The sequence below is a fragment of the Cynocephalus volans genome, chromosome 12 (genome assembly GCF_027409185.1).
Source record: "Cynocephalus volans isolate mCynVol1 chromosome 12, mCynVol1.pri, whole genome shotgun sequence".
Taxonomy (NCBI): Eukaryota; Metazoa; Chordata; class Mammalia; order Dermoptera; family Cynocephalidae; genus Cynocephalus; species Cynocephalus volans.
This window is the reverse complement of record NC_084471.1, coordinates 504,611-770,983: the sequence shown is the minus strand read 5'-3', so window position 1 is coordinate 770,983 and position 266,373 is coordinate 504,611. Positions and strand designations below refer to the sequence as shown.

The following is a 266,373-nucleotide window of genomic DNA, read 5'->3' as shown; positions in this document are numbered from 1 at the left end:
CCTAAAAGATAAATCTGGGGCCGGCCCATGGCTCACTCGGGAGAGTGTGGTGCTGATAACACCAAGGCCACGGGTTCGGATCCCTATATAGGGATGGCCAGTTAGCTCACTTGGGAGAGCGTGGTGCTGACAACACCAAGTCAAGGGTTAAGATCCCCTTACCGGTCATCTTTTTTAAAATAAATAAATAAATAAATCTGGCTGCGGCCAGCCACACAGGGGCCAGGTGGTGGTGGGGTGAGGGGCTGGTTTAGGGCACAATTTGTCCTTGCTAGTAACAAGCAAGCAGGATGTGGCCTCGGTTCCGTAACATTTTATGGGGCTTGGAACGGGGGCAGAGGAGGTGTGTAGAGGATTCATAAAGCAAATGCACTTCACGGGGCCTGGTGTTCCAAAGCCTTGCAGTTTCAAATATTGACCTTGCACAGGACAGGAAATTTTTCCCCAGGCTATTGAGTCTTTGTTGTAAGATAAAGACTTGTAACACTGCAAGGTTACTGGTTCAATGACAGACAGGTTACTGATTGACATGTAAAGATACTGGGAAGCTGCTGGAGGGAGAAGGAATGTTTGCTAAATCAAGCCTTTGTTAGTGGATCACTTAATTGTCTAAGGGAGTCTCATCTGACTTGTTTTTACTGAATGTTACCAGCTTCTATTGTAAAACTTGTTAAACGGTACTTAGCAAAACCCCACCTATGTCTCTTCCTGTAACTTCCTGGTCTAGAGAATAAATGCGGGAAGAGAACCCCAAATCGTGGTTAATTTTCCAAATGGAAGAAATGCCTCACACTTGAGGAAGTTCAGGGATATTAACCCCTTTCTGGGGTTTCTCACTACTCAGAAGAGGTGGGCTTTGAGTAATCTTTGGCGGCTCCTTCACCCAGGGGGAAAGGGGTGACAAATCCGTGGGAGGCAAAGCAACAGAGGTGTGCAGGGGTCCAGTCTGGAAGCCAGGCCTCCAGGTTCCCAGCCCCCTGCCCCAGGGACCCCCAGCTCAGCACACCTGGACTGTCCCCCCATCCCCTTGCTTTGACTTAGCAGCACCTTGTTCAAATTTCCTGACCAGCCAGGTCTCTGGTAAGGGAGGAGCCCAGTGTTGAGCCATAGCAACAGTGTCATTTCGGGGGATCCTGGGGCAGGGGATGCTAGTTGTCTGCCTTGTACCCTTCCTTGGGGCAGACAACAATCCTTTTTCATGGGGCTTGAATGGAGCTGCCCTCATCCATCCGAGACCCTGCAGCCATAAAGACGTACCCCAGCAAGGGAGACACAGGCTGGGGCTGCCTGAGGATGAGTCGATGCATGTCAGGAAACAGCTCAGACAAATGGAACCAGAGACCTGAGCATTTGGGTCCAGCCCTATCTGAAGCTGGGCCACCCCACTTCCTTGTTATGGAGCACCAAGCCCCCTCTGCTTGGGTTGGTGTTCCTGGAGCACAGAGGAAGCTCCCTGTGGGCAAGCCCAGTCTGTCCTGTTTGCCACTGTGTCCCTAGTGCCCAGGACAGTGCCTGGCATGGAGGAGGCACTCAGTAGAAACATGTTGAATGAAAGGGGCCAATGCGCTGGTGCCGCCTGTGCCTGAGGGTAGCATGCCACAGTTACACCTGCGCACAAGCACTTCTAATGGCTTCTGCCCTGTGTCCTGGGAATTGGGAGCAACGCCCCTCTTCCCAGTGCCATATTCCTGGGCAACCCACTCCCCCACCATCAGCAAACGTGTCCCTCACTCTCAGGTACATGGACCCTGAGTCATCCTGGAGCAGCGCATGGGGCTGAGAAGCAGCTTGCCTCATGGCCCCGCGGCTGTCTTAGAAAGCAGGAAACAGGTCCTGAGAGCACAAGGTAAAGACAGGGGACTCACGCCCTGCGGCCCCCCTGCCTCCATGGTTCCTAGCAGCCCAGCCCAAGAGAAAGGGGAGGTGGGAGGCCGCTGAGGCCACCAGATGGCACCAGATCCGGTCCAATTCCTGCTTCTCGCTAGACTGCATCCTCCTTCCCCTCCAGCAGCATGAGCAGGGACAGATCGATAGCCCCAGGAGGAACCCAGCCAACCAGCAGTGAAAAAGACAGCTGTATTTGATTTACAATTAATAAGATTTACAAAAAGGGGTGGGGTGGTCTTGGTGGAGCTGCTCCCAGCCCCTTAGGCCTGGGCAGGGCCTCCAAGGCAGCCTGTCTGACAGGCCGTGATCAGGATCCCGTCTGCTGGATCCCCTCTGGCTGCCTGGGCCCTGACGTCTGACGTCTAGCATGACCTTTGAGGTGGGACCCTGTGGCCCCTGAGTCCACTTGTAGCGCCAACGCCCCTGGGGAGGCCCAGTGAGGTCAGGAAGCCTTCGTACCGTTTTTCTCTACTTCCATCCCACAGGGACAGACAGACACAGTCCAGGAGCTTGCCCCGGGGGCCACAGGCACTCAGACCCCGCCCAGAGGCCAAACCCAGGGTATCTGAGGCAGCTGCTGGTACGGGGCGGGGTTGGGGGGCTGAGGTTCAGCTGCCCCGCGGCCCAGCGTGGCATCGTCATAAGGCACGTTTGCGAGTCACTCGAGACTTGACACAGAGAACACCCGATGCTGGTTCCACAGGAGGGAGCTGGTGCTGGGGTGGGGGCCCGGGCAGTATTGCTCAGGAGAAAGACGCTATCGTCTACAATGCTGGGGTGGGAGTCCCCCACCGCTCACCCACCCCTGATGCCTGGGGCTCGTCCTCTGCTGGGAAGAGAGAAGGTCTCAGCCACGGCCACTTCAGCGTCATCCCAAGGGGCCGCACGCTGCCCCACATGGACATTACGCACCTGTGCCCCGAGGCAGGGCTGGAGGTTGGAGGTCAAAGGTCGGTGACCTTGTTCTCAAGTGCAGCCGCGATCTGCTGCAGGCGGAAGGCCAGCTGCATCTTCTGGGCAGCGGGGTCCTCCTCCAATGCGTTGATGATCTGAAGGTGCGACCCGTCAGACCAGACCCACTAGGGGCTGCCTGAGTGCCCCCTCCCTGGGAAGACCTGGGCCCTACCTCATCGTAGTACTTCTGTGTGTACTGGTAAAGCTGGTGCAGTGCCACGAGGGTGTTCAGGGAATCCGTGTGTGACTAGGGGGGATGACAGTGAGACCCAGGATGAGGAAGGTGCTGTGGGACCCCCCAGGGCAGGCAGGGACAGTGTGGGACCCCCAGGACAGTGTAGTGGCAGGCTGCAATGTGATGGTCCGCAGTGGCGTCCCAGCCCAGCAGGCACAGGGGACCACACCCTCACACTGTGTAGCCCCAGACACACCGATGACCACGGACAGCAGCAGAGATGTGCACATAGAATCACCTCTGTCCCTCCCAGTGAGATGCTTGTCCAGACATAGCCGGTACAGCAGACACTACAGGCAGGGCTGGTACAGAGCCGCTCACACCTCCACACTCCCCCCGACTCAGTCACATGCATGGACCACCTCCTCATGTGACTCAGAGCCATACCCGTGTGCCAGCCCATCTGACAAATGTGCCCTCTCCTGGCCCCACCCCTTCTTTTTCTCTCCTTGTGGGCACAATTTCACCCCTGTCTTGCAGTTCAGTGTGTGGCTTGGCACAGGGGCAGTGGGAGAGGGGTAGGAGCCTTGGCTCAGCCCGGAGAGGGTCAGTAGCATGTCCCCCTTACCCGGGAAATCTCAGCCAGGTGTGTGTTCATGTCCTGGTCGCTGACCTGCACCATCTGCCGGATCCCCTTGTAGTAACTGCGGGAGTGGGATGGTCACATGGGGGGTTGTATGGGGTAGGGGAAGGGGTGAGCTAGGCAGAGGGAACCAGAGGCCCACCATGGCCCTCCTCCCAATCCCAGGCCCGAACAGCCCTCAGGGACACCGCTGGGGGCTGGGGTATGGCGGCACTCACTCCTCCACCATCTTCTTGTAGGTGGAGATCTCCTTGGCGTACAGCAGTTTGTTGCTGGGTGAGTCCTGTGGAGGATGCAGCCCAGTGACGCCCAGGCCAAGGGGACCAGCCACCCCTGCCCAAATTCCCAACGTTCACATCAAGACAACTGTATTTTTTAACTTGATAACTTGTACTAAAATAAAACTCAGTTTTTCTGCCTATGTAAGGTGGGGGGAAGTGACATGGGAGGAGAAGGGGGACAGGGTCCCTGGGATCTCCTTCTAGGCTCTGCCCTGAGCCCTCTTCCCCACCTGGTGGGCGGGCAGAACAGCCCCTCAGCCTCAGTCGTCCTGTCCTAGGTGGGGGTCTAACAGCAGCCTGAGGACAGCCGGCAGGGCCTGCCTGGGGAGCGTGGGTCACTCCCCTTGCCTCCCCTCCCACCCTATTCCGTTCCAACCCCTGGAGATCAGCCTTTGTCCGCAGCTCTTGGCACATCCCAAACTCACCCCCCAGGCTCCTACTGGCCAACCATCTGCCCCCAAGGACACCATGCAGTCTAGGCCCCTCTGTGCCCCGTGGGTGACTGCCCTAGCTCTCTGCGGCAGACCTGCCCACAGCCGCTGTGGCCCGCCGCCCCGACTCACGCGGCTCAGTTTGTGCTCCGTGCGTGTGCAGGCGTCCATGAAGGTCTGCGCGATGACCGACAGGGAGGCATCCACCACCTCGTGGACGTGCACATCAAAGATGAAATGGGGGTTCTTGAGAATGTTCACCCAGAACCGGAGCGGTAAACTGAGGCAGAGCAACAGGGGTTGAGGATGCTGCTGAGAACAGGGGGCAGGGCCGGTGGCAGTGAGAAGCCCTCACCTGTTCGTCTTCCAGATGTGGATGGTGTCCTCGTCCCTGATGTCGTGCTTCTCTGCCTGCTCGTCCAGGAAGTCAAAGAAGTACTTGACGGCCGGTGGCACCGCGTGCCCAGGCGCCAGCACGCTCTGGAAGAAGTTGTCCACAAACTGCTGCAATGTGCCCTGCAGGGGAGTGGAACTCAGTGTGACCCTGGGGCCTGGTGCCCCGATGCACCACCGCAGCCCACGCGGCCCACCTTGACCGAGAGCAGCCGCGTCAGGTAGATCTCGGTGATGGCCTTGGTCCGCTCCTTCTCCTTCATGCTGCCCCGCTTGGACTTTCCCTCGTCCACCTCATCTGCCGGCCGCACCAGGTGCCATACACGGTTTTCTTCCTCCAGGAGGGCATGGCCTGTGGGGAGTGGGGTGCTGACGGACCCCTGCCCAGGCCCGAAGTCCACGGACAGGGCGAGGACTGAAACTCGGGTGTCTGGGGGTCTGGGTTCCCCGCTGGGATTGGCACTTCCCCTAGGTAGCAACAGAGGGCAGATGGCAGTGCGTGTGCCCGGAAGCGGATGCGGTCCAGACTGACGTCCAGGAGCTGGAAGGGAACGGGGATCAAGGGCAGGGACTCACGCTCCCCAGGCAGGTCCTGCTGGCTGTCCTCAGGCTGCTGGGAGACCCCCACCTTGGACAGGATGAGGGTGGCTCCATCCCGGACCTAAGGAATAGGGTCATGAGGGCAGGCCATGCCCCCCACCGTGCTGGGGCTTGGAGCCCCGCCCCACTCGCCTGCACACTCACGTTGTAGTGCATCAGCGTGTTGATGCGCTTCCACCGGCCTTCCCGCTGAGAGGTCAGGTCCAGGTCAGACAGAATCTGGGCTGTGGACCCAGGACGCCACTCTGTGGGAGGACATAGCCCAGCTCCAGGAACTTCCCGGGCCACAAGCTGCCCTGTACCGGGGTCCCTCTCACTGCCCATCCCCAACCCTGGATGTGGAAGCCATCGGGGCAGGGTCCCTCCACAGGGCAAAAAGTGGGGCACGTGGGCACCCATGTCCAGGTGGGCTCTGACCACACTCACCAAGGACCACACTGTCAGGCTTGGGCCAGCAGGAGCAGGACTGCGTGCGGTACACCTGGTCGATGATCTTCTCCTTCACCTGGGAGATGGTGTCGCAGTTGAGGACCTTGACCGGGATGGCGTCGACCCCTTCATCCTGGACAATCACGCTCACAGTCTGCCAGGGGGACATGGAATGAAGAGCCAGCAGGGGAGGGGCCCTCACTTCTACCCACCCCAAAAGGGGGGCCAATCTCTGCCCCACCAGCCTCGCCCCCCACAGCTGCCCTCAGGTGTAAGTGCCAGGCTGGCCTGGGTCTGAGCCCTTGAGACACCCAGAATGAGCCGGCTTTACCCTCCCCCCCTGGGCTCAGCAGGACAGAGGGGGGATGGCTCACAGGACAGCTCACTCACCCGTTATCACACAACGTCACGGGACCACATGTGCACAGACCATGCACACAATCTCACACCATGTACATGAATAAGGCACACACCCTCTCAAGGTCTGTACCAGGGCATACGCCTCTCACATGTGCACATAAACTCACCACCCAACACGATCGGTATGCTGGGCCCTCTGCAAGCCCAGCAGCAGACTGGGGTGTCCAGGAAACCTCTAGCTCAGAGTCAGGACCTTACAGGGGTCCCCAGCCCCTCCCTGAGCACAGTGTGTGTGTCAGCCACCAGGCGCGGGCCCAGCACAGAGAAAACACCCTACTCTGAATTGATAAAGGAGGTGACTGGCCCCGCGTGGGTCCCATCCACAGACGAGTAGGGTGCAAGCTCCTTAGCTCAGCCTGCGAGGTGCCCCTGCAGCCCCGGGCCCTTGAGGAGCTCACCAGGGGCGCGTATTCAACGTCATCCCCCAGCAGTCCTGTGTCGTTGAGAGTGTACTTGGCCTTCTTCTGCACGGCGTCCACTGGCCCTTTTTCTACCTGATGTTTGATGGCCTTGAAGAGTTTGTACAAGGGCTCACCAGCACTGTCCTGCAGCAATACAGGGTGGTGAGTGGGTGGGAGGGTTGGGAGCGAGTCTGGGGCCATGGGTGGCGTCAGGGGACTTTGTGCCTGTGAGGCCCCCTAGACCTGAGGCGTAGTGGGATTGACCATGCCCAGGGGCAAAAAGCAAACCTGTCTAAGTGGGGCTGGGCCCAGCTTAAGGTGCTATGAAGGCAGCTAGCCATTTGGAGGGAATAGTACCACTTGGCCCCACCCCCCACCTCCGGCTAGGCTGGAGTGGAACCAACCTTGAGGTACTGGTACAGGCAGATAGACATCCAATTGGACAGCATCCTCTCCACCACGGTCTCAGACCTGGGAATGCAGACAGGCCTTGTACCAAGGGACCCCTAGTGCCCCTGAGGCCCAGCTAGCTCTTCAAACACCTGACCACGTTCACGCCCGCCTAGTCTCCTCTCCCCAGCCCTGGGTCCCGTCAGGATGCACATGTGTAGCCTGCCATCACTGGCGCCCACTGGGCATGAGGCAGCATCAGCCCCCGTCTTCCAGCGAGAGCTAATGCGGAGGGCGGCGAGGGGTGGAATCTGGGTTGGTTTCTGCCTCCAGGGACGCCAGCCCACCCCTCGGCTGTCCCCTTCTCTCTACCCAACTGCGCAGGCTGGCCCCTGCCGGCTCCGCCCTGTCCGCCCCCCACGCACCTGCGCAGCATCAGCTTGGGGTTCTTGGCCACCACGTACTGCTCCATGAGCTCCAGGAAGAGAGTGCGCATGATGTCTGTGTAGTACTCAAGCTTGCCGTGCAGCGCCACAGTCAGCAGCGACGCAAAGTAGACCTTGGCGCGAGCCGAGAACTCTCGCTGGTTCTCCAGCGTGTGGATGAACTGTGGGGACGGGAGGTCAGAGCTCAGCCCGCCCCGCCCACGCCGCTGTCAGGCCCTGCCTCGCCCTCCCAGCCCCCTCCCACACCGTTGTCAGGCCCCGCCCACCTGCTGTCAGGCCCCGCCCCCGCTCACATTGATGAGGAACGACTTGCTGTTGAGCAGGTTGGAGAACTGGTACAGGGCCTGCTCCATGACGGGCCGTCGTGACTCGGGGATGTCCAGCTTGCCTGTGATCATCACGTCCTTGTCGCCGTCCTTGGAGGGCAGGAAGAAGACGCGGTCGGTGTAGGTCTTGTAGTCCAGCACCGGGATGCCCGCCTCGTGCACGTCGTTGGTCTGGTCTTCCATTTCGATCATCAGGTCTGGGGGGAGGCCGGCCGGGGTGAGGCGGCTCCACGGCCGGGCGCCCCAGGCAGCCCTGCCCCTGCCGCGCCCGCGGGGCGGCGCCCACCTGTGAACTCCTTCTTGCAGCGGTCGCGCACGCTCTCCTCCAGGCCCTCCAGCTGGGACTTGATCTTCTCGTACTCGCGCTCGGCCTGCTGGCTCTTCCTCCTGGGGGAGCCCGCGGTGAGGAGGGGGGCTCTGAGGTCGGCTGGGGGGCGTGGCCGGGGACGTGGGGCGGGCGAGGGCGTGGCCGGGGAGTGAGTGGCACGTGGGACGGGCGGGGAGGGGGCGTGGCCAGCCGACGGGCGCGGGGCTCACCAGTAGCAGTAGACGGACACTGCAATGACGGCCACCATGGGCACGATGACCAGCGGCAGGATGAGGCTGAGAGGCACGTCGCTCACACGCGTGTCGTACTCCACGCGGCCCAGCACCCACTCGCGGGAGCCGAACTTGACCTGCGTGGGGGAGCGGCTCAGCCGGCGGCAGGGACCCCCCTCCTCCGCCCCACTGCCGCGCCCCGCACGCACAATGAACTCAGGCAGGTTGTGAGCCGTGTCCCGCTTCTGCCGCCGCTTGGGCGGCGGCTGCACTTCCGGGGGCTCGCAGTACAGGTCGGTCTCCGTCAGTGTCTTCATGACGCAGCGCTCGGCGCCCACAAAGGCCTCTGCCTCGTGCAGCGTCATCGCCTTGTTCAGGTTGGTGCCCTGAGCAGGGGTGGAGCGAGGTCAGGGGGACCAGAAGGGAGCTGGGGACGCACGGGCCAGCACAGCCCAGACCCCGTGGCAGAGCCTCAGCTGTCCTCACCCGCGCGTGGATGAGCTTGTTGACCTGCTTCTTGACGCCACCTGTGAAGTTCTCGAAGGTGGGGTCAGGCACATACTCGAAGGCACCAGCTTCGGTCCTGAGCAGGGCAGAGTGCCCATCCATCTGTATCAGCGCCGTGAGGTTGTAGGCCTCTGGCTCCTCGGGCACCGCCGGGGACAAGAAGACAACCTTGGTGTCATTGTAGAACACGTAGTCGGTACCCTCAACCTGCGGGATGAGTCCAGCCATGAGGCCCTTAGTGTGGACCCCACCCTTCTCAGGCATGTCCCCACTGGCCGGAACTGGAGCTGAGCCCCCAGCCTACACCAGGACTGACCCTCATGGGCTGCAGGGGTTCTGACTCTTGCCGCCGCCGCCAGGACTGCAGAGGCTCGGCGATGACCACCATGGCAAACTTCTGGATCAGGCTGAAGCCCTGACCGGTGATGTTGATGCTCCGGCCGCCGCTGGGGGAGGACGGGGAAAGTCGTGGGGGGGTAGCACCTTGAATGGGCTTGGCTAGGCAAGGGACACGTGCAGCCAGCTCCAGGCTGGACACCCTCCAGGATCTGCTCCTACCAGCCCCCACCCATCTGTGGCTCTGGCCATGCTGGGATTTTGGGTGCATGTGCAGGTCTGGGTGAATACACGGTGATGGTGGGGTGTGGGCTGGGCTCAGAGCGCATGCCCGTGTCACAAGCAGGACAAGGCAGGAAGACGGGCCTGGTGAGCACCTTGCCCCACAGCCTGCCCGTCTGGGTTTCTAGGAGGAAGCCTATCTGGGCTGTCCAGCCCCGCCACATTCCTTTCAGCCCAGTCAGCAGAGGGCGCTGTGATGTGGGGAGTGCCTGGCGTGACTGTGGGGAACTGTGGGTGGCACGGGCCGGTGAGGGGAGGGGCCACACCTGACGAAGCTTCGCAGTGGCTCAAAGGCCCGCAGCACTGGGTTCTCACGGTAGGTGAAGGCAACGCCAGGGCTGGACACACGGGAGCCCCCGTAGAAGATATCTAGGGACACCTCACCCAGAGCCGCCTGGGGGCCCGTGATGCACTGGAGCTGGGCCCCAAACTTTGTCCTGGTGGTGGGAGGGTGTCAGTCAGCATCAGCCCCATTATGGGACCAGCCCAGCCCCAGGCCAGTGGGTCAGGTTGGTTCCACTGCCCCTTCCAGGGCAGACAGGGTCACAGTGAGAGTACCCCCACCCTGTCCCCAGGGCCAAGGCCAACCAGACCCAGCCACATGTGGGTGACACCCACACTTTACAAGGGACGCTGTTGAGGGTCACCCGCACGTCTTCCTGGGAGCCCGTGTCCAGGTGGGTGCCATTGATGGTCAGTGTGGTGCCGCCTGCCTGTGGTCCCTGCTTAGGCTCTACACTGAGGGGCTGGGGCTGCTGTAGGAGGACAGGCGCACCAAGGTTAGGGCAGAAGCCATGGGGGCCATGTGGGGCCCACAGTGGACAATAACTGTCTCCAGAAGGTGGCAGGGCAGAACCCACCTCCCTGGAGTTCAGCAGCCCCCCGACCACCCAGGGGTCAGCGGTAGAGGCCAGACCCACCCGAGGGCCAGGTGCTTACTTGGTAGGTGAACTGGACACTGGGGGGCGAATGACCAAGCTTCTCGTTGACATCCACCTCGACACCCCCAGTGAAGGGTGCCTCTGCGGCCTCGATCTTACACACAATCCTGGAGGGCAACAGGCAGGTCACCCAGATCCTCCCAGGCCCTAACCCCTGACTCTTGCACACCCACGTACTCCCGGACTGTGTCTTTCCATCCCCTTCAGCCTCTCCATCTGCCCAGTCACCAGGCCCTGGAACCCCAAGCTGAGGGCCGTGCACTTACTGGGTGGACACAGAGTACTGTTCCGGCTCAAAGGCACAGTTCTGGCCAGCCACAGTGATCCTCTTGACATCATCTGCTCTGACGCCCAAATTTGACCCAAAGATGGTGATGTGGATGCCTCCGCCCAGGGGGCCCGTCTCAGGCTGGATCTGAAATCAGCAGAGCCCAGTGACCCGGCAGCTTGGACAGGCTGGGGTTGCGGGTGAGCATGGGCCAGGCTGTGGCGGGGCTCACCTTGGTGATGACAGGCGGTGGGCATTCGGAGGTGGTGTTGCTGCACAGCGCCTCGTACACACACCTGTTCTGCCCTTGGCACCACACGCACCTGTAGGTGGGGTCAGCGGCCAGGCACAGGCTGCAGTCGCTGCGGCCAAAGGAGCAGTTGTAGAGGGTCACTGAGGAGGAGAACGCAGAGGTCAATGGCTGCCCCCGCCGCCTACCCGCACCCAGTTCCCAGTCCCCTCGGCCTGCCCACCTTGGAGCTTGCTGTCAATATTCTTGCCATAGGACTTGACATACAGGAGCAGGGGCAGCGTCTCATTGGCATCATAGGACAGCTGGGGGACACACAGGGACATGCTGTACTCCCTGCCCCCACACAGACAGGAGTGGGGTGGGGGAATCCTGAGGTGACCACATGCACCCACAACGGCCACATGGTCCCCTCACAGCTGAGGGCAGCAGGACAGGTCTCCAGGTAGCTGGAAGCTGGAGCCTTGGAGTGACACACTGCACCACGCTGAGACACAAGGACCATTCGCAGACGATGACGCGGACTCTCGGTACTCTGGTCCCAGGGAGACAGAGGGCAGGGAGGCACTCTGGGGCCACCCAGCTTCTTCAGTAGGGCAAGGAGTGGCCAGTTCCTGGCTGGGCTAGGCTCTGGCCCCAGGGGCCTCCTTTCTGCCCGTCCCCTCACGCTCCTGGAGGCAACGTCCCTCCCAGGGGCCCTCGGGTGCAGCAGCCTGCCCTGCCCACCCTCGAGCCATACCTTTGGTGTCCGAAAGAAGAAGGTCCCGGGCTCCCGGACGTTCACCGTCACGTTGAACTTGAGCAGGTCACTGCCCACGTGCAGGGAGGAGCCCTGTGGACAGTCCAGTCAGGATACTTGGCACTGGCTAGCCTTCCCCCGAGGCCCTCCAGGGCTCGGCATCCTGGCCCCTTCCTGAGCCCCTCATAGCCACCACCTGTCAATGCTCTCGGTGCTGGTGCCCTTCCCCTGCCCCACATACCCCCCCAGGGCCCTCTTAGGCACGCCTGACCCAACTGACCACTTGGTCACTCCTAAGCCCCAAATACACACGTGTCTGCAGAAGCCACTGCACATCCCTGCGTGGGTGTCCCAGGGGCACCTTCTCCACACAGTCCACAACTGAGGGCATCACCTGGCCCTCCTGGTGTCCCCACCCCTCCTCAGGGAGTGGCACTTGGCTTCCCAGCCCCTCAACCCCTCTGGCCTGGGCCCTCACCCAACTCCCTGACAACCTAAATTCGCCTGTCTCCTCTCTGCCTCTGTGCCCGGACCCTGTCTGAAGGCCCCCACGTCCTCCCAGACCTCCCTCTGGCCTCCCTCCCCATCTCTGTCCCCCAATAAATCCTCAGCACTCTCCCTCCTGTGCTGGACCCTGAGTGGGGGACCAGGTACTCCAAGCTCAGGGAGGAGGACCCTGAACAGGCCCCACTGACACCCCACCAGCCACCTAGCCCTGTCCCCAGGCCAGTGCCATAAGCCCCTCCCCCACCTTCACTGTGTCCAGGTTCTCGCCCTGGAAGGTCACATCTGTCTCATGGTTCATTGGGATAACCAGTGGGCTGGGGTTCAGGAACTGGGGGCAGCTGTCCTCCTGGGAGAGAAAAAAGCTGCTCAGGTGCTGCCTGGCCGTGATCAAGTAGTCAGGCCCCAAACGGCCCCCATGGCCCCTCACCATGTGGGCACGGATGATGCCCTCCTCAGGATTGGGCGAGGCCTCCCGACACTCGTGGTAGCGCGGGTCCCACTGGCAGGTCCAGCGGTTGCTCGTGCAGGAGATACACCTGGGAGAGAGGGTCGTGAGGGACGGTGGGTCCAAGGCAGGGGTGGGGGGTGCAGGAGGTGGCACAAGACTCACGGCAGGTTCTCCACCAGGCTCATGGCCTTCCGGCAGTCGTAGAAGGGGTACTGGTGGGAGGTGAGGAAGACGCTGTTGTGTTCAAAGAGGAGCTGGATGGTCACAGCCACGTGGTCTGCGGATGGCAGATGGGGACTGTGTCGGGTAGCAGCCACAGAATGGAGGGCAAGGCTGGCGCTGCAGGTCCAGGGGCAGGGCAGGGGACAGAAAGGGCCAGGAGATGGGCCTCCCCCATGCCAACTCCTCGCCCCTCAGAATCTGAGAGCAAGGCCATCCTGGGTGGGGTCTTAGGGCCTAACGCGGAGACCTGGGTCTGGAAGGCGGCTGTGTTCGCCACTATACCACCAACGCCGCCCCTAAATTTTTTTTTGTTTTTTTTTTTGGTGGCTGGCCAGTAAGGGGATCTGAACCCTTGACCTTGGTGTCACAAGGCTGTGCTCTAATCAACTGAGCCTACCGGGTAGCCGCTGTGATCTGGGTCTGCAGGTGGGGCCCTGGCAAAGGCTGCCTTCACCAACACTCTTGGGCTCGGCTGGGCCTGCTACCTGCTATCAGATCCTGCCTCAGGTGTCAGCCCCCAGGGCTGGGCTCACCTTTCTCCCCAGGGCTCTGGTTGCTTTTGCACCCTCTCTGTGATCCTGCAGGCACTAAGGGTGGTGGCTCCTTGGAGTCTGGGCTGGAGGACCCACCAGGTCTCTGCCCACGTCACTGTGTGGCCCCACTGTCCCCAGCACTCAGGGGTCAGGGAACCTGCCCTCGCCCACACTTGGGGCCTGCCCCTGGCTTCTGGGTTGGCCTCACCTCTCAGGCTGGACAGGGCAGGGAGGGATGAGGGGTGTCTGCACAAACAATGGTGCCTGGGGCCTGGCCCCCAGGTGCTGCTCGGTAAAGAGACCAAGGAACAAGACTGAGGGACTCAGAGGAGACACACTATCAGCCTGGGGACGGGTGCTGACCTCGGGCGGCTCAGGGTGCCTGGGACCGGCTGCTCACGGGACTCTGCCCTGCTTTCTCCACAGGCAGGTGCTATTTGCACCCACACCTTCTGGAATGCCCCATGCCCAATGCTTTGGGATGAGCCCCCCAGAGTGGCCGAGGAGCCCACCCTCTTTCTGGCCTGCACCCCAGGGATGGCTCCCCTGCGGGCTGGTGCACGAGGGAGTGTGTGTGTGTGCGGCTCTGTGTGCAGGGAGAGGGGCAGTGCCCGCCCAGGGCTGTAGGCTGGGGCTCACCCTGGCCCAGCGGCGTGCCGGGGATGCTGCTCGGGGAGTCGCAGACGACGGCGTCCCCCTTCATGCGGGCCTTGTGCGCCGGAGATTCGCCAAAGAGGCACAGCAGCTTGTCCCCCTCACTCAGGGCGGGGAGGGGGCTGACGGTCAGCTGCACCTGAGGGAGGGCCACAGGGCTCTCACCTCCTGCCCAGCCCACAGCACAGTGTCATGCCAGCCACTGCCCAGCCTCCCCCTGTGCGTGTACAGGCTGAAGCCCAGGGAAGCCTCTAGAACCCAACTCCGTTTCATCCAAAATGAGCCCCTATGGGGTGACCCTAGCAAATGGGCCTGGGTCTGCCTTAAACACACAGGAGCGCCACCCCTGCCCAGTTCACAGGGGTCAAGGGGCCCTCACAAAGGGTGAGCTCCCAGGTCGCTCAGGCTGGCAGCAGACTCAGGCTGGGTGGGGAACGTGGCAGTGACCCCCTGACCGTCCCAAAGGCTCCCGGCCAACAGCCACACTGGGGGAGCCCCCAGCTGGCCCTGCCACTGCCCACTGCCCACTCCTGCCACTCACCTCCCCCTGGGCCCTGCGGCTCATGTTCTGTGGCTGGGCATCCGTGATGGCCACGCAGGATTTGTTCCGGCTCCACAACCAGTTGCTGGTGTTCTCGGCCCATGGGCACTCAGACCACCTGGTGCATCTGCGGGGGTCGGGGCAGCCTTAGCCCCAGGGAGGGGTCTTGTTCTCCCCAGAACAGGGCTATATCCCCCCAAACCCAGGCCATGCCCCGCCGGGATCCCCCCGCAGATGCTCACCGTCCCTCGACGACGCACCAGCCACAGTACGGGTCCTGGGAGTCACGGCACTGTGCACAGGTTGTGTAGCTCAGACACTCCTGCACCGGGAACCGGAACACCTGGGGGCGCCACGAGTAGGACCACGGTCAGCAGCCACTTGGACCTCCCTCAGACCCCAGACTCTCCTGGGACCACCAGCTCCACCCCACCTTCATCTCCGGGTCTTGAAAACCTCAGACACCACCTCAGGATTTAGTTCTAGGCAGTGGCTGCAGACCAGGCTCCACGTGGCCATGGCCTGTGGGCCAGATGGGGCAGGGTGCAAGGGAACCCTGGGGGTCCTGGTTGTGGCACCTCTCCTTGGCCAGCCCAGGCCCTCTACCCTGTGCTTTGACATCCTAGGTGCTCCTAGGGCAGGGCTGAGGGGCTCCTGCACCAACCCCCCACAAGCTTGGGGGCCGGGCCCATGTTCCCCACTGACCAAGCTCACAGAGGCACACAGGGCCCTTGCCTTCCCGTCCACCCTCAGGGGACACCCACTCAGACACTGACCCAGGTCCCTTCCATCAGGATGGGGTGGAGGCAGGACCAGAGAGAGACGCAGTCGAGACACAGGACAGACAGAGACAGAGTTGCAGAGACAGAGACGGCGCTACGGAGACACGGGATGGAGACACTGCCCGGGAGCCACCCCACTGCCCCTTGTCCAGCCCAAGAGAAGACTCAGTCCCAGGCCTAAGGTACACAGCCCCCATCCTCCTCGGCGCCCCTCTGGGCCTGTCACGATGGCCTGGGTGCCCTTGGCCGGGGATGCCTGTGCCTGGCTTACCTTGTCCTGGGTCATGGCATACAGGCTGGCCAGGTCTCCAGACAGCGCCAGGTCCCGTTTGATCCTCTTGTTGATCTCCACAGGGACAGAGCCATACTCTGCAGAGGTGCCGTCCGGGCCCAGGTACACCTACGGGCACGAGGGAAGGCACATGAGGGCAGGGGCCTCGCGCACATGCAGCCCTGCCGGGACCTCCCTGCCCCAGCCCAGGCCTCACCTTGAGGATGCGGCCGTCGGAGGTGCCCAGGAAAGCAACAATGTGGCCATTCTCGGCAGTCACCGTCACAGCTGTGAAATTCAGGCCTCCACGCTGCAGCACAGCCGTGGCTGTGAGCCCGTCACGGCTGCCCAGAGGGTAGGGCAGGTGCTCCGAGCCACACAGGAAGTTCTCACTGGCACCCTGGAGGACACGGTGTCAATGGTGGGCAGAACTCCACACCCTGGAGGCCCCTTCCCACCAGGATCCAAGTTGGGGCTGGGCCCCATCTTCCAGCACACGGCCCCCATACACGTCCCCAGGAATAAGGACGGTCAGCGGGAACCCTGCCCACCATGGTCACTGATGGGCATGCCCGACACCCAGCACAGGCCTGGCACTGGAGGGAACCACACACTGGGAGTGGCAGCACTCACGTGTGCAAGTGCTGACCTGAACCCCAGCCTCGCTGCACACGTGCGCCCTCCCAAGTGGGTGGAGACACGCAAGGCCCCGTACAGACGCACGTGGTCCACGCCTGTGTGAGAACACGGCAGAGGCACGTACCGGCGCTTGGCCGCCACACTGGATCTCGCCGTGGAAGGGCTTGTAGAAGACGTCGTGGCCTGGCTCCCGGGTGCCCGTGTAGCACGTGTTGCGGGTGTCTTCCATCTTGGCATGGACCTCATCCAGTGGGAACAGGCAGAGGCCCGCCCCAGGCCCCCCGCCGCTCCGGCCGTCCCTGCTGAAGACGGCATAGAGCACCCTGCCAGCACCTGGCGTGGCCACGGAGGCTGCCAGGCAGGTGCCAAAGGTGGGGGCCTGGGCGTCACTGGGGTCCCGGCACTGCAGGTCCATCTCCAGGTAGGAGTAGTAGTAGGGGTCGTGCTTGCACATGCGCGCCAGCAGCGTGCGGTTCCGGGCCGGGTGCTTGTCCTGCTGGTTGAAGACAAAGAAGACATAGAGGCCATCCTCAAAGGCAGCCACGAACTGCTGCGTGTTGGTGGACAGGTAGCCAGCCCTGTAGGTGGCGTGGTCTGTGTAGGCCTCGAAGGCCTCCTTGCCCTCGGCCCGGTCCAGCAGGCGGGTGCTCACGATGATGCCGTTGTCGTGTGGCCCGTTGCCTTTGCCCACGAACAGCACACGCTCGCCGCCAGGGCTCGTGGCGCTCACCAGCCCCACCGTGGCCACGCTCTCGTCATTGCTGGCCACGAAGGATTTCTCGCCACTGCTGTCCTCATAGAAGAGGCGCATGGAGATGTTGCTGAGGGCACGCAGGGCGCAGATGCCCTTGAAGAGGCTGCCGCACTCGACCAGGCGCTTCCTCGGGGGGTCGAGCAGCAGCAGCTGGTTGACGTTGTTGGTCAGCACGGCCTCATGGCACTGGCTCGGCTCGATGGGCGGCGTGCACTTCTTGTTGTCCAGGGCCGGGCCCGTGGCCACCTGCTGCTCCAGCTGCAGGTCGGCGCTCAGCTGATAGAGCACATTCACCGCCCCCACGTACACCACACCCGAGGCCTCATCCACAACCAGGTGGTTCAGCTCCGTCTCACTGTGGAAGAAGTCCAGCTTGTGGGGACGCAGGCCCACGCCCATGCTCGCCAGGCCCAGGAGGGCCAGGGCCCAGAGATGCAGCGCCATCGCCCCGGTACCCTGTGGGAAGAAGAAGGGTCAGGGGAGCCCCAGCCCACCAACCCTGCCCTGAATGACTAGAACACAGGCCGCAGAGGGCCATGGCCACCCGACAAGCTGGGGAACCCAGCACCCAGCCCCTGCCCTGTCCCCACACACACGTGCTCCCCTCTGGAGGTCTTAAACAATTTCCCAGCCCTTCTCAAGAAGTACACCCTGGAGTCTGACCTGTGACCACTGCCCGCTAGAGGATCTCCCTGGGAGGATGACGCCCTGGCCTACCACTGCAAGTTCTCAAAGTACCTGCAGCAGCATAGCAACACCTCCAGGAAGTCCCCCAGGTACTCACACATGTGGACCCCCACCACTGCCTTGTGACCCCAAAAAGATCCAGGTGGTCGAGGGGAACTGGCCCCAGCACACAGGGCCCGGCTGACAGGGAGACCCTGGGTGTGTGATCAGGAGGATCACACAGCTGTCCTACACCTGACCCTCAGGTGCAGCCTGAAGTGAAATACAGGGAAAGCAGACCTGCGCCTGTGGGCAAGCCAGGCCCAGTGTGTGTGGATCAGCAAATGCATGCGCCACTTGTATCTGTCCCCAGAGCCACTCTGACCACAGCCTGGTACAGGGATCTGAACCTGTGGCCTTAGTGTTACAAGGCTGTGCTCTTTAAGCAACTGAGCTAACCGGTCAGCCCTCCCTAGAACTCCCTGACTCCCCTCCAGGCCCCTTTCCCCTGGGTGGACCAGCAGAGGGGTCAGCAATAGTCCACCCATCCCCACCCCTGTCTGCCTGTGCCCCCCTCAGGGCAGAGCCTCAGATGTGGAAATGGGAGGCAGGACCCTGGGAGGGGGTTCTGGGGAGCCATGAGCAGCTCCAAATCCACCACATCTCCATGTTTGCGGTGGGGCTGGTACGGCCTTGCCTGTGTGTGTGTGTGTCTAACTGAGCACGTACGTGTACAACCTGGGGGTCGGGGCCTGTGTCTGCAGGGATGAGGGTGGGTCAGTGGGGTGAGCTGCTACAGCCAAGGCTGGGCTAAAGGTCTCCCAATTAGAGGAAGACCCAAGGTCCCACAGTGGACCTGAAGCACACACAATTCACCCTCCCCCGCTCCCTCCCCAATTCAGGGGCACCAGCATCTCAGGGAAACTTGGGAGCAAGTGGCAGGCAGGGTCATTCTGCCTCCAGGCCTCCCTGACCTTGGGGTGGCCCTGTACCCCTCTCACTCTGGAGACCTTGCTCTCTCCTGGTCAGTTCCCTCACCAGCCTCCCCTGAAGGCTGCACTCTGCTGCTGCTCACAAATGTCCCCCGCTCCTGGACCCACTGTGATCTTCCCTGAGTGCACTTGTGCCTGACATGACAGGGGCTCCCAGATGTCTAGGGCAGCCTTGCCCATGGCACCTGCCCACATAGGGACAGATCCCGATGACAGAGGATAAGGAGGGACCAAGGCCACAGCCTCCCAAACTCCTTGGGCCTCCAGAGGGGCTGCTACCCCCTTCAAGACCCCCTTGAACATCACCTCCCTGCATATGCTCTCCTTCCCTGGAAAAGCAACTATTTTTCTCATTACCCATTTAAAACTTTCAAGTGTAGAAAAAATAAGCCACAAGCAAACATGAGAAACAAGTAACTCTTCCACATTACCACATCCCAGTGGTGGTTACTCTGGCGTGTGCCTGGTGACAGCAAGCACCTCCTTGAGATGTGCCACGGGCCAGACTCTGACCTGGTGCTTCCCACGGACTTTGTCCTTTGAGCCCACAACAGGCCCATTTCTCGGATGAAGAAACTGAGGCTCAGAGACGGGAAGTAACTTGCCCAAGGCCACACAGCTGGTGTGGGTGGGGCTGGGATCTGACCTAAGGTGGGAGCAACACAGCCTCTGACCACTGCATGTCTTCACCTCTCTGATACTCCCCGACTGCCCCCATCTCCTCCAGGAGAGCTGAAAGGTGTCTGATCTACAGCCAAGGGAGATGTTTCTTTGGGACCTTGGCTTTGGGTAAATCTGTTAACTGGAAAGGGGTGGCCTTCTCTCTTGGACCCTGCAACTCTTTCGAGCCTGTTCATCCTTCTTTGTCCGGGCCCCTTGGAAGTCCCCGACCAGGTTATGGCTGTTTTCCACTTCCATCCTGCTTCCCTGTGTTCTCCCTCTCCACGAGCTTCCTCAGACCGCAAGCAATGAACCGACAAAGCTCCCTCCACCCCAGGACCACCACTGGAGAGGCAACCAGCTTGGCTGGACTCCCTGCATGGGCCGTGGATGGTGGTCTTGCCAGTCCCTGGGGACCCCACATGCCCACGAGCCCAGCAGCCACTGGAGAGGTGACCACCCACAGGCTAGCTGGAGCAGCCAGAACGGACAGCAGGGACAGGAGGCTGGGCAGTGCCAGGGGAGAGGAGACAGTGGTCTAGGGAAACCCCTGGCCTCACCACAATGGGAGTGATCAGGCTGGGGAGAAGATGGGGGGTTTAGTCAGAGACAGGAAGATTTAACAAGCCCCTCAGTACCCGGGGCAGGGCTTTCCTCCAACTCAGGGTCCTCCCCTCTGGCTCAGTGGCCTGTCTGTCCAGGGTAGAGGAAAGGAGGACGCAGCTGGAGGCCCTGACCGTGCTCGGGCACCCCCTGGTCCAGTCACTCCAGCTGGGCCCTCCCCCAGGAAGAGGCCTGCCTCCTCCGCCTGGCTCATCCCAGGTCCCACGGCCTGGCCTCCCCGCCCCCAAGTCCACCCAGCAGCAGCGCGGGCAGGGGCGGGCGACATCCCTGCCCCTTGGCCCAGCGCTCAGGGCTGCCCTCCCTGCCTGGCCCCGCTCACCCGAGTCCCAGCCCCACTCGCTGGCTTGGCTGCACCTCCTTCCAATTCCAGCTCCAGCCCCGGCCACAGCGAGCCCCGGGAATGAATGGAATGTTCCGGGCCGGGGAGGGAGCCAGGGAGGGCGGGGAGGAGGGAGGGGGAGGCCGGGGAGGAGCGGGGGCGGGGCGGGTGGAATGGACGGCGGCTGCCTCCTCTGTGCCACCCCCCTCCGCATGTGTCCAGGACTTGAACCCAGAGCCAACACACTGGGGAGCCTTTTGGTGCCTCCCCTCAGAAAAAGCTCTGGCCCTCTTCTAGCCTGCGCTCCCAGGCTTCCTGCTGTGCTTGGGCCTCTTCTCGGTCCCTGGCAGGGGGACCCCACCACTCACCCCTTGTGTCCTTGAACCATACCCACAAGGGCTGTGGGGTCACAGTGCATAGAGAATGCCCCCATCCCCGTCTGATTAACACCAACTTGACTGTGCCCCCTGTGGCAGGAGCCGAGCATTGTCTCCCACGCAGGAGTCCTCAGGGCTGGCACAACCTAGGTGCTCCATAAATATACCATGTGTGTGTTTAAGGAAAGCCTGACTAGATCTTGCTGCTGACAATAAAACTGGCCCAGATACCATGCAGCTGCCAGGCCCACCACCTGGAGAACAGGCCAGAGCCTCCCCAGCACTCCTCAGGGTGGGGGCAGAGGGAGGCTCGAATCCCAGTGCTCCCAGGCCTTCCAGGGTGGCAGTAGGATCTCACTCCACAGGTGGCAACTCCCCTCTACTTCCTGGACAAACAAGGCTTCAGGTGACCTGCCGTGCCAGGCCCAGGAGCAAAGGGCGACCCACCTGACGGGCAGCAAAGCTCAAGCCAGCCACGCAGGAGGCACCAGGCACAGCCGAGATGAGCTTCCTGCTGCCGGTGTTCCTGGAACAGGCAGGCAGCAGCGGGAGCTTCCTGTTTTGAAGCTGGCCTGGGACCCCCTCTTACGAGGCTGGTGGGGATTTCCGCAGGGGCACCAGACAGCCTTCTTCCTGGCTGAAGTTCGGAGATACACTTCCAAGAAACCACACAAACTTCAGCCTGCTACTGGCCTGGAAAGTGTCTGGACAGGCGGCCCCCTCCCTCCCCAGCCCAAATTCTCCTCCCTAAAGTTCCAGAACCCAGTGCCCCAGTGCCCCAAAGCTGCCCCAGACTCATTGCAGAGCCCACCCCACCTGAGCAAAGCCTAGCCTCAGAGAGCCGGGGGGTCTTGCAGCAGCCCCTGTGGGCAGGTTTTGGGCAGACACGTGCACACTGCCCCCTGCCCTGAGCTCTAATTCCTCCATGAGACCATCTGTCCAGCCGTGCGGGCCAGGCCATGGGAAGGGTTGCAGAGGGACATTTGTGGTCACAACCTGGCTGGACAGAGCCTCAAGGACACCTCTGGTTCAGGTCATCTCCAGCCTCACTGTCTGCACAGCCTCAGCCACCCACTGCTGTCTCCAGGTGGGGTGCAGCCCCCACTCACCGAGGCCCCCGTGGCTTCGTCTCTGCTTCAGGCCAGCATCGAGATTCTCTAGGAGGCAAAGGAGAGACAGCAGTCACACCAGGAGCCTGGCCCGCCTCCAGTGCCTCCTCTGCTCTGTGTTGGCGAGGGGCAGGGAGGAACAGCCCACTGGGCCCCATCTGGCCTCTGCCTCCTCCAGCCCACTCCCAGCAGAGCCCCTAACACCTCCAGGTCTACACTGCAAGTCTGTTTGGTACTGTCTGCCTTTTAAACCTAGGTACAAGTGTTACTTAGTTAAAATAAAAATTGCTTTCTGAAAAATATGCATACCCTTGACTCCGCAATTCTACTTACTAGCTGTGTGACCTTGGGCAAGTTACTTAAGTTCTCTGTGCTTCATTCCCCATCTGTGAAACGGAGATGGTAATAGTGAGCTCCCAAGGGGTTTGTAAGGACTAAATGAATCCATTCATGAAAAGCCTCCGGAGTGTTACACTGTAGCGCGCGGCAAGCTTGCTACTGTACCCTTTCACTCTGGATAAACATCCACATTCGCCCACAAGGAGGCACAGACCCAGGGTACTTCTCAGCATGGTGTGTCTTAGTGACAATCTGGCGACCACCCAGCGCCCCACCAGAGGACACTGTGGAAAGCTACGTGGCAGGTGCAGCTGGGTGGTCTGTGCTGGCCCTGCTGGAGACAGCCATGGTACAGACTCCAACCTGTCTGTCCCCATGGGTGTGTATAACGGCACACACAAAGGTCAAGGAAACCCCCAATCCAAATTACAAGTAGAGGTGAATCTCGGGGGCAGGGAGGAGGGAGCTGGAACAGCAAAGTAACTTTACTTGCCACTTTTCGAAAAAAAGTTTAAGAATATATTTACACATTGCTCGTCTAAATCAAAAGATGCACACCTGATGATAGTTATTGCCTCATCCCCTCTGGCTCCACTCTGCTTTCCAGGCTCTCAGTGACCCCCCTCCCCAACCAACTTTCAGCCACTGAACCTTGCTCCGGCCCAAGGGCCACTACAGGTCCACGTCCACTCCCAGCCTGGCTGCCCTCCGTGTCAGCCGGGCACCAGCGAAGTGCCTCCAGCACCTACCCCACCAGGCCCAGGCCCATCCTCCCCCTCCCCACCTCACCAGGAGCCTCTTGCCCACAGTGTCCCCACCTGCCCACACCCCTGGACTGGACAGCAGGACTCGGGGCTGGACCTACGGGAGACCAGCAGGGGTGAGGCGGGGAGGGAGGGCGGCACCGACCTCAAGCTCACAGACAGCACTTCCATAAGGTGGGAAATCAGCTCAGGGCTGGGCAGGGAAGAGTGAATCGGCCGAGGGGCTCAGGGCTCTGGGTGCAAGGGCTTTGGAAGGGAGAGGAGTGTCCTTTTGCCCCGAACACTCAACACAGCCTTTGTGAAAGAGTGAAAGGTTTTTCCCTGGGCAAACGCAGCAGCCAAACCACAGGGCAGCTTCCTCCTGGGCCTCACCAGGAGGAAGCAGCCTCGTGAGAAAGCCGGGACCCACCTGGCCTTGAGGCTGCACTCGGGTGGCACGGTGCGTGTAGCCCTGTTGCCTCGCAGGAACGCTACACAGGCCTCAGGGTGCCCCTGCACCCGCTCCTTCAGCCTCCTCCAGCCCCCAATCTTCTCCCCATGGCATATCCCCAAACCCCTAGCTCCCAGCCCTCCACTGGCCCAGGCCCCTGGCCGTGGGGGGAGTTGAGCAAGGGTGGGGGTAGGGGTCATCGTGTGGTCCTGCTGCAGGCTGTCCTGAGGCAGACAGGGCCTGGCTCCCTAACTGTCCCCTTCCCTGGCCCTCAGGGTGGAGGAAGGCTGTGAGTTTTTCCTCCCAACACAAGGCTTCTCCAAGCCAGTGCTTCCTAGAGAGTAAACCCTGGACCCCTCCTAGCTCACGGCTGACTCCTGCGACAGCGCAGTCCCCGTTGCTCCTTCCCCCACCCCGTCCATCCTGCCCCCAGCACCCCCACAGGCTCCATCTCCTGCTGTCAGGAGGGTCCCTCTCAACTGCCCTAGAGGAAGGCCACTCTCCTGAGTGCCACAGGCCCTTGAGGTCGCAGCTGATCCCCCAGCACCCAACTCTGGAACCAGACTATTGGGTCCAAACCCCAGCTCTGTCACTTTCTAGCTGGGTTACATGGACTGTTTACAAAGCTACTCCGTGCCTCAGTTTCCCCATGTGTAGTCTGTGAGTAATAATAGCACCCACCTCTAGGGCTGCCTTGAGGTTTGAGTGACTGGGTGTGTGTGGAAATCCTTACAGCTGTGCCTGCTCAGAGAAGGCACTCGAGGATGCTAGCACCACGATGTCAGCACATCTGCTCTCGATGACCCCATGGAAAACTCCCACCCATCCTTCAGAACCCTGAGATGCCCGCCCTGACCCAGCCCCTGTGGGACTATCATGTACCCTCTGTGGTCTGTGATCTTCACTGATAGGCCGTCTGCGAGCAAAGCCTAAAGGCTGGATGTGCTGGTTTGTTTTTGGCAGCTGGATGATACGGGGAATCCGAACCCGCGATCTTGGTGTTATCAGCACCGCGCTCTCCCAAGTGAGCTCACTGGCCAGTCCTGAACGCTGGCTCTGGCAGGGTGGGCACCCGTGGGTCTGAGCCCCTTGAACCAGGAAGGAGTGATGCGCAGCAAAAGGAACCTAAAAGTGCACCTGCCCCTCCAGCCAGTTCCCGGCTTGAACGTGCCAGAGGTGTCTCCTCCCCTGACCAGAATGCTGATGGGGGACAGAGGATGGCCCGGGGACTCTGGGCCTCTCCTCGACACCCTAGACCTAGTGGGGTACACTGTGAGCCCTTGCTGGCAGAGTACCCTATGGCTTCCCTCCTCAGGTTCCCTCTTTTTCTGACCAGTAGCTGCTGGGCCGCTTGCACAGGCTAGGTCTTCCCACCACGGCTCACGGCAGGAAAAGGAGAGGTGTCTAGAGGACCACAGAGTTCCGACTCCAGATTAGGCCCCAGAGCCAGGGGCTGTCAGCTTCCCCCTCCCCAGCTCCTGCTGGCAGCCTTGGCTCTGAGTAACCCCTGTCTGTCCCCCAGGTCTCGGCCCCACTGGGAGAGGCTCTGGGGTGTGGGGCAGAGCTGGGGTTCTTTGCCTGTCAGTATTTTCAAGCAAACACAGATTGAGCAATTTCTTAATGCTAAAATCAAATCGATGCAAAGCAGCCAGGCCCAGGGGAAGGAGGGGCCCAGGGGGAGCAGGGGCCCAGCTTGGGGGCTGCTCTAAGCCAGGCCAGCGGTTGTAGGCTCAGGGAGGGTAACCAGACAGGACTGGGACTGGAGGGAGCAGAGGAGGCGCCCAGGCAGGGACAGAGACCTAGATGGGGACCCAGGCAAGGACAGACATGAGAAAGGGGCAATTTGGGCCAAGGCTCAGGCCCAGGCCAGGCCCCATAATTCCCTCCACCTCTGCAGCAGGGGTAGGGGTCGTCCTAGCACTGTGTGGGCCTGGCTTGGGGAGGGGGCAAAGGACTGGGTGGCACACTAGGGGTCTCCTAATGCGGGGGGGAGGGAACCTCTGACGGACAAGGTGGGGGCCGAGCCACCCCAAGGACAGGTCAAGGGGCATCTGGGAGGCCGGCCTCGCCCCGGGCGGCAGGGCGCCACAGGGAAGCCGGGAGCCTCCCCTCCCCCGCCGGGCAGCTGGCAGCCAGGGGGCGGGGCCTCTACTCTCGCGACGCATATGCAAATCTGCAATTAGCCGGGAGCGTTAAACAAATCAGAAGAAACACAACAAGCCGCCGCGCCCGCAAATCCCAGCCTCCGCCGCTTCCAAAACGAGCGCGAGGGAGGCGCGCGGCCGGGGTCGGGGTCGGCCGCCCCCTGCAAGGGCGCTCCCGGGGTGGGGACCTCCAGGCGGACGGGACGTCGCCCTGGGGGGAGGGGCGGCCGGGGGAGCCCGCAGGAGACCCCGGCGAGGGCGAGGCCCCCGCGCGCCCAGCCCGACCACCTGGGTGGCCCGGGTCGCAGTTCAGCCCCAGGAGGCGGGGAGGGGCACCCACTGGAAGGGTCCCCGAGCCTCTCCCCCGACCTGCCCCAAGAGCGGGAGCGGCTCTGGCTGTGGCCCAGACAGACTCAGGTGGCGAGGCCCCCTCCCCCGGCGCCGCCGCCAGACTCCCTGGAGAGCGCGGGACGGTTACCTGGGAGCGACAATGGAGCGGGCCGCCCGGGCCGGCGAGGACGCGCGGCGACAGCTCCTCCGGGAAGCTCGGGGCGCCCCCGCCGCCCTCCGCAGGCAGGGCTGCACCGCGCCCGGGCGCGCACTTGCACTCGCGCCGTCGAGATGACCCTCACCAGGCCGGGGGACCCCAGGACGCGCCGGGCGGCGGGAGCCCGACCCCGGGTAACAATGACGGCGACGGCGGCGGTCACGTGGGACAGGGAGACGTTTTCCTGGAGCGCTCACCTGGTGTCGGGCACGGCGGAGCGCACGACAGGCCACTACCGACCTAAGTCCTCCGGGAAGGGGCGCAGTGGGCGGCTCCGCCCCTGTCTCAGAGTCGGTCCCGGGGCTCGTCTCCCCCCAGCCCAGCTGCCAGCCGATCATGTGTGACCCTGCCGCCAGCAGCCACCTGCATGACCCCGGACCTGGGGTCGGGGCTGTGCGGTCAGACTCACCCGGGCTGGCGAAGGCCGAGCTCTCCCCGACAACCTGACCTAGGAGCAGGGGCGGGGCGGGGGGGCGGGGCCGGGCTCCAGCGACAGACTGACGTCTAGCCTGAGCCGGGCGTCAGCGCCCAGAGTTCACCGCAGGACTCAGGGCCAAGGACCCCTCCAAGTTAGAGGGTGTCGCTACCCCTTCCCAGCGTGAAAAGTTACCCCTGGTTGGTGGCACTGATGAGGTCACCAGCCCAGGATCCTGGGTGTGCCCTGAGAAGCCCCAGAGCTTTCCTGGCCTCCTGCCTTAGGAGGCTCCAGGGACAGCTCCTCAGGGCCCCTGTCACCTTCCCCCCACCCCCCACTTGTCCACCTTGTGATGCTTTTCTCCCTTGGGTGCATCCAGGGCCATCTCAGCCCCTGTGTCTGAGGCCTGAGGTTACCCGGTGCCCAGAGTCTCTGCATCTAGCCCTGGCCCTCGGGGGCCTCACGAGCTCACCTGGCAAAGGGCAAGGGTGTCTGCTCCAGCCCCTCCCTCTGTGCCCGCTGCAGCACCTGTACACTCTGTGTGGGTGCCTGAGACTGGGGTCCCCATGCTGCTAGCAACCATGCTGCCCTCCCAGCTCCCCCTCTCCCCAAACAGCCGCACAGGGCTCCCCAGCCTCCCCTCGGGCCTCTGGGCACATCCAGAGCACAGAGCTGCTGGTTCTGATGCTCACTGCCTGGCCACGGGTGCCCACCCCTGCCTGCTGCTCCACCTCCGAGCTGAGCCTACTCATCTCACCTCCTCCGGGCTTGTTCCCCACAGCTGGCTGGACACTGCTGGCCAGGGCAGCCTCGGGCTCATGGGAGCTGCAGCTGGCCCAGGACCAGCTCCTGCCCAGAGTCCCCTTCCCAGGCTGCCATGCACAGGAGGTGGGGGTGGGCATGGGGGTCGGATGGGTGAGGGCCCGAGCTAGTGAGGAGCGAGCAAGGCCTGTAATCTCCCCGTCAGCCTGTCAGCGCCTGGCGGTCACCCCAGCCCCACCTCCCCATCACATCAGAACCCCACAATTAGCTTGGGGCACCGTGCCAAACTCGTGTGCCAGCCACTACTCACACGTGACCACACATGCGCAGGCACACACATCAGTGATGCTGATGGGAGAGCCCAGCCAACAGGGGTCTCACCCCTATACCCAGAGTGTGTCCCCAGGACAAAGAGCATGAGGGAGACACCCCAGACCCAGGCACTTGGGCTGATGGGCTGCAGGTAGGTGGGATCTCAGCAAGTCCCAGCACTGGGTCAGCTCAGGGGGGCCAAGAGGCCCATCAGAGCTAGGCATGCCTGGCCACTGGCATGTGTGGCAAAGGTGGAGCAGAGCCTTCTTGGGAAGGGGCTGCCTTGGTGAGTCTCCTGTCCAGGCTGAACCAGGGGTCTGGCGAGGCAGACAGTGCTGCTAGGGGAGCTGGGCAGGGTCTGGAGTCCAGACCAAGGGTGATGTAGTAGGCAGGGCCCCATGGAGACAAATACTCAGGGCTTCAGGAGGACAAAGGGACTGGGATTCCCCAATGAGGAAATGCCCAGCTCAGAGTGGGGGCAGGGTGGTGGGTGAGAGGTGAGGCCTGGGTGTGTGCGGCCTTAGGGAGCAGCAAGGTGCACAGCCCCTGCAATGCATCCAGCAAGGAGACCCCAGCTCCTTCCTCCACTCAAGTTCTCACTCACTAGGCTCTCCAGGTCTAGATGCTGAACCCGGGTTGGGGGTTCAGGCCTGCCTGGGTCTCCCCACCTTCCCACCCCATCCTGACATCCTTTTCAGAGTCCTGGGAGCAGTCCCTTTTCTGGTCCCTCAGAGCCTGATGCCAAGATGGGGGGGGGCAGCCCCTCAGCTCCCCTGGCCCACCTGCGGGAGCATCTCGGGCTGAGAGGGAGTGGGTGGTCATGCTGGAGCCCCTCTCTTCCCCCTGCCCTGGGGCAGCCGCCGTCTTTTCCACAGAGGGCACAGGCCTCAGCTCAACAGTGTCTCGGGGCTTCACTCTCTTCCAAAGCAGGCCCCAGCTCTGAAAACACCCATGCAGGGGTGAGGTAGAGGGTGGAGGCTGGGAGCCAGAGCCCCCCACTACCTTGTGTGTCCTCGAACTCTCCTCTCCACAGCTAGACCCCTGCAAGGCTCGGGTTATCCCCAATCCCCACCATCCCACCAAGCTGTGGTGCCCTCCCCCCCGGACTCTGAACCACACATGCCACAGGCCTTCTTGCTACCCCAAAGACGGATCCACGCCCCTGTGTCACGGCTGTCCTCAGACCCCCAGCACTTGACTAGGTTGAACTTGAGGTCCCAGGCAGGCAGAGAGCAATCATGGGACACTCTCCTACCAGGGTTCCCCATGCTGCCCAAGGCATGTCCTGCTGCGGCCTCCGTGGACCCCTGGAGGCTGCCTCAGCCTTCAGCAGCCAGCTTATGGCCGGGTGGGGCAGGGAGTTCCCTCCTCTGAGAAACCCCCAAAGCCAACTGGAAAGCAGCCGCTGGTGCCCCCCAGCTATGCCCTGAACCTGGTGTACGCCCATCGCCAATCAACAGGCGGCCTGGTCTGGCCCCACGCAGGTGACATGCTGGCTCAGGGGAGCCAGACTACAGTAGAAGGCCACCTAGGAAGAGAGCCCCAGACCTGCACAGGGCCAACCCCTCGAACCATCCCAGCCTCAAGGGCAGACACCCCTGCCTGGCCCCTCGGGGGCTGTGTTGACACAGGTGACTTCCCGAAAGGCCAGTGTCAAACCTTTTTCCTTTCTTGCTCTTGCTAAGGAGAGAGCCCAACTGGGGCAGCGTCGGGTGTGGAGATTTTAGTGGCCATTGTGTCTCTCTGCCCAGGGCCTGTCCTTGCACCTGGACAAGATATGTCCCGGGCTAGGCTGCCAGTCTGATGGCAGAGCTGGAGTCAGAACACACGCTGCTGGGCCGGCCCGTGGCTCACTCGGTAGAGTGCGGTGCTGATAACTCCAAGGCCATGGGTTCGGATCCTATGTAGGGATGGCCGGTTTGCTCACTGGCTGAGCGTGGTGCTGACAACACCAAGCCAAGGGTTGAGATCCCATTACCGGTCATCTTTAAAAAAAAAAAAAAAAAGAACACACGCTGCACCCACAGGGCCTCCCCTCCTTCCCCAAGGCCCCTGGGGAATCAGCCGGCACCAGAATGGGGAACTGCTGGTTTCAGAAGCCGTGAGACCTTAGGAGGCTGAAGAGAGGGTGTGGGCACTGAGCTGGCCCTGCTCCCGGGCGCCCTTGATCCTAGTCTAGGGCGAGACCCTCCCTTGCCTCGTGCACTGGGACGCCAGGCAGCACAAGTGTGAACTCGGCCCCCAGGGAAAACCACCAGCCTTGGTGGGAGGCAGTGGAGGGCCAGGCTCTGCGTGTGGCCGGGTGGGGCTGAGCCTCTGCGGTGGGACCAGAGAGGATGGCAAAGGATGGGAAGGCGAACCCTCAGCTCCAGGTCAGGACAAGCCCTGGGCTCCTCCCAGCGACATAGACCTTGCCATGGGGTGGGGCAGACCTGCAGGTGCCCGTGAGCAGCCTACTCCATCATCCCCAGGCACCAGGGCTCCATCTAGGGCCTTGGTCCAGTGAATCCCACAGAGAAATGAAGACCCACTAGGGTTGGGGTCGCTGTGGGGGCAGGAGGGTGGGGTCCGGCCAATCTCTTTAGATGTCCTGCCTGACAGAAGGTGGCAATGCCAGGAGGGCCGCTGTGCTGGGGCCTGGCTTAGGGTCACATGGGTGGCCAGGAGGAGCCCAGGATACAGCAGGGTCTTTGCCTGGTCAGCAGCAGGGGGCATGAGTGCTCACACCCCCAGGCGAGGGCAGAAGGCGGTGTCAGGGGATGTGAAACCCAGGAGAGGAAGAAAGTGGAGAACCACATGTGGCCTGGAGAAAAGGGGGAAGCTGGGGCTCCCCAGGCCCAGTGGCTCCTCAGTGCTTCTCCACCAGTTAATTACAGCCCTGACCCGCCCTTCCCAGCCTGCAATCAGTCAGAAGCCCCACCCCAAACGCAAATAGCCATTACCCTAGGGGGACTCGGCCCAGCCCTCCACCCCTATCTAATCTCCCGCCCCGGGGAGCCTGCATCTGCCTCGCATTAGAAAGGTGGAGGTGGTGGGGGAGGCATGCCGCAGCCCTCGCTGGCCGGGCCTGGGTTCGAGTTCTAATCAGCTCCTGTCCTTCTGCCCGACCAGTGTCCAAGGCAGGCTCTGGGCACAGGAGATTCTCAACAGAGAAGAAAAGCTGCCTCCCTGCATCCACGATGCCAAATGGGGAGGCTGGGCTGCAGTAAGGGACTGAGGCGTAACATAAGTAAGGACCCCTGCTCACAGCATCCCAGCGCGGCCCTGCCTAGCTCAGAGGAGGGACGGCATAGGAGGGCACTGGAAGCCACAGCCTCTCGCCACCCCCACCCCTGCCCACGCCCAGCGTGCCAGGGGAATCATCGGCTCCGGCCCCCAGGATGTGGGTAAGAGGCCGGAGACAGGACATGGTAATGTTCCCAGAATGGCCGACATCCTGGAGGGCGGGGGGCACATGTGCCATATGGACCCCTCCCCTGGCTGCCAGTCCACCCCTGCGCCTTCCAATCCAATCCTTTCTGCTCCACTTGCCTGGGCCAGGGCCAACCCCCTGGGCTTCCTGCACTTGGCCCCAGCTGCTGGTCCTGCCTCCCCAATGTGGTCCCTGTGTAGGCTGCTGGGCACACGGCCCCGGGCACACACAGGCACAGTCCCAGGGAGTCCACCTGGCAGCATCCCTGATGGCTCCTCACAGAGACTTGTCTCTGGCTTCAGTCTCTCCATCTGTGGGATGGGCTGACAGGCGCCGCATCCAGGTTGGGGGTGGAGCGAGTGCATGGTCAATGCTGGGCCACTGGAGGGGCTTGGAGGGGCTGTCCATCAATCAGCTACTGCTCAGTGAGTCAGTCAGGGGCAGGACGGTGGCCTCAGGGAGACCCCAGTGCCCCACCCTAATCAGCCTAACCCACACCCCTGCCTGCTCCACTCCCATCACCCCTTGCAAGATTGGGGTATGAGTAACTTTCTGAAGGCGTGTCTCTGAACCTGAGTCGGGAGGGTGGCCTCAGAGGCCCTGGAGGCCATGGTGTGAGGCTCCTGGGGGTGAAGGTCCCCTGGGTGTGAGGTCCCCTGGCTGAGCCCAGAGCTCCTCCTGCCTCATGGTCTTCCCCAGAGGGGTCTGGGCCTACTCTGGGCTTGGCAGGGCCTGCTGGACTGACTTTGGGGCGTTCTCCAACCCGAGGTGACGCATCCCCTACCACCCCACCCCTGACCGGTCTGAGCAGCTGCGAGAGGCGGTGCATCTGCCCAGACTTGCCTTCTCCTTCCTCCTGGGGCTCTCAACCATGGCCCCGAAAGTGGATCCCTCTCCCACGACTGCAGCCTCCCCCCTCGGGTGGCTGGACACGGCTGGATAATCCAAAATAATTCCTTCTTGGCAGGCGGCCGGCGGGGGAGGGGGGACTTGCATTCCAAACCCTTGTTTTTCTCAGTCACTTCCCTCTCCTCCTGGGGCAAGGAACCCCTGGCCAGATCTGAGGCCTCCCCCGGCCCCTCAGAAGGTCCCCTCAACCCCTGTAGGAGCCCACCTGCTGGTCCCTCAGTCTTCCCTAGGAATTTCTATGCAACACTCTGAAAGCTGACAGACCGTGAAAAATACCCTGTGTGTTGACCCTACCCTCCCAGGGACCCGCACCTTGGGCAGAGGGCGGGTGCCTCCCACCCGCTGTCCGACTCTCAGATGGCTCCCTTCCATGCCAGGATAACATCTGGGCGTGGGGTCAGGCTGGGAGCCCCCACCTCTGGGCAGCCAGTTTTCCACCCTCTGCAGAGGGGGCAGCTCCTGAGGAGGCTCAGTTTAAAGCCCGCAGCACAGGGGCTGAAGTTAGACATTAAGGGGAAGCTCCCCAGGTATGGCGAGGGTCCAGAGAGCCCTCCTGTCCCCAGAACATTCCACCGGCTTTGGGGCCCAGCCTTGCCCCACTCCAGACTCTGTCACAGGCCACGGTGGGCACAGATGGACCCCTTCATTCCTTTTCCAAGGAGCTGGAAAGAGGATTCAAGTGATGTAGTGGGAAGCTCCAGCGCTCCTGAGCTCAGAGACCCCCAGGTAGGGGAGGCAGGACCCCCCAAATCTGTCCAGCAGCCTGAGCACAGAGGGGAAGGAAGGGCCCATCCAGGAGGGCTTCCCGCAGGAGGAGGCAGGTGAGGGGCGAGTCCCAAGGGCTGAGCAACCCCGCCGAGTCCTAAGCCTTCCTGGGTCCCAGGGTGTCCACCCAAACACCAACGAGCCGCCCCAGGAACCGCGGAGGAGGCCCCGCTGAGAAGCCGGCCCCGGGGCTGGGTGCTGGGTGCTGGTCCCGCTCGCCCCGGGTCCCCGAGGCCTCGCCGCACAGGGTCGTCTGCGCGGGACACATCGCGGCGGCCGAAGAGGCGGGGGACGGCGGCGAGGGCAGGGCCGGAGCCGGAGCCGTGCGACGCGGCTGTCCCCGCGCCCTCGCCCCGCCGGGCCCTCCCGCCACCGGGCCCAGGCCCCGCCGCCCTTCGCGGAGCCGCAGCGGCCGCGGGCCCCCGCGCCCAGCGCGACGCCCCCGCGGGCCCCGTCCCCGCGCTCGGTACCTGCACGTCCGCCGAGGCTCGATGGCGCCCGGGCCGCGCTCGGCGCTGCGCTGCGGCCCGCGCGGCTGCCATGGAGACGGGCCTTTGTGTGGCCGAGGAGGGGACGGAGCGCGCGGGAGCCGCCGCCCCGCCCCCGCGGGGAGAGAAGGGAGGGCGGGGACCGGGACCGGAGCGGCGGGGCGGGGCGGGGCGGGGACCGGAGCGGCGGGGGCGGGGCGGGGCGGGGACCGGGACCGGAGCGGCGGGGGCGGGGCGGGGCGGGGACCGGGACCGGAGCGGCGGGGGCGGGGCGGGGACCGGAGCGGCGGGGCGGGGCGGGGACCGGGACCGGAGCGGCGGGGGCGGGGCGGGGCGGGGCGGGGACCGGAGCGGCGGGGGCGGGGCGGGGCGGGGACCGGGACCGGAGCGGCGGGGGCGGGACGGGGGACGCGGTGGGGACGCGGTGGGGACGCGGGAGCCGGGCGGGGTTCGGCCCCGGTTGGGCCCCGCAGTCGCCCCAGGCGGCGCCCTGTCCGCCCCGCCGCTGTCCCGGGACGACGGGCGCCCACGGAGTGCCCCTCGGCCTGGGCACCACCCCAGGGGCGCCCCGGGTGGGAGGGAGCGCGCCCGAGGGTCCCCAGGAGTCCCGGGTCCTCTCTGAGATGGGCGGGGCCCCGCACCCCACCCCTGCCGTCTGCGGGAGACCCGGACCCTTCCCCAGGAGCGGCGGCCCCACAACGTCCCAGGGAAAGAGGGCACCTGGGGAGGCCCCGCAACTCGTCCTTGGCACCCCGCTGCCCTCTTTCGTCCTCCCCTGGCCCCCCAAATCTTGGCCCTGTTGGACTCCCTTTGCCCCATGGGACCTGTGGGGTGACCATAGCTGTGGGAAAGCGCACGCTGGGGAGAAATCTGCAGCAGCCTCGGGGACGGGGTCCTCGGTGTCTGCAGGGGGTGCGATGGGACCGCTCCCTGAGGGGTCCCAGCCCCCAGCACAGAAAATCCCAACATTACGAGGGTCGGCAGGGCTGCCAACTTATTGAAAGAGTCAGTTAGAAATCATTGTGTCACAAATGGACATTTTTAATGCCCAAAATGTGGGAAGGCCACCATCCCAGACTAAGCCTTTAAATAGAAGGCAGGAAGCTCGGGGTGAAGAGCTGTCCTTCCTGTCCCCAGCCCCGCCCCCGCCCCCACCGGCCGCTCGCAGCCCTCTCCAGCCCCTGGGGTTTGTGGTCTGGGCCTCTCAAGAGGTCCCGGTGACCACAGCAGCCACCCCACCCTTTCATGATTCCTCCTTTCCCTCCTCCCGCTCTCCGTCCTCCCACCATCTCTTCACTTGTCTTGACAAGTTCAAGGATTGTCAATTAACACACAATCACAATTGACAATTGTGATTGTCCTGTCTTCTAAAACCTCCCCCCCCCATTTGTTTATTTCTTTCTTTATTTTTAGCTCCCACAAATAAGTGAGAACATGCATATTTCTTTCTGTGCCTGGCTTATTTCACTTAATAAAATTTTCTCGGGCAGAGCCCGTGGCGCACTCGGTAGAGTGCTGCGCTGGGAGCACGGCGACGCTCCCGCCGCAGGTTCGGATCCTATATAGGAATGACCAGTGCACTACTGGCTGAGTGCCGGTCACGAAAGTATGAAAAAAAAAAAAAACACACACACACACACACACACACACACACACACACACACACACAAAAATTTTCTCCAAGTCCATCCTTGTTGCTGCAAATGGCAGTATTTCATTCCTTTTTATAGCAGAGTAGTATTCCATTGTGTAGATATCAGCCCACCCTCTCAGACCAACTAGTTTCTGCACACCTAGGCCCTCCTGCCCATGGGGTCCCCTGGTGGGGGTGGGTGGCCTCTTTGGAGCCATCTGGCCCTTCCTCCCTCTCTGTCCACTGCCTGCCTCTGTCTGCTGTTGCAGGAAGAGGTAGGGCCATAACCCAACCCGTCAGAGCTCAGGCAGCTCAGAGCTGACCTGATCCCAGGAGGGCACGAGGGAGCATCTGGAGGACAGAATGGAGCTGGCAGGACTCTATAACCCCCACCCTCCTGTCTGTGCTCTACGGAGGCCTCCTTGACACAGGTCGGGGACAGGCCCTTAGGGAGAGGGACCAGGACCCACCACTGCTACCTGCTTTAGCCCTGGCTTCTGCCCTGGGCAGCACTGCCCACTTTGCCAGGTGTCCCTTCCTCCCCCAAACACACCCCCAGTGCTCTTGAGGACGAGCCGCGGTGAGGGACAGCTGTGTGGCCTCAACCACAGCCCTTCAGGGAGGATGCAGGTCTAGGGGAACCTGGCGGGCGTTCCTGGACTGAGAGTGGCCCAGGTCCCTGTAGGTCCCATAGCCCTGCATGCTGCACAGCAGCCCTCCGAAAACCTGGTGAGGTGACCACATTGGATGGGGAAGCACATGCTGGGGCAACATCTGGGGCATACTCCTTGAGGGTGGGGTCACAACTGTGAGAAGGGGCCCGGGCCATCTTCCTGAGCAGCCACCACCTTGATGTGGTGGTCCTCAGGGTTTCTGAGGCGGGCAGAATCTCCGCTGCCCCCCTCAGCCCCATCTTGCGGCAGTCAGCACTCCAGCTGTCACACAGGAAGGTGCTGGCATCTCTACAGACTCCTTTAGAGACCGCACCCGTTGCAGGAGGCTGCCTGGAACTGCACGCAGGGCTAGGGCTGTACCTTTCTCACTCTGGGGTCTCCAGCTTGCCCTTTCCTCCTCTGTCTGCCTCTGTTCTGCTCTATTTAACTGCAGTCATGTCCTCGGAGCCTGCACCAGACTGTCTGGGCTCAACTGCCCAAGACATCCTCCCCCATGCCTCCATTCCCCTGTCTGGAAAATGGGGACAGTGACAGGCTGTCCTAGGCTGTAGTCAGGGCTGGACAAGTCAACACGTGCTAAATTCTGACAATAGTGCCTGGCACACATGACCACCCATCAACACTCTGGAGTCGTGACCCAGCCACACCCAGCGTGGAAGGTCAGTAAGTGAGCTCCATTCTCCCCGCCTCTCTAGAGGATGTGATGATCTGGGGTTACCAATGAGAACGCATGACACGTTACAGTCACACTGGATGAGGGATGCAGTCCCCCAGCCCTCTGCCCATTCATCTGCCAGGGCCCTGGCGCAGGGAGGTGGCCAGAGCGCTACCCAGGCCTTGCAGAGCCCAGTCTGTGAACAGGACTTGGCAGTAGCTGCTCTGTCAAACATCTACGCAGCCTGGTCTTTCAGATGAGGAGTCTGAAGGTCTGAGTGGTCAGTCACCCACAGGCACACAGTGGGCGATGCTGGGCTGGGGCATGGCTGCAGTTCTGGCCACACCCTAATGTCCACCCTCCCAGAGGCCCTGACAATGCTGTCAACTGTGCTGAGCAGTGACTACACCGTACCCCGCTGGCCTAGTGCTTGGAGGCATTGCAGGAGGGAGTGCATGACCTGGAGATGGCACCTCTGAAGGACCCTCGCCAAGGAGCTCACATGCACCCTGAGGCCAGAGGAGACAGGAGGTCTCCAGCTGGAGGAGGGTCAGGAGGCAGGGTCAGGCTAGAGTCCAAAGCCCCTCAGGCTGCATGTGGGGGGTGGATGGACACAAGGGGGACAGTTGGAGTGCCTGTCGGCTGCCCATCTCGGGTGGGATGATGCAGCTGCTCCAGGAGTGGGAAATGAGATGATGCTGTGGACCCTCCATGGGCCGGGCTGAGCCTGCTCTCCCAGCAAGGGTGCTTGTCCCCACGGCACCCCTCACACCCTCCCAACAAAGCATAGCCCTGGCTCGGGAGGCCGGGGGAGACCAGGGGCAGTGAGCAGAGCTCCCCACACTGCAAAGCGGCCTCTGCCCTTCTCAGGTTAATGACTGTGTGCAAGTTACCCCTCCCACCCCCAGAGCAGACGGGTGGGTGGGCCGAGTGAGAAGAGGGCTGGCCCTGCCAGCTGCCTCCCTCGGTCCTGACTGTGCAGCCTATGGAGGCCACAGGACACATCAAATACAACGCCTGGGGCTCATGGCGCTCAGGCAGATGGGCGCCAGGACGGAGCGGGTGGTGGGTACGTCCAAATCAGCGAGGGCTCACAGCCCAGCCCCGCCCCACAGCCTGCGCCCATGGAAAGCAGGTGGGGCACAGGAGGAGGCTGAGCTCTGCCAGCACGCAGCCCCCCGACAGTCAGGGACCAGGCTGTGGTTCCAAATATTGCGTTTACTTGCGGGGACAACGGTGGTGCAGCGGAGGGGTCTGTCGTCTGGGTTGGGGGCCAAAGCTGGGAGCCTGTGCTTGGCTGAGGGCCACCCCCACGGGGAGAAGGAGGCTTGGCCAGACTCCTGGACCATGCACCTTGGCTGCATCCTAGGGAGGGCACAGGACGGCCTGCAGGTCCTTGGGCAGGGAGCCGATGACCGTCTCGATGTAGAGCTGTGCCCGCTGCAGCGTCACCTCCTTCACAGGGAGCCGGTGGCCCTGCGCCCGCACCTGCAGGGTAAGCAGTGGTCAGGGACAGGCGCACCTCCCTGCCGGGCTGGTGGTGGCTGGGGCAGGGCCAGGAGGCAGCTCACCAGCTTCTCCCGAAGTTTCAGGACCAGGTCTACCACCTCCACCTCAGACTTGTCCTTCATCCAGGTCTCGATGTTCTGCTGGGGACAAGATCAGTCCTCGTCCCTGAGGCCCTCATCCCTGCCCTGGGCCACCCCCAGCTGGCCCTCTCTCACCGCCTCAGAGATAGCCTCGAGGTGCAGTGCCTCCAGCTTCTGGGCCATCTCTTTGTGCCGCTGCCGGTACCAGCCGTCAAAATGGGGGGACTTGAAAAACCGCCTGTGGGTGTCGAGAGGCGGCAGCTGTGGGGCAGACCCCGTGTGCCAAGGAGTGGGCAGCAGCACCTGCGCCCACCATCTACCCACCTGTAGAGGCCCAGCCAGTCTCCCTTGAGAATGCAGGTGAGCTGGGGCCCCGCGTGCTCCAGGCTACGCAGGAAGTCATCCTGGCGGAAGGGGCGGATCTGGGGGGGGGTCTGAGACAGGGGCCGGGTGAGCACCTCAGCTGGCTGGGACCCTCCTCCCAGTACACTATCCAGACACACTCCTCGCCATGTCTGAAGACCCTTGGGGCCCTCCCAGCCTGGGACAGATCCCAGGATGGCCCTTCCCAGGGAAGAGGCCCCAAGTCCCTCTAGGGTTCCTGTCAGACCCCCTCCCTCTGGCCCCCATTTCTGTGCCCTGTGAGGGATGTCTGGTGGGGGCAGGGATGGCCTCGAGCCTGGTGGGTCCTGCACACCCATGGCCCCCCCACCTCTACTACTAGTGGACACCTGTCCCCCAACCTTCCCTCCTCTGGGATGTGGACACAAATCCACCTTCCCCCAACGCCCACCTTCCAGGGTGTGATGCTCTTCTGCAGGGGCATGAGGCTGGCCATGTAGTGCTCCTGGGGGCGGAAGGGGAGTGAGCCTGGGCTGTGGCCCCCAGGCACCATCCCCTTCTGCCCTGGGCCTCACCAGGGGGATGATGAAGCTCTGCGTAAGCTCCAGGAGGTGCCGCCTCAGCAGGGCACTCTGCACCTCTGATGGCCGCTTCTTCTGCACACCCTGCAGGGGAGATGTGGCGCTGAGCCCCAGGGCAGCCCGGCCCCTCCCGGCCCCTCATGCCACTCCATACGCCCGTGCGCCTGGCCCCCCAGCAGCCAGTACCTTGAGCAGCCGCTTCAGCAGCGCCTTGTCCCGGTGCAGGTGGGCTGTGTACGCAGTGTAGAGGCCTGGCAGGAGGGCAGAGCTGCGGCCCTGTCCTTCGGGATCCTCCTTCCCACACTACCACAGACCACCAACGGGCAAGGGTGGTGTCTGATCTGCCTGCAGCCCCTTTCCCTTGGACACACATCGCCCGCCTTGACCCTAAACATGAGAGGCTTCCTGAAGAGGAAAATGTCCCCACCCCTGTGAAGACTCTGAGCTCTGCTGCCTGAGTCCTGGAAGACGGGGAGGGGTCAGCAGGGGGGACCTGTCAAGTGCAAGACAGCCCCTCTGCAGGGAAGGGGCTCCAGCCTGGGGGGAGCACAGACCTGGCTTGGTGTCGAGGGTCTTCAGCCTTGAGGGCTTCTTTAGCTTGACCTGCTTAGGAAGGTCCCCTAGGAGACATGCCCAGTGGCCAGGCCTCAGTGCCAAGCTCTGGCTGCACCCATGGGCTCAGAGGAGGTCCCAGGGCCCAGACCACCGCCCAAGGTTCTGCACTGGAAGAGGCTTCTGAGCCCCCCACCTGCACCTCCCCAGACCTCTCACCTGACATCTTGGGCTCCCCGACCCGGAGGACATGGGGCCAATGCTGGAGTGTTTTGATAAAGAAAGGGTTTGTGACCCCCAGGACCACATTTGGTCTGGAGAAAGAGAGAGAGAGAAGAGGCAGAGGCCCAGGTGGGGCGGCCATGGGGGGCATGGGAGGCACACCAGGCCAGGCGGGCACGGGCAGAGGGCTTGTCACTTACGGGGCCTGTGTACGTGTTGTGAACTCCTTGAACTCGCTGTCATGGATGGTGAAGTAGGGGCGGAAGTCACAGCAGAACTGGAGGGGCTGCAGGCAGCTGCATGGGTGGGGGCAGCAGACAACAGGTGAGGCGGGGGCAGCCCGGGCACAGCCAGGACCGTCCAGTGCCACCAGCCTGGGACTGGGATGAGACAGATACCTGGTCAGGGCCAGCACCAGCTCTGAGGACACGTCGGGTGAGGGTGCCCAGACCACCAGGGGCTCCCCGAGGAGCATGAGCTCCCACAGCATCTGCACGTGAGTCAGCACGGGCCGGAAGCACCTGGTGCCAGGCAGGGCAGTAGGGGGTCAGGCAGGAGGCCAATGCTCCCTGTCCCGCCCACACCCCCAGGTTGGCCCTGGAGCCTCTCCAGTGCACAGGCCAGGCCCGGCCTCCACTGAACATGGGGCATCACCCCAGTGGGAAGATGGTGAGGAGGACATCTGAAGATGAGTGTATGTCTTGGGCCACCAGGGCCACCCATGCTCTGGACAGTCCACCTAAGTTGGGCCTGACCCTGGGAGTGCGGGCCTTGATCTGGTCCCAGCCTGTGAGGAGCTGACAGTCCTGCAGTGGCCCCAAAGCTGGGGCATGCATCCGCCCAGACCCCTGCTGCCCATCACGCTGTGTCCCCTATGCGTCGAGCCTGAAGCCCTGGCTCCTGCTGGGCCCAGATTCCCTTGTAGACATGCCTAGAGAGGCAGAGGGGCCTCAGGCAGGGATGTCTCCTGACAGCCTCTCCTTGCCATCTGCTTTCTGGAACTTCCTGCTGGCTGTGCCCACCTCCTCTGGGTGCAGACATGTGGCACCCATTTTCTCTTCTGCATAGTTCTCCTTGCAGAACTGTCCCCAGGATCACTCACGGTGAGCAGCCCCTCTCCCGCAGCAGTGCATAGCACCCTGCAGGGCTCACCTGAACAGGTCCAGCTCATGGACGCTGGCAAGGACCACGGGGGCTGGCAGCAGGCTCTGAGGGAAGGAGGATGGGTCAAGGCCAAGGAGAGCCTCGCAGCCCCTGTCCCGCCCTCTTCCCCCACTTAGCCCCGGGGAGGGTGGGGAGCACCGAGCCCTGCACTGAGACATGGCCCAAGGCTTTGCCTCAGTTTGACCACCCCAGGGTGGGCCAGGGAGGCAGGTGTGTTCCACCTGGCCCAGGAGCGAGACGTGCTCAGGTGAAGCCCCCCTCGGCCCTCACCTCTTGGCTGCTCTGCTTCGGAGGACTGGGTGCAGGCTTGTCCACCCTGGATGGGATGCGTGCCTGGGGAGGAAGGGAGCAGCTGCCAGGGGCTGGGTGTCTCCAGGTACCCATGGCGCCCGCTCCTCAGCCGGCCAGCCCTCACCTGGATGACAACTCCCATGACAGGTAGGTTCAGGATCTGCCCCGGCAGGGGGGCCGGCCACTGGTCAATCTCATTGCAAACTGCGGACATAGGTGGCCAGTGTCAGGAGCCCTCCCTGAGGGGAAACTGCGTGCTGAAGCCCGCCAGGGCTGCACTGGGATGACAGTGTGCCGGCCCTGCCTGATGGCCACTCACCTGCTTCCAGGCAGGGTGTCAACTTGTCAAAGTACTCGGGGGCGATCAGGCTTAGCAGCGCCTGGAACAGCCGGACAAAGGGCAGGCGGGACACCAGCACCAAAGACTGGGGACCACACGGCTGGTCAGAGGGCACCTGGCTTCAGATGTCACCCTGGCCACACAGGAGGCTGTAGGGACCCCTGAAGCTAGCTTACCCAGAGGTGGCTCAAGGCAGCACATCCCACCAACACCACAGGACAGCTGCCCCAGGAGTGGCCCAACTAGGACCCCAGGGCCTTCAGAGGGAAATATACAGTGGCCAAGATTTCTGAAATGATCTCCCCAGGGGATCTCCCCTGTGTTTGCTTTCAGTGTTTGACTGAAGTTGTCCTAACCCTGGAAGTGTGATGAGAACCTCCAGCCAGCAGTGAGGAACAGGGGCGTCCTGGACCCAGGCACAAGGGCCTCGGGTGCTGTGCTGGGCATAGTGTCACCCCATAACTGGCCCTGCTGCCCAGGTGGGGCTGCAGGAGAGATGGGCAATCCTGGAGGCTCCGGACCCCCAGCCCACCCCACAACCTCTCCTGCTGCTGCCAGCCCCTGCCTCTCAGTGGTGCCACCACGTGGCCAGGTGGCTTACCTTCTGGAAGTAGCCCCTCTTCATGGAGCTGTCCTTCACCTGCCTGAAGTACACATAGCCAAAGTAGTGTGCTGGCTCCCTCTGGAAGGAGCATGGGGTTAGCAGGCCATGCCCGGCCCCAACCATCCTGCTAGATGCAGGACCCAGGCTGGCAAGAAGCAGGGGCAGGGGGTGCAGAGGTGGGGAAGCCTGGGGAACGAGGAGGCTCCAGAGCTGCTGTCCAGCACTCTGAGGCCTGCCCTCTGGCCACCAAGATGGAGGCCTCCCCAGGACGGACCTGGGTCCCTGGCTCAGAGGTGGGCAACACCACAGAAGGGAACACCCCTGCTGACACAGCAAGGGGTCAGCAGACATGGAGGGGGATTGGGGGCCAGGAGCCCTAGAGGCCATCCAGGCCCCTGCTTATCAAGCCACACCCTGTTCAACCATATGATGCCCAGCCGCGGATGCGTGGTGCAAAGGAAAAGCTCCAGGGACCCTGGTGAGTCCCAAGAAGAGCTGGCCCTCCACTAGCTGAGCAGGTGCCTGGGCCTGTGGGACCAGCGGGGCTCACAGAAGTTGGTGACCCCACCAGATGGGCCTGGCCAGCACCTCTCCTACCACACAGGACCCAGGTGCTTTGAAGGGGCTGCCCACACCAGCCTGACCCCAGCAGGGCCCCTGCAGAGCAGGGGAGGAGTGGACCAGAGAGGCAGCCCATCACTCACCTGCAGTGCTACGGGAGCTCTGCTGTTGTAGTGCCCGTCGTCGGCATGCCAGGGGCTCCTCTGCCTTCCACACTGACGCATGCGGAAGCTGAACTGAGTGTCCCCAAGGCAGCCTGAGAAGGGGCAGCCCCTGCGTATGTCAGAGCTGGGAGCCAGCCCTGCCAGCATTGGAGCTGGGGACTAGGGGCAAGGGCCTCTTCAGGGCTGGCCTCTGCTGGCATAAATGCCCCAGAAAGCCCAGCCTCAGGGGTCTGTTTCCCACTGGGCTTCCACCCTGCTCCCTGCATGCCCCCAACCTAAGGGTCTTAGAATAAACTCAGCACAAAGAAGCACCTTTGACTTCTTTGTGGGAGGTGACTCAGACTGCCTAGGACAGAAAACCAGGCACTGGAGGAGGGCTGCCCAGAAACCAGTGCTCCAGGGCTGGGAACAGGAGGGTGGACCCAGCTCCTAGTGTCTGCTGTAGTGGGTTGAAGGAGACCAGACCCAGCTAGTCCCCCTGCCCAGAGACACCTCTTTTCACGTGAATCTGGGGAACCTGGCCACCCTGCCGCAGCATGGGGCTCTGGGTGTCTCCATGGAGTGGGGAGCAGGGCTGGTATTACCCATCCCTGCGGCACCCTGGTGACCCTGAATGGCGTGATGCCTCTGGCCTGGGCCACAGGTCTTCCAGGTGGCCCCATCTCCCCATCTAGCCTATCACCTCCCCAGCCCCAGGAAGAGTTGGGGTCACCTACCTGAGTGGGAGTCAGGAAAGGACAGGTAGCAGATGCTGCTTTTCTGAAATACACAAAACTCAGTGAGGGCCGACTCACTCCTGGGCAGTGTCCACTCCCAAGAGGGTGGGACCCACCTCCTTGTCTGTGAGCTGGAAGCTGCTCGGGTACACCAGCTGCAGAGGAAGACAGAGCACTTGGTGACACTGCATCTTCCTGAGGAGGGGACACCACTTGCCAACATCAGCAGGTGTGACGCGGCAGGTGCGGAGTCTGTTGGGCCCCTGGCCCCCCTCCAACTTCCCTCCCCATGCGCCATCTCCTCCAGCTCAGTCCCTCCTGGCTCCTCCTCTCCGTGACCTCCAGGCACCAGGCCCCAGTGCACTGCCCCACCAGCCCAAGGCCAGCATAACTGGGTGGACTTCCTGACTCTTCTCTCACAACTCTTGTCCTCATGGCTACCCAGCCAAGTCTTGCTGCCTCCTGCCCAGACCGGCTGTGCCTCCCTGCCTCCACCAGCCCTGACGGTCTGCTGCCTGAGCATCAGAAGGGATCTCAGGGGTTTCAGGGCCACCCGCAGCCTCCTCTCTTGCCTGGCTGGCCCTCCACCTCCTTTACAACCCCCCCCCCAACAGAAGGTCTCAGGCCATGCTGCTCCCCCAGCCTCCTCACCCCCTCCTGTCTCTGCTCAGACATCACCTGACCACACTGTGGCAGCTCCCCGCCAGACCCTCCCAGCTCCACCAGGGCCTGTGCCCCACCTATAGTGCCTGCTGAATGACCATCTGGATAAGCCCTGCGCCCTGGGGAGTGAACGATCAGTGAAAGCACAGACACTAAGCAACAGGCTCCAAACAGTCCAGAAGACAGGCTGAGCCCAGAGGAGGCAGTGGGTGGGGGAAGGTTGCGGCTCTCCGCACCAGCCTGTGGCCAGGATGGCTGTCCCTGGAGGACATGAAGCCAGGGAGCACCCATTCCCAGTGGGCCGCTGAGATGCCACAGGGCTGGCCACCCAGGAAGCGGCTGTGCCCGGCGCCTGCTGGGGCCTTTGAGCAAGTCTCCCTCCTCATTGAACTTCTACGCTGAGGACTGAGTTCAGGCTGAAGCCCTGCTCTGTTGGAATGGCATTTTATTGTCCTTGTTCGGTCTGGCTTGCTGCTGTGGTCCTATGTGTCGCTCCACCTGTGTACTAAAGCTCTGGAAGACAGGAGCCCTGTCCCCGCCATTTCTGCCTCCCAAATACAGTATTTGTGGAACATGTGAAAACATGTCTGTGAGGTACGCTGGGATAGGTAGGTGATGCTGGAAGCCGTGACATCAGAGGGGAGTGTGGTCAAGAGGAGGGAGGGAGCAAGGAGGGGGTGGGAAGCCGAGAGGGATTTGCCGGTGGGGCTGGACCCACAGGGGTGCCTCAGGATGGCTCCGGGAGGGGCAGGGCCACAAGACCACTCAGGCCGAGCCTCTTGTGTGTCTGCATCAAGAGGAAGGCTGAAGAAAGGTGGGTGCCTGGCAGCTGGAGCAGGGTCACGACAGGCCCCCTGCACCTGGCTAATGGTCACAGCAGCCTTGCAGCATCTGAATAGGTCACCTTGGCCTCCGAGCTCCACGTCCATGCCCAGAGCCCCACTGGAACTTCTGACCATGGAAACCCATGGGCTGGTGCATCCTCTTCAGGAAAGTGGCCCCAGGATCCAGGTGCAGCCTAGAGGCTGACTGCTGAGCCAGAGGTCAGGCCAACCAGGGTGGTCCTGTTGCAGTGAGGGGACACATGGAGCAGATCCGCAGAGCAAGCAGTGCCCACAGGCCAGGCCATGCCTGCTCAGGGCTCTGCGAGGGTCTTGTCTTCTTCACTTGCACCAGCCGGCATGGCTCACTGCTCCTGGTAACCCTGTCATCAGCGTGACCTTTCTTTGGAGAAGGAACCTCTAGACAGTGGTCTGGCTACCCTGTGGGTCCATGAGGTCAAAGCTGCTCTCACATTGCAGTGCCTCCTACACCCTCATCTTCTCACTGTGCACAGCGCACCGCACAGAGGCTCTGTCCTGGAAGACTGACTGCGAAAGCTGATACCAGAACCAGGCTGTCTTCTGTTCGGCCAGGCACTGAAAAGGTTTGTAAAAGCATCATATGATGCCATTTTTTTAAAATTGTTTTTGTTTTGGAAACGAGTTGTCTGTTTTTTTGGCAGGTGGCCGGTAAGGGGATCTGAACCCTTGACCTTGGTGTTACAAGACCAAGCTCTAACCAACTGAGCTAACTGGCCAGCCCAGAAAATATGTATATTACTTCTGTTAATACATAGGATGTTTACTGTTTTTTTAAAAATAAAATTAATATTTTCTAATTTTCTCAATTATAATTTCTAACATAGTAAACATTGATAGATATAATGCATGCAAACAAAAGGCTCTTTGAGATCCTCAATAATTTTTAAGAATGTAAATGGGTCCTGAGACTGCACAGTGTGGGAGCTACTGTCTGAGCGGGTGTGGAAGGGACTCTTTGGGCACTCTGGTCGCAGGTCACTCCAGAGGCCTCCTGGATGAGCTGGGATATTGAGAGGTGAATTTTCAAAATCTGAGATGGCAAAGCCTAGCCTTCCTCAGCTGACCTGCACATACTGGTTGCCCCCACAGCTCTGTCTGCTGCCCTCTCAAGCTGGACTCCCTGCCTCACACAGAGGGTCCATTGTAGCCATCTGCATGGAACCCCTATGCTCCGTGTGAGTGCTGGGGTGTTCCTAAACCACTTTCTGTCTGTGTCTCTAGCACAATGTGAACTCCTGCAGGACAACAGCCTTGTCTTCTGGTTTACTTCCATATCTCCAGTGCTGGGCACTGGCTCTGCTGGGCCTGGCTGGTGATAGCTGCTCAATACTTGATTTACTGAATGAACGGACAACTCTTTGCCTTTGGTTATGTTGGCTTTGGGGGTGGGGGTGGGCAGAGGTACCTGAAACAAGCCCCCTTCCCTGTCTAGCTGCCTCCTTCTCATCCCCCAAGATTTACTTAGCTGTTCCTTTCTGAGCTGCGTCCCTCCCAACTAAAATCTCCTGGAAGGCAGGCAGCCCTGCATCTTCCTTCCACATCCCAGCACCAAGCACGGGCCTGGGGCTTCACGGCACTCAGCCAGGCTGAGCTGAGAATAAATGAGTGCAGGTCGACTGAAACACTCCCAATCTTCCCCATGACTTCCAGGGGAGGGAGGAAAAGCAAGAAGCAAATCTGATGAGGATCAAGCAGCCAAGCCACCAATAGACTCACTGCTAGGTTTCTGCACAGACTGAATGATCTGGAGGGGCCAAGGTCACTGGCCCTGTGTCCCAACACTCCACTGGCTGCACTCCAACACTGTCCCTCCCCTAGAGCTGTGCAGCCTCAGCAAAGGCTCAGCAGTCCACACAGTCTTTAACAATACTTGCCGAGAATTAATTTTCTGAATGGTTGGTTAACTTTTAGAAAATTATATGTGAAAATGCCTTAAGGAAATAGAAAAACCTATTCTCCTGTGACTTTATGGGGAGCAATTTGGGCAACAGTATTGAGATAAGAAGGTGGGTTAATCACCTCACTTCTCTGTATTCAGGTGGTGAGTCAAGTGGTGTCATTTGCAATAACGCACCTGGTGGGGACAGTGTGTGGTGGCATGAAGTCTCCACGGAGAGTGCTGGGCATGGTGCCAGGAGCCAGAGGCCTCGCCAAGAATTATATTTTCCTGTTTAGAGGACTTTAGACTCCTCATGGCCTTGCAGAGTTCCACGGGCCTTAGAAAGCATCTCCCAACCGCAGGGACATGCTGAACCAGCTTTTCTAAGGATGACTATTCAGCCTTATCTTGGCCAACTGCAGTAATGGGGTGTTTGCTACGTCTCAGACTCTCAGGTTCCTTCTGATGGTGGGTGAAGCCTTCCTCCCAGCCACCTCCACCTGCAGGAGGGCCGCCTCTGTACTGGTCAGCTCCCTGGTCTATGTCATGGCCCTCGGGACACAGAGAAGATCATCTTGACTGGACCTGCAGCATTTTCATCTACCCCTGGAGAAGAAAAGCTACCTTTGTGGGTGGGTGAGGGAAGACTACATGGAAGGCCCCAGGCCTGGCCTAGAGGTGGAACAGACGCCCAAGGGCAAGAACAGCACAAGCCGCGGGCGGAGGGGCAGGGGCCGATAAGGTCTGGATCTGATCCTAAGTGACCGAGGAGGTGCTGCAGGATTTTAAGCCGGAGAGGCACAAAGGGGGGGCAGCTGGTAGGAGGTGACATCGGTGACGGCAGCAGAGATAACAGATCTTGGACTCTTGCTGCAGGGAGAGCTTTGCCCAGGGATAGAGTGCGGCGTGGAGGGAAGGGACGAGTCGAGGGCGACGCCTGGGACGCTGCGGGAGCAACTGAGGGGCGACAGGTTCTCACTGGAAAAACCAAGCGTACCCCCCAGGCTGTGCAGAGTGCAGAGCCCATCTCCGACCTGCCCTCCCTCCCTGCTCTGGGGGCGCTCCCGGGGCCCTGACAGCGGCCGCGGAGGCGGAGGGAGGAGGACGCCGGCGGGACGGGGGCCCGCCTGCGGCCCCGGCGCCGTGGCCCGCCCGCCTGCTCACCTCCAGCGCCTGGCCCAGCTCCAGGTCGAAGGTGACCACGCACACGCACTCCAGCCAGGCGGAGAAGCGCGCCCAGGGCGCCGCGCCGCCCGCGGACAGGGACCCGGCCGCCCCCCGGCCGCCCCGAGCGCGGCGAGCCCCCGCGCCGCACGGCGCGTCCATGGCGGCGGCTCGGCGGCCGCGCGTTGCCGGGGGAACGCGGGCGGCGCCGCGCCGGGCACGACGCGATGCGCGCCCGCGGCAGTCGAGCGGCCGCCGCGGCCGCGTGCGCCCTCTGGCGCCGGAGGACGGCCTGCCGCGGAGCGCACCAACGAGAAGGGCTCGCGCGGGCCAGAGCGACCGGAGCCCGCGGGAGGGACTTCCGGACGTACGTCCCAGCCTCGTTCGCGTTCCCTGGCGGTTCCCGCCGCCTGCTGGCCCGAGCTGGTTCCCGTGCCCGTCCTGGGCTGTGCCCAGGCCCGACTGCCAGCCCCGCCCCGCCCCCCTCGACAGCGCCCGGCGCCCCCTGTGGGCTGGCCCCGGCATGGCGCCCTGGTCTGCAGGGTCCCAGGCCCAGCATCACACAGCCCAGCCCCGAACGGCGAGCTTGGGCCTGAGGGACAACGACTGATCGGCGTGCCGTACGCTTTAGGGTTTTGAGTGACAGCCCCGTTCCCAGGTCAGCCGGGCCGAGGCCAGGCTGCAAGGACAGCTCCCGCTCGTCGGTGGCCCTCTCACTCTGCACCCGTCACCAGCTGTACCCTCGGGGACACGTGGCCTCAAAGTCGCTGGAGGTGGGAAGGACTGAGTAATGAGGCCCGCTGGCCTTTTTTAAGATTTGCTTTTGGTCCACCGGCTTTTGATTGCCCTGGCCTAGGAGTGATATGATTGCATCGCTCTATTACAGTCCATCAGCCACAACTAGGCACATGGTTCCAAGCCAGGGAAACGTGGGGCATGTGGCTATTTGGTGAGCTACAAAATTGTTATCCTTTATAATTGCATATTTCATCGAATTTAAGATGCTGTAGTGCCTTGAATTATGTCCCCCCAAACTCCCTGAAGCTTGAATTGTGTCCCCAAGTTTTACATATTAGAAACTTAGCCCCCACTGTGACTGTTAAGAGGGTGGAAAATCCTATTATGGTAATTGAAAGGTGGGGCCTTGAGGAGGTGATTAAGTTGTAGGACCATGCAGTAGTGAATGGATTAAAAATGGTGGTCAGGGGTGTGGTTCTGAGGGCTTTATTTTATTTATTTATTAAAAAGATGACTGGTCAGGGGATTCTAACCCTTGACTTGGTGGTGTCAGCACCACGCTCTCCCAAGTGAGCCACAGGCCGTCCCTATATAGGGTCCGAACCCGTGGCCTTGGTGTTATCAGCACCGCACTCTCCTGAGTGAGCCACAGGCCGGCCCAACTTTTAAGAAGAGGAGAGTCTCTGTCTCTCTCTGCTCTCTCGGCTTCCAGCATCTGGCAATGTGAGACCCCCTGGGTCACTGTTGCCATCACCAGATGGACTTTGGACTTCCCAGCCTCAGAAATTGTAAGCAATAAATTTCATTTTCTTTATAAATCACCCCGTCCCATGTATTTTGTTATAAGCAACACAAACGGATGAATACAGATGCCTTTATTTTACGAATAATTAAGAAGACTGCTACCAATTTCACAGTGATGAGCTATTGAATGTTTTCAAACTTTCTATTATGAAAATGTTCAAACACAGGAAAGATGAATGAACTGTAGGATGACCACTTACATACTACATGGCATCTACATCTATAGCTAATATTCTGCTATATTTGTTATATCCCATGTCTATTCATCTGTCTAACTTTTAGATAAATTTAAGAGACAGTTGTAGTCATCCATACCCCTAAGCACTTCGGTATGTGTGTTTATCTTTTTTTTTAGCAGCTGGCTATGGCACAGGGATGGAACCTTGGACCTTAGTGCTACCTGCACCACGCTCTAACCAGCTGAGCCAACCAGCTAACCCTGTGTGTTTATCATTAACTAGTACTTCTTTTCGGTTTGTTTTTCTTTTAGGTAAAATTATGGTGAAATGCATGAATCTTAAATGGACCATTCAACAAGTTTTGACAAGTGAACACACATGTGTAACCCAACACACTAACAAGATATGTGATGTTACTGTGACCCCAGAAAGTTCCCTCATTTTCCAGTTAGTCCCTGTACCCTGACTCCATTATTCTGATTGTTTGAACTGTAGATTACCCTGTATAGAACTTCATGAAAATGGAATTACAGGGCCGGCCCCGTGGCACACTCGGGAGACTGCAGCACTTGGGAGCGCAGCAGTGCTCCCGCCGCGGGTTCGGATCCTATATAGGAATGGCCGGTTGCGATCCCCTTACCAGTCACACAAAAGACAAAAAAAAAAAAAAAAAAAAAAATGGAATTACACAGTGTGTAGTCATTTGTGTCTGGCTTCTTTTTCACTCACTGTGTTTTCGAGATTTATTCATTTCGTGTGTGTTTCATTAGTTCATTCCTTTCTACTGCTGCATACGCTTCTGCTTTGTGAATATACCACAGTTTGTTTATTCATTCTCTTGTTGGTGGACATCTGGGCTCCTTCCAGGTTTTGGTTATGATAACTAAAACTGCTATGAAGATCCCCTTACAAGTCTCTTTTTTGAGGTACGTTTTTGTTTCTCTTGGGAATACCTAGGAAATGAATTGCTGAGGCGTAGCCTAGGTATACCTTTAGCTTTTTCCAATGCAGCCTTACATTTTTTTATTCCCACCAACAATGTATGAGAGTTCTGTTTGCTCCATGTCCTTGTCAACATTTGATGTTACCAAGCTTCTTAATTTTAGCCAGTCCAGTGGGTGAGTAGAGGTATCCTATTATGATTTTAATTTTAATTTCCCTGATAACTAATGGTATATTATTTTTGTGTGTGCTTATTGCATTCCATCAGTTGTAAGATGTATTCTCATTTCAGATGTTAAATTGTGAAACAAAATGTACATCTTAAAATCAATGAAATATAGTAACCCCTGAAAGTTTCTTTGTGCCTATTTGCAGTCAATCCCTGATCACCCCCAGCCCAGGCATTCTGCTGATCTGCATTCTGTCTCTATAGTTTTGCCTTTTCTCAAAACTTCATGTAAATGGAATGTATTATGTGGTAGGATGAATAATTACCCCCAAAGATGTTATGTCCTAATCTCTGGAACCTGTGAACATGTTACTTTACGTGGGATAAAAAGGATTTTACATATGTGAATAAATTAAGGATCTTGAGGTAGGGCTATCATCCTGCATTATCCAAGAGGGCCCAATGGAGGGGTCCTTTTAAGAGGGAGGCAGGAGGATTAGAGTCAGAGAAGACAATGTGCTGATGGAATCAGAGAGAGAGAAATTGGAAGATGCTATGCTGCTGGCTTTGAAAATGGAAGAAGGGACCATAAGTCAAGGAATATAGGAAAAGCCAGAAAAGGCAAGGAAACAGATCCTCCCTTGGAGCTTCTGGAAGGAAGCTGACACTTTGATTTTAGTTCCATAAAACCCTTTTCAGATTTTTGACCTCCAGAATTGTAAAATAATAAATTCGTGTTGTTTAAGGCCACTGTCTAGTTTCTTGCACTTAGCCTTATGTTTTTGAGGTCATCCATGTTTCTGCTTGTAGTAGTAGTTTGTTCCTTTTCATTAATAGTATTTCAATTGATGGACATTTGGATTGTTTCCACTTTTTACCTGTTATGAATAATGCTGCTAAGTACATTTCTGTACAGCTCTTTGTGTGGACACATGTTTTAATTTCTCTTGGGTAAATACTTAGGAGTGAAAGTGTTAGGCTGTGTGGTAGTCGGTTTATGTTTAACTTTTTCAGAAATTGTCAAACTGTTTTCCAAAGTGGCTGCACCATTTTACATTCCCACGAGCAATGTATGAAGGTTCCCGTTCTCCATGTACTCCCGACACTTGGTATTGTCAGTGTTTCTAATTATAGCCATTCAAGGAGGTATGTAGTGGTATCTTATTGGGGGTTAGTTTAGTATTTCTTTAATGATTAGTGTATTAGTCCATCTCTGTTCCTTATAACAAAATACACAGAACTGGGTAATTGATAAAGAAAACAAAATTTATTGCTTACAGTTTCTGAGACTAGGAAGACTGAAGTCCAGGGAACACATCTGGTGAGGGTCTTGGTGGTGGTGACAGTGATGGCAAGGTATCACGTTGTGAAATGGCAGAGCAGAGAGAGAGAAAGACAGACTCCCCTCTTCTTTTAAAGCCCTCAGAACCACACCCCGACCACTATTTTTATTTGTCTGAGAAATATACTATTTGCCCTTCATTTTGGAAGGATAGCCTTGCAGGGTAGAGTATTCTTGGCTGGCAATCTCTGTCTTTTAGTATTTTGAATATTTCATCCCGTTCCTTTCTGGCTTTTAGGGTTTGTGATGAAAAGTCTGATGTTAACCTGATTGGGGCTCCCTTATAGGTGATTTGGCGCTTCTCTCTAGCAGCTTTTAAGATTCTTTCTTTGTCTCTGAGTTTTGCCAATTTGACTATAACGTGTCTTGGAGAAGACCTTTTTGGGTTGAATACGTTTGGAGATCATTGAGCTTCCTGGATCTGAAGATCTGTGATTCTTCCTATACCTGGGAAGTTTTCTGCCACTATTCTATTGAATATGTTTTCAATGGACTCTCCATTTTCCTCCCCTTCTGGAATACCCATGACTCGGATATTTGAGCACTTAAGGTTGTCTGATGTCTCTCTCAGATTTTCTTCAATGCCTTTGATTCTTTTTTCTTTTTTTAAATCTGCTTGTGTTATTTCAAACAGCCCATCTTCAAGTTCAGAGGTTCTCTCTTCAACTTCGACAAGCCTGCTGGTTAAACTCTCTGTTGTGTTTTTTATTTTGCTGAATAACTTCTTCAGTTCGGCAAGTTCTGCTACATTTTTTTTCAGAGCATTGATTTCCTTGTACATTTCCTCTTTCAGGTCCTGTATACTTTTTCCTCATTTCATCATGATGTCTAGCTGAGTTTTCTTGTATCTCATTCAGTTTCCTTAGAGTTATCACTCGAAAGTCCTTGTCAGTCATTTCAAGGGCTTCTTCTTCTATAGGATCTAGAGCTTGAGATTTATTATCTTTTGGTGGTGTACTTTCTTGATTTTTCGTATTTCTGGTATCTTTTCTTTGATGTTTATTCATTGTGGCAGGGGGTTTCACAGTCCACCGGTTTGACACTATTGACTGACTAAGATGTTGCTGTGGTTGCCAATTTGGTATGGCTACCTCAGTGACTGCTCAGTTGGCCACTAGTGCCTTGCGTGTGTGGTTGCCTCAGGTCTTGGGCCTCTCCGGGGAGCCACCTCTCTGGTCAGCTTGGACTCTGCCGGGCTGCTGGATCACAGGGCGGTACCGCAGGGTGTGTGGTGTCTGCTGAGCTTCCACCTCCTGTGCTGCACTTCTCCCTGTTCCGTGTGCTCTGGGCTGGGCTGCTGGGATGCGCCGAGGCACCGCAGAGCGTGTGGTCTCTGCAGAGCTTCCACTTCCGTTGCTGGATGTCTCCCATGCAGGGAGTAAATGTTTTTAATGCATTCAACGGCCCCTGCCACAGAAGCGGCACCCAACTCCTCGCCCACTTCCGCCTCCTGACTAAAATTGATTGTATTTCTATACATAATAGTTCTGGAGGCTGGAAAGTACAAGGTCAATGGGCTGCATCTGGTGAGAGCCTTCTTGCTGGTTGGGACTCTCTGCAGAGTCCCAAGGTCATCATGTGCTGAGGGGCTGAGCATTCTGACCACTATTTTTAACACATTCACTACTGGAGGGTCCTATAATCCAATCACCTCTTCAAGGCCCCACCTTTCAATGACCATAGTAGGATTTTCCATCCTGTTAACAGTCACAGCAGGGGCCGAGTTTCTAATATGTAAAATTTGGGGGGCACAATTCAAACTTCAGTGAGTTTTGAGGGGACATAATTCAATCCACTGCAATCAGTGATGTTGAACATCTTTTCATGTGCTCATAAGTCATTTGTATTATCTTTTTGATGAAATGTTTATTTAAATCTTTTGCCTATTTTTAAACTGGGTTGTTAGTCTTCCTATCACTGAGCTGTAAGAGTTTTAAATATATATGTATTCTAGAATCAAGTCCTTTATCAGGTGTATGGTTTAGGCACATTTTCCAGTCTGTGGATTGTCTTTTTTTCTTAGTAGCATCTTTCGAAGAGCAAAAATGTTTAATTTTGATGAAGTCTGATTTTTCAATTTTTTTTTCATGGATTATGCTTTTGGTGTCATATCTAAAAAACATTTTCCTAACCCAAATAATTTTTATTTTTCTTATGTTTCTTCTACAACTTTTTTAGGTCTTACATTTAGGTCTATGATCCATTTTGAATTAATGTTTGTGTATGGTGTGATGTAAGGGTTTTAAGTTCTTTTTTTTTTTTTTTTTTTTGCATGCACATAGATAATAAATTTTTCCAATATCGTGTGTTGAAAAGGTATTGTTTCCCCACTGAATTGACTTAGCTTAAGAAAACATCGATCATAATTGTGAGGGTTTTTTGAGTCTCAATTCTGTTCACTTGATCTATATGCCTTACCTCACAGCAATTCTATATTGTCTTGATTATTCTAGTTTTATAGTAAGTTTTGAAAACAAGTAGTGTAAGTCGTCCTAATTTGTTCTTCTTCAAAGTAGTTTTCACTATCTCAATCCTTTGCATTTCTATATAAACTTTAGTATTAGCTGGTCAATTTCTACCACCACCACCATCAACAGAAAACATCTGCTGAGGTTTTGCCAGGTATTGCATTGAATCTGCAGATCAATTTGGGGGAAATTGCCATCTTAACAATACTTAGGGGGCAAAAAGTGTGAGCTGGAGTCACACAGGACACAATTTCCTAGTAAGGAGCTGCAGCAACACATGAAACATTGACAACTAGGGGAGCTCATTAGGGACTGTCACACATGGTTTTTATTGGGAGCTTCTGTTTCTTTCCTAAGGCTGCTATAACAAATGAACACAAACTGGGAGCCCTAAAACCACAGAGATTCTTTCTCTCACAGTTTAGGAAACCAGAAGTCCAAGCTGCCAGCAGAGTTGGTTCCTTCTGGAGGCTCTGAAGGACAACCTGTTCCATGGCTCTCTCCTGACTTCTGGTGGCTGCTGGCAATTCTTGGTATTGCTTGGCTGGCATCACTCCAGTCTCTGCCTCTGTCTTCATGTCACCGTCTCCCCCATGTCTTCTTGCCTTCTCTTATAAGGACAATTATTGAATTTAGGGCCCACCCTAATCTGGGATGACTTCATCTTAAGATCTTTAAGTTAATTATATCTGCAAAGACCCTTTTTCAAAGTAGGTCACATTCACAGGTTCTGGGTGGATATATCTTTTGGGGTCCACTATTAAACTCACTACAGAGACAGGCCACATAGGTAGTTTCTGCCTGATGCCTACAAAACTTCAGACTCCCAGAAGTAAAGTAGATGTTCAGCATAAATAATATTGTTTGTACAAACCATTTAGGCATAATGAGCCACTCTGGTCTGATCAGTTCTGGGAATGCTGGGAGCCCTCCTAAAATCCAGGTTCCCAGATCCAGGTTCCCAAGGGCTGACCACGTAAGCAGGGGTTCTTCAGGATAAGCAGTTAGCACTGCTGTATTAATTCTTTTCTGTACATGCTGCTTTTGTTATATTTATTCCTAAGTATTTTATTCACTTTGATGCAATTGTGAATGGAATTTTTTTTTCTTAATTCCACTTTCCAGTTGTTGCTAGTATATAAAAATATAACTATTGTTTGTATATTGATATTGTATCCTGTGGCCTTGTTAAACTGGCTTATAAATTCTGAATTTTTTATGTAGATTCCTTAGGATTTTCTAAATAGATAATCACGTATCTGTGAATAAAGACAATTTTGCTTCTTTCTTTCTAATCTGTATGCGTTAATTTTTTCTTGCCCTATTGCACTGGCTAGAATCCTTAGTACAATGTAGAATTGAAGTGGTGAAAGCAGACATCCTTTCCTCATTTTCAATTTCAGTGGAAAAGCATTAAATATTTCATCATTAAGTACCATATAGATTTTCATAGATACCTTTTATAAGTTTGAGGAATTTCCCATCTATTCCCAGTTTGTTGGGAGTATTTATCCTGAATAGGTATTAGATTTTGCCAAATGCCTTTTTTGTGGCTGTTGTGACGCTCCTGTGGTTTTTGTCCTCTATTCTATTAATGTAGTACATTCCATAATTGAGTTTTGGATGCTAAACCAACCTTGCATTCCTGAAATAAACCCTATTAGTCTTGGTAGATAATCCTTTTTGTATGTTGCTGAATTTGGTTCTGGTGCTCTTCATTCACTCACATGGATTTAAGTGAACATCAGGTGTCACTTCCTTTCAGCTTGAAGGACTTGCTTTAGTACTTCTTATAGGGAAGATCTGCTGGCAACAAATTTTCTATTTTGCATATCTGGGAATGTCTTTATCTCACCTTTTTTTTTTGGTGGCTGGCCAGTACAAGAAACCATCCACCTTTACTTCCAAAGGATAGTTTTTGCTGGGTTTAGAATTATTTCATTGAGGGCCGGCCTGTGGCTCACTTGGGAGAGTGTGGTGCTGACAACACCAAGTCAAGGGTTAAGATCCCCTTACCCGTCGTCTTTTTTTTTTTAAAGAATTTGTTCATTGACAGGTTTTGTTTTTCCTTCAGCACGTTGAATATGTCATTTTACTGCCTTTATGGCCTCTGTTGTCTTTTATGAAAAATCAACTATTAACTGTATTTTTGTTCCCCTTTATGTGATGAGATATATATTTTTTTCTTGCTGCTTTCATGATTTTCTATCTTTGACATGTGGTAATTTGATTATGGTGTATACAGGTGTGGCTCTCCCTGTGTTCATCCTACTTGGGGTTTCTGGTCCAGTGGTCTTCCAGGGCCTGGGCCTGTGTCTTGTGGCACTGTGGGGATTTTGAGGGAAGGACAGGAAAAGCCCATAGTTACTCCTGCTCTGGTGGTCCTTCAGAGGCAGCACTAATTTTACATCACAGTTTTTCGTTTTTTTCTGATTTATTGATGAATAATTTTGCATTTCGTGTTATTAGTGGTAGAATTTATTTTCTTTAATCCTTCAGTGTCAGAAATACTTAGCTTTGTTCTAGCTGTTGTGTGTACACTATAAGGTGATTTAGGAGCGATATCTGTTAAACAGCCATACATATCAACTATGTCTTGAGACCCAGTTACAGAAACAACGACTGAAGTAGTTTTGCATATTTTCTCTTTACTTGTTATGTTATGTATTTGCATATACTAACCATTTTCTTCTCCTTTCCATTTAAAAAAATATACAAGTTGTTAGAGGTTAACTTCATTATTTAGGGTTAACATAAGAGACTATTCAATGGGATAGTGACAGAATTAGAGGAGTAATGAATATAGCCAGGGATAGATAAAATGATTATTGGGAGTGTGCATATACCCTCATTCTCAGGAAAGGGTGAGGATTTTCTTCACTTGCAATAAGGATAGATGTATCTTGTTGGGTGTGAAAGTATAGCATTGTTTTGTTGTATGGAAGTTCAAACATGTATGAAAGGGTGCATACAGAAGCTGATTATGCAGAGGATTGGACTGTGCCAATTTTCCACTTAATGCCTGCTTGGACTGTATGTTCCCCCAAAACTTAATCCCCACTGTGGCTGTTGAAGGTGGGAAATCCTATTATGGTAGTTGAAAGGTGGGACCTTGAATTGGGGATTAGATTGTGAGGACCGTGCCACAGTGAATGGATTAATCCATCTGATGGTATAATGGTGGTCGTGGGCATGGTTCTGAGGGCTTTAAAATGAGAGCCCATGCGGAGCTCTGTCTCTGCTCCTGCCTTTCTTGCAGTGTGATACTCTGCATTTGCTAAAATCACCACCAAAGAAGACCTTCCCCAGATGTGTTCCCTGGGCTTTGGACTTCCCAGCCTCTGAAACTGCAAGCAATAAATATTGTTTCTTTAGAAATTACCCAGTTCCAGGTATTTTGTTATAAGCAACAGAAACATATTAACACATTGCATCAGCTCTGAACCCACTTTTCATTGTCTGCTCGGTGATGGTGGAGCTGGGGTCCTGTATGCATTTGTGACTTGCCATTGGCATGATGTCAAGCTTTGCCAGTAGACGTTGCTAGAGAGTCACTGCAGGAGGAGGAGACTTCTTGGGTCAGTTGTGCATTCTTTCTCCTCTTGCACCTGCTGCCAGGTTGCCAGGGGCACGTGTGGAGGACATGGATCCTCACCAAGTTTTGGTGCCACCCCTGTGGATAGCTTCCCACTGAGTTTCAGTTGCACTCCCATAGGTGGATTCCCAGTGAGTCTCACTGCCACCTCAGATATAGGTTTTCTAGCCTTGGCCCGCCCACCTGTACCTTAGAGGGGTGTATTCCAGCCTACTAGCCTCTCCTCGGTGACCACAGATCAGCTCTGTCCCAGGACAACCCAGGGAGTGTCTCTGTCATCAGCTGTGCTGCAGTCACACCTCTCTAACAAGGAATGAACTTCCACCTTAGGGAGGAAAATCCCTGCCAAGTTTTGTCATTTCTTGAATACAGAGTTATCTTTATTCCTTTATAATTAATCCCATGTTATTGATAATTTATTTTATATAAAAGTTTCCCTGTTGAAATCATTGTGTGGTTTCTGTCCCCTGATTGGACTGAGACTACTGATGCAATTGCAAAGGAGGAAAGGTAAAGCAGGGAAGGGGGCTATGAAGTGTGTGTATGTGTGTTGGGGGAGGCTTGAGATTTCAAACAGGGCGGCCAGGGAAGCCCTCACTAGGAAAGGGACAACAGAGTAAAGATCTACCAGACAAGTCAGCAAACAAAGCAGAAACTAGGGGAAGAGCAGGCAAGGACACAGGGACAGCATGAGCATATATCCTGGGGCAGGAGGTTATCATGACTGGAGTCAGATGAACCAGGGGCAGAGTAGGGAAGATGAGATTAGGTAGGGCCTTGTGTGCCACAGCAAGAACTGTGGTGCTCACCCTGTGAGACAGAAGCCCCTGGGGGAGAGATGTGATCTGACCTACGTTATCTGAATCCCCCTGGGTGCTATGCTGATTCAGCAAGCTGACCTACAGCAAGTACTCCAAGCTAGAAACAGGGAGTCTGTCCGGCGGCTGCTGTTGTGAGTCAGGTGAGAGAATCTGGTCTTGCGCCAGGATAAAGGCAGTAGAGAGTGGGCCACCAGTTGAAGTGGGGGAGCAGATTTGCTTATGAATCCCATGTGGGAGTGAGAGGAGGAGAGGGGCTCCTGCTGACCCCAAGGACTCTGATCTGAGCACAGGAGAAGAATTAAGATCAGGCAGAGGGTTGCTCACTGTCATGGCAGTGAAAAGACTGCTAGAGTGTCTGCTGCACCTGGTTCTCCCCTTCTGCAGGTCAACTCAGCACACCTCCAGCTCCTGCAGGGAGCTGCCTTGAGTGAGGACAATCATGACAGGGGGACAGAGCCCATTGATGCAGGGCATCTCTCTTCTCTGTTGTAAGGCTGATGCTTTTTTATCCTCACTTCCTGGAAGTTCATTCAACAAACTGTCCAGAAACTGCCCTTTAGGATACTGGGGGAAACCTGTTCAGGGGGATATGTCTCACCAGAGACGTTCTTCTATAAAACCGAGGGGGGGCTGGGGAAAGCTGCTGGCCGCTGGGTGCTGCTGACCACGGCAGGACACAGGCATGGGGAAGCCCCGGGCCTACCAACCACCCGAGAGACAAAGGCAGCAAAACCTTCTCCTCCTGCAACATCTCTCTGGCACCCTCTACTGACAAGGTTTAACAGTGCCCCCTGGTAAAGGAAAAATGTTTGAGGGTCCGGATCCGATTCCGCAGAGACCGCTGATGAATTTGGAGTTGAGAGGCAATTAGTGAATAACTGGTGCAAGTGTTTAGATGTTACTTAAAAGTTCCATTTCTTTTTTCAACATTTTCCCATGGTTCACACTGACTCCTGAAATAATAATTCTCATTTTAGAGATTAGTTTGATTAAACAATTCCAACAAATGTTAAATAGGCACATATTTAATGTACAAAACACTGCAAAAATCTATGGTGAAAGAAAGTGAGCCGAGATGCTGGATACTGTTCAAGCTTTATTAAAGGAAAAGAATCTGCCAGGCTGTGCTCAAAGTGGGGAACAGCCTGGTGCTGCCCTGAAAATGGGGGACAGCAGCAGGTGTGGGGTGGTAGAGCTTATATAGTGGCCAAGGCTGGCTGATACCATCCAGGAGGGGCATTATGCTAATGTGGAAACTCTGCAAGCAGGGCGGAGAACTGCACGCCTGTAGAAGCAAAAGTGTTTCTGTTTAAGTCACGAGGCTTCTTGTAAAGGGAAGTGGGGAGCCGCTTGGTGCTGGAGTGGAAGACAAGGCCGGCGGCTATTTTGTGCTCATTGTGTGCACAATGGCACCAGTCATGTCCAAAATCCATCATTCCTGCCTTTTAAGTATAAGAAGGAGGGAAAGGGGGCAAAGGTCTCATTTTTCTGAAGCTACGTCCTGCTGGAGATGGGCGAAGATATGAAAAAGTAAAAGATTTATGTTGGCGGGTAAAGCAATTAAGTGGCGGGGTACTGGTTTCGTGTGGGGAGGCTGTATTCCTCCGGGGAAGGGTTGCTGGTTCTGAGGGGCTGATATCCCCCTTGCAGGAACAATTCAGCGACCTTTTGGTTGATGAAAGCCTGCATATGTTCCTGCAAGAAATTAGAGAAACACCAAAAGAGACAGGGGCCAAAGAGTAAGCTGAGTCCCAGCACAGTTAGGGGTCCTAGTAGGGGCATAGCGAGGGTTCCAAGCATTCAGTGAAATGGTTTCAGTTGTTTTGGATCACCCCAGACTCATCTATGTAATAACAGCATTCCTCTCCTGAGAAGAGGCAGGTGCCTCCCTTCTCAGCTGTAAGGAAGCCAAGGGCCCGACGGTTCTGTAAAACGACTGTTGACTGTCACGAGTGAGGTGACCTGTCACTGGAGGGAGGAGGTGCTGTCTATACTTAGTTCTTCTGAGAGTTTTTGATAGAATTGAGAGGCAGTAGCAGGGCCCGCTGTGCCAGTCCCAGTTGCAGGAAGGATCCCTGCCCCAATTAAAAGGTACAATTAGTGCCCTACGGGAGCAGGGGGCACTTCCTGAGAGGGGGGCTGAAGTTAGTCCCAGTCCCGTCTCCATCTCTCCATCTCTCTGGAGGGTGATGTCGGAGATGAGCCAAAAGAATATGCAAGAAATCACGTTAGGGGGGCAGGCAATGGGATAACTGTAGCTTTACAAAGGAAATACATTCCGGTTTTAGGGCATGGATGAGGAGGGGGTAAGTGAGTGGTAGCGTGTGGTGTTAGTGAGGCAGAGTGTGGGCAGGCCCCGCACAATGCTGACAGTCCCCATTGAGGTGACATTAGAGGAAAGTGAAGAGACATTTGTGGAAACATTGCAGGCTGCATCGACAGGGAGGGGCGGTGACCACAAAAAGTTTCTCCCGAAGTGGGAGACAGATGAGTCGCTTGGGGACCAGTCTGATTCACTGAGGACTGCATCGTCCCTGTGGACCTGGAACCTCCATGTTCCAGGTAAGGGGGAGCACTGAGATAGGAGGAAAAACACGAGAAGGATGCAAAGGGCGAGGGAGCCAAAAGAATTTAAAGGGCACATTGTCACAATGAACTTGCTAAGAAGCATCCTACTGATAGGAGGTAAAGGAGGCCAGGAGAAAACTTCCTATAATGTTACACTGCTCTGGGGAGCACTGGCTAATCCTGTAGTAAGTACTAGAACAGATAGTATAATAAAGGTTAGGGACACGGGGTGGCATGTACTTGTCATGTCCCACGATGGCAAACCTGCGATAGCAGGTCGGGACCAGTCTTGGAGCAGCTCCTGTGTGAAGGACGTGGAGCGGGCCTGCAGGAGTGAGAGGATAATCGCTGGGGAAAGACCATCCTTCTCATGGGATTGGGGGAAGAGCAGGGGTCCTGAAGATGTTCAGTTTTGTGGGTCCTAAAATGGACAAAGTGTAAGGAGATGTTGGGTTGGGGGTTGAGCAGAGGGACCCCTCTGGCTTGGTGTTAACACATTCTTTGGGTAAAGTCTCGGGTGCTAGTTTTACCAAGGATAAGTGATACCAAGGGGCCTTTCTTAGTACTTTACTGCCGTGGGGTTGGTGAGAAGTTCTGTATAAGGCCCTTCCCAGCATGGTGAGAGGGGCTTTGGGATTCAGGTTTTAATATACACTTGCTGTCCCAGGCTCAGTTTACAGTCTGAGGGGTGGGGTGGGGAAAGGATGAGGTAATAGAAGGTTGGCCTGTTCCCTAAGAAGATCCCTAATGAGCGAAAGGGTAGGGAGACACTGGCCTAAAGGCGATGAGCTGGAAGGGAGAGGTGTGAGGGTGAAGGGTCTACAGTCCATAGATTCAACGGGTCTGAGGCCTGTGGGCTTGCGGGGGGCAGCCCGTAGGTGAGTGAGTGACTGGTGGGGAAGCCAAAATGAGGGATGATTTCTGAGGTGGGAGCATGCATTACTGCTGCAGCATCCTCTGAAGTGCAGGGAAAAGCCTCAAACCAACCTGAAAAAGTACCTAGTAAGGTTAGAAGATAGCATGTCCTTTTGTGGAGAGAGTAATATAAGAGCTGAGGAAGGCGCAGTAGAGGTTCATAGCCTATATGAACCAAATTATGGAAATCTAAAAGGATTTGCTCAGCTTGTATAGTAGGGAGGACATAGTGACTGAAGAGTATGCCAGTTGTCCTTTCTCTGTGCCCCCAACTGTTGGAGGTGTTGTATTTCTTGGAGTGTGTATTGGGATAAGGATGTAGGGACCATGAGAAGGACCTGAGTGGGAGAGGAAGAGTAGGGGTCCTGGTGACTGAGCAGCCTGTTTTGCAGTTAGATCCACCAGTTTGTTTCCTTGGGCTATGGGGTCATTGGAGGTTTGGTGTCCTCTGCAGTGTATAACCCCACCCTCCTCTGGGAGTTGTGCAGCCTCAATAGCTTGTGTTAGATTTACTATTGCATAACCCATCCAGGGGACAGGCATGCAGGTTGCACTCCCATCTATGAACCGTGTAATGGGATGCAGGGAGATGTGTGGAAAGGGATTGAGAAAGAGGTCTAAAGCCTCCATGCAATTGTGTTCTAAGGGTCATGAGTGTTTTTGGCTGAGAGTGGCTGGATTTAAGGGAAGGGCAAGGTTTGAAGGAAAACTGGGAATTTTCAATGAAAGTGAGGTGGATAAGTTGTAGGCAGGAAGGGGAGAGAATTGACTTGGCCTTATGGCTGAGAAGGTCTTGACTGTTTGCCAAGTTAGTTTAGAGCTTTCTTGTGTTAAAAGGGCAGCTGCCGCCAAGGCCTATAAACAGGGGCCCATTCTTGAGCTGTGGTGTCTAATTGTTTTGAGAGGTATGCAACCAGGGCCGGCCCGTGGCTCACTCGGGAGAGTGCGGTGTTGAGAGGTTTGCAACCAGGGAGAAAATATCTTTTGCCTTTTGTCCCAAAACGCCCACTGCCAATCCTTGGGTTTTGGTGACATATAGGATAAAAGGATGAGATAGGTTTGAAAGAGATAGAGCTGGGGCTGTGAGGAGAGTGGCTTTTAATCGCTGGAAGGGAGAATGAATTAGCTTTGTGGGATCTAAAGGAATGTCAGGATCCCCTTTGGCTGCCCCATAAAGTGGCTTTGCTAGCTGCCAAAGTTAGGAATCCATAGGCAAAGATACCCTGCAAGCCCCAAGAAAGAAAGGATTTCACCCTTTGTGGTAGGAGTAGGGAGTTCAGAAATTAACTCTGGTGTTGGGGGTGAGGTGGACTCCCAAGTAGGTGACTGAAGGGGAAGAAATTTGGGCCTTGCTGGGGGACACTGGATATCCCCTGGAGCCCAGGAAATTAAGGAGAGCAACAGTGTGGAACTGTGAATCCTCATAGGAGGGGCTACAAAGGAGGAGGTCATCCACATATTATATTAAAGTGCTAGAGGTCGGGGGAAGTTCAGGTAAGTCTCGAGCTAAGGCTTGGCTGGAAAAGTGGGGTCTATCCCAAAGCCCCTGAGGTAGTACTGTCCAGGTGAGTTGTAGGGAACGGCGTGTGTCAGGATCAGTCCTGTACTAAATGGTATGAGCCGTTAGGCTTTCTAACCAGAAGGGTGGGTGTATTGAAAGGTGAGTGGGTAGGCCATAAGAGATGAGAAGAAAGGAGTTTGTGTTCCACAGGTTTTAAGCCTATTAGGTGTTTGTTAGTGATGGGGTACTGTGGGACATTAGGGAACAAAGAGGGGTTCCACAACTTAACAAGGATAGGGGAATGGTGCACAGCAATGCAGGGAGAAGCACCGTCCCATACTAGGGATTAACCTTGTCCGAGGGGGAGGGGAAGGTGGAAGCCTCAGGGTCCAGGTCTGGGGCAGCCTGTAACAGGAGTATTGTAGCTGGAGTTAAAGTGTTTAGGGTAACAGTAGCTTTGAATTTGGAAAGAATGTCCCATCCCAGTAAGAGGGCTGGGCATTGAGGCATTATTAAGAATTTGTGTGTGAATTGGGTGTGATGTAGGGTGCAGGAAAGGGGTTGAGCAATCTGTGCGAGGTATTCTGATCCTGTGACCCCTACTATTGTGATAGAGGATGGGATTGTTGGTCCTACATATTCAGGAAGGGTAGAGTAAATGTCCCCCTTATTGATAACAAAAGAGATCAGCTTATCTGCTATGAGGAGAGTTACTCTGGGCTCACATGTGGTGATCTTTGTGGGGACCTTGGGCCCTGGGCATCGTTAGTCCTCCTCCTGGGAAAAGCCAAGCAGCTCCAGTAGGGATGGCCACAGAGTTAAAGCTTGTGGGTTAGAGACTGGGCCACTCCCTCTCTGGTGAGTGGCACAGTCAACTCCCCAGTGACCTGGCCATTTGCAGTGAGGACAGGTTACAACAGGCCCAGGCCAAGTGGCCTGGTTGACTGCATTTGAAGCAGTTCTCAGGTGGCTAGCCTCTTAAGGCAGCTGGCTTTGGAGTATGTGAGCCATGGATGGCATTAGCCAGGAGCTGGTATTTGGCCTGATCTCTTTTATAGTTTTTTTAATATCAGGGGCTGATTGGGTAATGAAATGAGAGTAGAAGAGGGCCATGACTGCAGGGGAGTTTGGGTCTATACATGTGTATTCATGTAAAGCCTCAGAGAGGTGGGTTAGAAACTCGGGATTTTCATTGGATCTCAGTGTGATTTCTCTAAGCTTGTCATAATTGACTGACTTGTGAGTAGCCTTTTGGAGGCCAAGAAGTACGTGTGTGGTCATGTTATCCCAGAGATCCCGATCCCCATGGCCAGCCTGGTAGTTCCAATTTGGGTCCGTGCAAGGAAAAGCAATGGCTCCCACAGGCTGCCTATTATTTTGAGCATGTACCTGAGCCACCATCCAGACCTGCTCCCTGTACACGGACTTGGACAATTCTGTCCCAGGTACTTCACGGAAGAATAATAAAAAGCTGGAGCTGAGGCAGGGTTGTTACCTGACGAAGGGAGAGAAGGGGAGGGGTTAAGTGGCTGAGGACGAGCGTCTGGAGGCCAGGTAGAGGGAAGAGAGGGAAATGTGGAGAGGCTGGTGAAGGATGGAGCGTATGGAGGTAGTCAAGGTGGCCCATACAGGTAGCAGAGTAGTCTGACAGATCAGCAGATTGATCTGAGACTGGAAGGGGAAGTCGAGCATGAGCTAGGAGAATTTGAGACATGAGACAGTTTTGACAGAGAGAAGACCACGTTCAGAGATAGGAGAAGGCCTGAACATAAAGGAATCTCTCTGTCTTGCCATTTCAGTGAGTATCTAAATTGAGAGTGCCATCTTGTGGCCACTGGGATCTATTGTAACAAGGCATTTGAGTTTTAATGTCTCCTTGGAGGCCGAGAGATTGGCCAGGAGAGCTCAGAGGCATAGAGTGCTGAGTACAGTAGCAAATGGGATGTTTAAGGGCCAGCCCGTGGCTCACTTGGGAGAGCGTGGTGCTGACAACACTAAGTCAAGGGTTAAGAACCCCTTACCGGTCATCTTTAAAAAAAAAATGAGACATTTAGGTTTAATGTCTCCCTGGAGGCCAAGGAATTGGCCAGGAGACAGCCCAAGGGCATAGAGTGTGGAGGTTTGGATCGTGAGGATCCCATGTAGAGGGTGAGAAAGGGCAGTCAGCCTGGTAGGAGAAGAGTGCCAGCAAGGAGCATCCTCCTTGGTGTGCATCTTCTTTTCGAGAAAAAAGCCATGACCAGCTAATGATGCGTCCTTCAATAGTTGGGGGGCATGAGAAAAGTTCCCTCAATAGAGACCAGAGTCATAGAGAGTAGTCAGGGGAACTTGTAGAGGCGGGACAGACCCACTGACTCACCCTGAATTGAGGCTGGTGTTGGATGTGTTGGTCTGAAACAGCAAAAGTAGAGAGTCATGGAGGCACCTGGTTTCGGCAGGTCCGGGAAGGGTGGCGGGGAGCCAATCAACCCAAGAGAGAGGGGAATCATCCGACGATCTGGCCAAGACCCTTCCTGGGTTTCGTCACCATAATGAAAGAAAGTGAGCTGAGACGCCAAGTACCGTTCAAGCTTTATTAAAGGAAAAGAATCTGCCAGGCTGCGCTCAAAGTGGGGAACAGCCTGGGGCTGCCCTGAAAATGGGGGACAGCAGCAGGTGTGGGGGTGGTAGAGCTTATGTAGTGGCCAAGGGCTGGCTGATACCATCGAGGAGGGGCATTACGCTAATGTGGATTGGGGTGGAGAACTGTGTCCTTGCAGAAGCAAAGGGCTTTCTGTCTAAGTCAGGAGGCTTCTCGTAATGGGAAGAAGGGGTGGGAGGGCTTGGTGCTGTAGCGGAAGATGAGGCTGGTGGCTATTTTGTGCTCATTCTGTGCACAGTGGTACCAGTCACGTCCAAAATTCATCATATGGGGCATCTGGAAAAAGCAACGCCTGGTGGCTGCCTGCTCAGGCATTCCCAGTCCAGTTAGAAAACAGCACATGCAGGGGCCTCTGCAGGCCACATGGGCTGACCACTGCTCACTCTTACACTGGCTGTGTCCACGCCACATACTCAAGAAGTTAAGGACACACGCAGGTGCCCCAGTGGGAGAGGCCTTCCGCAGAGGGGAAGGCCCCACGGAGAAAACGGGTCTTCCTGGGCCACATTAGGAGACCTCTTACCTAGGTGTGTGGCCCTCAAATTGTTTCAGGCCACTGTTGGGGTTTTGTTGTTTTGTGGCATTAGAAAATGTATTATCCCATAAAAAGAGTTAACTATGCTTGTATACACATTTAGCCAATTCCTCAGAGGGAGAAGTAAAAGGAAAGACGCAGCACCTTCGCACCAGGCTCCCAGGCCCCGGACACTCTAGCGTCTTCGCGCTCCCGCCAGGGCTGTATGGGCCGCCTCCGGAGAGCTCGCGCCGGCCCCGCCCCCGCCCCGCCCCCCCGCCCCCGCCCCGCCCCCCGGCAGCACGCGCCCGCGCGCCCGCGCCGAGACCACGCCCCCGCGCCGCCGCCGCCGCCGCCATTTTGGAGCGATCCCAGCGCCGCCCGCGGCCCGAGTCGGAACGAGCCCGGTCGGCCGCTCTCGTGTCCGCAGGCGCCGCGCCCGGGCCGGGCCCATGTGCGGGCCGCCCGACCGAGGTAGCCAGGCCTTCGCCTCCGCCAGCACCCTGGCCTCCAACCGGGCTTCCAACCGGGCCTCTGAGGAGCCGCCGCGACGCCCGGCCCGCGGGACAGGTGAGCGCGCCCGCCCGGGCCCTCTCGCCCTCAGTGCGCCTCCTGCCGGTGTCCCCTCCTGCCAGTGTCCCCTCCTGTCATTCCCCCTCGTGTCAGTGTCCCCTCCTGTCACTCCCCCTCCTGTCACTCCCCCTCCTGTCAGTGTCCCCTCCTGTCAGTGTCTCCTCCTCTCATTCCCCTCATGTCAGTGTCCCCTCCTGTCACTCCCCCTCCTGTCAGTCCCCTCCTGTCAGTGTCCCCTCCTGTCAGTGTCTCCTCTCATTCCCCTCATGTCAGTGTCCCCTCCTGTCATTCACCCTCTTGTCGGTCCCCTCCTGTCAGTGTCCCCTCCTCTCATTCCCCTCATGTCAGTGTCCCCTCCTGTCAGTGCCCCCTCTTGTTATTCCCCCTTCTGTCATCGTTGCCTCCTGTCATTTCCTCCCTCCTGTCATTCCTGCTTCCTCTCAGTGGCCCCCGCCTTTCAGTGCCCCCTCCTGTCCATCAGTGTCCCCCTGTCAGTCAGTGACCCCTCCCACCAGTGCCCTCCTTGTTAGTTCCACCTGTCTGTGACCCCCTTTCAGGGGTCCTCCCACCTGTCAGTGCTCCCCTTGTCAGTGTGCTCCCCCATAAGTGTGTCCCCCCTCGCTGCCTGTCAAGGCCCCTCTCCTTTTCAGTGTTAGTGCCCCCATGTCAGGCCTGTCAAGGCACTGCCCCCCCCACTCAGTCCTCTCTTGAAGCCAGTGCCTTCTTCCTGTCAGTGTCCTCCGTCACCTCTCGTTTGTTAGGGACCCTTCCTGTGACTGCCCTGCTGCCCTGCTGTGGTAACAGTGTCCTCCCGGTGCTCCTCTCCCGCCTGTCAGTGTGAGGCACTTCTCTCTCAGTGCCCAGGGTCACCACTCCTGCTGTCCAGTCACTGACCACTCTTTCTGTTACTGGGCCGCTCTTTCCATCACCACTTCAGTTTCCTGTCACACCCCATTACAGCTCCAGACATCACCAGTCACCGACCGCCATTCTGTCGTCCTCCTGGCCTCTCTCCTTACCTCACACTGCCCCATTCCTTCCTCCATCCCCATTCTCTTTTCTTTCACACCTGTCGCCTTCCCCCATGCACCTTACTTGGCACCCTTTATGGTTTCCCCCACCTGCTGCTATGTGTCCTTGCAGCCTACCTACCTGCATTGTCTACCCACTTGTTACTGACTGCTCCCAGTTTGTTACTGATCCCCTGCCCTGCACACCTCCAGCTTCCCCCAGTCTGTCACTTTCACTTAGTCCCTGCCTGTCACTGTAATGCCCCTTTCCCCCATTTTGTCACTGTACCCACCCATCTTGTCCCAGTGCCCTTCCCCAGCCCCTTATTCTTTCACACACACCCCCATCACCTCCCGCAAAGCCTCTCCCTGCCATGCCCTTGGGCTCTCAGTGCCCTTTTCATGGTTGACACTCTCAGCTGTTCACCTCTTCAAGTTCCTTCCTTTCTGGCTTCTCTTTCCTTTTTTTTTTTTTTTTTTTTTCCCCGTGACCGGCGCTCAGCCAGGGAGTGCACCGGTCATCCGTATATAGGATCCGAACCCGCGGCGGCGGGAGCGTCGCCGCGCTGCTAGCGCAGCGCGCTACCGAGTGCGCCACGGGCTCAGCCCCTTCTCTTTCCTTTTGACTTCTTTAAGTCTCATGTCAGCTAGGCTCTGGAAAATGAGAAGAAGCTAGCTATGGGAAGAGTAGGGAGACAGAGCTTTCCAGGCTGAGAGAACAACACGTGCAAAGGCCTTGAGGTGGGAAAGTGCTGGGTCTCCTCCAGAAGCTTAAGACTTATGTGGATAGGGTAAGGGAGAGAGAGACAGGAGCCTGGGTAGGAGAGCTGGTCTTCTAATCATGGTTTTCTTGCAGGTGTTGGTGAGGAGTTGGGCCTTGAGTCTGAGAAGTGGGGAAAACCTGGGCTGGAGATTGAATCGGGGAGTGCCATGATCATATGGACATTGGCACGTGGATAGGAGCAGGGTGTAGTTGTTGCAGTGCTTTATACCTCCGTGGTTGATTTAGGGAAATGTTTTAGAGGTAGAACTGTTGGGAGGGACTAGCTGATAGATCAGAAGAGGGTTGTGAGGGATGAGAGGATTCAGGGTGATTTCTAGGATTCTTGATGGAACAGGTGGGTGGGCAGTAGCACTGTTTACTGAAATGGGGATGCTGAGTTGGGGTTGTGGCAGGGGTGGGGGATTATTATAGACTGAAGGTGGAAAGCATGTCTTTCTCTTGGCTGAAAGTGATGGGAGAAGCCTGAGAAGTCCAAGGGTTCTTAGGGAGAATGTGTCTTGAGGAAGAATCTGGAGCCCAGAGGAGAGGGTCAGCCTGCAGATAAAGAACTATCAGTATGGAGATTATATTTAAGCCTTAGGAATGGCTATTCTTTTAAAAACATATACACATAGCAGAATGCATTAAGCATTTATTTTGTGCTATTGTATTAAATACTTTATGTGAATTATTTAAATCTCACAGTAATCCTAGGATATAGGAACTATTACTTCCTTGTTTCACAAATGAAGAAACTGAGATATACAACAAAATAAGTGACAGAGCCAGGATTTGTACCCCGGGCAGTTTGACTCTAAAGCCTTTCTTTTCCTTTGGTTAGTGGAAAGGCTACTTTTTAAAATATTTTATTGTGTTAAATTTTTGAATAATAATAATGATAGCTGATTATGTACCAGTCACTTTGTGTGTGTTTGTGTGTGTGTGTGTGTGTGTGTGTGTGTGTGTGCACGCATGCACGCGCGCCCATGTGCACGTTTTCCAAGAAAGCTTTATTTAGAAAAATGGGCCCAGGGACTGGCAGGTTAGCTCAGTTGGTTAGAGTTGTAACACCAAGGGCATGGATTCGGATACCCCATACCAGCCAGCTGCAAAAAGAACAAAAAAGAAAAGAAAAACAAGCCCAGGCATTTTTTAAAGTGCATAACCTGTACCATCTCATTTAATCTTTAAAACAACTTACCAATGTAGTTACTCTCAATATACCTGTTAATAATATTCACATGAGAACACTGAAGCACAAATTATGTAGCATATCCAAGGTCACAGTAAATACATTGAGAGCCAAGACTCAGCTCGTGTGGTTAGACTCTAGAGCTTTGCTTTTCACCTTGCCTCCTGTGGATAGCTCATGCACATGGTAATCTGAATTCAGATTAAAATGTAAAAGGTACTAAAGTGTGTATTGTGAAATCACGATCGCTCTGACCATGTCCCTCAGCTACCCCCTTTCTCTTCCAAAGCAACTCATTAGTTCTGTTTTCTTTTGTTTCCTTCTAAAGATAGTTTAATAACAGATGATCGTGTGTGTGTGTGTGTGTGTGTGTGTGTGTGTGTGTGTGTGTGTGTGTGTGTGTGAGAGAGAGAGAGAGAGAGAGAGAGAGAGAGGTATTTATATATTTTACAGAAATGATTAGCATACGTCACACATTCTTCAGTATCTTGCTTGCTTTTAAGTAACAGTTATATCATGTTGTGTCCATATACAGGGAGGGAGCAGCCCTCTTCTTTTTAACACAGAATGTATAATCTTTAATTTTTATTTTGTTTAAAATATTTCATTTAAAAATTATTGAAGAGTATTTTACACCCAGTAAAATGTACATGTCCATTATTTATATCAAGATATAGAATATTTCCATCACCCCTGAAATTATAAAGTATATGGTCCTTTGTGTCTGTCATTTGCTCAAATGTAATGTTTTTGAGATTTATTGGCTTTGATGTATCTGTAGTTTGTTGCCTTTTATCTGAGTAGTATTCTCTTACATGAAAATAGCATAATTTGTTCATCATCCTTTTTCCTGTTGATGGACATTGGGTTGCTTTCACTTTTGGGCTATTATGACTAAAGTCACTATGACGATTCTTGTACAAGTCTTTTGTGTGAACATATGTTACTTCTGTTGGGTGAATATCTAGGTAGGGAATTGCTGGGTCATAGTATAGATGTATGTTTCACTTTTTTAGAAAGTGCCAAATAATTTTCCAAACTGGTACCATTTTAAATTCCTACCAGTAGTTTATAAGAGTTCCACTTTCTCCACATCTATGTCAGTACTTGGTATTGTCAGTCTTTAATTTTAGCCATTGAGGTTGTAGTGGTGTTTTAGTCCGTTTTGTGTTGCTGTAATAGAATACCTGAGACTGGGTAATTTAAGAAGAACAGAGGTTTATTTGGCTTATGATTCTGGGACAGCTACATCTGGTGTGGGCCTCAGGCTGCTTCTACTCATGGCGGGAAGTGGCAGGCAGCAGCGGGTACAAGCAGATCACATGGTGAGAGGAAGCAAGAGAGAGGGACAGAGGTGGTGCCAGGGTCCTATAAACAACCAGCTCTCACGGGAACTAATAGAGCGAGAACTCACTCATTACTCTCCCCTCCCCCAGGAAGAGCATTAATCCATTCATGAGGGATCCGCCCCAATGGCTCAATCAGCTCCCAATACTGCCACAGTGGGAATCAAATTTCTGCATGAGTTTCAGGGAAACAACACATGCAAACTCCATCAAGTGGTATCTTATTATGGCTTTAATTTGCATTTCTCTGATCAATGAGGATGGTAAGCAACTTTTCATGTGCTTGTTGGCCATTTCCATATCTTTCATGAAGTGTCTATTCAAGTATTTTGTCCACTGTTCATTGGGTTGCTTTTCTTTTTTTTATTCATTTTTAGGATTTAAAAAATATCTTGCTGTTATAAGTCCTTTGTCGTGTGTGTGTTTATATATAGTGAGGGGTGGGAGAAGGAGGGGAGTGTGAATATTTTTTCCCATTTACGTTTTTTAAATTTCTTTCTTTTCCTTTTCTTTTTTTTTTTTTTTTGGTGGCTGGCCTATAAGGGTATCCAAACCCTTGACCTTGGCATTATAACTCCATGCTCTAACCAACTGAATTAACGAGCCAGCCCTTCCAATTTATTTCTTAATGGTGTCTCTTGGTGAGCAAAATATTTTAATTTAGGTAAAGTAAACATTTATCAGAATTTTTCTTTTATGGTTATTTTGTGTCCCCAGAAAATTTTGCCTGCTCTAGGGTTGTGAAGACATTGTGCTGTTTTTTTTTTTTTTCGAAGCTTCGTAGTGGTAGCTTTTGTATTTAGGCCTATGATCTATCTTTTTCTTTTTTGAAATACAGCTTTATTGACATACAATTGACGTACAATAAACTATTTATGTTTAAAGTGTAAAATTAGATAAGTTCTGAATACGTAAACACTTGTGAAATTGTGACCTCTGTTAAGATAGTGAATATATCCCTCATCCCTCCAAATTTCCTCATGCCCCTTTGGAATCCTTCCCTCCCACCCTTTCTTTTCTGTCTATCCCTTAGCAACTACTGATCTCTTTTTTGTATGATCCATCTTGAATTAATTTTTGTGTGTAGTGTGTGGTGGAGCCAAGATACATTTTTCCCACTATGTGGATATACAATTACTCTAGCATCATTTGTTGAAAAGTCTTTTTTCTCCATTGAATTACACTGGTGGCTTTGTTATAAATCAATTGAACATATGTGTGCAGGCTTATGTCTGGGCTTTCTGTTATGTTCCATTGGTCTATTTTTCTATCCTGTACCAACACTACACTGTCTTAATTACTGTAACTTAATGGTAAGTCTTGAAATCAGGTGGCATAAGACCTCTATTTTTATTCCTCTACAAAATTGTCTTGTTAGTTTTGGAATGAACTCTCCAATTTGTACAGAAATTTTTGCTGTGAGTTTGGTTAGGGTTACATTGAATCTATAGATCAATTTTAGAACTGAATTATTAACATTAAGTCTTCTGATCTGTGTATATGGTATATCCCCATTTCGATCTTCATGTTTTTCCTCAGCAGCGTTTTTTAAGTTTTTAATGTACAAGTATATTTTCTCATTTGTTTTATTTGTAGGTATTGGTCTTTTGATGCTATCATAAGTATTTGATACTGTTTTTCAATTATTTATTGTTCGTGTACAAAATTGGTTTATGTATACTGATCAATTCATATATTCCTGCCTAATTCACTTATTAGTTCTCATAGTGTGTATATTCCTTTGGATTTTCTACCCACCTAATCATATCATCTGCAAATAAAGATATTTTCCTTTTCGTTTCCAGTTGTTATGCCTTTTATTTCACTTTTTTGCTTTATGACATTAGCTAGAACGCCTAATACAGTGTTGAACAGAAGTGGTGATAGTGGGCCTCTTTTCCTATTTGGTGAAGTGTTTTTTATCATGAAAAGGTGTTAGATTTGTGAAATGCTTTTTTTGATCTACTGATGTGATCATTTGGCTTATTTTATTGAGACATGGTGTGTTATATTAACTGATTTTCAGATGTTAAAGTAGCCTTGCATTCTTGGGATAAATCCCCCTTGGTGTGGTGTATAATATTCCTTACATATGGCTGGGTTTGGTTTGCTAGTGTTTTGTTGAGGATTTTTGCATCTGTATTCATAAGAGATATTTGTATTTGACTTTCTTTCCTTATGATGTCTTTGGTTATGTTATCAGGGTAATAGTGGCCCCATAGAATGAGTTGGGAAATTCTTCATTCCTTTTTGCAAATCAAATTCCTTTCTTTCTTTTTTTCCCCCAACGATCTCAATTGGCTTTATTGCAATTCTAGAATCGGGCAACACGTTATTCCATAAAACAAGATAAGTGTTCCTACAGATCAAATTCCTGTCTGGGATCATTTTCCTGAAGCCTGAAGCATTTCCTTCAGTATTTCTCACAGTGTGCCTATGCTGGAGACAAATTCCCTCAGTTTTTGTTGGTCTGAAAATGTCTTTATTTACCCGTCTGCTTCGAAGGATATAGAATTCTAGGTTGACAGGTTTTTTTCTTTCACTCCTGTAAAGAAGCTGTTCTGTTGTTTTCTAGCTTCTGTTGTTTCTGATGAGAAGTTAACTATTATTATTATTGTTTGCCTGAAATAGTATCTTTTTTCCTGCTGTGTTTATGATATTTTATTTTTATTAAAATTTTTTTTTTCAGTTTGAGTGTAATGTTCCAGGTGTGGTATTCTTTGTATTATTTAGCCGTCTTGGGGAGTTTGTGGGTTGATGTGTTTGATCAACTTTGGAAACATTTTGGCCATTGCCACTTTAAATATTTCTGCATATTTTCTTTTTTCCTTTCATTTTGGGGATTCCAATTATATTTTATTTATTTATTTATTTATTTATTTTTGCAACTGGCTGGTATTGGGATAAATTCTTGACCTTGGTCCAATTATATCTATTTTAGATTGTTTGATATTGTTCTATAGGTTTTAGATATGTTGGCATTTTTAAAACTATTTTTGGGGGCTGGCCCGTGGCTCACTCGGGAGAGCGTGGTGCTGATAACACCAAGGCTGTGGGTTCGGATCCCTATATAGGGATGGCTGGTTGGCTCACTTGGGAGAGCGTGGTGCCGACAACACCAAGTCAAGGGTTAAGATCCCCTTACCGGTTATCTTTATTGAAAAAAAAAAAAAAAAAAAAGTCACAGTTATCTTAAGAAAGGAAAACCAGCTTCCTAGAGAGAGATAGTAGGATTGCTAGGCTATATTTAGTGTTCACTTGAGGTCTGTGGTCACTAATTTAAAATGAATAAAACTCAGGTTTCCTCATGGAAGCCTTATCTGACCAACACTCTCCACCCGCCCCCTGCCCCCCAACCAGTGACAACAATTACTAACATTTATTGGGAACTTACTGTTTGCCAAGCATGTGTTGGCCACTTTATACAGATTATCTTGTTAAATATTCACGCTATTCTTTGAGGTATAACTACCATCGTTTATATTTTACAGTTGAGGAAATGGAGATACAGAGAATTTAGGAAACTTAATTTAGGTCAGTAAGTGGTAGAGCTGAGCTTTAGACCAGGCAGCTGTACTCTGGATTTGAGGTTTCAGCCGTCACAGCACGCTATAGATGATGTCAAATAAATAATAGCTGCGACAGCTAATACACCAGGCACTCGTGGGTGCCAAGCCTGGTTCCAGGCACTGTGCTTTGTCCCAGTCAGTCCTCATACCCACCCGAGGAGGTTGGTGTTTTTATTCCTGTTTACAGGGAGCATCTGAGGTGTAGAGAACCTAGCAGTTAGCTACATACTCAGGGCTCACAGTTAGGACACCTGGTGGGTGTGAGCTGGGGACTCGGCCTGTGCTTTAGCCCACAGTGTCACTACACACCAGTCTGTGTCACGGTCAGCACCATGTAGTCTTTCAGTATCTCTCTTCTCTGCCAGTGGTCAGGCTCCTTGGGGGCAGGGCTAGATTTGTCTCATTCTCTGCTATGCTTATTCCTGGGTGAGCTGATTCCCATTGTTATTTGTCTGGGCTGCTGTTAACATTCAAACCTTTAGGGGTCCCCCTTCAAAAATTGACTCCACCTGTCAGCCCTCTGCTTTATTCTTTTTTTATTGAGGTATACTTCACATACCATAAAATTCACCCTTTTAAAATGTGCAATTCAGTGGCTTTTAGCACAGTCACAAGGTTGTGCAACAACCATCCCCACTATCTAGTTCCAGAACATTTCACCACCCCAAGAAGAAAGCCATTGACTGCTCCATTTTGAAGACTTGACTTCTCTCTCCTCAGGGCCCCATCATCTCCCAAGCCCATGAGACCCTGCTCTGTCCCTTTTCAGCTCTTTGCCATGTGGCCCTTCCTGGACTAGCTCAGTCCTGGGTGGTGCCTTCCTGTTGTCCCCTCCATCCTGATCATTCCTTTTGCATCTCCTTTGATGACTCCCTTTTTTCTTTGACTGCACCAGAATCTGCTTATTGCGTGGAGATTGAGAACATGGGACTTTGCCGTTGGCCAAACCTGGGTCCAAGTTCTAGAAATGACACTTCTTAATCTTGTGACCTTGGGCTAGCCGTGTAATTATTGAGCTCTGTTAACTGAGGTTGGTGGTAAGCCCACTGCTGCATTGAACCGTGCTGAGCTGTGAGTGCCTGCTCGTGCAGAGCCTGTATGCAGTAAGGCCTCTGTGAAAGCCACATGCTCCTGTTACTGTTCTCCCTTGTGGTGGCATCATCCTGAAGTCACAGTTCCGTGGCTCTTAGTCTTTTCATGCATCTTGTTTGGGCTTCAGCTCGTTCATCACCCTGGTTTCTTCCCTGGTGCTTTTGTGTGCTATCTTCTGCCTATTTGGCAATGCTTTTCTTTTAGCTTGTCTCTAGCTATTTTTTCCTTCAAGAGTTTCAGCCCAGAGTATGTCCTGCTCCTGCCTGCCCTTGACCAAGGGACTTCCCATTCTGGTTCTGGTTTTCCCAGGAGTACAGTATTCAGAACAAGTACAGTGCAGGCACTCTCTCTCTTGTGGTGGGACAGGTGCAAACTGTGGTGGCCTTGCTGTGGTGTGTCTTTGGTTCTTCATAGTTGATTCCTTTTTTCTCTGGGCCCCTAGGAGGTATCTGGTGTTGGCTACCATCCTAGACCAGTGGTGGCAGTTGTGACAGCTGTCATGGAGTCACATTTTTACCTGCATCACATGTGCAGCAGGCACTTGCCCAGGGTGCAGAGCTGGTCAATGATAGACACTGGACTTTATGCCTGGGCCTTTGTGGCTGGTCAGGGCTGCCCTCCTTGAGGGCTTCTCTGGTTGCTTGCTGAGGGTGAGGGGATTTGTTTGGCTTCAGGAGGGAAGAGGGCCAGAGCCCTTAGCACTGGTGATGAGGGCGTGTCCTCAAATGCTGGCCAGCTCTGACCTTACCCAAGAGAGCTGCCATGGGTACTAGTAGTGAGCAGAGGGTGGCTTTTCACTTTTCACATGTCTTCATTGTATCTAATAGCCAGGAGAATACTCTTATGAAACCCAGGAGATGTTGAGAGCCTGGCTTGGGCCTCACAGAGCCCTTGCTCAAGGTGCCTGCTGGGGCTGTGTGTTGAAGTTACCTTTCTGAGGCTTTGGTAGGAGAGCAGCTGGGCTGCCACCACTGGGAGGAGAATCGCTACCTTGAGAGCTGGAAGACCCAGGAATATGCAGCCATGTAAGCAGCCGATCTTGGATGATAACGCTTGCGCTAACTGCCATTGTTGAGTCCTCCGTGTGCCAGTTGCAGGGTGGATGCTGTACATGCAGGTCTCATCTCATCCTCGCAGTTCCTGGACTAGGGAACGGGAGGGCCATGAAGGCAGGCAGGGTTCTGTGGACTGCACTGTGTTCACCCAAAATTCTTTTTTTTTTTTTTTCCAGATTCCAAAGTTCTGTATTTTTCAAAATAAAGATCACACATTGTTTAGAGACAATCTACACAAGAGTTACAAAAAATAGTTGCCCAGGCATAAGCATACACAGGTTTGTTAATTATACACATATGGTTACAAGTGTGCTTGCAGAAAAGTTCATTGGAAATATACACAAGGCTCTGGAAATGTAGTGTTACAATTCTATATTCAAACAAGGAAAATTGACAGTATGTTACATTCACTTACAAGTAGACAAAATGCAAAATACAGTTCATCTTCTGTACAAAAAGGGCAATTCACACTTTATAAGGTGAGGGGGGCTCTGATTGTAAGGAAAGCTAGGGCAGGGCTGAACTTTTGCACGTCCTTTTGACTGTCACAAAATAAGCAAAACATTACTTTTTAGGATTAAAAAAACACTAGTGTGAACTGAATCTTGTTGAATAACATTTAGAAAGGATCTCGCTATACTGTCTGACTAGATGACAAATAAAGCCAATCTCTTTGTTTTCGTTTTTCACCCAAAATTCTTATGATGAAATCCTAACCCCCAATGTGATGATACTTGGAAGCAGGTGTTTGCGAGGTGATTGGGTTAGATGGGTCATGAGGGTGGGGCCCTCAAGATGGGATCAGCCCTTAGGTAAAGACACAGCAGAGAGCTTGCTCTCTCTCTCTCCCTGCTGTGAGGACACAGCCAGAAAGCAGCCATCTACAAGTCACAAAGAGAGGCCTCATCAGCAACCAAATTGGCCAGCACCTTGATCTTGGACTTTCAGTTTCCAGAACTGTGAGAAATAAATGTCTGCTGTTTAAACAAGCCAGTTTATAGTGTTTTGTTGTGGCAGCCTGAGCTGACTAAAACACGTCAGTGGAGGGTGCACAGGCCAGCTGGCTCTCTGGCAGAGCAGTCATTGCAGACTAGCCCGCCAGCCACCGTTCGTCTGAGGATGCATTTTGCTTATCCTGCACAGCCTTGGCCCACGTAGTGTTAAAAAATTAAATTAGTTGTGAATACTTGGAGATTTGGGGATTTAAAAAAATCTGGATTTCTGGCATTTCTTGTGGAAACTGGCAGATGTGTCCCTGTGCCCTTCATTCTTGCATGGCTGTTATTGGCTGGAGGGGGCCCATCTGCTCACATAGGTGGGCATGTGCTCTTTTGTGCTGCAGCCTTCACTCAGCCTGCTGCCTTCCACATCCAGCTTCCTTCCCTCATGTAATGCCCTGCCTGTTCTGCAGGGCCTCGAATTGCAATCTCTGCTTTAGGATGTGGTAGGAAAATCAGCAGTCAGGTGACTGGTCACTTCTCCATTGCCACGTAAGATAGGTCGTTACTCCAGAGCAATGTTTTAGGATGTTCACTTCTGAGTAGAGCTAGCGTCCTTTTTTTTTTCTTCCCCCTTCCCATCTTTCTGTCATCTGGAGCTGGCCTAGGCTGTACTCTATACTCTCTTAGTCTTTGGCCCCAACACTCACGTAAGGCTTGTTCACCAGGAAGATTTTTCACTTTTTCACTGTGTTCCTCGGCCCCTCTTCTTGGGGACGTGTACCAGAGTCAGGAGCCAGCAACCTGCAGGGAGAAGCAGTGACTCAGCTGCCAGCCTGCTAACCCTTCTCCTGGTCCTGCTCTGTGCATGGGCCTGGAGTCCCGCTGGGGCTGGCCAGGGGGAGGAATCTGACCTCGCAGCACTTACCACTGGCATTTGTTTTGGGGATCCAATCTTTGCTGTTTCCTCATCGATTTAGTTCCACTTATTTATTTATTTATTAATTATTTATTTAGCTAGAGAATTGTTTTCCTCTAGAATTTCAAATATGTTTCCATATATTTGTATATATTATTCTCTTATAGAGATTTTTTAATAAATGAACTTTTAATTAACAAAGTAATAAGTATATAAGCTTCTAATTAAAAAAATCTATCCTTATATACAACCTCCCTCATCCGTTAGTCCTATTCCATGGAAGCAACTATTTTCAAACTCTTATAGCTACTTAATTCTGGTAGTTACTTTCATAAGTTAATAATAATAAAATATAATAACAACTAACATGTATTAAGGGCTTTCCATGTATTAGGTGCCATTCTAAGCCCTTTACATTGATTTCTTCTTTTAATTGTCACTGTGAATATGTGAAGTAGGTGTTATCTTCCTTTTACAGACACGGAAACTGAGGAACAGAGAGAGGCTAATTGATTTGCCAAGATTTCATCTTTTTTCTTTCTTTTTACTTTTTTTATATTTATTTTTTATTTTAATTTATCAATATACAATGTAGTTGATTTTCTTTTTTTTCTTTTTTTTTTTTTTGACCAGTAAGGGGATTGCAATCCTCGGCAGGGTGTGGCCTGTACCACGCTCAGCCAGTGAGCACATCGGCCATCGTCTTATAGGACCCGGACCCGTGGCCTCGGCGCTACCAGCGCCACACTCTCCTGAGTGAGCCACGGGGCTGGCCCAATATAGTTGATTTTCATGTGCCTTTACCAATTCTTTTTTTTCCCCCTACCCTCTCCACTCCCATCAACATCATATCTGTTCACTTATCTTAACAAGTTCAAGGAATTATTGTGATCGTTGTGTCTTTTTTTCTATTTTTACTTTTTAAATTGTGATAAAATATACGGAACATAAAATTTACCACTGAAATCATTTTTAAGTGTATAAGCTCAGTGGCATTAAATACATTCACATTGTTGTGCAGCCATCACCACCATCATCTCCAGAACTTTTTCATCTTCACAAATGGAAACTCTGTACCTGTTAAGCAGTAAATCTCCATTCCCTCCTCCCCCAAGCTCCTGGCAACCACCGTTCTACTTTCTGTCTCTGAATCTGACTGCTCTAGGAACCTCGTATGAGTAGAATCATACAGTATTTGTCCTTTTGTGACTTGTTTATTTCATTCAGCGTCATGTCTTCAGGTTCATCCATGTTGTAGCAGGCACTGAAATTTCCTTCTTTTGAAATGTTGACTGTTAGTCCATGGTATATATAGAGCACATTTTATATGTCCGTTCATCTGTCAATGAATACTTGGCTTGTTTCCACTTTTTGGCTATTGTCTCCTCCTTTCTTTTATTTTTAATTAAAAAAATTTTTTTTAATTTTAATTATTTATTTATTTTTAAAATTTTTTGTTGAATCATAATTGATTATACATATTTTTGGGGTTCAGCATTGACATATGTTTATCAAATCGATATTACTAGCATATATATTTTTACAAATTGTACTTATTCTTTATGTCCCTTGTCCAATCTGTCCCCACTCCCTCTCCTTCTCCTCCACCTCTGATAACCCTAGATTTCTTTCTTTCTGAAAGAATAATGGTTACTCTGTTGATTTTTTTTTTTTTTTTAAGATGACCGGTAAGGGGATCTTAACCCTTGGCTTGGTGTTGTCAGCACCACGCTCAACCAGTGAGCTAACTGGCCATCCCTATATAGGATCCAAACCTGTGGCCTTGGTGTTATCAGCACCGCACTCTCCTGAGTGAGCCACGGACCGACCGTTGTTGATTTGTTGTTTAGATGATCTGTCCAATGCTGAGAGGTGTGTTCAGGTGCCCAAATATTATTGGAGAGCAGATGCTTCTTCTGTCACTGTGGAATGGGCTTTGTGGAGAGAGTCATCCTCTTCTTTTCTTTGGTCTCTGCTGGTGACTCTCCTTGTGTCAATTCACTCCAGTGGCTGGTGGACCATCTGCATGGTGGTTGTGGCATCTAACTGCTTTTGCGGCAGCCTTGGTTATTGTGGTGGTTGTGGTGGACCACCCACATGGATGTGATGTTTTTGGCATGCTCCTTGCCCAGCTGCTGGTGGCAGTGGCAGTGTGCCTGGTTGTGGGACAGGATCCAGTCCTCAGACCTATGCTTCAGGACCCCAGGTGGGCCCCGTGGCAGCAGTGGTGTGCCTTGTTGTGGGCAGAAGGTCTGGTCCCTGGCTCCATACCTCAGGACCCTGGGTGGTTCCCCTAATTTTTACTTTTGACACTGGCCAGTACCGGGATCAAATACCGGACCTTGGTGTTGGTAGCACCATGCTCTAAACTGAGCTAACCAGCCAGCCCTCCCTTTCTTGATATAGTCAAAGGAAGACCCTCTTAGGGGCCCTATTCTCTATTGTAAGACTCAAGAAAGACTTGGCAAGAGCTGAGGTGATCCTGAATAGGTTTCAAAGTGGGGTTCTTTCTGACCAAGCTTGGAGATTCTTTTAGTTGCCTGTCTCCTTGGGGTAGCTGGAGCACCCATCTATGGAATGAAGGCCCGACTGTGCATCTTGACTGTGGGTCTTGGCTTCTTCTAGGAAAGTTTTTAGGCCCAGGAATTAATTAAGGTTGGATATACATGGCTCTCTGTCTGCCTCATCCTGAAGGAGAAGAGGATGTTGCTCTTTTTTTCTTTCTTTTTTTTATAAAGATGACTGGTAAGGTGATCTTAACCCTTGACTTGGTGTTGTCAGCACCACGCTCTCCCAAGTGAGCCATGGGTCAGCCCCTAGAGGATGTCGTTCTTTGAGGTACATATTCTGAGGCTCAGCTCAGTTAATCTTTGGACTTGAGGCTGTGATTTCCTGTTGGGTGACCACTTAGTGCCTCACTTGTTAGACAACCTGACAAACCTGTCTGTCCTTGTGAAGTAACATATCTTCTATTTCTGTGCTCTCTGATATTACCACTGCCTCACTCTCTTTCCTGGACATAGTTTGTCAAAGTCCTCCTAGGGCTGATTTAAATAGTGCCACCCAGTTAGGGTGATTTGACCCAGAAAACCTTCTGATGTCCCTGTTTCCAGGGACTGGTTAGACATGCTCCATTCTGAGCTGGAGGAATCTGGCCTCCCACATCCAGGACAAGCCACACCTTTGGGGACTTGTCTGTGTAGCAAAGGCAATGCTTGTTTTCTTAGATTTGGTGATATCTTTTTAAAGATTCCCCCAAGACTCTTCAAATGTGGCTTACTGGGGTAGAATTTTCTGACTTAAGTAATTACACACACATACACTCTCCCCCTACACATAGAGAAAGTTATGTGATGAGCCCCCACACACCCATTACTCAACTTCAGCAATCACCAACATGTGGCCAATCTTGTTTTGCCTATCCTCCTTTTTTTTCCTCTGGTAAAATAGAATTAAACGGTAACACAAAATTTCCGTGAACTTTTGGAAGTACCCTCATATTGAAAAGCAAATTCCAGAAATCATGAAATCATGCCATTTCACCTTCTCAGGTCCATGCTCAGATTTCTCTGATTACCTAAAACATGTCTTATGTAGTTGGTTTGTTTGAATCAATGTCCAAACAATTCCAAGTATCATATTTTGTTGTATGTTTCTTTTTTTAAAAAAAATAATTTATTTTATTTATTGAATCAAAATCGATTATACATATTTTTGGGGTTGAACATTGAGATATGTTGATTAAATCAGTATTACTAGCATATATATTGTTACAAATCATAATTATTCTTTATGCCCTTTGTCCAACCTCTCCCCTTCCCCCATTCGCCCCCCTCATCCCTCTAATTGCCTAGATTTCTTCTCTCCCTCTGAAAGAATAATGGTTAGTCCGTTAACTTGTTACCTAGATGATCTGTCCAATGCTGAGAGATGTGATCAGGTCCCCCAATATTATCATAGAGCAGATGCTTCTTCTGTCACTCTGAAATGGGTTTTGTGGAAAGAGACATCTTCTTCTTTTCTTTGTCTCTGCTGGTGACTCTTCTTATGTGAATGCACTCCGGTGGTTGGCGGACCATCTGCGTGGTGGCTGTGCCGTCTAGCCACTTTTGCAGCAGCCATGGTTATTGTGGTGACTGTGGTGGGCCACCCACGTGGGGGCGCTGTTTTTGGCATGCTCCTTGGCACTGGCGGTATGCCTGGTTGTGGGGTGTGTTTGGTCCCCTTCTCCTTGCCTTGGGTCCCCTGGCAGGCCCCAAGGTGCTTGCATGTTGTGCCTGGTTGTGGGAGAGAGGTCCAGTCCCCTTATCCATGCCCCAGGTCCCTGGGTGGGCTCCGAGGTTCTGGCATGTTGTGCCTGGCTGTGGGAGGGTGGTCTGGTCCCCTTCTCCATTCCCTGGGTCCCTGGGCAGGGCCCAAGGTGCTGGTGTGGTGTGCCTGTTTGTGGGAGAGAGGTCCAGTCCCCTTTTCCATGCCTCAAGTCCCCGGGTGGGCCCTGAAGCGCTGGCTCAGTGTGCCTGTTTGTGGGAGAGAGGTCCAGTCCCCTTTTCCATGCCTCAGGTCCCTGGGCGGGCCCTGAAGCACTGGTGTGGTGTGCCTGGTTGTGGGAGAGAGGACCATTCCCCTTCTCCTTACCCCGGTTCCCTGGGTGGGCTCCGAGTTGTTGGCATGTTGTGCCTGGTTGTGGGAGAAAGGTCCAGTCCCCAACTCCATACCCTGGGTCCCTGGGTGGGCCCCAACGTGCTGGCTCAGTGTGTCTGGTTGTGGGAGGGTGGTCTGGTCCCCTTCTCCATGCCCTGGGTCCCTGGGCGGGGCCCAAGGTGCTGGCGTGGTGTGCCTGGTTGTGGGAGGGGTGTCTAGTCCTCTTCTCCATGCATCAGGTCCCGAGGCTGGCCCCGACGCACTGGTGCAGTTTGCCTGGAAGTGGGATTGGGGTCCAGTCCCCAGTTCCAAGCCTCCCGTTCCCAGGCAGGCCCCAAGGTGCTGGTGGTGTGCCTGGCTTGGAACTAATTTTTTGTCCTTTGTTTCTAACACGGGGGAACTTCCTGTGGGAGCCAGTACTTGAGCTGTGTGGTTGTTTAAATTGCTACTTTGCTGCTGTTTCCCTAGGGAAGGCTTTTTGTGCAGCTCAGGGTTTAATGTTTGACCTCATAGGTACTTCTGGCTCTCCAGAGACCCAGTGGATCTGTGTTCTGTAGAATCTCTGATCTGGGCCTGAGTTTTTTCGTCAAACTGCACCTCATGCAATTCTGCATTCCCGACCATTCTCCTCTGAGTGGTCCTGTGCTGCGCTGGTCCCTTGTGATGACTCACCGGGCTCTGAATGGCTCCCTTTTGTCAGTTGTTGTGGCGCCTGCTCCTGGGTGGGTCCATGTGAACCCTATTAGTGGTCTTGCTGTACTGGGAGCCACCAAGGCCCTCTTCTCCCCTGCCTCCTCCAAGTAACTCCATCCGAAGGGCACAGCTGCAGCTTCTGCCGGCTCCTGCTCCATGTGCTCATCAGCTCGAGCCTTAAAGCAGCCACGGCCCGAAACGCTCAAAGCAGCTTTTTCTTTCATCGTAGTTTCTCCGACCTTCATGAACTCCATAGGTCTCTCCTCCCCTTCCCCTGAGCTCCAGCGGCCCTGGCTTGGCTGATGTTACATTCTTATAGTTGTAAATTGGTTGATTTGTGGGAGAGAGTGATGCTGGGGACCGTCTATTCCGCCATCCTGATTGGATCTCTTGTACGTTTCTTAAATCTCTTATTTTTTTTTTTTTTTTTTTTTTAAAAGATGACCGGTAAGGGGATCTTAACCCTTGACTTGGTGTTGTCAGCACCACGCTCACCCAGTGAGCAAACCGGCCATCCCTATATGGGATCCGAACCCGCGGCCTCGGCGCTCCCAGCGCCACACTCTCCCGAGTGAGCCACGGGCTCAGCCCAAATCTCTTATTCTTATAACAGCTCCCTCCTCCCCCATTTTTCCATGTCACTGAATTGTGGGTGAGATTGGGTTATTTGTTCTATTATCTCTCCCACACTCTGGATTTGGCTGATTGCTTCGTTTTGTATCATTTAACTTGTTCCTCCATGTATTAGTCCTTTTCTTTTGCTTATAACAAAACACCTGGAACTGGATAATTTATAAGAAAACAAAATTTATTGCTTAGAGTTTTGGAGGCTGGGATGTCCACAGTCCAGAAACATATCTGGTGAGGTGACTCTTTGGTGGTGGCTTTACAGCAATGCAGGGGTCTCACATGGCAGAAAATGGTGGAGCAGAGAAAGAGGATAGTTCCTCCTGCACTCTCCTTTTAACCTTGAGAACCTTGCCCATGACCACCATTATTAATCCATTCATTAGGGTATGATCCTCAGAATCTAATCACCTTTTCAAGGCCCCACCTTTTGATTACCATAAGAGGATTTCCCACCCTCAATTGTTACAGTGGGAATTAAGCTTCTAATTATGGACTTTGGGGGACACAATTCAATCAATCCACAGCACTCCTCCCATATTTTCTGTAGAGACAGGTTACAGCTGACAGAATGATTAGGTTTAGGTACCCTCATTTTTTTGGTAGGAAAACTGAACACATGGTAATCTGATGGATTTTAATGTTATATCCACAGGGATCTAGATTTTAACATTCTCTCTTCATTTGGCCTTTTGTTCGTCTCTCAAGAAGTAGGTATGAAAATAAACTTTGGCTTAGGGTGGCCATCCTTATTTCATTAAGCTCTGGTGATGTCTGATAGCACTTTCTTCCGTCAGATTTTGGTTCAGTTCTCTGACGAGGTAAACTGATTTATCTTACTAGTGAGTAATGTCTGCCTGAGTGTTAAAACATCTTTTCATTCTACCTACCCTATGAAATAGTTAATTTTCCTTACTGGGCTTCTTCCAATAGCTGTTGGAGAATGGGAGAATTACTTCTTTTTTTTTTTTTTTTTTTTAATTAAATTAAATTAAATTTTACTTCTCAAAATACATTGTACTTGACTTTCATGCCCCTTTACCCATTCCTCTCCCTCCTCCCCTCCAAATTGTATCACTGTTGAAGGAATTTTTGTGGTTATTCTGTCTTCTTCCCTGCACCCTTTATTTGTTTGTGTGTTTATTTATTAATTTTTAGCTCCCACAAATAAGTGAGAACATGTGGTATTTCACTTTCTGTGCCTGACTTGTTTCACTTAGTATAATTTTCTCTAAGTCCATCCATGTTGTTGCGAATGGAAGTATTTTGTTCTTTTTTATAGCAGAGTAGTATTCCATTGTGTAGATGTACCACAGTTTCCTTATCCACTCATCAGATGATGGACATTTTGGCTGGTTCCAGCCCTTGGCTATTGCATATAGAGCTGCAATAAACATTGGAGTACAGGTATCCCTTTGGCATGATGATTTCCATTCTTCTGGGTATATTCCCAGCAGTGGGATCACTGGGTCATATGGTAGATCTATCTGCAATTGTTTGAGGAACCTCCATATCATTTTCCATAAAGGTTGCACCATTTTGCAGCCCCACCAACAGTGGATAAGAGTTCCTTTTTCTCTGCAACCTCTCCAGCACTTATCGTTCTCAGTCTTTTGGATGTTAGCCATCCAAACTGGAGTGAGGTGGTATCTCAGTGTGGTTTTGATTTGCATTTCCCGGATGCTGAGTGATATTGAGCACTTTGTCATGTGTCTGTTGGTCATTCGTATATCTTCCTTTGAGAAATGCCTGTTCAGCTCCTTTGTCCATTTTTTTTTTTGTCTTTTTCGTGGCCAGCACTCAGCCAGTGAGTGCACTGGCCAGTCCTATATAGGATCCGAACCTGCGGCGGGAGTGTCGCTGCGCTCCCAGCACCACACTCTCCCGAGTGCGCCACTGGCTCGGCCCCTTTGTCCATTTTTTAATTGGGTTATTTGTTTTTTTCTTGTAAAGTTGTTTGAGTTCCTTGTATATTCTGGATATTAATCCTTTGTCAAATATATATTTAGCAAATATTTTCTCCCACTCTGTCAATTGTTTCTTTTGCTGTGCAGAAGCTTTTTAGTTTGATATAGTCCCATTTGTTTATTTTTCCTTTAGTTGTCTGTGCTTTTTGGGTCCTATTCATGAATTCTGTACCCACTCCTATTTCCTGGACTGTTTCCCCTATGTTTTCTTTAAGGAGTATTATTGTTTCAGGGTGTATCTTTAATTCTTTAATCCATTTTGAGTTGATTTTGGTATATGGTGAAAGATACGGATCTAGTTTCATTCTCCTACATATGATATCCAGTTTTCCCAGCACCATTTGTTGAAAAGGCAGTCTCTTCCCTAGTATGTAGACTTGCTACCTTTGTCAAGATCAGATGGCTGTAGGCATATGGGTTAATTTCTGGGTTCTCTATTCTGTTCCATTGATCCATGTGTCTGTTTTTCTGCTAGTACCGTGCTGTTTTGGTTATTATAGCATTGTAATATAGTTTAAAGTCAGGTAGTGTTATGCCTCCAGATTTATTTTTTTTGCTCAGAATTGCTTTGACTATGTGTGGCATTTTGTTGTTCCATATAAATGTCTGGGTAGCTTTTTCCATCTCAGAGAAAAATGTCATTGGAATTTTGATGGGGATTGCATTGAATTTGTGGATTGCTTTGGGTAATATGGATATTTTCACAATGTTAATTCTTCCAATCCCAGAGCATGGAATATTTTTCCATCTTCTTGTGTCCTCTTTAATTTCTCTCAACAGTGATTTGTAGTTCTCTTTGGAGAGATTTTTCACATCCTTGGTCAGCTTTATTCCTAAATGTTTTATTTTTTTTTTGGTGGCTATTATAAATGGGCTAACTTTCTTGATTTCTTTTTCTGCATGTTCACTGGTTGAGTATAGAAATGCTACTGATTTTTGTGTGTTGATTTTGTACCCTGTAACTTTGCTGAAATCATTTATCAACTCTGGGAGTTTTTTTTATAGGAGCTTTAGGCTGTGCAATATATAGGATCATATCACCTGCAAAAAGGGACAGCTTGACTTCATCCTTTCCAATCTGGATGCCCTTTATTTCCTTCTCTTCTCTCATTGCTCTGGCTAGTACTTCCAACACTATGTTGAATAGGAGTGGTGAGAGTGGGCATCCTTGTCTAGTTCCTGTTTTTAAGGGAAAAGCTTTCAGTTTTTCCCCATTCAGGATGATTTTGGAAGTGCGCTTATCATATTTGGCTTTAATTATGTTGAGATACTTTCTGTCTATGCCAAACTTGTAGAGTGTCTTTATCATGAAATGATGTTGAATTTTGTCAAATTCTTTTTCAGCGTCAATAGAGATGATCATGTGGTTTTTGTCTTTGCTTTTATTAACGTGGTGTATCACATTTATTCATTTGCGTATGTTGAACCAACCTTGCATCCCTGGGATGAATCCCACTTGATCGTGGTGTGTAATTTTCTGTATGTGTTGCTGTATTCTGTTAGCTAGTATTTTATTGAGGATTTTTGCATCTATATTCATCAAGGATATTGGCCTGTAGTTTTCTATTTTTGATGCATCTTTGTCTGGTTTTGGTATCAGGGTGATATTTGCCTCATAGAATGAGTTTGGGAGAATGTTCTCTGTTTCAATCTTTTGGAACAGTTTGTAGGGAATTGGTATCAGTTCCTCTTTAAAGATTTGGTAGAACTCTGCAGTGAACCTGTCTGGTCCTGGACTTTTCTTTGTTGGGAGCCTTTTGATAACAGCTTCAGTCTCTTCTATTGTTATTGATCTGTTCAGATTTTCTATATCTTCTTGGCCCAGTTTTGGTAATTTGTACGCATCCAGAAATTTATCCATTTCCTACAGATTTTCAAATTTGTTGGCATATGGATGTTTATAGTAGTCTCTAATGATTCCTTATATTTCTGAGGTGTCAGTTGTAATATCACCTTTTTCGTTTCTAATTTTTGTTATTTGGGTCTTCTCTCTTCTTAGTTAATATTACTAAAGGTTTGTCGATTTTATTAATCTTTTCAAAGAACCAACTTTTTGTTTCATTGATCTTTTACATTGTTTTTTGTGTTTCTATTTCATTTAGTTTTGCTCTGATCTTAATTATTTCTTTCCATCTGCTAACTTTGGGTTTGGATTGTTCTTGTTTTTCTAGATTTTTAAGGTGAAGTGTTAGGTTATTTATTTGCCATCTTTCCATTCTTCTGAAGTAAGCATTTAATGCAATAAATTTGTCCCTTAAAACTGCTTTTGCAGTATCCCACAAGTTTTGGTATGATGTGTCATTATTTTCATTAGTTTCAAGAAATTTTTTGATTTCCTGTTTAATTTCTTCTTGGACCCTCATGTCGTTAAGTAGAATGTTGTTTAATTTCCATAAGTCTGTATAGTTTTCAGAGTTTCATTTATTATTGATTTCTAATTTTAATCCATTGTGATCAGAAAAAATACATGGAATAATTCCAATTTTTTTGAACTTGTTAAGACTTGCTTTGTGACCTAACATGTGGTCTATCCTGGTAAATGTTCCATGTGCTGATGAGAAGAATGAATATTCTGAGGTTGTTGGGTGGAATGTTCTGTAGATAGCTGCCAAATCCAATTGTTCTAAAGTTTTGTTTAGATCTTGCATTTCTTTGTTGATTTTTTGCCTAGATGATCTGTCCAGTGATGAGAGTGGGGTGTTCAGGTCCCTACTATTATGGTGTTAGTGTCTATTTCTTTTTTTAGATCTAATAGTGTTTGCTTTGTAAATCTGGCTGCTCTGACATTAGGTGTGTTTATATTTATGATTGTTATGTCTTCTTGATGGATAAATCCTTTTATCATTATATATTGGCCATCTTTATCTCTTTTAATGGTTTTTTTCTTTAAAGTCTATTTTATCTGATATAAGAATAGCTACTCCAGCTCATTTTTCATTTTTCTTTGCATGATATATCTTTTTCCATCTTTTCACTCTTAGTCTATGTGTGTCTTTACAGCTTAAGTGAATCTCTTGGAGATAGCATATTGTTGGGTCCATCTTTTTAATCCAGTCAATCAGTCTCTGTCTTTTGAGTGGGGAATTTAGTCCCTTTACATTCAGAGTTATTATTGAAAGGTGTTGATTTATTCCTAGCATTATACTGATTTTTGTTTAGATGTCTTAAGTATCTTTTGTTCCTTTCTTTCAAATTTTCTGTTTGTCTTCTGTATTTGTTGGTTTCTTGGGATGATAGATAAACTATTTTTTCTCTTTTTTGTTAGTATTTTTGTTTTGCTTGTAGGTATTATTCTTTCTTGTGTATTCGTGGTAGTGATGATTGTTTTTGTGGTATCAAACCCAGTACTTCCTTGAGAATTTCTTGTAGGGCTGGTCATGTGGTAGTGAACTCCCACAGTTTTTGTTAGTCTGAGAAATATACTATTTGTCCTTCATTTTGTAGGATAGCCTTGCTGGGTAAAGTATCCTTGGCTGGCAATTTTTGTCCTTTAGTGTTTTGAATATATCATCCCATTCTTTTCTGGCTTTTAGAGTTTCTGATGAAAAGTCTGATGTTATTCTGATTGGGGCTCCCTTGTAAGTGACTTGCTGCTTCTCTCTTGCAGCTTTTAAGATTCTCTCTTTGTCTTTGATTCTTGTCAGTTTGATTATCACATGTCTTGGAGAGGACCTTTTTGGGTTGAATGTGTTTGGTGACCTTTGGGCTTCCTGAATCTGGGGATCTGTGATTTTCCCTATACCTGGGAAGTTTTCTGCTATTATCTCATTGAGTATGTTTTCAATGCCATTTCCTTTGTCCTCCCCTTCTGGAACAGCCTGTCTTAGAGGTCAGAAATTCTCCTGCTTCAAGTTTGCTGGTTCAACTCTCTGTTGTATTTTTTAGTTCATTGAATGAATCCTTCAGCTCCACAAGCTCAGCTACATTTTTTTTCAAGGCATTGATTTCTTTGTACATTTCTTCTTTCAGATCCTGTATGTTTTTTCTCATTTCATTGTTTTGTTGCACTGAGTTTTCTTGTATCTCATTTAGTTTCCTTAGAATAGTTACTCTAAATTTCTTGTCTGTCATTTCAAAGACTTCCTGTTCTATAGGATCTAGCACTTGTAAGTTAGTAATTTCCTTTGGTGGCGATGTACTTTCTTGATTTTTCATATTTCTGGTTTCTTTCCTTTGGTGTTTAGTCATTGTGGCCGAGGGTATCACAGTTCACTCGTTTCACCCTGATGTGTGGCCTGGATCCGGAAGGGTCTGCTGCTGCTGGACAGCAGGAACTAGCCTGGACCGGAAGTCCCGCCCCAACTGCCTTCACCCACTGGTTGGGTGGCTGGGAGTCCAGAGCCTCTCAAGTCGCTCAAGGAGACAGACGGCCTGCGCCGGAAGTCCCGCCCTGCCTGCGTTCTCCAGCTTGTCTGGCCTGGGCGGAAATTCCCTCCCCGTCAGCCGTCACCAGCTCGTCTGGCTCGGGACTTCAGAGCCCTGCCTGTCAGATCGCTTACCGAGACAGACGGCCTGCGCTGGAAGTCCTGCCCTGGCCCCGCCTGCCTTCTCTGGCCAGCAGGCTCGGGGCATGTGAGCCCAGAAGCTCTAAAGCCTCCCTGCGAAATGGGGGCAACCTGAACTGGGGTCACGCGGCGGGCGGCTCCTGTCGGTTCCAGGACGGACTTCGGGTCCTCTGTCGCTGCTCCTCAAAGCTGCTAATTGGTGGCTCTGTGGGAGAGAGCGACACCGGGAACCGACTGCTCTGCCGTCTTGACCCACAATCGGGAGTCACTTCCCTTTGGCGTGTTACCCTACAGACAGATGATGAAACAGAATAGGAACGTTTAAGGAGACATTCGGGTACTAGTGGTGCTCAGCGGGAGCGCCTGGGAGAATGTTTCTGGAAACATGATGTATGTCTGTCCTGGAGAACAGGTATCATAGGTCATGGCCCTTTTCTGTTTATCACAGACCTTAGGATGGGCATTTTATATCATTCTTTCTTATTTTAACTCTTATGTGGTTTTCTTGAAATCTCTTCATTCATGTTTGGATGGAAAATTTAGGGAGCTTAGAAGAAAGGACCTTTCAAATTCTATTGGCTTTTCCCCCTTTGTTTTGTTTTTGGTGTATCCCAGACCCTATAAGTGTTCTGATATACCTAATAAGAAATTTATATAAACTTATATGAGTAACACTATAAAACACTCTTGAAAGACCCCAAATCAGATTTTAACAAATGAATAGACCTACCATGTTCTTAGGTTAAAAAGACAATTTTATAAAGTGTTAATTCTCCTAAAGTTAACTTACAAATGTAACATGATCATAAGAAAAATACCATCAGTTTTTTTTGTTGTTTGTTTGTTTGTTTTTCCTGGAGTTTATCACAGTGTTCATTTGGAAGAATAATTAAGAATAAATTTCCCCTTGGAAGTCCTGGTGGGGAGAGGGCAGTGGCTAGTTCTACCAGATACTGAAGTATACATAGAGGCTTCATCATCAAAATATTGCGATATTAGCACTTGTCTAGACATATTGATAGAACAGATTAGAAAAGCCAGAACAATACCTAAGTACATATGAAAATTTAGCATATGATAAAGATAGAATTTCGCAATAGTTACCTTTTTAGTAAATGGTGTTTGGACAGCTAGAGAGCTCTGGGGTAAGAGATCACACTACATGTCAGGATACATTCCAAATAAATCAGAGATCACGTGTAAAAAAGTTAAGTTATACGAGTACTAAACAAAAACAAGGGTACATTTTTTATAACCTGAGAGTGGGGAAACCTTTTCTAACTATGACTCAGAATCCAGAAGGAGCAAAAGAAGATTAATAAAATTGATTACATCAACAACAACAACACTGCATTGCAAAAATTACTATAAGTGAAGTGAAAAGACAAATGAAAAACTGAAAAAAATATGTTGAACTTATGTCATAGTAAAGGGCTTTTATCTGTAATATATAAAAACTTCTAAAAACTGAGAAGAAAAAGGCAAAATAACCTGATAGAAAAAATGGGCAGAAGATAGGGAATAGTTTATGAAGAAATAGAAATGGCCCTATATAATTGAAAAGATGCTTAAATTTCTTATAGTGAAAGGAATACTAATTAAAACTATTGAAACTGACTATCTTCTTGCCAGTAGGCGTACAAAATGGTGCAGCTCCTATGGAGAAGAACTTGCCTGTATTTTGCAAATTTACATATGCTTTTGTCATTGATTCAGCAATCTCATACCTAGGAATCTGCCTTAAAAATATGCTTGCAAAAGTAGGAAGCAACTTATGCAAAAGGCTATTCATTGCAGGATTATTTTTAATAGCAAAAAAACTATAAACAACCCATATGTTATCGTTATGGAAGTGGTTGAATAAACTATAGTAAATCCACACAGTTGAGTACTATATAGATACAATAAGGGAAGTGTATCTTTGGTGATACAGGTCACCAAAACGTGGTTTACCACCTTTGGGGAACATGAGAGGTACTTCTGGGTGCTGGTAATATTCTGTTTCTTGCACTGGATGGTAGTCGCATGAATGGGTTTATTTTATGGGAATTCAGTGAGATGTTCACTTATGTTTTGTATACTTTTCTATAGTATATTTAAAGTTGGGAAAAATGTTTACTTAAAGAAAGGAATAAGGAGGATCTCTGAAAAAAACAAGATACAGAATAGTGTTTGTAGTATGTTATCTTTTGTGCAACAAGGTTTGAAAAGAATATGAAAAAAGTGTATTTCTTTTTATCTTTAAAAAGACACAATGAAGCAATAAACCATAAAATTAATAAATAATAGTTGCCTATATTGAAAGGAAGAGGACAGGATCAAGTGACAAGGGTTAAGGGTGAGTTTTCTGTGAGGTACTTTTTTATGACATTCTTTCACAAAATTTGGAAATTTTTTGGCTGTAATTTCTTCATGTATTTTTATGCCCAATTCTCTCATATCCTTCTGGGTTTTCAGTTATATAGGAATGGCAAACCACTTAATATTGTGCAGATCACTGAGGCTCTGTTTATGTTCATGTTTTTTCTGCTTCAGGTTGAGTAGTTTCTGTTGATCTGTCTTTTAAGTTCACTAACACTTTAACTTTTAACTTTTACAGTTTCCAACTTCTGATTAAGTCCATCTAGTATGTGTGAGAGTTCTTCAAAAAGTTCATAGAAAGATTTGTATTATCTTTTAATTCTACTCTCCATGAACTTTTTGAAGTACTTCAGATATTTATACTTTTCAGTTGTAGACTAGCCATTTTTTCCTTCTGTACTTTGTTTCTCTGCTGAGATGTCTATGTTTTCACTCATTATAACCATCTTTTCCTTTAAGTCCTTTAACATATTTATTATATATAGCTGCTTTAAAATCCATTTTTAGTAATTCCATCATTTGAGACATCTTGGGGTCTGTTTCTTTGGGGAGCTGCTTTTTAATTTAAAAAAATTATCATCACATTTTTTGCTTCTTTATATGTCTAGTAATTTTTTAATGTGTGGTGGTATCTTTATTATGGTCTTGAGTTTGTTCTGGCAGATAGTTAAATTATTGAAAGATCTTTTTGGTCTTTTAGGCTTGGTTTTATTCTTTGCTAGGGTGGGTCGATTTTGGTTTTGAGCTTAGTTGTAGGGTGTGGCCTTTACTCTAGGTTGTGATTTTTACTCTTAAGGCATGGCCTTTCTGGGTCTCAGCTGGATTCCTGAGGGTGCTCAGTTAGGTTTTTCCATTCTAGAACTCCCACTTCTCCCAGAACTGCAGGATATCTAGTATTTTTGTTCTGTTTTCAGTCCCACAACTATCCTTTGAGTGGGTCTGTGGAGCTGAGGCACCTGTTATGTAGTTTTGACTTTGGAACCATGTAAATATTTTTACATAAGTAAAAAATAATTAAATTAAAAATGAAAAAAGGCAATCCCCCGCCCCCACATTGAATATAAACACAAACAGATGAACCTAATCATATCAAGTAGGTACCATAATCACACCAGGGAAAGAATTATTTCAAGTGACTTTAAACTTTATTTTCACTGTATATCCCTGGTGGTATGTATTTTAAGGTCAGAAGAAGAGAAATTAATCTTAAAATATATTCCGTAGTCTTTTATTTTTTCTGGCAAGATTAACCAGGTGTATTAGTGGTAGTTGTTATTTTGAAACAATTGCTTTTATATTGTTAAGTTAAAGCAAACTGATAATTACATTACTTTTGTTAGAAAACAAGATTTGAAACAGAAACCTGAACTATTTAGGGGCCTACCTTTCAGGACTTGAATACTTTCTTCTGACTAGTCTGAGATTTCAAGGGTTTAGATTCTAGCCGTGTTGGTAGCTATGTGACCTTGAACAAGTTATTTAATTTTTCTGGGCCTCAGTTTTCTCATCTCTAAAGGAGTTCTAGTAACAGTGCTTACTTTTACAAGGTTGTTTTGAGGATTCTGTCAGTTAATATGTATAAAGTGCTTACAATGACACTGGCATCCACTCAGTATTCCATAAGTGTTTATTTTAGCTCTTGTGTTTATTACCCAGAACACAGCACAAGAACTAAAGGCAAGGAAATGTGAAAGAAGGTGTAGAATGAAAAGATCTGATATACATGCTGGTGTTCCATAAAGCTGGGGTGTGGGGGTGGGTGGGGGAAGAATGGGGGAAATGTAATACTCAAAGAAATAATAGTTGAAAATTACAAAATTTTATAAAGTTGATGAGATCCAAGAACCAAACAAATTCTGAGGAGGTTAAATAAAATAAATCTACAACCTAAATACAAGAAAACCAACCAGCCAACCAACCAACTACATCTTGACCAAGTGGATTTCTTTAAGGAGTGTAAGGATGGCTTAGCATTAGCAAACCTGTTAATTTTATTCACTACATTAACAGGCTAAAGGAGGTGGAAAAAAACCCATTATATAAATAGATGAAGAAAAGGCATTTGGTAAATTTTATAAAATTCTTAGAAAACGAGTAAGTAGTACAGTTTCCTTAATATGATGATATGTGCTTAGTGGTGAAATCTCAAGTGCGTATCCTTTAAAGTCAAAAACAAGAGTAGGTGCCTACTCTTACTATCTCTATTCAGTTTTACAGTGGAGGTCCTAGTAGCCTAGTTAGAAGAAAAAAGAAGCAAGAATTGTACAAAATTCTAATTTTTTCAGATTTCTACATAGAACATTCAGGAGACTTTATACTAGTGAGAATTTGGCAAAGTTGATGAATTATACAAATGCGATTTTAAAAAGGTCCAAAATTGTAAGGAATTTAGGAAAGTGTTTAACAAAAATAATGTGCAAGACCTTTATGGAGAAAGTTACAAAAGATATAAAGTAAAACTTGAATAAATGGCAAAATACATTGTGTTAAATGGCTGGGAAAATTTAGTATTTTAACAATATTAGTTTCTCCACATTTGATCTCTAAATTCACTGGAATTTCAATCATAATCCTAATAGGTTCTTTCATGGAATTTGTGGGGTGATCCTAAAATTCACTTGTAAGAGTAAAGGGTGAAGAAAAACCAAGAGAATGTGAAAAAGAATAGGGAAGGAGGGTTGCTATAAGAGATTTTCAAAACTTATTGTAAGGCTAGTTGAATAGATAACCTAGAAAAAGACCTTGTATAAATGGGAACTTGGTGTATGATAGAAGTGTCAGTGTACATCAACAAGGAAAGAAAGTGCTATTTAGTAGATAGGCTGGGAAATTGACCATCCTTGTGGGGGGGAAATCAGATTTTTACCTCATCCCATTTACTAAAATTTCAAATGAATTTAAGATGTAAATATGAAAATAAAAATTTAAACATCTTAGAAATACAGAATATCTTTATCACCTGAAAATAGGGGGAAAGATATTATAAAAGTAAGACAAAGTATAACGGAAAAAGAAATGATAATTTTAATACATTAAAATTAAAAACTTCTGTATATCAAAAAATGCTATAGATGGAATTACAAGATAAGCCACAAATTGGGTGAAGATAATTACTGTGCACATAATTGTGAGAAATGCCCTCACATGTCCAATACCAAAGGATGGGCATGGAGACATGAGGTACAGTCAAGTGAGACTTTGATTACGGCCTTGCAAGGTTCTGGTGTCTGAAGGGCAGGCACACATGAAATGGTTGCATCGAGCTATTTATTCCCTAGTGTGCAAGTCCCTCCCCTCTGTTCCTCATCGGCTGAGAGTACTACAGGGTGCATAATCTTCCCAGATGACACCTAAGATTTATTACACCCTTACAAGGAATTTCTTTGAGGGCTTAGAACAAGCCCATGAAAAAGGCCCGCTAAAGCCCTGTGAAAGGAGAAACACCAGGGAATGAAGAAAACAATGGGGGCTAGTAACTCATTACCATCTCAAGAGAGCTCTGTCTGTTCAGAGACCCTCCGGGAGTGGGCTGGGCCTGAATCAGTTAAAACACCCTCAGAGAAGTCATTTCTGAAAATGAATCACTTGATTATTTTCTTAAAATAACTAGGCCACATAAAGAGCTCTTAAGCAGTAAGAGTATGCCTAGTAGAAAAATGGGCAAAGGTATGAACAGATAATTAACAAAAGAAGAAACCTGAATGGCAGTTAACCTATGGAAAGAGATTTAGCCTCACTAACTATAATGGAAATGCAAATTACAATGAGAATTCCACTTCAGACTCATCAAAATAACAAAAAATAGAAAAGTGTAACAATGCGGAGGGTAGGTAATTTGGGGGAACAGGAATACTTTACAAGTGAGTGGGAGTGTAAATTGATTTAGTAAAGCACTTTGGAGAATAATTGAGTGTGTCTACTAAAGTTGAAAGTATCTATCACGTGATTCAGCAATTCTACGTCCAGGCAAATAAAAGCTGAGAAACACTGTGCAAAAGGAGACGTATTCAGAATGTCCAGGCAACCTTGTTTGTGATAGTGATAAATCAGAAACAACCTAAAAGTACCTCAATAGGGAAATGGATAAAAAATACCATTTTATGTGAAGAAATAGTGTCTACTGCATTTAGAATGAAAGAATTAAGCTATCTGTATCACTGTAGCTAATTTTCAAAAATTATAAGGTTGAGCCTTAAAAAATTGGGAAGCTCATTTCTGTATCATAAATGTATTTGACTATATTTTTAAAACAATGTAGTAAAAATGAAATTATGGGTACTGCAAATTAGTGATGATCTCTGAGGAGGAAGGGGATTGAATGAGTTGCTGAGTTCTTCAAGGTGTGAGAAACATTTTATTTTTTTAAGTAGGAGGCATATATGAAGAAATGTTAGTATTTATTAAATCTCAATACATGGATGTTTGTTATATTCTTCTCTGGACGTTTTTATATATTTTTAAAATTTTGTAATTAAAAATAAAAATATTTTAAACTAGATTATTATAACATGGTAAGTCTCTAGAAGAGGTATAAGCAGAACCTTGTGAGAGCACTGAGGAAGAAGGACTCAGGCAGATGGACAAAGATTGTTACGGTTGAATTTCGGCAAATAGTGAGAAGAGGGGCATTCCAGGCAGAGGGACCTTTATGTGCAAAGATGTTAGCTGTGAGAGACATTGGACATGTTTAGGTAGGAGTGAGTTTTGGTGTGGTTAGAGAATCGGGTGGGGTTGGGGAAAGAGTGGTAAAATTATGTGGTGCAGTGGTCCCACTCAATGTGTCCTTATGTGGAGGCTTACGGGGGAAGACTTTGCCTTTTATCCCTTTTCCTTTTTTTCTGCCTTCTTCTGGATTAAGAGTATTTTAATGATTATATTTGGGTCTTTGTATATCTTCCATGTCTCTTCTTAGTATGTCTAATCTTTCCTCTAGGCTTTTGAACATACAGAATACATTTATAACAGCTGTTTAAATCTCCTTGTCTACTAATTCGTCTGTGTTATCTCTGGGTTGCTTTTGGTTTTTCTCATTATAGTTTGTATTTTCCAGTTCCTTTGCATGGTAATTTTTAATTGGATGCACAGATATTGTGAATTTTATCTTGTTGGATGCTGAGTATTTTTGTATTCCTATAAATAGTCTTGACCTTTGTTCTGTGATGAAGTTCAATTACTTGGGAACAGTTTGATTTGGGTGGGTCTTGCTTTTAAGCTTTGTTAGGTGTAACCAAAATAATGTTTAGTCTAGGGTTAATTTTTCCTCACCACCAAGGCAAAAGTCTTCTGAGCACTATACTCTGTCCAATGCCCTATGAATTATGAGGTTTTCCACTCGGCCTGGCAGGAAGAGGAACAGTCCTTGGCCCTGTGTGAGCTTTGAGGATTGTTCCCTCCAGTCTTTCTGAGTGATGCTTTCCCTGGCTTGGAAATCTTCCTCACATGCTCTGATCAGTACTCAGCTGGAGACTGGAGGGGTAGGTAGCCTCTGCCGACGTTCAGCATTCTCTGTGCAGCCCTGCCTTCTCCGATACCATCTATGAACTCTAGCTAAATTGGCCACCCTGTACACTCAGCTCTGCTTTTTCAGCTCAGGAGACTGTGGACTCCACCTGGTTCTTCCCTGGGCCATGGCATGGAATGACTTCAGGCAGAAAGCTGGGCAATTAAAGGATTCCTCTTATGAGTCTTCTTCCAAGGATCACTGTTCTTCATTGCCTGATGTCCAACGTCTTGAAAACCATTGCTTTACATATTTTATCCTTATTTTTTCTTTCTTTCTTTCTTTTTTTTTTTTTTTTTTGTAGTTGTTGCAGGTGGGAAGGTAAATCTGGTCCCTGGTTAATCTGGTAAATCTGGCAAATCTTGGCCAGAAGCAAAATTCTCTACAACAGGTTTTTGAATGAAGGCATTGGTGGTCTAGAAACACCCATGGGGATCTAGGAGAATGCCAACCCCTTTCTGGTTGGGATGCCTGGGTGGGAGAGCAGAGGTGGCTTTTTCCTGAGTGGACATCAAAGCAATTGGCTTGTTTAGGGAAGGAGGTGGGAATAGGGCTTGGGAGAAAGTTTCCCTAGAAAAATCCAGGGCTATAGAATGAGAACCTGAGGGCATGATGAAAAGAAAGGGACCATAGGCCCCCCGTTAGTGATGACAGAGTCTGGGCTGGATAACAGAGGCAACAGAAGGCTTGTGCCCTGCAGTGGGAGGATGTAGGAGAGGGGGACGTTGCCAAGGGTGCTGTGGGCAGTGGAGGGGTGTGGATGCTCCGGGTGTGTGCCCGGAGAGGGGAGGGTGTTGCTCCTTCCCAGGGCTGCACGTCTCTCCTGAGCCAGGCTGTTAGGGCACGTACTTCCTCCAGTTCACACTAAGTAGAATTTGTTAAGAATATATACGTTATAAAAAGGCGTAAGGTCAATATTATGGAAACATTTTCTTGTTTTAAATCTGTGTTTATACTTTATACTTTATAGTGCTGGAAATCCAATTGTGATTACTTAGCTTAATATTTTAATTATGAAGTATTAGGTATAAAAAGAATGACCTATTTTAGAAGATGATAACACTGACTTATTCCAAGGTTACTGGCACAACTTTGAGTATCTATTTTTGTTTAATTTTTATGTGAAATTTAAAAATACACAGAGGTAGAGAAAACATTATAATGAACACCCATGTACTCATGACCCAGTTTCAACAGCGATCAATACTTCATCAACCTTCTTATTTAAATACGTCCTTCTCACTTTTACATTTCTTTGGTTCCTGTTTTCTGGTGGAGTATTTTAAAAGCAAATCCCAGAAATAACGTCATTTTACTCACAAATACTTTACTTTTCTCTAACAGATAAGGGAAGTTTTATTTTTTAAAATATTACTACCATATCATTATTACAACTAAGGGAATTCACAGTATTTCCTTAATATCATCTACTATCATTTATCTAATCAGCTATCAAATTTCCCCAATAACTTCAAAAATGTCATTTTCCAGTTGGTTTGTTCTAATGGGGCCCAAACAAGCTGTGCATGTTATGCCCGATGACTGTGTCTCCTGAGTCTCTTATACTCATTCATTCGTCTTCACTGCTAAAGGATAATTTTCAAAAAGCAAAATCCTGACTCATGCGGATACAAACTGAACAGTCCCAGACTCCACTGTACATGTTTTTGTCCTAGTCTTTGGAGTTAGTCATTTGTCCGAGGAATGTTGGTTGCTTTATTTGAAAATGGTATCCAGAGACCACAATTTTGAGTCCTTTTCCTCTAGAAGCTGTGATGGGTCACCATTGAGTTGTCTGGTCGTCTTGTGATCAAGGGGTATGTGTTTCTTGATGGTGATAGCCTAGTTATGAGACTGGAAACTTCACAGAAATCCTTCTTGTGTCCTTGGGCTCTTTAGAGTGACGTTCTAACCACTGAGCCAATTAACCAGATGCGGAATGGGTTTATATCATTGTTATCAATCTTCCTAGAACAAGCAAAGACAAGGGAGTTTTTAGTTCCTTAATCATGAAATTTTATGATTTTTCCCCCCTGCCGCTGGCTGGTTCAGGGTCCAAACCCTTAAGCTTTGTGTTATCAGCACTGTGCTCTAACCAAGTGAGCTAACTGGCCAGCCCTGTTTTCTGATAATGTGAATATTAAGTAAATATACCGATTTTTGTTTTCCTCTTCTTTTTGCCTGCCATTTTGGTAAATTAACTTTACAAAGGAAGAACTTAAAATAAGTTTTTTCCTCTTACTTTTCAGGTAAAGAGATTATAAATCTTCAACTGAATGAAAAATTTTTTCTTAAAGTTGCACATTCTCCAATAAAAAACACCAAATGTTTTTCTATTTTGCCTGAACACAAGATTTAAATAAGAAGTTTCCACAGAAGGTAAGATCATTTTCCTTTTTAAGTTGAATCTACCTTATTGTATAATTTACCCAAATATACTGTATAGGTGGAAGTTCAAAGATGGGTGATAGCAAAAAATTTAGTTTTGAAGGTGTGCCTATGGTCTGTTGTCTTTTGGTTGTCTTTTGATCTTCCTGTGTCTGGTTTTGAGATGTTCTGTGTATCTGCGGACAAGTTACTTGGTCTCTCCAAGCTGAAGTGTAATCCGTATAAAATGTGGGCACTCATGCATGTATACAGAGGTATATGTTCTATCTCATTTATAGGGAACGCGTGAGATAGGGCATGAACACTGTCATGGCTGCTGTTCAGGGCACACACTTCATGAAGAAGATGAAAAAGGGAGGGAAGGACTTCTTCCAGCAGTGTTAGATGCTCTTGAAAGTCTCTCCTATTACAATACAATTAGGTGTTGGGTAAATTATAATAAATATAGTCTCTTGTGGGCACTTCAGTATATTAAAAATTAAGATTACTCTCCAAAGGGCACAATAGAAAAAGAAAAGAAAAAAGAAGAGTGAGCGTTTTATCTCTCTTTTGCCCCTTGCTGAAGAAAACATAAATCTTCTTCAGAGGAAAGCATGCTCAATGTAGTTCCTCAAGATTTCTATAGATTAAATTTAAGCAAATTTGAGTTTACAGTCAGAACATACACACACACACAAACCATTATGAGGAAGAGTCAGCATAATTAAATGTCCCAAGGCCTGCAGATATTGAATAATCAGATGCAGTATATAGTAATTATATATGAAATATTTGAAGGAGTACAAGATAAAATAAAAATTAGAAACAAAAAGCAAAGTATTAAAATGATCCAAGTAAACTAGATCATAGCCACTCCTGTGTCCTTCTGTCCTGATGAAGGAGCCTACTAAGGCCAGGCCTACTAAGGCCAGGCCAAAAGGAAGAGAGAAAGGATGCTCTGGGCTGAAAAATAAAAGAGACTGGTAGAAATGGGTCACCTGTGGAAAGAATATGTTCCTAAGGTTTTCAAAATGTATATCAGTTGATGCAAGAAAAAAATGGTATAGCTGAAGGGCAGTTTATCAAAATTTAATCCAGCAGCCTAAAATTTCAAAACAGAAGATAGAAGAAAGTGATTTACAGATACTAAAGAATAGAAAAGAAAGTAGAGGACAGAAAGTAAGGTGAAGGTTAAAAAACAAAACAAACAAGTCCTGGATTTAGAAGTTCTGAGATGAAGGTTTGGAAAATATAGTTTTTGTTTTTTTTGCTTTAAGGGAAGCGTTTCATCAGTTACTTAAAGCAGTCCAGAATTTCAGTCAATGCTAAAGCAATCCTTTGTAGAAGATTGGAAATATCTGTGTTATACATTTGAGTGAACCAATTATATTTTTATACACTGTCTCTGGAGTGCCACAGGAAGGTGCTGAAGATGTCACTTCGATGATTTAGCTTTGCTATATAAATTTAATAGATTAGGTGTATATATACAAAAAAAATAAATAAATCCAAGTAAAGTCTTTAGAAATGAAAGAAAATACTGAAATTAAAAACTCAGTTTGTGGATAAAGCAGATTAAACGTGGATGAAGATGGAATTAGTTAGAACATATATGTGAAGAAATTATCCAGAGTGCAGTACTGAGAGATGGAGATGGAAAATGAGATTAAGAGAAAGTGGAGGTTAGAATAAAAAGGTATGGTAAATGTGTAGTTAGAGTTTCAGAATGAAAAAATAGGGAAAATGGAAGAGGGGCATTATTCAAAGTATTAATAGCTTTGAACTTTTTATTTTTATTTTAATTATTTATTTATTTATTATTTTTTTTTTAGATTTTATTTTGTCGATATACATTGTGGCTGTTTATTGTTCCCCATCACCAAAACCTCCCTCCTTCCCCCCTCCCCCCCAACAATGTCCTTTCTGTTTGCTTGTCGTATCAACTTCAAGTAATTGTGGTTGTTATATCTTCTTCTTCCCCCCCCCCCGTTTTTTGTGTGTGTGTGCGTGTGAATTTATATATTAATTTTTAGCTCCCACCAATTAGTGAGAACATGTGGTATTTCTCTTTCTGTGCCTGACTTGTTTCACTTAATATAATTCTCTCAAGGTCCCCCATGTTGTTGCAAATGGCAGTATTTCATTCGTTTTTATAGCTGAGTAGTACTCCATTGTGTAGATGTACCACATTTTCCATATCCACTCATCTGATGATGGACATTTGGGCTGGTTCCAACTCTTGGCTATTCTAAAGAGTGCTGCGATGAACATTGGGGAGCAGGTATACCTTCGACTTGATGATTTCCATTCCTCTGGGTATATTCCCAGCAGTGGGATAACTGGGTCGTATGGTAGATCTATCTGCAATTGTTTGAGGAACCTCCATACCATTTTCCATAGAGGCTGCACCATTTTGCAGTCCCACCAACAATGTACGAGAGTTCCTTTTTCTCCGCAACCTCGCCAGCATTTATCGTTCAGAGTCTTTTGGATTTTAGCCATCCTAACTGAGGTGAGATGGTATCTCAGTGTAGTTTTGATTTGCATTTCCCGGATGCTGAGTGATGTTGAGCATTTTTTCATATGTCTGTTGGCCATTTGTATATCTTCCTTAGAGAAATGCCTACTTAGCTCTTTTTTCCATTTTTTAATTGGGTTGCTTGTTTTTTTCTTGTAAAGTTGTTTGAGTTCTTTGTATATTCTGGATATTAATCCTTTGTCGGATGTATATTTTGCAAATATTTTCTCCCACACTGTTGGTTGTCTTTTAACTCTGTTAATTGTTTCTTTTGCTGTGCAGAAGCTTTTTAGTTTGATATAATCCCATTTGTTTATTTTTCCTTTGGTTGCCCGTGCTTTTGGGGTCGTATTCATGAAGTCTGTGTCCAGTCCTATTTCCTGAAGTGTTTCTCCTATGTTTTGTTTAAGAAGTTTTATTGTTTCAGGGTGTATATTTAAATCCTTAATCCATTTTGAGTTGATTTTAGTACATGGTGAGAAGTATGGATCTAGTTTCATTCTCCTGCATATGGATATCCAGTTATCCCAGCCCCATTTGCTAAAGAGGCAGTCCCTTCCCCAGTGAATAGCCTTGGTGCCTTTGTCAAAGATCAGATGGCAGTAAGTGTGTGGGTTGATTTCTGGATTCTCTATTCTATTCCATTGATCAGTGTGTCTGTTTTTATGCCAGTACTATACTGTTTTGGTTATTATAGCTTTGTAGTATAGCTTAAAGTCAGGTAGTGTTATGCCTCCAGCTTTTTTTTTTTTTGCTCAGCTTTGTTTTGGCTATGTGTGGTCTTTTATTATTCCATATAAATGTCTGGATAGTTCTTTCCATTTCTGAGAAAAATGTCATTGGAATTTTGATGGGGATTGCATTGAATTTGTATATCACTTTGGGTAGTATGGACATTTTCACTATGTTGATTCTTCCAATCCAAGAGCATGGGATATCTTTCCATCTTCTTGTATCCTCTCTAATTTCTCTCAGCAGTGGTTTGTAGTTCTCATTATAGAGATTTTTCACCTCCTTGGTTAACTCAATTCCTAAGTATTTTATTTTTTGGTGGCTATTGTAAATGGGCAGGCTTTCTTGATTTCTCTTTCTGCATGTTCACTATTGGAGAAAAGAAATGCTACTGATTTTTGTGTGTTGATTTTGTATCCTGCTACTGTGCTGAAATCATTTATCACCTCCAAGAGTTTTTTTGTAGAGGCTTTAGGCTGTTCGATATATAGGATCATGTCATCTGCAAACAGGGACAGTTTGACTTCATCTTTTCCAATCTGGATGCCCTTTATTTCCTTCTCTTCTCTGATTGCTCTGGCTAGTACTTCCAACACTATGTTGAATAGGAGTGGTGAGAGTGGGCATCCTTGTCTAGTTCCTATTCTTAAAGGAAAAGCTTTCAGCTTTTCCCCATTCAGGATGATATTGGCAGTGGGTTTATCATATATGGCTTTAATTATGTTGAGATACTTTCCCTCTATACCTAACTTATAGAGGGTCTTTGTCATGAATGAGTGCTGAACTTTATCAAATGCTTTTTCAGCATCTATAGAGATGATCATATGGTCCTTGTGTTTGACTTTATTAATATGATGTATCACATTTATTGATTTGCGTATGTTGAACCAACCTTGCATCCCTGGGATGAATCCCACTTGATCGTGGTGAATAATTTTTCGTATGTGTTGCTGTATTCTGTTTGCTAGTATTTTATTGAGGATTTTTGCATCTATATTCATCAAGGATATCGGCCTGTAGTTTTCTTTTTTGGTTATATCTTTACCTGATTTTGGTATCAGGATGATGTTTGCTTCATAGAATGAGTTTGGGAGATTTGTGTCTGTTTCAATCTTTTGGAATAGTTTGTAAAGAATCGGTGTCAATTCCTCTTTGAATGTTTGGTAAAATTCTGCTGTGAATCCATCTGGTCCTGGGCTTTTCTTTGTTGGGAGCCTTCTGATAACAGCTTCAATCTCCTTTATTGTTATTGGTCTGTTCAAATTTTCTACTTCTTCATGGTTCAGTTTTGGGAGCTTGTGTGTGTCCAGAAATTTATCCATTTCCTTCAGATTTTCAAATTTGTTGGCGTATAGTTGTTTATAGTAGTCTCGAATGATTCCTTGTATTTCAGATGAATCAGTTGTAATATCACCTTTTTCATTTCTAATTTTTGTTATTTGAATCTTCTCTCTTCTTTTTTTTTGTTAGCCATGCTAATGGTTTGCAATTTTATTTATCTTTTCAAAAAACCAACTTTTTGATTCATTGATCTTTTGAATTGTCTTTTTTGGTTTCAATTTCATTCAGTTCTGCTCTGATCTTAATGATTTCTTTCTGTCTGCTAACTTTAGGTTTGGATTGTTCTTGTTTTTCTAGTTCTTTAAGGTGAAGTGTTAGGTTGTTCACTTGCCATCTTTCCATTCTTCTGAGGTGAGCATTTAATGCAATAAATTTCCCCCTTAATACTGCTTTTGCAGTATCCCACAGGTTTTGGTATGATGTATCATTATTTTCATTAGTTTCGATAAATTTTTTTTTTTTTTTTTTCAAAGATTTTTATGCTTCTTTTTTTTTTTTTTTTTTTTTTTTTTCGTGACCGGCGCTCAGCCAGGGAGTGCACCGGTCATTCTTATATAGGATCCGAACCCGCGGCAGCGGGAGCGTCGCCGCGCTGCTAGCGCAGCACGCTACCGAGTGCGCCACGGGCTCAGCCCTCGATAAATTTTTTGATTTCCTGCTTGATTTCGTCTTGGACCCATATGTCATTAAGTAGAATGCTGTTTAATTTCCATGTGTTTGTATAGTTTCCAGAGTTTCGTTTGTTATTAATTTCTAGTTTTAATCCATTGTGATCTGAGAAGATACATGGGATAATTCCAATCTTTTTGAATTTATTGAGACTTGATTTGTGACCTAATATGTGATCTATCCTGGAGAATGATCCATGTGCTGATGAGAAGAATGAATATTCTGAGGTTATTGGATGGAATGTTCTGTAGATATCTGCCAATTCCAATTGGTCTAGAGTATTGTTTAGATCTTGTGTTTCTCTACTGATTCTTTGCCTAGATGATCTGTCTAATATTGACAGTGGGGTGTTCAGGTCCCCTGCTATTATGGTATTAGTGTCTATTTCCTTCTTTAGGTCTAATAGAGTTTGTTTTATAAATCTGGCTGCTCCAACATTGGGTGCATACATATTTATGATTGTTATGTCTTCTTGATGGATCAGTCCTTTTATCATTATGTAGTGTCCCTCATTGTGTCTTTTTATGGTTTTTAGTTTAAAGTCTACTTTGTCAGATATAAGAATAGCTACTCCAGCTCGTTTTTCTTTTCTGTTTGCATGGTAAATCTTTTTCCATCCTTTCACTCTTAGTCTGTGTGAATCTTTATGGGTGAGGTGGGTCTCTTGTAGGCAGCATATAGTTGGGTCCTCCTTTTTGATCCAGTCAGCCAGTCTGTGTCTTTTGATTGGGGAATTTAAGCCTTTTACATTAAGAGTTGTTATTGAAAGGTGTTGATTTATTCCTAGCATTTTATTGGTTGTTTGGTTGACTTAGGTGTCTTTTGTTCCTTGCTTTCTGATTTACTGTTTGGTTTCTTTGTTTGTTGGTTCCTTAGGTTGTAGATAGTGTTTTTGTTACCTTGTTTTCTCTTCATGAATGCCATTTTTATTATACTAGTGGGTTTTGATTTTTCTTGGGTTTTTATGGCAGTGGTAGTTATTTTTCAGGAACCAAACCCAGTACTCCCTTGAGGATTTCTTGTAAGGGTGGTCGTGTGGTAGTGAACTCCTGCAGTTTTTGTTTGTCTGAGAAATATACTATTTGCCCTTCATTTCGGAAGGATAGCCTTGCAGGGTAGAGTATTCTTGGCTGTAGCTTTGAACTTTTTAGAAACTAATAAAAAACATATTTAAGAAGCACAATATGTTGCAAGCAGTATAAACAAAAAACCCATCCATACCCACACATTGAAATTCTATAACATCAAAGACAAAGAGGATATTAAGCTAGAGGTAAAAGATTACCTAAAAAAGAGTATTAGCGAGGTTGACAACAGATGTCTCGTCAGCATGAATGGAAGCCAATAGAGAGTAGAATAATTCCTCAAAGTGATGAGAGACTATAAATTTCAATATAGAATTGAATTGAAATTCTATATCAGGTAAATTTTGGAAGAAAAATGGCAAGATGTTATGTTTTTGATAATGTTAGGCTAAGTTATTTAGACTACTTTCTACTCATGCACCTCCCACCCCATGGAAAACAACTAAAATTGTTGGATTAAAAAAAAAGAATTAAAGAACCATCAATGTAGCAAGGAACTTCTAGAACAAAATCAAACGGAAAGTAGGAAATGTGAAAGGTAATTTAAGCCCCATAAGATGGAATCTGTCTTTGCCCTGATGGTATTTGCTGATCTGGAGAAAGTAGGGCTTTGATTTTAGAGGACTTATAGGGTGAGAAGAAGAGTAGTTAAGATCTACTGGCCCTCTCAAGGTGGAAAGCCTAAAGGGGATTGAACCCTGGAACTTGGTGTTATCAGCATGACACTGTAACCAACTGAGCTAACCAGCTAGTCCTCTACAGATTTTTTTTAAGGACAGTGATTAGTAGTGCACAGACAAAAATGACTAAGTATGTAAGGAAACAAGCAAGGCACCATGAGTTAAAACCAGTAGAAACAGACCCTCAAAATCTTCAGATATTGGAATTATCAGAAACAGACTATAAAACAAGTGTGCTGTTTATTTTTAAGGAAATAAAATAAATATTTAATGAAATAAAAATATATGTTGGAAACTGTAAAAGATGATCTAGAATATTTGAAAAAGAACCAAGTAGAACTTCTAGAAATAAAGAGTACAATATTAAGAATTCAGCATATGGGTTTAGTAACAAATTATATACAGTGAAGCAATAATATAAATGAGCCAGAAAACGAGTCAGAAGGAATTACCCAGAATGGAGCACAGAGAAAATGATGGAAAATATAGAATAGAGGTTAAGCAGCATGAAGCATAGAGGGAGAATGTCTAACATACATTTAATTGGTGTTCTATTAGGAGAAAAGAGAGAATGGGACAAACTTATTACTAGAGAAGATAAAGGCTAAAGGTTTTCTAGAATTGACGAAAAAAATAAGTCTACAGATTCAAAAAGACAGATGAATTATAAGCAGGATAAATAAAAAGAAAATTTATAGCTAGTCAAAAGAGTAAAACTTCAAAGCACCAAAGGCAAAGAGTGATCTTAAACCAGAGGAATAAGACAGATTAATATCATCTGAGCAATAGACAGATTGACGGCTGGATTCTTTTTTTTTTTTTAAAAAGATGACCGGTAAGGGGATCTTAACCCTTGACTTGGTGTTGTCAGCACCATGCTCAGCCATTGAACTAACCGGCCATCCCTGTATAGGGATCTGAACTCGTGGCCTTGGTGTTGTCAGCACCACACTCTCCCGAGTGAGCCATGGGGCCAGTCCTGTTGGCTGGATTCTTAAGTGCAGCAATGGAAGCCAGAAGCCAGTGGGATAATATCTTTATTGTTATGAAAGTAAACAATTGCTAACTTCTAGCTTTATATCAGGCAAAATTGTTTTTCAAGAATGAGGATGAAGGTCCGGCCCGTGGCTCACTTGGGAGAGCGTGGTGCTAACACCACCAAGTCAAGAGTTAAGATCCCCTTACCGGTCATCTTTAAAAAAAAAAAAAAAATGAGGATGAAATAACGACGTTTTTAGGAAAACAAAAACAGAGTTTGTCACTAGCAGTCTGCTATGGCTGAATGTTTGTGTTCCTCTAAAATTCATGAGGGTGGAGCCCTCATGAGTGGGATTAGTGCCCTTATAAATGGGTGAAGGAGTCTGTTAGTCCTTTTTGCCCTTTTGCTCTTCCACCACGTGAGGACACAGAGATGTTGTCTGTGAAGAACAGGCCCTCACCAGACACCAAATCCGCTGGTGCCTTGATCATAGACTTCCCAGCCTCCAGAACTGTGAGCAGTAAATTTCTGTTGTTTATAAATTACCCAGTCTAAGGTATTTTGTTACAGCAGCAGGAATGGACTAAGACACAATACTTTTCTAAACATAATTCTAAAGAATGGGTTTTCAGCAGAAAACAGTGATCCCAAGTGGAAGAAATGAGATTCAAGAAAGAATGAAAAACCAATATGTGAGCAAATATAAATGAGCACTAGCTGTTTAGCAATATGCTAATGTCTATGGGGGTAAAATTAAGAAAGAATTATGTAGTTATGAAAACAATGAAGTGTAAGTCAGGAAGGAGGGTGAATGGAAGCAAAACATTCCAGTCTCTTTAACAGCTGGGGTTGGGATTACTACAGACTTTAATAAGTGTGCAATTTACAGATTCTAGGGAACTATTATAAGAATAGAAGTATTATACAGCTTCCAAAGTAGTGAAGAGAAAATAGTGGGATTTCCTTTATTCTTGTAAAGAAAGGTTGCAGAAGCTTTTTAAAGCAACCATTAACTTAATGATGCTGTGTTGAAAACTTTCCCTGTGAAAGTGGGAGGACTGGGTGCTTGCTTTTATCACTTCCACTGAGGATTATGATGGAGGTTTTAGCCAACCCAATAAATCAAAAAAGGGGAAAAAGATAAAAGAATCTGAGTGGAAGAAACAAACTGTTATTATTCATTGATGATATAATTACATATGTTGAGAATTCAAAATAATCTATACATTACTTATTCAAATCAGTAATCCTTTAGCGGATTTCTGGATACAAAATCAATTTACAAAAATAAATTACCATATACCATCAACAAACACATTGAAGTTAAAAAGTAATACATATAGTAGAATTATAAATAAAAAGTACCTAGGAGTAAATCTAATACAAGATATGCAAACCCTCTATGGTGAGCACTGTACAATTCTGAGAGAGGTTAAAGAAGATTTGAATAAATGGACAGATATATCCTGGTTTGGGATCGGAAAACTCAATTTTGTAAATATTCCAGTTCTCCCTAAACTGATCTAGAAATTCAGTGTAATCCAAATAAACCCAAGAGGTTGTGGGAGTGGGTTGGGGGAATTGGCAAGCTTATTTAAAATTGTAGGAAAATGAAAGAATCTGTGAATACTCAGAACACCGTTGAAGAATTCCAACTCATTCCATGTGTCAAAGATCTTCTCAGGATGTTTTGGAAGCCTGAAATGCTGGTGTTTTTGGTGTTGGGAGGGTGCCCACCAGCCCTGGTTTGCCCAGGTGGCCTGGTTTTTGCCTGTGGTTCTGGTCTCATTATTAATAGCATGCTCTTTCATCACTGCTGTTTGGGGAAAGGATTGACCGTGTTTTGTAGTTTAGATTTTTTTGTTGTTGTTGTTCTGGTTTTTAAGTTGCCCACATTTCCCCAAATATACAACTCCAGACCAACAACAAACACATACCATCAACAAACACATTGAACCAACAAACAGCATCTAACCATGGTGGAGAAAGACTGCTTCTCTTTTGGTAAGTGGTGGTGAGGAAGGAGCTCCAGGCAGCATCAAGCCCAGGACCCCAGGCATGTCTGTTTCCTGTCTTCCTTCTCACTGGGTTCCTTGGGCCCCTCGTCATGAAGGAGAGTAAATAAGACACAGCCTTCTAAGCCTCCTGCTTCCTTGCCATGCTTAAGACAAGCAGCTACCCGGGGCTGTTGTTCTGCCACTGGAACATGAGAGTGTGAGTATTAAAACTAATCTAAAACGGAGAGGGAGGGGGCACCATGGAGCTTACAGTGCCTGTCAGTGACAGCAATGAATGAATTTTCATTCATTCCGTAAATTCAAGTTCTGTTTGTTTGGCACTTGTTATGTGCCAGGCACATTATGTAACGCCTATAACCTTTTGGAGAAAATATTATCATTTGATAGATGAAAAAGCCAAAGCCTGGGAAGGTGAGAAGGTTGCTCAAATTATATTATGGTGCAGGCTGAGCTGCTGCAACCAAGAGATGACATGGGACAATGGCTTGAGCAGGGCGGAGCACGTCTCTCTCTCGCTTGATGGTCCAGTCTGGTGGGCGGCTTTCCTCAACCTGTGGCTTCCACTCACATATCTAGGAGGGCTGCTCTGGTTCTTAATCTCCGAGCAGGCAGAAGAGCCAGGAGAACCACAGGAGCTCACACCCAGTAACACCTTGAGGTTCCAGTGCCATTTCCACTCCCATCCCACTGACCAGAGTTTAGTCACGTGACTACAGCTGGCTGCAAGGAAGGCTGGAAAAGTTAGGCTTAAGGAGGGTGGCCATGCACCAGCTAACTCTATTGCTGTTGAAGAAAGGCGGAATGGAAATTGGGACAAGTGGAATTTCTGCCACACCTGCCTGGAGTCACACCTGCCTGGAATCACATAGGTGTGGATCCAGGTACTACGTTCCTGTCTGCCTGGCTTCCTGCCATGCTCTTTCACTGTACCCCACTACCGGCTTGGGAAGAGGCAGCCTTTAAGAATTAAAGTTAATTTATTCATTGATTGAGTAAACCTATAGAGGATGCCAGCTGCATGCCCGGCCTGGAGTTATGATCCAGGGAAATGAAGCACTGGGAGACACCGGCCCCGTCCTAAAGGAGCTCACAGTCTATTCTGGGGACAGGCACATACACTGATGATCCAGGTGGGTCCCTCAGAGCATTGCAGCCTGTGGGAGCCGGGCCATTCTCTGGAGAGGCTAGATCCACAGTCTGCATGAGGATTGTGTGTGTACGTTTTCAGCGATCTAAGATGGTTCAGGCTTTCTTTGAGTGCATTAGCATAGACTTGTGTAATTCTTCTTTTTTTTAAATTAATTATTTTTTAAAAAATTTATCAATATACAATGTAGTTGATTTTTGTGTCCCTTTACCAGTTCCTCCTTTTCCTCCTTCCCTCTCCCCCTCCCCACCATCAACATCATATCTCTTCACTTGTTAAGACATTAACAAGTTCAAGTGTTGTGATTGTTGTGTCTTCTTCCCCCACCACCCGTTTATTTGTTTGTGTATTTATTTATTTATTTTTATTAGCTCCCACAAATCAGTGAGAACATGCAGTATGCCTCTTTCTGTGTCTGGCTTATTTCATTTAATATAATTTTCTCTAAGTCCATTCATCTTGCTGTAAATGGCAGTATTTCATTATTTTGTATAGCAGAGTAGTATTCCATTGTGTAGATATACCACATTTTCCTTATCCACTCATCTGAGGATGAGAATTATTCTTTTATAATTATTTTGATCTACCTTTCTGTTTGTGGTTATTTCCTCTTTTCACTTCTGATTTTGGATTTTTATTCACCTGTTCTCCCCATGGGCTCACACTGGCATATATTTTCTGGTCAAATGGAGTTCAAGTATTCAGCCTGTCCAGTGGTATGTTGGTAAATGTTTAACCACTGGCTATCTCAGGGAGGAAAAACATCTCCTGGTTTGTAGCATTTTCTGATTTCCATGATGTGAGTACTCCTACCACGTCCAACTTATGCCACTAGTGGGATGTCCTGAAGGTGAGATTGGGAAGAGAGGCACACGGTCAGCTCACTGCTCTGGCCACCACAGAGCTTGTCTTCTGTGGGCATGATGACCTCATCTCTGTTTCCTTCTCTTCTTTACACTTAGGGTCTTTGAGAATAAAATGTGCTGGGAACTGTTCTAGACCCTTAATGTGGAGTAACTCAGTTAGTCCTCACAACTCTACGAGATGGGGATAATTGTCCCCATTTTACAAGTGAGGAAACTGAGGCACGAGAGGTTATGTAACTGGCATCAGGTCACACAACAGCACCAGGACTTTGATTATAAATCTTTAAAAGAAAAAAAGAGAACTGATTTGTTGCCAGACAGGTAATAGTGTGCATTTCAGATTCTAACTTTCTCTTAGCAACAATCTCTACCACAGAATGTTCTTTTTTGAAGGGCTCTTTCATGGAACTGTATGATGATATGGGTAACATTTCTGTTTGAAATCTACCTTCTGTCTGTTGGTTATGCCAACCTGGAAAGGATAGGAAGCAGAACCTGAAGGTCCTTTTATTTGGCTGTTGAATAAGAGTCTAGAAGATGTTGGTAATACCATGCTTGACATTCCGGGTGGACTGTTGAGGATAGTGTCAGGATACAAGCAATCCTTCTGCTGTGTTGATACTCCAGGTGTAACCAGAGACATCTGAAATAAACAAGCCAGTTCACGAGCAGTTATTTGTTCTAAAGATGCTGTCAGTGATGACCTTAGGGTCATCTAAGGAAGGAAAACTAAGGCCTTCCCTGTAGGTAAGGGCCAACCAAGAAGACGCTAGCATTACTGTAGAGGGTGGAGCATAGTTGCTGGGATATGAGAAATGTTTGGGATATGAGATATGAAAAGTATGTATGCAATATTATCTGAGTACATGTTCTGGAATCAGTTTACACCAGTTTCTTTGACAATGAATTTAGCTACAATTAAACCAGTGCCATCGTAGTGAACTCTTAAAGGGTGCCACTGACGTGCTCATTTTGTGAGTACTTCTTAAAATGCATGGAGAGCTGACAGAAGCATAGAAGGTTTTTTGTTATACAGAGATTTTGATTTAATGCCACAGCAAAACATACTGATATGAGCTAGTGGGGCAAATGGCCAATCTAAATGAACGATTTTAAGAGTAACCTGGTTTTAATTCAAGTGTCAATGGTAATGTAAATAGTTGTTCTCAAATGCTGGTCTGTACTATTGGTGAGATGAGCAAAATAAGCGTAATGAGGTGTTTTTTTCTTAAAACAACATTTTTTTCAAAGTAAAACATTACTCTCAGTCCTGAGATTATGGCCTACCTTTTCTTGAATATTAAAAAAGTCATTGTTTTCTGAAATAAGGTAATTGTAGATTATCACTTATCCTTTCCTTTCTTTCCATTCCTTCTTTGTGTCTCCTTTTCTTTCTCCTTTCTCCCCCTCTCTGCTCCTTGCTAGACAAAGTTAAAAAGTTGGCAACCCTCTGTTAGTTTTCTAAATTAAAAGAAAAAAAAGTTTACTAGTCTGAAAAATCCCAAGTCTTAGAACCACTGAGCACAGCTAACTTTTACACATGGGTGCCTAGGACTTGTTTAGGGTGTAGGCAGTCAGCGGTATTTAGCTGGTACGCTGATCCTAAGACTGTTGTAGGTTCTCAGAGCCCTCGCATATCCTGTTCTTGTTTACAGGGTGGAGATCCTTACTAAATTTTCTGTTCTATAATTGAGGGGTAAATAAGTAGGTGTTAACTTAGCTTATTGTTTTAAATTTCAAAAGTTATGAATAAGTGAGTAATTTGAGGGTACTTCAAAAAGTTCATGGAAAAATATAATTAAAAGATAATATGAATCTTTTCATGAACCTTTTTGATTTTTTCACATTTTCGAGTGTTTGCATATACATAATCTTGGGGATGGGACCTAAGTCTGAACACATAATTTATTTTTATGTTTCATATACACCTTATACACATAGATGGAAGGTAGTTTTATACATATTTTTTATAATTCTGTGTATGAAACAAAGTTTGTGTACCTTGAACCATCAGAAAGCAAAGGTGTCGCTCTCTCAGACACTCCTGTTGACAGCTGTTGTGCTTGTTTGGCATCATCACTGTTCCTGACCCTGAATTTACATGCTCCTGATATTCAATCATTTTCTCACACTTATTTACACATAAGTACTTAACAGTAAAAAGTATGACATACCATTAATGCAGTGAAAAATAATGTGTTCACGGTACCTAAGCAGCACAGCAGTGTCACCAGAACATGTGTGTCAGCTGTTTCCCAGCAGCACCCACAAACAGCAGCAGGCTTTCGGTCTCTGCCTGTGAGGGTGTGTTTTGATTAAAAGGTTACTGTACACCGTATTTTACTTTTTTTAGATGAGAAGAAACATCAGAAGTAGTTGAGAGACCAGGAAGTGGGTCCTCTAGGGATGAGGAGGCATTTTGTTGGGTGATTTTAAAAATTTTTCCTCCAGAGTCATCTGCCTCATTAACAACGGAAGTCTCTCTTTGATTTTATAAACTCTTGTGGCTTCTTGTTCTGTCATGAATGCACACTGCTCTGGTCCTTCAGTGAGCCTATCACACATTTTTTTTTTTTTTTTTTTTGTCTTTTTCGTGACCGGTGCTCCACCAGTGAGTGCACCGGCCATTCCTATATAGGATCCGAACCCGCAGCAGGAGCGTCGCTGCGCTCCCAGCACTGCACTCTCCCGAGTGCGCCACGGGCTCGGCCCGTATCACACATTTTGATACTGTCGTCTAGAGGCACATTTTCTGCGGTGTTAACACTGTCATCTTCGTCATCACTGTTATCATGATCACCTTGACATAGAAAAATGTTGGCTGTCCAACAGGGCCCTCACATTGACGTTAAAGACTTCTTCAATATCCACTTCCTCCAGCCCACTGTCAAACTCTGACAGCGCATCTTTTGCATGTGTTAAGGAGGTCAGACATCGCTTTTTTCTCACTTGACATGCTGAATCCTCAAACCACCATCTTGTTCATCATCACCACTGAACATAGTTGCAGGCCAGAGGTTGTGATGGGTGTGCCAGGCGTGCACAACTGTCTATAGTCACTGTGTTCCAGGCGTTGGCAAGAGCATAAACAGCATCCTTTGTACTAAACTCCTTTTGAAAACCTTTCATGTCCACACCTCTGTTCACTGCTGCTAGCATGCTGTTCAAGAAAGTGTTTTTATATTTACTCTTTATTGATCTAAGGATACCCTGGTCACATGGCTGAATTAATGAAGTCACATTTGGGGAAAAGTACATGGCAAAAACATTATTTCAGATGAGAATTTCAGCTGGAAAATGAGCAGAACAGTTGTCAATGAATAACAAAATCTTACAGTTGTCATCCAGTCCAGCTTTCCTGCAGTGCATATGAGTTGATGGTACAAAATATTAGTGAAACCAACCAGAAAAGATGTCCCCTTTGATCCATACTTTCTTGTTAGCATGATGATGGATTGGCAAGAAATTCACTCCTTGAAAACAGCAAGGGCGCAGGATTTTGGCTATCACAGAAAGTTTACACTTACTCATGCCTGCTGTGTTAGCACATCCCAGTACAAGTATCCTGTCCTTGCCATCCTTAATTCCTATAAGGGCTGTCTCATCAGCTGTAGCCAGTGACTTTCTGAGGCAGTGGCACCAAAACAGTGACGTTTCATCAGCATTATGGACTTGTTCTGGTGTCAGATTTTCATCAGCATTGACCTTGGCAAACTTGTCAAAGAATTTCTCTGCTGCTTCTTATCAACAGATGGTTTTTCACCACAAATCATTAAAATTTTAATGTCATGTCTGTTCTTTAATTTCTGTAATCAGCCTGTTGAGTATTCCCAGTTCCCTTCAATTTTCAGCCCATGGTGACAGATCTTTGCTTGTTTCATGACCAGCATGCCATGCAGTGCATGTGTTTGCTGCAGGGCTGATGGATGCACTCTTTCAATACGCAGTTCAGATCTTCATTTTAGCTTGATGCAGCGTTTTTCTGTTTTTCACTAACTTCTGTTTGTCACTTTCATCACAGAAGTCCAGCATCTTATACTTCTGTTTCCTCAGGGTGCATATGATGATCATTCCAACACTGTACTCTTCTGTGAGACATTTCACACTTACGCTGATATCTAGTTTCTCCAACAGCTTGACTTTCTGGGTTATAGATAAACATAAATGCTTCCTTTTTTTTTTTTTTCTTTTTAAATCACTGTTACCCACAGGGGTATCTGCTTTTTTGTCATTTTCAGCAATATCTTCACACCATAGAGCAGAAGATAAGCAAAAACACACAGTGAGTCATGCACATAGGTCTTGGCCCTGTTGTGGGGTATCATGGGGACCTGCTGTTGGCTCATCCAGCCTGTGCGTGTGCCATTTTATTACCCTTTGTGGGCCTGCTTGCGTCGGGGAATCTGGGCATGTGTGGAAAAGATATATCCCAGCTGAAGGGGGCCAGGAGGTTCTTCTTTCCCTTGGGGATGCTGAATAAACTGTGTGTTGTGCACCTGCATTGTGACTGTGACCCATCACAAGTTCAGGTATGGAGTTTTCCACTTGTGGTGTCAGGTTGGCACTCAGAGAGTTTTGGATTTTGGAGCATTTTGGACATAAAATGTATGACCTAGTCCTCTCATGAAGAAGTGGTTGTCTATGGGCTGGTGTGGGCCCAGGGCCTGTGTTTGAGCTGCTGGTATTGTGCAGAGCAGCATCAACCGCCCCTTTATTCGGTGGGCGGGGCAGTGCGGTGGACACTCAGTGTGTCTGTAGGCAGCACTGCCAGCGCAATGCCGCCTGTACTGCACATGGAAAAACAGACCACTTAAGTGAAGGGAACTTTACAGATATTGGCACAGACTTATGGCAACTGTTAATAGTATTGGGCAGATATTTCAGAATAAGTCTGGGCAGTGAAATGGATTGATATCCAGGATTTAATTCTAAATGGTCCAGTGGGAAGCAGTCTGGGCGAGACAAGATGGGCCATGAATTGATCACTGCTGAGGCTGAGTGGGGGGCACACAAGGATTCATTGTGCTGTTCTTTCTACTGTTAGATATGTGTGAAATTTCCCAAAATATAAAAGAAAACATAAAAGATGAAAGAAAAGCAAACAAAACTCCTAGCCATCTAGGAACAGTGCTAAGGTGGAAATTTGGACTTGGACCTCTGGTTCCTTGTTTCCCTGGGGATATGCTAAGCAGCTGCTGACTGTTACCTGCTGAACAGAGCCACAGCTGCAGTCAGAGGAAAGCATGCTGGGTGAGCTGTACTCCCTGAAATTACCCTGGTAGGTACATAGAAGTATGACAGATTTAGTGTGTTTAAGTCCAGCATCGTTATCCTAGTTCCCTGCCTCTCCCGTTTGGAACTGTGGTGCAGGGCGGAGGTGGCTGTGCTCACAGGCTCAGGAGGCAGCCTTCTCCTGATCGGGCCCTTGAACCTCCATTCCCCACTCTGTGGGCAATTATTGTGATATGCTTTGTGTATGTCCTTTTGTGTGTCTGTGTTCCTATAAGCACATATTGTTGTTTGGCATGTATGTGTTTTAAATTGTATAGATGTATTGTGTTTTTTGTTTGTTTGTTTGTTTTGTTTTTTAATCCTATATAAAGATGACCGGTAAGGGGATCTCAACCCTTGGTTTGGTGTTGTCAACACCACGCTCAGCTAGTGAGCTAACTGGCCATCCCTATATAGGATCCGAACCCATGGCCTTGGTGTTAGCACCGCACTCTCCCGAGTGAGCCACGGGCCGGGCCTAGATGTATTGTGTTATGGACTTGATTCTGTTTCTTACATTGTTTCAGTTGGCCCAGTGTTTTTAAGATTTATCCACATTACCGTGTGCCCACCTAGTTCACCACCTCTAACTGTGCTTGGTATTTCCACACATTTGCTGCATGCTCTCTGCCTCCTCATCTTCATATGTGATCCTCCAGCAGGCAGGAGTGCCATTGCTGGGCTAGGGATAAATTCCCTAAGCACTGTCTTGGTTGCTTCAGAACTGGCACCCCATCTTCCCAGGGTCAGGAGTGCGTAAGCTAACTCCTCCCACCCCATCCTGCCAACACTTCTAACAATCTGGTCAGTCCAACAGGTGTAACCTGAGAACATTTAACTGTTTTTTCAAAGAATCAGTGTTTAGTTCAGGTAATCTCACTTTTAAAATTTCCTGTCTTATTGATTCAGGTTATTATATTTATTCTTGCTTTTTCTTTTGGTTTGCTTTGGTGTTATTTTCTAACTTCTTAAGTGAATTGTTTAGTTTGTTTAATTTTTAAATTTTTTTTTTTTAAAGATGACCGGTAAGAGGATCTTAACCCTTGACTTGGTGTTGTCAGCACCACGCTCTCCCGAGTGAGCTACGGGCTGGCCCTAGTTTGTTTAATTTTAACTTCTGTTATTTCCTGGTAAATATATTAAAATTATACATTCTTTTCTAAAGTACTGCTTATAGCTGTGTCTCACAAATTTTGTCATGTGATATTTTTGTTATTATTAAATTGTATATATTCCTACTTTTTAACTAAAGGGGTTTTTATGGATTTGTTATTTAGTTTCAGGTACAGAGGATTTTTAAAAACAATTTTATTGAGATAAAATTCACACTGTAAAATTCACTCATTTAAAGTGTACAATTCAATGGGTTTTAGTGTGTTCACACAATTGTGCATCTATCACCACAATCAATTTTAGAACATTTTGATCACCCCCAAAAGAAGCCCCTTATCTTTTATCAGTTATTTCCTGTTTCCCCATCCTCCCACCCACCCTGCCCTAGGCTACCATTAATCTATGTTTTGTCTTATAGATTTGCCTGTTCTAGTCATTTCACATAAATGGCATCATACAATATGTGGTCATTTGTGTCTGACTTCTTTCTCTTAATGTAATGTTTTCCAGGTTCATCCAGCTTATTGTATTTATAAGAACTTCATTCCTTTTTATTTATTTATGTTTTATTTTTATTTATTTATCTATTTTAAAAGATGACCGGTAAGGAGATCTTAACCCTTGACTTGGTGTTGTCAGCACCACGCTCTCCCAAGTGAGCTATGGGCCGGCCCTATATAGGGATCCAAACCATGGCCTTGGTGTTATCAGCACCACAATCTCCCCAGTGAGCCACGGGCCGGCCCCTTCATTCCTTTTTATTACTGAATAATATTTCATTGTGTGGTTATGCCATATTTTATTTATCAGCGTATTTCTTGACGGACATCTGGGTTGTTTCAACATTTTGCCTATTATGAATAATGCTGCTGTGAACATTTGTGTACAAGTTTCTGTGTGGACGTATGTCTTCATTTCTCTTGCGTGTGTACCCAGGAGTGAGGTTGTGAGGTTTGTGTTTAATTGTTCAAGGAAATGCCAGACTGTTTTCTACAACAGCTGCACCATTTCACATTCCCACCAGTAGTGTAAGAAGTTTCCAATTTCTCCACATCCTCACCAACACTTATTACCTGTTGATGGAGTTTGGATGTGTTGTCCTCCCAGAACTCACGTGGAAATCTGATCTCCAATGTGGCAGTGCTGGAAACTGATTGAGTCATGGGGGTGGATCCCTCATGAATGGATTAATGCTCTCCCTGGGGAGGGGGGAGTAGTGAGTGAGTTCTCGCTCTATTAGTTTCCACAAGAGCTAGTTGCTTAAAAAGACCCTGGCACCTTCTCTCTCTCTCTCTCTTCCTCTTGCCATGTGATCTGCTTGTACCTGCCGGCTGCTGCCACTTTCCACCATGAGTAGAAGCAGCCTGAGGCCCGTGCCAAATGCAGCTGTCCCAGAATCGTGAGCCAAATAAACCTCTCTTCTTTATAAATTACCCAGTCTCAGGTAATTCTGTTATAGCAACACAAAACGGACTAATACACCTGTCTTTTTGATGACGGCCATCCCAGCAGGTGTGAAGTGGTGTCTCATCGCGTTTCCCCAATGGCTGATGATGGTCAGCATCTTTTCATGTGCTTATTGGCCATTTAGATGTTTTCTCCAGAGAAACATTTGTATGTTGCTCGTTTTTTATTTTTTTGGTGGCTGGCCAGCACAGGGTGTCATCAGCATCACACTCTAACCTGCTGAGCCAATGGACTAGCCCCCTTTGCTCATTTTTAAAATTTGTCTTTTTATTATTGAATTGTAAGCGTTCTTATATATATTCTAGGCACAAGTCCCTTAGGTAGATGATTTACAAAAACTTTCTCTCATTTTATGGGTTGTCTCTATATTTTCTTGAAGGTGTCATTTGAAGCATAAGTTTTATTTTTGATGAAGTCCAATTTCTTTGTTTTTTATTTTATTGTTTTTAGTGTCTTATCTAAGAAACCATTGCCAAACCCAAGGTCGTGAAGATTTGCCTCTATGTTTTCTTCTAAGAATTTTGTTGTTTTAGTCCTTAAATTTAGGTCTTCGATCCATTTTGAGTAAATTTTATATATGATGTTAGGTAGGGGACCAACTATTTCTTTTGCTTGTGGATAGTTTCCCCAGCACCATTTGTTGAAAAGACTGTACTTTTCCTGAAAATCAATTGAACAAATATGTGTGGTTTTATTTCTTGACTCTCAGTTCCGTTCTGTAGGTCTATATGTCTATCCTTGAGCCCTGTAGTGGATTGAGTTATGTCCCCCTAAAACTCACTGAAACTTGACTTGTGTCCCCAAGTTTTATAGATTAGAAACTTGGCCCCCACTGTGACTGTTAAGAGGGTGGGAAATCCTATTATGGTAACTGAAAGGTGGAGGCTTGAAGAGGTGATTAGATTGTAGGACCGTGCAGTAGTGAATGGACTAAAAATGGTGGTCAGGGGTGTGGTTCTGAGGGATTTCAAAGAAGAAGAGGCTATGTCTCTCTGCTCTGCTCTCTCTGCTTCCACGATCTTGCAATGTGAGACCCCTGGGTCACTATCACCACCACCAGATGAACTTTGGACTTCCCAGCCTCAGAAACTGTAAGCAATAAATTTCATTTTCTTTATAAATCACCCAGTTTAAGGTACTTTGTTATAAGCAGTGGAAATGGACTAATACAGAAAATTGGTACCAGTGAGTTGGGGTGTTGCTTATAACAGATACTTGAAAATGTGGAAATGGCTTTGGAACTGGGTGTTAGGCAAAGGTTGGAGGAGTTTGGAGTACTCAGAAGAAGACAAAAGGCGAGGGAAAGTTTGGAATGTCTTAGAGACTGGTTACGTGGTGGCGAGCAGAATGCTGATAGAAATATGGACTGCAAAGGCTATTCTAAGGATGTCTCAGATAGAAATAAGGAGTTTTTCAGAAACTGGGGCAAAAATCACCCTTGCTGTGAACTGGCAAAGAACTTGGCTGCGTTGTGTCCATGCCCTAGGACTTTGTGGAAGTTGGAACTTAGGAGCTGTGAACCAGAGTACTTGGTGGAAGAAATTTCTAAGCAGCAAAGCATTACAGAAGCTGCATGGCTACTTGTAACATCCTATTCTGAGTTATGGCGGCAAAAGCATGACATAAAGCCAGAACTTAAAAGGGAAGCAGAACGTAAAGATTTGGAAAATTTGCAGCCTGGCTATGTGGTAGAGAAGCAGAGAGCATTTTCAGAAGGAAAATTCATTAGTACTAAGAAGATTAACACAAAAGAATGGGATTATCAAGAGAAGGCTAAAATGCCCTGAAGGCATTGCAGAAGCCTCTGGAACCAGTCCTTCCATTTCAGGCCCAAAGGCCTAGGGAGACAGAATGGTCTTGGGGAACAGGCTTGAGGAGCCCTCCACGGTGCTTCAGGCACCAGCACCCCAGCTGCTTTGGCTACTCCAGCTGTGGGTAAATTGGTCCCATGTGTGACTGGATATGCAGCTTTGGAAAATACAAGCTGGAAACCTTGGCAGCATCCATGTGATGTTAGGTCTGCAGGCTCACAGAATGCTAGAGCTATGGAGGCTTGGGAGCCTCCACCCAGATTTCTGAGGATATATGGAAAAGTCTGGGGGCCCAGGAAGAGATCTGTGTCAGGGGCAGAGTCACCACAGACAACCTTCACTAGAGCAATGCTGAGCAGAAACGTGGGGTCGGAGTTGCAGCAGAGAAACCCCAACAGCACCATGCCTAGTGGAGCTGTGAGAGTGGGCCAGCCATGGAGACCCCTGATTTGTGGAGCTACCAGAATGGAACACCAGCATGGGAGAGCTGAAGTGTGGCCTGAGACCAGGAAAGTCATAGGAGTGGAGCTGTCCAAGGTCTTGGGGACTCAACCCCAACACCAACGTGCAGAGGACATTGAACATGGAGTCAAGGTACATGATTTGCCAGCTTCGAGATTTGATGCCTGTCCTGTTGGGTTTCAGGCTTGTTTGGGACCTGTTGCCCCTTTCTTTTGGCCTATTTTTCCCTTTGGAATGGGAATATGTACCCTATGTTTGTTCCAACATTGTATCTTGGAAGTAGATAATTTGTTTTGATTTCACAGATGGGACTTTAAACTTTGGACTTTTGAGTTGAAACAAGTTAGGACTTTGGGGATGAAATGAGTGTATTTGTATGTGAAAAGGACATGAGTTTTGCGGGGGCCAGGGGTGTAATGTAGTGGATTGAGTTATGTCCCCCCAAAACTCCCTGCAGCTTGAATTGTGTCCCCTAAGTTTTACATATTAGAAACTTAGCCCCCGCTGTGACTGTTAAGAGGCTTGGAAATCCTATTATGGTAACTGAATGGTAGAGCCTTGAAGAGGTGATTGGATTGTAGGACTGTGCAGTAGTGAGTGGATTAAAAATGGTGGTCAGGGGCGTGGTTCTGAGGGCTTTAAAAGAAGAGGAAAGTCTGTCTCTCTCTTTTCTCTCTCTGCTTCCACCATCTTGCAATGTGAGACCCCTGGGTCATTGTTGCCACCCCGAGATGGACTTTGGACTTCCCAGCCTCAGAAACTGTAAGCAGTAAATGTCATTTTTCTTTATAAATCACCCAGTTTCAGGTACTCTGTTATAAGCAATGGAAACGGACTAATACAGGCTGGTACCACACTGCCCTGATCACTAGATTTGTAGTGAATTTTGAAATCGGAAGTGTGAGTCTCCAGCTTTGTTCTTCTTTTTCAAGATTGTTTTCTGTGTTCTGGGTCCCTTGCATTTCCTTTGAATTTTAGGAACTTATCAATTCACACTTAGGATTTTTAAAAACTTTCTTTTAGACACTAATTTCTGAGCTTTTTTTTATTGTGTTTGGAGAACACAGTCTGTAAGCTAATGGTCTTTTAGAGTGTATTGATGTTTCTTTTATATGTGGTTAATATTTGTAAATATTACATGGTGTGTTTAAAAAGAATTTGTATTTTCTGTTCTTTAGGTTTATTTTATATCTCTTTAATAGTTTGAGCTTAGTAATATTTACATTTTTGACATTGCAACTGTAAGAAATAATACAGAGAGATCCCTTGTACACTTTGCCCAGATTTCTCTAGTGGTAACATTTTTCAAAATTGTAGTGGAATAGCACAGCCAGGAATGGACATTGATCGAGACCTTGTTCAGACTCCCCTTTTATGCATGTGTGCGTGCATGTATGTGCGTGCACGTGTCTGGTGTTCCACGGTTTGTCCCCTGTACTTACTGTCACAGTCAAGATACTGAAGCTTCAAAGCCGTGAGGACCCCTGGTGTTGCCCTTTTGTAACCACACTGACCTCCCTCCTGCCACCCATCCATCCTTGTCCCTGATTGCTGGAACCAGTCATCTCTCCTCCATTTGTAAGATGTTATATACATGGAATCATACAATGTGTAACCTTTTGGGATTGGCTTTTTTTGCTCAGTGAAAGTTCCCTAGAGGCTCATCCATGTTGTTACAGGCATCAGTGGTTCCTTATTATTGCTGAGTAATATTCCATGGCATGAACTTAAGTTTTTATTTCTCTAGGATCAATGTCAAGGACCAAGGCAGTTTTTATCTATGGATTTCTGTCGGTTGCTGTTCTCTAGCAGCTGAAGAATTCTGTAAGGTGCGTATGTGTTCATGATGGTTAGCTCTACCCCATCGTCCCTTCCACCTGTATATAGCATCCTTCTTTGCCTGTCAGTATTTTTTGCCTTAAATTTTAGTTTGTCAGATATTAAGATTGTATCTGAACTTTCTTTTGGTTCATGTTTGCCTGGTGTATGTTTTACAGTCTTTGTATTTCTACCTATCTTAGTTTTTTAAGGTGTATCTTTCGTAGTAAACATTGTTGGATATTACTTTTTAATTCAATCTGAGAAACGGTTTTCATTGATTAGTTTATCCCATATGTAGTTATTGAGATTATTATATTAGTACTAATTTCTGCCATTGTATTTCATGTTTTTCATTTACTGATACTTTGCTTTTGTTTATTTTTCCTTTCCTGTTTCCATTGGATAGATTATGGTGGGGTTTTTTGTTTTTTGTGCTTTTTGTTTTTTACTGCTGGTTTTCAAGTTACACATTCTGTTTTTGTTTTTATGGTGATCTCTCTAAACTCAAGAATCTTTGTCATGGGTATTTCTCCTGACTTTTTAAGCTTAACGATATCTGCTTTACTCCAGCAAGGTGGCTACCAGTTCACCTTATTGTCATATCAACAGGTAGAGAAATGTCTGCTAGGTATAATCCTGGCAAGAGGAATGCACGTCCAGAGGATACTGCTTATTTGGTTGACAGTGGGGAGTGATAAAATGCCTAATGACATGCCACAGAATTTTTACCTCAGCTCTATTTTATAAAAAATTTTAAGTAATGATTTAAAGATAAATTAGGATTTCTTATCACATAAGCAGATAACTCAAAGCTTGTTAATAGCTATAATATTGAATGTAGAACAGAGATTTGGAGCAGGAGTGGTACGGTGAGTGGTGTGCGTACACCATGAAGGAGGCTTGTGGGAAACATTTCAGGTCCGTAAACTCAGTTGGGAAACAGTGGCCAAAGTGAGAATACTGGGCAAGGCGGTTTTTTGTTTTGTTATTGTTATTGAAATCATACAGATTTGAAATTGCAGATTATTTATATTAAGCATCAACAATTTATGAATTCTTTATTTTATTTTATTTTATTTTAATTTTTATTTTTTTTCCTTAATTTTATTTTGTCGATATACAATGTGGTTGATTATTGTGGCCCATTACCGAAACCCCCCTCCCTCCTCCCTCTCCCCTCTCCCTCCCAACAATGTCCTTTCTGTTTGCTTGTCATATCAGCTTCAAGGAATTGTAGTCGTTATGTCTTCTTCCCCCCCCACCCAGTTTTTTTTTGTGTGTGTGAATTTATTAATTTATTTTTAGCTCCCACCAATTAGTGAGAACATGTGGTATTTCTCTTTCTGTGCCTGACTTGTTTCACTTAATATAATTCTCTCAAGGTCCATCCATGTTGTTGCAAATGGCAGTATTTCATTCGTTTTTATAGCTGAGTAGTATTCCATTGTGTAGATGTACAACATTTTCCGTATCCACTCATCTGATGGTGGACATTTGGGCTGGTTCCAACTCTTGGCTATTGTAAAGAGTGCTGTGATGAACATTGGGGAACAGGTATACCTTCGACTTGATGATTTCCATTCCTTTGGGTATATTCCCAGCAGTGGGATAGCTGGGTTATATGGCAGATCTATCTGCAATTGTTTGAGGAACCTCCATACCATTTTCCATAGAGGCTGCACCATTTTGCAGTCCCACCAACAATGTACGAGAGTTCCTTTTTCTCCAAAACCTCGCCAGCATTTATCACTCACAGTCTTTTGGATTTTAGCCATCCTAACTGGGGTGAGATGGTATCTCAGTGTAGTTTTGATTTGCATTTCCCGGATGCTGAGTGATGTTGAGCATTTTTTCATATGTCTGTTGGCCATTTGTATATCTTCCTTAGAGAAATGCCTACTTAGCTCTTTTGCCCATTTTTTAATTGGGTTGCTTGTTTTTTTCTTGTAAAGTTGTTTGAGTTCTTTGTATATTCTGGATATTAATCCTTTGTCGGATGTATATTTTACAAATATTTTCTCCCACTCTGTTGGTTGTCTTTTAACTCTGTTAATTGTTTCTTTTGCTGTGCAGAAGCTCTTTAGTTTGATATAATCCCATTTGTTTATTTTTCCTTTGGTTGCCCGTGCTTTTGGGGTCGTATTCATGAAGTCTGTGTCCAGTCCTATTTCCTGAAGTGTTTCTCCTATGTTTTGTTTAAGAAGTTTTATTGTTTCAGGGTGCATATTTAATTCTTTAATCCATTTTGCGTCGAGTTTAGTGTATGGTGAAAGGTATGGGTCTAGTTTCATTCTCCTGCATATTGATATCCAGTTCTCCCAGCACCATTTGCTAAAGAGGCAGTCCCTTCCCCAGTGTATAGGCTTAGTGCCTTTGTCAAAGATCAGATGGCTGTAGGTGTGTGGGTTGATTTCTGGATTCTCTGTTCTATTCCATTGATCAGTGTGTCTGTTTTTATGCCAGTACCATATTGTTTTGGTTATTATAGCTTTGTAGTATAGTTTAAAGTCAGGTAGTGTTATGCCTCCAGCTTTTTTTTTTTTGCTCAGCGTTGCTTTGGCTATGCGTGGTCTTTTGTTATTCCATATAAATGTCTGGATAGTTCTTTCCATTTCTGAGAAAAATGTCATTGGAATTTTGATGGGGATTGCATTGAATTTGTATATCACTTTGGGTAGTATAGACATTTTCACTATGTTGATTCTTCCAATCCAAGAGCATGGGATATCTTTCCATCTTCTTGTATCCTCTCTAATTTCTCTCAGCAGTGGTTTGTAGTTCTCATTATAGAGATATTTCACCTCCTTGGTTAACTCAATTCCTAAGTATTTTATTTTTTTGTTGGCTATTGTAAATGGGCAGGCTTTCTTGATTTCTCTTTCTGCATGTTCACTATTGGAGAAAAGAAATGCTACTGATTTTTGTGTGTTGATTTTGTATCCTGCTACTGTGCTGAAATCATTTATCACCTCCAAGAGTTTTTTTGTAGAGGCTTTAGGCTGTTCGATATATAGGATCATGTCATCTGCAAACAGGGACAGTTTGACTTCATCTTTTCCAATCTGGATGCCCTTTATTTCCTTCTCTTCTCTGATTGCTCTGGCTAGTACTTCCAACACTATGTTGAATAGGAGTGGTGAGAGTGGGCATCCTTGTCTAGTTCCTGTTCTTAAAGGAAAAGCTTTCAGCTTTTCCCCATTCAGGATGATATTGGCAGTGGGTTTATCATATATGGCTTTAATTATGTTGAGATAATTTCCGTCTATACCTAACTTATAGAGGGTCTTTGTTATGAATGAGTGTTGAATTTTATCAAATGCTTTTTCAGCATCTATAGAGATGATCATATGGTCCTTGTGTTTGATTTTATTAATATGATGTATCACATTTATTGATTTGAATATGTTGAACCAACCTTGCATCCCTGGGATGAATCCCACTTGATCATGGTGAATAATTTTACGTGTGTGTTGCTGTATTCTGTTTGCTAGTATTTTATTGAGGATTTTTGCATCTATATTCATCAAGGATATTGGCCTGTAGTTTTCTTTTTTGGTTATATCTTTACCTGATTTTGGTATCAGGATGATGTTTGCTTCATAGAATGAGTTTGGGAGATTTGTGTCTGTTTCAATCTTTTGGAATAGTTTGTAAAGAATCGGTGTCAATTCCTCTTTGAATGTTTGGTAAAATTCTGCTGTGAATCCATCTGGTCCTGGGCGTTTCTTTGTTGGGAGCCTTCTGATAACAGCTTCAATCTCCTTTATTGTTATTGGTCTGTTCAGATTTTCTACGTCTTCATGGCTCAGTTTTGGGAGCTTGTGTTGGTCCAGAAATTTATCCATTTCCGCCAGATTTTCAAATTTGTTGGTGTATAGTTGTTTATAGTAGTCTTGAATGATTCCTTGTATTTTAGATGAATCAGTTGTAATATCGCCTTTTTCATTTCTAATTTTTGTTATTTGAATCTTCTCTCTTCTTTTTTTTGTTAGCCATGCTAATGGTTTGTCAATTTTATTTATCTTTTCAAAAAACCAACTTTTTGATTCATTGATCTTTTCTATTGTTTTTTGGGTTTCAATTTCATTCAGTTCTGCTCTGATCTTAATGATTTCTTTCCGTCTGCTAACTTTAGGTTTGGATTGTTCTTGTTTTTCTAGATCTTTAAGGTGAAGTGTTAGGTTGTTCACTTGCCATCTTTCCATTCTTCTGAGGTGAGCGTTTAATGCAATAAATTTCCCCCTTAATACTGCTTTTGCAGTATCCCACCGGTTTTGGTATGATGTATCATTATTTTCATTAGTTTCAGTAAATTTTTGGATTTCCTGCTTGATTTCTTCTTGGACCCATATGTCATTAAGTAGAATGCTGTTTAATTTCCATTTGTTCGTGCAGTTTCCAGAATTTCGTTTGTTATTGATTTCTAGTTTTAATCTATATGGTCTGAGAAAATGCATGGGATAATTCCAATTTTTTTGAATTTGTTGAGACTTGATTTGTGACCTAATATGTGTTCTATCCTGGAGGATGATCCATGTGCTGATGAGAAGAATGAATATTCTGAGGTTATTGGATGGAATGTTCTGTAGATATCTGCCATGTCCAATTGGTCTAGAGTATTGTTTAGATCTTGTATTTCTCTGCTGATTCTTTGCCTAGATGATCTGTCCAATATTGACAGTGGGGTGTTCAGGTCCCCTGCTGTTATGGTATTAGTGTCTATTTCCTTCTTTAGGTCTAATAGAGTTTGTTTTATAAATCTGGCTGCTCCAACATTGGGTGCATACATATTTATGATTGTTATGTTTTCTTTATGGATCAGTCCTTTTATCATTATGTAGTGTCCCTCATTGTGTCTTTTTATGGTTTTTAGTTTAAAGTCTACTTTGTCAGATATAAGAATAGCTACTCCAGCTCATTTTTCTTTTCTGTTTGCATGGTAAATCTTTTTCCATCCTTTCACTCTTAGTCTATGTGAGTCTTTATGGGTGAGGTGGGTCTCTTGTAGGCAGCATATAGTTGGGTCCTCCTTTTTAATCCAGTCAGCCAGTCTGTGTCTTTTGATTGGGGAATTTAAGCCTTTTACATTAAGAGTTGTTATTAAAAGTGTTGATTTATTCCTAGCATTTTATTGATTGTTGTTTGGTTGTCTTAGGTGTCTTTTATTCCTTGCTTTCTGATTTACTGTTTGTTTTCTGTGTTTGTTGGTTCCTCAGGTTGTAGATAGCCTTTTTGTTTGTTTGTTTTCTCTTCATGAATGCCATTTTTATTATACTAGTGGGTTTTGATTTTTCTTGGGTTTTTATGGCAGTGGTAGTTATTTTTCAGGAACCAAACCCAGTACTCCCTTGAGAATTTCTTGTACGGGTGGTCGTGTGGTTGTGAACTCCTGCAGATTTTGTTTGGCTGAGAAATATACTATTTGCCCTTCATTTTGGAAGGATAGCCTTGTTGGGTAGAGTATTCTTGGCTGACAATCTCTGTCTTTTAGTATTTTGAATATATCATCCCATTCCTTTCTGGCTTTTAGGGTTTGTGATGAAAAGTCTCATTTTAGCCTGATTGGGGCTCCCTTATAGGTGATTCGGCGCTTTTCTCTAGCAGCTTTTAAGATTCTCTCTTTGTCTTTGAGTTTTGCCAATTTGACTATAACTTGTCTTGGAGAAGACCTTTTTGGGTTGAATACGTTTGGAGATCGTTGAGCTTCTTGGATCTGAAGATCTGTGATTTTTCCTATACCTGGGAAATTTTCTGTCACGGTTTTGTTGAATATGTTTTCAATGCAATCTCCTTTTTCCTCCCCTTCTGGAATACCCATGACTCGGATATTTGAGCGCTTAAGGTTGTCTGATATCTCTCTCAGATTTTCTTCAATGCCTTTGATTCTTTTTTCTTTTCTTTTCTTTTCTTTTTTTGTCTGCTTGTGTTATTTCAAACAGCCCATCTTCAAGTTCAGAGGTTCTCTCTTCAACTTCCACAAGCCTGCTGGTTAAACTCTCTGTTGTGTTTTTTATTTTGCTGAATAACTTCTTCAGTTCGGCAAGTTCTGCTACATTTTTTTCCAGGGCATTGATTTCCTTGTACATTTCCTCTTTCAGATCCTGTATACTTTTCCTCGTTTCATCATGATGTCTAGCTGAGTTTTCTTGTATCTCATTGTTTACTTAGAATTATCACTCGAAATTCCTTGTCAGTCATTTCAAGGGCTTCTTGTTCTATAGGATCTAGAGCTTGAGATTTATTATCTTTGGGTGGTGTACTTTCTTGATTTTTCGTATTTCTCCTATCTTTTCTTTGATGTTTATTCATTGTGACAGGGGGTTTCACCGTCCACACGTTTGACACTATTGACTGACTAAGATGTTGCTGTGGTTGCCAATTTAGTATGGCTACCTCAGTGACTACTCAGTTGGCCTCTAGTGCCTTGCGTGTGTGGTTGCCTCAGGTCTTGGGCCTCTCCAGGGAGCCACCTCTCTGGTCAGTTTGGACTCTGCCGGGCTGCTGGGTGACGGGGCGGTACTGCAGGGTGTCGCTCCTTCCGCTGCCGCTTCGCCCGCTGCTGCCGCTGCCGCTGCTCATGCTGCTGCCGCTGCTGCTGCTGGTGCCACTCCCCCCGTTGCTGCCGCTTGCACCGCTACCGCTGCTGCTGGTTATGCCGCTACCGCCGGTGCCGCCGCTACCACCGGTGTCGCTTACGCCACTGCCGCCGCTGCCGCTGCCACCGGCTCCTCCACTGCTGCCGCTGCCACTGGTTCCTCCGCTGCTGCCGCTACCCGCTGCTGTCAAGGGCGCCGCTGCCGCAATGATTGGCTTCTTTGCTCCACTTTTTTTCCGCTTAAAAAATCAGGTGAAGGTTGGGGTGGGTGGGGGGAGGCTTTATCTCAAATAATTTTTGATTCACCAACTCCCTTCCAGCAAGGCTGACCCAAACACCGTCGTGTTGGAGCCCGGTCACTCTAGCACCGGCCCCGCGCGTCACTCGGCACAGGCGCCTCGGCCCTGCCCCCAGCCCACGTCCAATTTATGAATTCTTTCTGAATCTTGAACTTATATTAACAATTATTTAGCCTTAATTATTTGTTTTACTGATTTCTTTACCTGTGTCTGTTTGTTGTATATCATGTGTGTGTGTATATATATATTTTTTTATTTTATTTTTTATTTATTTATTTATTTTTCTCCAAAAGATGAATGGTTAGGGGATCTTAACCCTTGACTTGGTGCTGTCGGCACCACACTCTCCCGAGAGAGCACAGGCCGGCCCCTTGTATATCGTATTTTTAAAAAACGTTATGGAGGTATAATTTATATTAAACAAATGGACACATTTTAAGTTTGCGGTTCTGTGGATGTTGACAGATATGTCATCACAGTTGAGATATAGAACATTGACATCACGAAAAATTCCCTCACATCACGTTTCTGTCGTTCCTTCCTGCAACCCCTGATCCTGAGCAACCACTGGTATCGGTGTCCCCATAGGTTTATTTTGCCTTTCCCCCTCAATGGAATCATTTAATATTACTCTTTTGTGTCCATCTTCTTTACTTACCGTGCTTGTGTGATTCTTCTACATTGTGCTTATTGTCTGTTGCTAAGTAGTATTCTGTTGTATGAGTAGAGCATAATTTGTTTTCCATTCACCTGTTGATAGACATTTGAGCTGTTTCCGGTGTTTGGCTATTATGAATAAGGTGGCTGTGGGTATGCATGTACAAAAAGTCATTGTATAGACATACAATTTTATCATTGCATAGTACCTGGGACTGGAATTGTGGGTTATATGGTAAGTGTATGCTTAAATTTATAAGATACCGTCAAAGTGTTTCCCCAAGTGGCTGTGCCATTTTACAGTTCTACTGACAGTGTATATATATATATATATATAGTAATTTCAGTTGTTCAATATCCTCATCAACATCAGTACATGGTATTGACAGCTTTTTTTTATTAGCATATTCATTATTACAAATCATACTTATTCTTTATGCCCCTTATCCAATCTCTCCCCATCCCTCTCCAATAACCATAGATTTGTTCTCTCCTTCTGATAGATTAACTGTTTCTCTGTTGATTTGTTGCCTAGATGATCTGTCCAGTTCTGAGAGAGGTGTGTTCAGGTACTCCATTATCATTATTATCGTATGGAAAATGCTTTTTTATTACTCTGGAGTGTGCTCTGTGGAGATAGAGGACCTCTTCTTTTTTTTTTTTTTTTTTTGTCTCCACTGTTGACTGTCCTTGTGTCAATGCTGTCAAGTGTCTGGTGTGCCATCTGAACGGTGGCTGTGACTACTGCTATTGCAACTAGCCACTTTTGTAGCAGCCGTGGCAATTGTGGTGGCTGTGGTGGGCTACCTCCGTGGAAATGGTGTTTTTGGTATACCCTTTGCCTGATTGCAGCTGGGTTTGGCTTCCCCTGGTTCCTGCCACAGGACCCTGGTGGGGCCCCGTGGTGGTGGCAGCGTGCCTGCTTGTGGCTGGGGTATTGATGGCTTTTTAACTTTTGCCATTTTAGTAGGTACGTAGTGGTATCTTGTGCATTTCCCTGATGATTAATAATTCTTTTTTTTTTTTTTTTTGTCCTTTTCGTGACCGGTAAGGGGATTGCAACCCTTGGCTTGGTGTTGCCCGCACTGTGCTCAGCCAGTGAGCGCACCGGCCATTCCTATATAGGATCCAAACCCGCGGCGGGAGCATCGCTTCGCTCCCAGCGCCGCATTTTCCCGAGTGCGCCGCGGGGTCAGCCCTGCTGATTAATAATTCTGATCATATTTTTGTGCACTTATTGGCTATTGTATATCTTCTTTTATGAAGTATCCATCCAAATTTTTTCACCCATTTTTGAATTTGGTGTATTGTCTTATTATTGAGTTATAAAAATTATTTATATGTTTTGGATATGAGTGCTTTTTTCGATATATGTAACAAATATTTTCTCCCAGTCTGTGACTTTTTATTTTCTTAATGGTGTCATTCAAAGAGAAGTTTTCAATTTTGGTGAAGTTCTGTTTAACAGTTTTTTCTTTTATAATTTATGTTTTCTTGAGTGCTGTCTATCCCAAATGCAGTTTTGTCCCTAGAATTTTTAGTTTTAGATCTTATGGTTAAACTTATGATCCATGTTGTGTTAATTTCTGTGTATGGTGTGAGGTAAAGATTGAGGTTCATTTTAGTTATGGATATCCAGTTTTCCAGCACCATATGGTGAAAAGGGTATACTTTCCCTGTTGAATTGTTTTTGTACATTTATTGAAAATGAGTTGACAATATATGTGTGGGTCTATTTCTGGATTGTTTAGTTTGTTCCATAGATCTATATCTTTGAGATAACAGAACTACACTGTCTTGATTACTGTAGCTTTATAGTTAATCTTGAAATCAGGTGGTGGTGGTACTCCAACTTTGTTCTTCCTTTTAAAAATAGCTTTGGCTATTCTAGGCTCTTTTTATTTCCGTATACATTTTAGTACCAGCTTGTAAATTTCTATTTTTAAAAAGTCTGCTAGGATTTGATTGGGATTGCTTTGAATCAGTAGGTCAGTTTAGAGAAAATTGACATCTTAACAATATTGTATTTTTCCAATCCATGAACATAGTATATCTCTCCATTCATTTAAGTGCTCTTTAATTTTTCTCAGCAGTGTTTTGTAGTTTTCAGTGTACAGGTCTTGCATAAATGTTTTAAATTTTCCTGAAGTATTTCATGGTTTTGGATGTTATTGTAGATCAAATTTAAATTTTTTTCATTTTTTAATTGTTCATTACTTGTGTATAAGAATACAATTACTTTTTGTATATTGACCTTGTAACTGGTGAGCTTGCTAAATTCACTTTCATTAATTCTAGTAGCTTTTGTCCTTATAGATTTTTTAGGCATTTCTGCTTACACAATCATGTCACCTACAAGTAAAGACAATTTTACTTATTCCTTTTCAATCTGTAAATATTTTATTTCGTTGTCTTATCTAGGCCCTCCACTAAAGTTCTGAATAGAGTGGTTAGAGTCATTTGTTCTTTCTTAGGGAACAAGCACTTAGTTTGTTCACTATTAAGTGTACTCATAGCTGTATCAGCTTCAGGAAGTTCTCTTCTATTCTTAATTTATTGAAGTGTTGTTTTTTTTTTTTAAATAAAGATGACCAGTAAGGGGATCCCAACCCTTGACTTGGTATTGTCAGCACCATGCTGTCCCAAGCGAGCCAACTGGCCATCCCTATACAGGGATCTGAACCTGTGGCCCTGGTGCCATCAGCACCACACTCTCCCAAGTGAGCCATGGGCTAGCCCTTATTGAAGTGTTTTTATCATGAAATGATGTTAGACCTTTTCAAACTGCTCAAATCCAACCATATTAATAATTACATTAAATGTAAATGTTCTAAATACTCCAATTAAAAGTCAGAGAATGACAGACTAAGTAACAAAGTGAGGCCTAATCATATGCTGTTTTATAAGAGAAACATATAAAATATAAAGACATAAATAAGTTGAAAGTAAAAGGGTGTTAAAGGATATACCAAACATGATTTGCAAGAATAGTGTGCTGCACTAATATCAGACAAGACAAACTTCAAGACAAGGTATATTGCTAGAGATAATGGTCATTTCAAAGATCAAAGAGTCAATTCGTTAAGATGATGTAACAATCTTAAATGTATCTACATAATAAAAGAAATTCAAAATACATGAAGCAAGACATAATAAAAAGGAGAAATAAATAAATCCATAGTTACGATGGAAGATACAACTTCTTCTCTCATTAATTAATAGAACAAGTGGACAGAAAATCAGTGAGGATATAGAAAGAAGACTTGAATAACATGATTAACCAACTGGACTTACCTGATTTGCCAATAGCAGTGGAATAAAAATTATTTTCCACTGCATATGGAACATTCACCAAGATAGACCATGCAAGGTTATTGGCTGGCAAAGTACAGCCTGCAGGCCAAATCCAGACCACTGCCTGGTTTTGTACAGTTTGCAAACTAGGAATGGTTTTTATGTTTTTAAAGCCTTGTAAAAAAGAAGAAAAAGAACATGAAACAGAGACCATATGTGGCCTACAAAGCTGAAAATATTTACTATTTAGTTCTTTACAGAAAAATTTTGTTGACCCCTATGCTAGACCATAAAATAAATCTTAATAAATTTTAAAAGGAGTGAAATCATACAAGCATACTCTCTGATTGCAACAAAAATTAGAAATCAATAATGAAAAGATATTTAGAAAATTCCAAAATAATTAGAAAATTAAGCATTGTATTTCTAAATAACCTATAAGTCAAAGAAGAAATCATAAGGGAAATTAGAAATATCTTGAATTTGATGGAAATGAAAAGAGATTAAAATTGGCGAGGTGCAGCTAAAGCAGTGCTTGAAGGAGATTTTGTAGCTTTAAGTGCTTATCAGAAAAGAAGAAAGGTCTAAAAATCAATGATCTAAGCCCCTATCTTAAGAAGCTGGAAAAAGAAGAGCAAATTAAACCCAGAGTATGCAGTAGGAAGATTACAAAGACAAAAGAGGAAATCAATGAAATAGAAAATGGCCAAATAATAGAGGGAAAAAAAGATAAAGCCAAAAACTGGTTCTCAGAAAGACCGATAAAATGAGTAAACCTGTAGTCGTACTTATCAAGAGAAAAAAAGAGAGAGACGGACAAGTGTCACTAACACACACAGGAATGGAAGAGGGAGCGCTTCTACAGATTCTACTCACCATGAGGAGAATAACGAGGTAATACCATGTACCACTTCATGCCAGTGATTTAACCAATTTAGGTGAGATGTCGAATTCCTTCAGCAGTGACCAAAACAGAAACAAGAAGAAACAGAAGATAGGAATTGCTCTATATCTATTAACGAGATGGAAGTCATAATTGAAACATCGCCAGAGAAAACTTTAGATGTGCATGGCTTCACTGGTGAGCTCTGTCAAACATTTTACAAACTTAGAATATGGAGGGGGAGGGAATATTTTCCAACATATTTTATGAGGGCAGAATTCACCCTGCTATTCAAAGCAGAGAAAGGCATTGAAAGGAAAGAAGACTGTAGACCAGCATTAACACAGTCACTCCAGCTTTCTTATGATTTGTGTTTACATGGTATATCTTTTTCCCTTCTTTTAACTTTTCCCTACTGTAACCTGTGTCTTTATATTTACAACACTGCGCTCCAACCAGCTGAGCTAACTGGCCAGCCCCCTGTGTCTTTACATCTAAAGTGAGCTTTTTATACTCAGCATACAGTTAGCTCATACTTTTAAAGTCCAGTGTGACAATTTCTGTCTTTAAGTGAAATGATTAGTCTGTTAACATTTAATGCACTTATTTAAGTGGTTGAGTTTATGTCTAGTATCTTACTGTTTTTTGTTTGTCCCATCTGTTTTTGTTGCTTATTTCCCCATAAGCTTTTTTTGTTAGTTTGTTTGTTTTCTTTTGGATTAATGCACCCTTTTTATAGGATCCTGTTGTCTCATTTGGTTTGGTGGGATCTTGTGATCCACCCAGCCATGCACTACTCTATGGCTAGATACACGACTGCACAGAAGCTAACTCAAGATGCCCTATCTTGCACGTTCTTATTTTGGAACAAAAAGCTTTGACAGATGGAGCTCCCCTCTTCCCCTGGGTTGCATATTATCCAAGCGTTTGAGTCATCCTGTGGGGCATTTAGGAGAGAAGAGCATTTGATCTGTGTGTGTGGAGGCAGCGTCTTTTCCTGAAAGTTCTCCGAGTGATCATTATCTCTGGCCCTCCAGTTTGTTGCTACCACTCATTAATATCCACCCACTCTCCTCACAAGAGGAATAAGGAAGATCTTAGGACCCACAAGGAAAGCTGAATGCAGTTAGTGTGTATATGGAGTCTCTTGTACCGCAAGTCAAAGCAGCTCCCCTTGGGGCCTTCAGAGCTCCACCTCTGTAGTCTTCTCGTCTGAGGGCCCGGCACTGCCCATCCCAGCAGCATGGACAGGTATGGGGCCCTGGGGCCAAGCCCTTAGCTCAGTCTGGCAGTGGCAGAGCAGGTGCAGAAGATAAAAGTGGGAAAATGCAGCTGGTGTGGGAAGACAGTGCAGGGTCCTGGTGGTGAGGCTGGGCAGGTGCCCACAGGACCTAGAGTTGTGCTGTTGGAAGCAGCCTGATGTGTGGGGGTGTCAGGGGCCAGCAGAGGTCTTGAAGCCGAGATGAAAGGTCATGGAGACCTCAGCATTTTGGAAAAGTGAGTTTGAGGCAACGAAGACCCAAGGCTGCGGGGTATGGCTGGCGGTGGAGGCTCCCATGTCGGGCTCCTAGGGCAGCATGAGTATCACAGCCAGACAAACCGGGTGTTTGCATTGTATGGTCAGTCTTTCATTTTTCTAAGTAAAATATTAGGTAAGATAAATTTCGTCTACTATTACCATTATTGTAATCTCGAAGAGATTCATAATCTCAGAGTTGAAGTTTGTTAAAGATGTAGGCTTTAGGTTTCTCTTTGTATCAGAGCAGTGACAATGATGTGGCTCACCAGGCCTGGCCCACAGTCTGCCATATGAGACACACTAGGGTGGACATGCTTTGTTTAGTGCAGGCAAAGTCACAAGAATCCTGAGAACGGGAGGCAGAGGACAGGGCTGCAGGTGACCCCTCAGGCTGCTGGGGAGAGGCCTAGCCAGTGGGGGCACATGTGAGGGATGTGGGGTCTCCAGGATGACCCTGGTGTTAGCAAGACGGGGACAGCAAATGGAGGGACCAGGTGTCAGGGGAGCTGAGGGGCTGGACACTGGGGAGGTGGGTGTGTGAGGATGGAGGGGCTTTACTGGTGCTGACGCATGGGAGACATCGGGATGTGTTGGCCTAATGGAGCAACCAGGTGTCAAATGGGAGGGACCAGGTGTCAGGGGAGCTGAGGGGCTGGACACTGGGGAGGTGGGTTTGTGAGGATGGAGGGGCTTTACTGGTGCTGACTCATGGGAGACATCGGGATGTGTTGGCCTAATGGAGCCATCTAAGTGGGAGCATCTAGGGGGCATGTGGAGCTGTGAGTGGGACTGGCAGGGCTGTGGGAAGGAGAGCAAGGAGGTGGGTCATCCCAGAGGAGAGCCTGGGGAAGGCAGTTCTGGGACCTGGGAGATGCAGCATCAGAGCTGGTGGGAGTTGGCAAGTTTGCGCTGACTTTTTGAGCCCAACCTGGAGAGGTCTGATGAGAGCAGTCCTGGAGAGAACCACCCAGGGCCCCAGGAGAATTGCCAGTGTTTGTGTTGGGGATGGTGTAGAGTTGCTGAGGGGAGAGAAATGACCCTTTTGTCCTTGCTTGCAGCTCTGTGGCCATCACGATGTTCTGGAAGTTTGACTTGAATACCACATCCCATGTCGACAAGCTGCTGGACAAGGAGCACGTGACGTTGCAGGAGCTGATGGACGAAGATGACATCTTGCAGGAGTGTAAGGCTCAGAACCAGAAGCTGCTGGACTTCTTGTGCAGGCAGCAGTGTATGGAGGAGCTGGTGAGACTCATCACACAGGACCCGCCCCTGGACATGGAAGAGAAGGTCCGCTTCAAGTATGTCCTGAGGCTGTGAGCAGGGCCCTGCACGCTGGGCAGTGCTGCAGGGAGGCTGTGGGCAGTGTTTGAGGACAGCCCTGGCGAGGGCCTTCTGATGGAGAAGCCAACCTTAAACGTTTACCCCACCTGAGAAGTGAGGAGGCCCCTCCTAGGGGCTTGTTGTTGCTGATGTTTAGGAGTTTGTAATCTCTTGTGGATGTGTTTTCTCATTCTGAGTTACGAGTGGGTTTATATTAGGCTGGTGTATGTCAGAGTGTTTTGAGTGACAATATGCTGAAAAGAAAAGATTTATCCCAGGATAAAGAGGTGCACAGGACTGCAGCCTCAGCGAGGTCGGCCCAGGCCTGGCAAAACAGCTAGGCAGGAGAGGTGTGCAGTCGCCGACCCTTCAACCCTGGGGAATACCTCACTTTGGGGTCTTTGACTTAAAGGAAATATATCATTATCATTAGTGGCACTGACTAGTCTCAAAGTTTTTCCTAAATGTTCCACTCAGCAGTTGGCTAGGATATTAGGAGATAACCGAAAGGGAAGTGGCAATGTGGCAAGATGATTGGTGCTACAGGGCTCTGGGTGAGGACAGGGGCCTGTGAGCAGGAATGCCTTGGGCGACAGGAAGCATAGGCACCCCTGGTTCTGCAGGTGCAGCTCTGTGAAGAGACCGGTGGCCTGCAGTCCCCGGGGAAACGGGATGAGGGACATGGGTCAGGTCAAGCACAGCAGCCCACAGGTGACATGAGGAAGCGCCAGGTAGGTGGGTGGTGGTAAAGTCTTAGAACAATGTCTGAAAACTGTGGCCAGGAAGTCAAACCCTGTTTTTGTGTGGCCTGTAATAATGGTTTACATTTTTAAATGGTTGAAAAAACATCAAAGGAAGAAGAATATTTTGTTGCACATGAGAATGAAGTGAAATTCTCGTTGCAGTGTCTAGCGATAAGTTCTTGTTGGACACAGCCACACACATCCATATGCAACGCAGAGTCAAGTAGTTGCAACAGAGGTCATCAAAAATATTTACTATCTGGCCCTTTCCAGAAAATATTTGCTGACCTTGGTTTTAGAAGCAAGATAAAGCAGGATAGGGAGGTAGGGCGTGCCTGTGGCAGGGATGGCAGTACTTCATTTAGGGTGGTCAGTCAGGTTCTCTGACAAGGGGAGCTGTGCTGGTGGGAGAGGGAAGACAGTTCTAGAAAGAGCAGGGGCTTGTTCGTGGAGTAGCTGAGGGTTTGGGGCTAGGGTGGCTGTCGCTAGAGGCAGCTGTGCCTGGGACATGCCCATTCAACACCTGTGGTCTCAGCATCACTCTTAACAGCCCCCACCCCTCATTCCCAAACATGTCCCAGTTTGATGGCAAATTAGAGCAAAGTGACAGGTATGGGGGGGACAGCTGGGGAGTCTCCTGGGTCAGGACATCGGGTCCCACAGCGGCGCTGATGAGCCAGGAGGTTTTCCTAGGCAGAGTCCAGGAGAAACTGGTAACATAAATACAAGCCTGAACAAACAAAGCAACAAGAAAACTGTTAACTGTGGGGAAACTTACGTAAGTAAGTTAATGCAGCCAGAGCAATGAACCAGCTTAGACAGGAGCAGTGTCTGCATAGTCATACTAAGGTCACTAAAAATTGTGGGGTCATTTTGCAGGGAGGATGAGGGAGAGGGAAGTCATGAGTGAGTGGGAGTTAAAGCTTCATCTCCCATTGTAGGAGGTAACTCAGAGTGTCTAGTATCAGCAAATGAAGGAGTTTCCATGTGTGGTATTTAGAAACATGGAGGTCAGTATCAGGGAAAACTGCTGAACGAGTCTACAGTGATTGCCTCTCAGGAGCGTGGCTTGAGGCCAGGGAGAGGGTTTCTCCTCACCAGCCCTGCTGCACTGAGTTCTCAAAGCATGTGCATGTATCATTTATATAAAAAACATGACAACACGTTTTTTGAGAGAAGGAAGAGGATGGATGGATGGATGAAGTGGTAGCTAAACAAAGAAGTAGGGTCAAGGGCCGGCCCATGGCTCACTTGGGAGAGCGTGGTGCTGACACCACCAAATCAAGGGTTAAGATCCCCTTACCGGTCATCTTTTAAAAAAAAAGTAGGGTCAAGATTATTTTTCAAAGAAGGGGAAGATATAAATACGTTTGTAGGCCGGGAGTTGGCAAACTTTATCTGTGAAAGGCCAGCGAGTAAATTTTAGGCTTTGCAACTACTCACCTCTGAAGTTGTGGCGTGAAAACATTAAGCGAATGGGTGTGGCTACGTTCCAGTAAAACTTTACAGGAACCATTGTCTGTGCTTTTCAAGACCCTGCGGCGGCCGGCAGTGGCAGGTTAGACAGCACCTGCAACAGCCCGTGTGCCTTAGAGGTCAAGGTTCCGCCTGCAGACCTGGCTGAACCCCTCATGACTCAGGCTGGGTCATGGAAGGACTTCTTCCTGGGAAGTGGAGAATTTGCCTAGGCTGTGCCTGCTCAAGAGAAGCTGCACTTGGGTGGTTTGGGGTTAGGCAGCAGCCACTGTCCCTGCTTTAGGCCAGAGGCAGCTCCAGGCAGGTGAGCCCCGTGTGCTTGCTGCCTCTTCCCCAAAGCCAGACATGCAGCCAGCACTGCCTCTGTGGAGCAGCCTGGGCTGAAAAGCCACCATGGCCATAAGGCTGTTACCTTCCAGAGTCAGAGCACTGCTCGCCCAGGCCACAGCAGAGGATGCCACCATGTGGTCTGGCCCTAGAACCATGTGGATGCTCCTGGTCTTTTTTGTGGGTTCCTGTCTTGTTTGCCTGCTGAGTTCTGGATCATTTGAGAAATAAGACAAAAGAGCCAGCAGATAAATGCCAAGGTATCACTTTTGATACTGATAAAGCAATGTGGTTCACAATTCTGGGCTGTGGGCTGCCTCATTCCTCGTTGCACAGTTAGAACTGTGCACCCAGTGGGAAGCAGCACTTGGTCAGGGCAGGCCTCCAGCAGGGAGCCCCCTCCCCCAGAAAGACTTGCTGTACCAAGGGGAAGACCTGAAAGGAAACTCCTCCAGTCAGGAGGGGAAGGGAACTTCCACCATAGCAGTCCAAGGCTCCATCCCCACTCTGACAACTCCACTATCTGTCTTCTGTGATTTTTTTCTTCCTCTTCCTTTGGCTTACTTTCTATGGCAAATTGTATTCTCCAGCTGCTTTCTGATGAGATCCCCTCTGGTTTAGAATTCCAGACTGGCTTCATCCCCTGTGATTCTGGAGCCTCTGCGTTGTCCTCCAGGGTCCAGCCTTGCTGCCGACAGGTCTGATGAAACAGCTATGTGTGTCGCCTGTTTTCCTTCCGCCCTGAGGGCACATCGGTCCTTTTCTAGTCACTGTTGCTTCGGAATTTCCCAATAATGTGAAATTATTCTCTGGGTCAGGACAGGGGATCCCAGAGCGGCATTGATGAGCCAGGAGAGTTTCACAGTCAAGAGTCTGGGAGAAATTAGTAATAGAAAAATACAAAACTAAATAGCAGAACAGAGAACTATTAACTCTGGGGGGAAACTTATAAAAGTAAGTAAATATAACCAGAGAAAGAAAACCAGCTCAGCTGTGAACAGTATTTACATAGTCGTGTTAAAGTGAACACTGGATGTTGATTTTTTTTTCATTGATTGTGCTAGGCACTCCATAGATGCTTTCAGTCTATAAATTAATGGGACGTAGTGCAGGGAAAATTTCTTGTATATTTCTTTGATAATATTCTCCCTCCAGTTTTTCCTCTGCTCTCTCTTTCTGGAAATTCTAATCGGGTGTTACATCACCTGGATTAGTATTTTCTCTTCTTATTTTTGCTCTTAATGTTTTGTCTTTGCCTTTTGGTCTACCTATGAGAGGTTTATTCAACTTTTAAGTTCTCGTCCTTTTACTGACTTTCGAATTTCTACCATCGTATTTTTTTATTTCTAAGTGCTCTTTCTTATTCTTGGATATTTTAGTAAAAGCTTCGAGTTCTTATTTATGGATACACTGTTTTGATGTATCATGTTATCTCTGAGAACATTATAGTTTTTAAAAAGTGCTCTTCTGCTCTCCGTACTCTCTCCTCTGTGTGCCTTGTTCTCTGCTGGGTCAGCATGTGTTTCTTTCAAGAGTGAAGCCATAACACTCGTGCAGAGTTTGGGGTCTGAGCAGGGCTTGATTACTGCAGATGATCAGTGGCCAGCCGTTTGGTTAGATGACAACTAGCTGACTTTTCTCTTTGTCCCATCATTTTCTCTAGAAAAAAAGTCCTTCCAGCTCTTGCCAGTGAAACATAGACCTGTCAGCATCCTGGGAGCTGAGGTGGAAGGTGGGGCTGGGGGCACCTGTCTCAGTCTGTTTTCTGGGGCTTATAACAGAATGCCTGGAACTTGGTAATGTGTTCAGAAATGAAACATATTTCTTACAGTTTGGAGGCTGACAAGCCCAAAGCCCAGGGAACACATCTGGTGAGGACCTTGGTGGTGGGTGGTGACTCTTCACAGCAACACAGGGTGTCACATGGAGAGAATGAGCTGAGCAGGAGAGCTGACCTCTCGCTCACTCTCCTTATAAAGCCTCAGAACCACACCCATGACTGTGAATGGACCAACGCATTCATAAGGGCACAGCCCTCACAATCGAATCTCCTCTCAAATGCCCCACCTTTCAAATGCCATAATCTGATTCCCCAGCCACCTTTTTCTTTTTCAAGTTAAAACCAGCCTTTTATTCTGAATATTCTCTAAGGGAAATGCAAAACAACCCTCTGCTCCCAGACAAGTCCTCAGGTCCCCATCAGGCTCACTAGAAAGTGAATCCAAAAAGAGGTCCTGTGTCCCTTCTTTTCTGTCCTGAGAACGTAGAGGGGATCTGTGGGTTCGATTAGGCTCTGGAGCCACCCGGTCAAAGCACATCAAAGATTTTGGTGTTGAGAAGCAGCTCTGGGTGCTGTGCTCCATGTCCCGTGGTCCTGGGGTCGTGTGAGGGCAAAGCTGGCGTCTGCTAACCAGGGTCACCAGTGCTCTGTGGGGGGTTTGGTGCCGAAGGAGCATGAGGATCCCCAGGTGCATTTGTTCCAGTCCCTCCCTTACAGCCATTCAAGCAGGGAAAGTTGCTGGAGGAGCCCAGTGTCCTGCCCCAGAGGGAGCCCAGGGAGAAGAGTGGTGAGGCCGGCAGCTCTGCCTGAGAAGGAGAGGAGGGCATGCTGAGGGCCCCAGGACTTCCGAGGGGAGCGAGCAGCTCTTGGCCACACCATCTCAAGAGCAGGGCCTATGAAACACTTTCCCCAAACCTGGCATGGCCCTGTAAGGTCAAGTGACCCCCCAAATCCCACACCCCCAGATCTTGGCAAGAAGCTGTCTCATGAGCCAGGATTGAGGCTCAGGGTGGGGGAGGGTCCCTTTCCTCACCTGGGGAAGCCTTTCCCACAGCTCTGGCAGATGTAGGGCTCGCCCACAGACCCATCATGGGACAGCACATGGTAGGACATGTGCTCTTTTCTTTTGAACTGCTGCCCACACTCAGGGCAGGGTAGGGCTTCTCAGAGTGGGACAGCTTGTGCCAGTTGAGATGGTACACATCATGAAAGATCTTGCCGCAGATCTCACAAACCACTTGCTTCCTGGTCTGGCTCCTCTTTCAGGGGCCGTGGGGTCCTCAGAGATGGGTAGTCCATTCTTACCCAGCCTTGGAGGAGGAAGGTCGATGTAGCCCAGCTGGTGGCTGGTGACATCGTGCTGGGCCGGATAGCAAAGTGAATACCTTCCCACTCAGGCCACATGGAAGGACACCTGCCTCCTCAGGCCCCTGGGAACCCAAACATTGAGTCCACCAAGCTGGCCCTACTTAGCATGTTACAGTGGGGGTTGAGTTTCCAGTACATGAACTTTTGGGGGACACATTTAACCCATAGTAGCATCCCAATGTCTTTTTCATCAAGTCCCCTCTTTCTAGACTAGGTCTGATCACCCCTCAGCCGTGCCTGGTGTCCCCAAATCAGGAGCTGCTGTGGTCCACTTTTCCCAGGGAATAAACTGCTGCAGGTCTGTGGAGTGGTGGCCGGGAGGCCCTGGGGGTCTTATAGCTCTACTCTGCACCAGTTTCCATCCACCCTGCCCTTGCCAGCCAGTGTCAGCATCCAGGCCTCTCCCGGGCTATGTGGCTTGAACCCTCATCTCTAGCCGGCACCCCCTCTGCGGGCGCCTAAGACAGCTTTCCCAGTGCCAGATTGGTCCTCACTTGGCCGGCTGTTTCCTCTCTTGCAGGCTGACCAACGACACTTCAGCTCCTCTATTCTTGTCTTTTTAATTTTTTGCATTATTTGAGTAGGAGTTTGAGAGAATAGCAGAAAACCTGTGTGCTCTGCCATGTTTAACTGGAATTTCTGTTCCTCGTGTAAGTTTTAAAAGGACTATCATGGTACCTGTTCTTTGAAAGAATAATTATAAAATACTGGTAAAGAAAAAAAGGATAAAACCTTCGTCCTTCCGCCCAGGGAGTCAGCTTCTAGCTCAGGCTGCTCCATGTGTATGGACAGATTGGCTCATCCCCGTGCTCCTGAAGGTTTCTTCAAGGAGCGGCCTGTGCTTTCTCTGTCTCTTCAACCTCTGTTTTCTCCTCACCCCCGTGGAGTTTGGCCCCCCTCCACTCCAGCGCATCTTGTCTGCTTGCTTACAGATCTGGGAAATGCGGGGCCTCCCAGGGTGGCCTTTGATGCTGTGGGCCTGGCTCTCTCCGGTCCCCCTGCCTTGAGCAGTGTGTGCTGTCCACTGTGCTGAGCACTTGTTGTCCAGTCCTTACAGCAGTCGCACAAGGCGGGTACTGGATCCCCCACTTCATAGACGAGGACACTGAAGGCCAGAGAGGCCAGCTAGTGAGGGGACAAGCCCGGACATAGCCCAGCCCCCTGTCCCCTGCTCTGCACAAACCCCGCCTGTGGTGCCTTTGTGTACTGACCACAGCCAGGCCTCTCTCCCGACCCAGGTCTGCTGGTTTAGCTCCCTGTGGAGCTACTCTGGGCTACTCTGTGGGCTACTCTGTGACCCATGGGCCCTTTTGCTCAGCCTGCCTGCAGGCTCTGCGCTCTCCTGCCCGGGGTGGTGAAGAACACACCCACAGTAGCTGAGGTCCTTCCGTCTCTTGTCCAGAATTTCTCAAACCCTCTAACCAATCACAGTGACCACCCTGGCGTGGGCCCCCTTTGTGCCTGGCACCTGCCACATGTTGGCAGAAGGAAGGTCATGGCAGCTGACCTTGACCGAGGGCTTCCGGTGTATCCAGTGCTGCTCTGCTTCATGCACGGTAGCCCCTGCTGTCCTCACAAAAGCCTTATGGGGTGGGTAGGTACCCTCACCTCTGTGCTCAGACAAGAAAACCCAGACACGGAGAGGTCAGGTAACTTGCCCAGCATAGGGACAGCCCTGTTCCAGGGCAGTTAGTCCCACAGGACGCTGCCACTGGGTTCCTGCCTGTGGGTCCCTGGGCCCCCTTGCCAGTGCTCCCAGATGCACCAGATGCAGGATTGAGCACCAGGCCTTGTTACCAGCACTGCCGTCGAGGTCTCTGTCCTGGACTGCTGGTCAGGTATCCTTATCCTGGGACAACTGCCGCCACCCAGCCCACGTCTGCCACGTGCTGAACAGGGAGCACAGTGATGCCATTATGGGATTACTCATAACGGGCTCAGGATTATTTTGTATCTGGTCGTTTGTTTGTTTGTTTGTTTAAAAAATGACCAGTAAGGGGATCCTAACCCTTGACTTGGTGTTGTCAGCACCACGCTCTCCCAAGTGAGCCACGGGCTGGCCCTATATAGGGATCCGAACCCGTGGCCTTGGTGTTATGAACACCATACTCTCCCAAGTGAGCCACGGGCCAGCCCTATGTAGGGATCCGAACCCGTGACCTTGGTGTTATGAACACCACACTCTCCCAAGTGAGCCACGGGCCGGCCCTATGTAGGGATCCAAACCCGTGGCCTTGGTGTTATGAACACCATACTCTCCCAAGTGAGCCACAGGCCGGCCCTATATAGGGTTCCGAACCTGTGGCCTTGGTTTTATGAACACCATACTCTCCCAAGTGAGCCACGGGCCGGCCCTGTATCTGGTCATTTTTATCAAATGAAAAGTACACTATTCAGAAATTTTGATGTTTCTTTATGATAAATCACCTGTGTATTGCCTCACAACTGATGCTGCGTTGTAAGCTGCTGATGTGGCATTTCTCGAGTCCAGGGACAGGGTGGGCCTGTGTTGTTGATATGAGGGAACAGAGGCCTGGAGAGGAGAGGAAAGGCCAGCGTCCGATGGGAGCGGGAGGTGGCTCAGCCTCACTGAAACCGTGCGGCTGGACAGGAGGCGAGTGGCCTGGAGCAAGGAGAAGCTGGAGACTAAGAATGGCGAAGTGGGCAGCGGAGTAGAGTGGGAAATGGGGGATCAGAGTGTGGGGCATGAGGAGTCTGCAGAAGGCATTTTAAAAACTTTGAGCTCCCAGTAGTCAGAAATACCATTTGGTCACAGAATAATTACATTTTTTCTTCTCTGAGGTCTTACCTCATAGGTCTGCTTCTTAAGTAGCAGGTTATTGAAGCAGTTTCTTGAGAATTGGAGAAGTCTAATTTCACCTCCAGTTGCTTGGACTGTGCCCTTTTAGATACCCAAACACAGCCTGTGAGCTTCTGACTTGTGATGTGCCGCAGATCAGTGATAGACTAGGCGGGGACGAGAGCCTGCTGAGCCTGCTGTACGACTTCTTGGACCACGAGCCGCCCCTCAATCCTCTGCTCGCCAGTTTCTTCAGCAAGACCATTGGCAATCTCATTGCAAGAAAAACTGAACAGGTAAATAGTGAGCAGGGCCCGTGTAGCTTCGGGCGCTGTCACGGCAGATGCTGGCACGTCCTGCTGTCAGCCCTTGCTGTGCGAGTCATCATGGGGTGGGAGCAGTGTTGACTGCTATGAGGCATACGTGGAGCAGTGTGGGCTGCTGAGACGTGAATTGGAATTTGAATAAGAAAGTGTCTTCCCAAGGAGTGTTTCTGATGGCCATCTCTGGAGTAAGCAGCTTCCCGCCATCCCTGGAGCCACACAGGACCCCAAAGTAGGCCAGCTCATCCCGTTCCAGCCAGGCACAGGCATGAGGTCCTGGGACGTGCCCTCCGTATGGCTGGGCCTTAGACATCCGCCTTCATAGGCCTGCTGCTTCATCTGTGTGGGCGGCGTGTGCCATCCGCCCAGGGCACTTACTGTTTCAAAAGATTTTCAAGAATGAAAAATTACTTCTAGCACGAGGCTTCCACACAAGAAGTGAGTGAGCTCTCACTCAGCTGCTGCACAGAGTTTCTGGAGCCCATTGTGCTCCTTCCTGCTCCTGCTTCACGTTTGACCTGCCGCGGCTTCAGTGCCTCTGCGCTGTGGGTACACACTGGTGCAGGTGTTGGTGCATGTGCCTGTGCCGGGCCTCAGCACCGTGCACCCAGACTCCTCTCCTCTGTTACACCAGCCCACCCATCCCTACTGGATCATTTCAGAACAAATCCCAGACATCAGATCATTTCTTCTGTAAATGTTTCAGTATATATCTCTAAAGTCTTATGACTTTTTTCTTTTAAATATAACTAGAATTACCTTATCACACCCCCAAAATGTTAACTCTAATTGTTTAATACCATCAAATGTCCAGTCAGGGAACAAACCAAGTATTTTGTGTCTGTATCCTGAGCTCTGAGAAGGGGCAGCCCCAAGGCAGGTCATTGTTTTACTTGAGGAAATTCCGCTGGCATGTCACGAATGTTCAGTGGAATGTCATCTTTCATCGCACCATACATCTGAGATTTGCAAGGGACCCAGAGGATGGTCTCACCTCAGATCTTTGTTTGAAGTGGAATATAAGTGAAGGGTACCAGCAGCAGCAGTGGGGGGCAGCGGCTGCAGGATGGGGTGTGGGTGGCGACCACCATGTGGTAGTCGCGTGGTGTGGCACGGGGGTGGTTGTCGTAGCTGTGGGATGGTGGCAGAAGCCATGACGACCTTCTGTGTCTGGCCCTTGCAGCCCAGTGACTGGATCCATGTCTCTCATGATTTACTGTAGCCTGATCATACTCCTCTCCAGTTTTAAGATTTAAAAAAAAAAAAATTTACTGCCTGATATAATATTCGCTCTCTTTCCCTTACCTAGTGTTTAATGCCTTAAAGTAATATAAACTGAACCCTTAAAAATATTTCTTTTAATGACAAATGTGTAACACATTTATATGAAATTCAAACAAGACAGAAATATATAAAACAGTGTCCTATAATACTCTCTAGAGATAACTACTGTTGGCTTAGTGCATATTCCTAATAAATTTTTCTAGTGACCCACTAACATATGCTTATTTATTTTCACACAATGTATCATCCTCTGAATACTGCAGCTTGCTTTTTTCACTTAGAAGTAGATCTGTACATCCTTCCCTATAGAGCTACCTTGTTCTTTTTAGTAGACATACGTACCAGGGCATTGTATCAGTGACCCAGGAGTTCGCTTGTCTTCAGGGCGGGTTGTGGCAGGAGGGGCCGTGGTGAGCCTTTCTCCTGGGTCTCCTGAAATTCTGTGAGTGGCTCTGAAGTGGGGCTGTCAATGAAAGGACGGACAGCATTTTCTTAGCTCTTCATTATGGATTCTTTCGAATATCTATAAATTAGAGAAAATGTCTCTGTGACCTGGCTTCCACATTATCTGTTCACGACCAGTCTTATTTCTTCCACACCCCCTTATTTCCAACCCCCACCCCAGATTATTTTGAAGCAAAATGGAGACAGTGTATCATTTTATATATAAATATTTTAGTATGTGTTTCTAAAGGATAAGGACTCTCTTATAAGCATAGCCACAATACCATTATCCCACCTAAAACATTAATGACAATTTCTGAATTTCATCAAATATGCATGAAATGTTCAAATTGCTCTGCTGATCTCATACAGTGTTTTCAAAGTTGGTTTGTTTGACTTGAGATCCATTTCGCCATTTACATCCGTGTGGCGCTGTCTAGCATGCGACTTAGCAAACTTTTTCTGTAAAGGGCCAAATAGTAAATACTTCAGGCTGTGAGGGCCACAAATAATCTCTTGTCTCATATTCTTCTTTCTTGTTTTATACAACCCTTTAAAAATGTGGGCTGCCTGGTTAGCTCAGTTGGTTAAAGTGCGGTGCTGATAACACCAAGGTTAAGGGTTCGGATCCCCATACTGGCCAGCTGTCAAAAAAAAGAAAGAAAGAAAAAAGTAAAACAGCCCTGTGAGGACACAGGTCATACAGATGCAGCGGTGGTTGGACGGAGCTGCAGGCAGGCTTGGTCGAGCTGGCCCCAGCCTCTCCTGCATTCTTGCAGATCCTGTATCATTACAATCCTGACTGTGCCTCTTCCATATGGATCCTCAGGAGTTCTATTAATGAATACTCGTGTTGCTTTGTGTACATTGTTTTTCAGCCTTTTATTGTGAAGCTTATCACACGTGCAGAGGAGCACACGACATAGAGCACAGCCCAGTCTGTCAGAAGTGGAGCCTCCCTGAGCTGCTCCTGGTCACTACCTTCCGTCACCTCCTCAGGGTCACTGTCCTGACATAGAGCTGCATAGTTTAGTTTGTTATTTTGAGGTTTTAAAAAGCTCTTTGAAATGTAATGGGTTCACAAGAATTTGCAAAAATAGTTTGGAGAGTTCCTGTGTACACTTCCCCCGGTTTCCCCAGTGGTTTTATCTCCACTATGGTTCAATATCAAAATTGGAATTGACATTGGTACAGTGTAGCTTTATATGTCTTGATAGTTGTTAGAGTGAGTCCTCTCACTTTGTGTTTCTTCAAGATTTTTACTATTCTTTGCCTTTTGCATTATTTTAGAATGAGCAAATTTTATGAATTTGTCAGTTTACACACTCTCCCTTGCCCCCAACCCCTTTTCCCCACCTCCAAAAAGAAAAAAACCTGCTGGAATTCGATTAGGTTTGCATTGGCTGTAGATGGGGGATTAGTCCACAGGTGAAAACCAGCCTGCCACTTGCTTTTGTAAATGAAATTTTACCAGAACATGTTATAATTCTCTGTGTAGCAGGCTTGCACATCTTTCATTGGATTGATTCTTAGGTGTTAGATATATTTGTGCTATTCTAAGTGGTATCCTTTTATTGAATTTTTATTGAGATAATTGTAGATTTACATGCAGTTGTATGAAATAAAATGAAGAAAACCCTTGTATACTTTGACCAATTCCCTCTAATGATGACATTTTGTAAAACACCAGTAGAACATCACAACTAGGATACTGACATTGATACAAGCCACTGATCTTATTCAGATTCCACCGGTGTTGCTTGTACTCATTTATGTGTGTGTGCGTGTGTATATTAAGTTCTGTGCAACTTATCAGTGTGTAAGTTTGTGTATCCACCATCACAGCCAGATACTGCACCATTCTAAAGCCATAAGGATCCTTGGTTTTGCCGTTTTGTAATAACACCTGCCTTCTTCCTGCCCCTACCTCCCACCCATCCCTTATCTCTGGCAGCCACTACTCTGCTTTCGATTTCTAAAATTTTTGTCATTTCAAAATGTTATTCAAATCAAATCATATAGTATGTAGCCTTTGGGAATTAGCTTTTTTGTTCAGCATAATTCCCTATAGATTCACCTAATAGTTTATCAATAGTTTATTCCTTTTTATTGCCGTATCAATAGTTCATTCCTTTTTATTGCTGAGTAGTATTCCATGTTGTATATGTAGCACAGTTTATTTAGCCATTCACATGTTGAAGGATATCTAGGCTGATTCCTAGGTATCCAGGATATCTAGTTTTTGGTGATTATCAATAAAACTACTATTCTAATAATTTACCTTTGTATTCTTTTGTTTTATCTATGTACAGGATCATGTCAGCTGTGTTTAATGACAACTTTATTTTGTTCTTTACAATTTGTATACTTTTATCTCTTTTTCTTGCCTTATTGCATGGGCTGGAACCTTTAGTACAGTGTTGAGTAGAAGTGTTGATAGTGGGCTTCCTTGTTTTATTTATCACCTCAGAGGAAAGCTCTCAACGTTTTACAATTAAGTGTGATGTTTGTTGTGGGATTTTTACAGTTTTTTAAAAATTAAACTTAAAGGAGTTTTTCTAGTTTTAAAAAATTTATAACATAAATCATTGAAATGTATCAGGTGCTTTTACTCTGTTGACTTGATCATATCATTATTCTACTCTCTTAATAGGTAAATTATACTGATTTGTCTTCTAATATTAAACCAACCTTACATTCCTGAAACACACTCAACTTGATTGTGATGTTAAGCTTCTTTTACTTTGCTGGATTTTTGTTATCCATGGTCATCAATGAGATTGGCCCTTAATTTCCCTTCCTTACAATGCCCTTATCAGGTTTAGAATCAAGGTGTTGTCTTCGTACAAAGATATGGGACACATTCTCTTATTTTGTGTTCCTTGGAAGAGTCTGTGTAAGATTGAGGTTTTATTTTTCTTTAAATGCTTCTTAGGATTTGCTGCTAAACCCGATAGAGCCTGGAGTTCTCTGTATGAGGAGGCTTTTAATTATGAATTTTGTTTCATTTAATGTTCTAGAATGATTCAGAATTTCTGGGGTTTTTTGTCAGTTTAGAGAAGTGTATTTTTCAAGGAAATTTTTCGTTTTTCTAAACTTACACAACTTGGTATAAAGTTGTTCATATTAACTTCTCGTAGTAGTTTTTATGTCTGTAGGATCTGTGGTGGTATTGCTCATTTCATTTCTGATACTGCTATTGGTGCCACCTCTGTTTTGTTCTTAGGCTCTCTCTCTCTGAGTTCAGGCACCCTTTTCAGAGACACTCCCTCCTCCTCCTCCTCCCTTCCCTTCCCTGTTCTCCCCACACCCTCCTCCCTCCTGAGTGTGGCTGAGGTCCCCCAGCTGGGTGGACCTTCTCCATGTTCCCGGTGGAGGGCTGGCTCTACCCCAGCCCCCAGCCCAGCAGCTTGGACACAGAAGGCCCTTCATCTGTGTCAACTGAGCTGAATTTACAGACTTGTGGCCGACAGGGACTCAGCCCAGGCTTCTCCGCCTCTGTCTCCACTCTCACTGACAGTCTGCGTTCTGAGCTGCCCACCGTACCTGTGGTGGGTGCTGTGTCCCCACCCGCCACAGCGTCACGCTTAGCTGTCTACACCTTGTTGGCGCTGGTCACCAGCCGGTCACATGATGCCTCTTTCTTTTTTCTAAAACCTCGGTCTTGTTCTCCTTTCAGCCACTCACAGGTTTCTGATGGGCATTCTGTGTGCTCTGTGCTCTTTGGGTTTGTGTTCCAGGCCTGAGGACTGTTGACAATGACCATTACCTCCCAGCTCAGCTTCCTCCACAGCGTTCATTTCTGCTGGAGAAACCTGTGCAGCAGCCTGCACAGTCCCCCTGGGGAGGCCTGGCCCCCGTGAGCACAGAGCCTCAGCTGTGCAGCAAACCTCCGTGTGCCCCGGGTCCTCACACACACCACTGCCTGTCCTAGGAGCGGTCTTTCTTACAGCTTTTCTAGGTCTTTCCATCATTTTTGCTCAATATAATTAAACGTTAACCTTTCTCATGCGAGTTCTTGGAGGGCGCATCTCACGGTTGTCAAGGGTCGGCCCTGCGTCTTATCTGGCGTGTTTGGTTTCAGGTGATTATGTTCTTGAAGAAGAAGGACAAGTTCATCAGCCTGGTGTTGAAGCATGTTGGCACCTCAGCCCTCATGGACCTGCTGCTGCGCCTGGTCAGCTGTGTGGAGCCAGCCGGGCTCCGGCAGGAAGTCCTGCTTGTGAGTCCCAGGAGCCCCTCCCATTCCCCGAGGGCAGGGCACGTCTCCTGAGTATGCACCAGGGTGCCCTGCACCCCCAGCTCTGCACTGGACAATTGTTCTCCCTCTGGCATTGCCTGGGGTTCTCGTCAAGGCTTATGCTCCCCACCCACCCCACCCCACCCTGTTCCCTTTGTCCTGTCTCAGCCCGTTCAGAAGCAAAGAGCAGACAGGTTCCTGCTCCCTCAGCACTTTGCACACGTGGGCTTTCCTCACCTTCCTCCCTTTCTCACCCCGTGGCCTTAGAGCGGGAGCCCAGTGACCTCACTGTGAGCTGTAGGCCCAGCACGTTCCAGGGAGGAAAGCAGGAGCCGACCAGCGGCTCCACGCAAGGGACTGTCGTCTCTCCTGGAGCCTGTGAGCACAGAGCACTGTGCTGGTGCTCAGGGAAAGGAGTGGCCTGCAGTGCCTGCAGAGAAGAGGATTCCCAGCCCAGAGAAGCCCAGGAGATCATTGCTGGGCGAATCTCTGTTCACGGTCGTCTGCAGGCTTTGCTTACAGTGCAGTTTTATATAAAAGAGAGTCAACTGTCAGGTCTTGTGCTCACTTTCCAGCTCCTGGAGCCAGGCGTCCTGAGGGCGTAGTTCTTCCTCATGGAGCAGCCCCCCACTGAGGATGGGTAACAAACAACAGTTAACCTTCACACAGGGATGCAGTGTAAATATCAGCTCTTGTTATGAGCTCTTAGTGGGAAGCCTCTGTCACCAGGTGCCAAGCAGCCTTTTACCTGGACTACTTTGTTCGGTTTGCAAAGCAGCCACGTGGGGACAGGACATCCTGTTCTCAGATAAGGCATCTGAGGCACAGGGCACTGAAGAGTGCTGGAGGAGCTCTGTGGGCCCAGGCCTGCCAGGGCCCCAACACTGTCACACTGGCCCCCATCACCCTTGCAACTCGAGAAGGGTCACATGCTTTAGTTTTTGCAGCACTCCTGCGTCCTCACCGAGCCGTTTTGCTCTTCGTGGTCCTGGGGAGGCCCTGATACTGCAGGGAGCAGAGGTCTCTCTGGCTTCTGCATCCAGCTCATTTGCATCATGGTCTTCAGATATGTGTCCTGAAGACAGAGCTTGCAGGTGCACCACTACAACAGGAGCACATCGTCTCCCCGTTCATACTCTTTGGGGCCACTCACAGAACTCAGTCATTGCTAGTTCTTTGGGTTCCTTCTGGGTCTGGGTAGACAGACGTGTCAGGCAGAGTCTCTATCCCAGGAAGCCTGGGCATGTGAACCTCTGCAGCACCAGGGGACTTTCCTCTCATACAGTTAGACGTGACAGAGACGTTGACTGGCCTTTTTTCCCCTTTCAGTGGCTGAATGAAGAGAGGATCATCCAGAGACTGGTGGAGTTGATCCATCCAAGTCAGGACGAAGATGTGAGTGGGACGCTCCCAGAGCCACCTTTGTGCATGAAGCCCCCGTCTTGCTAGTTCCTGAACCAACGGGATCTAGACTTTCATGGGAGGGGCGAGGGGTGTTCATGTTTCCCTGGAAAGGTTGAGTCTCTGTTTTCTCTGTAGCAACTTCCCTAGGTTCATTAGCTCACGAGACTCATCCTGGATCATCATAGCTACTTATTATCAGATTGATAGCACACTGTCGATAACACGGTCATATATTCAGTATGTCTCTAAACTGGATCAAGATTCAGAGCAATATCTGCATAGCATATTTGACCATTATGAGCCCCATTTTGGATACCTAGGGATAGTTTAGTACACCTAAAAAAATAATAATAATAACCAGATCTATGTTTTGACCATAGAAAAGGCAGACACAGGCTTCTTTGAAATGAACCTGTTCGTCTGGAACCTTTGTACAAAACCGGTTTAGAGAAAGTCTGACATCGGTCAGAGAAGCAAGCTGTGGGTCGTATGCGGCTTCCGCCCAGCAGGCTGTCCCTGCTGACGGTCCTCCTCGGTTTCCCTTGTCTTTTCAGAGGCAGTCGAATGCTTCTCAGGCACTCTGTGACATTGTCAGGCTGGGCAGAGACCAGGGCAGTCAGCTTCAGGAGGCTCTGGAGCCAGACCCCCTGCTCACAGCGTTGGAGTCGTGAGTGCTGGGCACCATGGTGCTGGGGTGTCCCCAAGCCCTGCTCGATGCTGCTGCCACCACTTCTGATTCAGATTCTGATGAGCTGGTTGGGAAATGCTCCCCTAGGTTCAGAGCCCAAGTTAACCTGATAGGCTTGTTTCTCAGGGAAGGAGTCTTCAGGGGATTCTCCTGACAGGTTTAGAGAGTTGAGGCCAGCAGGGACAGGAGCCTTGTCAGAGCCCTGGGCACCTGGCCTTGAACCTGAGCATGTTTAGGGTGTTGCTGGGGTCCCCCACGGGAGGAAGGGCCGTCCATGCATCTTTGTCTGTGTCTGCTCTGCCAGGCAGTGACCTCCGTGTGTGTCCGACAGGCAGGACTGTGTGGAGCAGCTTCTGAAGAACATGTTCAACGGAGACCAGACCGAGAGCTGCCTCATCAGCGGGATGCAGGTGTTACTCACCTTGCTGGAGACAAGGCGGGTTGGGTGAGTCTGTCTCACAAGGGAAAGCATTGTGGCGAGCTGACTCTGACACTGCAGAGACATGGCTGCCCAGATGAGCTGTCTGGGTTATGTCCTTTGTGTTTTAAATTAGTTTTTGATTATGCAAGTAATAACATGGATAGACTCCCCTTGTTGGAAAGGTCAACTTTAAGGTTGCAACTAAGTCCCCTGTGATAACGCACCCTCAGTCATGGTCCCACCCCAGCCTAAAGATAGCGACTGTCATCAGTTGGCAGGTGTTTATAGACACATGCAAAATAGGTGTGGTTGGCAGGTTTTCCCCGAGGACTGTCCTGACTGGTCCCCGAGTGTGCGCGTGTGTCTCTGCTGCAGGCTTCCACTGTGGCACATTGTTACTTGTTTACACGATTGTCTCCTATGCCCAACTGTGCGCCCTGCAGAGCAGGGCATGTGTTGTGTCCCCTGTGTCTCCTGAGCCTGCGCAGATGAATGCTCCCTGTTGAGCGCTGAACTCAGTACTTCGTTTCGAGGCAGCTGTCCTCTCTTGTGTCACCAAACGTGGGGGCCTGAGCAGACACAGAAAACTGAGGTGTGGCCCCTCCTCTTTAATTGCTCCCAGTCTGGTACAGGACAGTAAGCAGGATGCGATGCAGTGGGTAAATGCAGTGGACACCACACTCAGTGCCACGTTGTGGGGTCCACAAGAACAGATCACCTGGGGGCTGGCGGTTGTGGCCTCATGGTCAGGAGTTTACCTGAGAGGCTCACGTAGTCAGAGACAATCCCTGGGGAAAGGTAGCAGGGGTCCTTGTGTGGGCGCAGGCATGGACGCGGTATATGGGTGGGGAGGGGTGAGCTTGCTCAGAGGGACCCCCATGCTGTGACCCCTAGGGAGGTCACCATACTGGCTGTCGTAGGCCTGTCAAGGCAGAGATGGTGAGTGGGAAGAGACAGATGACAGCAGAAACCAGTTTGGGTGAAAGGTTGAGTTCACTAGGGGTACAGGTGCCTTCAAGGATGCCAGGTAGAAATTTCAGGAAGTGTCTGACCCTGTTGCTCTGGAGCACGGGGGCCAACGCGAGCCGATGAGCCTGTCCCAGGAGGACACCCTGTGAGCAGCAGCAGAGACAGCAGAGTGGGCGTTGTCCTCTGGTGCTCCCCTCGGGCTCCTCCCAGGTCCTTGAGCCCAATCCGTGGAGTCAGGTTCCCTGCAGCCTGGGCCACACTGCTCCCGGGATGCTTCTGTCCGCTCTGTTCCATCACGCGCTGGGTTAATGGTCTCCCTCTCCCAAGGTGCCTGCAGTCCCTTATTTCCACACATGGGAGAAAACTTCATTTAGCCCTCCAGCATTGATAGCCTATGCTTTTTTAAAAAGAAAAAAAAGAACAGGCAAATGATAAGAAATTGGCTTAATCTTCGTAGTGGGATTATTAGCAACCTCTCTCTTTCTGGTACTACCAAATTCATATTTAGTTTATTACCTAAAAATAGAATTATGACATTATGATCATTTTCTCTAGTTAGGCAACCAGAGTATTGATTTTTTTATCTTCGTAAACTCAGGAAGCCTGGGCTTCTTCCGAGGGCTGAGCCCAACACTGCATGTGATGGAGGGGACGGTGTAAAAGTTAGGAAAATAGAGATAAGTCAGCTGTTTCTCTGCTTTTTTATTCTTTTATGTATTTAAATTTTTTTCTATAATGACCATGTATTCATTTTATAATTAGAAAAAGTGTTAAAATAAATATCTCAGAGAAACTTGCTTGGAAAAGCCAAAGCAACAATGGCCAGTCCTGCCCCCTTTTTCTCAGCTGAGGATGGTGGACAACAAGGGATGTTTCCAAAGCAGGTGCAGGGAACGGCCCCACCAGGGCTGAGGGGCAGCGGGAAACCAATCTGGCTTTCTCACCGGCTGCATGCTCGTGGGGATCAGCTGGAAATGTTTTCCTGGAGGCCTCCAGCACCTTTCTCTTCTCTCTGGACCGGCCACCAAATCATGTGTGAAGGCCTTGTGTAGTCTCACTTTTGAGATTTCTTTTTGGAAAAATTAAAAAGAGCTGTTTTGGAGGAAGACAGTGAGTGGAAGCGCTGGCAGGGTGAGTGGGGTGTGGACCAGGCACTGGGTGTGCCACCCCGTCTCCATCTGCTCTCCTCGTCCACAGGACAGAGGGCTTGGTGGACCCCTTCTCTCAGGGACTGGAAAGGCCATGTGCTGTCAGCAGCAGCGTCCTGCACGGCATCGAGCCGTGGCTGAAGGACTTCCACCAGCTCCTGCTCAACCCGCCAAAGGTAAATGGCCATGGACGGCTGTTGGGGGCCTTTGCAGACATTGTAGGATAGGATGGTTTGCAAGGAGGGGACCCTGCCGTTTATCCTGATGAGGCAGAGTGTGGGTGCATGGTCTCTGACCCCACCCTTCCCAGACCCTCACTTGAGAACTGCCAGGTAGATGCCAAACAGGTGTTTCCAGGATCACCCCCAGATCTGTGAATGTCTGTCTCTGCCTCTGAAGGGAGGCCTGAGGGTTGGATGTTTTGCAGTCTGCCCAGGAGACTGAGCCACAGGCCTGGCCTCTACATCAGGGTCCCCCAGCCAAGGGACTCTCGGCTCCGGAGGGAGGTCACATTGAAGAGAGTGATGGGCAGCCAGGGCCGCCTTCCTGTTTGTCCTGTCTCACCTGTGAGCCCCTCTGCATTCCCAGCGATTCTCCTTGGCCCCCACTCTGATCTACCTGCGACTTATTTATCAAATCGCTCATTGTCTGCCTCCCCCACTAGCAAGTGAGCTTCATGGAGACAGAGGTTCTGTTTTGTCAGCCTGAACATTCCGTTAATGAAAAGGGAAAGTGTTATGTGGACCGTGAGGGGGTCAGAAAATACCCACGTCCAGCCTGATGAGACAGCTTTCCCACATTAGTCCTGAGGCGTGTTCCAGAGAGCCCCATGCCTCTCACTGGTACTGGTGGCTCTCTCCAGGACACATTTCATATGCTGAGGGGCATGGCCCTTGGGCCTGGCGGACCCAGGCCAGAGTGCCCTGGGCTTCCTTGGAGTGGCCGACCACCCTCATCCACTCTGTGTGGGGCCCTAAGGGGAGCAGTGGGGTTCTTCACCCAATCCCCCTCATTTCCTCTTGTAGGCAGCCTTGCCTTGAGGAGCCCCCACATGCATGCCCCGGTCATGGGGCAGTGGCCATGCTGGTCACAAGGCTCCAAGTGGGTGGTGCCTCCTGTGTTTGCAGAAAAAAGCAATCCTGACCACCATCGGTGTGCTAGAGGAGCCCCTGGGGAACACCCGTCTGCAGGGTGCTCGCCTCATGGCCGCGCTGCTGCACACAAACACGCCGAGCATCAACCAGGAGCTCTGCCGGCTCAACACCATGGACCTCCTGCTGGTGAGTGGGCTGCACACCAGCCCTGCTGGTCTGTGCGTGTGTCCTACATGACCCGAGGCCAGACGTACGGACAGGCTGGGGCAGCAGAGCAGGGTCTAGCAGAGGTCTGCCCTGGTGAGCTTCTAGCCCTGGGTCCCAGGGTATGACCACGGGTCCCTGGTGGAGCCCTCTGAGCAGCGGGCAGACGAGCCTAGGCCGTGCCTCACAGAAGGCAGTGAGTCTGCCGTAGAATTGCCCTGAAAGCCAAGGTTAGGGTTCTAATCCTGCTTGAGGAATGGGGTAATACATCCATTTCCTTTCTCATATTCTGACTTAATGTAGCTCTTAAATATAAAACATCCTAAAAGAGAAGCTCTGCGTCTTCCACAATAGGTCACCCTAGCAGGTCACCCTGCTAGTTCTTATCAAAGCCAGTGGGAAATGCTGCTCCACTCAGCTGATGCTGCCTGTGACCTGTGGGATGCTCTGGGTGTCTGGAAGAGGGATGGGTGGGCAGTGACAGCCAAGCAATGCTGGTGCCTCTTATAAAAATAAGAGGAAGAGGGGCTGGCCCGTGGCTCACTCGGGAGAGTGCGGTGCTGATAACACCAGGGCCACGGGTTTGGATCCCATATAGGGATGGCCGGTTGCTCACTGGGTGAGCGTGGTGCTGACAACACCAAGTAAAGGGTTAAGATCCCCTTACTGGTCATCTTTTAAAAATAAAAAAAGGAAGAGTATGGGACAGAGAATTCTTTTGAAGAGAGAAAAAGTAAAGTAGATCTTTTTTAATTGCTGCTCGACTGATCCAGACTGGGATTTTAATCACAGATGTGCCTAATAACTCAGGCAGCAGGGCCTGCTGCAGAGAGCGTAGGGCTGCTCCCGTCAGAAGAGGGTGCCAGTGGACAGGGCCTCGCCCTAAATGGGTGCTGTTGGCAGGCACAGCGCCTCTCTTCTGCCTTGCCTTTGGGCCTCTGCTCCGGGGAAACTGGGATCTCCCTGCATTTCAGTCCCAGATGAGCCAGCCTCGGAACTGGGACTGAAGAACTGTACGCCTCAGAAGTTCTTCCAGCATTTAGAAGATATTAGGCACATCTGAGATTGAAATTCCAGTCTGGATCAAGGGAGCAGCAATTTAAAAAGATCTACTTTACTTTTTCTCTGTTCAAAAGAGTTCCCTGTCCCACACTCTTCCTCTTATTTTTATTGTGGTAAAGTAGCATAACATAAAATTTACCATTTAAACCATTTTTAAACTCAGTGCCATCAAGCATATTCACAGTGTTGTGTAACCATTACACGACCTACTTTCAGAACTTCCTCGTCTCCCCAAACAGAAACTCTGTGCCAGTTAAACACTGATTCCCCACTGCCCTTGCCCCAGCCCCTGGCAACCACCACTCTACCTGTGTCTCTGAACCTGACTCTTCTAGGTACATTGTGTAAGTGGGATCACAGAGTATTTCTCTTTGTGACTGGCTTATTTTACTTAGCATAATCTCTTCAAGGTTTGTCCAGTGTTGTAGCATATGTCAAGATTTTCTTCCCTTTTAAGGCTGAGTAATATGTCATCGTACATATAGACCACATTTTGTTTATCCAGTCATCCATCAGAGGGCCCTTGGGTGGCTTCCTCCTTTTGGCTCTTGTGGATATTGCTGCCATGAACAAGGGTGCACAAGTCTCTGTCTGAGTCCCTGCTTTCAGTTCTTTTGGATATACACCTAACAGTGGAATTGTGGGATCATGTGGCAATTCTCTGGTTAACTCTTTGAGGAACCTCCAAACTGTTTTTGACAGTGGCTCTATTGTTTTAGATCTCACCAACAGGCTCGCGTTTCTCCACATCCTCACCAACACTTGTTTTTCTTTTCTTTTTTTTAATAGTTTTTCTAATGGGTGTGAAGAGGTATCTTACAGTGGTTTCGATTTGCATTTCCCTAAAGATTAAAGATGTTGAGCATTTTTTCATGTGCTCATTAACCATTTGTATGTCTTCTTTGGAGAAATGTCTATCCAATTCCTCTGCCCATGTCTGAATTGTTTTTTTGTATGAGTTATAGGAGTTGTTTACATATTCTGGATATTAATCCTTTTTTTTATCAGATACATGATTTGCAGATATATTCTTCTTTTCTATGGATTATCTTTTTACTCTCTTTGACACTCAAAATTCTAATTTCGATGAAACCCACCTTGTGTTTTTTTCTTTTGTTGCCTTGCTTTTGGTATCATATCCTAGAAATCATTGCCAAATTCATTGTTATAAAGCATTTCCTCTGTGTTTTGTTCAAGGAGTTTTATAGTTTTAGCTCCTTTTTTTTTTTTGGTAGCTGGCCAGTAAGGGGATCTGAACCTGTGACGTTGGTGTGATCAGGCTGCACTCTAACCAATTGAGCTAACCAGCCAACCCAGTTTTATTTCTCAAGTTTAGGTCTTTCATCCATTTTGAGTTAATTTTTGTATGTGGTGTTAGGTAAGAGTTCAACTTCATTCTTTGCATGTGGATATCCAGTTTTCCCAGCACAATTTGTTGAAGAGACTGTCCTTTCCCTGTTGAATGGTATTGGCACCTTGTTGAAAATGATTTGATCATATACGTATTAGTCTTCCAGCTTCATTCCTCTTTTTTTTTTTTTCTCCCAAGATGGTTTTGGCTATTCTGGGTCCCTTGAGATTCCATATGAATTTTAGAATGAGTTTTTTTTCTATTTCTTTTTTCTTTTTTTAATTGAAACATAGTTGATTGTAGATATCTGTGGAATACTGCATGGAGTATCAATACTTGTGTGCAATATATGATGCTCAAATCAGGATAATTAGTAGGGTTTTTCTATTTCTACAAAGAAAAAGAAAAAAAAAGCTGTTGATATTTTGATAGGGATTGCATTGAATTTGTAGATCACTTTGGTTAGTATTGTCTTTTTAACAATATTAAATCTGCCAATCCATGTACAAGAGTGTCTTTCTAGCAGGTCTTCTTTAAATTCTTTCAGCAGTGCTTTGCAGTTTTCAGTGTACAAGTCTTTCACCTCTTTGGTTTAATTCATTTGTAAGTATTTTATTCTTTTGGATGCTATCATACATGAAATTGTTTTCTTAATTTCCTTCCTGGATAGTTCATTGCTATTGTGTAGAAATGCGATTGATTTTTTTTTTTTTTTTTTTTTTTTTGTCTTTTTCGTGACCGGCACTCAGCCAGTGAGTGCACCGGCCATTCCTATATAGGATCCGAACCCGCGGCCGAGCGTTGCGGCGCTCCCAGCGCTGCACTCTCCTGAGTGCGCCACGGGCTCGGCCCTGCGATTGATTTTTATGTGTTGATTTTGTACCTACAACTTTGCTGTATTTGTTTATTAGGTCTAACAATTTATGTGGATTCTTTAGAATTTTCTACATATCAAGTAATTTGGGAACAGAGATAATTTTACTTCTTCCCTTCTAATTTGGATGCCTTTTCTTTCTTTTTTTTTCCTAATTGCTCTGAGTAGAACTTCTAGTAGTACTATGTTAAGTAGAAGAAGTGAGAGCAGACATCCTTGCCTTGTTTCTGATCTTAGAGGAAAAGTTTTCAGTCTTTCAACATTGAGTGTATGGTTAGCTCTGGACTTCTAGATATTTTTTTCATGTTGAGAAAATTTCCTTCTATTCTTAGTTTATTGAGTGTTTATATCAAGAACGTATGTTGAATTTTGTCAAATGATTTTTCTGCATGAATTGAGATGGTCATTTTTTATTTTTATTTTTCTTCATTCTGTTAATATATTACCTTGATCGATTTCCATATGTTGAACCATCCTTGCATTCCAAGAATAAATCCCACTTTGCCATGGTGTATAAATCTTTTAATACAATGCTGAATTTGGTTTGCTAGTGTTTTGTATTGGAGTGTTGGTCTGTAGTTTTCTTTTCTTGTAGTGTCCTTGTCTGGCTTTGGTATGAGGGTAATGCTGGCCTCATAGAATGAGTTAGGAAGAGTTCTCTCCTCTTCAATTTTTGAAGGAGTTTAAGAAGGGTTAGTGTTAATTCTTCTTTAAATGTTTTGTAGAATTCACCAGTGAAGCCCTCTGATCTGGGCTTTTCTTTGTTGAGAGATGGGGTCTAACTCCCTATTGCAGATGAGATAACACAGTGAAGCCACCTCCAAGGTTGCTCAGTCACAGGCAGAGAAGGTGAAGCCAAGATTTGGGATTGTGTTTCTGTGCAGGAGAAGTACACGTAGACAGGCTTTCTGCCATTCTTTAGCTTTCAACTCCCTGGTGTGTAGGATGGACCCAAACTCATCTTCCCGTGTGGAGTCTACACCCATCACTCAGCACACCCCTGTCCTTGTCCATGTGGGCCGAGGGGGTCTGGACGCAGGCTGCTGAGGCCCCTGGAGTGTGTAAGCTGGTGGTAGGGGTGAGGAGAGGTGTGCCCATGCCCCCCTCCCTGCCAGCTTAGGGGTCAGGGGTCGAGGGCAGGTTTCTGTGCTTTTCCTTTCCCTCCCTGTCCTGGTCTGGAATAGGCTGTGTGGGAGACAGGGGACAACAGCCATCCTCATTCAGCCACCTCTGTCTCCAAGGGAGCCCCAAGACTGCCAGAACTTCTTCTGGGCTTCAGCCTGTGCTGAGGCTTTGACCCCCTCAGGGATTATGGAATATGCACCTCCTGGTCTTCCATCTGTACGGTGGAAGATTCCCTGTTCTGCTCATCCTGGATGGAATCCCCATGTGTCTGAGAGTTTAACCACTTCCAGTAACGCATAGGTCAAAGACAAAACCATAACAGAAATTTTCAAATACCTAGAGCTGAAGAATAATAAAAATGCTGCTAACCAAAATGTGTAGAGTGTAATTAATGTGAATTTTCCAGGGAAACGTATAGCCTTTTAAAGACTTACACTGGAAAAGAAGAAAAGCTAAAAATTAATGAGTTGAGCTTCTAACTTAGGGACAAAAGCATAAACCCACAGCAAGTGGGAAGGCCGTCATTCAAGCAAGAGAAGAGATTAATGAGACGGAAAGAAAGCAGCATGCAGGAGCTGGAAGGACGGGGCAGCTCTTTGAAGAGCCACCTGGCCACCTGGAGACTAGATGCTTGAGAAGTTGGAGACGGTGCCAGGGAATGATTCCCGTTCACCTTTGTGATTCAGCCGTTAGGAGAAAACCAATCTGACAACTTTCTTCTGTTCTCTGTTTATCCAGGACTTGTTTTTTAAGTACACCTGGAACAACTTTCTGCACTTCCAAGTGGAACTGTGCATAGCCGCTATTCTCTCCCACACTGCCCGCGAGGAGCCGGTAGAAGCGCGTGGATCCCAGAGCAGGGCGGAGCCTCTACCTGGGAACGGGAACAGGAACCTGGAGACCCCCCAGCCTCCCACCAGCCTCCCTGAGAACACAATGGTGACTCACGTAAGTGTAGGCCAGGGTCCCCCCGCTTATCCCTGCAGCCTCAGCCCACCTCAGCCCACCCACACTGGCATTGCTGGTGCACCAGGCCCTCCTGTGTCGTCTCCTCCAGCCCTCATGTGGGGTGGGTGGGGCTGCTCTCCTTTTACCCACAGGGACACTCAGTCATGAAGAAAATGTCTGGTTTGCCGGGGTCCCAGAGGTAGTGTCAGGGAAGCAAGAGGGAAGGCGGCGTTAGCATCAGGTCAGTCCTGCCCCCCAGGAGGCACACGGCCCCCCAAGTCCTGCTGCTGCTCTGCTGCGAGCAGCCCTGTCATGGGAGAGGGAGCCTTGTGTGCCACAGGTCAGTCCATGGTTGTAACCAGACCACAAAGGAAAATGCAAGGGGAAGAGAGAAGGCGTCAGAGTCTCACGAGAAAACATTCTAGGGTTTTGGACCAACCTTTCAAAAACTAGATGCATTAACCCTCTCTATGACACTCTTCTCTCCTCCTCCCATGATGCTGTCCCCACAGGTGCTATCCCCCAGGTACTGTCCCTGCAGGCGCTGTCTCCCCAGGTGCTGCCCACCTTGGCTCCTGTCCCCCCAGGTGCTGTCCCCCAGGTCCTGTCTCCCCAGTTGCTATCCCCCCAGGTGCTGTCCCCCAGGTGCTGTCCCTCGAGGTGCTGTCCTCCAGGTGCTGTCCCCAACAGGTGCTGTCCCCCCAGGTCCTGTCTTCCCAGGTGCTGTCTCCACAGGTGCTGTCCCCCCAGGTGCTGTCCCCGACAGGTGCTGTCCCCCCAGGTGCTGTCCCTCCAGGTGCTATCTCCCACAGGTCCTGTCCCCCCTCCATCTTGTCTCCCCCAGGTCTTGTCCCCCCCCAGGTCTTGTCGCCACAGGTCCTGTCTCCACCAGGTGTTGTCCTCCCCCATGCTGTCCCCACTCCCACAGTCACACAGTTGTGTGCTCAGACTGTCTCCTCCACAGGCTGTGTCTGGTTCTCTTTCTGCTCCACATCTAGTGCTGTGCCTGGCAAAGGGCAGGCCTCAGTCAGTGTTTGCAGGAAGGAAGGAAGCAACTTGGTACCACGAGCAGGGCTCAGACCCCACCTGTGGCTGCTCTCCTGGGAGGGCCGGGGGTGGTGGGAGGACAGGCTGGATCAGACTTCACAGCTGACAGGAGGGCAGAGACTTGGGAAGGAGTCCCCAGGTCTCTGGTCAGAGGCCTCGTGGACAGTGGGGCTTGAGTGGGTCTTGAAGGCCTCTCTCCTGCCTGCCCTTGACAGGTGTCCTGGGCACTTTCTGTGTGCCAGTGTGGCAGGGATGATCCTGCACAGGTAGGGTCCAGTCTAGCCACAACTGAAGGCCCAGTGAGCAAACAGCCAGGGCCGGTGGTTCCAGTGATGAGAGCCACATGGGGAAAGGGGGATATTCAGGGGCCGTGCAGGTCAGTAAGGGACCCTCACCCAGAGTGAGGCCATGGGTGTCCCAGGTAGAGGAGATGGCCTGTGTCAGGGCCTGGAGGTGAGAAAGCGCTGAGGGCCCTGTGGGGGAGGAGGTGGGAGAGTGGCCAGAGGCGGAAGCCCAGGGGCAGGGGAATTCCAGGAGGCTGGAAGGGAATGGTGAGTGTCCTTTTATCCCACTGGTCCTCATTTTCAGGGCACTTGACAGCAGGGCCTTTGAAGCCCTGGGTAGCACCTGCCTCCAATGTTGTGTGGGAACCACAGGGGCCAGGGCTGTACCAGTCATGTCCCACAGGGCCCTGGTGCAGATGTGCTGGCCCACTGCCCACAAGGTCCACGCAGACAGGTGGCTGCTGTGGCCCTGCTCAGCCCAGGGTGAGTGGAGGTGTGCATACGGCCCTGCAGACCCTGGTTCATGCCGCCTGCCCCCTCCCCACAGCTGTTCCAGAAGTGCTGCCTGGTACAGAGGATCCTGGAGGCCTGGGAAGCCAATGACCACACACAGTAAGAGCTGCATGGGCCCGGTGAGGTTGCACCCTGGGGATCTGGGCCTGGCCAGTTGGGGATGTGGAGCTGCACTTCACCAGGGCATGGGCAACACCATGCCCCGGCCTCCCAGCTTGGTGTGGGGCGTCTGGGGTGTGTGGTGTGGCCCCCTGCCTGGGCAAACAGCTGTAAATGCTTCCTGGGAAGGACACAGGAGATGACGAGGGGCAGGTGAGTGGCAGCCAGGCCTGGGCTGTGGCCAGGCACAGCCCCTCCCCCAGGAGCCCACCTAGCTTGTCTGGCCCAGACTTTGCCCACTGTGGGTCCCATGTCTATTCTTGATCTTCCACAAGAACTTGACACCCCTGTCAGCCCTTGTACACAGGGATGCGGTTTTACTTTAATATTCTGTGTCTTCTGGGCCGAGCCCGTGGCGCACTTGGAAGAGTGCGGCACTGGGAGCGCGGTGACGCTCCCGCCGTGGGTTCGGATCCTATGTAGGAATGGCCGGTGCACTCACTGGCTGAGTGCCGGTCACGAAAAAGACAAAAAAAAAAAAAAAAAAAAATTCTGTGTCTTCTGCTTACCTGGTGTTCCCTGGGTCAGGAATGTCCTGCTTATTGTCCTGTGCCCTGGGCCTAGGGCCACCCCCCAGCATTCACTGGCCTGCCGAGAGCAGTCTGGCCCCAGGCAGTGCAGGGAGGGACTGTTGGGAGCCAGGAGGGATCTGAGTGCGGTGGTGGGCTCGGAGCCCCAGACCTGCTTGTAGAACATGCTGTGGAGGACCATGCACAGCCCCGCGTCCCACAGAGCCTTGTGCTGAGTGCAAGCCTCGTGGCTGACAGTCCTGAGCTCAGCACCCGCTCCACTACCGCCACTGGTGTTACTTGGGCCAACACCGTGGCCTGTGTTTTCTTGTTTGTAAAATGGTGGTACGAGCAGTGTCTGTCTCATCAGCTCCTCTTGGTAGTGAGATTGCAATGAACCTGCTGCGCATGGTGGGTGCTTTCCAAACACGCGTCCTGGAGGCGAGGTTGACAGGTCGGACACTGAGCAGGGCCAGGATGCTGTGCTAGGGGTTGGCCTGTGTCACTTGGCTCTGCCAGCAATGGGTCAGGATGGGCTCAGGCCAGGTGGCTGCCCTGATGGTGCCTGTCACTTTCAGGGCAGCGGGTGGCATGAGGCGTGGGAACATGGGCCACCTCACGCGGATTGCCAACGCCGTGGTGCAGAACCTAGAGCGGGGCCCTGTGCAGACCCACATTAGCGAGGTCATTCGAGGTGAGCCCCCATCCCCCTCACCCTCTGCTGGTCACCACGTCCAAGTGCTGCTGCCTGAGGTTGCCCTTTCCTGGTGCTGGGATGGACCATGCGCTGCCTTTGTGGTCACACCTTTCCATGTCCCATCTGTTCTCAGGGTGCTGGGTCCCGCATGTCGGTTCTGTGGGGCAGACACCCGGGGAGACCCTGTTGGGAGTCAAAGCACAAGGTGCAGGAGGCCCAGCCCCTGCCGAGCAGTGCGTGGCTCTGGCACTGGCAGATGGAGAAGGAGGTTGGGTCCCTTTCTCACAGACTACCCGCGGTTTCTGTATTTCTGGGAGTTCCTCAGGGGGCACACCCACCAACAAACTCAGAACTCTGGTGCCACTGAAGTCCCTGTAGGGACAGGAGGTGCCACCACCTGCTCAGGCTGCTGCGCCCGTCTGTGCCAGGTCCCTGAGGGCTCACAGACTGTGCTTCCTTTGCAGGGCTCCCTGCGGATTGCCGTGGGCGCTGGGAAAGCTTCGTGGAGGAGACCCTGACGGAAACCAACCGCAAGAACACCGTGGACCTGGTGAGGAGGCCGGGCTGCTCCATATGCAGCCGCAGTGCAGGACGGCGACAGATGCTCGACACTGGCCCCATGGCACAGGCCGAGGGAGGCGGGAGGGCAGCGCTGTGGCTGGGCCACGCACCTTGCCTGCTCCTCTTGTGCGCACCTGCCATGTGCCCCATGAGCATGTGGCCCGCCTCTGACCGGTGTCCATAACACAACCTGCCCTGTGCCAGGCTCCCTGAGGACCCCTGTGCAGAGCTGGCATTGGCCCCTTCTGTCCCACATCAGGAGCTGTGGCTTTTGGTGGAGAGCCCGATGCCTGGGACCCACAATGTGCCCTCTGCTCCAGGGAGGCTGGGCCATCACCGGCTCTCAGCCTCACCGGGCACCTCCTTCCAGCCCAGCCTCCCAGGCCCAGAGCCCTGACAAGGGCCGGGCTGGGCGGGTCTGGGATGCTGGGCCTGGCTGGGCGGGTCTGGGGCGCTGGGTAGGCTCACGCTCCCGTCCCATCTGGCCTGTTTTAGGTGAGCACTCACCACGTTCACTCCTCGAGTGAGGACGAGGACATTGAGGGGGCTTTCCCTAGCGAGCTGTCCCTGCAGCAGGTGAGGGTGTGGCCGGCACTCTGCACACTGCTGGGCCCTTCCTGGCACCTCAGTGTGTTACAGACATGTCCCTGGTGGCATCTCACTAGCGAAGGGGAGAGGTGGCTCATCCCCAAGCACGTGTGAGGGAGAGGGGGTCTGGGGGTAGACCCCCAAAGGCACTCACTTCACCTTGAAGAGAATGATGGGGACGCAGTGGGTGAACTTGAAAGTTAGAGTAAAAGGCATCGTTTGGATGAGGCCATGGGAAACTGCAGCCTGAGTTTCAGTAGAATCTCGGGCCCTGAGCAGTCAGGGCACGGGGCCCGCTGTTGCCGGAGAAGTTCGTGAACAACCAGAGATTCTGGTTTCCAAAGAGCCGTCTCCAGGCCTGAGGCTGCTCCTGACAGGCGCCCGTCCCTCTCAGGCTTTCTCCGAGTACCAGATCCAGCAGATGACGGCCAACTTTGTGGATCAGTTTGGCTTCAATGATGAGGAGTTTGCAGATCAGGACGACAACATCAAGTAAGTCCCCTTGACATGCTGGGAGCCCCCCAGGCTGCAGGAGAGGCAGGGTCCCCCCTACTGCTCGGGTCCCCAGGGGCAGCTCCCTGTGGTCTTGCTGGGAGTGTGGCCCAGTGTCCCCCAAGGACAGCAAGTGTCACCTAGCTGCGTGAAGGCACCGACACGGCTGGACCAGCACTGGCAGAGGAGGTGCTGAGGACACTCTCGCTGGCTCTTGCAGTGCCCCGTTTGACAGGATTGCAGAGATCAACTTCAACGTCAGTGCTGACGAGGACAGTGTGAGTGGGCAGGGGCTTCTGCGGGGCCACATGGGCGTTTCGGTGGTGGGGCACGTACCTTATCGTCTGCCGAGAGTCGGGGGCCCTGAGCCAGCGGGTGTGCGTGGCAGGTCTGGGAGGCCTCCGTGGAAGCTTGGAACAGAGCTGCTTTGCTTGCCCGCCCTCCCTGCCCTCGAGCCAGGCGGGGATCCCACATCCTGTGAGCCGAATCCCTCTGTGTGTGGGGCCAGGTCCTCCCGTCTCTCCCAGACCCTCAGAGAGCAGCCTCAGCGCTCCGTGTCCCACAGCCCAGTGCCGCTCTGTTCGAAGCCTGCTGCAGCGACCGCATCCAGCCCTTTGACGATGAGGAAGAGGAGGACATCTGGGAGGACAAGGAGATGCATTGTGCTGCCCGGGCACCGGCCAGAGCCAGGTCTGGGAGCACGCACACCGGTGCCCAGCCCTCTGTGGCCTCACAGTGGCCCTTGCAGGGCAGGCAACTGTCCCCTCCACTCTGGGGACCGTCCCGAGGAGGCCGGAGCCAAGCGAAGCTCCTCAGTCAGGACGCTCCCTCCTCGCCCCCAGCCCTGGGCCATCGCCACCCTCCAGGCATCTGACTGTGCATCTCCCCAGGTTTGGAGTCCCCCACGCCTCAGATTGCTGCTCATGGAGTGGCCCGCAGCACAGAGTCCAGGACAGGAAAGTGGACTCGGGAGCAGACGGGGATGCACCTGGGCTGGGCACCCCCCCGGCCCCTGTGCAGAACGAAGGCCCCCCCACGGAGGCTGATTCAGAAGGTAGCACTGGGGGCCGGGCAAGGGACTCGGGTGTTGGGGACAGGATGGGGGCTTCACTGGAGCCGAGGAACCTCCAGCTGCCTCTGGTCTGGAGCCCACGTCCCTTCTGCAGGTGCCTCCACGCAGATGTTCCTGGAGGTGGGGGCTGTCCCTGCTGTTCCCCGGCTGTCCTGGGTGGTGGGTCCCAGCACAGGGTGGCTTCCCGCCCTGGCGCCCTTCTTTCGTGGGCGCTCTCTGACAGGGAAGAGGCACTCCATGCTACCTGGGTCTCAGCAGGAGCAGGGCCGCCACCCCCAGGCTTTGCCCTTCTCACCTCTTCCCCGGGAGCAGCACCGAGGCACTCAGGACCTGAGTGAGTGGCCAGGGCTCTGTTGGGAGGTGCCAGGCCCTCAGCCGAGGCTGACAAGAGGAGTGTCTGTGAGGCAAAGTGCAGGCCCGGGGGAGCCGGGGCATCCTGAGCAGGAGGCGGCAGCTGCACCCGAGGCCAGGAAGAGCGCAGGGCCTGGCCGCTACCCTGCCCTCTTGCAGAAGCCGTCCTGAGGGACTGGTGGGCACTGGCTGGAGCTCTGCCTGCTAAGACACTTGGGCAGTCAGAGCACAGCTGAGGCCTCTTCCAGGGCACAGCCGTGCTCCTGATGAGCTCTGTGTGCCCCCGGGGTGGGGGCACTGCCTCCTGTTTGCTTGCGACACCCCAGGCCAGCCCACATTTGCCGCTGCATCTCTCAGCTGCAGGTGCTGCGTGGACGGCGGTGTTTGATGAGCCAGTGAACTCGACACCGGTGGCCCCAGGAGTGGCGAGGGATGTGGGTTCCAGTGTGTGGGCGGCCAGCGCCTCAGCTCCAGAGGAGAAAGGCTGGGCCAAGTTCACTGACTTCCAGCCGTTTTGCTGGTAACACATCACAAAAGGGGGCCATGCCACAAAGTGCCTGTCAGGGTCAGGAGGTGACCATCCCCTGAGGGCTCTTCCTGTCCTCGACCTTGTTTGCAGCTCCGAGTCGGGACCCAGGTGTAGCTCTCCTGTGAACACAGACCGCAGCCATGCTGAGAGCAGCCCAAGCCTGGGCTCAGAGAAAGCCTGTGAGTAGGAGCAATGTAGGCTGCACCCCGTACTCCTGCAGGTGCCTGGCCTTGCCCAGTTCCCAGCCCCCTCCTGGAGGCAGCGGCAGGAGGTGGCTTAGGCCCCAGGCATGCCTGAGTCTCAGTGGTGACGTTGGAGTTCATATACACCTGCGGGACTGGGGCGGCCATGTGCAGATGGGGAGACTCCCAGCCCTGGGGGCATGGGACGTGCAACACAGCCACCAGGCTGCCCCTGGAGCCAGGTCTGACCCAGCTGCGTTGACCAGGCTGTACCCTGGGTCCCCAGCATCAGCACCAGGGTCCCAGCATGGAGAAGTGGTGGATGGACTGTTAGCAGGAGGCTGACCTGGGGTCTGATCAAATCCCCTGGCCCCCAGCTGCCCAGTCAGAGGCTCCAAAGCCCCTAGGACCAGGCCTGAGAGCTCCAGGCAAAGGGACGGCCAGTGCCTGACTCTTTGTCCCAGGTGCCAGGGTCCCTTGGCCTGAAGGAGCTTGTGGCCAGGCCACACAGTCTGAGCAGGGCCCCCGTGGGCCTCTGCTTTGTCTGGGAACAGGGCACAGGGATGGTCCACATGGAGGACACCCAGCAGGAGTGGGAAATCCTCCTGCCCCTTCACATGGCCCCTGTGCACAGCCAGAACCCATGTGCAGGGACATGGCAGGCTGCATGTGAGCACATTTCTGTTTCTTGTGTGCTGCACACTGGCCCCCATGGGTCTGGGGCCCCGCGGCTGTGGCGCCATGTTCAGCAGCCCCTGCCCTCCCTGGACAGCCCAGACCTCCTTGTTTTGCAGTTAGCTCGGCCTCCCCGTGTGCTTGGAATGTGTATGTTACCAGGAAGGCTCCCCTGGTGGCCTCTGACAGCAGCTCCTCCAGGGGCTCTGACAGCGAGGATGAGATGCGGAAGGCAGCTGTTGCCATGGAAGCCGTGAGCATGGGCCCCAGCCAGGAGACCTCCATGATGCCTGAAGCAGCCAGGACAGAAGAAGCTGGCACTGACAGGTGTGCAGGGGATGGCAGGCCTGCCTGGGGCCCCTGAGTGCATACAGTGTGGCTTCCAGAAGGAGGGCCGCAGGTCTCTGGCCCCATAGCCACAGAGGTCGAGTTTGGTCCCCAGCTCTCAGCTCCCCTGGGAGCAGCCTGAGGCCAGGCCGGGGGTCTCATACTGCTGCCCCGATGGCCCCACAGCCCTGCAGAGGCCAGAGCTAATGGGGGGTGACACCATTCATTTCAGTGAAGGCTGGGAGGGAGGGTCTTGGGTCATCTTTCTTGGACGCAGTGTCCGTTTTCTCTGTTGCAAGTGGTTAAGATGAGAAGACGAGGCCTGAAGGTCCCAGACAGTCCCCCAGGGACTTGGGGGCACAGCTGCCCCACAGAGGCCTGATTGGAGAGAATGATGATCATCATGGTTCAGGCCTGGCTGGGATCTGGGGCTGCCTGATGTGGGGGCACAGCCTTAACTCACCGTCCGGCCATGTGCGTCTGTGGGGCTTGCCCAGATCTCGTCTGCTGCCCCTTGCTGCCTGTGCTGAATCCCAGATACGCTCCCACCTCAACTCAGACGCCTGACACCAGTTGTGCTTGGGCAGTAGGACGGGGTATCTCAGGACTGCACAGATGGACAGAAGCCGAGCCTCTTTCATATACAGAGGCTGAGAACAGAGGCTGAGACCCATTCCTGGGGAGGGAGTGGAGAGGGGCAATCTCCCTCCTGGCAGGGGCTGGGGACTGTCATAGGGAACTGGAAACAGCCACAGGAGGGTAAGTCGGCTGGGGTAGACCTAAGGGAGACAGTGGGGCTGGGGCTTAAAGGGGTGATGGGTATGCCCAGCAAGGCTCTGAGCTGTGCAAAGGTCCTAAGGCCAGAGCTCCTGGTGGGTTCAGGAACAATGAGGAAGTCCCTTGGGCAGGACCCCACCAGGAGGGGATGAGGTGCCAGTCACACAAGGCCATATGTCCAGTTGAGGACTTTGCATCTTCTCTGAGTGAAACGGCACCTGTGAGCTCTTGAGTCCCTTGTCCCTCACCGCTCCTGGCTCCAGGGGGAAGGGCCCGGTGGGGGTGGGGAGCTGCCCCCAGCCTGACCACCCGCGTACATGGGTGTTGGGCCCTAAGTCCCAGCCCTGCTCTCTCCCCCAATCCCGATGTTGCAATACCATGTGGTACTGGGGCTTCGGGTGTGTCCCCCAGCCAGGCTGCAAATTTAACACCTGGCTGGGTCCGTCCCGTTGACGCGGTGGGTCCGGCTCTGACTCTACCCTCCTCGTGGTCTTTGCGTGCAGCTCGTTCCCTGGCTCACCCGCAGCCAAGGCACTGCACCCCTGGGCCCACATTCCAGAGGCCCGACACAGCATGGCCTGTCAGAAGACCACCTGCCCGTGGAGGCTTGGCAGCAGGGAGGGGCATGGCCTGGGGGAAACGCCAAGGCCCGAGCAGTGACTGATGGGAGGGGCCCACATTCTCCCTGATGCTGACGCAGTGAAATGACAAAAGGAAAGCCTGGGCCAGAGCGCCACAAGACCCTGAGAGGGCTTAATTCCTTCTTAAAGTTTAGAATTGCTCAAGTTCTTAAAACCTTGACCTTTTCCTAAATACCACCTAAGAAACTGCTTAACTGTGCTCTAAAAAGCAGGTAGCAGTCTGCAGAAAACTGCCATTTCCCACAGGGCTGGCTGTGTAAAACTTGTTGCTTAGAGTTCTCGCTGTACCATGAAGCTGTCCCAGCGGCCTGGGGTGAACGTGCACCCACCCCCACCGCCTGAGTGCCCTTCCTGGGTCAGACACCCAGTGTCCTCCCCACAGCCAGAGGGACCAGGCTGGGCCTTGGGGTGCCTGACCACCCCCAAAGCAGGCCTCCCCGATGCCCAGCAGCACCCTTTCTCCCTCCTACCCTGTGGCTCTCCTGCCTCTGTGCCCAGTGTAAGGTTGGAGTTGAAATCACATAGTGGACGCATCCTAGGCCCTTGGAGAACGAGGCACTTTACAATGAACAGGATCTGAGTGCTCCCTAGGAGGACATTTAAGGTTAGGGTGACAGACAACTTGTCCAGTGTTTGGAACTCAGGGTGGCAGAGCTGCCTGGTAGGGCACAGCTCCTGGGCCACCCCACGGAAGGCAGGAGCAGGAGGGGGCCGAGTGCAGTGCTCCCAGGACACCTTCTAGACTGTTCCACCTGCTGGTCCTTGGGCATGTGAGGTGGGCGGCACTGCAGAGAAGGGGCCCCCATAACGAGCCACGTCTACCACACAGGGCCAAGGGTGCCGTCGGCATGCTGCCAGACCTCGCCTGCCCTGCGCCTGCAGAAGGGACTGTGGCTGCCATCACAGCACTGAGCAAGACTGGCCCCCTGGTGGCCACCGCAGCACTTTCTTCTGTGGTGGCCACGGCAGTCCCTTCAGGGCCCATCGTGGTTGTCACCACAGCAGCCCCAGCCATGACAGCCACCCTGGGGACACTGACAAAGGACAGGTGAGCAGGTTGGACAAGGAGTACAGGGTGGGGGCTAGACGAGGCCCCACAAGCATCAGTGGCTCCAACTGCACCTCTTGTTCCTGCAGGAAGACAGATGCCCGGCTAGGAGGAGCCGCCTTAAACGGTCCCGTGTGATGCTGCTGCTGACGCCCTGCCACGGTCCACCATGGCCAGGCCAAACCTTAATCATGAGAACTACCTGGTGATGCAGTTTGTTTCTTTAATTTAATTTAATTTAAAAATAAAATGCTGCATTGGTAAAGCTGGCAGCTGGAACGAGTTGGACAGCCCAGCCTGCGTCTCTCCTGCCCAAATGGGTCACCCGGGCCCTGCTGGAGGACAGAGGATGACCTCGGCATCCAGGCCTCGAGCACAGCAATAAGGTCTCAGACATGCAACCTCTGCCTGCAGGCGCCAGGGGCCACACCCCCCAGATGTTACCAGGACCCAGTGGGCCAGGAAGAGGGAGCGGTTGCTGAGGCTGAGTTTTTACCAATTTTTTTAGACAAATATAGAAGAGGCAAGCATTTTGCACTTTGTATCCAGCTGCAGCGCAGGGTCTCCCCTGGCTCAGGGCAGAGGCAAGGGCTTGGGCTGGGGAGACCTGACCCCCGCAAATGCATGTGGATCAGAAGCTGACTTGGCCAGGTGCCCTAGCTGCCCTATGGCCCTGGGAGCTGGCATGGAACCGGGCTGCACAATTTGACTGCCTTAAAAAGACAAAAGAGGAGAGCCTCTAGGCCTGATGGGTTGTCCCCATACCCAGCAGTGCAGGCCAGTGGGGGGACACAGCGGGGCTCAAAGACTGGCCTCCAGCAGTGCTAGACAGGGCTGTGTTGTCCTGAAAGGGTCTGAAAGATTATTTTACGTCGAGGCCATTTTTAATGTTCTGATCATCTGACAGGGCACCCCAAACTCCCAATTCCCAATAAAAGTATGCCATTCTTACTGACAAACTGTGCATCGTTAAGCTGCAGACCTGGGAGCCCTGACCTGGCAGGGGGTGGGGGTGGGGATGGGGTGGGTGGGAAATAGACCCCAGGCCCCGCCTCATCCTCACTGGCTTGCAGGGAGGGGCAGGCGGAGACCAGCCCAGCCAGGAGGGTCCCTCCCGCAGTGACTAGGCCAGAAGGGTCTCCTTCCTCCCCGGGGGGAGGGGACCCAACCAACTCCCCGCCCGGGCCTTGTCCACCTCCCTCGGCCCACAGACCCTGACCGGTGTTCACCTGTTCCCAGGCAGCGGGTGCCTTCCAGCAACTCCAACCTCACGCCCCGCCCTGCTCCCCACCCAGGAAACATTAAATTGGGAGGACAAGGTCCTTTCTCCCCTTAGCCCAACCCATGGGTTGCCAGGGGGTGGGGAGGGGCAGTCTCATGGCCCTCCTAGGCCCCCCACATCTCTCCGTGTCCTAGCACCAGCCATCAGGGCAGGAGGAGTTGGTCGCAGGCGCCACTGCGGAGGGCGGGGTCCAGGGCCTTTCTTGGCTGCAACCTCCCGCGACGTGAGGACCCTCATTTGGCCCCCACAGCCCAGCCAGCTCCCAGGCCTGCCCCTGCCAGCCTCCGGCGGGTCCTCCCTAGCCATGGGTCTCCATAGGCACTGGCCCCTCATTCTGCCCTGTATTTTCTGTTGCCTCAAAGACCCTCGTTCCCCTGAGAGTCCACCCTCCTCCAGCCACTCCCTGTCCCCCTCCCAGGTTTGACCTTGGTCCCAGACAAGGGACCAGCCACCTCCATGACCCCCACCCTCCTCCTGCTTCATCTGTCCTCTGGAGCCACAGCCTTTTGGGGGCTGGGCAAATGCCCAAGGTCTCGCTCCTTCACAAACATCCCCTGGAGCCTCCCCGATGCTGGCTTTTGCCCCAGGGCTGCTTGGGGAGGGATCAGGTGGCCACGCACCAAGCAAGGGAGGGTCTGGTGGGGGCCGGCTTGTGGCTCACTCGGGAGAGTGTGGTGCTGATAACACCAAGGCCCCGGGTTTGGATCCCATATACGGATGGCCGGTTCGCTCACTGGGTGAGCGTGGTGCTGACCACACCAAGTCAAGGGTTAAGATCCCCTTACCGGTCATCTTTAAAAAAAAAAAAAAAAAAAAAAAAAAAAAAAAGCAAGGGTCTGGTGAAGCCCCCCTTTTGGAGCAAACCACTCCCAGAGCTATGGAAGCTCAGAGGTGGGGGACCCAGTCACTGATAAGGGCCCTTGAGAAAAATGCCAACCTTCTCCCCACATGGTGTTGCCAGGTATGGGAGAGGAGACCCTTCGGACCGCCAAGGTCACACAGGGCCCTGAGATGACAGCTGGGGACAAAGGCGACGCAGGCACACGGGCGCACTGTTAGTTCTCCTCTTTATATAGACTCTGGTTCTAGAAACAACTCACTTGCGGCCAGCCGGCTGGGGCCAGCACACTGACGGGGCTGGGTGGGGGTGGACTATTTACAGGCCCATCTTGGGGCTGTACCATGGCCACCGCCGGCACGGCGCTCAGCCATGACGCCACAATAAGTTAGAGCCGGCCAGGCGGGGCAAGGGGGGCGGGGCGGGGGCTGTACACGCAAGTGCTGGGGGCTCGGGGCCTCAATACTGTCGAGGGCCGGGGCTGTAAACATGGCCGGGGCGGCCCTGCCCACCCCTAGTGGTCTGTAATGACTGGAAGCAGAGCGGCCCGGGCAGGGCCAAGGAGGGTCAGGCATCCGACAGGCAGCTCTGGATCCGGTCTACCCACTGCTGGGCCGAGGGCACATCCTGGGCACAGAAGTTGTAAACACGACGCGTTGTCTTCACGTCAAAGAAGGCCTTCTCATCCACGGTCTTAGGGGCGCCCATGGTGGGTGTGCCAGGCGCCACAGCCTCCACCTCTGCCAGGTCGATGACACCCTTGCACTCTGTATCCACTCGGTGGTCATAGTAGCGCAGCTGCAGGAGGCCAAGGAGTCAGGGCAGCCCCTCCCCCGCAGCCCCCCAGCGCCAACGACCACTCACCTGGTGCTTGGTCTTGTCCAGCACAAACCAACGGGCCTTCCAGGGCTTCATGAAGGCTCCCTTCTTGTATAGGGTGCCCTCATAGGACCTGCGTTTGCAGCAGAGTCACGGCCAGGCCAGCCGTCAGGGCCCAGCCAAGCCCAGTTCCCAGCAGTTGCCCCACTTGCCTTCCCAGCCCAGGTGGCAAAACCAAGACTCCTGTCCCCCAGAACTGACCTAAGGCCAGAGTACTGGCCAGGGGCTACAGACCCAGGAAGGGAACTATCTCCAGAAAGGAGATGGTGACGGGTCCCCCACACCTCCTGATGATAGACACCAGGGAGGGTCCCATAACACCAAAGCCACAGGGTCTCAGGGAAGCAGCCCTACCTGCAGGGCAAGTGCCCCACATGAGGACGAGGAACACTCAGCAGGCAAGTCTGGCGAGACAACTGCAGCTATGCAGCCCCTCCAGGCTCAGGGGGACAGATGGGGACAGACGGGTCCTGCCGGGCCCTGGCCTCACCTGGCACCTGCCCTGGCCTCACAGGTGCCCCACAGCCCCTCACCCTCTGCTCGTCTTTTGGCCACTGCAGCCTGGCTGCGGTCACGAGTTCTACATTCCAAACCCCTTCTGATGCTGGGTTATGCTTGGGCCACCCTGTGGCCTACCCACAAATCCTTCCACCCAGAGAAACGACTAGCACTCCCCAAAGGCACCTGCACCTCCCATCTGGGCACTGCCCAGGACTCCAGACCCCCAGCCCAGAGGTACCCATGCAGCAGTGAGGTACCTTCCATACCTATTCTCACTCTCGGCTGTCTGGAACTGGCTGTACAGGGTGCTGGTGCTGCGGCGGGCAGCCTGGCGGGAGCCAGACGCAGTTGAGCCACTGCTCTGATCACTGTCCAGGCTGAGGCTCAGGGTGGAGCCCATGGGCCCCTCCTGCAGATACACGCCCAGCGAGCGGCGGTGGTGGGGCACGCTGGACACTAGCAGCGAGCTGGGGGTGCCCTGGGGGCAGGAGGGTGGGTCCTGTGTCAGAGCTGGGCAGCCTCTGCCTGCTGTGCCTGGCAGCATGCCCTCCCTGGCCACCCAACACTGCCCCCCACACCCACTCCTGCTCACACGTCCATCTGGCCGGTTTTCGAGGCGCTGTGCAGCCTTCACCCGGTCCCAAGTGTCCTTCCAGCGCTCAGGAGGTCGGCCCAACTCTGTCTCCAGCCGCTGCAGCTCCTGGAGAAGAATTAGTAAACTAAAAAGTTATTCAGAAGAAAATATCCAGACTGCAGAATAAAAGACAGAAGAATGTAAAACTCAAGAAAGAAATATAATCAAAAGGGTCTACCAAGCGATTTGAGTACAGAAGGCGGCAAGGGTGGGCAAGGAGGGATGGAATGGGTAAAATCAACATTTGGAGACAAGAGTTCAAAATTTCCCAAACTAATCAGAAGCATCAAACAACAATCAAGAATCACTACAAATCGCAAACAAGACAGGTTAAACACACACACCCCCAGGACGTTACAGCAAAAAGTGCTGAAAGACAAAGAGAAAAGCCCCAAACCAGCCAAAACAAAAAAATACATGTTCTCTTTGAAAGAGCAACAATAAGACTGATGGCTGAGTTCAAAACAGAAGCCTGGAGCAGACTTCCGTCTCCAGCCACGACACAGGCATTAGTCTCACTAGCCCTCCTCCCACAGGCAGCTATGAAACTGGACAAGAAAAGAAAGCCATTGTTACAAGATGCTGGACAACCAGCAGTGTAGCAATGACCCTGAGACAGGGGACCACACAAGGTGAGCCTTGCCATTAACCCAGTTTTCTGTCTGGCCAGAGACATGGCCGGAGGCATGGCAAAGTCGCACACTGCAGTCCTGCTGAGCTGAGGAGGAGAGACGGGACGTTTGGGGAGCTAGGGCAGGCGGATGTGCAGGGTAGCCTGCGAGGCGGAGGGAGTACCACAGAGAAGGATCTAGAAATCTACACAAAGGTCTCCTTGAGTCTTCAGCCAAATTAAGCTGCCACATGCAAAGCAAGATGTCACAAGGCCTGACACAGAACAGCAACTAGGAAGCTATAAGCTGAACCCAAATCCTAGAGGCTATACGTTGATAGAGTTTGGATATGTTGTCCCCCCAAAACTCATGTGAAACTCTGATCCCCAATGTGGCAGTGTCGGGAGCTGTTTGAGTCATGGGGGCGGATTCCCTCATGAATGGATTCATGCTCTCCCTGGGGGAGAAGGGGTCGTGAGTGAGTTCTGGCTTATTAGTTCCCATGAGAGCTTGTTGCTTGTAGGACCCCAGCACCTCCTCCTCTAGCTCTCCCTCTGTCTCTCTCTCTCTCGCTTCCTTTCGCCATATGATCTGCTTGTACCCACACTGTGAGTAGAAGCAGCCTGAGGCCCACACCAGATGCAGCTGTCCCGGTATCGTGACCCAAATAAACCTCTTTTCTTTATAAATCACCCAGTTTCAGGTGTTCTGTTACAAGCAATACAAAATGGGACTAATACACACATGCTAGAAGATGTAGGAATTCCAAATAGCCAGAGTGGTCAGACCTCACTGAAGGCACCAAAAAACTCCAACTGAAACCCTGCAGAGGCCATTCCTTGGGAGTAGAGCCACACTAACGCCAGAGCTTCTCTAGACCTGTTTAGGCATGCCCTAAAAAACTTAAAAACAAGCCTCAAAAAGATCAAGCCGATCCTCAAGTTCATTAACTATCTGCAAAAGTAAAGCCCAAGACTCTTTAAAGGAGACAACACAATCCTCGTCCTCAACAACACAGGATCCGCAATGTCCAGCTTACAATAAAATATTAGAAAAGCAAAAAGGCAGGAAAACGGGAACAGTTAAAAGAAACAGGCCCAGAAATAAAAACAGGCATTGAGATTAATGAACAAGGAACTCAGAATGGTTATTCTAAATATGTTTCAAGATTTAGAGGAAAAGATGAACATTATGGTTGAACAAATGGGGAATCTCTGCAGAGAATAAAAACTGTTATAAAGAAAAAACCAAACGTAAATTTTAGAACTGAATGATACAATATCTAACATCAGAAATTAATTAGATGGGCTTGAGCATACTAAACACACACAAAAAGAGCAATGAACTTGAAGATAAGGGCAACAGAAATCATCCAAAATGAACTTCAGAGAGAAAAGAGATGAGGATAAAAACCAAACAGAGCCTCATTAACCTGTGGGACAATAAAGTCCCAGAAGGGAAGGAGAGAGATTGTGTAGGAAAAAAAAAATTATAGAAGCAATGGCCTAAAATATATTAAACTTGATGAAAATGATCAGCCCACAGATCTAAGAAGCTGAGAAGTCCCAAGCAGGAGGAGCACAAAGAAAAACCACGTGAGGGTCCAACTGCTGGAAGAGAAAATCATAAAGGTAGAGGAACAAGGGCTGACATGACACGGTTTATAAGAATGAGCACTGACTTCAAATCGGAAGCAATGCAAGCCAGAAAACAATGTATTATCTTTAAACCAATGAATGTAAAAAGCTGTCAACCTAGAATGCAATATCCAGAGAAAACACCCTTTAAAAACAAAGGCACAGTGAAGACATCTTCTGATAAATAAAAACTGAGGAACTTGTGACTGGCAGACCTGCATTATAAAAAATAAAAGTTCTGCAGGCTGAAGGGAAATGACACCAGACCAGATATACACTGAAAGAGTGAACACTACTGAAAGTAGCAAAAATAAAGGCTTTTTCATTGTTTCTTAATTTCTTTAAAACAAAGTCAACTATTTAAAACAAAAATAACACAATAACACATGCTATGTGTTTATGTCACATAAAGGTAAAGGGTATAACAGGAGTAACATAAAAGACAGGAAGGGAGCAAACGCACGTGCACTGCTGTAAGGTGTTTCTGTGTGACATGGTATGACTCAGATGGAGATGACTACAGTCCCTGGCAACCACTAAAAAGACAGTCCAGAGGTATAGCTCAAAAGCCACATACAGCAGATAAAACGGAATACTAAAAAATACTCAATTATTCTTTTAAAAAAAGAAAAGGAAGAAAGGAGCAAAAAGTAAATGGGACAAATAGAAAAGAAAAAAAAAAAAGCCCAGCAAGATGCTAGATTTAATCCCGGCTATGTCAATAATTACATTAAATGTAAATGAACTGAAAAAAACTCCCAGTAAAAGAAACTGTCAGACTGGATAAAAAGAGGACCCAACTACATGCTGCATACAAGAAACTCACCTTAAATATAAAGACACACACAAGTCACAAATAAGAACACAGGAAATATCAGATCGCAATAATGCAAGTCGTAAGAAAGCAGAGTGGCTCCATTAACATCCAACCAAGCCAGCTCAAGAGTGTCTCCAAACGTAACGAGGGGTTAGAGGGGTTCTCTCCTGCCTCTGTGCTCGAGGCCACCTTCATCCACAAAACCAAGACCCCACGCTCACCCAAAGCACTGGGTGACAGGTGGCTTTGGGCTAGGCCCCAAGCTGGGTGGTCAGGATGCGCTACCCATCTATCTATGCCTCACCACCTCCCCGTGGGGCGGGAAGCAGCACCCCCACTTTCCACATGAGGAAACAGAAGCTCTAAGATGCCTGGATAATCTCCAAGGCCACACAGCCGACGGTGGGGAGTGGGGTGCAAACCCTCCCATTGTCTGGATCTGAGGCCCATGCCCTTCTCAGCCCCCATGGAGGGCTCTGGGTGCTGAACCTGCTGGGAGGCAGCACCCTGTGTGGGGCATGCTGCCCTCTGCACTGCCCCAGCCCCACACACCAACAACCGCAACCACCGCCCAACTCACTGGGCTCTCTTCTCCCTCTAGGGGTCTCTGCCCTGTCTGATCCCGATCCCTGAGGCTGAGCAGACATGCCCACTAAGGATGACAAAATGAGGGGCAAGAGGAGCCTAAATGTTAACCCCAAGCCTCCGAGGCAAGAACTCAGAAGAGCTGCTGCTTACAGTAGGGTGGGTAGGGCAGGCAGTCTCGCAGAGAAAGGAATGGCTCCTGGGGAAACCTGTCTTCTCTGAGGGCTGACCTAGAAGGTGCTGCCTGAGCCACTCGGAACCAGGTCATGGAAGCTCATGTGCCCAGTGCAGAGGCCATAGTCTGAGACCTGGGTGTGCGTGACAACAGCCCCTCCAGTCATCTTGATCTGTAAATACCTACCTGGCGTGGGGCGGGGCTAGAAAGGAGCCACAGCCATCCCAGGCCAGTGCGCAGTTCACATGATGGGCGAGGGCAGGGCCACCCCAACCCCCAGGGGTACTGGGACTGACACCACCACTGCCCCCTCTCCAGTGTCTGAGCAAGTAGAAGCAGGTGCCGGGACAAGCCCTGCTCTGGGACCACACACACCTCCAGCAGGCGCGAGATGGCATCGGGCTGGGCTCGGGGACGGCTGTCATAGCAGGGCCACACCACGCGGCGCCTACTCTGGGGAGCAGCTCCATCAGGCCGTTCCTCCTCTGGAGGCTCAGGGGGACCCTGAGCCAGTTCCCAGTCGTAGGGAGGGCCCTCAGCCAGCGTCTCTTCGGTGTAGAAGTCCCACACCTTCAGGTTGGATACGTTGCTGTAGGGCCGCAGGACCTGGGGGCAGGACTGGTGTTGAGGATCTGGGCCGGGCAGAAGCCCCTGCCCTAACCAGGCCCTAGCTCACCTCGGTGTCCTCAGGCGCGTACACGTAGTTGTAGAACACAGGCGTCCTCTTGCTCAGCCGGTCCACATACTCCCACACAGACCTGCAGGGCAGCTGGGCCCTGTGTTCGCCCTTCTCGTCGTACAGCAGCCCTGCACGAGGGCAGCGCTGAGCCGGGGCCCTCCCCGCCATGCGGCTCCTCCAGGCCCCCACCGCCCACATACCCAGCTCGATGCGCTCGTAATCAGAGTCGAGCAGGAAGGTCCGGAAACGGCGGGACACGTGGTGGTAGCCAAGGAACTTGAGGTAGAACTGGCTGAACTCAAACTCCATGGGGAACTGCAGGTGGACCTGTGTGCAATGTGGGTCAGAGACTAGAGGTCAGGGTGCACAGCTCCTCACCCATCCACATGGCCACCTGCCCACCTGATGTACGCAGTCCAGGAACTGCAAGAAGACAGGTGTGAAGCCGCTGCTCTGTCCAGCCAGGGTGTGGGCCCCGCGGTGGCTGAAGCGGTGGCCGAAGGACAGCCACTCCTTTTCCACTAGCAGACGGAAGCCCTCTAGGGTGCGGTAGAAGGGGTCTGAGAGCAGCTGAACCAAGGACACCACCTGCAGGCACCACCACTGGGTCAGGGAGGAACCCAGGGAACCCTGGCCCGCCCCAGCTCCATGCCTGCCACACACCTGAGTGGTGATGTCCCAACCGTCCTCCAGGCTCACCAGGACAGAGGAGCCCGAGTCCAGGAGCTCCACCACCAGGACCGACACCTGCAGGAGCTTGTGAATCTGCAGGGACAGGGGGCTCTCTGGGACCTGCTGCCCTCTGACCCCACTGTTGACCAGGCCCCAGAGACCCACGTCTGCTGGCATCTATGTGAGGCTGGTAGTGTCCGCAGCCCTGTAAGGTGGGCACAGCACTGGACAGGTCTGGTCTGCTCTGGGTGTGCTGACCACTGCTTCCTCCAGCCTGCCCGTCACAGCCCACCCCCTCCCAAGCACCCCAGGACTGAGGATGCACTGACTCAGCAGACATCCTCCTGTCCTTGAGGTGCCCAATGGCCCTATCCCCAAGCCCTCCAGCACTCACCAAGCCAATGCCCTCTCGATGCCTTATCTCCCAAAAGAGGATGCAGGGACAGAGAGACTCAACCTATAAGCCACCTCCTCTGTGTGGGTCATTAGTCCACCTAAGCTCAACAGGCTTCCCCCAACCCACTTACACCCAGGCCCTCCCAGCCTGCCCCAGCCACCTTCCAGACACCCCAGCCCCAACTGGGAGGTAGCCGTCACCTCCTCCTTCTGGTGCCCATCGTTGTCAAGAAAGCAAACCCAGACCCCATCCGCTCAGCTCTAGTGGGGTAGTGGGCCTGGCACCCAGGTGGCCAGGGAGACAAGGGCCATTCAGAGACCTGACCTGGATCAGCCACTCGGAGTCCTCCAGCAAGCGCAGGAAGGAGGCTGGGCTGGGCTCAGCGGCAGGGCAGCCCGGGACACATGCCTTCAGCAGCTTCTTGAAGCTGGCCTTTACCTGCCGCGCCTCGAACACCTCGATGGGCACCAATTCCCACTGCTGCAGGGGGTCTGGCCGCACACCCTGCAGGCCAGTGGGGCACCGTGAGACATGCCCAGGTCCTGTGCTCCCGACCTGCCATAAGCCCCCTGCTCCAGTCACCTTGAGCTGGGCTTTGTCCCCAATGATATAGAGGGCTGCACGCTGAGGCCGCAGAAAGCCCTGGTCAGGAGGGGCCCCGTTGGCCTGGGGGGGGCCCAGCATGTCTCTGCCAGCCAGCCGGGAGCCCACATCGGCACCGAGCCCACTGCTGCGCCCACTGGCCCGGACACTGCCCCACTTTCCTGTGGAGGAGAGAGCAAGTGAGCACCTGAGCAGGGTGGAGCACCACTTACCTGGGGCTGGCTGGGCCTGGCCTCCAGGGAGAGGACTGAGCTCCCAGGGCAGGGTTGGTCGACGGGACCCCAGCAGGGCTGTGCCAGGGAGGAGGGCTGGAACACACAGATGCTGAGAGACACATGGGGTATGGTCTGTTAGTGCTGGGCAGGGCTCGGTGTCAAGCAGGGGAGTACCCAGGGCTAGGGAGAGGGGTTGGTTACGCTGGTCTGTCACAGAGGGGCCGTTAGTGTCAGGCGTGAAGGGAGACATTAGTGCCCAAGGCAACTCAGTGCACGCTGGGGGCCACCAGTACCAGGTAAAGGAGGAGCCCGCCTGCACAGGCCCGGTACGGTACCTCGGGGCGCGGTCCGTCTGGAGGCCGAGGCCGCCATGGGGTTGGACAGCGTGGTGACCCTGGCTCTGGGGCTGGGCACTGGGGGCACAGCAGAGAGAAAGCTCAGGCCTGGCCCCAGGCCCAGCGTGTGCCCAGCCTGGGGTGCCTACGGGCCAAAGGCTCCCACCAAGCCCCCCTAGGGCCCTGGAGACAGCAGGGGTCAGCACCAAGCCCCCAGTCTCAGGAGAGCAGGAAGAGCCATCCAGGTGCAGGCAAGGGTCCTCTCCACAGGGGCAGGACAGACAGCAGAGGACCCCATGGTGGGGGGAAGGGACAGGGAGGGACAGGGGCCCTGGGCTCTCCTCTGAACACCTCCTCTTTTTCCCATTGAAGCCAGCTCAGAGAAGCTCTGCCCTCTAGTCTTTCCTCCACACCCTGTCCCTATGCCAAGAGGTCCCGGGGCTTGTCTGGCTGGCATTGCCCAAAACTGTTCTCAATACACAGCCATACAGAGGCCTCCGTCCAGGACACATAAGAGGAAGGGCCCAAGGAGCGCAGCCTGGAGAAGAAAAAGCCCAGAGGCTTCTAAAAGAGGGGAGAGAGAAGTTCAGAGCCTGGAGATGCCTGGCCCAGAAGGATGGAGGGCAGTTCAGTGCAGGACACAAGCAGGCTTGAGCCTCAGGGACAGTGCTGGGCTGGGATTCACAGGCCTGTCCATGTGGCCTGAGTGAGAGGCCTAACCTGAGGTCACAGGGGGGCCACGGGAGGAAGTGGCAGCCCAGGGGCCTGGAAGGTGCCTGGGGTCACACAGTGGGTCTCTGGGCACTTGGCCCTGCCCCAAGCTCACCTGCCTCTGCAGAGCCCATGGGCAGAATGCAGGGAGGGGCGCAAGGCAATGTCCCTCTGTCCACCACAGAGGTCACCACAGGCCAAGCTCTATGGCAGCCCACCATGCCCTCTGCCAGTCACCACACTTGGGACAGGCACGGTCACCCAGCTCACAGTGAGGACTTCAGAAGCCAGATAGACTACTGTGTGTCACTGGGCAATGAGGGGGACGGCCCAATTCCCTGAGCCTGGGGACACTGAGAGGCAACCCCACCTGGGGTGGGAAGAGGCCAGAGATGCCCAAGGAACATTAGGGGACAGCATAGGTGCTGGATGCCAGCAGACCCTGGAGGGGAGGACACCGCCTGCAGGTGCCACTCCCGATACCTGGCAGGGAAGGGAATGCAGGAAGACACTGTGACTGTAAAACATACTTAGTCATGTAATGTGATATTTGGAAAACTGAAAACCACTCCTGACCAGGAGCAGGAGTTCCCAAGAGCAAGTAAGGCTCACGTCCGGCCTCTGCCTGAGTGACTCTGAGGGCAGACTCAGGCCCTGGTCTTGGTCCCCGGCCTCAGGGCCCAGTGAGTGTTAATGACGGACACGATGGCCCAGGGCACTCTGCTGAGCATGATATGAGGCCTGTGGGTTCACAAGGAGGGCAGAGGGCCGCAGGCAAGGACCTCAGGCCTGGATGGTCAGCTCTTGGGACCCAGGATGGGCAGAGCAGACAGAATCAAGGACAACACCCAGGCTTCGGGATGGCTCTGCCCATGGGGGCAGCTACCAGCCACCAGGGTGCACCCCCCCGCCATGTCCTCAGGAGACGGCGCAGCAGAGGAAAGCACGGCCCCACGAGCTCAAGGGCAGGGACCCCAGGGGTTTGGAGGTGAGGCCTGATGTGAGTCTGTAAGCTTCTGAGCACACACAACAGGCCAGGGCAACTCCTGCCCCATAACCCCTGGGGAGTTGTCACCACATCTGCAGAGGTGACAGGCAGGGCACCACGGGATAGGCTCAGGGTCTCCCACGCAGCAGCCTCCACACCTCACACCCCTGACACTGAGTCCAGACATCCAAACACAGAACTTGAGAGGCCACTGGGCCCCAGGCACGGAGGACCGAGAGGGCCTGGAGGGTGACTGGAGTCCTGGCTCAGGTACCAAACCTCAAGGAGCCCCGGCATCTATGAGCCAGGCCAAGAGAATAAGGCGGATAAGGCCAGAGTGTCAGAGAAGAGCCACTGAGGAGCTGATGTAAGACTGGTTAAGTGTGGCAGGTAGAGGACAGAGAGGAGCTGGCTTCTACACGGCCCTCCCTTTCTGAACTTACAGAAGTACCCACGTGCCCTTTGGGCCCTGGGGGGTTTCCACCTCCTGCCTGAAAGCTTCTCACTGGACAGAACTGTGCACCCCATGTGGACAGTGCGTGCTGAGAGCAGACGCACAGCACCATGCACACTGTTGGCCCCTGACCTCCCAGGGACAGAAGGCATTTCACACATTTACAACCATGTTGGCTCCCCAGCAAAAAGGAAGGGGCAGAGGGATACATGGGATGCCTCACGGGTGGGGCCAAGTGTGGGACAGCACCTGGCCTGGATGGACCTCAGCATATGCAGGGTGCCTGTAGGGCTATGCATGGTGGTGGGGATGGAACAGCGGGACCAGCAAAGACAAGGTCCAGGGAGCCGGGAAAGGTGAGGACAGAGCCGGGCAGGAGGCTCTGCAGACAGTCTGGACACAGGGGGAGGGGACGGAATGCAGGAGGGGTGGGAAGGATTAGCCCAAGGATGTTTTGAGGGCAGTGCATGGATGTGGATGTGGTCAGAGCAGGGAAGGCCTCAGGACACTTACCTGGTCTAAGCGGACATCCCGCCTCTGCCGGGCGCCTGGAGGGACCCTTTCCTTATCCCACACCCAAACATCCCCGACCAGGGCCATTTCCACCCCTTGCTGGCCCACCTGCCGCAAATGCCACCACAGCTACCCTCAGAAGTCCTCCTTGCTCCTCCTCCCACCCCTCAGCCCCCTCACCGTGACCACTCATGTGGGCTGAGGAGAAGCCGCTGAGCGTGTTGCGTCCCGACGTGTCTGCGTAGCGGGGCATGGAGCTGACCACTGCCTGCAGGTACTTCTCTTGCTCCAAGCTGCTGGAGTCCGCCTGGGACTGGCCTGGAGAGGAGGTGGAGCTGGAGCAGAGCTGGGGCAGGGCGGGTGGGAAGGGAGGAACGAGGGAGGATACCTGGAGAAGGTGCATTCTGGGCCTTGAAGAGGCTGACCATGCCCTTGCTGTGCAGACCCCCGGAGCGCAGCAGCACAGCCTTGGAGCGCCCACTGCGCCAGCAGACCACAGGGAAGCGGTTCTGGCGGTAGCAGCGGGACACACGCTGCAGGGCGTTGTCCTGGACACTCTGGGGAACGATCAGCAGCCCTGGGTAGCTGCGGGGAAGCGAAGGTATGAGGGCAGCTGAAAGGCCCCCACCCCATGCCTGCCCCGGGGGCTCCCATGCAGAGCAGGGAGTGAGGAGCCAAAACATGGTGGGGGCAAAAGGGGAGAACTCATGGCTTCCCGGGACCCAAGCCAGGTGGCCTGTACCCAGCCAGCTGACCCCGACAGGCCCTGCAGCCCAACCTTCTTCCCTCCTGCTCCACATCCCTTGTCTGGCCAGGCCCTCAGCAGGCAGGGTGTCCAAGCACCTTCCCGCCACACCAGCCATCCCTGGCCACGTCCTCTCTGGTATGTGCCGTGGCCCTCACCTGCGGCAGATGGCATACATGCGGTTCACTGGGGAGATACGAAAGGGCTCGGACTTGGCCCGGCTCAAGCTGCTGCTCAGGGTGCCCAGGCCAAGCCGCTGGTAGTCACGGCAACACGCCCTCTCCACCAGACTGCTCATGGTCATGCGGTCCGAGGGCTTCAGGGCTGAGGACGGGGTCAGCGTGCTGGGCTCCAGCTCCTCCGACACTACACAGGCCGGGCACGTGGGGCCGTCACTCAGAGACCATCCAGCCCAGCCCTGGTCCTCCACGGGGGGAGTCATCATCCAGAGACCACCCAGGACTGCCCCTCAGCTGCCCTACCTGAGATCTCATCCTCCTGGTCCTGGTCCTCAGTGGGCGGCTGGCCCCGATGCTCCCAGCTGGGGGGGCTGTACTTCTTCCGAGTGATGTACTGACGCCCGATGGTCTTCTTGGCATTCTTCACCAGGTTCCGGGACAGGGTTCTAGAGCAGAGAGGGTCAGCAGAAGTGAGAGGAAGAGACACAGGGACGAAGGCTTGGGTCTGGGAGGTCTGAGGCAGGCACACAGCTGGTGCCCCATACCTGAGAGAAGAACCTTTGTCCTTGGTGGCCCGGGACTGCTGGCCAGATATGTGGGCAGACCCCAAGGTGAACGCAAAGGTGCCCCTGACATCTGGTGGGTACCGCAGCTTGTGCAGCTGCTTACGGAAGAGCTCGGCACTGTCGGACCCCACCTCCTCGTCAAAGGCCATTTTCAGCAGCTGCATCATCAGACAAAGAAGGCCTCAGGGGTCTGGAGGCCCCTCCTCAACTGTGACGCTGCGGGTGCCTGGGCTCCATCCCATTGCAGCCACACCAGACAGGTGAGCACGAGGGAAGACCCCGTGCCCATGTCACTCAAAGTCAAGGTCTGTGTAAATTGTGAATTCAGTGACTATGTGGCAAGGTCCATGCTCACACAGCACACCCAAGACACGAATTCCAGGGTCAGCACCCCAAAAAAACCAGCAAAGACCCAAAGGCTGCATGTCAAATAGGCAGATGAAACCAAGCTGAGAGCCAAGGTGAGGGCTCCAAACTAACAACCCACCCACAGGGCCACACTTGGAAACCAGCTTGAGAACAGTTCACACAAGAAAGACAGAGGACTCAGCTGGCTGCAGGGGCGTAAGACCCCACCTGGAATGTGCAGGAGCGCAGCTGCAGCCCGTCCTGCAGGAGCTGGTCCACAGGGCTCTGGACACTGATGCGCTTCTCCTTGGTCAGCGCGGCCACCGGGAAGGAGCGGACCACCACCTGTTCCCCCACTTACAGCAGGCCGGGCAGAGTCAGAAGGATGGGAGGGGAGGAAGTCAAAGAATCTCAGGGCGCAGTTTTGGGGGACCCCAGTTGGGTGGGAGAGGAGCAGACAAAGGCCCATCTCCCACAGGGACCCTGCAACCCTGAGAAAGGGGCAGGGAGAGGCAGGGCCCTAAAGAGCCTGGTAGGGAGAGAAGGAAAGGGCCCAAAATAAGGGTCTGAAGGCTCACCCAGAGGGTCAGTGGGCATCCCCGTGAAGATGACCCGGTAGGTGGTGAGGAAGACAGCACCCTCAGCTGGCAGCAGTGCAGGGCCTCCCACAGTCCCCCCTGCACCCTCCTCACGCCCGTCAGGCAGTAGGTAGACACGCAGGCCATCCAGCACACACTCCTCGCCAGGCAGCAGGCATGGCCGCAGCAGTTTGGGCTGCTCGGGAACAAAACACCTCAGGACACAGCCCAGGCCCCTGGGCCCCCAGCTCCACGCCAGCCACTCACCTTCTGGATGGGCGGCAGCCTCTTGCTCTCTCGGTGCACAGCCTCCAGGGTCTCAATGTGCATCTGGACAATGTCTAGGGGAGAGAGGTTCTCACGCCCTGGCCCATGCCCGCCCACCTGAGGGGGGGTTTCCACACCCAGGCCCCCCGTACCTGGCACCATGACATGCAGCCCCTTGAGATGGTCGCTGGTGACCCCACTCTCTGTGCAGACCTTGTCCACAAAGCGGTTGATGAAGCGGACCACGGCCCCAGCCACGTCGCAGGTCTCTGCGTCCTCGAAGCCACTTTCTGTATCATAGCTCTCAGCCATGCTACCTGCCATGCTGGGCCAGGGAAGAGGTGTGGTGGGCACAGGCCCTGTGTACCCCACCCCAAGTCTGCTCACCCAGGCCCTGCCCCCACCTGTTGGTGACCAGGCTGTTGCTGGCACTCTCCAGGTCACCCAGCCCCGCCCGCTCCCGCAGCAGGCGGCTCTTGCTGCTGTCCAGGGGCAGCAGGAGGTAGCTCATGCGGTTGGCGTAATGAATAGCCTGGCTGAACACTGTGCTCTCCTCCTTCTGCACCAGCTCCTGCTGCTTCTCGCGGCTCAGGGTTGGCCACAGGCGCCGCTGCTCTGAAGCCACGTCCAGAGCAGAGCGCTCGTCCTCCTGGGAAAGTGTCTCCCCAACTTCCTGCCACAGAACCACAGCATGGGAGGTGGGGTGACACCGGGCCTCCACCCCTCACCCAAGGTCCAGGGAGTCCTTGCACACCTGGGAGAGGGCTCGGTCCTCAGTAGTTTCCAGGTAGAGGGCCCGGATGTGGGTCTGCACGTCCCCGTAGAACATGGCCTCCCAGAACTGTGGCGTGCTCCACACTACGTGCTCCTGCACGCAGCTGTATGCAAACTGCGTCACCCCCGGGCTCAGCTTCTGCAGGAGCCAGGGGAGGGGTCATCTGGATGCAGCCAGGAGGGGCCCAGGGAGGAGATCCAGGGCCAGCCCAGCACTCACCCGGCAGAAGGCTGTGACCAGGGGCAGCAGAGCGGCTGCAATGCCATGCTCATCCAGAGAGGTGCAGTCCTGTGGGCGGAGTGCTGAGCCCATTGGGACCTTCTCCCCTCCCAGACAATGCCCACCTCCAACCACACACCCCTACTGTGTCTGTGGCCACCAGACCAGTGTCTCCCACCACTGTCACCTGGAATCACTGACTCCAGCTCCCCAGGGCTACCTTGGAGGTTTGAGGTCAGAAGACCCCAGCACCTGCCTCCACCAAAGGCTCTCCCCCACTGTGCAGACTGCGGACCCCCATCCCACTAGCACAGGGATCCCCTGCACCATCTTTTCACTCCCACCCACAGACCAGGGCCTCCCCAGCTATCAGTAACAGAGAGACCCAGGAACTCCTGCCTGTCCCTGCTCATGTGCCACATGCTGGCAGAATAGGAGGCCTGGCCTCACCTGCAGGCAGCAGTTCATCATGCGGATGATGAAGTCGAACTGTTGGTGGTCCAGGACTGCCCGGTTCTGCTGCACATGCAGGTGCAGCTCCTGGGTGAGGCAGCGGCGGGCAGCCCGTCCCTTCAGAGCCCTCAGCACAGCCGGGAGCAACTGGGGGCAGGGGCCAGGGGAACAGGGGGCTGAGGGCACAGAGAGGGGCAGAGACCCCCACAAAGGCCAAGGAGGAGAGGGCAGCAGGTGTTCAGAAGCCCAGAACCCTGGCTCCAAGCACAGAGAAGACTCAAAAACCATCCAGGTCAGCGTGCCCAGACCCTGAGGCTTCACTAACCAATATAGACTAGAACTTCCAGTGGATAGAGTTCATGACAACAGAGGCATGAGAACACTAATGCTGCACACGGGGCCCCAGCGCTCACAAGCTTGAGGGCCTGGAACCATTTGGCTGGCTGGCTGGGGCTCCATGTACAGAAGAGCGAGCCTGTGCAGCACAGGCGACTCACCTGGCACAGGCCAGGCCATAGAAAGGCCCCGAGCTGATTCTACTGTTAACTGTCATTCATCATAAAACAGCTCAGAACCTCACAGGGACACCATGCAGCCGTGAAAAAATGAGGCAAACTTAAACTAGCTATACTGAAAGACCCCAGAGGTGCTAAGTAAACACCATGAAGAGCAGGACAAGTGATGGATTCTATTTTTTATAAAGTAGAAAAAAAAACATGGCATGCACAGGTCTACACTTCTTTGGGAGAAGGATGCAAAAAAACAGTAGAAATCTTTGGTGTCTTCTGATTTCAAAAAATTGAAATAAACGCCCCATTCTGAGCCTCCCCCAAAGGCCCATCCTACTGCCCACTGAGAATCAAGGAGGGGAAACCAGGAGCCCACCTGCCCTCCTGCCAGCCCAGCCACCTCCAGCCGTCCTGCAGGTGAATGGGTCTCCCTGGGCAGGGCTCAGCATCCGTGGCAAGCGAAGCGAGGCCTAAGCCTTCTCTGAGAGCTGCTGCCCTGACCCCAGGTCAGAGGCCCCACCCGACACCTCACCTTCTTGGCCTCAAGCATCTTCCCCTCGAATACATAGGAGATGCAGTTGCGCACAACCTCCAGCCTGCGGGCGCTGTTGGCGTGCAGCCCACTGCCCCGCTCCAGGATGGCAGCTGGGGAGACAGGACACATTCACCCTGACTCCCAGCCCGACCTCACACCCATCCTGGGCCACGCTCGAGGCCTGCCCTCCCTCCATCCCTGCGCACTCATTGGGGGCCCCGCGGGCACAGTGGTCCTCCTCTCAGCCTTCACGGCCGGGGGTGCACCCTGCGTCTTGGCTGCAGCCTGGTCCACGATCCACTGCACAGTGCCCTCATCGAGCCGGGGGAAGGGCCGGGGCACCCGCCGCAGGTGACTGGCCTCGCCTGGCTTCTGCACCTTGTGCATCGCTACAGCTGGGTATGGGTTCTCCTGTGGGGGAGATGGTAGGCATGGGCAAGCAGCTGCAACCGAGGGGGCAGCACACCCGTACCTCGTGCCCCACCGTACGTTCTTATAGAGCTGCTCTGCCAGTTCCTGGACATGACGCAGGACACGCTGGGGATGGTTCTCATCTGCCCGCATCCGTGCCACCTCATGGGCCACCAGCTGGAGGGCAGCAGGCAGGGTCAGATGGGCAGGTGAGAGATGGCAGCCAAGGCAGGGGGACAGGTGGGCGGGCCAGGAGTATACCTCATCAAAGAGGTCCGTGGGACGGTAGGGGACCCCACGCTCTGACACAAAGCCTGCAAAGGCCATGCCCTCCAGCACCTTCATCAAGAAATCGTCCTCCACCAGTCCACGCTGGCCCAGGAAGGCTGCCTGGGGGAACATGAGGTGGGCCCCTCAGGTCCAGCAGGTGTTTACCTCCCATCCCCCACAACACCCTGCACCAGCCTGAGCAGCCCACCTTATGAAAGCGGATGACAGGCTCTGGGTGGATGCGCACGATGTTCAGACACCAGCGATAGCCCTGCAAGAGCTGTGCAAAGAGCCGGAGGAAGACAGCCCGCAGTTCCTTGTCCTGGGAGCATGGGTGAGTGCGGTGAGTGCCAGCCCCACCCCCCGCATGCTCCTCCCCACTCCCACCCCAAGCCAGGAGTGGGCCCTCCCCAGGCACCTCTGCCCACCTCCTCTTGCCCTCCCACCATCCTCCACACACAGCCACTGAAACTGTTTGGACAAGTTGCTCTTGCTCAGGACACTGAGAGGCTCCTCATGGCTGGTCACTGAGTCCCAGCCCCTCAACAGGTCCCCTGCAGCGTCACCGTGCCCACTGCACAACTGCCACACCTAACTGCTTGCAGCTCGTTTGCTCCCAGGCTCCTTCCTGCCTACACTACAGGAGCCTGGAGGGGGGGCCACAGCATGCTTGGCACAGTCAGCCCAGCCTTCGGCGGCAGCAGACCTAAGTGGGATGGGAGGGGCATAGAGGTCCCCACACCGAAGCAGCAACGACCCCCACCTGCATCTTCAGGGAGGAGATGGATGTCGTGGGTGGGGGGAAGGCGAGGTCAGCCATCTCCAGCTCTGGATCCAGGACCTGCAAAAGCAAAGGGAGCAGCTGCATGCTGGATTTGGACTCTGGGCTCCCCTTGCTGCCAGGCAATGGCACCCCAAAGGTCCTGAGGCTCTGGCTTCCCCATGGCCCCTGCCCTCACCATGCTCAGAATGCTGTGCGTCTGGCTCTGCAATGGCTCTGGCAGGGGTGGAATGTGCACACACTCAGGGACCGTCACCGTCCCTCCATCAAGATCAGCAATAATCACATCTAGCTGTGGACCAAAAGGAGTGGTCAGGGACTCAGAGTCCTGGGCATCAAGGCAGACACAAACCACAGACCTTACCAGCTCCTGGGTCTCTGCCTGGAAGGCCGCGTTGACACCAATGATGAAGGGTGTGGGTGTGCTGAGGACCTCCAGCAGCTGTGCCGGCAGGATGGGCACGTAGGTGAAGCTGCAGCAGGCCCAGAGAACACAGTGAGTCCAAGAGGAGAGGACCGGGTGGAGGTGGGGGCCACGCGGAGGGGGGCTAGGCAGGGGAGGAGCACCTGTATCTGAGAGGGAACAAGAGTGCCAGGAGGCCCCGGCAGGCGTCTGCGAGCCGCTGGTAGCTCCGGGACAGGAAGAGGACCTTGTGCTCCGTGAGGGCGGCACAGAACAGAGACAGCACATTTGTAATGCCTGATGGAAGAGGACAGGCTTGGAGAAGGCCCTGGGCCCCTGCACCAGGCACAGAGCAAGAACCAATACCTCTGGCTACCAGCCCTGGGAAAGGAAGCTGTGCAGGGTGGGACAGGTCGGCTCACCCAGCTGGCGGAACAGCAGGGCCACACTGCAGCGGCTGACAGGCAGCGAGTCAACCAGTGGGGTCTGGATGACCTGCCGGTCACCAGCCCCCAAAGAGATGGTTCTCTGCAGAAAGAGAAGGTTCAGGGCTCAGAGCCTGACCACACCTGAGTCAGCCAAGAGCACTCTGGCCCTAAGAGGGCGGTGGTAGACAGACAGACCCCGAGTGGGACCAGCGGGGACAGGCTGCACAGTGCGAGGGAAAGGGCACACCCTGCCTCTGTCGCCCAAGCAGTGCTACAGAGAAAACTCAGGGCAGGGGTGGCTGCCTCTGACCTGGGGTGGGGATGGGGCCTGGGTGGGCGGAAGAAACAAAGAATCCATACCGCTCCTTCCTCAACAGAGTCCAGCTGCACAGGACAGACGGGCAGAGAGACACAGTTAGACACCCCTAGCATGTGAGGACACAGAGCAGGAAGAGATAGACAAGCTAACATGGACATCCAGAGACAGGCACACACCCAAAGAACAAAAGGACAGAGAAACTGAAAGATGCTAGGCCTGAAAGTGCAGGTATGAGAGCCAGGTGAGCAGGCAGGGCCACAAACAGGCACCATTAACAGCGGCGCCAAAATGCAGGAGGTAGTGTCCAAGGCCTCGGACTGTGCTAGCCCTGGCTGGACTCTGGGTGCCTACCAGGGCCCCACCCCCAAAACCGCACCAGGAGGGCCTGTGGCTGTGTGTACACCAGCTGCCTCAAGACCCACCTGCGAGCCCCCAGCCAGGGGGACAGTGCAGGTCAACAGGTTGCCAATCACGTTCTCCAGACACACATTCAGGCCCTCCACATGGATGGTGTAGATGAGCCCGAGGCTGTTCTGCAATGACCAGATCGGGGAATGGCGGTACAGCCAGCGGGAGCACCCGCGTCCTGCCTCACCGCCCTGGCTGCCTGCCTCACCCTGAACACCTCTGCGTGGTCCAGTCGCGACACCAGCACCAGTGTCTTCGGAGCAAACAGCTGGGCAGGTGGGGCCTGTGCTGTGGGTGAGAGCTGCCCCCGGCCTCCCTCATCTGCCTCTTCCTCCCTCTCCGCAGAATCCTCGGTACACACCACTGCCTGCAGACACAAGCCCGTTCTCCTGGCTCTCATCAGGCTCGTCCCAAGAGCCCACGGGGGAGGACACAGGTGACTCCAAGAGCCCTGGCCCTCCAGGAACTCCAGCCTCCAAGGGCTGGGAGACACCCCTGGAAGCTGAGGGAGTTGGCCATGGCTGGAGGGCTCGGCTTCACATATGCTGCATCCCAAAGCCCCCAAGCTGACCTGTGTGGGCTCCACTGGCTCCCAGAAGGTCAAGCAGGCACAGTAGTGACGCTCGGAGTTGATGTCAGTGAGGACAGCAACAAAGAAGGTAGGTGGGTTCCTCTCAGGACACAGCTGCCACCCGCTGGGCTGGCAAAACTGCAGGAAGGGCTCAGCAGTCAGCTGCCTCCACCCACGACTACAGCAGGGAACAGTCCACCTGCCCCCATCCCACCTGCCATGAGCATCTGCACCGCCGGGGCCTGGAGGTTCCAGAGCATACAGGCAGCTCTCCCCCTGCGACCATGGGGACACCTGGCCTCCTGGGCCTCAGCCTCTCCTGGTAAGAGGAGCAACAGCCTCCAGCCTCACCATCTGAGATGAGGACCAGGTGATGGGGGCATGGTCCCCACCACCGTGAGGGACACGTGACATAGTGATGTGGGCACCAAGAACCCTGCAAGCCCAGCCAGCGTCCCCACCTTCCACACCAGCTCTGATGTCTCCTTGTACCCTTCCCAGTGGGGACCAGGCACTGTGGAGGCCCCTTGCAGTCCTGAGGGGACAAGTGCAGGGCCATGCCAGCCTGCCTCCAGCCAGCTGCTTACCAGCTCGATGCCCTGGGGGAAGGGGTTGTCCTCCCAGTCCTTCTCCGGGAAGCGCTGCAAGATCTGGCCCTGGCCTTCCCCACTCCCTGAGGACAAAAGCAGGGGTCAGAGCACCCTCTCACCTCCCACTGCCCCACCCCACCAGGAAGCTCGAGGGTCCCAGATGGCTACTTCATGGCCCAGAACAGAAATATCCCATCCACCCAGGTCCTCACCAGCCTCAGCTCCCAGACCTAACATTTCCCTAAAAATAAAATTCTGTGTGGAGAGGCCACCAGGCAGATGCAGGCCCCAGGGCCACAGAGGGCAGATTGAGAAGATCCCTGCAGGTCCCCCCTGCTCCCACCCACACTCCCAGGCTCCTTCCCACCATGTCAAAGAGCCACATCAGAGACTTCCTTCTACCTGCCACAGACCAACACAACTTCCCACAGCCCAGGGCCCCTTCAGCCTCCCAAGCACTGGTGTCTGGTGGCTCTAAGGAGTGTGGAAAGGTGGTGGAACACAGGCCTGCTCCCTGCCCTTACAGGCCACATAAACACTGAGAGCATTCCCAGGTCCCCCAGCCAGGGAGGAGGGCTCTGGCAGGGGGTGTGGGAGGTGCACCAGGAGGCCCATGTCTTCCCCAAAGATCTCCTCCACTCCTTGGAACCCCATAGCCCCCTAGCCCTGCTCTGGTTCGCTCCCCACTCCCACTACCATGCCCAGGATACTGCTTCCAGATCCAGTCCACATGTGTGGGGCGGAGGCCCCTGCCTGTGTCTCATCCCCTACAGGGCCAAACCAGGAGGCCATGAGAGGGCAAACTCAGGACCTAGCTCCAGCCGCATAATGGCTCCATTGGTCTCACATGGTCATGGGGGAAGGAGCAGGGTGCGGTGGGGAAGACAAAGGCCTCCTTGCCTCTACCTCTACACTCACAGTTCACAGGTCCCCAGGGCAGGGATGTCCCCATCCTCCGCTTGGACCATCCTTGACACTGCTGCCCACACTAGGGGAAGCAGCAGGGGCAGATAAGTAAGGGGAGGGCGCATAACATACAGCCTCTCCAGGGCCCCCACCCCAAGTCCCAGAAAGCCGCAGTGCAGCCTCTGAGGGCTGCCGCGATGCAGCCACATGTGCCAGCCTGGTCCACCTAGCATAGGCAAGCCAACCCCAGGAGCCCAACAGCACACATTCCCCAGGTCCCCTCAAGACAGAGGAGCTGGGCTGCAGCCTCAGGAGACCACCTACACCTCCAGGATCACGGAGGCTCTGCCAAGGATGTCAGCAATGGGCAGGCGGCTGCTAAGCTGGAGGTGGTGGGGTGGTGAGGGGCCAATTCTGACTCACAAAACCTCAGTTTCCTGATCCCTTCCCCCTCCCTCCCCGACACCCTGCAGAAAACAGGCGGCAGACGACAGGCGGTAGGGGGGGGGGGACGGGACGGGGACACGGGGAGAGGGGCAGGTGTCGGGCACCCATACACACCCATTTGCATGGCCAACCAAGATGAAGCCCCCACAGGGTCCTTCCAGTCCCACCCCAAAGGGCCTCCCTTGACAGGCCCAGGCTATGCATGAACACTCCCCAAACTGTGGCTCCTCCCCCCACCCACACCCCCAAAGGCCTCCTTGTGCTTGGTCCCAAACCACCATCTGGGCTCAGCCCTGGCTGGCACCCAGGGCTCACCCAGTTCTTGCCACGAGGCAGCAGGCAGAGGAAGGCAGAGGGGGTGTGTGGACAGGGACAGCAGCTTCTGCTCTGCTGCAGCCCCCCAAGGCCAGGCAGGGCCGGGGCCTTCAGAGAGCTGTTCTCAGCAGCCTCCCCGCCAGGAGAGTGGGCAGAGTGCCTGGTCATCGACCACTGCTACCCTATTCATCACCCAAAACTTCCACTTGCCACTCAGCCTGAAAAACCTCTGCAGGGCCCCACTCTCCAAAGAACTAGCCCTGAGCTCCACTCTCCTTGAGCTGCCCCAACTGCCTATGGGGTGTGGAGGGGTGGCATCTCTGCCTGAGCTGCTTCTCTGTGCCGCAGTGGCCCCAAACTTGCCCTTCAGGTCTCAGCACAGTGTCCCCTCTTCTGGGAAGCTCTGTACCCCAAGCCTGGGACCTGCAGTGGGACCCCTGGGACTCCCTGCTTTCATCACCCTCCCCCGCCCCCACTCCTGCCATGACTACTGGTGCACCTGTCGGCCGGCTGGGCCAGACAACAAGCTCCAGCACCTGGCACAGACCACAGCCTAATTAGGGCCTGCTGAATGCATACAGTCAGCGACCCGATTATCCTCCCCACACCCAACCCCACTCACACCCCACAAGCAAACAGGTTCCTCAGTCGGAAGTGCAAAGCAGCTTCCTGAACCCCAGGGCACGCCAGGACACAGCAGGCCCTCCTAACAGGGCACACCATGGGAAGGCTCTGGCCTGTGAACAGCTCTCCTCCTTGCCCCTTCTCTGAGACCCCAGGCTGCAACTCAGCTCTGTGCTATTGGGGGCCAGACTGTAGCTTGGCCACTGGCCTACACTAGGGAGGTGACGAAAGTGTTCTGCCACATCTCCTCAGTGTCCCCCAACCACTCGAGCACTATGGCTGTGGAGAAGACCTATAGTGGTTAAGCTCCTTGCCCCACCAGAGCACTGCCCTCACCGTGGGGTAGACTGGATGGAGGGAGCCCCGCATCCCCACTCCACAGTTACAAGACTAATCCAAACAGCACAGCCATGCATCACAGGGCTCTTTGGGGGCCTAAAAAAGAGGGGCACCAAGATTCCCTGAGGCACAGAGGAAATCCCCTGTCCTCTCCCCCATGAACCATGTACAAGGTGGAGGCCCACCCAAGGGCAATCTTGGGGCTCCTATACTCAAAGTCCCTCAGTGAGAGCTTCCTCCTATAGCTATGTCCCCCTGAGCTAGCCCCATGAAGGCTGAGACCTGAATGGAGGGCCGGCGACAGAACACAGACCTTGTATCTGTCATCTGATGGCAGCACCCCATCACCAGTGCCAGGCTCTGACGCCTGGACGGCCAGCCGGGCCAGTGTGTGCTACAGGGAGGCAAAGAAAAGAAAGGCAGCCTCCTCTGCTCACCCGGCCACACACCCCATGTACACACTGGCCAGCACCAGCCAGCTCTGCTGCCTGGGATGAGCCCAGATATAGGAAGAAGCAGAGGAAAGAAGGAAGGACAGCACCTACCTGCTGCTCCACCCACCCAGACCTCAACACGCAGGTACGCTCCCCCAGGCCAGGTGCAGCAGCAGGACACATGTGAGGCCTGCAGCTTCTTCAGTCATCCTCCCCAGCCTCCCTCTGCCCCACAGTCAGACCAGAGCAGCTCTAAGGGACTTGGACCCCTTCAGGCTCTCAGGGTGGGGGACCAGGAGGCAGTGAGGCCATCCCAAACAGCTCCAACCTGCTCCAGAGGGAGGGCAGGAATATAGGTGGGGACAGTAGACAGGGCCCAAGAATGTGGCCAGCTCATCACGGTCAGAACGGAAAGAGGCCAGGCATGGGAGGAAGGCCTTTTTCTCAGATGCTAGGCATCCAGCCCCTCCTGCCCTGCAAACATATTCAGCTACTGGAGCAGGAGGGCCACTGGCCAGGTCAAGGCCAGGTCAAGTCTGTCTCCTGCTCCCAAAGACACTTCAGCACTGGCCATGCTGCATGAAATTTGCTGACCACTGCTGGGTCCCTCCTGGGCCAGGAGTTGGGCAGGGGTTCTCTGCCTTGTCTTCTCACTGGCCCCAGAACCAGGCCCAGGGTGCAAAAGCTGCTCCCTGACTCACCAGGTGAAGGGCCTGCAGCTGGGCCAGTGCCAACCACCTGCACTTTCTGAGGTAAAAGGGTCATGCTGAGCCCTGCATTTACCTTCTCAGGGCCCCCTCTCCACTCTCCCTGAGAGGTCACCAGCTGGTAACCACTAGCAACCAGGACACAGCTGGACACGGCCTCAGGCAGGTCTCTGGACCCAACCCAGGCTTCTGAGACAGACAGCACCCAGCAGTTCCAGACAGGTTGTCCAGATCCAGGTCAAAGACAAGATTTCTGCCACTGCTAACCCCCGCAACCCAAAGACCCTGCCTCCGGCCCTGATGTCCTAGGCCTGCCAGTACATAAGGGATCCTTCACCTCCCTCAGAGGGGCTTGTGGTGTCTGTGCCTAAAGTGTCCATACACCCATCACTTCCTGGGGCCTCCTGTGTGCTGCAGCTCCACATGTGTATGTTCATCATATCCTCATGGCAGACTGGGAAGTTAGTGTGACTTGCCCCATCTCCAGAGGAGGAAACTGAGGCACAGAGAGCCAAATGATGGGCCAGAGGTCACAGAGCTATCGAGTGGCAAAGCAAGGACAACTGACCATGCTGCTCTGCTTCAGGAGCCTTTGGCTCTTCCCCCTGCCCTGTCCCACCCTGTCCTACCTCACCCTACCACCTGGCTCTGCCCTCAGCCCATGGCTAGGGTCTCAGCCTGTGGACTTGTTCCTCAAAAGGATGGATGAGTCCTTTCAAGAGATGCCCTAAGGCTGGGTGGCCAGATGGCAGCTGACCAGCTCCAACCCCAGGAAGCAGTGGTTAGGGGACTCCACGGCCCCCACCCCCACGCTGTGGACAACTTGGGAACCATTGCTTCTCACCACTTAGGGTGAGTGGGCACCTCAGGCTCCAGCATTCTACCCTGCCCTGCTCAGAGACCACACATGCCAGAGGTGCCCACCCCAGGGGCAGTTCCAGCAGTGAGCACACACGAGTCACTGTACCTTGTCAGGGAGCTCACCCATGCCTTCTCTCGCTTCCCTCACATTTGCCCTCAACTCTCCACCCGCACCGCCACCAAGCCACCCACCTGGCCTCTGCCTGCAGTCTCTGCTTCCCCAAGCCCTCCCCACACTGCCCTCAGCATCAGCCTTTGAGCCTACTCTGTTCCCGCAGCCCCTGCCCCAGCACCCAGCTCAAGGCCCCTCATGCTGGGGCTGCCCTCAGCCAGCCTTGTTTCTCTGGATTCCCATGTACCCTCCTGCCCCAGGTGGTGCTGCCTCCTCACTGTCCCCCACACGTGCCTTGGAGCAGATGACTCTTCCTCTGCAAGGCTCTACAACACTGACAGCAAGTCCACTGCACACAGAAGACGGCGGACGAGGACAATGTGCTCCTTGCCTTCAAGAGCTCCCTCTCTGGAGGGAGAGACAGATGCTCACGACTACAGTGCCAAAAGATGTAGACTTGGGCATATGGGAGCAGAAAGAAGAGGAGAGTGCTGAGTGACAAGCACTGAGAAGGGTCTGGAAATAAAGAAGATGCTGAAGAGGCTTCAGATATTGTGCAGGGTCCAGCAGGTAGAGACTGGACAAAGGGACAGTTCAGGTGGAGACTTGGAAAGAAGAAAGGCAAAGAAGAGAGGAAGTCCAAGTCCTGGATGATGACAGTGGCAGCTGGACTGACAAGAAGCAGGGTAGCTGGGGCGGGGGATTCCAGCCTCACCTCCGGGTTCAAGGTCCAGCCCCAGCCTAACCACACAGTCATCCCTGGCCACACTGCCCCTCTGCAGTTGGGATTTGACAAGTCCCAGCCTCTCTGTGTCAGCTTAGACCAGGCACTCAACCTCTCTGTGCCTGACTCTGCTCTAAGATGGGGCAACAGCACCGCACCCTCGGTGGTCTGCTGGGAGGAAGAAGTGAGATCATGCCCACGAAGGGCTGTGCAGAGCCTGGCACACAGAGCACGCTGGCCAACGCCACTGTCTCCCCGGCTGTTGCTGATGTCATTGTCAGGCTCCGTTTTCTCCTACCCCCTGGGCTGAAGGGCTCTCAGACACAGGGGCTAACCCCAGACACGGGCCTCCTAGACATCGGCACCAATCACCACACTGATCACCCTCCCAAGGCTTGGCTTGCAGGGCCTGGACGGGCAGGCTGACTGCCAGGAATGCTCTTCTCTTTACTCCCGACGGTTCTTCCTGAAATCCTCCGAGTTTCAACTCAAATACCACCTCTCCCTGCGGTAGCCCCTGAACCCCACCCCGTCTCCTGCACTCCACCAAGCCTGCTTGAGGCTTCAGACACAGCACCAGGGGTCAGAGGAGGGGCTGGCAAGCGAGCGGTCCGCGCCCCTGGAGGCACAGCCACCCGGCAGCCGGCCAAGGAGGAGAGAGCCCATCCCACCCAACTGGGAGCCGGCCCTCCCACCTCCCGGTCCGCCGCCAAGGCACTGCCCGCCCCGTTCCCCGCGCGGTCACACCGCCCCTGCCGCCTCCCCGACCCGGACGCAGGAGCCGCGACGGCCCTGGCGCGGCCCATCAGCCCCGGAGTCTCGCAGGCCGCCCCGGCCCTCAGCGCTCGGGACCCCCTCCCCAGCCCTCAGCCCTCAGCGCTCGTGACCCCCGGCCCCCGGCCCTCAGCGCTCGGGACCCGGCCCTGGGCACTCACTCACCGCGCGGGTGCGGTCCGAACGCCACCAGCACGAAGTAGTCCGCGAGCCGCGCCATGGCGAGAGGCGCGGGCGGGCTCCGCGGCTCGGGGACTCGAGGGCGGAGCGTTCATGGCCCGGCCCCGGCCCTGGACGGCGCACCCCGGACACCGCAGGCCCGTTCGGCCGCAGCGGCAGCGGCGACCCAAGCTCCCGCCGCCATCTTCCCAGCCAGCCGGCCCGCCCGGCCGCGCCGTGCGCCTGCGCGCCCTCGCCCCACCCCCAAGTAGGCGGGGCCTGTAGCGACGCGTTCCGATTGGCGCAGCCGGCGTCGGGCCGGTGCCTGAGCGCGGCGCCCCGCCCATCGCCGCCCTCTCCGGGGCCTGCGCACCGCCCGGTGGGCGTGAGACTGAGGACGGCGGCTCGGGAGGGTCAGCGTCCCTGCCCCGGGGCGGCTGTGGGGTCGGCGGGAAGCGGGATTCCGGATCCGAGTTGGCCTCGCCGTCCGGGCTCCCATACGGGGGCGGAGAGAGGCCCGGGCCGCGCCTCTGGGAGCTCCCAGTCTCGGGGTCGGTGGTCGTGTCCCCAGGTCCCCACGCCCTCCGCGCTGTCAGGCTGGAGGAAAGAAGGAGGGGGCTTGACCCTGCTTGCTCATGGGGGCTCCCAAACTGGAGGACGGAAGAGGTGGCCCACGGCCATCGCCTCAGGGGCTGCCAGCCCGGCGATAGGGGAGGGAGGACTCAGGCCCTACCCTCGGGCTTTCCAGTCTGAGAAGGACTCGGGCCCACCTGGGAGCCCCCAGCTAGGTGGGGAGAGACATTTAACACAGGTTCTTACAAAAAGCCCCGCTGCATGTCCCGCTGTAAAAAGCCAGTGTTCTGGGCACGGCTGCACTACCCAGGATCCCTGATAATGCCCACCACTTTCAAGGGCAGGGCCCGACCATGGCCTCCCCTGCAGTGGCTCAGGGACAGGCTAAAGAGGCAGGCCAGATGACAGGGTTTGGCTGCCGCGAGAACTGACAGCAGAGCAAAAACCTGGCATCCACGTACCAGCCACAGCCAGGAGCCAGCCCAAGAGAATGAATGAAACCAAACTCAAAGACAGTGTCCCTCCCAGCCCCTGAGGCACAGGCCCAGCCACAGCCTTCCTCTGCCACTGATGGGTTACACAGGCTGAGAAATCCTCCTTCTTGCCTGAACTGGCTTGAGTTGGTTTCTATCACTTGGATCCAAAAAGGTCCTGACCACACACGATCACACCACTGCGCTTGTGTGTGGGCTGACAGTATCCCAGGGCGTCTGACCTAGTACCTAAGCCCAGGGCTGGCTCTCCTCCAGAGACTTGTGGGGACCCTGCACCCCTCTCTACCCAACCCTTATGCCCTTCCACCCTTCCACCAGGCCCTTGGGAATTTCCATCTCAGGTGTCCTCAGCCTAAGGAGCCCCCAGCCCTTTCAGGGGTCCCTTTCAGACCATCACCCCCCACCAGGTTTCTTGCCATTGAATCAAGCCCCTTGCCCACTGCACTGCCTGTGTCACCCTGTGGCACCTGCTCTTGGCCTCAGTGTCCTCCCCTTCTCAAGGGTGGCTAGTGGCCCCAGTCCTCCTCTCCTCCCAGCAGGTTCAGGTTCAGGTTCTCCCTCCAGGGAGCCCACTCCTCAGTCCCATAGGCCTCTTGGCTTCTTTTGTCCGTCCTTCTACCCCCACCCAGCATAGCTCCATGGTCTGTTATCTTGCCAATGTCCTAAGCCTCCTGCCTCCCTGATACTATCCTCATCTGGCAAAACCCAGCCATGTACAATTCTGACCATCCATCTCCTCCAGGCCTGCACCCATCATACAGAGGAGAGTAGCCCCTGGTGACACCATGGCCCCAGCCTCACATGAGTGGATGTCCCCTCCCGAACTGCCCAGCCTGCTGATGTCTGGTCAGCTGTCTTCTGGTCCTCTCCTCAAACCTCTGACCCCACTCCCAAGTCTCAAGGATGACCGGCTGACTGGCTGCTTCTCCTTCACAAAGAAAACAGAAGCCATCAGATGGGAGGCCTTGTGATGGGAAACCAAACCCTCATGCCGCACCCCTCCTTCCACAGCTACCACAGAGGCCCTGTCCTTGCAACCCTCCTCCCCACCTCTCCTGGTCACTATCAGTGTCCCCCACCATGCTCATCTTTCCCTCTACAGGATCCTGGCCATCAGGTTCAAACTTAACTCTCCCACCTGAAAACACTCAAACAAAACCTCCCTTGACACTGTCTGCCCAGCCAGTTGCCACACTAGCTTTTATGTCCTGCACAGACTTCCCTAATGCAATCCGCAATGTCGCCTGTGGCAGCCAGCCCTCCTGTGGCCCAGTCCTGGCTCACCTGGGAACCTCTGGTCTACTTTTCACCTGTTTCCACAGTGAAGTGCTCTGGGCGGCTGGCCCCATCACTCCCCAGAAGCAGCTCCTCCAACTAAGGATAAACAAAAGAGGCTGTTGGGTCCCCCCCACACAACTTTTTTTTGGTGGCTGGCTGGTATGAGGATCTGAACCCCTGACCTTGTTGTTAACAACACTGTCAACCCTGTGCTCTAACAAACTGAGCTAACCAGCCAACCCAGGTCTCCCCTTGAAGGGCACATGGACAGTTACAAACAACAAGTGCCATGAGATGTGACCCACAGGTGGGCTGTGGGATCACATAGGGGGCCTCTAATCCAGTTGGGATGGGCAGGGGCAGAATAAGCAGCCAGAATGAAGCCCCAGGGCTAGAGGACACTCTGCCCCCCCACACAACCCCTGTGGGCTTGATGGGACCACGGACTCATGTAGACAGTAATTGTCCTGCTGTCCCAGGGTCTGGAAGAAGGAACACTGAGGCTTACCTCCACCTGTTCCAGATAGAAAGTCTTGTGAAGACAGGGAATTTTCATTAGTTTTTCTTTATTGGCGGGATGAATAATACGATCACATTTGTGTTTTGGAAAGACAGAGCTGGCAGCAGTGTGGAATGCAGACTGAGGGCAGAGTGGGGGTTGCTGGCAAGAGGAGGGGCAGCTGCAGAATCAGTTCCACCTCCAGGTCCTCTGCTTGCCCTTTCCCTACCTGTGCCTTGAGAGCTGGCATATCAGATTCTGTCCTCAGCCAACCAGCCTCTCTCTGCCCTCTCTGTGGATGTGCTGACCATACCTCCCACAGCCTTGCCATATCTGAAACCCCCAAAACTGTGCTCTAGACCTGCCCTCTCCTCAGCTACAGGCCGGTGAGGCTGCAGGCTGACCTCCAGGCAGCTCAGCCTCAGCATATCCAATTTGTAGCCCCGCCCCACTCTCTCCAGCAGCTCCGTGTTAGCAAGGAGAGGGACCATGCTCAGAGCTGGGAGCCTCCTCACCCGCCTCCCTGCCCCGCTTCAGTTTCTCTCTGACCTGTCCACCCTGTCCCTGTGTCATCCCCTCCTGCCAGCCTCCTCAGCACCTGCCTCCTGGCTGCCACTCCACTTTTCTAACATAAATGTGACCACCCCTACCCCCAACTGTCTGCTGGTGCCTCCCTACCTTGCTCACAATGTAAATCAAACTCTTTGCTACAGCCTGTTTTCAACACTCATTGATTTATTCATCCAGCAAATGTTATGCTGAGCTCCCTTGGTGTGCTCAGCAGGGGGGACACAGCAGGAACCAGCAGGAGGGACAGAGGGAACTGGTCACCGAGAAACCGAACAGAGGGGGTGAGAGTGGGGGCAGAGTGAGACAGAAGAGGAGACACAAACGGGTGCAGAGATGCTCGCGCCATAAAGAAATGTCTATTAAGGGGGTGAGGAGATAATTTGTCCCCTCTCAGATGGACAGAAAAGAGAAGAACTCATAACGCCGAGCCGGTCATCGGTGGACAGCGGACTGGCGTCAGTCAGCTTTGTGGAGAACCTGGCAGTATCTGTTCACGTAGACACGTGCTCACTGTCAACCAGAATTTCTACTTTTAGGGAGGCGTCCTATAGAGACACATTTGTGAGCTCAAGACAGCAGGATTCCTGTTCTTGAAAAAACTGGAAATCACCTAATTGTGCATTAACAAAGGATTGAGTAAATCACAGAGCACCTACCGGCTGGCGTAGGGCCAGCCACGAGAAAGGACGGGAGTCGCTGTGCTCGCGCGTTTTTACAGACACACGCAGTACGTGTCACACACACACCACGCACCGGTGTACACAAGGGAAGGCCAGGGACGGGCTCCCACCCGCACCTGGGTGGCCGTGCAGGGCAGGGGATTTCTCACTTTTTGCTTATTTAAATTTCTTACAAAAACCAGGTAATACTTTGGTAAGGACGGAGGGAACGGTTGAGACTTCTAGGGGCACAGCCGCTAAGGGATCTTGGAGAGGGGCGGGAACTGAGCGCCGCTGAGGCCCCACCACGCTCCGGGAGACGCCGGCCCGTCTCGGGGACGCGCTTCTCCAGGTCAGACCCTGGGTGGGCTGGATCCGCCCGCGCCCTGGAGGCGGCCCCTAGAGCTGGTACCTGTCGCCCGCCCCTCCCTGCACCCACAGCGCTACCCGCGGGGCCTGGCAGGACTGAGGGGCAGGAGCCGCAGCCCACTCCCCGGCCGGGGTTTGTGGGGGTCCGGGGGGACTCCCCGCCCGTCGGTGCGTCCGGCTCCGCCTCCGCCTCCCGCTGCAAGGGCTTTAGCTCTGGAGGTGCCGCCGCCGCGGGCCAAGGCTTCCCTCCGGGCGGGACCCCCGCCCCGCCCAGCCCCCTCCGCTCTGAGCTCCGGGACTCGCCGACAGACCCCAGACCCGCCTGCCCGCGCCCCGGCCCGCGGAGGGCTCCCCACGGCCAGCCTCTGTTGCATCAGCCTCCTGCACCTGCAGCTCCGTGGCGCGCGACCAGGACGCCTGGGCAGCCTGGGTCTCACTCCCGCGCCTGCTGCTACAGCCGACCCCCCACACCTCAGCCACGCCGGGCGGAGCAGGAGGCCCTGTCCCTGCCGCCCTGTCCAGCGCACCTGCCCACCTCTGACCACCCTAAGGGAAGGGTCCAGAGTCCTGAGAGTACTGACCCCCAGAGGCCAGGGTGCGGGGTGCCCTTTGCCCAGGGAGGTGCCAGTTAAAGGGGAATGTGACCTGGGCTACTGAGATGGCTGAGCTGCCAGGGTGGGGGCTGTGGGCTTCCCCGGCAGTGCTCCAGGTCTGCGTGGAAGGGAGAGTCAGCGGCTTTCTGTGTCTTTGAAGGACTGAGCCGCTGCCTTTACACCTTCTATCCCTGTCTGCAGGGAGCCCCCAGCCCAGACCCCTTCCAGTGACCTGCAGCCCCGGCACCCTGTGCCCCCGCCTATGGTCTGGAAGCTTCACCAGGGCCCCCAGCCACAGAGGAGTGCCAGCCTGGCCCCCACCATGGGTTGGCCTTTCCAGGATGGTGGCCACCAACACTCAGGCCCCAGGAGACACTTGGGCCCTCGCAGGCCCCGAACCCAGTTCCTATAGGTGGGCTGTGTGTTGGGCACCTGCCAGGTGCAGAACCTCAACCACCGCCTGTGGCAGCTTGTGGGACCAGCCAGCCAGAGCGACTTGGCTCCCATAGACCCCAGCAGCCCCCACAGCTATGGCTAAGGTGGGGTTGGGCCACACCCCTGCCAGTCCCAGCTGGGGTGCTGCCCCCTGGCCCAGTCTCTCAGAGCTTCTATAGATAGCAGGTCCTGCAGCAGCTACACCTGAACAGCTTTGGACATGTAAACCCACCCACATGTGTAGACCCAGGCAGGTCTACAAGCAGCATCTACATGCCCAGGGACCTCATGCCCAGTGCACAATCAGCAAACAGGTGCCAGGCAGAGGTGGCTGGCAGCATCAGAGGCTGAAGAGGGGAAGGGTCTGCCCAAGGATGTTGAGCAGAAGTCAGGGTCCCGAACAAAGAAGCCACCCCTAGGCAAGCAGGAGAGAGAGGTTGAACTGGCCGGATGTGGCCCCTCCGCTGCCAGTCCCGTCAGATCAAAGCCCTGCTTTGGGCCCCGGCTGTTCCTGGCTCTTGTGTACAGTTTGCCTTGCAGGTGCATGCCTGACCCAGGGTCTGCAGACTCTCCCTTCTTTCCCTTGAGACAGGAAGGGAAGCAGGGAGGAGGACCCTGATGCTATGGTTGCCCCAAAGTCAGGGTGAGGGAAGACAGGTCGTGAAAGGACCTCCACAACTCCAGCTGCCAGCCCCGGAGCCCAGGCCCAGGTGGTGATGAAGAGTGGGTCTGGATCCTTTCTGGGCAGACAGGGAGGGGGGGTTATGGGCTTAGGGACCACCCCTGGGCCATTCTGGAGCAGAGACACCCTTCCTATACCCAGGGCAGGACAGGGCAGGGCTGGAGTGGGGGCAGGATCCCCCAGCCCAAATAGGTGCATTAAGTAATACCCACCCCCACCTCTTGGGGATTGGTGGTAGCCAAACAAAGGTGGGGCTCCACAGGCAATACACGCCCCTGACCCCCACCCCACCCAGCATAGGACTCAGTGGGACCAGGCCTGGGCACAGCAGGAGGCTGGACAGACTTGTTCCTCTACACCCTGCCAAGAGCCTCAAATGACAATGAGAACGAGAAGCCCAGCCATTGTGACTAGAGTTCTTGGTATGTGTCCACACCAGGTGGTGCCTTTGCATTTGTATGTCACCCCAACTTCACAGTAGTACCGTAGGTACTGACAGCAGAATGTGGGGTTCAGAAAGGATTATTTTTGTTACTTAGCCACCACTCACACAGCACTTAATTTGCAAATATTTGCCAGTGTCACCCTCTCAGTTCAGGCTGGTCCCTCCCTGCTGGAGGCCTCAGTGCACGAATTGTAATAGAGGGTGGCCTGCATGGTGGGCAGCACAACAAGGCAGTCCACGCAGGCTTCCTGGAGGAAGCCTCAGTCTAGGTGAGGTCTGAGGACAGCAGGGGTCCCCAGGGGAAGGAGCTGGGAGTGCCAAGGCCTCCAGTGCACGGGAGGTTTGGCTGGGGTTGTCGGCCCGAAAGCAGCTGAGAGGTTGGAGCCTCAGTGAGTGAGGGCTGGAGAGGCCAGGGGGCCCCAGCCTCAGAGTCATGTGTTCTGTAGCCACTGAAGGATGTCAGCAGAGGCTGGCAGCCTGCCCTGGTGTGGCTGTGAGAACAGGGCAAGGGGGCCTGGGCATGAAGGAGAGGTAGGGTCCAGCAGCAAGCTAAGGGCAATCAGGAGCTCAGCTTCCACAGTTCAGCTCTGCCAAGATCCTCACAGGCGAAGCAAAGTCCAGCCTCCTCACCACCCTCACCTGCCCTGACCCCCTCCTGGCGTGTGGTTGCATGTGGTCTGTTCCCAGCACAAGATGTTCCCTCTGCCAAGATCACCTTCCACCCCCCACACCCTCTCCTCAGGTGAGACCCCTGCATCCTCTAGGCCCCAGGGGATTGAAGCACAGACCCTCCCCCACCAGACGGGCTGCCAGATCCCCAGGGTTCCACCTGCCCTGTGGCCTCGGCCAAGGTGCTGCCTGAACCTCCAGTTTTTCCGTGAAGTGGACAGACGGTAGCCCTCATGGTTTCCTGCACAGCATTGGTGGTGGCCTGTCCCGATCCACAGCATTGTGTCTGCTGTGAAGCCAGCCCCAGGCCTGCTTGGCTGCCCCCTGCATGTCCAATCCGAGGTCCAGCAACAGCACCTGCACCCCGCCCCGCTTCAGCTGCTTACCGAAGCAGTACCCACATTTTGGGCAGTGTCCATCCCTCTGTCCAGGCCTGCTGAGCATGTGTGTGTAGGGGACACATTGGAGAATGTGGTCCTGCCCTCCTGGGGCTGCCATTCTAGTGGGGGCAACAGAAGGGAGTGAGCACAGCACAGGTGGTGCAGGCGGGCAGTGCTGAGTGCTGTGGGAGGGCAGTGCTGGAGGCCGCAGCTGGCCACGTTACAGGGGGGCTCTGGGGCCTCCCCACTGTGTATTCTCAGTGCAGCTGCAGGAGGAGCCCGCTGAGAAGGTTGTCAGCGAGGCCCAGCACTCTGACCTGTAGGCCCTGGGAGACGCAGCCCCACTGCCCACTCCCTGCCCCAGACTACTTTTCCCAAACTTCACCCTGACCACGCTCCAAGAACATCAGCTCCCCAGGCAGGCACATTTGTCTGCCTGGTCCCTGCTTTGTCTTCAGTGCTTAGACCGAGGGCATGATCAGGACTGGTTGAATTCTCTGCCACCGTTGCTCGCTGGAGCCCCTGGCGCCCAAGACCTGGCAGACGCTTTCCTTGACCACACTTCAGACAGGTTCCTGAGCCTCCTCTTGGCTAGGCCTCGTCCTTGCCGGACCTCCCCAGCTCAATATCAGCAGGAATCCTGCTGAGTCAGTCTACCAAGAATCCCCCCACCCTCGATATCTGACTGCATTCCTCACCTCCCTTGGTTGACATCTGATCACCTGCCTGCCTCCAGCAAGAATCCCCTGCCCTTGATGTCTCCTCTGAGCAGTGCCCACCCCGACCCCCAGGCTCCTCACTGGCTGTAAATCACCAGCTGTCTGTTGCATTCGGAGTTGAGCCCGGTCTCTCTCCCCTATCAGCACAGTCTTGAATAAAGTTTTCCATTACATCTTAACAAGTGGTCAGAATATATTTTTCTTTAAAAAGTCCCTGCCCCACCAGAATCGTAGATGCACTGGAAGACAAGTTTTCACTTCCGGAGATCTAGCGTTGGGGTGGGGGTGGGGGGTGGTATGTGCTCAAGGGTGTGGTCCAGGGTCTGTACCACCTGTTGGAAGAGGCCAGCTGTATTTAAAGCCATGGGACAAACGGGGGAGGCTGGGCTGCGGAGGGGCTTCAGGCTTCCCTAAGCAGGTCGGTTGCCAGGATGGGGAGGCTGAGGTCAACATAGGGGCTGGGGCCGTGGGGGGCTGCTCCTGCACTGACACATTAACTCACTGAGGTCAGGAGGAGGGTGGATGGTCACTCATTACCAAGGGCCAAGGGCAAGGGGCCGGGTGGTGTCCGGTCACTTATGCAACCCGTGGGCATATATAGGGACACCTGGGCCTGTGGCACTTTTGCCTCCATGTGTGCATTGCCACCGAGCACCGCTCTCTCAGGATGAAGGTGATCGTGGTGAGTGTCCCTGACCTGGCAGCCAGCTGTTCCCCATGAGGAACTTCCTGCTGACTCCTGCTAGCCCTGTTCATCCCAGTCAGAGGCTCCCTCCCTCCTGTGTGGTCCAGCTCGGGCAAGGGTTGCAGCTCCCGCACCCGCACGTGCACCCGGGAAGTAGGCATGTGCCGATATCCACTTGCAGATAAGGACACCGGGAGTGAGGCCGGTGCAGGGGCTGTGCTGACGATGCGGGAGAGGCCATGCCCTCACGTGTCCTCCACCAGGCCTCAGTCTCAACCCCGCAGGGACGTTCTCCCTTCCTTGTGGAGCTGGCAAGATGGTGAAATGGGTTAAATCTCCCATTAAACCAGGGCCCAGACCCTTCCCTGGTCTACCGACCTGATGTGGACCCAGAGATGGCCAAAGACAAGGGCAGCTTCCGAAACTACACCGTAAGGACCCCACCCTGTCCCTGCCCTGCCCCAGCCCCACCCCCGTCTTTCCTACAGAGCGCAGCACCTGCCCCTCACACAGCACTGGGGGGTACCCTCTGGGAAGCCCCGTTCACATGCTGTGGGGCCCAGCCTGGGACAGGGAAGCAGTGTGGCCCTCAGTGTGAAGAGCTGGTGGGCAGCCTCCGCTGACCCTCTGGCTTGCAGTCGGGCCCCCTCCTCGACCGTGTGTTCACCACCTACAAGCTCATGCATACGCACCAGACCGTGGACTTCGTCAGGAGAAAGGTAGGCCATGGCGCCTGACAGCTGGGGTTTCCTGCTCCCCCGTGCAGACTCTGAGGATGGGGCCAGCCCCCTCGCCCTCTGCCCAGGATGCCCACCGAGTGCCCAGTCAGCAGAGAGGGGCTGTGTGGCTGTTCCTCCTCCGCATACCCCATGGGATAGGCACTGGTCCTACCGGGCCGGTGGCTGAGTAGACTTCTCTTTCCTGCCCAGCGTACCCAGTACGGGAGCTTCTCCCGCAAGAAGATGACCATCTTGGAGGCTGTGGACATGCTGGACCAGCTGGTGGATGAGTCAGACCCGGATGTGGACTTTCCCAATTCCTTCCACGCCTTCCAGACAGCAGAGGGCATCCGGAAGGCCCACCCGGACAAGGGTGCGGCTCCCCCCAGCTGTGGTGGGGGAGGTGCTGCCTCCAAGGGGCAGGCCTGCCAGGGTGGGAGGGCACGGGGTCTGGGCCCCCCTGCAGGCCCCACCTGGGTTGGGAAGCAGGCTCTGGGCACCTCTTGACCTTTGGCCCCTAGCCCGCTCTGCCTGTCTCTCTGCCAGATTGGTTCCACCTTGTTGGGCTCCTGCACGACCTGGGGAAGGTCCTGGCTCTGTTGGGGGAGCCCCAGGTGAGGTCTAGGGGGATGGGGGTGGGAGAAGGCCTCAGCTCTGGGATGTGGACACCACATGGGGGACAGGCCAGTGTGCCCCTGGCCCCAAGGCTGTCCGTCCCTCTCCAGTGGGCAGTTGTTGGAGACACCTTTCCCGTGGGCTGCCGTCCCCAGGCCTCTGTGGTTTTTCGTGACTCCACTTTCCAGGACAATCCCGACCTCCAGGATCCTCGATACAGGTGCTCCCTGCCCCTACCGCTGGTCCTTCCCCTCCCCAGGCTGCTCTCGAGCTCCTCATCCTCCTCTCTCACTGCAGCACAGAACTTGGCATGTACCAGCCCCACTGTGGACTCGAGAATGTCCTCATGTCCTGGGGCCACGATGGTGAGGCCAGCGAGAGGCGGGGGACAGTGGGGGAGCAGTGGGGGAGGGGGTGAGGGCGGCCCCCCAGGTTCCTGGCGCTGCCACCTTCCTCCCACAGAGTACATGTACCAGGTGATGAAGTTCAACGAGGTGTCCCTGCCCCCAGAGGTAGGTGGGGGAGGGGCACACCTGGCCCCCGCCCCATCTAGCCCTGCGGGCCCGTTCGCAAGCCAAGAGCCAGGTGTGGCCTCTGCCCGCAGGCCTTCTACATGATCCGATTCCACTCCTTCTACCCCTGGCACACGGGCGGCGACTACCGGCAGCTGTGCAGCCAGCAGGACCTAGCCATGCTGCCCTGGGTGCAGGAGTTCAAGTATGGCCATGCCCATGGGGGGCTGCAGGGTGAAGGCACTGGGGGCTCCTTCACGAGGCTGCCCTTCCCCTGCTGCAGCAAGTTCGACCTCTACACCAAGTGCCCCGACCTGCCGGACGTGGACAAGCTTCGGCCCTACTACCAAGAGCTCATCGACAAGTACTGCCCCGGGGTCCTGAGCTGGTGACTCATCTGCTGCTGAACTGGCCCCAGGGGATCCTACACACCCTTCTACGGTCACCACACCTCACGGCCATTGTGCCCTGGGGCAATAAAAACTTTCAAGGAGATTGTGTTCTGATGCTTTACTGGGGTCCAGGCATGTGTGGCAGCAGGGGGTGGCCCAGGCAGAGGTACCGTGCGGAAAGGGTGCATCCTCCCACCTCCCATGTCAGACCTGGGGACAAGTCATCCAGCTCACCCCACACTTTCAAACAGTCACCAAGTCCTCTGGGCTGAGTCTCCTTAAAAAAAGAAAAGAAGAAAGAAAAAAACCCTGCCCCCCATAGCTAGAAGAACACATCTATAGAAAACAACAGAAAACAAACGCATGACATGGGTCAATTGCTACAAAGCACTCATCTGTGAGCACCACCCATGGGTGGCCTGCCCGGCCTGAGGTGCAGCCCCCACCCTGCAGGGTGGCCCCCATCTTGACTCTTTTCCCTATATCTTTCTCATCCATGGGAGTGTCCCCAGTGCTATGCCTCAGCTTTGCAATGTTGGTCAAAGGATACAAAGTTTCAGTTAGACAGGAGGAATAAGTTCAAAAAGTCTATATTGTACACCATGGTGACTAAGTTAACAACAGTGTATCCCACACTTGAAAGGGCTGGCTGGTGAGAGCTGGTGCTGATAACACCAAGGTCAAGGGTTCGATCCCTGTACTGGTCAGCTGTCAGAAAAGAAAAAAAAAGATAAAATTGCTGAAAGTGGATTTTAAGTGTTCTCACCACAAAAAAATAAGTATGTGAGGTAATGCATACATTAATTAGCTTGATTTAGCCAATCCACAATGTACGCATATTTCAAAACTTCATGTTGTGCACCATAAATATTTTCAATTTTTGTCAGTTTCAAAAACAAAACAAAACAGAAATTCCTTCTCTCAAATTTTGGAGGCCAGAAGTCTGAGATTAAGGTGTGGCAGGGCCACACTCACTCCAGAGGCTCTCGGGGAGGGTCCCTCCTGCCTCATCCAGCTTCTGGGGCTCCAGCCTTCCTTGGTTGTGGTCACGTCTCCCTGCGTCTCCATGGGTCTGTCTCCTTCCACATCTCTTGTAAGGACACTTGGGATGGCATTTAGGGCTCACCCAGATAATCCAGGGTGATTTCCTCATCTCAAGATCCTTAATTTATTCACATCTAAGACACTTTCCAAATGACATCATAATTCAAAAGTTCCAGGAATTTGATGTGCATATTTTTGGGGGGGGGCATTTTCAGCCTACCCCAGAACTGGAATTGGCCATTTCTCTAGTGAGCTGTGGCTTCTTTGAGTGGGAAATGGTATTCCAAATCCACACGTCTGGGGCTGAAGACTAACCCAATCACCTCCTGGACGTCTGCCTCTGCCTCTAACCCCTGGTGTAGCCAGCAGATGCAGGGTTGCCCCTGCTGCCTTGTCCCCCACAGCTCCTGTCCCTGGCCCCTGAGACTCTCGGTGCTCCTTGCAGACCCTAACCCTAAACCTGTCATCTCCAGAAAGGTCCCAAGGTGGGGGAAGGGTGGCAGAGCTAGGGCCCCAATTTCTGTCCACTCGATGGGGATGTCAGGCCTCACTGGGGACCCAAGTCACTGGGGAAGCTGAGGAGCCCATAGAGGGGGGATGGGGCTTGGTGTTCCCTCCTGACCCTGCTCCAGCACCCCACCCTCACGACCCCTCTGCCCGACTGCAGGCTGGGCCCCTCTTTCAGCGCTTCCCATGCTGAGACTTTGGCAGAAGCCCATTTTCCACTTGTTTTCTTTCAGGGTCTGCAAGACCAAAGTTTTTTCATAATGTTAGTACACCGAGACACTATTCGCCTTTTTCACTGAGCCAACTTACACACTGGTGACATAGAAGCGGAGATGGGAAAAACCACTGGCACAAACTGAAACAGTGGCACCAAACCACTAGTCAACACCGTGTTCTAAGTGCTGTGCTCTCGCACTTAGAAAAAACATCAGTTTTGGGCCGGCCCGTGGCTCACTCGGGAGAGTGCGGTGCTGATAACGCCAAGGCCATGGTTTCGGATCCCATATAGGGATGGCCAGTTAGCTCACTGGGTGAGCGTGGTGCTGACAACACCAAGTCAAGGGTTAAGATCCCCTTACCGGTCATCTTTTGAAAAAAAAAAAAAAAGAAAGAAAAAACATCAGTTTTACTTAAGACTGTCTTTGAGTCTTTTTAATTTTCTGTGTGGTATCACTGAGTACTGAATGCTGAAAATGACCGGGTCTCGAGAAGAGCATTTGGGTGGTTGTGGGAGTCACCAGCCCAACTGTCACTGTCATTGCAGACATCACAGCTGAGGTCAAGCTGCAGGTACTCGGTCTTGGTTACTTGGCCAGCATTTTCTTAAGAATGAACAAAATGAGCTGTCACATCAAGGAAAGCGATGACAGCATTTGTTGCCAACGATAAAAATGAGCTTTCAAGCAAAACTAGGATTTGGGAAGACTTGTGTTCACCACCGTGAACTTGACTGTCTCCTAATACTTAAAGATTTTTCTGATGAGATCGATAATGATACTAATGACTGTGATTTTTTGAGATTGTCCAATGAAATGTGTCAACATTTGGAATATCTGCATAACTCAATAAACCAATATTTTCCAAGTGAACAATACATGATGCTCAAAAATCATGCATGAGTGAAAAGTGCATTCAGAGTGCAGGACTCACCAGTAGACTCTGATGTGACAGTGGACAAAACGGCTCATTGGTTTGGTTTCAGATTCCAAATTGCAATGGATCTCTATGAAACTACTACTTACAGCATTTCGATGTGACATATAAGAAGCACATCCACAATGATATGAAACGGCTTTTGAACGCTCTTACTGTTTCCTCCTACAGATCCGTGTGAGGCCAGATTTTCTTCATATATCTCAACTGAAACATATTGCAATAGATTAACCAGGAACAGAGATAAGAGACAGACAATGAAGAGATTTGCAAACGCATGTATGTGGAGTGCACTAACATTAATAAAGCAAATGTATTTCACAGGGCCTAGTTTCCAAAGCCCTGTAGTTTCAGGTTTAACTTAACTTTTAAAAATTACTTATAGAAATGTTAACCTTGCAAAAGACAGGAAACTCTCCCCAGGCTAAAGTCTCTGATATAAAGAATTGTAACACAGCAAAGTTGCTGGCTCAAGGACAGACAAGTTACTTGATTGTAATGTAAACATACTAAGGAAATTGCTGTAGGGAAAGAAAATGTTTGCTAAGAACAAGCTTTTGTTGATGGATCGATTTAACCTTTTGCAAACTGCATTATGGAATGTCACTTTGGTATTTCACTGATTTTACCAGCTTCTGTCATTAAACTATACTTAGCCATAACTCCACTTATGTTCCTTTTCTGTAACTTCCTGGTCTGGAGACTAAATATGGGGCAAGAACCCCAGTTTATGGTTACTTTCCCAAAGGAGTAATGCCTCTCTCTTGAGGGTTCCTGGAAGTTAAACCATTCAGGGTGTCTCACTGCTCAGGAGAAATGGGCTTTGAGTAATCCTTTTTGCATCTCCGTCATCCTGTGTGAGGCAAAGCAACACATATAACAATGCTACTCTTCTCACTTAATGTTTTTGGGAATAGTTATTTTGCTTTAAAAAGTTTATTATGGTAATAAGTAAATGGGTTTGTTTTAATGTTTAAATAAAATTAAGTAAATAAAAATTTATCAGCTTAATTTCTAATATGATAAATATTGATTGATATAAATCTCATACACAAAAGTTCTTTGGGGTCCTCCAAAATTTTTAAGAACATGAAGAGGTCCTGAGACCAGAGGACCTGGCCTGCAGGTGCCAGACAACTTCCTTTGCAGGATGCTGGCTCTGTGAGCTCCACTAGGGCAGAGATGGAGGCAGCATCTCTTGCTGTCTCTGTTGTGAGTGCCACAAGGTGTGTGCTCTCTCATCAAACTCCAAGGCTACCAGTATGGCTGCCCAGAGCCCAGCATGCACCTTCCCCAAGGAACCAACCAGCTGCCACCAGGGACACGGTTTGTGATGGTGGCAGTGATTTGTCATCAGAACACTCCTTTGTGTGGACTTGGACTGGCTTTCCCTGCCCACTGTGCCTCCACCATCTGTGTCCACTAACTCACTGAATGTCCCTCACTGCACTTACCCTGTACAACACTGTCTCTGGCCAAAGACAAAGAAGCTGGTCCCACAGGTCCCCATACATCCCATGACCCCTAAACTGATGATCTGATGGACCAGTAGAGCAGTCAATTAAAGACCCAGGCATGGTTGCAGCTTGGAGACAGTGTCCTTGGGATTCGGAATGTGGAAAATGCCATGTGGGTGGGGGATACAGTGTCCAGGAACCATGGGGTGCATGCAGGTGAGCGCCTCTTGCTCCTGCACCAGCAACCCACGGAAGCTGCTGCTGCCTGTTCTGGAGACTCTGGGTAAGGCTGCATTATGAAATGTAGTTCCCAAAGAAGCAGTGCTTCCTCCAAGGGACGCAGCAATGCTCCCTTCCCCTGAACTGGATGTGGCCTGCCTCATGGCTATTCTGAGCACCTTCTGACACTGGGTGGATGAACAAACTAGGGGTGAGGCCATTAAAGGGAAAGGGGTGTTGGGGCAAGATACGGCAGGGAGGAGAGACCAGAATGGCTCCCGGAGACTCCAAAGTGCAGTGGCCAGGGTCAGCAGAAGACGGCAGCCCTCTACAGATGGGGCCCATGGCTCAGACCTCGTAGAATGCTGCATGGGGAGGATGCCCCCAAACCCAAGCCTTAACGTTGTGACCACTGCAGGCACAAGCACTGCCTGTGTTTCTTTCCTTGCCATCCTTGTCCTTCAAACACTGATCTTCTGGTTTCTTTCTTGGTGGTGAATGTCACAGTTCAGTGCATGAATTGCAGAATTTCGAGATAGGACCATGCGGAACTCAAAGAGGGCAGGTGTTCACCCAGAACCTGGATGTGGTCTGGTGCAGGGACAGGCCAGCCTTCAGTGCCTCACCACCTTGGCAATGAAGCCAGTGAGTTTTGCGTGGGATGTGGAGTAGTTGCCCAGTGATAGGTGAGAGCACTTCTTGGAGGGAGGAAGTCTAAGTCAGAAAGATCAGGATCTTGGGCCCCTCAAGTTTTTATGAGACTCCCAGGCTCTGAATCCCTTCTGACAGATGGAAACCACCTTTTCTGAGTCTGCATGGGAAGCAGGCTGCATCTCTCTCTTGCTACCTCCTTCTTCCAGCTTACCCTTTGGAAGCCAAGATGGGGAGGAACTAGAAAGCAGGTATTGAAAGGGATGCTGCTACCCCAGAACCCAGCAGGGCACCATGTTCCAACCCGGCCACCCTGCACTGAGTGCGAAGGTTAGTATCAGCCCCAGCACAGCACTGTGTCCAAGGTCAGGGCGTCCTCACCAAGCCAGCCCGTGAAGGATTTTGGCTATGGGCAGTCCTACTAAGTTTTTTTTTTCCTTCAGCTGGCCAGTATGGGGATCCGAACCCTTGACCTTGGTTTCATCAGCACCAGGCTCTAATCAACTGAGCTAAGTGTCCAGCTCTAAATGTATGCGTGGTACAGGGACATCCAGGAGAACTGCTGGCTCACTGCATTTGTATGTTTGTGTGTGTTTGTGTGTGTGTGTGTGTGTTTGTTTGTTTATTTATTTTTCCAGTGTTTGGAAAGATTGTTAGGTCAAAGGACTGAACACTAAAAAAAAAATAAATAAAAATAAAAAATAAACTAACAAATTTATAAAGCAGTTTAAGTATTTTAGGCATTTAAAGATATATAAATGGAACTCTTTGGAGTTATTGCTAAAACCTGCTAGATTTAAGTAGAAGAGAGAAAATGAAAACACATGGATTAGAAGACTTAATGTTGTTAAGATGGCTGTGCTACCCAAAGTGTCTACAGATTCAATGCAATCCCTGTCAAAATCCCATTGGCACTTTTTGAGAAAGAGAAAAACGCATTCTGAAATTAAAGGGAATCTCAAGGGACCCTGAATAGCCAAAGAAATCTTGGAAAAGAATAAAGCTGGAGGACCCATGCTTCACCAACTTTAAAACTTACTGCAAAGCTACAATAATCAAAACATGTGGCACTGGTATAAAGATAGACATATAGACCAATGAAATAGAACAGAGAGGCCAGAAATAAGCCCCTGCACGTACAGTCAATCGATCTCAGCAAAGGTGCCATGACCATAAAATGGGGGAATCATGTTTTCAATAAACGGTGCTGGGAAAGTTGAATACCCATGTGCAAAAGAATGAAGTTGCACCCTTACCTTATATTACATACAAAAATTAACTCAAAATGGGTCAGAGACCTAAACTTAAGAGCTAAATGCATATAACTCTTAGAAGAAAAGATCTACAGCCTTAGATTTGGCAATGGTTTCTTGAATATGACACCAAAGGCACAGTCAACTAAAGAAAAATAGATAAATTGGGTTTTATCAAAATTAAAAATGTTTGTGTGTTGAAGAGCGTGAAGCTAACCCACAGAAAGGGAGAAAATATTTGCAAATTATATAGATAAGGGACTAATATCCAGGATATATAAAAAAACTCCTATAATCAACTACAAAAAAAGCAAACAACCAAATTTGAACATGGGCAAAGGACTTGAACAGACATTTCTCCGAAGAAGATATACAAATGGCCAACAGCACATGAAAAGATTCTCCACATCATTAGTCATTAGGGAAATTCAAATCAAACCTACCATAAGATATCATTTCATGCTCATTAGGATGGCCATTATCAAAATAAATGAAAACAGCTGTTGGGGAGGATGTGGAGAAACAGGACGTTGCTAGAGGCGATGTAACATGGTGCAGCTGCTGTGCAAACAGTTGGGTGGTTCCTCAAAAGTCAATCTCAGAATTGACGTACGATCGTACAATTCCACCCCTAGGTATATGTCCAAAAGAATTGAAAGCGGGGACTCAAAAAGGTATTTGTACACCCGTGTTCATAGTAGCATTATCCCCTGTAGCCCCAAAGTGGGAGTAACCCAAATGTCCATCGATGAGTAATTGGATAATCAATATATGGTATATCCATACAAAGCAATGTTATTCAACCATAAAAAGGAATGAAGTTCTGATATATGTTATTACATAGATGAACCTTGAAAACATACCAAATGAAATAAACCAGGCATGTAAGGACAAATACTGTATGATTCTACGTATATGAGGTGCCTAGAATAGAAAAAAAACAAGAAAAAAAAAAAAAAAACCCAAAACTGGGCCGGCCCATGGCTCACTTGGGAGAGCATGGTGCCGACAATACCGAGTCAAGGGTTAAGATCCCCTTACCAGTCATCCTTAAAAAAAATTTAAGAAATCATAGAGACAGTAAGTAAAACAGAGGTCACAAGGGGCTGGGGGAGGGGAGAATGAAGAGTTACTGTTTAATGGACATAGAGTCTCAGCTTGGGTTGATGAAAACGTGCTGGAACTAGGTAGAGGTGATGGTTGCACAACATTGTGAATGTATTTAATACCACAGAATTATACACTTAGAAACGGTTAAAATAGTAAATTCTATGTTACACACACAGACACACACACATATATACTACAAAAATCAATTAAAAATAAACAAAAATAAATTTATAACGCAGCTAAAATATTTGTTACATTTTAAATTGGTAAATGGAATAAAAGATTTCTTGGCTCCTTTGGAGTTACTGGTAAAACCTGCTAGATTTATAACAGAAGAGAGATGGGCCAGCCCATGGCTCACTCGGGAGAGTGTGGTGCTGATAACACCAAGGCCATGGGTTCGGATCCCATATAGGGATGGCCGGTTGCTCAATGGGTGAGCGCGGTGCTGACAACACCAAGTCAAGGGTTGAGATCCCCTTACCGGTCATCTTTTAAAAAAAAAAAAAAAAAAATATATATATATATATATATATAACAGAAGAGAGAAAATAAAAGCACATGTCCACACAGCACACAGAAACTTGTATACACGAATATTCATAATCAGCACCACTCACAATAGTAAATGGTGAAAACAATGAAAGTGTCCATCGACGGATGAACAGATAACAAAATGTGGTCTATCCAGACCACAGAACACTATCCGGCTATGAATGAAGCACTGACACATGCCACAAAGTAGATGTACCTTGAAAACATAATGCTGAGTTGAAGAAGCCAGACATAAAGGGGCCATATCATATGATTCAGTTCATAGAAAATGTCCAGAATGGGTAAATCTGTAGAGACAGAAAATAGATGAATGGTTACTCAGGGCTTGGTGGGTAGAGGTTGCAGGGAGACAGCCAAGAGGTACTAGGTTTCTTCTTGAAGTGATGAAAGGTTCTAAAACTGACTGTAGTGATGGATGCACAACTCTGAATATACTGAAAGCCACTGAATTTTGCACTTTAAATGAGTGAGTTGTATTGAAATAGAGCTCTCTACACCCTCATAACTACACTATCTGCTTCTGTAGAATTGCTTGCTTAACCTAAGTAACTCCATTTTACCCCCTGTCTGACCTGCAGACTACCACCCCCTTCTGCATGAGAAACCATTGACCTTCTCATAGAAACACAAGCCGTTGCATAGAAGCAGGAGCCACGCACGGTGAACTGTCACATGGGAACAGGAGCCACGCACGGTGAACTATAACGTGGGAACAGGAGCCACGCACGGTGAACTGTCACATGGGAACAGGAGCCACGCACGGTGAACTATAACGTGGGAACAGGAGCCACGCACGGTGAACTGTCACATGGGAACAGGAGCCACGCACGGTGAACTATAACGTGGGAACAGGAGCCACGCACGGTGAACTATAACGTGGGAACAGGAGCCACGCACGGTGAACTGTCACATGGGAACAGGAGACACACACGGTGAACTGTCACATGGGAACATACACAGTGAAAACTTGCATGCTCAATTGCTCTAATGGCTCATTCTCAGCCTCTGTGTCCTAGCTCCCTAGCTTGCTTTGTGCACCTGGACAAACCCGTGTGCCAATGGGATGTAGATTTTGCCTTTAAAAACCCCACAAGACCAAGGCCTGACACCACTCTTCCTTGGTTGCTCCTTGGGAGACGGTCACTGGCCAGCTGGAGTGAATAACCTGCCCTTTTCTGCATGAGTGGCGTGTAAGTGCATTCTTGCAGGAGGGTGCCTCACAACATTTTGGGAGCCCAGCGAGATTATTTCTCTCGTGAGTATATCCCTCCCTGCACTTATCTCCTAGGAGAAGATAGAGAAACTGTTCCTCTTCTTCTCCCTGGAGGCAGACGGGACACCTTACTCTCTCCCCAGGTAGGTGAGATCTCAGTAAGGGATGGTGCACCAATGGTTGGACTTAGCGGGAGGCTGGACGCAGCATTAACTCCCCTAGTCCTTGGGCTCCCAAGACATCACTGGGCCCATTGGTAATATGGATTTGGGTTTGGGACTTGCAAGTCAATAGGAATAGTGTTTCAGTGTTTTTCATTCATCTTTGTCATTGCTGTGTCTGTGGATACCTGAGAGTAATTTTGGACGTGGCCACTTGTCTCTGTCTTTTGTGTGTTGCCAGTTGTGTTTCTGTGTTTCATTAACTCTGGTCTTATACAACAAATGGGACAAAATTCCTCCAAACAGGTCTATAAAACAATCCCCTTACATACAGGTTTGGATTGATATAATCTCTGACAACCTGTCATGACTAAAAAGGTGCCATAAAGAAAATGTCTCAAGGTGAATGGAAATAGAACATCATCTGTGCTTTTAACTAAGCCTTCTCTTCCAGCTTCTCCGAAGCCTCCCCACATTGCCTCCCATGCTCTCTGATGCCTCTGAAGACCCAAGGTGGCTTTAAAAATTGAAAATAAGCTGAGAGTATTTCCTTTAATAATTTCTTCTCCCTTCACTGGAGAAGACTTAAAAATTTGGGGAAGGTTGATGATGGAGTTTGGATGTGTTGTCCCCTCCAAAACTCAAGTGGAAATTTGATCTCCACTGTGGCAGTGTTGAGTCATGGGGGCGGATCCCTCATGAATGGATGAATGCTCTCCCTGGGGGAGGGGGGAGCAATGAGTGAGTTGCTTAAAAAGACCCTGGCACCTCCGTTCTCTCTTACTTCCTCTCACCATGTGATCTGCTTGTGCCCGCCGGCTGCCTGCCACTTTCCACCATGAGTAGAAGCAGCCTGAGGCCCGTGCCAGATGCAGCTGTCCCAGACTTGTAAGCCAAATAAACCTCTCTTCTTTATAAATTACCCAGTCTCAGGTATTTCTGTTATAGCAACACAAAATGGACTAAAACAGTTGATGATAAGTTAAACAGCAGTAGTTCATAACAGCAATGATTTAATCTCTACCTTTTTTTTTTTTTTTTTTTTGTCATTTTTTCGTGACCGGCACTCAGCCAGTGAGTGCACCGGTCAGTCCTATATAGGATCCGAACCCGCGGCGGGAGCGTCGCCGAGCTCCCAGCGCAGCACTCTACCAAGTGCGCCACGGGCTCGGCCCTGCAATGATTTAATCTCTGAAGATACTGTAACCAAAGAAAATAATTTGAAAAACTGTTGTAGGACTGCTAGTTTAGTCCCAGAATGTCAACCTCATTTTCGATTTATTGGCTTTTGTTACTTTATGTCATGCTGACCTTACTGTTAAACACAGGTTTGTTTGCATTCTTTCCACTCATGGAGAAAATGGGGAAACATTGCTTTTAAGTTGGTTGGAAGCATTAACTGATAAAACACTTCAGAAAAATGTGAATTAGGCAGCTAAGAAAGCATACTCTGTTCATCACTTAAAAAATATATATACAGCCTTATTTACTCCACAGTGTAACAGTTGTCAGAGTCAACATTTAGGTAGATATAAATAAAATATTTAAATGGTATTGTAAATAGCTTTTTCCTAAAGAATTGCTCCGGCAACTTTGTTAAAAATCAATTGGCCAGAACTATGGGTGTTATTTCTGGACTTTCTTTGCCTGTTTCCCATACTCGGAGTGGCACTGCCTCTCCCTGATGTTCCTCCAAACTCCCCTCTCGCTCCCTCACCTGATCCTGGAATTCCTTCTTTCTCAGAAAAACCTCAGGGCCTCATCTCCCTCCTGGAGACTGTTTTCTTTACCCACCAGCCTACATGGGATGATTGTCAGCAGCTCCTGCAGACTCTCTTCACATCAGAAGAACACAAACGGGGGCCGAGCCCGTGGCGCACTTGGTAGAGTGCTGCGCTGGCAGCGCGGCGACGCTCCCGCCGCGGGTTCGGATCCTATATAGGACTGACCAGTGCACTCACTGGCTGAGTGCCGGTCACGAAAAAACGACAAAAAAAAAAAAAAAAAAAAAAAGAAGAACACAAACGGATCTGGAGGGAGGCCCTGAAAACTGTTACTGGTCACGATGGCTGACCCTCTGATGACCCTGTTTGCATCAAATGCGTGTTCCCCTTTAACAGACCCGGGAGGGACCCAAACACAGACCAAGGTAATGGGGCTCTCGACCTGTATCACCAGACTCTCCTTAGGGGACTCCGCGCAGCAGCCCGGAAGCCCACTAACGTATCAAAAGTAAGTGAAACTATTCAGGGACCAAATGAAACCCCTGCCACTTTCCTGGAAGGCCTTACGGAGGCTTACAGGACCTACACTCCTGTGGAACCTGAGACCCCAGAAAACCAGCAGGCAATAAATATTGCCTTTGTCACCCAGTCAGTCCCAGACATTAGGAGAAAGCTTCAAAGAAAGGAAGGATTTAAAGGAAAATTGTTATCTGAGCTGGCTGAAATTGCCCAGAGGGTCTTTAACGACAGATAGTCCAGAAAAGAAACAAACCAAAAAGCTAGATCTTAAAGATGCCTTCTTCAGCCTCCCACTGGCCGAAGTAAGCCGACCTCTCTGCCTTTGAATGGACTGACCCTGGGGGAGGATACTCTGGACAATTAACTTGAACTTACCTCCCCCAAGGATTTAAAAATTCCCCAACCTTATTTGATGAAGCCCTTCAGCCTGTTTGTTGCTGAGATTCGAGGCATTGCCAAGGGGTTGCTCACCCAAGCCCTGGGACCATGGAAGAAACCTATGACCTACCTCTCCAAGAGGTTGAACAGTGTAGCCGCAGGATGGCCGACCTGTCTCTGAGCCATAATGGCAACTGCTTTACTAGTAAAAGAGGCTAACAAGACATATGCTTAGTGGCCCCCCACTCTGTACAGACTCTCTTACAAAGTGCACCTGAACATTGGCTCACCAACTCCTGCTTCACGCAGTATCAGGCTTTACTTCTAGATCAGCCCCTAAAAACTACAGCTCTAAATCCGGCTACCCTCCTCCTGGATGACAACCCAACCGAGCCTGTCCATGACTGCCTTGAAACAATTGAGACTTTCCAAGGCCTCCGTCTGGACCTGACTGATGTGCCCTGGACAGAGCCTAATGAAATGCTGTTCACTGATGGAAGCAGTTTTGTCTCCAATGGAATCAGGTATGCTGGGACAGCCATGGTAACTTTAGATTGGGTCATTTGGGCTCAAACCTTAAGTCAAAGAACATCTGCTCAAAAGGCTGAACTCATAGCCCTAAGACAGGCTTTAAAGCATGGAAAAGATAAAACTATTAACATATATACTGGCAACAGATATGCTTTTGCCACTGCCCTTATACAAACAGAGAGGACTATTAACATCAGAAAATAAATAAATAAATAATAAAACAAAAATACTAGCCCTCCTTAAGGCCATATGGTATCCAAAAAGAGTGGCCATCATACATTGTCCAGGGCACCAGAAAGATAACTTGTTTGAGACCCAAGGCAATGCTGCTACAGATTTGATTGCCAAAGAGACCACATTAAAACCAGTGGGGCCATTTGACTCTTTAACAGTTGTTCTGGCACCTCAATTGCCGCCGACTCCCCATTATACTAAAGAAGAAGTAAAACATGCTAAGATCTTAAAAGCCTCCAACAATGCCATGAATTAGGAAATTCTGCCAGACCACAGGATTTATTTGCCACAGGCTTCAGGCAGATTGCTGATTAAACAGATACATCAAGGAACACACCGTGGATCCACAAAATTAACTGAACTTTTAAAAATATTATGGGCTGAGCCCGTGGCGCACTGGGGAGAGTGCGGCACTGGGAGTGCAATGATGCTCACGCCGCAGGTTCGGATCCTATATAGGAATGGCCGGTGCACTCACTGGCTGAGTAACGGTCATGAAAAAGACAAAAAAAAAAAAAAAAAAAAAAAAATATTACATCCAAGATCTTGACAAAATAACAAAAGACATTGTTACCAGATATGATATTTGTTCACAAGTAAATCCAGGGCCAAAATCAAGGCTGCCCGTTGGAACCAGAACGCAAGGAACCAATCCTGGTGGACACTGGGAAATTGACTTCACCGAGGTAAAACCTGGACAATATGGGTATCGCTACCTTTTGGTGTTCATAGACACTTTTTCTAGATGGGTAGAAGACTTTCCTACCCAAACTGAAACCACTCAGATAACACTAAAAAAACTGTTAGAAGAAATTGTCCCCAGATTCGGCCTACCTGTAACCTTGGGGTCTGACAATCACCCGGCTTTCCCAGCACAAATTTCCCAATTATTTGCTAAAACATTAAAAATAAATTGGAATTTACATTATATTTATAGGCCACAAAGTTCAGGACAGGTAGAACAAATGAATTGGACTTTAAAAGAAACACTTACCAAATTAAAACTTGAGACTGGCAAGAACTAGGTGAGCCTCCTTCCCTTAAATGCACCCCCTACATACAAGGAACTACACCCTCTGTGTTGCCCCACCTCAAAGATGATAAACTTGCTGAAATCACTAACCATAACTTTCTTCAGTCTCTTCAGGCCCTCCAACAGGTAATACGCCAGATTCACCTCCTGGTCAGAGAGGCCTACCCACCGACAAAAGCAATTGGTCAATTCTGCAAAAAGGCCTCCTGGAATTTGAGAGGGGTTACACTGAATCTATCGATCAATTTGGGAAAAATTGACATCTTAACAATATTGCCTTCTAGTCCATGAACATAAAATGTCTCTGCATTTTAGATTGTCTTTAATTTCTATTAGCAGTACTTTGTAGTTTTCAATAGACAGATCTTGCATGTTTTTCTTAAATTTGTTCCTAAACATTTTATTCTCTTCAATGCTATTGTTAATGAAATTGCTAAGTTCATTTTCAGACTGTTCATTGCTAGTATATAGAAGTATAATTGCTGTTTTCATTTTAATCTCAGGTCCTCAGACTTGCCAAACATGTTTAGTTCTAGTAGCTTTTTGTATGGATTCCTCAGTATTTTCTACACACAGGACCATACCTTCAAGGACAGTTTTATTTGTTCCTTTCCAATCTGGACCTCCTTCTTTGTCATGAGCAGACTGGCTAGCATACAATGCTGGCCCCATACAATGCTGCATAAAAATGGCAAGAATGGGCATGCTTGCCTTATTCCTCAGTTTATGGGAAAAGCACCCAGTTTTTCACCATTAAGTATGATGTTAGCTGTGGGATTTTGTAGATGCACTTTATTAGATTAAGAAAGGTGCTTTCTATTCCTAGTTTATTGAGAGTTTTTCCAATTAAATAACAATTTTAAAATGTAAAGTGCTTTGATAAAAAGATTTACACCAAGTGGTCAATCTGACAATGTTGTAAAAAGTTAATTTTTTCCTCTTTGCTGTGGTCATTGTGTCCCACACAGAGGCTGAACCTATCTGAATGTGCAGCAGTAGCTGCACCCATACATAATCCACACAATCAGACTAACAAGGTGGATTGTACATGGCTCTAGGGAAACCTGTTGTTTCTATACCAACCATTTGGGTATTATTAGAGACAGCCTTGCATTAGTCAGAAAATACATTAAAGAAAGAGAAGAGTCATAAAGCAATAATAAAAATTGGTTTGAAAATCTTTTTCCTCGTCACCTTGGTTAACAATCAAACTCCTTGTTTTACATACTAAGTACAACAAATTAAGTACTGATGAATCAATGGTTTGATTCCTTCCTAAAGAGGAGTTGGGAATGAAATAGAGCTCCCTACACCCTCATAACTACACTATCTGCTCCTGTAGAATTGCTTGCTTAACCTAAGTAACTCCATTTTACCCTGTCTGACCTGCAGACTACTCCCCACTTCTGCATGAAATACCATTGACCTTCTCATAGAAACACAAGCCGTCGCATAGAAACAGGAGCCATACACAGTGAATTATTGCATGGGAACAGGAGCCACACACAGTGAACTGTCAAATGGAAACATACACAATGAAAAGTTCATGCTCAATTGCTCAAACGGCTCATTCTCGGCCTCTGTGTCCTAGCTCCCTAGCTTGCTTTGTGCACCTGGACAAACCCTTGTGCCAACGGGATGTAGATTTTGCCCTTAAAAACCCCACAAGACCAAGGCCCAAGGCTGCTCTTCCTTGGTTGCACCTTGGGAGACAGATGCTGGCCAGCTGGAGTGAATAAACTGCCTTTTTCTGCACGAGGGGCGTGTAAGTGCATTCTTGCGGGAGGGGGCCTCACAACATTATGGTTTCTGAATTATCAAGAAAACAAAAACCCAGTAGACAGATTCATAAACTAAGCTTAAAAGCCTAAGACAAATGAGAGATTTTTGAATTTTACACTACTGTCTTAAGCCAAAGCTGACTTCTAGATCATTCCTCAGTGAGTATGCAGAAGGCATCTGGAAATTGGGGGGAAGGGCTGGGCACACTGCAGGTTGGCCAGAGGCGTGTGGGGGTGGGGGGAGTTGACTGAGGACAGAGCCGCGGCAGGGGAAGCTGCAGCTGCAAGTTTCCAGGGAGGGCAGCGACCTCCCGATTGACAGCCCGACCCTAAACGGAAACCTGGACAGTGCCCCGAGTCCTGCTTCCACCACTGTTCTCTTCTCAGGAGGGAGGCTGAGGTCATCAGATGCTTTTCTCCCCTCCCCCACCTGCCCACCTCGCGGTCTCTCCTTCACCCCCTACCCACTCTGACCCTTGTGAACTTTCCTGAGACCAGGAAGTGGGGGCAGGAAGGACAGACAGTTCCACGATGGGTGGGGCTGCCACGTCCACTTGCATCCACTCCATGGAGAACACGGAGGACCGCGGGGAGCACCGAGCCAGTGATGAGCCTGACAGCGCTCTGGGCTGCGTCCGCTGCTGAGGAAGGGGGGGCCCCTCTGTCCTCAGGCCTCCCCAGCGGGAAGGAAACGTCAGGCACACGGCCAAGCACAAACGACGCCTTTATTGGTGCACAGACCCCAAAGACGGGAGAAGCTAGTGTGGAGACGACCTGACAGGTGACCGCCTTTCCTCCTCAGGGAATCAGCCTCATTGCCTCCACCACAGGGGATAGGGTTGGGGGCTCCAAACTCGGGGGAAGGCCTTCCATGGTCCTGATTATAACGTGCCCACCTCCTGGGCCAACTGTGGAGGAAGAGGGGGTAGGAACCTGGGGAGGGAAACGGTTGGCGTGGGGGGGACCAGTGGACCCTCCAAGCAGCACCCAGCAATCCTCAGAGGGCAGCACCCCAAAGAGCGTCTGCCCCAGCAGGGTCAGCTAAGGCACGGTGGCTGGGCCGTGTCCTGCTGCAGGAGGCCAGGGCCATGCCAGGACCCCGGCCCAATTGGGACATGTGGCTGATGGGACGCAGCTACTTTTCCTGCCAGGGGGTCCGGGAACGGCTGTTACAGCTGTCCAGGGCTGGGGTGGCCTGTGCGCAGGTAGCTCGTGAGTCCTTCTTGGGGGCTGGCCTGTGCTTCCCGCCCTTGATGGGTGGGGACTGGAGAGACCAGGGAGCCAGCAGGGCCTGCACGACTCTGACAGCCCCCACCGCCACAAGGAGCCCCCAGAGCAAGGGGGGGGCCTCCAAGTGAGAGAGCTGAGTCCGCACCCAGTGGAGGGCCTGGGCCACTGTGCTGCTGGAGCTGCGGGCCCGGGATACACTCTTGTCCTGTGGGGGCAGGATTGAGAAGACGCACAGGGTTCACCCCGCAGGCGGCGGTCACCTGACACCTCCCCTGACCAGGTTGACACCCTCGTACCTGAAGCCCAAACTGCCTGAGCAGCATCTCCAGCGTCGGGTCCCCCAAAGACACAGGCGGGAAAAATTCCTCCACCCACTGGCGCCGCCACCACCTGCTGCGACAGGACTGGAGATTCAGTGCGCAGGCGACCCCTGCCCCCTGCACCCCAGCCAGCGCCTCGGACTTACCCCTGCTCCCCTGGCTGTGAGAACCAGTACTTGTAGCGCTGGGCCCGGATGTAGGTGGGTGGCTGCTTGTGGAAGGGATACCTGTCGACCTGGCTCTGGATCAGGCGGATCACTGTGGCAGGGGAGGGGGCTCAGCACGTGTGCATGACCCCGCTCTCCGCAGTGCCCCTCCCTCGGCCCCGCCCACGACGCGCCTCACCGGGCTCCTGGCCCTGCAGCAGGCGGAGGACCAGGCTCGTGAACCAGGGGCTGTGTGTGTGCGGGCCCAGGGCTGCGAACCACATCTGCCAATCAAGGCGCGGCTGGTGGGGCGCCACGACGGGGGGCGGCCTGCTCACGTTCCCGGGCTTGTACATGAACTCAATCTCCTACCAGGCGAGCTGCAGTCAGCTGGGCCAGCTGGACCTGGATCCCGGCCAGCCCCCCACCCCGCGGCGGGGCTCACCGTCCAGTGGTGTCCATCGTAGCTGCCCTCCAGCACCACCTCAGGCCGCCCACCCAGCCCAGTCATCCGGCGGAAGAGGCCGTAGGAGTTGGCCAGCTGCAGGTGCTCCACCGCACCAAACAGGTGGTGGGCCCCTGTCCAGAGGCGCCCGTGGGTCCCGGGCTCCATGTAGGAGTAGGGCACCTGAAGGTGTGTGGGTAGAGCTCAGTGCTGCCCCTCCAGCCCCCTCCCACCATCCACTTCACAGTGCTACCCACCAGGCTGATCATGAACAAGGCCACTGTAGCAGTGCTGAAGAAGGACAACTGGACCGCAGCGCAGAGCTTCCACAGCCATCCCTGTACCTGCGTCCACCTGGGGCAGGGGACCCAAGTGTGGTCAGGACTGCCTTACACAGCTCTGCTCCCCCCGCCCCCATCGGGCCATGTACCTCCAGAGGGCCGTCAGCAGCTCCCAGGTAAGGGAGGCCACACCCAGCCAGATGGTGGGCAGGGTCACCATCTTCAGCCACTGGGAGAACTGGTGGTAGGTGAACGCTGCCAAAGGAGCGGCATGTGAGGAGGGGTGGTCTGGCCTTTGCCCTATGGCCCCCCAGCTGACACTCACTGGTTCTGGAGTGGACGGTGCGTTGCTGCCAGTCGACCTCCAGGTCAAAGTAGTGCACAGTGCCAAAGGCCAGCAGTCCATAGATGGCCAGTTCTAGCAACAGGGATAGTGCAGCCAGTAGGGCCTTGGGCCAGGCTGTGGGTCAGGACAGTTGTGGGTCAGCTGAGGGTCCGCAGCCAGGGGGCTGGGGTGGAGCTAGAGCAGGGGCCATTTGGGAAGTGTTGGAGGAATGGAGACACCCTGGGTATGCAGTGGGGGTGAGGATGCTGGCTGTCCGGGACAGACTGAGACTCACAGGTGGGCATCTTCTTGTGGCGGCCGTGGCCAGGCTCAGTGGCCAGGTGCTGGTCATCCAGAAGAGAGGTGGTGAGCACCAGTGTGAGCAGGTTGAAGAAATTATAGTTGCCAGTGATGATGATCAGGACTTGCAACAGCACCTGGTGGATGAACTACATTCAGAGCTCTAAAGGCCGACCCCTCCCGGGCCCTGCTGACCTCCAGACCAACATCCTCCGTGGCTGCAGCCCCACCTGGCAGACACTCACCTCCACACCCTGAGTAATACATCACTCTGCCTATGACAGCAGCAGCCACCTGTCCCTCGGAGCTGCCTGTCCCCAATGGTACTCAACGGACAATGCTGAAGAAGGCCTAGCCCTGTCTGTCCTCCACCCACCTGGGAGTAAAAGGCGGCCAGACGCAGGCGGCGAATGGGGGCGAAGAACAGAGGGGGCACAGCAATCTCGATGACGAAGGTGGCCACCACGCTGAGCTTGTGCAGCCAGACAGGCAGGTGGTGGGCGAGCCAGGCGGCGGGTGTGGGCAGGCACTGTGTCTCGTAGTGGTAGGTGAGGGCTGCAGGCAACGGGCGGGTGGTCAGGGCTGGGCAGAGCCCCCAACCGCCCCAGGTCCAGGCTCAGACCCTCACCAGTGAGCCCCCACCATGCGGGGCAGCGGCTGGTCAGCTTGACCACGCCCGAGGCGAACATGAGGCGAAACAGCAGCCAGCGCACGAGCCAGAAAGGGAGGCCTTCATGGGGTGAGGCCCCTGCCTGCCAACCCTGGGGGGCCTGCTTGCGGTGGGGGGGCTGCCTCAGTGGGGCCACCAGCACGGCCAGGAAGCCAGTCTCCAGCAGCAGGGAATCCCTATGGGGAGAGGAAATAGCACAAAGGGCTCCCTCCACATCAAGGCTGCTCCCCTCAGAGGGTCCTCCTGAGAGAGGTATACACCACGCCCAACCAGCCTCCTGTAGCCCCATGCCCAGCAGGCACTCACCACTGGAAATACAGGAACACCTGGCCCACCTGCAGGGAGAAGGGCTGTCAGGGAGCAGGGGTGTGTGTCTGTGGAGTCTGTAAGGTGGCATGTGGGGGCAGGAGCGAGCTGGCAGCAAGGGTCCCAGTGCTGTACAGGGGGCAGCAGGCAGTCCCACTTGCCTGGCAGGCCGACAGGTAGGCGGCCCAGAGCAGCAGGTAGACGAGCCGGTGGCGCAGCGGACGCAGCAGCAGGGCACCCAGGGCCAGCAGGGTGGCCAGCAGGCTCAGCAGCTCCAGGCCCTGTGCCGTGTCCAGCCCCAGCCTCGGCGCCTCCCACAGCAGCGTCGGTGTCTCCCACAGCTGCTGCCAGCGCCCCTTGCCCTGCGGCCTCAGCGTCCTCCGTGCGGGTAGGATGCCGTCGGGGCCATAGAGGCCTGTGGGGGGCGCGTCAGCATTGCCCCAGACTCCCCGGGTCAGGGCCTGCAGTCCCTCCAGACCCTCCGCCCCAGGTCAGAACCCGCTGACACCCCCTCACCTGCCCCACCAAGTCTGGACTGAAGCGTCTCTCCCACCCCCTCGGGGTTCTGCCCCACGCCCCAGGTCAGAACCTGGACCCCTACGGGAAACAGGCCACCGCACACCTTCCTGTCCCCTCAGCCCCGGGCCTCAGGACACCAAACGCCGCCCCTGCCCCACGCGTCAAGGCCTGGACCTCACTCCCCGCCCCAGACGGCACGAGTGTCCCGCGCGCGGGGCGGGTGTGGGTGTCCCACCCTCGGCGCCCTCACCCGGGATCTGCGTGTAGAGGGAGGCGAAGGCGAACATGAAGGCGGCGGCCACGCCCTGGAGGAAGAGCCGCCGCGGGAGCCAGGAGCCGGCCATGTCCGCTACGCGGCCGGCTGGAGCGGAGCCCGGTCCCGCGGTCGGCTCCGCCCACCCCCGCCCGCGGCAGTTGGCCCCGCCCACACCAGTTGGCCCCGCCCACCCCGGCCCCGCCCCGAGGCCGGTCCCGTCACTCCCTGCGTGCGGCAGCCGCGAACCCCCACTCGCTTATGGCCACGCCCACCGCGCTCCGGCCACGCCCAAATGCCGGTCACGCTTCCCCGCTTCGCGACGTTTCCGGTGCGCTTCCGTCTGCAGGCTTCGGCCCGCCTTACGTCAAAGCCATGCGCGCGGCGCCGGGCGCTGCGCACTTTCCTGGGCGGGAACAGCAAAATGGCGCCAGGACCAGTGGCGGGCTGAGGACACCGTACCCCTGGGAAGTCGGCCCTGCGGTCACCGGCCGTCCGGCTCCTCCCGGACATGGAGGACGTGGAGGCGCGCTTCGCCCACCTCTTGCAGCCCATCCGCGACCTCACCAAGAACTGGGAGGTGGACGTGGCGGCCCAGCTGGGCGAGTATCTGGAGGAGGTGAGGACGGCGGGGGCTGCGGGCGGCCCCTCCGCCTCCGCGTCTGTGGGCGTCTGGCGCTCTGGCTGTGCTCGTCCTCACGCCTGCTCCTTTTTTGTCAACTCCATTCCTGCCTCCCCAAATTATCCCTTGTGACGGTAGCCTGGAGCTGTCATTGCAGATCTCCACCCGTTAATGAGCCCTGAAATCGGTTTAGCGGGTGGCCAGCATTTTTCTCTAATGTGATGGAATAGACCAGAGAGCGTTTTTCCCGTTTTCGTTATTGTGTGCACGTTGGCGTGTTTGAGAGATCGGGACCACGATGTGAGAGGGATTTCTTATCCTGGATTTTCAAGCCAGTTTCAAGCTACTGACATGCTCCCTCCTGTCTGCATTTAATCCTTCTTGCCTGTTGACAGCCGCGTCCGGACCTCTGTTAAGGAGCAATCTGCTCGTTTCTGCGCTTCATTTCCCCTCCTCAGCCCAGTGCAGTCTGGCTCCCACCACACTTAAACTTCTGTTGTCTTGATCAGTGGTGGCCTCCATGCTACCAAATCAAGGGACACTAGAAGTGTCATCCTGCTTGACTCAGCAGCATTTGTTGGGTTGACCACTCCCTCCTTTTTGAAACAGTGGTGGTATGGTTTTCTTCCTATGTCACTGCCCGCTTTTCTCTCCTATTCGGTCTCTAAGTATTGAGCTTGTCGGGGCAGGGCCTAGGTCACCTTCCGACACGTTTCTCCTAAACAATCTCATTTATTTGCATGATTTTAAACATCACCTGTATGAGGACAACTCCCAGATTTATACCTCCATTCCAGATCTTTCCTCTAATTCTATTTTTATGTATCCAGATGCTCTCGACATCCACTGGGATGTTACCGAAGCATCTCAGACTTAATGTATTTAAAGTGGGACTCTTCGTTTTTCCAATCTAACCCCTGTCTCCACCATCTCGGTAAATGGCACCACAGTTCAACCAAAGGCAAAAGCTTTTGTAGTGAAGCGCCACACTCAACACCTAGTTCACCCATGAATTCTATCAGTTATACAACGAGAATGTCACTTGAATTCATCTGTTCTCCATTTTCTCTGGTCCAGGCCACTATCATCTCTGGCCTGGATTTGTGTAAAACCTTACTACCTTGGCTCCCTTCCCATGTTTTTGTCCCTGTCCAGTCCATGCTCCTCTCAGCAGCAAGTGTGACTCTTAAAAGTTAAAGCCCAGTCCACAGCACTGCCCTGCCTAAAACCCCTCAGTGACTTTTCATTGCATTTAGAATAAAATCCAAACTTCCTCCTCAAATCCGGCCTGCTCACCCTGTTAGCCTCATCTTGGGCTGTTCTCTACTTTGTTCTTTTGAACCAGTCAGCCTGCAGCATCCTAAGCTTGTTCTTGGCTGAGATTCTTTCACTTTCTGCTCCCACTAGAGAATCTTCTTCTTTTTGTGACTAAGTCTTTTTCTTCCTTTAGGTCTTGGCTGAAATGTCAGCTGACCACCCCATCTAAAACAGTTCTCTCTGTTACAGCACTTTATGCACTTCAGAATGTTTATTATAAGCCATTCTTCAATTTAGTTAACTTGTTTGTGGTCTGTCTCCACCTAGAATGTAAATTCTGCAAGGGCAGGGACCACATTTATGTTCTCTTTCCTCAGCTTAGTAGAGTGCCCAGCACATAGTGGGTGTGGAATAAACATTTGTTAAATGAACATGCAGTCTGACGATAGACCTTCTTTGCTCCTATGCACAGTCTGCTGAGAAAATGCAGAGAACTGTGCTGGGTGGAGCTATTGTGGATTCGAGTTTCCACATTGACCAGGGTCTTTAGGGATACCTGCTGAGTCTACTGCCTGGCTTGGTCTGCTCCCCTCCTGCTTTGTATGTCTGCTCTTCTGAACTTTCTCTGTCCCCCAAAGTCCTGATGTCCTGTCCTCTGGTTTTGTCTTTCTTCCTTTCGTTTTCCACACAGCTCCCAGAATGTTCTTTTTCTAACATGTCTTATCATGACACTGTCTGCTTTCATCCATTTATTTACTCATGGTTGTTGAGTGTCTGTTGTGTGCCAAGAACAACATTAAACTCTGAGAAAACAGTGGTGAGCAAAGCAAGCAAAAATCCTGCTTTCATAGGACATGGGAAGATGGATCCTGAGGCAGTAACTGTGTAGAGTTGTAATAAATAATATGCATCTGGTGCCTACTTGTGCCAAGCACTGTCTTATCTGCTTTACATACATACGTTCCTGTAATCCTCTCAAAAACTATTAGCATGGGCATTAGAGAGGTTAAGAATTGTGCCAGAGTCACAGCTGACAGGTGCCAGAGCAGAGTCCCACCTGCACTACCACATGTGTCCTTGAGTAGTCCCAAACGTATGAAAGCTTTGTCAAAAAAGTTTAGGGTTCTGTGAAGAGTTTGGAGGACCTAATTTTGTTTGGGATGAATGGTGTTTCCTAGTCATAGTGAGCTGAAGAATATTCTAGGCAGAGGAAACATGGTGTTTGAAGGTTCTGAAGTGGGCCAACTGAAGAAGGCAGTTGGACATACGGGTTTGGGCTGAGTTGGGAGGTCCAACCTGTAGTTGTAAGAAGTTAGATGGAGTGTAGGTCCTGGGAGCAGGTGGGCCAGCTGTACTGAGGGTCATCGAAGGGAAGGCCCCCTCTGTAGCCTGGCTTCCGGGCCACCCACTTCTTCACCTCCCCTTTTTTTCAGGCTGAGCTCTTCATGTCCTGACACTCCCCACCTCCTCACATTTCTGCAGACAGCCGTGCTCCTGTTGCCTCTCCCTCCCTTGCTCACCAGCAAACTCCCTTTATCTTTCAAGAATTAACGAGGCTGGCCAGTTAGCTCAGTTCGCTAAAACGTGGTCAAGGGTTCAATTCCTGTACTGGCCAGCTGCCAAAAAGAGAATTATTATTAATGGAAGTGGATCGCCTTGGGGACCTCTTTGCAGACTCTCCCCTTTGTGCTACCATCGGGCCTAAAACCTCGCCTCTCCCCAGCATACTCTACACATCGGCCATGTTTATATAATGTTCATTTTCCCAAACAGTTGTATTCTTGTCCACTGCCTTTGCATGGTGTATCAGTTCGTTTTTGTGTTGCTGTAACAGAACACCTGAGACTGAGTAATTTATAAAGAACAGAAGTTTATTTGGCTCACGATTCTGCGACAGCTGCATCTGGCACGGGCCTCAGGCTGCTTCTGCTCATGGCGGAAAGTAGCAGGCAGCCAGCGGGTACAAGCAGATCCCATGGCGAGAGGAAGCAAGAGAGAGAGAGGAGGTGCCAGGGTCTTTTAAACAACCTGCTCTCACGAGAACTAACAGAGCGAGAATTCAGTACCCCCACCCCCCAGGGTGAGCATTAATCCATTCATGAGGGATCCGCCCCCAGGACTCAAACAGCTCCCAGCACTGCCACATGGGGGATCAGATTTCCACACGAGTTTTGCAGCGACAACACGTCCAAACCATCACACGGGTCATCACTCTTTCTAGAATGCTGTTCCTTTCATCTGCCTGCCGAGCTTCTGTCCATTTCTCAAGGTTAGCTCTGGTGTTTCTGTTTCACTTGTTCATCTAATATTTATTGGACACCAGCGGCAAGCACTGAACTAACGGCTGGAATTGCCCTAATGCTGCTCATAGTCCACTGGGGGAGGAGAGACTCGAAAACACTGCAACAAGGTCATGCTAATGGGGTGGCGAGGAGGCTCTGGGCATCGAGGGAGACTGCAGGGGATTCTGCACTGGAGACAGTTGGAGCAGGTGTTCCAGGCAGGTGGGAAAGCAAAATCAAAGAGCTGGGAAGTGTGGGAAGGAGATTCAAAGTGTCATCTGCTGAGGGCAAGGCAGCAGAGGGACCAGCTTTGTGGGTAAGATCCTGGGTAAAGTGTGGAGGTAAAATGTATGGGGACACTTGGATGGCTCTGTGGAGATACTCAATGTGTGCTGTGAGTGTGGAAGCTCAGGAGAGAGCTGGACTGGAGATGGGTATGCGAATTGTCAGCATTTGGCTGCCAGGTTGGGTGTGGGAAGGATGAGTGCACATGCAGAGGGTGTGCCTTGGGGTGAAGAGAGGCCAAGGGTAGAGCCTCTAGGACACTGATGTCCAATGGGTGACAGAGGAGCTGGGCTTGTGGAGGAAGGAGGGTGACTCACTGGGAACTGTTTCCTGACTTCTCTGGTCAAGGGATGGAGAACCAGCATTTTGCATCCGTCTTCCCAACCCCTGAGGTTCTCTTTCCTTCTCCCAGGGTGAGGGGTCTTCCTGCTGGAGTCTATTAGAGTTAACCCTGACTTGGATGGGCGTGGTGTAGAGTGCCTCCAGCGCCTTGCAAAGGGAGCTGTTGTGTGGCTCTGGCCATTTGTGGACAGTGTACTCTGGGGCTTCCCTCTTCCAAAACACTAGGTCTCAGAGATTACAGGAAGTAGGGGGAATCACAAAGACCTGTCTCTCTTCTCCAACAACAACAACAAAAAAGGGACAACTGGTGAGCCCAAAGCAGAGCTGGAGCTGTCAGTCTGAGGGGCTACTGTGCGGTGGCCCTGCCAGAGGCAGAAGCAGGCAGGGCTGCCCCAGGAAGAAGTGACCACAGACTGGGCTTCGGCTCCCCCTCCCATGTTGTTTCTTGCAGCTGGACCAGATCTGCATTTCTTTTGATGAAGGCAAAACAACAATGAACTTCGTCGAGGCAGCACTGTTGATCCAGGGCTCGGCCTGTGTCTACAGTAAGAAGGTGGGTCCTGCCTGGCCACTGGCCTTGGCGTTTTGGTGGTGAGCGGGACTTCAGTTGGCTGTCCTGCTGGGGCAGGTGGCAGTGCTTGTCCTGTCTGTGACCTGCCTCACCAGTGCCTCAAGCTGCATCCGCTGACCCTTGACAACTTTTTTTTTTCTAAAAAGATGGCTGGTAAGGGGATCTTAACCTTTGACTTGATGTTGTTAGCACCACGTTCACCCAGTGAGCTAACCAGCCATCCCTATATAGGGATCTGAACCCGTGGCCTTGGTGTTATCAGCACCACACTGTCCCAAGTGAGCCGTGGGCCGGCCCGATCCTTGACAACTTTTAACACCAAAGAACAAACTTGGATTTGAAGTGGCACAACCAGGAGGAAGGCTATGTGTGCTGTGGGCTCTGTCGTCCCACAGGGAATATAGCTGGAGGTGGCACAGGGACACACTCTGCCCTTCCCCTACCCCTTGCTGGTCAGCATCTTGAACATCCCCAGACCTCACCCTAATGGTGGGACCTTCGGTGTATGGAGGAGTCATGCAGCCCTGCAGTGGCTGGAGATGTGCTGGGGCCTTCAGAGATTCAGTGGCTCCTGTGGCAGGCCAGGACTTGAGGAGGAGCCAGTGTGGGGGCCCTGGCAGGAGTAGCAGGGACATAGGCACTGGGGAGCGGTGCCATGCTTGAGAAGGCCACGCTTGCTGCATGGAGTATGGGGGCAGAGCAGAGGAGAAGTTGGTAGCCTCAGCTGCTGGAATAATTCTTATGTGACTACTAGTTTGATTTGAGAATTATCTTTGGCAGCAAAATTGGCAAGACTTGTGCTAGAGGTTTGGAGGTGCTGGCCAGGCTTCTTGGCATACACGACGTCTTGTTGGGGAGGTCTTGTAGGGCAGCTACAGGCCACTGGGGTGGGCCCCTTCTTTCTGTGTCCTCACTGCCTGCTTCTCGTCACCAGGTGGAATACCTGTACTCGCTGGTCTACCAGGCTCTCGATTTCATCTCTGGCAAGAGGTGAGTACAGAGGGTGTGAGCCAGGAGGCGGGGTCCTCATCCACACAATTCCACCTGTGTGTGGCTCGGGAGGCCCTGCCACCTTCTGGGACATCCATGGGATGCTCCTTTCTGTCAGGCGGGCCAAGCAGCTCTCTTCGGTGCAGGAGGACAGGGCCAATGGAAATGGCAGCTCTGAGGCCCCTCTGGAGGCAGAGGATGAGGTGAGGTGTTGTGGGCACGTGGCCCCCGCCTACTGTGAGCTGCCTGGGCTCTGCTTCTTTGAGCTCCCACTTGTCTCCACAGTTCCTGTCGCTGGACGACTTCCCCGACTCCCGTGTTAACGTGGATTTGAAGAACGACCAAGCGCCTAGTGTGAGTGTCCTGGCCCCTTTTTCGGTTGGGGAGGGTCAGCACTCTCCTTGGGGTTGTGTTTAGCTGGCCGGGCATTGGAAGGTGGTGTTGCTTTGTGTGGGTTCCCTGCCTGGAGCTTGAGGATGCACAGCTCACCCACCCTCGGCCCCCATGCAGGAGTTCCTCATCATCCCTCTCCTGCCCATGGCCCTGGTAGCCCCTGACGAGATGGAGAAGAACAACAACCCCCTGTACAGGTACAGGCCTGAGCCCAGCGCGGGGCAGGGAGGCTGCCTGGGCAGCGTCTCTACAGCAGGCATGTTTTTGCTGGCACAGCTGTCAGGGCGAGGTCCTGGCCAGCCGGAAGGACTTCAGGATGAATACGTCCACCCCCCACCCCAGAGGGGCTTTCATGTTGGAGCCGGTAGGAATGTCCCCCACAGAGCCGGTGGGCATGTGCCCCATGCCAAGGAACCAGCAAGGTGAGGGCTTGGATGTGGGGGCTTGGGGGGCTTGGCAGGAGGAGGGAATAGAGGGTCTTCCGGGGTGGATTCTTGTGCCTGATGGCTCTGGTCTTGGGAGCTCCCCCTCCCTAGGTGCCCACTCTGCTCTTACAGGTTGGCTGGAGCTCACCCCCATCCCGTCTTTGCTGTGCCTTGATTGCAAGTTGACGAGGTCATAGCTGGTTGTAGTTCTGGTCCTGATGCCTGGCCCTGGGCTCTGCTCTGCCTCCCTAGCCTGAGGCCTGGTCCCTGCTGGGCTCTGTCCCTGTGCTGGCCCCTTGGAGGGGCTCCTTGGACACTCGGTGGGGACCTTCCGGGGGAGGGGCTGAGCTGACCCTGTACAATCCCTGTCTCTTTCAGGCACCAGGAGGGCTGCAGAGCAGCCAATGGAAGTATCTGGGTGCAGGAGTCCTGACCCTGTGCTCGGCTTCTCCCAGGAGCCAGGTGAGAAGAGAGCTCTGTGGTGGGACCAGGGAGGCAGAACTTGGTGGACAAGGCTCTGAATGGGGCTGCTCAACTGTCCTGGCCTGCCCTGCTTGCTCAGCTCCTCCACGGCCTGTCGTGGGTTGACACAGAGTGGGGAGTAGCCACACGTTGGAGCTGGCTGTCCTGCGCCCAGGCCTTGGCCCATCTTGGTTCAGTGACTGCCCTCTGATCGCTCTCCCGGCTTCCTCTCCAGGCAGACATAGATGGTAGCATTTAAAGAGGAACATTTGCTACGAAATAAAATGAGCCAAACAAAACACATCAGTGTAAAAAAGAGAGCCTAAGATGCCCATTGAGTTTTCCGTGTTCTAATGAATGAAGCTGAGAAGAGGGAGTGGCCTGTCAGGTTCTCTTTGGTGTCAGCCAAGGGCAGCCTGGCTCCTCACCCCATGGGGGCAGTCCCCCATCTGCCATCTGCTCTTTTCCCTGCCTAGGCATTTCTCCAGAAGGCCCAATGCCCAGCGGCAGGGGTGAGGATGAGGACGCAGAGGAGGCAGTAGAGCTCCCCGAGGCCACAGCCCCCCAGGCCCTGTTGGAGCCCGAGGAGCCCAGGAGCCCGCAGCAGGTGGGGCCCATGCTGAGTCCTGCAGAGCTTGAGCTGTTAACCGGGCGAGCCCTGGCAGTGGGGCAGAGTCACCCTTATGGGGAGGGCCAGTGCTGTGGCCTTGGCTCCTGGGCCATTATTTTCTGCTCTTCCTCTCCGGTGTTTGCACATCAGGCCAGTGGGGGCTCTGCCCAGAAGCCAGGCTGTCCTTCAGCCAGCCTTCTGGATGGCAGTTTCCCCTGTGCAGAGCAGCTACTGCTCCTTGGGGGTGGGCTGGCACTCGGTTCTGGGCCCTAGGCAGCTCATGGCTACCTGGGATGGCCATTGGCCCTTCTGCAGTGTGGCTTGTAGAAGAGGGCATGTCTGGAGGCCTCTGCTGCCTGCCTCCAACCCCCAAGGGTTCACTTTGTACACCCTAGAGATAAGAAATCCTTTTTAACCTATTTTTTAAAAACCAACCTGATGCATACAGGGGAAAATGTTAACATTTCTTAATTCTGGTTGGTAGATAACATGGATGTTTTTCATATTTTATTCTTTTTTCATATTTTTAAAGAAAAATTATCCCATGCTCACTAGTTTGTGTACATGAGGATAATTTTAAAAGTTTATGGCAAGATTCGCACTGTCTTTTAATTCTATTTTCCCACAAACTTTTTTTTTTTTTTTTTGTGACCGGCAAGGGGATCGTAACCCTTGGCTTGGTGTTGTCAGCACCACGCTCAGCCAGTGAGCGAGCTGGCCATCCCTGTATAGGATCCGAGCCTGCGGCTTTGGCGCTATCAGCACTGCACTCTCCCGAGTGAGCCACGGGGCTGGCTCTCCCACAAACTTTTTTGTAGCACTCTCTTATGTTCTGAAATTTTTCTTAGGGTTTTTACTTTTTATTTCTCGAACTATTTGAATTTCCTGTCTCCAGAGAGGGTCCCCGCAGGGTTTTTAACGTTGACCCTGGGCAGAGCTGCTCAGGGGTGCCCAGAAACTGGATGGAGAAGGGGTAGGAGAGATGACTTTCCTCTAGGATGGTTCTTTGCAGAGTGCCGCCCTGCCAAGGAAGTACATGCTGCGGGAGCGAGTGGGGGCCCCAGAGCCTGTGTCCCTGCCAAAGGTGAGGGGCATCAGGGCCCGACCCTTGCAGGGAGGGCGTGTGAGGGCCGGGCAGATGCCCGCTAGGCTTCTGCTCCTGCTGGCCTTGGTGCCTTCATGCCGGAGCTCCCAATCTGGGGCCCTTTGTGCACTTGCTCTGTTTTGCGAGGTCCTCCCAGAAGTTGGAGTTTCCTTCCATTGCTCTGGGCCCTTCCCTTCCCTGCATGCCGCTCACTGTGATCCTGCATTGAGTGTGGCTAGCCCTCTCTGGGCTGTCACTGCATTTGGTGTCTGGGCTCTGGGAAGGGAGGGAATGCACCCCCTGCTACCCCCAGCATTTGCTTGTGCTCTCTGTTCAGGAGACCCCAGACCCCTGGCAGAGCCTGGACCCCTTCGATTCCCTAGACTCTAAGCCTTTCAAGAAAGGTAACTGGGTGGGGACACCTCCACTCAGACACCCTTGGCTGGGTTTGCTAGGGCGTGTGGTAGTGGGGTGGGGGTAGGCTCCGTACCCTGATCCAACAGCTGCTGAGACAGTCCCTGTCTGCCCCCAGGTAGGCCCTACTCTGTGCCCCCGTGTGTGGAGGATGCTCCAGGACAGAAGCGCAAGAGGAAGGGTGCCACCAAGCTGCAGGACTTCCACCAGTGGTACCTGGCCGCCTGTGAGTGGGGGTGGTGGGCTGAGCCAGGGCCAGGTCAGCGCCAGTGGAGGAGGCTCAGCACCTCTCCAGTGCTATGAGCAGCCCTCAGTCTGTGGGCAGGTTGGGGCCTTGGCTTCGTTCCTGCTGACTGAGTTCTCTTGCAGACGCTGATCATGCTGACAGCAGGCGGCCACGGCGAAAGGGCCCGTCCTTTGCAGGTGAGGCTGGGGTCCTGTGCGCTCTTCTCAGGGAAGACAGTGTTACTTTGCCTTCCCCGACACCTACGTCCTGCCTGGGGTCACCTAAGGCCGAGTGGACTGGTGTGGGCCTGGGCAGGACGAAGGAGACCCTCACAAGGCCCTTGTCTGCAGACATGGAGGTCCTGTACTGGAAGCACGTGAGGGAGCAGCTGGAGACCCTCCGGAAGCTTCAGAGGAGGGAGGTGAATACTGGCTGCTGGGCTATGGTCTGGGAACCCTTGGGGCCCCTGATGGGAGACGATAGTGCCTCTCACAGAGGATCTCTCTGGACAGATGGCTGAGCGGTGGCTGCAGAGGGCTGAGGAGGGGCTGTGGCCTGCGGATGATGACCACCTGGAGGATTCCCTGGAAGATCTGGGGGCAGCAGGTGGGTGCCTGCTGGGGGTGTGGGGCATGTCCAGCACCTGCCGCTAACTCACCAGCTGCCTGTGGGGCCTCTCCCATCTCCCAGCAGATGACTTTCTAGAGTCTGAGGAGTGCATGGACCGTGAGGGGGCAAAGCCCGGGGAAACCACTGACCTGGGTAGGTCTGAGAGTGGGCATCCAGCCAGGGAGTAGGTAAGGGCTGCTGGAGCTGAGGACAGGGGAGGTTGTGGCTCCCCAGCTGCAGCTGCTCACAGCTGCCCCTTTCCCAGATGCAGAGGCCATTCCGGCGTCCCTGAGTTACGAGGAGCTGGTTCGAAGAAACGTGGTAGGCCTGGGTCAGAGTGAGTGGGGGGCCAGGTGAGGGGTGTCCCAGGCCCCTGCAGTATCCCTCACTGGTTCCCCCCACAGGAGCTCTTCATCACCACCTCCCAGAAGTTTGTCCAGGAGACAGAGCTGAGCCAGCGCATCAGGGACTGGGAGGACACCATCCAGCCCCTGCTCCAGGAGCAGGTGAGGCAGGCACTGGTGGAGAACTGGAGCCTCCTGCTTGCCTCTGGCTTGTCCAGGGCCTTGCCCTGCCAGTCACCAATGTGCCCCTCCCCTGTGTAGGAGCAACACATGCCCTTTGACATCCACACCTATGGGGACCAGGTAGTTTCACGGTTCCCCCGGCTCAACGAGTGGTGTCCCTTTGCGGAGCTTGTGGCCGGCCAGCCTGCCTTTGAGGTGTGTCGCTCCATGCTGGCCTCCCTGCAGCTGGTGAGTGGCCTGGGATGCCTGGGAGGGGGAAATGGTCCCTGGACTGTGCTGATGCCACACCCCTGCAGGCCAATGACTACACAGTGGAGATCACCCAGCAGCCGGGGCTGGAGGCGGCCGTGGACACCATGTCCCTGAGACTGCTCACACACCAGCGAGCCCACAAGCGCTTCCAGACCTACACTGCCCCCTCCATGGCCCAGCCCTGAGTGGGGAGCACTGAGGCAGGGGAGAGGGTGTGTGGAACCCACGTGTGCCGAAGAGCTGTGCACCTGCTCACTCCATCGTTGCTTCCTGGCTGGCCCAGCCTAATAAAGTGGTGGTGTTATTCCACCAATCCCTAAAGATAAACCCTCAAAAATGCCTGTTCTATGCAGAGAAAAGGGCTACCCAGACCCTGCACCTCCATGAGCTGGTGGTACAAATCACACACACAGATTAAACACACCCCGTTTAATGACAGGGTCCAGGCTGCAATGGTGGCTCAGGACAGGATGCTGCAGAAGGTGGCCATGTGCTGCCGCACACTGTTCACAATCTGCTCAGCTGACCTGCTCCGGCCATAGTAGTCGGTGAAGAGGCCATCGGGGTTGAGCAGGTAGATGGCGATGGAGTGGTCCACGATGTAGTCCTGGTCCTCATCCTTCGGGCCAGCGCTGTAGTACACACGGTAGCTGCGGCTAACCTGTGCGATCTGCTCTGGGGAGCCAGTCAGACCCAGCAGCCTTGGGTGGAAGTCCTGTACGTATCGGGCCATGGCTGCAACATCGTCCCGTTCGGGGTCCACAGTGATAAAGATGGGCTGCACTGGGGGCAGGGCTGGCTCAGCCTCCAGCTGCCGCACTGCCTGCACCAGCTTCTCCAGCTCGTCTGGGCAGATGTCTGGGCAGTGAGTGAAGCCAAAGTACAGCAGCACCCACTGGCCTCGGAAGTCAGCCTTGCAGCGAGCCTGGCCGTGCTGGTCCAGCAGGCTGAAGTCCCCCTGACCCACAGCCACCTGGCGGAGTGCCTCTGTCCGTTGTTGCTGCCGCCGCTGCTCCTTCTCAGCCCGTGCTGCCAGCCAGGCCCCACCCAGCCCGGCACCAAATAGGGCAGTGATCAGCAGTCTAGTTCGCAGCCCAGGGCCCTGGGGCTGGCCCTGCCCACCTGTTTCTGTGGGGCCCTGCTTTGACAAGAGCTGGTACCTCACATGCAGGGCCTGACCTCCCACGGTCCTAGGGAGGATGAGCGACTTGAACTGACGGAGCCCAGGCCAGGCCTTGGGACCTCGACCCAGCAGCAGCATGGACCTGGTGCTCCTGGAAAACAGCAGAGGTATTAGGAGCTGGAAAGGAGGGAACATGAAGGTACCTGCGCTGCCTCCTTCTCTCTGAAGAAATCTGCTATCCATCTGAAGGACCAAGCCCACACTCAGGCTCAGCTGAACTTAGAACTGCTCCAGCTCTGGGACCTCAAAATCCAGCTTAGGAAGCACGAAACCTGCATCTGGTTATTGCCCCTTTTATTCCTGACCTTTAAGCTGGGACCCCCCACCCTGCCTGTGCATGCACCTCTGCAAAGCCTGTCTAGCGCCTGCCTGGCCTCAGCAGCCAAGCCTCTTGTCACTGTTGACCAAAAGCATGCCAAGTGCAGCCTTGCTGGATTCTTGATCTGTGTATCTATTTGCAATAAACCCATTTCTTGAAAGAAGGTCGGAAACTCTGGCTTGCAACCCCCAAAAGTGACCCACTCTTCCAACTCCTTCCTGTCCCTTTAAGGCTCACTTCAACCATGTCTCTCGGGCCCTCCTCCCCACGGTCAGCAGGAAACCTGTGCCACTGGCGGCGCGGCCAGTTACCCACCCACGCCCGCCTCCCCCAGGGTGGGCCTCCCCTCCTGGCAGGTGCACGGCGTCTGTACTTGCCACAGAACCCCACCCTCCCCACGTCCAGGCGCCCAGCGACGCCTGTGCCGGCCACGCCGACGCGACCCTTGCCTCGGTGGCCCCCGGAGGTCGGCTGCGTGGAGGTCTCGGGCTCCTACACTTGCGGCCTCTGCGCCCGGCCGGATCCCGCGCGCGGCTGTGCTTCCGGCCCGGGCGCGTGTTTCACCTCGGCCCGGCGGCCTCGACCCAGGCCGGCCTCGAGGGGGGGTTGCGGATTGGAGCTGTGCTGCCGGCAAGAGCGCGTCTCTCCGGGACGTCTCCCCGGACTCGACCTTCTCTCCAGGTACCCTCGGCGGGGACGCCCCGGCCGCCGAGCCCGCCGCCCCACGCTCCCCCAGCTCCGCCCGGCGCCAGGGCGCACGCGCAGGAGCGGTGGCGGCTGCCCGGCGCTCGGCCGTGCGCGTGCGCGGAAGGCGAGGGCTCCCGCGGTCCCGTACGTGCCATGCGCTTCTCTGCCGTCCCGCCCGGGAAACCCCGGCGCAGCAGACACAGACACGGCTTCGCGGCTGCAGGGCTTTATTGCTGCGCGTGGGGCAGGAGAGGTGCGTGGGTCAGCAGGACGGCGGCAGGACGAGCTCGGCGAAGGGCGAGGGGGCGGCGAAGGGCGCGCGGTCCGAGAGCACGAGCGCCCCCTGCAGGGCGCGGCGCTGCGGGTCGCTGAGCGCGGGGCGGTCCAGGTGCACGCGGAGCCAGGGCGTCCCTGCGGCGGCGGGAGGAGGCGGTCAGTGGGCGGAGGACGCGGTAGGAGGCGGTCAGCGAGCGGGCGGGGCGGCGCTCACCGCGGCGCAGCTTCTGGCCCACGGCGACCAGCAGCTCGGCGCCCACCCCCATCCGGAGCGGCTCTCCCGCGCGGCGGCGTCCAGCGCCGAGCTCATGCAGCACGAGCGCCAGCGGCAGCGCCCGGACGAGCTCCACGGTGCCTGCCGGGAGAGGGCGCTGGGCGGGCCGGGGAGTCGGGGAAGGGGCGGGGACCGGGGTGGGGGGGACAGAGTGGCAGCGACAGGAGGGGCGGAGGCCTCCGGGCTGCCGTCACTCACCATCCGCGGGCGCGCACAGCTCCTCCTGCTCCCGGGCGCTGGGCAGCAGCTGCCGGCGCTGCGCGGGGCTCCCGGAGCATAAGGCTCGCGCCAGGCCCGGCTCCACACCCTGCGCCGCGAGCATCTGCTGGAACCGGCCCCGGGCCGAGCCGTCGTCCAGCGCCGCGGCCACCCGGGCCGCGCCCTCGGCCGGGGCCTGCGTCTGTCCGCTGAGCCAGAGCAGGGCGCCCCCTGCCGGCGGGACGGGGCGGGGCTTAGGCGCGGCTGGGCAGGGGCCATCCAGCGGGGGCGGCCTCCCGTGTCCCTCCGTCCTCACCGAGTCTAGTGACCAGATCGCGCAGGTCTGGGGGCCCGGCGCCGTCCATGCAGAGCAGCGCCTCCTCCACTTCCAGGGTGTGGCCCACATTGCGGCCCAGGGGGTTGTCCATGGCGGTCAGGGCCGCCGCGACCCGAAGCCCCAGGCCTGCCCCCACGCCCACCTGCAGCGAAGTCACTCAGTGCGGACCCCGTGGGGCCGCCAGCAGCCCACCCTGCGTAGCCACCCCTCCAGGATGAGGTCAGGGAAGGCTTGGGGTGTGGACCAGGAACGAGCGATGTGTCAGGGCTCAGAGGTGGGGCCAAGCGGTTCTTGTACCTGGCCTGAGGTGCAGGGGCACCGTGGAGGTGACCCGAAGCCAGGCCAGGTCAGACTCGATTGAATACGGTTATTGTGGGGTGGGGTGTGCGTGAGGGACGGAGGGACTGCCAGGGGGGAGGCTGGGGTCAAGCAGGACTGCTGAGGGGACAGAGAGGCAGGAGGGGACGGGAGGCATGAAGGAGAAGCTGGGCCCCCACGAAGAAACCCACCCCCACAGAGAGGCAGACACAGGGCTCCATGGAAGCCCGTGCGGGCTTCAGCAGGCCTCAGTGCTCACCAGCGCCCTGGCCAGCTCCCGGGCCTGCTCCTGGTTGGGGAAGACTGCGGCTCCTCCAAACTTAACGTCCACCACCAGAGCTGACAGTCCCTCCACCACCTTCTTACTGAGGATGGAGGCTGGGAGGAGGCACAAGGGGCTGGAGACAACGGCTCTCCAGGGGACTTGGGGGATGCTGACTCTGGGGCATTGTGAAAGTCTCCTGTGATGGGGGCGGCGGCACCTGTGGGCTGTGTATCAGGCCACCTCGTGGATTGGTGGTCAGGCATCCTCTGATGAGGGGACACTGTGACACCGGGGTCAGGTCACTGTCAATGAGAGGACCCTGAGTCTGTGAGGTTGGGGGTCAGTAGGTGTGTAACATGCAGGAGGCAGGCCCTGGAGTTGGGTCAGGTCACCTGTGACGAGAGGCAGGCTGTCCACGGTGGCTGTCACGTCTCTTGCTGCATACAGAATTCCATCTGCAGGAACCAGCTTCTCACTCTGACCCACAATACAGCAGCCCACTTGCTCCAGCAGCACTTGCATCTGGTCAAAACCCATCCCCCTTTCTGGTCAGTGACCCTCTCACTGATCAGTAGCTCATCAGCACCCTTGACAAAGGTCCAAAACTGTACCAACGACTATCAGTGACCTGGGAATGGTTCTGATAAATCCTCAGCAATGACTCTGACCTTTGACCTCTCAAGGATCCTGGCTAATGATTTATGGCCTGTTCATGGTCTGTGGCCCATCAGTGGTTTTGACCAAGTCCCAAGGGAAAGCTGCAGATACCTGGGTAAAATCGCTCTTGTCCAACCCAAATACATTGGAGTCGGGAAAGTAGGAAGGGGAGCTCATGCTTTCAAGTCCGAGAGGACTGTCTCCAGGACTTTCTGAAATAACCCCACAAGAAATCCTTTCTTCAGGACTGCAGCAATTCAGATCAGTTCTCTCTAAAGCACATTTGCCCAATAATGGCACTTTCACTGAGGCCAGCTCTGGCTTTGAGCCTCCGGAACGAATGAACGCTTTTCGGGCAGCGTGCACGTGCTCCTTTTTGCCAATAAAAGCTTCTCTTTACCCTGCCTTCTTGAGATGCACTTGTGGTTTGCCGCAGGCGTGCTTCCCACACTATAATCTCTTTTGCTTTCTCCCAAATAAAATCATTATATTAGGAGATACTTTTCTTTGGTGTCTTTTTTAGGTCGACATCTCCGTTATCCTGATTAAAGTTTCACTGATGACTTTGACCAAAGTCCAATGGCTGTCAATCACCCATGAATAACTGATTAATATCCTCCTTAAGCGACCCTGTTTTAATGACCCATCAATGATTCTGGCCAGTGTCTCCATCAAACCAATCAGTGGTCCACCTGTACCTGTTCTGGGCTTTGGATGACACTGAATCCAGGAATAGACTCCAGCTTATCCAAGGTGCCCCCTGTGTGCCCCAGGCCACGTCCGCTGATCATTGGCACCTGGTGGGCAGGGATGCTGAGTATACTAGCACAGTCCCCCTCATCCCCTGCCCCCTCACCCTCCTTGGTTAGGACTTCAGCTGGGGTTGAAAAGTATTAAGCAGTTATAGTCAGTGCTCAGCTCAGCTGGTGGAGATAGAATGGAAATTGTCCTGGTTGGGGGTGGGTGTCAGTGGGGGAGGAAGCTGGTACCTATCCCTGGGGACACAAGTGTGGTGGACAGGAGAGGAATACTCAGCTCTTCCCTTGGGGGTTCTGGTAAGTGGAGGGGGACAGGGGGGCTGCATCCCGTACATGGAACTTGGTTCTATTTCAAGGGACCTAGTCCTGGGCCTAAGGGGGACCCAAATTCTGTACTGGGAGGTTGGCAGGGGAGAAGCCTGGGTCTTGTGTTTGGGGCTGTTTTGGTCAGGCTTGAGGTTGGGAACTGCCTGTGGGCAGCTGGGCTGCTGATTCTCTGGGGTCAGAGGTTCTGGTCTGGAGAGGAGGTGGTCTCTCACCTTGCAGCCACAGGCAGCCAGGGCGGGGGCCAGGACCAGGCTAACCTTGTCACCCACACCACCTGTGGAATGTTTGTCCACGAGCTGTGGATGCCAGGCCTCTGGCCACTCCAGCTGCTGCCCGGACTTGGCCAGGGCCTGGGTCAGTGCTGAGGTCTCCTCCAGATCCATGCCCTGCAGTCTGATGGCCATGAGCATGGCCCCTAGATGTGGGTATGACAGTGTGGGCAGCATGAGGGGGTCGTCCCCACAGCACTGGGGCCAGTGATAATGCTGGGGTTCTGTGGCATCCCCAGGGGCAGGCAGTGTCTGGGACCGACTTCCCAGTGGGGGTCCAAGTCAGGGTGAAGTGAAGGGTGCCCGGCCCTCCCCACGCACCGATCTGAGCGCCCTGCGCGGTCCCGTCCATCACAGCGCGCACGAAATCCCTGATGTCCCCCTCGCTCAGGCGGCCTCCGTCTCGCTTCAGGCGGATCAGCTCTGGGAGCTGCTTGGGCTCTGGCAGGGGGTCAGGAGGTCCCCGGCTCCCTCCCCCAGAGATCCCCCCAGGCGCGACTGGGGCGGGTGGCGCCGGGGTTCCTGGGGCCGCCATTGCTTCGGGCCTGCTGAGACGAGAGCCGCCGCCCGACTCAGGGTCTCTGCGGCCACGTGCACCTGCCCCGACCCTGCTCCTACCCGTGTCTCTGGTGTGGGCCCCTCTGTCCTGTGTCTGTGTCGCTCGTGTCCGTGTCTCTCCCACTGTCTGGCTCCCACCTCCGCCTCACAGCGTGATCCCGGCCCGTACCTGCTCCGCACGGCGGCTCTCGCCCGTCTCACTCCGGGTCCGGCCCGGTCGCGCCCCGCCTCGCTCGTGGTCGCAGCGTGGGGACGGCGGGGCTCGCGCACTCTTGTCCCCTCGCGGCGGGCAGGGGCAGTTCCGGGACGGTCGGGCGCGGCCCGAGGGCTGGAGGCGGGCGGGGCCGCTGGCGCAGGCCGGGCTCTGCAGGGTCCCGACCAATCGCCGCCCTGATCGTCCTTTCCCGGCCGGTTCCCGAAGGGCCGGGTGGCGCGGGACTTCCGGGTGTGGCGGGCCCGCTCCGCCCGGCGCCGCCCTCCCCGGGCCTCGGACGCCGTCCGGACGCTCGGGTCCCCCCCGCCTCGCCCCTGGACGCCGGGCGCGCACAGAGAGAGGCGGACACCGGCTGGCTCGAGAGGCTTTAAGCAAACGATGGCGGGGACCCCTGGTCAGTCATCCACGTCGGTGACGAGCCGCGCCACGTAGTCCGAGTGCCGGATCCCGAAGCTCCAGCCTCGAGGCTTCCGGGGCTGCGGACCCAGGAGACGCCGCTGACCGCGCGGGGCCACCGTGCGGCTCCGCGCCGGGACCCCCGCGCCCCGACTCCGCACCTCGGACCCTCCCCCCGCCTTTGACCCTTGACCCGAGACTCCGGGCCACCTGGTCCACGTTGTAGGTCGCGGGCCCCGGCCTCCGATCGTCGTCTTCGGGGAGCGACGTGCGCGCCAGCACGGTGAACTGGGGGGCCCGGGGCTTGTAGACCGCGGGGCTCACCACGTGGTAGGCGCAGGGACCCGGGGTCTGCGGGGCACAAGCGCGCGGGGTCGGCCTGCGCGCCCCGCCGGCGTCCCCGTGCCGAGCCCGGGCCCCGCCCCACCTTGCTGAGGTCCTCGCAGAAGCTGCCGACGGCGCTGCGGCCGCACATGGAGAAGGTCGGGGCCGAGACTTTGCCGACGACGCGCGGGCCCAAGAGCGAGGGCACCGTGTAGGTCCCGGGGCCTGGGAAGGAGCCAGGGAGGGGCGGGCCTTTGGGGACAGGCGCAGGGGCTCCCCTGCGGCGCGAGCCGGGGTGGTCCCGGCGCCTGGAGAAAGGTCCCCCGAGCTGCAGCGGGCCGGCGCGGCTCACCTGGGGTCCGCTGCTCCGCGGGGACTCCCCAGTTCCGGGGCGCGATGCTGTGCCGGGGCGCGCTGGGGTACGTGGCGCTCCCGGCCCGCTCCGGGTAGTACCTGCCTGCGGGGCGGACCGGGGGTGTGGGCGGGGGCCGGGGGCATCTGGATACGGGGGTACCCGCGGGGGGCTCCCAGGCCGGCCTCCCTCGGGGCGGCTGGGGTGTCGGGGGTCCTGACCCGGTCCTGGAGTGAGGAAGGGCGCCGCGTGGCGCGGGCGGCCGTAGATGGAGTAGGAGGGGGCGCCGTCCGGGCCGCGCACGGTCATTCGCGCGGGCACCAGGTGGCCCGGCCCGGGGCCGCACGTGGCCCGCTGCGCGGGGAAGCGCGCGCCGAAGGTGTAGGCGGGGGCGCGTGGCCGCGACGGGTCGTGCCGGACGTAGCCTGCGGGAGCGTCCCAGCGTCAGGCCCCCGCGTGCCCCGCACGGCGTCCCCGCTGTCCCCTCCGCCGCCTCCCCGGCGCCGCCCCTGCTACCGGTGCTCGGCGGCAGCTGGTATCTGGGCCCCGGGCCTCTGCAGAGCGCGGCGATGGGGCCGCGGGGCCGGTGCGGCCGCCAGGGGCCGACCCAGGCGTCCGAGCCCATGGCGCGGCGGGGCGCTCACGGCCGCTGCAGCTGCGCCCGGGGACTGGCTTCCCCGCTCCGCGCCGGGGCAGCCGCGGGGGCGCGGCGCGTCCGTATCCCGGGCGCCGGGAAAACAAGCCGCAGGGCCCGGCCCGGGCCGTGTCCCCGGCAGGGGTGCGCGCGCCAGCCACGTCCAGACCCAGACTCCGGGCAGGGAACTCCCGGGGTCCGCGGGGCCCAGGGATTTTAGGAGCGGTGAGAAAGGACGCCCTGGGGACGGGCTGGCGCGGGGACCCGCTGCTCCGAGGGAAGCGGGACGGGCACTGACCTGCGGTGGCTCCTGGCGCGCGCAGGCCAAGGGGGTGGCTGGATCCCGCCCTCTCCCCTCCCCGCCCCCAACGCCCGGCCCCGCTCCCGGACCCCATTGTGTCCCCTTCTCGCCTCCTGGCAACCGGCCTGACCGCCCCCGCCCAACCTCGCGCGCCCGCCCCCCGCTCGTCGCCTTCCCGCCCGCCAGGCCCTCCTAGGACTCCAGGGCTCCGGACAAAGTCTAGCATGAGGCTACAGGAATTGGGTAATACCAGCAGCAAGCTCAGTGTAACTGTGTGCAGGGAACTTTGCATCTATTTACGCGTACGGGATATTTGCAGAAAATAACCATGTATCGAGCCACAAAAAAAATCGTACAAGTTGAATAAAGAGATATAATAGGACGTATAGTTTGACCACAATCCAATCCAATTCCTTTTTTTTTTTTTTCAGCTGGAATGATGCCTTTTATTTATTTTTGAATTGCATGTTGTTATCTTTTTTATTTTATTTTATTGAATCATAATTGATTACACATTTTTTGGGGGTTCAGCATTGACATATGTTGATCAAACCAGCATAACTAGCATATATATTGTTACAAATCATAATTATTCTTTATGCCCCTCGTCCAACCTCTCCCCTTCCCCTACTCCCTCCCCCTACCCCCTATAGTTACCCTAGATTCCTTCTTTCCTTCTGAAAGAATCATGGTTACTCTGTTGATTTGTTGCCTAAATGATCTGTCCAATGCTGAGAGGTGTGATCAGGTCTCCCAATATTATCATAGAGCAGATGCTTCTTCTGTCACTCTGAAATGGGCTTTGTGGAGAGAGACATCCTCTTCTTTGTCTCTGCTGGTGACTCTCCTTGTGTCAATGCACTCCAGTGGCTGGCGGACCATCTGCGTGGTGGTTGTGGCATCTAGCCACTTTCACAGTAGCCATGGTTATTGTGGTGGCTGTGGTGGGCCACTCACATGGAGGTGATGGTTTTGGCATGCTCCTTTGTGCTGGAGGTGTGCCTGGTTGTGTGTGGGGGGGGGTCCATCCCTGGCTCCATACCTCAGGTCCCCTGGCCATCCCAGAGGTGCTGGTAGTGTGCCTGGGCTAGAACTAACTTTTTGTCCTTTGCATTTCTAAAGTGGGGGAACTTCCTGTGGGGACCAGTACTTGAGCTCTGTGGCTGAGCTAAATTGCTACTTTGCTGCTGTTTCCCTAGGGAGGGCTCTTTGTGCAGCTCAGGGTTTAATGGTTGACCTTATAGGTACGGCCGGCTCTCCAGAGACCCAGTGCACCTGGGTTGTGTAGAAACTCTGATCTGGGCCTGAGTCTTTTCATCAGACTGCACCCCCTGCAATTCTGCATTCCTGACCAGTTTCCTCTGAGTGGTCCTGCGCTGATTGGGGCGTGGATCGGCTGTCCTTGCCGTGTCCCAGTGTTCTCCTGGTGGCCCGTCTCCCCCACTGCCCGTGCTCCAAACACTTCCCATGGATGGTCTCTTGTGATGACTCGCCGGCCTCTGAGTGGCTCCTTTTTTTCAGTCGTTCTGGATCCTCACTCTCACTCCTGGGTGGGTCCATGTGAACCCTATTAGTGGTCTTGCTCTCCTGGGGGCCAACAAGGCCCTCTTCCCCCCGTTGCCTCCAAGCAACTCCATCCGAAGGGCACAGCTGCAGCTTCTGCCGGCTCCTGCTCCATGTGCTCAGCAACTCCAGCGTTAAAGTGGCCGTGGCCCGGAACGCTCTGAGCAGCTTTTTCTTTCTTTCATTGTGGTTTCTCCCCCTTTATGCACTCCATAGGTCTCTCCTCCTCTTCCCCTGAGCTCCAGCAGCCCCAGCTTGGCTGCCGTTGCATTTTTATAGCTGTAAATTGGTTGATTTGTGGGAGAGAGTGACGCTGGGGACTGTCTATTCCAGCATCTTGACCAGAACCTGGAATGATGCCTCTTTTCTTTTCTTTCTTTCTTTTTTTTTTGGTGGCTGGCCAGTATGGGGATCCAAACCTTTGACCTTGGTGTTATAACACTGTCTTCTAACCAACCTAACTAACTGGCCAGCCTTCCAATGGGATTCTAAGCAAACAATAAAATAAATAGAGAAACAAACTCTTTTTCAAAACACTATTTCATAACTGAGATTTTATTGGTTGTTTGGAGGATCAGTACACAGATATTACAATTTGTCCACAATTTCTTTTCTTTTAACCCTTACTAGTTTATTTCAAAGGATACAGATGAAGAGACGCACAGGCCAGGTGTAGGGAAGGGGCACAGAGTTTCTGTGCCCTCACCAGGTGCATCACTCTCCAGAAAACTCCATGTGTTCAGCTATCCCGAAGCTCTCAATTTGTATACAATTCTTAGGGTATATACAGAAAATCTAAAAAGCCACATATTGTGATTCTTTTTCAAAGTTATTCCAGTGACTTTCTAGCTCCAAATTTGGAGGCAAATTTTCCTTAAGAGGATATCAAGTACCAGTATCTTTGGATTTTGGTAAGCTGTCACGTAAGTCCCACCAATTCACAATTTAATGTCACACACACTACAACGTCAAATTCTCAATCATTCACAGCATATTAACATAATTATTAGAAAAGCTGGACTCCCTTGATGAAAGACATTACAGAGCATACCCATTCTGACAGGGAGAGCGATGGCCAAGGAGTGGCTTTCTTTAGGAAACAATTCTACTAAAAAGCAACATGGGAATGAATGACACTGGGCACTGAGCTCCTGGCTGGCTTGTAAAAGTTTGCTGCCAGGCAAAGGTCTGGCTGCCTGCCCCCCTTTCAAAAACAAATCACTCAGAAGTCAAACATTGGCAAAAATGGGAGTCGGCTTGAATTCAGGAATACGGGTGACCTGAGGAGAGAGATGTCAGGCTGACCTGTCTGCCCAGTGAACCTGAAGGAGACTGGCCAGACCAAAGCCATCTCAAAGACTCAGGTTTACTGAGGGTTTTTTAAAGAGGGCATGGAGGAAGTGGGACATGGAAATGAAAAGCAGGAGGGAGGGGGACATGAGCCATAGGGGTTCTGTGCAAGGAGCCAGGTGAGAAGTCTGACCAAGACTGCTTTCCATTCCCGTCCTTGCTGTTGTCTCAGGGTCTGGATAGTAGGTGCCTCCTGGCAAGTCTGCAGCTCCAGGCTGGCTGGAAAACTTTACATTCCTGTAAATAATGTCATCTTGCCCCATAACCAAGGTTCAAAATATCAAATAACCATGGGAAAAGAAGGAACTCAGAGAAAAGCATGCCAAGAAAAACACTGTGTCCTTTTAAAATTTGTCCATGTGGTTTTAGGTCCCAATATGGCTTCAGTTCTGCCTACTCCAACAGGAATAGAAGTAATTTTAAGTATTCAAGACACATTAAACGCACGTCTCTGACCCCAAAGTGCCATTTAGTATGCTTTCTTTGTCTTATAGGATATAAAACTACCCCCCCACACCTATCGAATGTTAAGCTGACACCCAAGACAGTCAAAGCTTCCCATAATTCAATATTCCACTATGTTCAGGTTGCACCAAAAAAATAAACAACCAGCGAATGATTTCACCTCTTAAGAAAAAGCATTTACACTTAAAATGTGATGGGATGGGATTTCCCCTTCTTAAAAATGTTTCAGAACTACTAAAAAAACCTGCATTTACAAAACAGTTGATAAAAATTTGCCTCTGGGTTGCACAAGAAGAGTGACCGGGACCCCTGCGAAGACGTGGTGTGTGTTAGTTACACTTGGGCTTCTTCCCCTCCTGCTCCATCAGAGGCTGGACTCTCCTCATTTTTAGTTTCTCCATTTTCTGCAGGTGAGTGTTTAGTTTCTTGGTCAGTCCTGTCGGCCTGTTTCCCCTTTGCCCCTTTCCCTTTAGTTTGCACTCTTTTGGGTCTGAAGATTTATCCTTTGCTGCTGCCTTTTCTGGCTTCGTTTCCACTTTTGCAGGAGCAGGTTTAGGCGACAACCTTGCGGAGCTACTCTTGGGCTCTTCCTTCACTGCCCACTTGGCTGAGCTGACCTTCCTGGGCACCCTCACAGCGGGGAAGACGTGTGCCCGTTGCCTGTGGGACATGGCATGCCAAGAACCTTCATGAAGCTGGGCTGCCTGGCCACTGCCACTCCTCCTGCAGCCTGAGCTTCTGGGACCTGCCATACTTTAAAATGAGTAAATCCTCTTAAAAAACAAAACAAAACTGTGAATTAAAAAGAAACTCAGGTCTGAAGGTACAAATGATATAAAAAACACTGCAAAGGTAGATTCGCTTTATACCAAACTCCCATAGGATGCAGCTAAAGCCGTGTTCAAAGGAAAATTTATAGCCTTAAAATGACTTCATTATTAATGATGAAAATTTGAAGAAACAGTATTTATCTTACAAATGGAAAAAAAGAACAAGAAAGATAAAAGAATGAAACAGGAACTAACACAAACAAAACAATAGAAAGGATAAACACAACAGTTATTCTTTTTAAGAAAAGACAAATAAGTAAATAAACTCCAGTGAGCTTGGTCAAGGGGGAAAGTAAATACACAAACTTAATGAGTAAATGAGATACCAACATAGAAGAGAGTAAAATAATTTAAGTGATCTCATTCTACAACTTTGTGGCAAAAAATTTCAAAACCTACAAGAAATGGGTGATTTTTCAGCAAACCATAAATTTCATAACGAATCTAAGAAGTTTAGGGTTGAGTAACAACCTCCCCTTGCCTCCAACCAACCAAACAAAAATTAACCAAAAAAACACCTCCAACCAATTGATTAAATGCCTAGGAGTGTTTCCCCTGACTCAGGTAAAAGAAGTCCATAAGTAAATAGCCAGGTTGGCATTCAGCTCCGTGAAGCCTTTAGGGACCAGGCTTAGTCCTCACGGGTGCAAGATGGATGTTCCACCTCCAGCCTATGCTTCATGTTCCAGAAAAGGAGAAGACTAGTAGCAAAGGGTGTCAACCTAAATAACAAACACAGAGAGATTCTCCAAAGGTAGAGTTTATTTGGGAATGAACAGAAGCCTTGCAATGCAGAATACATGGTCATTGCAACCATGTGCACATTCAAGTAGGTCGAGGTAAGGGAGAGCTTTTTTTTTTTTTTTTTTTTGTCGTTTTTTCGTGACCGGCACTCAGCCAGTGAGTGCACTGGTCAGTAAGGGAGAGCTTTTAAGGGCAAAAGGAGTAGCCCACATAAGTCGTTCTCAAACAAAGAGAACATGGGTTACAGAGGCTTATCCCAGGAGTCCATGTTAGTTCATTAGTGCAGACAGTGTGTCAGGCAAGTGTTTTTGTATATCCAGCTGGCTGTCCTTGTGACTCGTGCAGCTGCAGCTTGGAACGTCATTGGCAAAAGTTCTTGTTACAGGCCTATGTGCATAAGAGCCCTTCAGAGAGTCTTTATAATAGTTCTTATCATAGGCATGTGTGCATGAGGGCCCTCCCTTCTAAACCTCCTGACTCTATATTGTTTGGGTTTGACACAGGTGACTCCATCTTGATATTAAAAACTTTCACATTTCTCCCTTTTGATGAAGATCTTTCTTCAAAAGCATTGCTGATCAATTATCCTCTGGTTAGGTTTTGATGATCCCTTGGTGCTGGGAAGTACCTGTCCTGGTTGGTCCGGTCCCACATCAGAGGGATGGTGCATTAGCTCATTTCTGTTGCTTGTAACAAAATACCTGGAATTGGGTGATTTATAAAGAAAATGACATTTACTGCTTTCAGTTTTAGAGGCTGGTAAGTCCAAAGTTCTGGAACACATCTGGTGAGGGTCTTGGTGGTGGCAACAGCGACCCAGGGGTCTCACATGGCAGAAAATGGCAGAGCAGAGAGAGAGAGTTCCTCGTGCTCTCTCCTCAGAACCAGGCCCGTGACCACCGTTATTAACCCATTCACTACTGCATAATCACCTCTTCAAGGCCTCACCTTTCGATTACCATAATAGGATTTCCCACCCTCAACAGTTACAGTGGGAATTAAGCTTCTAATATATGGACTTTGGGGGACACAATTCAATCGATCCATAGCAGATGGCCAGCAATTTTGAATCAGTGTCAAAACCCTTTTAGCCACATCTGTGCAATAAGGTTTGGAGGTTTGGAAGGAGTGGCTCTTAGGCTAAGTCTGCCCGGAGTTCACTGTTAAATTTTGTCAGCTCCATAGGTTTTGCCTATCATTTCAAAGTTCTGGGCCAGGATTATTTTATTAGGAGTTGTACTGCTGCAGAGATTGGAGAGCCAATGGGTACAGAGTTTTAAAAGAGCCGTACAAGAGCGAAATTAATAATAATATGATAAACCCAGTTGGCGTAACGGTTTTAAAATCACGAATCCTAGCCTGACGGTAACCAACTAAACAAATCAAAAGACCATGAGGGAAGTGGGTGAAACCTGTGTGGCCAGATATTGGAGGAGACTAAAAGAGTTCGGGAACCAGTCCAGATTCTAGGTAAATAAAAACTCAAAAACAACGAACAAGGTTACAGTCTAATAACAGGTATACTATAGCTTTTCTTCTGAAAAAAATTTTCTTTTGAAACAATTTTTCTCTATAGTTACCCCCATTTTTACCAAAGATAATCAAGATAAGGCTAATTTGCTTGAATAATAAGGTTACCCTTATCCAACTTGGCCTGATTATCAACATAAGTGCAGCAAAAGTAGCAACTGACCACACGAACGTAGGACTCTCAGATTAAAAAAAACTCTCAAGGCTCGGAAGCCAAAGCAAGCAGACTTCAGACCGATCTGCAGTATCTATAAACAATTTAGATATGACATCACAATGAAAGCCTTGGTAATATCATCAATGCTTTCAATTGTATCCTGTTATAAAGAGAGTAGATGCTTATTGAACTTATGCAAACAATTTACTGTAAAAATAAGAATATCCACAAGTTGCTTTTCAAGTTCAGGAGTGATCAGATAAAGTAAATATTTCAATTCTGTTTACAAAAGTATACTTTACCAAATTGTTGTAAGCTATAGATATCTTAAAGAAAAAGTTTCCTTAAATCTGGAAAACAAAGCGTTAAAATAAAGAATCAACAATGTTGCAAATAAAAATCATAAAACCCATATTTTCGTTTTGTTTTATTTTGGCTGCTGGCTGGTATGGGGACCCAGGGATCCAAACTCTTGACCTTGGTGTTAGAACAATGTGCTCTGCCCAACTGAACTAACCAGCGAACCCCCACCCCCCTAGTATGGCCTTAAGTCATCAGAGAACTATATTATTTTAGAGTACTTGTCAAAGTCTTTTCCATCCTTTCCATGAAAAAAAAAAAGCAATTTTGAACTGTAGCTGGTTACACATGCCTTTAGAGAAGAATCAAAACTGTGACTGACAAAAACTTAGAAGGGCTACAGTTAAAAATCCAATGAGAGTTCATTATAACCAGAAATCAATAAGGGAATTTGGTTATTTCTGTGGTATACAACATTTTAACATAATAACTGCAATTAGGACTAATAGCATTATACTAATGTGTATCAGAATTTTAGGAATTTCATCTAGTTTTTGGAACATATTAATAACATACCCATACAAATATAATGTAAAGAAGATAAAACATCATTTCTTATTTGACAATGTTTCCCACGTAACGTAATGTCTCAAATAAGTCTAATTAGTTTAATATCTCTCTACAAGGTGAGAGACGCATCCTTTAGGGCCCACTCGGAAATTCTCAAAGTTAATTTGAGGTAAAAAAGATAATTTGGAATTTGATTTTTGGGAAATTTGTCAAAAAATGTCAGAAGACTTAAAACATTTGATAAATAAAATCACAGGTCACTATGGAAATAACAGTCACTCATTTAACCAGAGTGATGACTAAAAGGCTTTGAAAGCAGATACGGAGCGTTACGGTAGGTGTAAGAAAACCCTCAACTCTCTTAAGGCTGTTTTTCTAAGTAATCAAAAACCTAACAAAGACTGCACGAAATGCAGGACATTATCTTGTGAAACAGAGAATCTTTGTTTCCTAGGCAAGTTACAGAAAAGGTAAAGAAAATCCTCTCACAATCACTTTACCAGGAGCGGTTGACGCTCCAAGAAAACCTTGTTGTTTTAACACAGGGGACCAGATTCCAGGTTTGCATCAGTGCACTTCTGATATCAAAGATTAATTTTTAGAAATGCTTATAAAGAATTTTTCTCTAATTTTAGCCATTTTGATCACACACAAAATTTCCTTCACAAAATTCATCTTCCACAGAACGTTTATGACTTGCTCAGACTTTTTACAACTGCTTAAACCTTCTATCGTTTTCTCAAACCTTTAGTTTTTGTCCTATGCTGCCCTCTTTTTCATATCGGAACAACTAATTGTAGCCACGCACCGCCTAGCATTGGGGACACATTCTGAGAGGTGCCCGGTGAGGCTACTGACTGTGTGAGCACCGTGGCGTGCACTTCCACGGTTCTGGATGGTTCTGGAC

At 51.4% G+C, this 266,373-nt stretch overlaps 10 protein-coding genes across 39 annotated transcripts; 3 read left to right on the top strand and 7 right to left on the bottom strand.

The window, feature by feature from the left end:
- Nucleotides 1-2,075: 2,075 nt before the first annotated feature.
- PLXNB2 (plexin B2) lies at nt 2,076-33,136 on the bottom strand. Of its 7 annotated transcripts, none has more exons than XM_063074738.1 (39): nt 33,007-33,090; nt 22,071-22,123; nt 21,738-21,785; nt 16,361-17,446; nt 15,815-15,997; nt 15,598-15,726; nt 14,787-14,887; nt 14,545-14,671; nt 13,989-14,142; nt 12,757-12,871; nt 12,574-12,682; nt 12,391-12,492; nt 11,640-11,732; nt 11,124-11,205; nt 10,883-11,043; nt 10,649-10,797; nt 10,381-10,489; nt 10,060-10,196; nt 9,708-9,878; nt 9,140-9,269; nt 8,803-9,030; nt 8,526-8,702; nt 8,314-8,453; nt 8,063-8,163; nt 7,744-7,973; nt 7,430-7,611; nt 7,019-7,085; nt 6,612-6,758; nt 5,791-5,947; nt 5,509-5,609; nt 5,341-5,425; nt 4,962-5,116; nt 4,727-4,887; nt 4,504-4,651; nt 3,878-3,942; nt 3,645-3,720; nt 3,014-3,088; nt 2,800-2,936; nt 2,076-2,713 (listed from the first exon to the last, which is right to left on the bottom strand). In XM_063074738.1, exons 4-38 carry the CDS (start codon nt 17,432-17,434, stop codon nt 2,832-2,834), a joined length of 5,526 nt encoding a protein of 1,841 aa, XP_062930808.1. In that variant the 5' UTR covers nt 17,435-17,446; nt 21,738-21,785; nt 22,071-22,123; nt 33,007-33,090; the 3' UTR covers nt 2,076-2,713; nt 2,800-2,831. The 7 variants fall into 7 exon arrangements, with proteins under 7 accessions (XP_062930808.1, XP_062930809.1, XP_062930807.1 ...); XM_063074739.1 differs by lacking the exon at nt 33,007-33,090 and adding an exon at nt 26,159-26,236; XM_063074737.1 differs by lacking the exon at nt 22,071-22,123 and having other exon boundaries at nt 33,007-33,095.
- Nucleotides 33,137-37,184: 4,048 nt separating this feature from the next.
- Nucleotides 37,185-47,843, bottom strand: DENND6B (DENN domain containing 6B). 2 transcript variants are annotated; one of them, XM_063075529.1, is made up of 20 exons: nt 47,682-47,843; nt 43,229-43,267; nt 43,113-43,155; nt 42,376-42,488; nt 41,669-41,749; nt 41,047-41,152; nt 40,852-40,931; nt 40,707-40,769; nt 40,425-40,480; nt 39,671-39,793; nt 39,473-39,568; nt 39,270-39,364; nt 39,053-39,118; nt 38,685-38,749; nt 38,493-38,582; nt 38,369-38,422; nt 37,900-38,009; nt 37,711-37,813; nt 37,558-37,632; nt 37,185-37,474 (listed from the first exon to the last, which is right to left on the bottom strand). In XM_063075529.1, the coding sequence occupies exons 1-20, from the start codon at nt 47,841-47,843 to the stop codon at nt 37,352-37,354; spliced, it is 1,743 nt and encodes a 580-aa protein (XP_062931599.1). In that variant the 3' UTR covers nt 37,185-37,351. The 2 variants fall into 2 exon arrangements, with proteins under 2 accessions (XP_062931599.1, XP_062931600.1); XM_063075530.1 differs by lacking the exon at nt 43,229-43,267 and having other exon boundaries at nt 43,113-43,147; nt 47,682-47,718.
- A 534-nt stretch (nt 47,844-48,377) lies between these two features.
- Nucleotides 48,378-177,353, top strand: PPP6R2 (protein phosphatase 6 regulatory subunit 2). 9 transcript variants are annotated; one of them, XM_063115785.1, is made up of 25 exons: nt 48,378-48,454; nt 101,879-102,008; nt 125,903-125,984; nt 140,282-140,524; nt 149,150-149,336; nt 155,176-155,313; nt 156,661-156,726; nt 157,290-157,402; nt 157,755-157,868; nt 160,011-160,137; nt 161,089-161,241; nt 166,410-166,619; nt 168,498-168,562; nt 169,710-169,825; nt 170,293-170,378; nt 170,885-170,965; nt 171,372-171,469; nt 171,690-171,747; nt 171,978-172,159; nt 172,360-172,523; nt 173,250-173,412; nt 173,512-173,600; nt 174,398-174,605; nt 176,853-177,071; nt 177,161-177,353. In XM_063115785.1, the coding sequence occupies exons 4-25, from the start codon at nt 140,298-140,300 to the stop codon at nt 177,207-177,209; spliced, it is 2,913 nt and encodes a 970-aa protein (XP_062971855.1). In that variant the 5' UTR covers nt 48,378-48,454; nt 101,879-102,008; nt 125,903-125,984; nt 140,282-140,297; the 3' UTR covers nt 177,210-177,353. The 9 variants fall into 9 exon arrangements, with proteins under 9 accessions (XP_062971855.1, XP_062971854.1, XP_062971858.1 ...); XM_063115784.1 differs by lacking the exon at nt 48,378-48,454 and adding an exon at nt 67,254-67,448 and having other exon boundaries at nt 101,983-102,008; XM_063115788.1 differs by lacking the exon at nt 48,378-48,454 and adding an exon at nt 67,254-67,448 and having other exon boundaries at nt 172,035-172,159.
- Nucleotides 177,354-179,403: 2,050 nt separating this feature from the next.
- Nucleotides 179,404-206,575, bottom strand: SBF1 (SET binding factor 1). Of its 2 annotated transcripts, XM_063076383.1 has the most exons (40): nt 206,361-206,575; nt 199,950-200,035; nt 199,363-199,500; nt 199,000-199,158; nt 198,806-198,916; nt 198,059-198,164; nt 197,801-197,933; nt 197,598-197,706; nt 197,412-197,525; nt 197,216-197,293; nt 196,661-196,774; nt 196,444-196,572; nt 196,261-196,359; nt 195,978-196,182; nt 195,769-195,881; nt 194,725-194,874; nt 194,275-194,343; nt 194,035-194,193; nt 193,685-193,953; nt 193,433-193,605; nt 193,281-193,354; nt 193,014-193,209; nt 192,664-192,791; nt 192,067-192,245; nt 191,825-191,967; nt 191,501-191,708; nt 190,986-191,182; nt 190,778-190,915; nt 187,932-188,009; nt 187,361-187,542; nt 187,103-187,282; nt 186,373-186,474; nt 186,112-186,297; nt 185,910-186,036; nt 185,707-185,837; nt 185,406-185,636; nt 181,164-181,271; nt 180,838-181,049; nt 180,056-180,143; nt 179,404-179,989 (listed from the first exon to the last, which is right to left on the bottom strand). In XM_063076383.1, exons 1-40 carry the CDS (start codon nt 206,413-206,415, stop codon nt 179,759-179,761), a joined length of 5,688 nt encoding a protein of 1,895 aa, XP_062932453.1. In that variant the 5' UTR covers nt 206,416-206,575; the 3' UTR covers nt 179,404-179,758. The 2 variants fall into 2 exon arrangements, with proteins under 2 accessions (XP_062932453.1, XP_062932454.1); XM_063076384.1 differs by lacking the exon at nt 187,932-188,009.
- Nucleotides 206,576-215,386: 8,811 nt separating this feature from the next.
- Nucleotides 215,387-217,642, top strand: MIOX (myo-inositol oxygenase). The gene is made up of 10 exons (XM_063076214.1): nt 215,387-215,401; nt 215,755-215,835; nt 216,043-216,123; nt 216,334-216,496; nt 216,670-216,737; nt 216,849-216,958; nt 217,036-217,103; nt 217,201-217,250; nt 217,343-217,455; nt 217,534-217,642. The coding sequence occupies exons 1-10, from the start codon at nt 215,387-215,389 to the stop codon at nt 217,640-217,642; spliced, it is 858 nt and encodes a 285-aa protein (XP_062932284.1).
- A 16,227-nt stretch (nt 217,643-233,869) lies between these two features.
- On the bottom strand, nt 233,870-238,073 carry LMF2 (lipase maturation factor 2). 2 transcript variants are annotated; one of them, XM_063075185.1, is made up of 14 exons: nt 237,957-238,073; nt 237,349-237,602; nt 237,188-237,216; nt 236,840-237,057; nt 236,588-236,766; nt 236,207-236,348; nt 235,912-236,046; nt 235,736-235,841; nt 235,563-235,659; nt 235,306-235,488; nt 235,060-235,228; nt 234,861-234,972; nt 234,691-234,787; nt 233,870-234,599 (listed from the first exon to the last, which is right to left on the bottom strand). In XM_063075185.1, the coding sequence occupies exons 1-14, from the start codon at nt 238,048-238,050 to the stop codon at nt 234,300-234,302; spliced, it is 2,115 nt and encodes a 704-aa protein (XP_062931255.1). In that variant the 5' UTR covers nt 238,051-238,073; the 3' UTR covers nt 233,870-234,299. The 2 variants fall into 2 exon arrangements, with proteins under 2 accessions (XP_062931255.1, XP_062931257.1); XM_063075187.1 differs by having other exon boundaries at nt 234,691-234,784.
- A 304-nt stretch (nt 238,074-238,377) lies between these two features.
- NCAPH2 (non-SMC condensin II complex subunit H2) lies at nt 238,378-249,647 on the top strand. 8 transcript variants are annotated; one of them, XM_063074626.1, is made up of 20 exons: nt 238,378-238,578; nt 243,199-243,300; nt 244,253-244,308; nt 244,427-244,511; nt 244,594-244,662; nt 244,819-244,898; nt 244,978-245,123; nt 245,505-245,588; nt 246,065-246,195; nt 247,211-247,282; nt 247,620-247,686; nt 247,815-247,922; nt 248,066-248,119; nt 248,273-248,343; nt 248,435-248,528; nt 248,616-248,684; nt 248,797-248,852; nt 248,936-249,037; nt 249,137-249,286; nt 249,355-249,647. In XM_063074626.1, exons 1-20 carry the CDS (start codon nt 238,471-238,473, stop codon nt 249,493-249,495), a joined length of 1,845 nt encoding a protein of 614 aa, XP_062930696.1. In that variant the 5' UTR covers nt 238,378-238,470; the 3' UTR covers nt 249,496-249,647. The 8 variants fall into 8 exon arrangements, 7 of the variants coding, with proteins under 7 accessions (XP_062930696.1, XP_062930695.1, XP_062930694.1 ...); XM_063074625.1 differs by having other exon boundaries at nt 248,613-248,684; XM_063074624.1 differs by having other exon boundaries at nt 247,196-247,282.
- A 77-nt stretch (nt 249,648-249,724) lies between these two features.
- Nucleotides 249,725-251,345, bottom strand: LOC134360364 (protein SCO2 homolog, mitochondrial). The gene is made up of 2 exons (XM_063074634.1): nt 251,262-251,345; nt 249,725-250,584 (listed from the first exon to the last, which is right to left on the bottom strand). Exon 2 carries the CDS (start codon nt 250,569-250,571, stop codon nt 249,771-249,773), a length of 801 nt encoding a protein of 266 aa, XP_062930704.1. The 5' UTR covers nt 250,572-250,584; nt 251,262-251,345; the 3' UTR covers nt 249,725-249,770.
- Nucleotides 251,346-251,708: 363 nt separating this feature from the next.
- On the bottom strand, nt 251,709-256,213 carry TYMP (thymidine phosphorylase). 3 transcript variants are annotated; one of them, XM_063074633.1, is made up of 10 exons: nt 255,906-256,213; nt 255,500-255,726; nt 255,122-255,324; nt 254,523-254,621; nt 253,560-253,689; nt 253,162-253,391; nt 252,564-252,726; nt 252,248-252,478; nt 251,990-252,130; nt 251,709-251,910 (listed from the first exon to the last, which is right to left on the bottom strand). In XM_063074633.1, exons 2-10 carry the CDS (start codon nt 255,711-255,713, stop codon nt 251,762-251,764), a joined length of 1,560 nt encoding a protein of 519 aa, XP_062930703.1. In that variant the 5' UTR covers nt 255,714-255,726; nt 255,906-256,213; the 3' UTR covers nt 251,709-251,761. The 3 variants fall into 3 exon arrangements, with proteins under 3 accessions (XP_062930703.1, XP_062930701.1, XP_062930702.1); XM_063074631.1 differs by having other exon boundaries at nt 255,500-255,723; nt 255,906-256,131; XM_063074632.1 differs by lacking the exon at nt 255,906-256,213 and having other exon boundaries at nt 253,162-253,280; nt 255,500-255,876.
- A 132-nt stretch (nt 256,214-256,345) lies between these two features.
- CIMAP1B (ciliary microtubule associated protein 1B) lies at nt 256,346-257,647 on the bottom strand. Of its 4 annotated transcripts, none has more exons than XM_063074635.1 (6): nt 257,539-257,647; nt 257,244-257,447; nt 257,023-257,127; nt 256,774-256,895; nt 256,533-256,697; nt 256,346-256,426 (listed from the first exon to the last, which is right to left on the bottom strand). In XM_063074635.1, the coding sequence occupies exons 1-6, from the start codon at nt 257,645-257,647 to the stop codon at nt 256,346-256,348; spliced, it is 786 nt and encodes a 261-aa protein (XP_062930705.1). The 4 variants fall into 4 exon arrangements, with proteins under 4 accessions (XP_062930705.1, XP_062930706.1, XP_062930709.1 ...); XM_063074636.1 differs by having other exon boundaries at nt 256,557-256,697; XM_063074638.1 differs by having other exon boundaries at nt 256,350-256,426; nt 256,557-256,697; nt 257,244-257,376.
- Between the last annotated feature and the right edge of the window lie 8,726 nt (nt 257,648-266,373).

Coding starts and splice junctions, on each gene's coding strand:
- TYMP (XM_063074633.1), bottom strand. CDS start 255,713: ATGGCGGCCCCAGGAACCCCGGCGCCACCCGCCCCAGTCGCGCCTGGG. Junction 255,325..255,499: donor CGCGCAGGGCGCTCAGATCG/GTGCGTGGGGAG, acceptor ACCCACATCTAG/GGGCCATGCTCATGGCCATC. Junction 251,911..251,989: donor GGGCCAGAAGCTGCGCCGCG/GTGAGCGCCGCC, acceptor CCGCCGCCGCAG/GGACGCCCTGGCTCCGCGTG.
- PLXNB2 (XM_063074736.1), bottom strand. CDS start 33,078: ATGGCAGCCGCGCGGGCCGCAGCGCAGCGCCGAGCGCGGCCCGGGCGC. Junction 17,447..33,006: donor GAGCCTCGGCGGACGTGCAG/GTACCGAGCGCG, acceptor TTCTTCCCACAG/GGTACCGGGGCGATGGCGCT. Junction 8,703..8,802: donor ACAAGCTCATCCACGCGCGG/GTGAGGACAGCT, acceptor ACCCCTGCTCAG/GGCACCAACCTGAACAAGGC.
- CIMAP1B (XM_063074635.1), bottom strand. CDS start 257,647: ATGGGCTCGGACGCCTGGGTCGGCCCCTGGCGGCCGCACCGGCCCCGC. Junction 257,448..257,538: donor CCAGCTGCCGCCGAGCACCG/GTAGCAGGGGCG, acceptor ACGCTCCCGCAG/GCTACGTCCGGCACGACCCG. Junction 256,698..256,773: donor TCTGCGAGGACCTCAGCAAG/GTGGGGCGGGGC, acceptor TGTGCCCCGCAG/ACCCCGGGTCCCTGCGCCTA.
- DENND6B (XM_063075529.1), bottom strand. CDS start 47,843: ATGGACGCGCCGTGCGGCGCGGGGGCTCGCCGCGCTCGGGGCGGCCGG. Junction 41,153..41,668: donor AGAGGGGCTACTTCCAGAAG/GTAAGCCACCTG, acceptor TGTGGTCCCCAG/TCTTTGGTGCTGGTGTCCCG. Junction 38,010..38,368: donor AGAGCATCACACCCTGGAAG/GTGGGCGTTGGG, acceptor CCCCTGTCTCAG/ACCCCCCCCCAGATCCGCCC.
- PPP6R2 (XM_063115785.1), top strand. CDS start 140,298: ATGTTCTGGAAGTTTGACTTGAATACCACATCCCATGTCGACAAGCTG. Junction 140,525..149,149: donor GAAGAGAAGGTCCGCTTCAA/GTATGTCCTGAG, acceptor GTGCCCTTTTAG/ATACCCAAACACAGCCTGTG. Junction 166,620..168,497: donor AGAACACAATGGTGACTCAC/GTAAGTGTAGGC, acceptor CCCTCCCCACAG/CTGTTCCAGAAGTGCTGCCT.
- LOC134360364 (XM_063074634.1), bottom strand. CDS start 250,571: ATGCTGCTGCTGGGTCGAGGTCCCAAGGCCTGGCCTGGGCTCCGTCAG.
- LMF2 (XM_063075185.1), bottom strand. CDS start 238,050: ATGGCCGGCTCCTGGCTCCCGCGGCGGCTCTTCCTCCAGGGCGTGGCC. Junction 235,842..235,911: donor CACCGTCCACTCCAGAACCA/GTGAGTGTCAGC, acceptor CTCCTTTGGCAG/CGTTCACCTACCACCAGTTC. Junction 235,489..235,562: donor CCTTGTTCATGATCAGCCTG/GTGGGTAGCACT, acceptor ACACACCTTCAG/GTGCCCTACTCCTACATGGA.
- NCAPH2 (XM_063074623.1), top strand. CDS start 238,471: ATGGAGGACGTGGAGGCGCGCTTCGCCCACCTCTTGCAGCCCATCCGC. Junction 247,283..247,619: donor AGCCTGTGTCCCTGCCAAAG/GTGAGGGGCATC, acceptor CTCTCTGTTCAG/GAGACCCCAGACCCCTGGCA. Junction 248,853..248,935: donor AGCTGGTTCGAAGAAACGTG/GTAGGCCTGGGT, acceptor TTCCCCCCACAG/GAGCTCTTCATCACCACCTC.
- SBF1 (XM_063076383.1), bottom strand. CDS start 206,415: ATGGCGCGGCTCGCGGACTACTTCGTGCTGGTGGCGTTCGGACCGCAC. Junction 197,707..197,800: donor TTGTTCCCTCTCAGATACAG/GTGCTCCTCCCC, acceptor GGCCTGCTGCAG/CTTCACCTACGTGCCCATCC. Junction 185,637..185,706: donor ACGCGCCTGAGGACACCGAG/GTGAGCTAGGGC, acceptor TCCTGCCCCCAG/GTCCTGCGGCCCTACAGCAA.
- MIOX (XM_063076214.1), top strand. Junction 215,836..216,042: donor GCAGCTTCCGAAACTACACC/GTAAGGACCCCA, acceptor TCTGGCTTGCAG/TCGGGCCCCCTCCTCGACCG. Junction 216,738..216,848: donor CTCTGTTGGGGGAGCCCCAG/GTGAGGTCTAGG, acceptor GTCCCTCTCCAG/TGGGCAGTTGTTGGAGACAC.